This window comes from Capra hircus, chromosome 12 (genome assembly GCF_001704415.2).
Source record: "Capra hircus breed San Clemente chromosome 12, ASM170441v1, whole genome shotgun sequence".
In the NCBI taxonomy this organism is placed as follows: Eukaryota; Metazoa; Chordata; class Mammalia; order Artiodactyla; family Bovidae; genus Capra; species Capra hircus.
The window spans coordinates 25,606,295-25,894,652 of NC_030819.1; positions in this window are offsets into that span (position 1 = coordinate 25,606,295).

Genomic DNA, 288,358 nt, shown 5'->3' on the forward strand with positions numbered 1-288,358 from the left:
CTACATTTGTATATGTGTAGATATGAAACTTAGCAATCAGGGATAGTTCAACACTATCTCTATTTCTTGTCGTTTAGATTAAAACCAAACTGAAGTTGCCTCAATTCTCCCTTGAGTTACAGATTTCATCACTGACATGTGAAAAACAGAACTCATGATTTCCCACCAATAAAATCCCCAAACTTTCTCCCAAGTCCTAATCTCCCTCACATAAGAAAATCACATGCACCAAGTTGTTCAAGCCAAAAAACTAGGAGTCATCTTTTATTCCTCTCTTTATTTACTACCCACTTCCAACCGTCATCAAATCTTCCCAATTCTAATTTTACAACATCTCTCCCTATTTTCACCTCTACCAACTTATTTCCAGCTGTTTTTTCCTTCTAAATTATTTCAATAGTATCCTCCATTGGTATCCCAGCTTCTACATTTGCCTCTATAAAATCAATTCTCTGGAAAGAATTTTTAAAATGTGAATCATTACTTGCTGCTTGATATCCTACATTTACTTTCCATTTATAAACTAAATTGTTAAACAGTTTACAAGCTTTTACATAATCTGGCCCTTGCCTATTTCCAACAACATGTGATACCAACTCCTCCACTCTTTCCTCTTAGGCTATACTCTTCTTGGTATTATTTTACTTTAACTCCCCAAACAACGAACTCAGTACCACCCTGGGGCCTAGATTCTACCCACTTTGTAAAGTCTGATAACTCCAGATCTTCTCACTTTCTATATTTTTTATGTTTCCCTAACTTGGAGCTATTTTAAATGACACCCATTATCTATATTAAAATTTCCTTTTCTTTTCCATAGTCAATAGAGTGCAAATTCCAGAAGAGTAGTGAATTATTTGCCCTCTACTATACTCCTCAAGAAAAAGAAATGTAAGAAAGCAAAATGGCTATCTGAGGAGGCCTTACAAATAGCTCTGAAAAAAGAAGGAAAAGCAAAGGAGAAAAGGAAAGATATAAGCATCTGAATGCAGAGTCCCAGAGAGTACTAAGAAGAGATAAGAAAGCCTTCTTCAGCAATCAAAGCAAAGAAATAGAGGAAAACAACAGAATATGAAAGACTAGAGATCTCTTCAAGAAACTTAGAGATACCAAGGGAACATTTCATGCAAAGATGGGCTTAATAAAGGATAGAAATGGTCTGGACCTAACAGAAGCAGAAGATATTAAGAAGAGGTGGCAAGAATACACAGAAGAACTGTACAAAAAAGATCTTCATGACCAAGATAATCACGATGGTGTGATCACTCACCTAGAGCCAGATATCCTGGAATGTGAAGTCAAGTGGGCCTTAGAAAGCATCACTATGAACAAAGCTAGTGGAGGTGATGGAATTCCAGTTGAGCTATTTCAAATCCTGAAAGATGATGCTGTGAAAGTACTGCACGCAATATGCCAGCAAATTTGGAAAACTCAGCAGTGGCCACAGGACTGGAAAAGGTCAGTTTTTATTCCAATCCCAAAGAAGAAGTGAAGTCCCTCAGTTGTGTCCGACTCTTTGCGACCCCATAGATTGTAGCCTACTCTGTCCGTGGGATTTTCCAGGCAAGAGTACTGGAGTAGGTTGCCATTTCCTTCTCCAGAGGATCTTCCTGACCCAGGTATTGAACCTGGGTCTCCCACATTGCAGGCAGACGCTTTACCGTCTGAGCCACCAGGGAAGCCTAATCCCAAAGAAAGGCAATGCCAAAGAATGCTCAAACTACCACACAATTGCACTCACCTCATATGCTACTAAAGTAATGCTCAAAATTCTCCAAGCCAAGCTTCAGCAATACATGAACTGTGAATTTCCAGATGTTAAGCTGGTTTTAGAAAAGGCAGGGGAACCAGAGATCAAATTGCCAACATCCACTGGAACATCACAAAAGCAAGAGAGTTCCAGAAAAACATTTATTTCTGCTTTATTGACCATGCCAAAGACTATGACTGTGTGGATCACAATAAACTGTGGAAAATTCTGAGAGAGATGGGAATACCAGACCACCTGACCTGCCTCTTAAGAAACCTATATGCAGGTCAGGAAGCAACAGTTAGAACTGGACATGGAACAACAGACTGGTTCCAAATAGGAAAAGGAGTATGTCAAGGCTGTATATTGTCACCCTGCTTATTTAACTTATATCCAGAGTACATCATGAGAAACAGTGGGCTGGAAGAAGCACAAGCTGAAATCAACATTGCCAGAGGAAATATCAATAACCTCATATATGCAGATAACACCACCCTTATGGCAGAAAGTGAAGAGGATGAAATTGAACTGATACTCCTGGGTAGCTCAAATGGTAAAGAACCTACCTGCAATGCAAGAAACCTGGGTTCAATCCTTGGGTTGGGAAGATCCCCTGAGAAGAACATGGTAACCCACTCCAGTATTCTTGCCTAGAGAATTCCATGGACAGAGAAGCCTGATGGGCACCTGTCCATGGGGTTGTAAAGAGATATGAGTGACCTACTTTCACTTTTCAATTTTCATACTCAAAAATGTAGACTAGTCCCTGGCATCTAGGAAACTTTCACTGAATATGTGTTGAATTCATATCAAATGGTTGTTATAGATGTTACATTATAGAACATGTTATAATGTTACATTATAGATCATGTCACATTTAATATCAGTTATACATAATTAAGGCACAGTGGAAATATTATATAGGGAAGTAATGGTGGCAGGCTGTATGTAGATACTATTATCTGCTCATTTGTTATTTAAGTACTCACAGTTCTTCAGTTTTGGATGAGTTGTAAGTAATGTTTGTGATAGGTATCTCTTTTTAATAAATTATATTGAGTAATAATTTTGCTGAAAACTTATGGTATAAAACATTAATATTCTCAAAAGAGCTCTTATTGTGAATGGTTCACAGAGAATTTGTTAGTCAAGGCCTGGGGAATACATTTACACCAAATTTAGACACATACATATATTTATGTGTATGTGTATGTACTAGGTTGTATCAGACTCTGAGTCCACCAGGATCCTCTGTCTTTGGGATTTCCCAGGCAATAATACTCTAGTGGGTTGCCATTTCCTTCTCCAAGGTTCTTCATGACCCAGGGATTAACACTATATCTCCTGCATTGGCAGGCTGATTCTTTACTACTGAGCCCCGAGGGAAGCCCACACACATTTTCAGTGTTATATAAAAATTCAAAGTAATTTTAAAGGCATTCTTTTTATACCTCTGAGATATTACTAATACACGAGTAGAAAATAGACTACAAATGTGAAGGAATACAAATTGAATGTATCAAATGGGAGAACAAAACTGTACACCTTCTTAAAATCAACTATATGTGGTGGGGATGGGAAAAAAAAAAGAGAGAGCTTATACCAATAAACAGAATGCTTCAGTAAGTTTCAGAAATTTGAAAACTATGGATGTAGCATCACTGTGAAGAAGCCACAGCCCTCTTAATACATTTGGAGAAATCTGAACAAAAGATAGAAACTGATCTATTTATTAATTGGTATAGGAGATGGCCTGCCTCTTTGACAAAAGGCATTGCCAAGGACAGAGCTAAAACCTGAAGATCAAAAGGTGGGGTTGTTTACAAGCTTTGGTTTGCAAAAGCATAGTCATACATTTTAAAACATGATAATTGTTTCAAGCACATTAAGTCACCAATTAGGAGAATATTTTGTCAAATCATATACCTGATAAAAGAGTATTTCCTATGCAGAACTCTCAAATTAATTAATTTGAGTGCAAGAAGCCCAATCCAAAAAAAAAGAAAAAAATAAATTATAAAGTGTGATTCCAATATATGTAAAATTGTGGAAAATCCAAATTAATATCTAGTGATAGAAACAAGTCCTTGGTTGCTTGGTAGGGAGGAGCAGGAATGATTACACAAGCTGTCATACAGTAATTCTTGCAGAAAAATTTTAAGAGTGAGGAACACATTCAGTATCTTGATTGTGATGTGTTTACATGTGTAAAAACTTACCAAGAAGCATATATTAACTTTAAATATGTGCCGCATGTGCTACTGTGCTCAGTCACTTCAGCCGTGTCCAATTCTTTGCAACCCTACGGACTGTAGCCCTTGAAGCTGCCCTGTACATGGTATTCTCCAGGCAAGAATACTGGAGTCATTGCCATGTCCTCCTTCAGGGTATTTTCCCAACCCAAGGATCAAATCTGCATATCTCAAGTCTGCTGCATTGGCAGGCTGGTTCTTTACCATTAGCACAATCTGGAAAGCCATGTACCACATATGACATATCAATAATACCTCACTGAAACTTTTAAAAAGAAAACAAAGTGAAAAGCAAAAATGAAATAAAATTTTGGTTGGTCAATTCCAGTCTATCCATGCCTGAAAAGCTATCAGCTTTAATCTACTCCCAAGACAGACTTCATATTTTTCTCTTTGGGGAAAACATACACAGTATTCAGAGAACTTATTTTCCTCCAGATGATTCTGCTACAGATTAAAACAGAAGACCTCACTACCAGATTTTTCTCTCTCTTGTTCCCCAAAACCCTGTAGTCAAATTTCCCACTGATAAAATAATCCTCCCTTTTAGTAGATGAAAGTCATTCAAGCTACAGATGTTATGTGACTTGCACTACCTATTATGTGTCCCAAGTCAATAAAGGACCACCAAGCATTTACAGAGAGCAAGCAACATGGGGAAAAAAAAATAATAATAAGCAGAATGGGAAAAGAAAAAAATTGTAAGAACCAGGAGGATAGCAAGCTAACTGTAATGTTTAACAAAATGAGATTAAAAGAAAAACAATTATAATTAATATATAAAGAGGAATCTATGAAGAACTTTATCTAGGAAACAAAGAAAATGCTACAGAAATGGAATAATCAGACTAAACTCTTAAATGGTAAAGCATTAAATATATTTAAATATAACAACAGTGAAACAAAATGAAAATCATACAATGAAAAATGTTTCTAAGATTACTGAACAAAAAGATAAATAGAAAAAATGAGAGAAAAGATGTAAAGAATAATTGAAGAAGTCTAAGATTTATGTAACACAAGTCCAAAAGGGAGGTAAAAGTGTGGAATAGAGAAAATAATGAAAGAAATAAGGTTGGTAATTTTTCTAGAATGGGAGAAAAATGGAATCTTCTTAAAATGGCTCTGTGACAAGAATTGATGAAAAATGACCTACCCAGAGAGGTATAACTACTTGGACACTTTAGAGACAGAAACAAATGCAAAAAAATTAAGAATTAGACCAACATTGGACTTAATGTCAGAAATTAGATGAAAGAGACAATTCAGCACCTCCTTAAATCTTTTGAAGAGGATGATTTTGAACAAAGTAGATTGCAGTAAATGTTACTCTGTGCCTGCAGAATAAAGACTGCTCAGATAGGCATGGTTTAGAATGTTTACCTCCTATAGAATTCTCTTAAGAATTTTCTTTACACATCAGGAAAGTGAGGAAGAGAAGCCAGGAGATCTAGGAGAGTTCTTACCAAATCCAGAGGAGTAACAGATGGAGATTCAGCCTTTGAGGGAAAGATCTTTCCATGAAGGAAAGAGACTTGGTAGGAAAGAGAGTATGAATGGAAGTATGGGAAAAGAAGAAAATAGGTTATAATAAGACTTCCCCAGTGGCGGAGCAGTAAAGAATCCGCCTGCAATGCAGGAACAGCAGGAGACATGGATTTGATCCCTGGGTTGAGAAGATCTTGAGGAGGGCATGGCAGCCCACTCCAGTATTCTTGCTGGAGAACCCCATGGACAGAGGAGCCTGGCAGGCTATAGTCCATGGGGTTGCAAAGAGGGCAAAGAGTTGGACAGGATTGAAGTGACTTAGCATGCAAGCAGGATATAATAGAACGAATGATATCAGAAAATGCAGAGGAAAAAAAGAATAAGAAAGGTATGATTATACTATGAAATGAATGAAAATATGTCAATATTTAAAGTGAGTGGATGTAGGAGAGATAATTAAACTTTAGTGCTTACTATAAACCAAGAGATCTTATGTTTGACTTACAAAGAAGGGAATTAGTAATATGACACAAAATTTAGCTCAATATTTAAAAAATATATTTATATGGTAATGATAACCCAAAGGCAGTTTAATATTTTTTAACTTTTAAATCAAACTATAAACAAAGTACAAAATATTTTGTTGTGTTATAGAATATAACTATTAATAATGTAATTAAATGTAAATAATTGTGAAATCAAAGATAGAGCTTAGAGGAGGAAGGGCATGAAACAGGGGAAGAATGAAAAATATTGAGAAGTTACTATCCTCATTTTACATTTGGGGGACTAAAGAGATGGGAAACTTAAGAGGTTTACAAATAGTAGGTCAATTCAGAAAAGCAGTCAATGAAAGACCTAAATACAATATACATACCAGATGCAGGGAAAGGAGACTTGGAAAAGAAGGTGATAAAATCCAGTTAAATTTTCACATTTTTTAGGGGTAATGAAACATAATCTATATTTGTTAATCCCAAAAGAGAGCAATAAACACAGTGTCCAGAATATTAAAGCTAAATATATTTTTAAAAAATCTAGAAATAAAAATCTTGAAAAAAAATCTGAGAGAGGGATTAAGGATGGAGAAGAAAGAAATGGACACATAAGGTTTTGATTTGTTACTGCGTTCATTCTTTAAAAAGGTTTAAAAATCAATTAATGATAAATATTCTATTTTTAAATTTCAACCAATGATAGGTAAACATTTCATTGTAGTATTTATATCCTAACTAGCCATAGTGCTTTTATAATTCTGCTTGATTTTTTTTTTTTTTCTATTCTAGGGTGTTTAGTCATTACTAAGACCCAGATAATCATGATGGCGTGATCACTCATCTAGAGCCAGACATCCTGGAATGTGAAGTCAAGTGGGCCTTAGAAAGCATCACTATGAACAAAGCTAGTGGAGGTGATGGAATTCCAGTTGAGCTATTTCAAATCCTGAAAGATGATGCTGTGAAAGTGCTGCACTCAATATGTCAGCAAATTTGGAAAACTTAGCAGTGGCCACAGGACTGGAAAAGGTCAGTTTTCATTCCAATCCCAAAGAAAGGCAATACCAAAGAAAGCTGAAACTACTGCACAATTGCACTCATCTCACATGCCAGTAAAGTAGTGCTCAAAATTCTCCAAGCCAGGCTTCAGCAATATGTGAACTGTGAACTTCCAGGTGTTCAAGCTGGTTTTAGAAAAGGCAGAGGAACCAGAGATCAAATTGCCAACATCTGCTGGATCATGGAAAAAGCAAGAGAGTTCCAGAAAAACATCTATTTCCACTTTCTTGACTATGCCAAAGCCTTTGACTGTGTGGATCACAATAAACTGTTGAAAATTCTGAAAGAGATGGGAATACCAGACCACCTGACCTGCCTCTTGAGAAATCTGTATGCAGGTCAGGAAGCAACAGTTAGAACTGGACATGGAACAACAGACTGGTCTCAAATAGGAAAAGGAGTACATCAAGGCTGTATATTGTCACCCTGCTTATTTAACTTATATGCAGAGTACATCATGAGAAACGCTGGACTGGAAGAAACACAAGCTGGAATCAAGATTGCCGGGAGAAATATCAATAGCCTCAGATATGCAGATGACACCACCCTTAAGGCAGAAAGTGAAGAGGAACTAAAAAGCCTCTTGATGAAAGTAAAAGAGCAAAGTGAAAAATTTGGCTAAAAGCTCAACATTCAGAAAATGAAGATCATGGCATCTGGTCCCTTCACTTCCTGGGAAATAGATGGGGAAACAGTGGAAACAGTATCAGACATTATTTTGGGGGGCTCTAAAATCACTGCAGATGGTGACTGCAGCCATGAAATTAAAAGATGCTTACTCCTTGGAAGAAAAGTTATGACCAACCTAGATAGTATATTCAAAAGCAGAGACATTACTTTGCCGATTAAGGTCCATCTAGTCAAGGCTATGGTTTTTCCAGTGGTCATGTATGGATGTGAGAGTTGGACTGTGAAGAAAGCTGAGTGCCAAAGAATTGACGCTTTTGAATGGTGGTGTTGAAGAAGACTCTTGAGAGTCCCTTGGACTGCAAGGAGATCAAACCAGTCCATTCTGAAGATTAACCCTGGGAATTTTTGGAAGGAGATGCTAAAGCTGAAACTCCAGTACTTTGGCCACCTCATGCGAAGAGTTGACTCATTGGAAAAGACTTTGATGCTGGGAGGGATTGGGGGCAGGGGGAGAAGGGGACAACAGAGGATGAGATAGCTGGATGGCATCACTGACTCTATGGACGTGAGTCTGAGTGAACTCCGGGAGTTAGTGATGGACAGGGAGGCCTGGCGTGCTGAGATTCATGGGGTCGCAAACAGTCAGACATGACTGAGTGACTGAACTGAACTGAACTGAACTGAAGAGCCTAGAATACCAGCTAATCTCTACAGTTAGCAGTCAAGCCTTCATAGAAGTCACTAAATCACATACAATCCTCCTCCTGCCACTCTTCACTCACCACTTCCACCCCTTCTGTGGTCGTGAAACTCTCTTTCCAAAGTTCTTTCCAGAACTAACAGAGTTCACTGACAGTATTTGGATCTTCAATCCTTGGAGGCCAAAGCAGTAGCAGAAACTATAATGATTACAAAATCCCTACTGTTTTGAGGAAAGTTATGGTAATATTTAATCTATTTATTTGTGCTGGGTTCTATATTTTTCCCAAGCAAATTCCAAAACTATATTTTACATTTTCCAATAGTATCCAGCAGAACTTAGGAATTTCATAGAAAAACAGATGTACCAGGGAGCATAAACACACAAAAGTAATTTAAAACAACTATTTTTTAAAATCTTTCTCAATGTGGGAAACCTCAGATAATGAATGTTTCTAAACAGTAGTTCTAACTTATTTGTGTTTCCTTGTTATTGAATAATATCATGTGTCTTCTGGGAACTTAAAAAGTCAGGAGTTCAAAAAAGACCACAACCCTGAAATACAACCTCAGCTTTTTATTGAAATACAAATGCCAAATGCTGGTATTCAAATTCTTCCATCTACCAACCTCATTGCAGTTATGTGACCTCAGCTTATTTTTATTTATCTAATTTCATTTTGTTCAGCACGTGTTTATTTATATCCTAGTTTAAATTCATCCTTCTCAAAGCTATTAACAGAGTGGTTTGTTCATGAGTAAACATGAAATAGATTATTTTCCATTGGTTACACTCACAGGAATACTCAAAATGTTTTCTTTGCCAATCAAGGAGTCTCCATCCATTGTATCTACGTTAAATAGACCTAAATTAGCTCCCTAGGTAATACTGAAACATGAAAGACTAGAATATTTAAATGTAGCCTCTCTCCTCTCCATGAGAGACTGCTCATTACCACAAATGTTATAGAAAGATTCAGAAGATAATCTTACAAGGAAATGTTTAATATTTATTTTTGTTCCACATCACTGTTAAAGATGCATACATAATTTTTACTAATTTGTAAACACATATATAGCTCTTAGATAATTTGCTATATTGCTTTTAAAAATACATATGTGTGTGTTTACACACACACATATGCATATTCAAGTGAAAGAAAGAGCTCATCTCTCTCACTTTAAATCAAAAGTTAGAAAGAATAATTCTTAGTGAGGAAGGCACATAAAAAACCAAGGTAGGACAAAAGTGAGGCTTCTTGCACAAAACAGTTAGCCAAGCTGTGATTGTAAACTAAAGGTTTTGAAATTAAAAGTGTTACTTCGGTGAGCTCACAAATGCTAAGAAAGCAAAACAGCTTTATTGTTGATATGGAGAAAGTTTTAGCAGTCTGGATAGAAGATCAAACCAGCCACTACCTTCCCTTAAGCCAAAGCCTAATTCAGAGCAAGGGCCTAACTCTCTTCAGTTCTATGAATGTTGAGAGAGGTAAGGAAGCTGCAGAAGAAAAATTTGAAGCTAGCAGAGAATAGGTGATAAAGTTTATGGAGAGAAGTTATCACTGTAACATAAAAATACAAAGTGAAGCAGCAAATGCTGATGTAGAGGGTACAGCAAATTATCGAGAAGGTCTAGCAAAGATAATTAAAGAAGGTGGTTCCACAAAGTAACAGATTTTCAATGTAAGCAAAAGGATGTGTTTTATTGAAAGAAGATGTCATCTAGGACTTTCATACTTAGAGAGGAGAAATCAATACCTGTCTTCAAAGGACAGGCTAGCTCTGTTGTTTGGGGCTAATGCAGTTGGAGACTTGAAATTGAAACTAGGGCTGATTTAGAAAATATGCTAAATCTGTTATTCTGCCCTTGCTCTATAAATGAGACAACATAGCCTTAATGACAGTACATTTTGTTTACAAATAATTTTTAAAACCTTTACTGAATATTTTAAGCCCACTGTTGAAATTTACTTCTCAGAAAAAAAAAAAATTCCCTTCATAATTTTATTGCTCATTGACAATATACCTGGTAACCTAAGACCTCTGACAGAAATGTACAACAAGATTAATGTTTTCATGCCTGCTAACACAGCATCAATTCTGTAGCCCATGGATCAGGGTAATATCCAGTCTTATTTAGGAAATACATTTGTATAGCTAACACTGCCATAAATAAAGATTTCTTTGATGAATCTGAGCAAAGTTGATTGAAAACCTTCTGAAAAGGATTCACGATCCTAGATGCCACTAAGCACATTCCTAATTCATAAGAAGAGGTCAAAATATAGACATTAACAGGAGATCGGAAGAAATTTATTGCAATTCTCATGGGTGACTTTGAAGGGTTCAAGAGTTTAGTAGAGAAAGTAACTGCAGATGTGATAAAAATAGCAAAAGAACTAGAAGTGGAGCCTAAAGATGTGAGTGCATTGCTACAATCTCATGATAAAACTTTCACAGATGAGGTGTTGCTTCTTATGGATGAGCAATAAAAATGGTTTCTTGAAACAGAACTATTCCTGGTGAAGATGCTGTGAAGATTGTCAAAATTAAAACAAACGAATTACAATATTCCATAAACTTAGTTGTTAAAGCATCAGCAGCGTTTGAGAGGACTGACTTCACTTTTGAAGGAAGTTCTACTGTGGGTAAAATGCTATCAAACAGGATGGCATGCTATAGAGAAATCTTTCATGAAAGGAACATTCATTTGATACAGCAAACAGTTGTCTTTTAAGAAATAGCCACAGCCACCCCAACCTTTAGCAGCCACCACCCTGATCAATCAGCAGCCATCAGCATCAAGGACAGACCCTCCACCATTAAACATATGACAATTCATTAAAGGCTTCAGATAATTGCTATCATTTTTTTTAACAATAAAACATTTTTAATTAAGGTGCTTTTATACATATGATTCTGTGGCACACTTATAGTATAAACATGACTTTTACATGTACTAGGAAACCAAAACATTTGTGTGACTCACATTCTTATATTTGCTTTATTGTGGCGGTATATAACCAAACCAACAATATGTCCAAAGTATGCAAGAAAATATTAAATAATAGAGGGTAGATAAGAATTTCTTAAATATCTTCCCACTTAGGGTTTTTCAATTTTTTCTCAACTTGGAGTTGTCCATATCTACAAATTTTAGCACAACACCTCCTATAAATTAAGAATAATGAAGAATTTCTTAAAATAGTCTCAGATTTCACCCAAGCCACTGCCTCCAGTTCTATAAATCTTGATGCTATTATATCATTGACATTTCTAGAAAGTTTAAGCAGGTTTTCACAAGACAACCAGGCTCCTATTATTTCCTCAAGTATCCATAAACAGTTTTGTTGAGTGAAACATTGAGGAGTTGCATCTGTTCCATTAGGCCACTTGGGATTCTACCAGTCTGTACAGCCATGTCAAAATGGCTGTTGCCCAGTAGCACTGGAAAAAATGCTTTTAATCTCAAGAGCCATCACATTTCAGAATTGTTTTAATGTAACAAAATGTTTGTTTTAGAAACAAAGGCATGTGGTTAAACAAATAGCAGATCCGTTAGACACCAGATAGTATAAGCAGAATTGCTGCTGCTGCTGCTAAGTTGCTTCAGTTGTGTCCGACTCTGTGAGACCCCGTAGACGGCAGCCCACCAGGCTCCCTGGTCCCTGGCATTCTCCAGGCGAGAACGCTGGAGTGGGTTGCCATTTCCTTCTCCAATGCATGAAAGTGAAAAGTGAAAGGGAAGTCGCTCAATTGTGTCTGACTCTTCTGCAGCCCACCAGGCTCCTCCGCCCATGGTATTTTCAAGGCAAGAGTGCTGGAGTGGGTATGAAGAACTAAGAACATACAAATTCAGCTGTTCTCTTTTTTTAAAAAGGTTGAGCCCGTTAAGCAATATAAATTTGAGATCAAATTTAGATGACAAGTTTCAAGTTGACAATTACTTCTTTAGATGGTGAAAATATCTTTGAAAAAATAAAGAAGCAATATTATTTTACATGGATCATCAACTTCTTCACAGTTCTATACTTACTTAGGTAGTTCATATATCATATTCCCCTATTATTTTCTAACATTTAGACTCTTTTAATGTAAAAAATAAAGCTACAAATCTATGTGGTTTCACTTCATGAATATTTCAAATTTAAAAACTTAACAACAAAATGTTAGTTCACTAATATTCTTACATGAGTTTTTTCTCCATTTAACATCTAAATTATATTTAACACAAATATCTGAAGTATAAGACGGTATTTACTGATTGCTATCTACTGAATTATCCTGAATTGTAGCATCTTAAAATAACAAACTTTTATTATTTACCAGTTTCTGTGAATTAGGAAGCCAGTTTCAGTTTAACTGAATATTTCTAGTTCAGGTTTTTCCATAAAGTTGCTTCATAACTTCAGCCAGACCCTTGTTGTCATCTTAAGGCTCAGTTTGTGTGGTCATTGACCTGGCTTGCCATGCAGGCTGCATGTCTGTAGGCTACTTTGAAACGTGGCGACTGGTTTCCCTAAGATCAGGTGATCCCAAAGAGAGCAAACGACAGCAACTAAGGTGGTAAACCAAGTCACTCTCAAACCTAATCTTAGAAGTGATATTGTCATTTCTGCCATATTCTATTCATGAACATTACAAAGTGGGAGCCATCACATTGGAGCCAAATTAGAGGGTGCCCCCAACATACAGCTATATATGACACTTGAGTTAAATATGGATATGTTTCATCATCCATCCTTCTATTTGTTTACTCTATAAATATTTATAAATATGTATTGAGTTGCTTCTAAAAACAAAAACAGTCATTATGTTTGTTCCTGAGATTGCAGAGCTTAATCAAAAAGAATGATAATTAGCACACATATGGATACCTTATCTTTGACAAAGGAGGCAAGAATATACAATGGAGTAAAGACAATCTCTTTAACAAGTGGTGCTGGGAAAACTGGTCAACCACTTGTAAAAGAATGAAACTAGATCACTTTCTAACACCGCACACAAAAATAAAATCAAAATGGATTAAAGATCTAAATGTAAGACCAGAAACTATAAAACTCCTAGAGGAGAACATAGGCAAAACACTCTCCGACATAAATCACAGCAGGATCCTCTATGATCCACCTCCCAGAATTCTAGAAATAAAAGCAAAAATAAACAAATGGGATCTAATTAAAATTAAAAGCTTCTGCACAACAAAGGAAAATATAAGCAAGGTGAAAAGACAGCCTTCTGAATGGGAGGAAATAATAGCAAATGAAGCAACTGACAAACAACTAATCTCAAAAATATACAAACAACTTATGCAGCTCAATTCCAGAAAAATAAACAACCCAATCAAAAAATGGGCCAAAGAACTAAATAGACATTTCTCCAAAGAAGACATACGGATGGCTAACAAACACATGAAAAGATGCTCAACATCACTCATTATTAGAGAAATGCAAATCAAAACCACAATGAGGTACCACTTCACACCAGTCAGAATGGCTGCGATCCAAAAATCTGCAAGCAATAAATGCTGGAGAGGGTGTGGAGAAAAGGGAACCCTCCTACACTGTTGGTGGGAATGCAAACTAGTACAGCCACTATGGAGAACAGTGTGGAGATTCCTTAAAAAATTGCAAATAGAACTACCTTATGACCCAGCAATCCCACTGCTGGGCATACACACTGAGGAAACCAGAATTGAAAGAGACACATGTACCCCAATGTTCATCGCAGCACTGTTTATAATATCCAGGACATGGGAACAACCTAGATGTCCATCAGCAGATGAATGGATAAGAAAGCTGTGGTACATATACACAATGGAGTATTACTCAGCCATTAAAAAGAATTCATTTGAATCAGTTCTGATGAGATGGATGAAACTGGAGCCGATTACACAGAGTGAAGTAAGCCAGAAAGAAAAACACCAATACGGTATACTAACACATATATATGGACTTTAGAAAGATGGCAGTGACGGCCCTGTATGCAAGACAGCAAAAAAGACACAGATGTGTATAACGGACTTTTGGACTCAGAGGGAGAGGGAGAGGGTGGGATGATTTGGGAGAATGGCATTCTAACATGTATACTATCATGTAAGAATCGAATCACCAGTCTATGTCTGACGCAGGATACAGCATGCTTGGGGCTGGTGCATGGGGATGACCCAGAGAAATGTTATGGGGAGGGAGGTGGGAGGGGGGTTCATGTTTGGGAACGCATGCAAGAATTAAAGATTTTAAAATTAAAAAAAAAAAGTCAGTGTAGGGGGGAAAATATAGAATATTTTGAAAGATGAATGTCGGTTAATAAGTAGGAAGCCAGTATGCACTGACAGAATAATAGCAAAGGCATGACAGAATAAAATAGTGCGGCTAATGTTAGCAATTGTAAATAGTTTGTACTACCTGGGTAGGAGTGTGATATGGATAGTCATTGGACATAACCTTGAAAAATAGAGAAGAATTCATAAATGATCTTGTGTACTAACTAGAGGATTTGTCGATTACCATTTCAGCTGTGGGAAACCATGATAAGGGAAAGTAAAGTGACCACAGTAATGTTCCAGAAAGACTTTATGATCACAATGCCAAGGATTAACTTTGAAGAGCAATGCTATAGGCAGGCAAATTATTTATATAAGGCTCTCAGTCAAAGTAGGGTGTGAGTAAATTATTAGCAGAAGTGGACTCTAAAAGGAAAATGGATTCAAGTATTATTATGAGGTATAATTAATGGGATATAATCCTCAATTAATTTGGTGAAGAGACAGGACACGATCAACGCTGAAATGTATTCAGGTTACTCATAGCTTTGGTAAAAAGTGGCATCCTTTAAACTTGCAAAAAACATATTAGAAGAAACATGTTTCATGACTATTTAAGTAATATAATTAAGAAATATTTAATTTGAGGTACATGTAGCAGTAAACTAAAATAGTTGAAAGCTCAAAGTCTTTCTTCAAAGGCTTTGAGGAGACAAATATATGCAATAAAATGCACTGGAGTCTATAATATAATTTGACAAGGTTTTTAGCTTCTTAAAGTATACATACAAATCTTTGTCTGCAGGCTTGGAGAAAATGAGCTTTTTGGACACATAAATCTTATAAAGTAAAACTTTGCTTCAATAGCTAAAAAGACAAATTATTACAAAGGAATCCACTATACACCTTACCAGGGTTATTTACTGAGAGAATCACTGTGGATTTCCCCACATTCTTTTAAGCTTCCCTGGTGGCTCATTTGGTAAAGAGTCTGCCTGCAGTGTGGGAGACTTGGCTTCTATTCCTGGGTCAGGAAGATCCCCTGGAGAAGGAAATGGCAAACCACTCTGTATTCTTGCCTGGAAAATCCCTTGGATGGAGGAGCCTGGCAGTCTAAAGCCCATGGGATCCCCAAGAGTCAGACACAACTGAGTGACTTCACTTTCACTTTCATATTCTCTTAGGACATCCTTGGGCCAGCCCAAACCCTAAGTAGGATGTTACAAAATCTTCTCCACCCCATTTATGTCATGGTACATCTACCATGAGCAAGTCTTACCAACTTCAATCCAAATTTTGGATTAAAATTCCTTCCTTTGTGTTATCAGGTTTGATTTACTGCATTGTTCTCATGTTTATAATGAAGACTAAGTATCATGCATGTACAGATCTAATTTAAATATAAACTATAAAATTATAATCTGTATGTGGGTATGTAGTTATAAGACCTAGGACAAATGGAGCCTGGCAGGGTTGTTCAGGGCTTGTATTAATATATTCCAACCACTAGTTGTGGACTTCAGTGGTGTTTTCCTGTTTCCTTTGTACCTCGTTAAAAAACATGCTGCTGCTGCTGCTAACTTAATAACTATTTCAAAGTACATTATCCTATTTTCAGAAAGCAAAGAGTGTGTTTTCATCTTTAAACCCTTGTTAGAACTATTTTTGAGCTGCCTCCAATTCCAATTGCCCTTCTTAAGGGGCTGAAACTAAAAGAACCTTGCACTATGAAAGTACATATTTTCCCCCCAAAACCCTGACTGATTAATGATCACAGAATATGATACATTTCACAGAGTACATAAACCCTTCAAACTTCAATAAATAACTTGAACAACTAGGGGATTCATATTATAATTTAAAAATTCTATCAACTTCTTGTTGAACTATCTGATTTCTTGTAATGATATTAACTAATAACTTTTATGGTGGTGAAAATATTAGAAACCAGACTTTTCATTGTCCGTTCTCTTATCTCCAGAGAGCTCAGGCATAATATTTTTCAGACATAGTATCCTACACTGAATATGGCTCCCAACTGGTTCAGTAGTTTTAGCTGTTTCTGATGAACTACTGAGATAAGTCCTGTGGTAGAACTGAGGGCAGAGTAAATGTCGCGGCTGACATCTCTTTTCTGATAAAAGGAGATATTTTATGAACCTATTGTCATATCACCAATATTCAGCAATATCACTTTAGTAGGGGAAATTACTAGTATTTAAATTGCATTATGGTGTTAACATGAATATTGAGGACATCTGCAGAATAAGACAGCTTCTAATCTATGACCTACCCTGTGGTTAACTGCTGCAGTGAGGATATTCCAGGGAGCTTGTGTGCAATAAACAACCTGTTGATTCCTGCATCATTATGGACATCACTGAAGAAACATTAAATATACATTCTTTGTCTTCTAAACTATTCTAGATTTTTCTGCTTACTCTTAGCTAGATATATAGTGAGGATAGGTATAGGGATCCATTACATGTTTCAGTGCTGATGATTAGGTAAATGAGAAGTCCAAGACTCATTGCCTACTTTTGCCTAACCCCTCATGACTTTGGCTGTAAAATTATTTCTTTGGTCACTGGTTGTCATTTGGGTTACTGGTCACTTTATATATTATTATACAAATTTTACTTATGGGAATTGCAATGAGCTTGGCAGAAAGTTCCATCAAAAAGTGACTCATTTATGAATCTGTACTGTGAAGCCAGGGGCTTTAGACAGAAATAGAATAAGTCCCCTAACCTGTAAAAGGACACAGTTATCAAGGGGCAGTTTTCCACCTTCATTTTGGAATTCCAGTATAGTGTAAACCTAACTTTTATGTGCACTGGGAAACCAAAAACTGTGTGTAACTCACTTTATTGCACTATTCGTTTTGTTTGCAGCAGTCTGGCACTAAATTTGCAATACCTCTAAGGTATAGTTTGTGTGTAGTTCTGGCTTCTATATGAGATCATGTTCCCTCACATGTATTTCAGTGGCCTCTAGGATACAATAGGATGTAAATAGTTGTGCTGTTTTTCTTCAAATATTTTATATCACTGGTGAATTTAAGAGAATATGGATTAGAATCAAAAGAGGCTGCTGTTGGCTCCCTTAATTAAAATCTGCACAAGCTCTCTTCAATTTGGATGGGACTCAGTTCAGTTTGGTTCAGTTGCTCAGTCGTGTCCGACTCTTTACGACCCCATGAATCGCAGCACGCCAGGCCTCCCTGTCCATCACCAACTCCCAGAGTTCACTCAGACTCACATCCATCGAGTCAATGATGCCATCCAGCCATCTCATCCTCTGTCGTCCCCTTCTCCTCCTGCCCCCAATCCCTCCCGGCATCAGGGTCTTTTCGAGGCAACTCTTCACATGAGCTGTTTCAGCTTTAGCAGCATTCCTTCCAAAGAAATCCCAGGACTGATCTCCTTTAGAATGGACTGGTTGGATCTCCTTGCAGTCCAAGGGACTCTCAAGAGCCTTCTCCAACACCATAGTTCAAAAGCATCAATTCTTCGGTGTTCACCTTTCTTGACAGTCCAACTCTCACATCCATACATGACTACTGGAAAAACCATAGCCTTGATTAGACGGACCTTTGTTGGCAAAGTAATGTCTCTGCTTTTGAATATACTATCTAGGTTGGTTATAACTTTACTTCTAAGGAGTAAGCATCTTTTAATTTCATGGCTGCAATCATGGGACTAGCTAGCACAATAATATTTTCAGTTCAGTGTTAGGTTGGTCAGAAAGTTCTTTCAGGTTTTTCTGTAAGATGTTATGGAAAAATCTAAACAACCTTTGGCGAACCCACTATTCTATTGCCCAGCCTTCTCTAGTGCACTCTACAGTTTTGACTTTCTGTGTTTCCTTGGTGGCATTTAAAATAACTTTATAGAAGTTCAACAGGAATATCCCAATGTGAAGAATATGATCTCTATTATGGACTGATGGAATGTTTGATTCCTTTATTTCATGCCGATGAGGTGAGTTCAACAACTTTTAGTAAGTTCAGTAAATATATTTTACCATTTTTGAGTAGACTCTGAATTTTCTCCATATTGATTTTCCCGAGCTTGCTTCTTGGATTTAATTTTTTTATCACAATGTTGCGGAAATGGGTCTTTAAATATTCAGCACTATTCCTTCTTCAGAGAACCCCATGTTATAGACTAAAATTCACTTTACTTCCTCGCCTTTAGTGACACCCACAGTAGAATGTCATCATTGCAAAGAAGTATGATAGGGCATAAGGCACTCGGGCATTCTCTCAATACCTATCTCATCCAACACACACCACACAATTTCACAAAATACTTAGGCAATTTGAGGCACTCGTGGAGACATATAGTGAGGTATATTGTGATCTTTCCTCTGTCTGTGCCAATTGTTCCTGGCAATATGCATTTACCAAGAGAATGCTGATTCCCTAGCTCAGTTACTCCTTACAGTTCACAAGAGGTTGGGAACTTTTTACTGCTATTGTTAGTCAGATCTAGAGCTGAATTGATGATGGCAGCAAATACTTTAATGGTAATAATTCATCATGTATCATCAAGAGATTATTATATGAAGATTTATTGTAGGGCATTGCATACATCTATTTAGGTAAAACCTGAAGTCTGTTTAACACACATCTAGTATATGATACTGCTTGAAACTATTTGTCAGAACTTGGCAGCTCCAGGAGACTCCACTGGGTCTTTCTCAAAGGTTGGGACATGTTTCCCTGGTAACTGTCTTCCCCTTTGTGGAAAAACATTTATCCTTAACACACTTTCACAAACACACATGCAGAGACTGATCAGCCAACACTGTCTGGAAGCCAGTGAAGGACTCCAGCTATATATATTTGAGCCTTGACTTGCCCTCCTGTCATGACTCATTCAAAATTATGATGTTGCCATGGATGCTATGCTATGTTGTTCAGACGTCTACTGAGAACTGAAGGGAACTGCCTCAGCTTATTTCACCAGTGGCATGTCCCCTTCCTAGGAGAGCTCACATCCAAAAATGGACCGCTATTACTCGATCATTATTATAAGGTTCCCAAGACCCATTTGCCTCTCTTCGACTTAGGACAACTCTGAAGGGCCATGCCAGCTTCACAGCTGTCCATATGATCAGTCGAATCCTTATTGTGATCTTGACACAGCCCAGTGTTTCCCTCTTCCCAAATCTGCTTTCTTCCCAATAAAATCCCTACACTCGAATCTCCAGTTGGAGTCTTCTTCCTAGGGAACACGGTTTGTCACAGATGTTTCTGGGAATATTTTCTAGGAAAATCCAATTGGGATTTTTTTCACCAGAAAATTAGCTAATACTAAATAATATTATCATTTTTTCCTAGTATCTAGTAAACCTGTAAGCTTTGTTTACCTTTTCATTTTGTAATGAAACAGTCTCACCAACATATGACATCAGCTATTTCTTCCCCATACTTTCTAAGCATGTCTATAGCCATCATTGGTTATATACTATGTCAACTTAGGCATTATTGACCTATCTTTTGAGCTATATTGAAATTTCTTTCCTTGCAACCAAACTGCCTCACTGCCCCAGGCAGCAATGTTTAATGTGATGCTAACTCATTCTGTCACGATGGCTGGAGTTTCCATACTATGTCTACCCAGAATTTCCAGTGAGAAATTGGAATAATTTCCTCTACCAATACCAATACCAATAATAAATCTTCATTAAGTTAACTGATCACTTCTAAAAATATCTAGGGCCAGAAAATGTAACTCTTCTCCCAAGAGATGGTACTTTGTCTAGCAGCAAATCCATTTGGATTACATATTTTCTCAGGCATCATTACTTAATGATGATTACTGCTTGCCTGGGATTCTTACACTTCACAGCAAGGGGAGAGGGTATTTCCTTATTCAGCCATATTTTGTAAGCCCCCAGGTGCCATCCCCATATGCTGAGGGTGAATCCTGCCAGAGATACAATCTGGTGGAATTTGACTTCACTTGGTCAAATCAGTTGTGACCCACCATTCCTTAGCTTTGATAATATTCTCCTTAATTGCTGTTATCCTAGAGCAGGGGTCCCCAAAGTCCAGACCACAGACTGGTACCTACAGTCAGATCAGTGGTGGCAATAGTTTAGAAATGTGCACCATAAATGCACAAATAAATGTGCAGAAATAAAAAGTGCACGATAAATGTAATGTGCTTGAATCATCCCCAAACCATCCTTCCCCTTCCTCATCCATGGAAAAATTGTCTTCCACAAAACTGGTCCATGATGCCAAAAGGGTTGCAGACCACCACAGATATACCTCCAGTGAACAGAGGTTTTTGAAGATGTTCTACCTCGTGGTCATTAGTATTCAACACACATCTTTTTTCTTCACTACAAGTCATGCTTCAATTAGGAACAGTAGTATATCATCCAAGTACCAAGGAACATGCACGTTATAGCCAGTCTGCCTGGGTTCAAATCCTGCATCTATTACTCTCTCCAGATGTATGTAATTCTCAAAAATATGGATCAAAACAGTATCCACCTTAAACATAGGGCTCGTGTTAGCATGCATTTAGAATAGTGTCTGGGACAGAGTAAGTACCATACAATGTGAACAGTTACTTATGCTTATCTGGGAAAACACAGTCACTAGGCACCTCCTATTGATGTAACTCCTTGCCCACCTGCTGGCAGTTAAACGGGAGAGAGTAAAGGAGGCTCTGGTACCACCATAGCATTCAGTATTTCACAGAAAAATAGGGATTTCCTCCCTGAGGGACACTGCTCGCCAGATTCTCTCTCACCCATCCAGCTTTGTTCTTTCTCAATAGCATGCATTTCATCTAACAGAAGAACTTGTGCATGCTTGGAGTATGCCTGTGGGCTCCAACCTCTCTACACTTGAGTAGTAATTAAATCAATCAAGTCTTCTTCTGCTATGATTCCAAGTGCTTTCAGAATGTGCAAGCTGCCTCAGGCAGCTTCTCTCCTTCTGCTTTCAATTAAGTTATCTCTGCCCCCACCTGTCCAGTGAATTGAAATAAAAGGTAGCATATTTCTTCCAAGAAATCTCCTTCATTCTTATGTCTTGTACTTCTTGGCTGGTGCAAGCTATGCCCTAGACCAGCTCTTCATCAGACTGCAGAAGTGGGGGCTCTCACAGGACCCCATGCTTGGCTGCTGACAGGAGTAATAGATTGCCAGCCATTGTGTATAGAAAAGGTTTATTTCCCATTAGCCTTTTAAGACGTAAGGCAGGAGGTCATTTTTACTAATACATATGTTCTGTGCCTAATAAAGTAGAACAGAGGACTGAGGCAGATGAAAAATGAGCCTCTCCTTTTTTGATGGGGATTTTTTTTTTTTTTTTTTTTTTGCAATAAGCTTAGAGGAAGCAATGTCAGGGCAGAATGTGCCAGGCTGTGAGTGAACAGTCAGCAAACCCCAGGACTCAGTCATGCGGGAAGCACAGGTATTGGGTGATGATGGTTTTAGTCATGTCCAGGGGAGTCCTGCCAAGCTGCAGGGAGTTCTGAGCATACCCCTGAGAACTGCCAGCCCAACACTGCAAAATTCCAACATAATTACTTTCTATAAATATAAAAACTGTGTTTAAAAAAAAAAAAACCAAAAAAACAAAAACTGTCTTTTTAGCAAGCCATTTCACCTGGACCTAACATCTAGGTTCTGCTTAGTTTTTAATGTCACAAAAAAGCATCTTGTCTCGCTCTCTGCAGAAAATGCATAGTGACTAGGCAACGCACATGTACTCGCGTTACAGCCGCATGAGCACGGTTAGTATGCGCACAGTATATGCACAGGTCAAGTGACCCACAAGGACCAGCCTTTTGGCTCTCTGTCACTTAGTGGTGGAGAGTTGTTAAATGAATAATTTTCTCTACCACTAAATATGGATAACATTACTAATATGCTAAGATACTTGAGGTGATTGTTTATTTATGTAACCTGCAGTGATTTGTTTTACTGTTATTGTTATTACCATACTTACTGTGGTTGTTACTTTGCTTCTCAGCATGTAAGATTGATGTTTCTTTACCTAATAGTGATAATAGTTAGCATATATTAAGCTTATACTGTGTAAATTTCTGTGCTACCTACTATAAGGATCTTTTTTCTCAAATGTTGCAATAGCTGTTAAAGTGGTTTTTATTCATAATGCCATTTTCAGACTGCTAAACTGAAAAAGAGTAAGTTTAAGTAACTTAGCAAGTTCACTGCCCCACAAAAAAATCTTTACATCTTGTTATTTCCTTCCTCCTACCTCCCTTCTTTTTTAACATGTCTTGCAGTTTTATTTTAACTGAATTCTGTATTTTTCACAAATAAGGAAACTCATCCTGACTTCCTTTTTCTGACTTCCGGTACCAAGTGTAACTTTGAGCATGCTCAGCAAACATCGAGGGACCATGCCGGTGGTCAACAGGACATATGGGCTGTGGAACTCGGCCAGGTTCAGGTAGAAGAGAAGGTACCTGGCGGTGTGTGTGAACTGGTTGAGGTTGTTGAGCATCTCAGGACTTTTACCATGCTTCTGCATTCATTAAATTATCTTTGTTGGTTTTCAGGTACCATTAAATATTGTTGATGGTGGTGGCTAGCATTTAAGAACTGTTAAACAAATACTTATTCAATACCTTCCAAATAATTTGATATATATATATATATATATATATATATATATATGTTATTGGGCTTTGAACATTTTATGTTATTATTAAACCTCACTAAAATGTAACAATTCTTATGTCTATACTATAATGGCTCCATTTGGATGTAAACATTAGGCTTTTTAGTTTTCTCAGTTACAGCATTGGATGGGTTTATTTGGTTTCGTACTTCAAAGTAGAATCACGGTATATTTATTTCCCAAAAAAAAAAAAAAAAACAACAACCTTCCAGTCCCGCAAATGTTAATGAATTCTATTTTGGAGTGGGGTACAGGGGTGATTTGGTTTTAAAATATCTTAGTCTTTCAAATAAGAAGTAGGTTTGTCCTATATTTGAGATAACAGAAACAACTTAAAGCTGTGATAGGTATCATGATGAATACTAGGAATTCAGCCTAGTGTAAGGGCTATTCATAATTAAAATTAACACAGTACAGTGTTTCAATGTAAGAACTGTTCAAATAAGTGGTAGTACTTATATGAGGTAGTACTGGCAAATGAGGTGAGAAGCAGCCTCTAAAATCTTGCTTTAAGCAGCATTTTCTTGCTTATTAATTTGACAGCTTTCTCTGCTGCTCTCAAGCTAACTACAGCAATTTTAATCAAAGAAGGAAGATGTTGTCAAATTGCTGTGAATCCAAGCCCATCAAAGTTGTGGAATGCCTTCTGGATTTAAAAGAACCTTGAGGGGTCAAAGCTCTTACTCCCTATTTACTATGTCTAATACCATCAATTTCGGTGAACATAACCAAGGAATTAAAAGGCTAACAAAGCCTGTCTTCTGTTTTCTATCATCTACTTCACATATTCTGTAGAGTTATGCCAAAATTATGTCTTCACTCATTGGAGGTATCTTATTATTTAAGTGCTGCAAATTTTGGTGGTGTCATATGTAGAGTAGGCTTCCCTGGTAGCTCAGCAGTAAAGAATCCACCTGCAATGCAAGAGATGAGGGTTCAATCCCTTGGTCAGGAAGATCCCCTGGGGGGAGGCATGCAACCCACCCCAGTATTCTTGCCTGGAGGATCTCATGGACAGAGGAGCCTGGTGGGCTACAGTCCATAGGGTTTCAAAGTGTCAGGCATGACTGAAGTGATAGAGCACAGCACAGTATATGTAGAATACACTGTGTTTAAATAACAGAGTGAGTGATAGAAAAACAAGCATTAACCATACTATTGCTTGAGTCTTTTTTCTACTATTTTTCCTGTTAATATTTTCCTATCTAATGAGTCCTAAAATGACACAGATTATGTAAGAAGTCTTTGCTTTGCACTTCACTGTGTTTAATTGAAATACAAGCACATCAGAGTCAAACCATCACTTTGCATAATTTCATGGTAACCAAATGGTAGGAAATACCTCTGAAATTCCAGACCCAGGTTTCTTTCTCGTATGTATACAGTTAAATTAAGAAAATACTGTTGGGTATCAGAAATACTATATTTCTTTTGACTTTTATTTTAAGAAATTGCATTCAGTTTTTCTTATTCTTTTATCTGTCATCTTTGAATAGCATCTCTTTCTCCTCCTCATTCCTTACCAAGTGTCAATAGTTCAGCTGATCTGGAGAGCTGCTAAATTGCCAGATGTCAACTGGTCAATTATGACAGGTCAATATGAAGTCTTAGGTAGATATAACAGGGAAAAGGAGTCCAAAATGGTGGTGGCTACAAGACAAGGAAGGGAAAAGCCTGCAAAAATGGAACAGAAGGTCCGAGGACTGGAGTGAGGACCTCAGGTAAAATAAACAACACTCCTGGCTGGCCCAACTTACATAGGACAGGCCCAGGGAGAGAGAAACATATAAATAGAGGAGCCAAAACTAGCTCTCTCTCTCCCCGTGCGGGGGCGCTCTTCTCCTCATGTCTTTGGATCAACGTGCCCTCATGCCTCGAAGATGGATTTTCCTGCTATCTTCTAAATAAAATAGAGCTGTAACACTGAGCTGTAACACTGATTTGTCTAAGAGCTATAACATGGTCCATTTGAGACCTGAAAGCTATAACATGGTCTATCCAAGACCTGAGAGATGTGACATGCCGATGGGGCTTTAATGTCCGTCACTCCAAATCTTTGTTGTGACAAGACAAAGAACCGAGGAACATACACTTCCATGACGAAAGTAACAGTCAAGGCTTTAACTACTTATTGTGAAACATCAGCAGGGTAAACAGGAGAAAGAACTAGCTCCCTCAGTGTTCCATTTTTCCATAGGGAACAGCACTGGGTGAGGGTCTGGTAGATCAGTTGCAGATGTGGGTGTTTTCTTATTGCTGAAGGAGTGCCAGACAAAGGGTTCTTGCCATTTCATTGACTCTGGGGCCCAGGAAAGGGCAGAGGTAGGGGGTGGAGGGAAGGCTTAGAAGTGCAAAAATACGGAGAATGGGTCAGAGTGGAGAAAAGTGTCTCCAAGGCCAACCCTTAAAGATGGGTCTTGGAAGAGGTACTTAAGAGAGGCCACAAACAGGTGTGTCTCAGTTGCAATTAACATATGCATGAGAGCATAGCCAGCCAGGGGTTCAGTGCACTGCCTGTGAACCAGGACTGGTATGGAACCTGCCAGGTAGAGCCTGTGTAGCTGCTTATGGTCTAGCCTGAAAGATCAACCTAGAATTTGGCCTAGAGTCAGACTCCTCACCAATGTTCTTTGTGGTTGAAAAGTAATAAAAACTTATAGAGTAACTCACATTGTTAAGATATCTTTATGGAGTGGGTAAGAAGTATCACTAATGTTCACTAAACCTGAAAAATTGAAGTTTGTTATTATTGACATATGACCAATAACTTTGTACCATAGGAAAAGGCAGAGAATGTCTTGAGTATCTTAGCAGTTTTCTGCGTAGAAAAATATACTACCAGAAATAAGTTGTGGGCAACTGAAATTTGCTTAAGCATTTCTAAAATATACAAGTTAAACTATAAGATCTTTAAAAATATGAACCATGCTATTTATGTGTGCCATGGAAGTACATAAGAACATAGAATGTCAAATAATCTTGGCATTTTCACTTTATGTGGAAAATACAGTCAAATTTAAAGCTCAATGATAGCAAAAGTAAATTCATCCTATATGAATGCATGTAGTTTTTCCCTTTTCTTTCTTTATATAAATAGGAAATCTTTACATAGGAAGTATTAAATATTGAAATCTTTCTTATTTATCTCTATTTCATAAATATATAAGAAAAGAAGGGATGAGTGGAATATCATCTAAATATATTTTTATATAATGTGCATTTCATGAACAGATATTTGCATGTAAATAAGAAAGATCATGGCATCCAGTCCCATCACTTCATGGGAAATAGATGGGGAAACAGTGGAAACAGTGTCAGACTTTATTTTTTTGGGCTCCAAAATCACTGCAGATGGTCAATGCAGCCATGAAATTAAAGGATGCTTACTCCTTGGAAGAAAAATTGTGACCAACTTAGATAGCATATTCAAAAGCAGAGACATTACTTTGCCAACTAAGGTCCATCTAGTCAAGGCTATGTTTTTTCCGGTAGTCATGTATGGATGTGAGAGTTGGACTGTGAAGAAAGCTGAGCGCTGAAGAATTGATGCTTTTCAACTGTGGTGTTGGAGAAGACTCTTGAGAGTCCCTTGGACTGCAAGGAGATCCAACCAGTCCATTCTGAAGGAGATCAACCCTGGGATTTCTTTGGAGGGAATGATGCTGAAGCTGAAACTCCAGTACTTTGGCTACCTCATGCGAAGAGTCGACTCATTGGAAAAGACTTTGATGCTGGGAGGGTTGGGGGCAGGAGAAGAAGGGGACAACAGAGGATGAGATGGCTGGATGGCATCACGGATTCGATGGACGTGAGTCTGAGTGAACTCCGGGAGTTGGTGATGGACAGGGAGGCCCGACGTGCTGAGATTCATGGGGTCACAAAGAGTCAGACATGACTGAGCGACTGAAGTGAACTGAAAGATGCCTACAATGCCGGAGACCTGGGTTCAATCCCTGGGTTGGGAAGTTCCTCTGGAGAAAGAAATGGCAATCCATTCCAGTATTCTTGCCTGGAAAATTCCAAGAACGAAGGAGCCCGGTAGGCTACAGTCCATGGGGTAGCAAAGAATCGGACATGACTGAGCAACTTTGCTTCACTTCACTTCATACATATATATGCAGATCCAAAATTGAAAATTTTACATAAATTTTTACTGGCTTATTCTGTTCATTTTTTACTTGTAAAATTCCAATTCTGCTTTTTATAGATAGAATATTAAAAACAAAACATTATGCAAGTTGTTTTGAAAATTGGTGGCCACATATTTTTACTGACACTAATAGTCATATCACTAAGAAGCATACTGTCAGTTCTTACAAACCTATATCAGTCCAAGCATGTCAGAACCATTATTAGCCCTAGTTTCAGTTCAGTTCAGTCCAGTCGCTCAGTCGTGTCTGACTCTTTACGACCCCATGAATCACAGCACGCCAGGCCTCCCTGTCCATCACCAACTCCCAGAGTTCACTCAGACTCATGCCCATCGAGTTAGTGATGCCACCCAGCCATCTCATCCTCTGTTGTCCCCTTCTCTGCCTCCCTCCAATCCCTCCCAGCATCAGGGTCTTTTCCAATGAGTCAGCTCTTCGCATGAGGTGGCCAAAGTATTAGAGTTTCAGCTGCAGCATCAGTCCTTCCAATGAACACCCAGGACTGATCTCCTTTAGAATAGACTGGTTGGATCTCCTTGCAGTCCAAGGGACTCTCAAGAGTCTTCTCCAACACCGCAGTTCAAAAGCATCAATTCTTCAGCGCTCAGCTTTCTTCACAGTCCAACTCTCACATCCATATGTGACCACAGGAAAAACCATAGCCTTGACTAGACGGACCTTTGTTGGCAAAGTGATGTCTCTACTTTTCAATATGCTATCTAGGTTGGTCATAACTTTTCTTCCAAGGAGTAAGTGTCTTTTAATTTCATGAGTACAATCACCATCTGCAGTGATTTTGGAGCCTGAAAAATAAATTCTGACACTGTTTCCACTGTTTCTCGTCTATTTCCCATGAAGTGATGGGAACAGATGCCATGATCTTCGTTTTCTGAATGTTGAGCTTTAAGCCAACTTTTTCACTCTCCTCTTTCACTTTCAAGAGGCTTTTTAGTTCCTCTTCACTTTCTGCCATAAGGGTGGGGTCATCTGCATATCTGACGTTATTGATATTTCTCCCAGCAATCTTGAGTCCAGCTTGTGCTTTCTCCAGCCCAGCATTTCTCATGATGTACACTGCATATAAGTTAAATAAGCAGGGTGACAATATACAGCCTTGACGTACTCCTTTTCCTATTTGGAACCAGTCTGTTGTTCCATGTCCAGTTCTAACTGTTGCTTCCTGACCTGCATACAGATTTCTCAAGAGGCAGGTCAAGTGGTCTGGTATTCCCATCTCTTGAAGAATTTTCCAGTTTATTGTGATCCACACAGTCAAAGGCTTTGCCATAGTCAATAAAGCAGAAATAGATATTTTCTGGAACTCTCTTGCTTTTTCTATGATCCAGCAGATGTTGGCAATTTGATCTCTGGTTCCTATGCCTTTTCTAAAACCAGCTTGAACGTCTGGAATTTCACTGTTCACATACTACTGAAGCCTGGCTTGGAGAATTTTAAGCATTACTTTGCTAGTGTGTGAGATGAGTCCAATTGTATGGTAATTTGAGCATTCTTTGGCATTGCCTTTCTTTGGGATTGGAATGAAAACTGATCTTTTCCAGCCCTAATTTACAGGTGAGTAAAATAAGAATTAGGATATTTAAACAACTCTTCTAAAGCAATAAATTCAGAAAGCAGAGGTTTCTAACCTCTTAATCACACTTCTGTGGTCTTCGTCAGAATATACTGGATGTTTAAAAGTATTGAATAAAATGATAATATTAAATAATAAAATTAGTATTGTGTAATTTTGTATGTGCATGCATATACATGTACTCACACATCAATTCTCCACTTAAGTGGTACATCTCGCTAACATTAGCATGGGCTAGGTATACAAAATAGAACTCTTTTCATGATAATTTACAATTTTGCAATATTTAGTTAGTGACCCTTTAGTTGGACTTACTGCTGATATACAATGGGGGTACCTCCACCGTAGTTTGGCCTCAAGTCAGATAACAGGGAGGGAACACAGCCCCAACCATCAACAGAAATTTGGATTAAAGATTTACTGAGCATGGCCCCTCCCATCAGACCAAGACCCAATTTCCCCTTAGTCAGTCTCTCCCATCAGAAAGCTTCCATAAGCCTCTTATCCTTATCCATCAGAGGGCAGACAGAATGCAAACCAGAATCACAGAAAACCAACCCATCTGCTCAGATAGACTGTGGTCATGTCTAACTCAATGAAACTATGAGCCATGGCATGTAACGCCACCCAAGATGAACGGGTCATGGTGGAGAGTTCTGACAAAACGTGGTCCACTGGAGAAGGGAATAGCAAACCACTCCAGTATTCTTGCCTTGAGAACCGCAGTTCAGTTCAGTTCAGTCATTCAGTCATGTCCGACTCTTTGTGACCCCATGCTCGCCAGGCCTCCCTGTCCATCACCAACTCCCAGAGTTCACTCAGAATTATGTCCATCGAGTTGGTGATGTCATCCAGCCATCTCATCCTCTGTCATCCCCTTCTCCTCCTGCCTCCAATCCTTCCCAGCATCAGGGTCTTTTCCAATGAGTCAACTCTTTACCTGAGGTGGCCAAAGTATTGGAGTTTCAGCTTCAGCATCAGTCCTTCCAATGAACAGTCAGGACTGATCTCCTTTAGGATGGACTGGTTGGATCTCCTTGTAGTCAAAAGGACTCTCAAGAATCTTTTACAACACCACAGTTCAAAAGCATCAATTCTTCAGTGCTCAGCTTTCTTCACAGTCCAACTCTCACATCCAAACATGACCACTGGAAAAACCATAGCCTTGACTAGACAGACCTTTGTTGGCAAAGTAGTATCTCTGTTTTTCAATATGCTATCTAGGTTGATCATAACTTTCCTTCCAAGGAGTAAGCATCTTTTAATTTCATGGCTGCAAACCCATGAACAGCATAAAAAGACAAAAAGATAGGACACTGAAAGATAAACTTTCCAAGTTAGTAGGTGCCCAAAATGCTACTGGAGGTCAGTGGAGAAATAACCCCAGAAAGAATGAAGAGATAGAGCCAAAGCATAAACTGCACCCAACTGTGGATGTGACTGATGGTGGAAGTAAAGTCTAATGCTGTAAAGAGCAATATGAACCTGCACTGTTAGATCCATGAATCAAGGCAAATTGGAAGTGGTCAAACAGGAGATGGCAAGAGTGAACATTGACATTTTAGGAATCAGTGAACTAAAATGGACTGGAATGGGTGAATTTAACTTAGATGACCATTATATCTACTACTGTGGGCAAGGATCCCTTAGAAGAAATAGATTAGCCACGGTAGGAGTCAAGAGTCCAAAATGAAGTTCAGTTCAGTTCAGTCGCTCAGTCGTGTCTGACTCTTTGGGACCCCTTGAACTGCAGCACAGCAAAATGCAGTACTTGGACGCAATAACAAAAATGACAGAATTATTTCTGTTCATTTCCAAGGCAAACCACTCAATATCACAGTAATTCAAGTCTATGCCCAACAAGTAATGCTGCAGAAGCTGAAGTTGAATAGTTCTATGAAGACCTACAAGACCTTCTAGAACTAACACCCTAATAGATAACCTTTTCATTACAGGGGACTGGAATCCAAAATTAGAATGTCAAGAGATACCTGGAGTAACATGCAAATTTGATCTTGGAGTACAAAATGAAGCAGATCAAAGGCTAACAGAGTAATACTCCAATACTTTGGCCAACTGATGCAAGGAACTGACTCATTGGAAGACCTTGATGCTGGAAATGATTGAAGGTGGGAGGAGATGGGGATAACAGTGGATGAGATGTTTAGATGGCATCACTGACTCGATAAACATGAGTTTGAGTAAGCTCCAGGAGTTGATGATGGACAGGGAAGCCTGGCGTGCTGCAATACATGGGTTCACAAAGAATCAGACATGACTGAATGACTGAAATGAACTGAACTGAACTCATTCCATTACTTTATATTGAGCCACATAGTACTGTTCCACATAGTACTGTAGTACAGAAAGTAATCTCAGTCAGTGTTAGTTTTGGAGAATAAAAGAGCTCACTGAATAAAGTGAGTAAACAGAAAGCAAAGATATTTGACCCAAAGTTAATACTTCCTGAGGGTAAGTCTTCATGGTTTTGTTGGATGTCATGGTAAACAAAACTGATTCTATAAAGTACCTTGGAAAGTGCTGTTTACAGATACACAGTGGATAGCTGTAGCTGTGAAAATGGGCATCTGTTGCATGGGAAGAAGTTGACAGTGATAGAAATCAAACACACAGATTTTAAGCAGGCATTTTACTTACGACAACATAGATGAAATTGAACTGATGCCCTCCAGAAAAATTGTTAAGTCACTTGTAAAGTGGCCTTATTCATGATGAAGATGGTGAAACAAAATATTTATTTCACTACTTTGGATTGCTTTTTTTTTTTTCATAAAATATAACAATAGAAAATAGCTCTATTTCTAAAAATAAAATACATTTTTCATAGAATAGTTAAAGCTGAATTACTGAACACTAAATTAAAAGCAAATAGAAATTTAACCACCAGGATTGCTTTGTATGTTTCCTGATAGATGTCATGTTAAAATAAAATAAGCTTATCAATTTTACTCTCAGAAGGAGGTGTTCAATCACAAAAGCAATACCTATTTAGATTTTGTTCAGAGAAAGGGACCTTATTTTGTAAAAGGAGATATTGAGCAACTGATTCATTCATGCCCTTGTTTTTCTGGCTCACGAATAAGATTGTTAGTATTGTTTACTGGAGAAGGCAATGACACCCCACTCCAGTACTCTTGCATGGAAAATCCCACGGGCAGAGGAGCCTGGTAGGCTGCAGTCCATGGGGTTGCTAAGAGTCAGACACAACTGAGCGATTTCACTTTCGCCTTTCACTTTCATACATTGGAGAAGGAAATGGCAACCCACTCCAGTGTTCTTGCTTGGAGAATCCCAGGGATGGGGGAGCCTGGTGGGCTGCCATCTCTGGGATTGCACAGAATTGGACATGACTGAAGCAATTTAGCAGCAGCAGCAGCATGTAAATATATTAAACTTATGTAATGTTTTATACTAACAGATTTGAAGAGTCCTTTTACTTTTGATTACACAGGTAAGAGCTTTTTCAGGACATTTTGTTTTTACCCTTTTCCATATCAACTTGCATGCTTTTTCTTGGCACAGGATCTCCAGAGATGTCTGTCGTCTGGCCAGGAGGTCCGGCAGAATGACTAGCCTCTCAGGCAGCTGATGTTATTGTAGCCACTTTCCCAATTGCCAAGAAATGATATAAATTGTAGGAGACTGAAAAGGTCACCTCTGTAAGAGTCCTAGTTATATCAGCTCAGTGACCACTAACCTGCCTCTCCACAAAGAATCTCAGGCCCTAAACTCACAAGTGACCAAGCCAGCTGGGGTAGAGGGCTGGGGCCTCAGCCCCACTGTAATTTTTTTTTCCTCTGGAAAACAAATTCAAAGCACCAATGCTGTTGAAATTCCCCTGATCTCTTCTTTATTTATAACACATAATTAAGTACTTTTTATCTCTTTAATAATTCTGTATAATACAGAAATGTATATATGCCTGAAAGAAAGATGTTATTTTTAAATGACTCATGAACACTATATATAATTTTAATACATATACAGGTATATTTGCATAAGTGTAGAATGTAATACAAATATAGTAAGTCTGTATCAGTCCACTATGGTTCCCTATGATTTTGTTCATCAAAATATGAGTATAAAAGCAACACCTTTATTTTTAACTTATTGTAATACCTAGGAGTACAATATGGTTGGATGGCATCACTGACTCAATGGACATGAGTTTGAGCAAACTCCATAAGATGGTGCAGGACAGGGAAGCCTGGTGTGCTGCAGTCCATGGGGTCACAAAGAGTCAGAGATGACTTAGCGACTGAGCAACAATACCTGGGACTATTTAGTATTGCTTTATAGAGTTTAGTTCTCAGTCAACCTGCTTGGCTGTAAATTCCAGTTATTCTTGGCCAAATTGCATAATCTCTCAGTACCTCAGTTTCCACACAGCAAAATGAGCATAATTAGAGGAACAATCAGTTCAGTTAGGTAGTATTTGGTAGTATTTTTTACAGGGTCCTGTGGGCTTCCTCCTAGGCCAGCACTTAACTCTTTATTAGCTAGAAGACAAAAAGAAAGAGGGGATTTCCTGGAAGAGGCTCATATGACCAGTGTAGAAGGAGAAAGGTATCAACACAAAAGCTTTCTAAAGAATTTATCATCAGTTGTGAGGACATTGAAGCATACTGGCTAAATTTGGTCTTTTTCACGAGTCTGAAATTAGTGAATATGAATTGTGTTTTAGACAATGCTACATATATTAATATAAATTCTCAAGGATAGATGTTAGCTCTATATTCTGCAAATGTTACAATTTGAAGATTTAACAGGCGCTAATATATATTTTTGTTGAGGGTTTACAAAGTACGCCGGCTGTGACGGACCTTGCAGAAGTTTGGCTGAGAGGTGCTACCCCAAATCCGAGGTCTGGGTGACAGCCGAGAGGAGCAACCTCACATCCAAGGAGTGGAGGCTGAGCGGGCACAGGATGGCTAAGAGGAGCTACTCCATGTTCAAGGTCAGGAGGGGCAGCGGTGAGGAGATACTCCTTGTCCAAGGTAAGGAGCAGCAGCTGCACTTTGCTAGAGCAGCCATGAAGAGATACTCCACGTACAAGGTAAGAAAAACCCAAGTAAGATGGTAGGTGTTGCAAGAGGGCATCAGAGGGCAGACACACTGAAACAATACTCACAGAAAACTAGTCAATTTAATCACACTAGGACCACAGCCTTGTCTAACTCAATGAAACTAAGCCACGCCCTGTGGAGCCACCCAAGACGGAAGGGTCATGGTGGAGAGGTCTGACAGAATGTAGCCCACTGGAGAAGGGAATGGCAAACCACGTCAGTATTCTTGCCTTGAGAACCCCAGGAACAGTATGAAAAGGCAAAATGATAGGATACTGAAAGAGGAACTCCCCAGGTTGGTAGGTGCCCAATATGCTACTGGAGATCAGTGGAGAAATAACTCCAGAAAGAATGAAGGGATGGAGCCAAAGCAAAAACAACACCCAGTTGTGGATGTGACTGGTGATAGAAGCAAGTTCTGATGCTGTAAAGAGCAATATTGCATAGGAACCTGGAATGTTAGTTCCATGAATCAAGGCAAATTGGAAGAGGTCAAACAAGAGATGGCAAGAGTGAACGTGAACATTCTAGGAATCAGGGAACTAAAATGGACTGGAATGAGTGAATTTAACTCAGATGACCATTGTATCTACTACTGTGGGCAGAGAATCCCTGAGAAGAAATGGAGTAGCCATCATGGTCAACAAAAGAGTCCGAAATGCAGTACTTGGATGCAGTCTCAAAAATGACAGAATGATCTCTGTTCATTTACAAGGCACACCATTCAATATCACAGTAATCCAAGCCTATGCCCCAACCAGTAATGCTGACGAAACTGAAGTTGAACAATTCTATGAAGACCTACAAGACCTTTTAGAACTAACACCCAAAAGAGATGTCCTTTTCATTATAGGGGATTGGAATGCAAAAGTAAGAAGTCAAGAAACTCCTGGAGTAACAGGCAAATTTGGCCTTGGAATACGGAATGAAGCAGGGCAAAGGCTAATAGAGTTTTGCCAAGAGAACGCACTGGTCATAGCAAACACCTTCTTCCAACAACACAAGAGATGACTCTACACATGGTCAACACCAAAATCAGACTGATTATATTCTTTGCAGCCAAAGATGGAGAAGCTCTATACAGTCAGCAAAAACAAAACTGGGAGCTGACTGTGGAGCTGACTGTGGCTCAGATCATGGACTCCTTATTGCTGAGTTCAGACTTAAATTGAAGAAAGTAGGGAAAACCACTAAACCATTCAGGTATGACCTAAATCAAATCCCTTATGATTATACAGTGAAAGTGAGAAATAGATTTAAGGGACTAGATTTGATAGGTAGAGTGCCTGATGAACTATGGACTGAGTTCATGACATTGTACAGGAGACAGGAATCAAGACTATCCACTAGGAAAAGAAATGCAAAAAAGCAAAATGGCTGTCTGGGGAGGCCTTACAAATAGCTGTGAAAAGAAGAGAAGGGAAAAGCAAGGGAGAAAAGGAAAGATATAAGCATCTGAATGCAGAGTTCCAAAGAATAACAAGGAGAGATAAGAAAGCCTTCTTCAGTGATCAATGCAAAGAAATAGAGGAAAAGAACAGAATGGGAAAGACTAGAGATCTCTTTAAGAAAATTGGAGATACCAAGGGAACATTTCATGCAAAGATGGCCTCAATAAAGGACAGAAATGGTATGGACCTAACAGAAACAGAAGATATTAAGAAGAGGTGGCAAGAACACACATAAGAACTGTACAAAAAAGATCTTCACAACCAAGATAATCACGATGGTGTGATCACTCACCTAGAGCCAGACATCCTGGAATGTTAAGTCAAGTGGGCCTTAGAAAGCATCATTATGAACAAAGTTAGTGGAGGTGATGGAATCCCAGTTGAGCTATTTCAAATCCTGGAAGATGATACTGTGAAAGTACTGCACTCAATATGCCAGCAAATTTGGGAAACTCAGCAGTGGCCATAGGACTGGAAAAGGTCCATTTTCATTCCAATCCCAAAGAAGGGCAATGCCAAAGAAGGCTCAAACTACCACACAATTACATTCATTACACACTCTAGTAAAGTAATGCTCAAAATTCTCCAAGCCAGGCTTCAGCAATACATGAACTGTGAACTTCCGGATGTTCAAGCTGGTTTTAGATAAGGCAAAGGACCCAGAGATCAAATGGCCAACATCCACTGGATCATTGAAAACAGCAAGAGAGTTCCAGAAAAACATCTACTTCTGCTTTATTGACTATGTCAAAGCCTTTGACTGTGTGGATCACAAGAAACTGTGGAAAATTCTGAAAGAGATGGGAATACCAGAGCACCTGACCTGCCTCTTGAGAAACCTATATGCAGGTCAAGAAGCAAATAGGAAGAGGATTATGTCAAGGCTATATATTGTCACCCTGCTTGTTTAACTTGTATGCAACGTACATCATGAGAAACACTGGGCTGGAAGAAGCACAAGCTGGAATCAAGCTTGCCGGGAGAAATATCAATAACCTCAGATATGCAGATGACCCCACCCATGTGGCAGAAAGTGAAGAGGAACTAAAAAGCCTCTTGATGAAAGTCAAAGAGGAGAGCGAAAAAGTTGGCTTAAAGCTCAACATTCAGAAAACGAAGATCATGGCATCTGGTCCCATCACTTCATGGCAAATAGATGGGGAAACAGTGAAAACAGTGTCAGACTTTATTTTGGGGGGCTCCAAAATCACTGCAGATGGTGACTGCAGCTATGAAACTAAAAGACACTTACTCCTTGGAAAGAAAGTTATGACCAACCTAGACAGCATATTCAAAAGCAGAGACATTACTTTCCCAACAAAGCTCTATCTAGTCAAGGCTCTGGTTTTTGCAGTGGTCATGTATGGATGTAAGAACTGGACTGTGAAGAAAGCTAAGCACCGAAGAACTGATGTTTTTGAACTGTGGTGCTGGAGAAGACTCTTGAGAGTCCCTTGGACTGCAAGGAGATCCAACCAGTCCTTTGGAAGGAGTGATGCTAAAGCTAAAACTCCAGTAGTTTGGCCACCTCATGTGAAGAGTTGACTCATTGGAAAAGACTCTGATCCTGGGAAGGGTTGTGGGCAGGAGGAAAAGGGGACGCAGAGGATGAGATGCTTGGATAGCATCACCGACTCGATGGATGTGAGTTTGAGTAAACTCTAGGAGCTGGTGATGGACAGGCATGCTGCAATTCATGTGCTTGCAAAGAGTCAGACACAACAGAGTGACTGAAGTGAACTGAAACATATATTGTAAAACCAATATTGGCATGCTTGCTATCTCTAAACAACTCTTTAGTGTTCTATAAGACTTTGAAATGTTATTCAGTTAATTAAAACAGATTAAAAAACAAAAATTCCTTCTAAAAATGTGTGCTGATTGAGACATGACCAACAAATAACATTTGTAAACAAGTTGCCGTAACTGAAATAAGACACACATAGACCAAGCTTCCAAAATAAATTTTTTGATTAAGTTTATGACAATGTCTTAACTAGTTATATGTTCAGATAAAGTCATTGATTTGATGTTAAGAAGAGTACTACATGTTTTTGTTTTCAATTGTTGTTTTTTCAGAGATAAGAAATAGTGTATTATAGTAGGAGAAATGCTTTGAAGTTGTATTGTTTTGTATTTAAATCCTCACACATGCACTTAGGAAGTACGAGAAATAAAAGTTATAATTTCAAAAAAAAAGTTATAATTTCAGTTCTATGAGACTATATACATACATACACAATTAAAACATGAGTCATACTGCTCTTCAGTACCTGGTTTTTAGTACATTTGATTAAATACATTAAATCATTTAATATGGAAATATGCGTGAACTTCTTAATTCCTTAAGTGAAAATCTAGGAAGGATAATCAAACTTTATAACACAGCAGATGGCCATTATAGAAGAACTGGAAGCTTTCGGTTTGGTTATCACTAAGATAAATTGTATTCATATTTAGCAACTCTATTAATGAGAAATGGGAACCCACTCCAGTATTCTTGCCTGAAAAATCCCATGGACAGAGGAGACTGGTAGGCTACAGTCCATGGGGTCGCAAAGAGTCAGACAGGACTGAGCAACTTCACTTTCAATTTCACTTTAATGAGAAATACAAAGAAATGCTGAAACAAAAATATAAACAGAATTCTAGAAAGCAGTAAGTTGTTACAATAGAGGATGATGAGTGTTATGCTAGGAAAACACAGAAACCTAGAGATACCTAGAGATACATATCATGGAAATAAATACAAATCAAACCTTGAGAAAACCAGGAAAACTAATCTGGCTAATTTTCTTCTTCTACACTTCCTCTTCTGATCCAAAATGCATATAAATAGATCTCATTACAACCAAATCTGGGAGGCCAATTTTAAAGCATGGTGAGGCCATCTGATGATTTTGTAAGCATCTAATTTGCTGAAATTAATACTTCTGTGCTTAAAAAACCCAGAGAGGTTTTGTGCTTTTTTTCACTTGGAAAACTGACTGATACAGAAGACTTCCTAAAGTAAATAAATGTACCAAGGCAGAAAAGAAAAGCAATAGATATTGATATATACATATATTTAATTATCAGAGAAGGTTCTCATGTGATTGGAAATAAAATTTTTCTTATAAAATTTCAGATTTAACCTGAGAAGTTAATCTTGATAATTATATTTCAAGCAATTCTTTTAAGTTTAACATTCACTATTTTGATGGGAACCACAATGTATGTATAATGTAGCTGATATTCCTTAATGGATGTATCAGTTTCCTATTGCTGTATAACAAAGTACCACAGATGTGACTGCTTATAACAACAAATGCAACTTACAGAATAGAAGGAAATGTTTGCAGATAATACAACTGACAAGAGATTAATCTCCAAAATATAAAAATAGCTCATACAGCTCAATATCAAACAATCTAATCAGAATTTAGGCAGAATACCTAAATAGACATTTCTCCAAAGCAGACATCCAGATGGCTAAAAAAGCACATGAAAAGATACTCAACATTTTTAATTATTAGAGAAATAGAGATAAAAACTTTCAATGACATATTACCTCACACCATTTAGATTGGCCATCATTAAAAAGTCTACAAATAATAAATGCTAGAGAGGGTGTGGATAAAAGGGAGCCCTCTTACACTGTTGGTGGGAATGTAAATTGGTATAGCCATTATGAAAACCAGTATGGAGTTTCCTGAAAAATATTCTAAAAATAGAGTTGTCATATGATTCTGCAACTCCACTCCTGGACATATATACAGTGAAAGCCATAATTCAAAAAGATACTTGTGCCCCAATATTCATACCAGCACTATTTTCAATGGCCAAGACATGAAAGCAACCTAAAGGTCCATGACAAATGAATGGATGAAGAAGATGTGATATATACATACACAGATGGATATTAGTCATAACAAAAACTGAAATAATGCCATTTATAACAAGGAGGATGGATAGAGAGATTATGGATTTGGACATTGTAGACTTTGATTCTATGCCTTTGTAGTTGTAGGACTCAGGTCCCTGTTTCCTTGCTGGCTGTGAGCAGGATATCACTCTCACATCCTAGAGACTGCCTCAATCTTCTTGTTATGTGGCTACTTCAGCTCACAAGGCCAACAGGAGAATCTCTGTCACATGAAGCCCCTCTGACTTATTTAAACTGTTTACCTCGTTAGGCTGGGTTCACTCATTCTAATATCTCTTTATTAATCCAGAGTTAATTAGTTAGGGACATGAATTGTATCTGTCAAGTGCCTTCACTTTTGCTTTCTAATGTCAACATCAGAGTGGCATCTCATTATATTTACATGTCCTACTCAAATTCAAGGAGAGGGTATTATACAAAATAAATAGAACACTAAAAGGCAGGAATCCTGGGGTCCACCTTAGAATTTTCCCCATTACAGTGGAGTTTAGGTGATCTGGAAACCTGATATTTTATGAACACAATTGCTGATAATTATTTGTTATCCTCATTCCCCAGATTCATGTTATTCAATGACTACTTAAATCAATCTTCCACACATAATAATATATTCAAGTACTCTAACCCACACGCATACAAATTATTTCTTGAAATATATATATATATACTTTTTAATAGTAATTTCAATTGGAGTTCTATAGTGTTTTTTGTTCTGATTCTGCATAGTCATATATTATAATCTAACACAGACATTCCAGCTAGAAATTTTAATCATAGAATTGTAGAGAAATAAGTGAATTAGATATCATAGAGAAATACCAAAATTTATCATACTGATAGGGAAACTAGTACCCTTACAGAAAAAAAAAGTCCCTTCAAAAGATCTGTTTTATTAATAATAATCAGATTTTGCCCCTTTATCAACAGCAAAATAATAAAAAAGAGCAAGAACAAATGCTCTTGGGAAAAGAATGACTGTTGTTTTCCTTTTTCTCATTTTTTATATATGGTTTGATGAAAAGTTTATTTCAGACCTAAGGCAAAGTTTAATTTAGAAACTAACTTATTGGTATGAAAATTGTTCCATGTAATCTTAAAGCTTAATGTATTATGAACTACAGTCATTCATTTTAAAGAAAAATGTTTAATAAAATAAATGAGTGTCCTATGGTATTTTTAAAGACTAAAGCTGAATGTACAATAAGAACATTTAGCATTACTGTATTCAAAATAAGGTTTTCAGTTCAGTTCAGGAGCTCAGTCGTGTCCAACTCTTTGCGACCCCATGAATCGCAGCACGTCAGGCCTCCCTGTCCATCACCAACTCGTGGAGTTCACTCAGACTCACATTCATCGAGTCAATGATGCCATCCAGCTATCTCATCCTTTGTCATCCCCTTCTCCTCCTGCCCCCAATCCCTCCCAGCATCAGAGTCTTTTCCAATGAGTCAACTCTTCGCATTAGGTGGCCAAAGTACTGGAGTTTCAGCTTCAGCATCATTCCTTCCAAAGAAATCCCAGAGCTGATCTTCAGAATGGACTGGTTGGATCTTCTTGCAATCCAAGGGACTGTCAAGAGTCACTACCTGTTAATTTATCAATGCTTTTAATTACTTTCTCTGCTATCATAGAATGGTAGCTTAAGGCAAAACAGAAACATTCTTCTTTGAAAATTGCATGGGTATGGTATTTATATTGATATATTTTTGTGAATTTTGGAGGTATTTATGATCTTTGGTCATATTAAAATTCTTCTATGAGTCTTAACTTTTCAAAGATGAGAAACCTAGAGATTCCTTGTAGGGTAGAAAAAATAGTAACAAAAGTGATTTTTTCTAAGGGAAATTTGTATGAAATTGCTTAGTTAGCTGGCCAGTTACATGTTGGCATGGATTTTATATTTATGGAATTGCATTGATCAGGTAGGATTAAGTGATGGGATGTTTCTGAGTGAATGCTGTAAAATACATAAACCTTGAAATAGTCATGTCTGTCATTTCATATACAGAAGTATAAATATGATTGGCATATATAGCATTTTAACTTACTGTAAATATGTATAAGATGTTTCAATGTTCTATAGTTGGTTCATTATTCTAAGATTTTCAAATATCAAATCTGTATTTAGTCTATATTATATATTCCATTGCTGCAGCATATTCAAAGAATATTTCCATTCTAGAGTCAGAACAGGTTCAATTTAGTCTCTCTCAATAGCTAGCTGAATGTAAACTACTATATATTATGTATCCTTTGAGCTTTAGATTTATCATATGATAAAAGGTGGTCTGATAATAAAGACAGAAATTAACCTAGACTCATTGGGCTATTTTTCACAGTAAATGAGGTAACTACCTGGAACCTGCCTTCTCTACCTCACCTCACTTCTCTGGCTGACTCCTATTAGTCATAATTCAGCTGTCAGCTCAGATATCAGCTCTTGTGGAAAAGTGTCCATGGCATTATCAGCATCCTATCCTTCTTCAGATGAAATTAATAGTTGTTCCTACTCTTCAGCCTCCTAGTATCAGATCTTTCTTTCAATTATGGCACTATCACTGTGTTTCTCTTTCTGTTATGTTGCTAGTACCTCTAAGAGTTCTAGGCACATTATATTTGTTCAATAAAATCTGCTTAATCAAAATAAACATTAATAAAGGCAGTGGGTACATATTTAATTTAATCCTAATAGAACAATCCAGTGAATTGATATACATTGTTATCATAAAGCTTGGAAACACAGGCCTAGTGAGATTAAATGATTTTTCTGGACTCCTGATTTGAATAAGAATCCTATGAGCCCCTAGGCTTTGTACATTTGTGTACTGTTAAATGCATTTACTATTTGAAAAATAAGGGAACTCAATAATTATTTTTGAAAAATCAAATAACAATAAATAACAATGACTATATAGTGACCAGCACACAATTATTTACAAATATTAATGTTTCCAAAAAGTCCTCTTCTCACAAGTCTGAAGGCTTAATTTGTTTTTTTTTTTTTTTTTCGGTAATTGACTTTGTACTTGAGTTAATTCTTTGTATTTAAAAGTGCCACTACGTAAGAAAGACTCAGATAAAAATACAATGTTTAATTTAAGTAAATAAATTACAGGATAGTCTCCAAATAACAGAGATATTGATATAGGTGTACATATTACAGAAATTGGAGGAATTAAGTGAGCACTCCAGCTTAAAAAGTGGAAACATAAACACACACTCACAAAAAACACTGTAAAAATGAGACCTTAATGTAAAAATGATAAACATTGTAAAAATAAAATTATAAAATTAATAAAATAACTGTATATATAAATATAAACTAAATATATAGATAAATAAATAACAATAGAAATTATACTAACCAATTTTATGTTGGATCTCAGTAACAAACAATTAGATAAATCTATAGAGAAGCTAAACAAGTAAAGACTGTTCCTAAAGATCTATAGAGTTCATACATTAAACATTTCATAATTGTGGTTACTTGCAAGCTCTTCTTTGTAAAGTAGATTACTAAGAGAATATGATTCCAATCTTATTGCTAATATTTCTAACAATTTTATCTAAGTTGCCTATATTAGAAATGAATACAATAGAACAGACACATCTACATTTACCGAAGTTTCTTTCAGAATGATGCTATCTGTGTTTCTTTTCTTTTTTAGTTGTTGCTGTTGTTTGCTAAGCTATGTGGGAAACGTTTCTAAGTGTAACTCATGGGAGAAATTTTATTCTAGGATCTGCTATGGGAAACAATTGTTAATACACATAACATGAGAATGGCCTAGTTTCCAGGAGTTTCTAAAAATTCCGGTTAAATATATATTGGATCTTAGCCTAAAATCCTTGGCAAAATTTATTGCTCACAGCTTACAGATATACTTGCTTGAATGAATGAAATACTTTTCAGTAGTAATTACCATGAATGGAACAAATAAAGAGTTGGACAGAAATTTTACTCTAGTATAGAAAAGACTTTTCACCATACCTAACAGCAGATAAACATTTTAAAAATGGACATTAATTTGGTACTAATGTCTTCACATTCACAATGATAGCTCCAAATTATTGATTTGTTTTGTCTTAGATTGTATTTTCTCCTATGGTAAATAAAAAAATACTTTTTGTTTGGTAATAATCTATTACTTTGAGCTAAACTCTAATTTTGTCCTCTCTTCTCTATTTGGTAAAACAGGAGAACAGCACTGAGGAAAAAATCAGTTTTGCTACAAGCCTTCTGCAAATGACTTATTTACTCTAAAAATAATAAGAACTTTTATAATAAGTATGATTTCTATAATACATATTTAAATCTCTTGTCTAGTTATAGGACATAAGTTACTCAGGAGATAAAAAGAATTTGAAACTCAACAAATATAAAAAGTCAACTAAATAATATAAAGTATATGGTTATTTTAATGGCTTTCCATAAAATTTATATTATATAGCTTATATATTGTACATTTTTATTCTATACTTTTTAATGATAAAATATTTGTAAAATACTTCTATGTACTTTTACTTCTCACTTTTGGGAATAAGTTAAAATACCACCAATTAGTCCACCGTAAAATTTTCAGTTCATAGAGAAATGTTTGATAAGATCAGGAGGAAGTTCTACTGATGTGATTGCCTCGGTTGATCTCAAGGTCATTAATTAGGTCAAAGGTCTGGATATAATTGGCTGTAATTTAGTCAACAGAACTTTATTTCATCACACCAAAGATTATTTAGTTGATGTCAAAGATCACTACCCGGAATTAGTCTGATGTGAATCTGAAGGGCGATGCAATCAAAAAGCTTAGGGTAGAGAATAATTTTCTGAAATAGGTCAAACCTCTGAAATTCCCTAGCTTTAATGGAACAAGCTGTGCACAGCAAAAAGGAAATGGCATTTTAAGTACTATTTTTTTTTTTTAAACTTAGCACAGTAGTGAATGCTTAGCAAGGAATTGGCAGATGGTCTTATTAAACAAAATGACTGTTAAGGAGTGTCATCACTAATAAAATACAGTGAGCTACCCACATTCAAACTAGTATACAAAAATGCAATTCTGCAATATTGCTGTTTTGGTGGTTGTGATCATTTTAGTACGAATTCTGTTTGTCCTGCAAAGTCATCTCTTATATGTAAATATCACATGATAAATTCTGAAGCAAACTTCTCCATTACAAGAAAAAAAAATATTCAACTTCATTTACTCTTGACTGGTGAACAATATTTTATACTCTGTGGACAAAACATATGCAGCATAAACAAAGAAAGTTTTGGGCATGTAATCAAAATACTATGAAAGACAGTCCAATTGTAGAATTCAGGCAGACACTCACTTCTTTACTATAAAGGCCATTGCTCCTGTGCTGGGAATACCCTTCATCTCTAATGGTATAGGGTTGTGTTTTAGAGATATGCTCCAGAGTAAACAGGCTTTTTATATTGAAATGATCTCTTTTGACATTTCTGTATCTTTGCTGATTGAATAATAAATAAAGTTTCAAAAAGTCATCTTCTGATTTTATTTGGACAAACAGTGAAAACCTGGTGGTATAGCTGCAGACAATAGGTGATAGGATATCTAGAATGGTATCAGCTTAATTCCCCCTAGAAGTGTGTCTAAGCGAGGTTGTTTCAGAGGCAGGGATAGAAGAGTTTTAATCCCACCTAGTATAAACTTGCTAGCCAAAAGTACAGTTTTGGGATTCCATTTACAAACTGGATGCTCATCTCGGAATCAAGACCATTGTATGGTATGTGGATTCCAGGACAATGGTGCTTAGTAGCATTGCTTCAGCCGCACTCCACTGAAGTGAATATCAGTGTCACATTAAGCATTACTTGCTTTTATGCGTGTGTATGTATGTTTGTGCATGTGCTCACACATGCATCTTCAAATCTCTTAATAATCTACAAGGAAATTTCAGAAATACTGGAGTATTCTAGAGAAGAGAAAAATCTTTTCCAATTAACATCCCACTGGGTCTATTTAAAGTTGTATATATACCTCTTGAGGGCAGGTTACCTAATATTTCTGTGATGCAATTTATCTTAGCTGCAAAATAGGTTACTCATGATATTTATTCAGCACTGTTATTTGGATGAAACATGTTAATATTTCTAAAATTTCTAAATGCTGCATAATAAGCAGTATATAATAACACTCTACTTTTATTTTTATTTTATCTATGTATTTATTTGTGCCACACCACATGGCATGATGGATCCTAGTTCGCCAACCACTACTCTCTTCAGTGTAAGCGCAGAGTGTTAACCACTGGACTGCCAGAGAAGTCATTTACATGACTTTTTCAAAAACAGACTAAAATAAAGGGAAATACAGAGCTATTTTTAGGAAGATTTAGGAAATTTGCTTATTTCCTAGAGAAGCAAGTGACCTGAATTTTGCTTGCATTAAACTTTTGGTAGACTTTTCTAACTGTATACTTAATCAGGTCAGATATAAAAGAATTACATTACTTATATTCGAAAAATCTGCAAAATTAAAGAAAAAGTTGAAATTCTCATAGCCATTGATTCAGTTCTGTTCAGTTCAGTTGCTCAGTTGTGTCCGAATCTGTGACCCCATGAATCGCAGCACTCCAGGCCTCCATGTCCATTACAAACTCCTGGAATTTACTCAAACTCATGTCCATGGAGTCGGTGATGCCATCCAGCCATCTCATCCTCTGTCGTCCCTTTCAACTCCTGCCTTCAATCTGTCCCAGCATCAGGGTCTTTTCCAATGAGTCAACTCTTTGCATGAGGTGGCCAAAGTATTGGAGTTTCAGCTTCAGCATCAGTCAGGACTGTTCACCCAGGACTGATCTCCTTTAGGATGGACTGGTTGGATCTCCCTGCAATCCAAGGGACTTTTAAGAGTCTTCTCCAACACCACAGTTCAAAGGCATCAATTCTTTGGTGCTCAGCTTTCTTCACAGTCCAACTCTCACATCCATACATGACCACAGGAAAAACCATAGCCTTAACTAGACGGACCTTAGTCGGCAAAGTGATGTCTCTACTTTTGAATATGCTATCTAGGTTGGTCATAACTTTTCTTCCAAGGAGTAAGCATCTTTTAATTTGATAGCTGCAGTCACCATCTGCAGTGATTTTGGAGCCCAAAAAATAAAGTCTGACACTGTTTCCACTGTTTCCCCATCTATTTCCCATGAAGTGATGGGACCAGATGCCATGATCTTCATTTTCTGAATGTTGAGCTTTAAGCCAACTTTTTTGCTCTCCTCTTTCACTTTCATCAAGAGGCTTTTTAGTTCCTCTTCACTTTCTGCCATAAGGGTGGTGTCATCTGCATATCTGAGGTTATTGATATTTCTCCTGGCAATCTTTATTCCAGCTTGTGCTTCTTCCAGCCCAGCATTTCTCATGATGTACTCTGCATAGAAGGTAAATAAGCAGGGTGACAATATACAGCCTTGACGTACTCCTTTTCCTATTTGAGACCAGTCTGTTGTTCCATGTCCAGTTCTAACTGTTGCTTCCTGACCTGTATATAGGTTTCCCAGAGGCAGGTCAGGTGGTCTGGTATTCCCATCTCTTTCAGAATTTTCCAGTTTATTGTGATCCACACAGGCAAAGGCTTTGGCATAGTCAATAAAGCAGAAATAGTTGTTTTTCTGGAATTCTCTTGGTTTTTTTGATGATCCAGTGGATGTTGGCAATTTGATCTCTGGTTCCTCTGCCTTTTCTAAAACCAGCTTGAACATCTGGAAATTCATGGTTCACGTATTGCTGAAGCCTAGCTTGAAGAATTTTGAGCATTACTTTACTAGTGTGTGAGACGAATGCACTTGTGCAGTAGTTTGAGCATTCTTTGGGACTGGAATGAAAACTGACCTTTTCCCGTCCTGTGGCCACTGCTGAGTTTTCCAAATTTGCTGGCAGACTGAGTGCAGCACTTTCACAGCATCATCTTTCAGCATTTGAAATAGCTCAACTGGAATTCCATCACCCCCACTAGCTTTGTTTGTATTGATGCTTTCTAAGGCCCACTTGACTTCACATTCCAGGATGTCTGGCTCTAGATGAGTGATCACACCATCGTGATTATCTGGATCATAAACATCTTTTTTGTACAGTTCTTTTGTGTGTTCTTGCCACCTCTTCTTAATATCTTCTGCTTCTGTTAGGCTCATACAATTTCTGTCCTTTATTGAGCCTATCTTTGCATGAAATGTTCCCTTGGTATCTCTAATTTTCTTGAAGAGATCTCTAGTCTTTCCCATTCTGTTGTTTTCCTCTTTTTCTTTGCACTAATCTCTGAGGAAGGCTTTCTTATCTCTCCTTGCTAGTCTTTGGAACTCTGCATTCAAATGGGAATATCTTTCCTTTTCTCCTTTGCTTTTCACTTTTCTTTTCACAGCTATTTGAAAGGCCTCCCCAGACAACCATTTTGCTTTTTTGCATTTCTTTTCCATGGGGATGGTCTTTATCCCTGTCTCCTGTACAATGTCATGAACCTCTGTCCATAGTTCATTAGGCACCCTGTCTATCAGATCTAGTCCCTTAAATCTATGTCTCATTTCCACTGTATATCATAAGGGATTTAATTTAGGTCAAACATGATGGTCTAGTGGTTTTCGCTACTTTCTTCAATTTAAGTCTGAACTCGGCAATAAGGAGTTCATGATCTGCACCATAGTCAACTCCCAAAATTGTTTTCGCTGACTCTATAGAGATTTTTCCATCTTTGGCTGCAAAGAATATAATCAATCTGATTTTGGTTTTGACAATCTGGTGATGTCCATGTGTAGAGTCTTCTCTTGTGTTGTTGGAAGAGGGTGTTTGCTATGACCAGTGCGTTCTCTTGGCAAAACTCTATTAGCCTTTGCCCTGCTTCATTCCATACTCCAAGGCCAAATTTGCCTGTTACTCCAGGTGTTTGTTGACTTCCTACTTTTGCATTCCAGTCCCCTATAATGAAAAGGACATCGTCTTTGGATGTTATTTCTAAAAGATCTTGTAGGTTTTCATAGACCCGTTCAACTTCAGTTTCTTCAGTGTTACTGGTTGGGGCATAGTCTTGGATCACCATGACACTAAATGGTTTGCCTTGGAAATGAACAGAGATCATTCTGTGATTTTTTGCGATTGCATCCAAGTACTGCATTTTGGATTCTTTTGTTGACCATGATGGCTACTCCATTTCTTCTAAGGGATTCCTGCCCACAGTAGTAGATATAATTGTCATCTGAGTTAAATTCACCCATTCCAGTCCATTTTAGTTTGCTGATTCCTAGAATGTCAACGTTCACTCTTGCCATCTCCTGTTTGACCACTTCCATTTTGCCTTGATTCAGGGACCTAACATCCAGGTTCCTATGCAATATTGCTCTTTACAGCATCAGACCTTGCTTCTATTACCAGTCACATCCACAAGTGGTTATTGTTTTGTTTTGGCTCCATCCCTTCATTCTTTCTGGAGTTAGTTCTCCACTGATCTCCAATAGCATATTGGGCATCTACCAACCTAGGGCAACCCAGAGAGGTGGGGAATTCCACGAGGTTTGCCTCTCCTGCCCATTCATCACCTTCTGGCCTAATACTCTGAGAGCCTTGCCCGGGATCCTGGGACTTTGCTCTGACCCCTCTCCTACTGCCTGGAGGACCCTGGGTGGAGGCCGAGAGTAGCTACCCCACACCCCAGGTCAGGGAGGTGGCCAGGAGGAGCAACCACACATCTAAGGAGCAGTGACTGTGCGAGTGTAGAAGGGCTGAGAGGAGCTACTCCAAGTTCAAGGTCAGGAGGGGCAACTGTGAGGAGATACCCCTTGTCCAAGGTAAGGAGCAGTGGCTGCACTTTGCTGAAGCAGCTGTGAAGACATACCACACATCCAAGGTAAGAGAAACCCAAGTAAGATGGTAGGTGTTGCAAGAGGGCATCAGAGGGCAGACACACTGAAACCATAATCACAGAAAACTAGCCAATCTGATCACATGGACCACAGCCTTGTCTAACTCAATGAAACTAATCATGCCGTGTGGGGCCACCCAAGACAGAAGGGTCATGGTGAAGAGGTCTGACAGAATGTGGTCCACTGGCGAAGGGAATGGCAAACCATGTCAGTATTCTTACCTTGAGAACCCCATGAACAATAAGCCATTGATTAGAAGAAGATTAACTCTTGTACCAGCAAAATATATGATTATCATACAAAGTTTACATTCTATTTGTAAAATAGAATAACATGATTTCAGGAATAATTTAAGAAATTATGTTAATAATAAACTCCTATTCTATAGTATCCTTGCCCCTTATAACTAACATTTAAAATGGTTGTTTGTCTCCCTATGGAACATAATATCATTACTCCTTTCTAGGAGGTAATCGAATTATACAAAAATTTGAAGGGAGTCTTAAGTACTAAAATAAATATAAATTAAATCTCAGTGAAGATGGATATCAAAAATAAAAAAGGGCACTGAAATTTATATGAAATAAAGTCAGTAAGACTCTTGAAATTCTCTTGGACTGCAAGGAGATCAAACCAATCCATCCTAAAGGAAATTAGTCCTGAATATTCATTGGAAGGACTGATGCTGAACCTGAAACACCAATACTTTGGCCACCTGATGTGAAGAACTGATTCATCGGAAAAGACTCTGATGCTGGGAAAGATTGATGGCAGGACAAGGGGACCACAGAGGATGAGATGGTTGGATGGCATTATCGATTCAATGGACATGACTTTGAGTAAACCGTGGGAGTTGGTGATGGACAGGGAGGCCTGGCATGCTCCAGTCTATGGGGTCCCAAGGAGTTGCACATGACTGAGCAACTGGACTAAACTGAACTGAAAGTAAATTTCATGTTGCCAAATTAGGTCATCTCTCCAGAAACTAAAGATTAATGGTGTCTTAATAAGTTGAATGCTGAAATACAATGCCTTATGATAAAATTTGTTCATAGTCTTATATTCAGCTGGGATAAACATATTAAAAGCCTTCACAGGTGGCTGCTCTAGTGATAAAACACCCGCTTGCCAATGCAGGAGACATAAGAGACGTGGTGGGCTCCATCCAAAGTGGGACAGATCCCCTGGAGGAGGGGACTGAAAAGTACTTTAGTATTCTTGTCTGGAGAATCCCATGGACAGAGGAGCCTGGTGGGCTACAGTCCATAGGGTTGCAAAGAGTTGGACACAACTGAAGCAACTGAGCATGCTCGCAGAAAAACATTTTAAAATTTCTTTCTAATTATTTCTGTGCAGGTCCAAAATCAAGACACACCTGATACATTATTGTATTTAATTAATCAGAATTTAAATGAAGCATCTCTCCATTTAAATTAATCACGATAATTTGGGGAGAAGTTGTGTTGTGCATTTTAAATGAATTTTATGACATTTGAAATATATAACTTCACTTTTTTCCAATGTGTATGACTAGGGATATAATACATAAAAAAAAAAAAAAACTCAAAGCATAAATGTAAAACAAGACAAAGCAAAAACTCAGTTTCCAGAGTAACATGGAATTAGAGTTATTCATTGGCTGCAGTGGTTTCACTTATTGTGAGCTACTTCTGCCTATCTCATGAGAACATCCAGGTGACAATGACATTTAAATGGGAGCCCATTCGCATTCATTACTGTGTGTGAATGGAAAGGTTACACTCCTTAAAGTAAACCTCTCTGCAGTCTGAGTAACTGAGGAACAATTTACACATCAAAGAGTCAGCTAGCCAAATAGATTAGAGCTTTTCAATAAACCTTTATTAAGGAAGAAGTGATCCAATCCTCTAAACAGATGTGAACTCCTCTGATCTAAAAAATAAGCAGACTCTGCCTGAAAGAGTAAACTAATTTTATCATACTTTTTGAAAATAGTAAAAGTGGAATATAAATAGGGATCCCTATGAATGAGGATGTGTATAATACTCTCACATACCTGAAAACAAAATAGATAGTGCTTCTCTAGATACACAGCTTCACACTGAGCCAATGACTTGATGTTCATAAAATGAAAATCCTTCCCTAGCTCCCTTTTCACTTCCTCTCTAACAGTGGATATCTAAGATCTCTTAGTCATGATATCAAGAAGGAATGAACAAAGCAAACCCACATCAGAACCCATTCCCTGGTGAAGTACAGGAGATAAGCTACGTTGTTTCTTGAAGTTCCTTCCCCTCTCAACACTTGAATGTAGAAGAGGAAAAATGGTAGTTGCTGTGTTATTTGGGGTAAGGCTGTAGAGAAGGAAAACCAGCCCTTTCTACTCTGCCCCTGAATTCTTACTCATCAGTAAAATTTATGGATGAGAATTGGTCTGTATGTAATTATTGTTTTTCACTTTCTTCCTCTCAGGTTGCCTCACACAAAGAAAGGGAAATTAAAATGATAAGGGTCCCTCAGTTGAGATGCTTTAAGCATATATAACTGAGATGAAATAAAGCAGATAAAAGAACTTGTATGAAGCTGTAGGTTCAAGAACCAGTTGAACTCACAAGTTCTGTAAGCTTTCCAAGTTTCAATTTCTTCTCAAAGTAAGGCTATTAATATCTCTCCTATTTGACTCACAGTACTTTGTGAAAGTAAGGTGATATAGGTGAAAGCATTTGACATAGAGTATGTGATCACGGATATTTTTCATGGCTACTATTCTTTCCTCTATTTGTTTTTTGTATTTTTTTTTCCTTGCTAATAATAAGTTCTACAGAAAGAAAATTGATATACATTCTTGAAGTGAATATATGTAAACTTTATTTGGCAAAAGTTGTAGAATATGAGATTGAATTGTAAACCTGGGTTTGAACACTGATGTGGACACATTTATTGTATGATTTGGGGCAAATTAATTAATAACATGGAAACTCATTTTCCTCATTTGTAAAATGTGGTTGAGGTAACAAATACATCAATATATTTAAGATGCTTATTATTAAATATTAATTTTCATTAAGTGTAACTTTAACTCTACCAGGTACACATCAGATGAGAAATTTGAGATCTCAGAAACATCTTTCCCAGAGGCAGAGTTAATAGGTGGTTGAATGAGATTAAAAGCAGAATTTCGCTTACATCAAAACCTGCACTCTTTTCATTTAAAACACTATATTATTTAGAGACCATCTAAATTCAAACATAATAGCCTCATTATGGGAAAATTCTCACAACTTCTAAAGATTTAAAATAGCAGATACCATGTTTAGAGTAGTTATGATTATATAAAAAAAATCTGGTATTGATTACAACTAGATTCTTGTGAACATTAAAAAAATACTTTTATTGTTTTGGTTTTAATTACAATGAAAGTTCAATAAAACATTTTATAAACAGATAAAATTAAGCAATTAAATAGCATGTGGCTTCAGGAACATATTTTATGGGTCATTAATGCATGCGCCTGTATGTGTGTGTTTAAAGGTGACAACATTCTTTGAATTATTTATATGTGAGGCTATGACAGAAGTTATTAAGCAAAAATAGGCTTTCTACACTATAAAATTTAAACATTCCTTATCTGGGGGCTGCAATTTTCCTCTTAGAATCATTTTTGTGAGACTTATATTTTTCAGACTAAACTTTTTTTTATGGAAAGTATTACTGACTTATGGAGAGGTTGAGGGAACAGGTAAAATTTGTGAGAAGAATTTTTCAGGAGTATGGTTGTCAGAATTAGCAATAAATATATTTTAAAAATAGAGCAAACATAGTAAATTCACATTTCAGAGAAGAAACAGATGCTTATTTTAGTATAAGTATCCACCCAATATAATGTGGGCATACTTGCATTTTTAATTCATTTTTTCTGAAAATTAAATTCAAATAGGTGTATCAATTCTCCATGGTATGTAGTAAATTATCACACATTTAGAATCTTACAAAATAGTTATTTATCATCCTGTAACTTCTTTAGGTAAAAGTTCCTATTGTGTTATATAATGAAAGCTCATCACCGTCACCATTTTCTACTGGGGAGAAACAGCTCACAGGTTTGTCTCAAATTCAAAAGGAGGGGAATACACAGGAATTTGTCTCCTTTGAGGTCAGTCTATGGGTATCTCAGTTTAGTTCAGTTCAGCCACATAGTCATGTCCAACTCTTTGCGACCCCTTGGAAATCTACCACAGCAGATAGTGTGTGGTTTATTTAGCAACCCTATGGAGGAGAGCATGTGTCTTTTGACAATGTATGGACAACTGTATTTAGAGACAGCAAATCTAGATACATTTCCTTAAGTGGTCTATGTAGAGGAAAGCACAAATAGTCAAGGATTTTAGGAGATATATATCCTTCTACTAACTGTCTCTATGTTGCTGTTGTTCTCAAGGTTTATCATATTATGCCCAATTAAGAGAGATTCACAAAAATTGGATCTATTCTGTATTTGCTAGTAGCTTTAGAATTACGTGCGCTTGCTCAGTCATGTCCGACTTTGCAACCCCATGCACTGTAGCCTGCCCTACTCGTGTCCATGGAATTTTCCAGGCAAGAATACTGGAGTGGGTTGACATTTCCTCCTCCAGGGCATCTTTGAAATCCAGGGAAGGAACTCACATCTCCTGCATCTCCTGCCTTGCCAGATGGATTCTTTACAATTGGGCCACCTAGCATAGCTTTATAATTACCCTAATGCAATTATCATCATGTAATAAACATTTATTAAGTTCCCACTATGAGGAAGAGTTGTGTTATATCCCAGCAATAGAGAGATAGGCAATATCCCACTCATCTCCTAAAAAGAGACACGTACATACTCAGATCAAAGTGAAAGTGAAAGTCACTCAGTAGTGTGTGATTTTTTGTGATCCCATGAACTATACAGTCCATGCAATTCTCCAGGCCAGAATACTGGAGTGAATAGCCATTCCCTTCTCCAGGGGATGGATTCTTTACCATCTGAGCCTCAAGGGAAGCCCAACAATACTGGAGTGGGTAGTCTGTCCTTTCTTTAGTGGATCTTCCTAACCCAGGAATTGAACTGGGGTCTACTGTGTTGCAGGTGGATTCTTTACCAACTGAGCTATCAGGGAAGCCCATTCAGATTTATGCAAATTCTAAATTATAAAACAGAAAGTGATTGATCTAAGCCTATTTCACTGAAATTTTAGTTTGTAAAAAATGCCATAGAGGAGATATGCAAACAATTAAGTTTTGGACATGTCAAGATGTTGCAACCCATATATTCATTCCTTGGCAATACATAATACACATTAACACATGAAGTCTTTGAGATACCCTATATAAAGTGCTTAAATATATATAACTTGTGTTTTCATAATAATTTCAGACTGTTGAAAGAGATTTTTATGTAACACATTGTAGCATCCTGTAGCTGTTACACTTCTTACAGCATTCTATCAAAGATTGTTTTGAAATGCAATTCAAAGCAGCAGCAGGCTGGCATTGGGAAGGTAGAAGCTATTGTTACTGTCGGTTTGAAATAGTATATTACAGTTGCTCTGTATCTACGTGTGGATTCACCGTCTAAACATTTACCCAGGAACCAAATCTTAAAATTTTTCTAACATCCTCCTTTTCCCTTGCTCGAGCTCTAGCTATATAGTTAGCCCTGCCCTTTCTGCTTCCTAAATGTGTCAGTGAATCAAGGGTGTCCTCCTGGTCATTGCGGCTACTTGAGGAAAGCACTTAAAATGCTTTCAGGGACAGAGACATGTTGTCTGAATCCGCGTGTGGATCTCAGCAAGGGCAAAGCAGAGAAGTGATGTCTCCACAGGTATGTGAAAGGTTCTCTTCTCCTTATTTTCATTTTACTTTCAACAATTATACAACGATGACATTTTACATTCTGAAATCTCACGGCCGTACACCTGGACAAAAGAATGAATGAATGCTATTTACATATTTTAACAATTAATGGCACTGAATCTCACTAATTGTGCATAATTACAATTTTGTGATTATACTAAACAAACTATAATTTACAATTTAAGTGATTACTCTGTAATTCATTGCTAAGCTTTGAGATTCAGCAAAAGATAATAATATCGTTGGAGAGCTATCTTTCAAAAGATTCGATGTCAATGTTTTCCTGTGAGCTTGGCTGAACACAAACTTCTTACTTGCACTGCAAGCCATGGAGAATATTTACGAACTGTTTGTTAGTCTCCAGCTATGACCACTGCCTGCAAGACCTGTCACTGTACAGTTTTTCCTCTGCCTCAAGGACTACATGACATTTTTGCACAAATCGAGCTATGCCTATTCAGTAGCATTCATGCTACTATAGTTTTTTTTTTTTTTTTTAGTTTGTTTTTCCTTCCCTGCTGTCACTTCTCAGCCATCAGCGATGTTTCACAGTGCTTCAACTTGCCAAATAATGGGGCCTTGTGATGTTTTCTCTGCCTGACTTGTTTGTGATCACCCTGCTTTAGCTCATCAGTTGGTATGTGGTTTGGCTTCCTGTCAGTCACCCTGTCTTGCAGACTAGCCCCATAAAGCTGGATTGTAATCAGTGTGGCTCCCTTGCCACTGGGCTCTCAGTGGATCACAACCGAAGAATTGTTTGAGGATTTGATTTTAAGTAGAAAATATGAACTGGAAGCCATGGGACAATATGCTGTCTGTTAGCATGCCAAAGATGAGCTCGCTTGCCTCGTTAGCCTCTCAGACTTCATCTCAGAGCACATCACTTGATTAGCATTTTGCTCAACTAATACACTTCCATGATCAATTTTAGCTGAGAGTTTTCAGTTCCTCATTTTGATTGGTATTGGATCTTCCTCATAACAGTCGGGGTCTCCAGTTTCCAAGACCTTGAACCAATACTTCCCCAACTCAGCAGTGGCATTAGATTAGAAATAAAATGCACAATAAATGCAATGCCCTTACATCATCCAGTAACCATTCCCCTACCCCCAGGCCATGGGGAAGTTGTCTTCTATGAAGTCAGTCCCTGGTGCCAAAATAGTTGGGGACCACTGTGATAGAGGATATTATATGACCTAGAATATCTTCAAGGCAGAATGCTAACCTAAGCATCCCTATAGCTGTGCATTTACTAATGCCCATCACTGCTTGGTGATCCTTGAGGAAATGTCTTAGGAATTTGGCAACAATATAGGCAGCTGAAGGAGGTTTAAAAAGAACTGAAAACATTACAAACTAGTCAAGAACATAGCAGGTGGCCCGGTCATCAGTAGGACTAAGTTTAAAACACTTTGTATGGTAACCTGAAAATACAGACTTATGCAGGAGAAGGTAAATGAAGGCAGATAGTCAAGATAACAGACATAGCTGGATATCTCACCATTTATTCTCAAGTGATAAATACCTTGCTGCTGCTGCTGCTGCTGCTAAGTCACTTCAGTCGTGTCCGACTCTGTGTGACCCCATAGATGGCAGTCCACCAGGCTCCCCTGTCCCTGGGATTCTCCAGGCAAGAACACTGGAGTGGGTTGCCATTTCCTTCTCCAATGCATGAAAGTGAAAAGTGAATGTGAAGTTGCTCAGTCGTGTCCAACCCTCAGCGACCCCTTGGACTGAAGCCTTCCAGGCTCCTCCGTCTATGGGATTTTCCAGGCAAGAGTACTAGAGTGGGGTGCCATTGCCTTTTCTGGATAAATACCATAAAACAAACAATAAAAAATATGATGACATTAATTGTCTAGATTCATCTGTTCTGCCTTTATTGGTGTCTAACTCCGGGAGTTGGTGATGGACAGGGAGGCCTGGCGTGCTGCAATTCATGGGGTCGCAAAGAGTCGGACACCACTGAGCAACTGAACTGAACTGAACCTTGTTTAAGCACTTTGTATTTTTATAGTCCTGTTGTCTTTTTTCTTTAATTTTATAAAAGCTTTTATTCTACTTTATATGATTGATAAAGTAATAAATACACACTTACAAAGAGGGATAAAAGATAATGCAAAAATTCAGAAGATAAACTACTCAAAGTTTTCTTTCTGATAATCATTATTGATATTTTAGGATTTTATTCCAAACTTTATTTGCTATCTATTTGGGTGATTAAATAGAAAATGCTGCTGCTGTTGCTATTTAGTTGCTAAGTTGTATCTGACACGTTTGCAGCCCCATGGGCTGTAGGCCACTAGGCTCCTCTGTCCATGAGATTTCCCAGGCAAGACTACTGGAGACTGCTGCTATTTCCTTCTTCAGGCAATCTTCTCAATCCAGGGATTAGCCTGCATCTCCTGCTTGGCAGGCAGATTCTTTACTACTGAGCCATCTGGGAAAGTAAACTTTTTCTATTTTAGCCATTATCTTTAATGATGATAACTGCTTTACCATTATTATTAGAGGAAAGACTATCTCATCATTTCTCTCTGAGCTTTCCCAAGTATCTTGTCTATGCTGTATGCCTCTCCTTTTTGGGAAAGCATTTCATTGTCTATAAATAACTCACAAAATACTCTGTAGCACTGTCTTCTTAGACAGGTGTAGCTTGTCTTCTTAGAAAGAATCATATTTTTGGAAATACAATCAGCAATTAAACCTAGAGGGATGTATGATTAGATTTTTCACTGCACTGTTTCTCTCCCTTTTTGGCATATACATCTTAATCTTTGATTGAAGGATCCACATGCTGGTAAACATCCATATTCAGGACATTTATCTTGCTCTTTTCTTGAGACCCCATTAAAGTTAACCTGTGAATTTTCAAAATGATTCATTTCTATTTCCTACTTAAAAAGTGAGTTGACCTCAATATTTCAAATGAAAGTTTTAATAGAAGGCAATGAAGGTAGATTACTGCTATGTAGGCCATAATGAGATCAAACATTGACTACTGAGGTTGTCACTGCTGCCGGAGTTAGGTCAGCTCTCTGTGCTGAGCTCACACAACTTGGTGATTGGTATGACATGACTCTACTGTTCTAGATTCTGGGTTTGTTTCCTTTTTTTTTTTTTTTTTTTGGCCATGTCACACGGCTTGCAACTCAATTCCCTGACAGGGATCAAACCTGGTCCCAAGGCAGTGACAGTGTCAAATTCTAACCACTGGCCCACCATGGACTCCCCTGTTCTTTTTGATATACTTCCTTTTCCGCAATGCAGTGCTCCAGCTGTGATTACAACTGCATCACTCTGGGATTTCTCTATATTATTTTCTTCCTAAAAGTTTTGAAAATGCCAGAAACTAGCTAGCTAAGATTAAAGGGACAAAACATTTAATGAACTAATAAATTTAGGGGAAAAAAAGAAACCCTGTCATATTCAGTTCAGTTCAGTTCAGTCGCTCAGTCATGTCTGACTTTTTGCAACCCCATGAATTGCAGCACGCCAGGCCTCCCTGTCCATCACCAACTCCCAGAGTTCACTCAGACTCACGTCCATCCAGTCAGTGATGCCATCCAGCCATCTCATCCTCAGTCGTCCCCTTCTCCTCCTGCCCCCAATCCCTCCCAGCATCAGAGTCTTTTCCAATGAGTTTACTCTTCACATGAGGTGGCCAAAGTACTGGAGTTTCAGCTTTAGCATCATTCCTTCCAAAGAAATCCCAGGGTTGATCTCTTTCAGAATGGACTGGTTGGATCTCCTTGCAGTCCAAGGGACTCTCAAGAGTCTTCTCCAACACCAGAGTTCAAAAGAATCAATACTTCGGCGCTCAGCCTTCTTCACAACTCTCACATCCATACATGACTACTGGAAAAACCACAGCCTTGACTAGATGGACCTTAGTCGGCAAAGTAATGTCTCTGCTTTTGAATATGCTATCTAGGTTGTTCTTAGAGTCTCTAATGTGCTTTCCAAATTTCTTTGATATGATGAAGGGTCTCCCATACATATTTGCCCATAAAAGTCTTATTTGAGGCATTTTACAATTTTTTTTTTCTTGGAATGTTTATAGGGAATCCTGAAAGATATTTAACTGTAGATCTTCTGGGTATCCTTCTTAATCTAGGCTGTGGTTTTAATTTTCTTTGGAAGATACAGGGATCAGTTTCAGATCAGCTCCTTCAGGGTATTGGGAATTGGATTCAGAATTGTATTACTCTTTTCAGAGTGGAGTTATTTCAGCAAAACTCAGTTTCTGCTTTGTCCTACACAGGAGGTATAATCTAGTACCAGATAGGGCAGCCATAAACCTATGCAGTGCTTGAGTTTCCTTCTACATTCAACCATGAAGCAAACTCCCTCTGAAAGACACTATTTGTCCATGTCTAGAAGAGTTTCTTATTGATTTTCATAAACTTTTGTTAGGCAGTTAAAAGGTTTGGCTAAGTTCACCATGTTAGCATCTGGTAAACTATGATATAGCAAACAAAGAACCCTGTTCTTATCCATTTAACACCACAGAATTCTGTTTCCTGCTTCTATAGATCTTTCCAAGGATATTGCAATATTTAAGAGCTATTCTGATTCATGAAGTAAATCAATGACTCCAGAAAGCTTCAACATGCCAACATGCAGCCTGGTTGTTACACCTTGTTACTACTCCAGTTTGTCATGTAAGAGGAAAAAGGAACCTGAAGAATGGTGTAGGAGACTTACACAGCCCTTCACTGTTCTTGGACTTCCCTAATGACTCAGAATCTGCCTGCAATCTGGAAGACATAAGAGACACAGGTTCAATCCCTGGTTTGGAAAGATTCCCTGGAGGAGGAAATGGCAACCCATTCCTGTATTCTTTACATGGATAATCCCATGGACAGAGGAGCCTGGTGGGCTGTAGTCCAAAGAGTCTCGAAGAGTTGAACACAACTCAATGACTGAGCACACACCCATATCATTCTGAGAAGGTTCTTAATTTCTTCTGAGTGAAAACAGAATGGGTGAGCTTAGTCTAGAATCAATGCACTACCTAAGCATGTCCTCTCATGTATTCTTTTCTTTTTCATCTGATTTATCCTTTTGTCTATAAGTTCTTATATAATGCATTTCTGCTGATAAAATTTATGTCTGTCCTAAATTCTTTTCTCACATTTGAAAGACTTTATTTTTCATTTAATCCTGTGTCATGTCCAATTCTTATTTTGTAAAATATGGGGAATCCATTTTAACATACTCCTCTGCATATGAAAGATACAGAAAGGGCTTCATTAGGAAACAAAAGTCAGCTCTACTATCAGTTTCCAACAAAGAAACCAGTCACCATGAAAAGTACTTATAAATAAATCTGTGGACCATTAAGCAGTGTGACCATATTCTATAATACACACTGCTTTAGTCAACAAACAGGCCAAGCTTTCATACAATTACATGGAAGAATTTGGTCTTTGATTCTCTGCCTGTGTGTATCCTCAGTCACTTAAGTCATGTCCGATTCTTTGCGATCCCATGGACTATAGCCTCTCAGGCTCCTTGGTCCATGGGAATCTCCAGGCAAGAATACTGGAGTTGGTTGTCATGCCCTCCTCCAGGGCATCTTTGTGACCTAGGAATCAAACCCTGTCTCCTGTGTCTCCGTACTGCAGGCGATTCTTTAACTTCTGAGCCACCATGGAAGCCCTTTGATTATCTACATGTATTGTCTCACTCTTGATTCTTACCCTCTTGTACCCTTTCATTTTTAATAAATACCTTCATAAATTGTATTAGAAGCCAGATTCAAAACAGTACTTATGGCCCTTTCACCACAAAAGTTGTCAACACTCTACCTACTTTATTTTTTTTTTAATTTTATTTTTACTTTATTTTACTTTACAGTACTGTATTGGTTTTGCCATACATTGACATGAATCCACCACTGGTGTATACGAGCTTCCAATCCTGAATCACATATACACAATGGAGTATTACTCAGCCATTAAAAAGAATACATTTGAATCAGTTCTAATGAGATGGATGAAACTCGAGCCAATTATACAGAGTGAAGTAAGCCAGAAAGAAAAACACCAATACAGTATACTGACACATATATACGGAATTTACAAAGATGGTAATGATGACCCTGTATGAGAGTCAACACTCTAATAGGGAAGGTAAAACACTGAGTGACTATACGCCTAAGAAGAAAATAGTATCTCTTTATTCCATGCCTGGAAAAGCCCATGGACAGAGGAGCCTGGTAGGCTACAGTACATGGGGTCGCAAAGAGTCGGACACGACTGAGCGACTTCACTTTCACTTTCATTTTCCATGGCTGAAGAGGTCAGCTGATATCAGTTCTAATTATTTATCAGTACTAATAAATGCGTATTGTGTGATTGTGAGAAAGTCATGCTCTCATTCTATGTTTCTCTTTCTTAATCAGAGAAATTGGATCTTATTATCTCAAAATTCCCCTCAGCTCAAAAAGCATATTATCATATCAAATATCTTGTCATCACTTTCTCAAGTAAAAACCCTATTTTCTATTAGGTTTTCCTCATTTAATTCTCTAATTTTCTAACTAACAAAACCGTTTTAATGAGATATGATGTAATGGGACAATATTTGAATATAATGAACAAAGACAGAGTTTAGAAATCTGATTCAAATTCTAGGTCAACAGCTTTCTAGCTGTGTATTGCCTGAAAATCATTTGATTTCAAAGCCTCAGCTTTCCCCTGTGAAAAATGGCAATAGTTTTAATAGCTTCTTAAAAGACGGACTGGTAGCAATTGTCCAATAATGCTGTGATTTAAAGAATAAATTTCTTTTTATTTTTCTGAATATTTTAGGGATTCTGGAATATTATGTCACACACAAAATGCGACCACTGGTTAAGACACACAACCTTATATGTGTGGCCCATAGAAAGAGCAGACAAGGCAGCCATGGAGCTGCAATACCAAGTACTAAATAGCTGTCCCTAAGGGGGGAAAAAAAACAGATTTTATGTAACTTTAGTGTTTGCAATAGGAAACTTACTTTAATCAGGCACTTTTAGTTTGAGAAATATATATAACCAAGGCAAGTATGATCTAAATACTTTTTAATATAGAAAGGATTATATAGATTTTATTCTCACTGAAGAGAAGCAATATAGAGAAAATAGTCCCAGGTACTATCCTTTGTTGCTTATTATTCAGTAGATATAATTACAGTCAAATAATGATTATTGTTTAATACATTCTCCTTAATATTGGAGAGCAGAAAAATTACTGAGAATATAGAGCTTACTTATAACAATTTTCAACCTCCTGGAGCTAGGGTTCCATACAGAGATACTGTTAGCACAGTTGTAACAAAATTGTCATAACGAAGTTATACATCTACAAAAGTAAACTATCATACATATTTTTACTTGAAATTCACAAGTGAATTTTCCTGAGATTGTAATAGCAATCTGAGTAGAGAAAGTAAAATAGTCTGGGATACATGTGAACCAATAACTAAAATTGCTTAAAGTACATTTATGCAATTTTCTTAATTATATGATTTCTTCAATGTTTGAATTATTCAAAATATATATAAAACCAAGTATGTATCACCAGTAAATTATTTTCTATCATATGATATGCTTAATTCTATGCAAGAAAATATGTGCTATGCTACTCCAAAGAGATTAAGATGTTTTTTAAATGTTGATTGTCCATGATTTCAAATACGCACTAGAAGACTCAGTGATGTCTGTATAAGTATCTGTGCTGCCCTTAGATGACTATAAAAGATTAATTTTTCTGAAAATTCATAAGAACATGTACTTTTATAGGTTTGTCATCAAAATTTCCAAAACACACCCACACTGAGCCTTCTGTTTTGGCTTTTCTTCTGGCTTAGTGACAAAGTTGGAAAAAATGAAAACAGGAAAGAGGAGGAAGGCAGGCTGACTGCTGTCCTCAGCCTTTCTCTCTGCTTAGCAAGCGTTTGCTCTATTTTCTAAGAGCAGCTCTGAAGCTACAGATACATGGAAAAATACATAATATAGTGAAAGTCCAATACCTTTTTCTTTTGCTCTTCAATCTCTGATTTACCTTCATCACTTTTGAATCTTTTAATGCAATGGTTTACAATAAATATGAAAGAACATATTTTAGTTGAAATAAGGGTTAAACCTTAGTATTCAATGTGCAGTGTCTGCATCTGAATTTCATATTGTTCAAACAGTATTTTGCACTGAATCCCTAAGATTTCAATATCTCCCACTTCTACAGGTTGTCCATGTGAACTCATGCTCTTCAATATTGTTGATCATTTTTATATTTAGTATCATCATGGCTTTGTAGGTGAAGAGGATGCTGATTATTTATATGTCATTTGAACTAATTGAAGATCTATCCTTTAATTAGCAGAGTCGACACTGGAAAGATGACAACTAGTCAAGATATAATATGCACAGGTGAAAGTAAAGGAAATTTATCATTATTTTGTACTTGTTATTTACAACTCTTTCATGTTCAGTGATGGAGAAGGTAATGGCACCCCACTCCAGTACTCTTGCCTGGAAAATCCCATAGATGGAGGAGCCTGGTGGGCTGCAGTGCATGGGGTCGCTAAGAGTTGGACACGACTGAGCAACTTCCCTTTCACTTTTCACTTTCATGCATTGGAGAAGGAAATGGCAACCCACTCCAGTGTTCTTGCCTGGAGAATCCCAGGGATGGGAGAGCCTAATGGACTGCTGTCTATGGGGTCACACAGAGTCTGACAAGGCTGAAGCAACTTAGCAGCAGCAGCAGCAGCATGTTCAGTGAGGTTTCCAGGTTGTTGTTTTTGACTGCTAAGTCATGTCTGACTCATTTGCGACCCTATCGACTGCAACCTGCCAGGCTCCTCAGTCCATGGGATTTCCCAGGCAAGAATATTGCAGTGGGTTACCATTTCCCTCACGAGGGTTTCCAGATACTCCTCCACAATGACAAGAGCTATCACATTCTGGGCCACCAGTTACAAACATTTAGAGGAGATCTAGAGTATGGAAGGGATTCAAGTGTTTCCTGCTTTCAACAGTGTCTTTTTTCTAGGTTTTCCTGCATGCATACAAACTCCTCACAATGCAGTGTTGTGCTGCTTTTAGCTAATTGCTTCATCTAACAGGGATAATAGAGCATTTTTCTATAGTTTTAAAAATTTAATTCAACATTTTAAAGTAATTATGGGATAACTGCCTAATGGCTAAGTGAATTGTTCAAATTGCAATCTTTGTTCTTCCTGTTTCAAAATCTTCAAAAACAGATGAGCACTTTATACTGTATACAGTGCTTGTATATAATACTTGTATACTGTATACTGTATACAGGGCTTGAGCTATAATGCTATATACTTGTAACCTTTATAATATAAAAGTATTCACAAAAATCTTCAAAAACAGTTACATAGACATAAACATATATCACTAGTTTATCACACTATAGTAGAATTAATCTAGTTAAAGGGTTAAAACTATGTAGCAAATATCTACCAATATGACAAAGCAATAAATAGAGTAGAAAAATTCAATTAAAAAGAATCTAAAGTACTTTATAAAACCTACAATGTTTGCTATAATGTCCACATCTCACTTACTTAGCTTTAAAATCCTTTAGATTGCATTACCTGAAAAAAATAGTAGTTTTCATAACAATTATTCATAAAGAAATGCTTATCCATATCTAAAGATTTTCAAAGTTTTTACTTCAAAAATATTTATTAACATTTTTATCAATAACAGTTTTATAATTTTTTGAAAACCTCAATTATACTTTTGACTGTTTAAAATTTACATCTATATATTGATTATTATGTAAATACTTTGACCTCAAAAAGCTGAGTTTCATCAAAAGGAATAAAAATAAACTAATATTCTTTGAATTCTAGGTCACTTTGGAAAACAAAACAAAACAAAAATCCATGATTTCAAACACTAAGTCAAAATACAGAAGAGCCATTCCATAGTATTTTTTGCCTGCTGTGCTGTAGTCAAACTTATTGTTAATACTGGATCTAAAAGATTCATTTCCAATTACCTCTCACCAATTTTCTTTTATTGAAGGCCTCCATTGACTGACATATTAAATTATGCATAATCAACTGAAAAGGATCAGTTCAAATTTTGGCACTCAGTCACCATCTGTTCTTTGTATGTTGACATACCTTGCATCATTTTCATGTTTGCTTTATAAATGGCGTGACAGTCAGGCTTTTCATAATGTTTGTTGTTCCATTAAAACCAATTATAGTGATGATCATATTCTGAGAATATAAGGATCCATTCAGAAAACTGCAGAATTTTGAAAATAAAAACCTTCAATGAGTGGTAACTTAATTCTTAACATTTTTCATGGCAATCATTCCAGGTATATGTTTATCCAGGGTATTCATTCAATAACATGCTGCTGCTGCTGCTAAGTCACTTCAGTCATGTCCAACTCTGTACGACCCTATAGACGGCAGCCCACCAGGCTCCTCTGTACCTGGGATTCTCCAGGCAAGAATACTGGAGTGGGTTGACATTTCTCTCTCCAATGCATGAAAGTGAAAAGTGAAAGGGAAGTTGCTCAGTCGTGTCCCACTCTTAGCGATCCCATGGACTGCAGTCTACCAGGCTCCTCCATCCATGCGATTCTCCAGGCAAGAATACTGGAGTGGGGTGCCATTGCCTTCTTCGTCAATAACATGAGATATTGGAAACTAATTTGTATTGCAATACAGCTTCCTTCAGAAAAAAATCATCATCAATGGGATCTTTGCTGATGTAAATGTGCATAGCTTCAAAATTCAAAACAACAAAAAAATAAAAACAAACCTTCAAATAAACCATTTCTTAACAATTATTCTTATTTATTCGCTAAGCCATGTCTGACACTTTTGCAACCCCATGGACAATAGCCCCCAGACTCCTCTCTCCATAAGATTTCTCAAGCAAGAATACTGGAGTGGGTTGCCATTTTCTTCTCCAGGGGATCTTTCCAACCCCGTGTTTGAACCCGTTGCCTCCTGCATTAGCAGATGTATTCTTCACCCACTGAGCCACCAGGAAGCCCTAATAATTATTACCATATTTTAATCCTGGGGAAAAAAGAGAACATTTCACATGCACACACACACACATTTACAAGTGGAAAATACACTGAGTAATAAAATCAAATATAGTAACTAGCAAATATAGTGCATTAAAAATTATCTTCAAGGTTAGCAGACAAGTATTAGGATATATACACTGGAATAGTAAGTAAATAATTTTTATTATCTTCATGTACCCTGAGATATTAATAAAAATATTAGTTAATCAGTCATGTCGGACTCTGCAGCCCATGGACTGTAGCTGCCAGGCTCCTCTATCCACGAATTCTCCAGGCAAGAATACTGGAGTGGGTAGCTATTTCCTCTCCAGGGGATTTTCCTGACCCAGGTATTGAATGTGTGTCTCTTGCATTGCAGGCAGATTCTTTACCACCTGAGATACTAAAGAAGCCTGAGATATCGACAGTATGAACCTACCTCTTGGGCATGCAATTTTTATTCTAATCTAAGTTCCAAATACATTCTGCAAATTTTATGCTAATTTAATTACTATAATCTTTGCCTAAAATAAATACCAGTTCTATAAGATGGAGTGATATTCTGTGAATCATTTTTTTTTGTTTGTTTACCCATCACCTATATTAACTGAACTGAACTGAATTGAACTCATACCAAATAAATTTAAAACTTGCTGATTCTATATAAACCATCAAACTCTCCATAAAACAGGACTTTCCATATATCCAAAGATAGCTTCTAGAGAAATTATTTTCTATTACTAATAACTCAAAGTTTTCTCTCTTAACACTTGCTTGATTGATATAGGTAAAATATGAACAAAGATTTCTATTAACCAAAAGAAAAAAAGGTTACTTCTGTTAAAATGCTCCCAGAGGAAAGGCAAAAAAAGCACAAGTCACAAGAAAGAAAAATGAGCTCATTTTCTTGGCAAGCAAATGACTATTTGGAACCAAGGATTAAATAAATGTAAAATCTCAGTTACACCTCCCTGTCTTTTCTTGAAAGTAAACAGACACTGAACTATTCTTAAGCTGTTACAAAATCAAAGGTTATAAAAGTTTTACTTCTTAACCTTGATGTTTTGAATATAGACATTTCCTACTGATAGTAACTTTGGAAAGAAAAGAAAAAGTTCTGGATTTCAAGTTTATACTACAGGATTATGTGATTCAAAATAAAGAGGAAGACAGAAAACTAGCTTCTCAGAGCCAAGTATTTTACTCTGATACTGTTTCTTGTGATCCTTTTAAGAGCACTGTGGTTTTTTTTTTTTTTTTTTTCTCTCTCTCTCTTTTGTTTGGAAAAGAGATTGCAGGGTCTGGTTTTTAGCTTTTTTTTTTTTTTTTTTTAATTAACCGTTACCTTTGTAAATTCAGACCATCTCTAGCTCCCCATCTGCAGTGATTTTGGGGCTCCCGAAAATAAAGTCTCTCACTGTTTCCCCATCTATTTGCCATGAAGTGATGGGAACAGATGCCATGATCTTAGTTTTCTAATGTTGAGTTTTAAGGCAACATTTTCACTCTCCTGTTTCATTTTCACCAAGAGGCTGTTTAGTTCTTCTTTGCTTTCTGCCATAAGGGTGGTGTCATCTGCATATCTGAGGTTATTGATATTTCTCCTGGCAATCTTGATTCCAGTTTGTGCTTCATCTAGCCGAGCATTTCTCATGATGTACTCTGCATATAAGTTAAATAAGCAGGGTGACAAGATACAGCCTTGACGTACTCCTTTTCCTATTTGGAACCAGTCTGTTGTTCCATGTCCTTTTCTAACTGTTGCTTCTTGACCTGCACACAAATTTCTCAGGAGGCAGGTCAACTGGTCTGGTATACCCATCTCTTTAAGAATTTTTCAGTTTGTTGTGATCCACACAGTCAAAGGCTTTGGCATAGTAAATAAAGCAGAAGTAGATGTTTTTCTGGAACTGTCTTCTTTTTCAATGATCCAGTGGATGTTGGCAATTTGATCTCTGGTTGATCTCTTGTTATAATTGACTTATAAGTGGGCAAAATTTGCATCTCTTTTCCCATTGTGTTTAGTTTTACCACTGCGAGTATAATATCAGGTTTCAATCTTTTCTTCACAAATCTAAAATTTAATAAGACTGAAATTGCTAGTTGGTGACAAAAGTGATAAAAAAAGTTGGTGATAAAAACTTTATGAGCTGTTATAAGTTGCCTTCCCCTCCACTGTATCAGCCTTTCATCTCACTGCAAAATATCCATGTCACAGCCCCCACAGTAAGTAGCATTCAGATATGTACTATGCAAACATTCGAACGGCTGCTTGTCTTCACCAAATACATCCACTCTGGGTTTTTTTTTTTTTTTCTGTAAAAGTTTGATGTTTATTCAGGATACTGCCTTTGATCTACATTTTTCTTTTCTTATACAGAGTGATTTAATCCAGATACATCTTTTTTCTAACAACCATCTATAGAATATCATATCTGTACTCCAGCAATGGATCTTCTTATAGAACATAGAAGACTACATCTCCACCTAGTTATTTTGACATCAATATTAATAATAATGAATTACATTTACTATTTGAATAAAATATGTGTTGGGGTATATGACAGCTTCAAAACATTATCCATTCAATAAAGCAGTTATTAGAATTTACCTTTGACAGAGGCCCAAGGTTTACATGGGCCTGGGCCTAGTACTGTTCTAAATACTACCTTTCTTGTAGTACATCGACTCTCACAACCATCTAATTAGTAGGTAATATTATTGTCCCATTTTATATTCGTTGGAGCTTTGGCACAGAGAAATCCAGAAACTTGCCCAAAATGACAGTGGAAGATTTTTGACTTTTTAAAAATCACTCTGAAAGCTATTTTGCACTTTACATTTACATTATACTGATTGATAAGACTCCTCCATTATATATAATAAAAAATATACACTCATGTTTTTCTCACCTCCATCTAGCTATTATCCTATACTTTTGATTAACAACACAGTGAAAAGAATCCTAATGTTAAACATGGCCTTGTCACTCTGAGCATACTCTCAAAAAGACTATATATCTTTCTGTTAAAATACCTTAGGCTTTTCTCCTAAGGAATCAAAATTATTGATGAAGAGAAAAATTGTCAAATCTGCTTTGCATGTTCGGTTCACTTCAGTCGCTCAGTCATGTCTGACTCTTTGCGACCCCATGAATCACAGCACGCCAGGCCTCCCTGTCCATCATCAACTCCCAGAGTTCACTCAGACTCACGTCCATCGAGTCAGTGATGTCATCCAGCCATCTCATCCTCTGTCACCCCCTTCTCCTCCTGCCCCCAATTCCTCCCAGCATCAGAGTATTTTCCAGTGAGTCAACTCTTCGCATGAGGTGGCCAAAGTACTGGAGTTTCAGCTCACCATCAGTCCTTCCAATGATCACCCAGGACTGATCTCCTTTAGGATGGACTGGTCGGATCTCCCTGCAGTCCAAGGGACTCTCAAGAGTCTTCTCCAACACCACAATTCAAAAGCATCAATTCTTTGGTGCTCAGCCTTCTTCACAGTCCAACTCTCACATCCATACATGGCCACTGGAAAAATAATAGCCTTGACTAGATGGACCTTTGTTGGCAAAGTAATGTCTCTGCTTTTGAATATACTGTCTAGGTTGGTCATAACTTTTCTTCCAAGGAGTAAGTGTCTTTTAATTTCATGGCTGCAGTCACCATCTGCAGTGATTCTAGGGCCCCCCAAAATAAAGTCTGACACTGTTTCCACTGTTTCCCCATCTATTTCCCATGAAGTGATGGACTAGAGATATACAATATCTTGTGTACTAAAGAAATCAACTAAAAATTAATAAATTGAAAAATTCTGTATTTTTTTTTTGTCATAAAGCAGGTAAATCACCTTATATGCCAGAATCAAAATGTTAGATTAATCTCCATATAAAACTTAGCCTCAAAAGAATACATTTTAAAGCCAATGACATTAGAAACAGAACTCCAAGTTGCTTATCCCCTAAACTCCTCATAAATTTTTTAACTTTTGAAATTTGTAATCATCACATAAAAACATAAAACATGAAGAAGATTTAGCAGAGTAATACAGAATCCACATTGTGTACAACAGAATAATTACAAAGTCTTGAATGAAAACAAAAGTTACTCAACATAAAGAAAATATGAGAGAAGAAAAAACTGGCTCATTCTGTAAAGACAATCAATACAAGACAGTCACAATGTGACCTGATGTCAAAATTATTGAATTTGGACTTTAAACCAGTTTTAAAACCAAGCCCACTGAGGTAAATGGAAGAACAAATAGATAATCCAAGATACAAAAGAAGAAATAGAAAATAATACATATATTTGATATTAAATATATCACTTAAATGATAGCACAAAGATTAAAAAAATGAAAAATCTAGAAGAAAATCACACATTAAATATCAGAAGGCTTCATAGCAGAAGGTAGATGACAGATGAAACTGTCATCTTGAAGTAAATAAAAAGAAATCATTCAATATGAATTAACAAAAATATTGGAAAAATGGACTAAAGACTAAGAGATTTTACAACAGTAAAAGTCTGATACGTACATAGTTGGAACATCAGAGAGAGTTAAAGGAAAACAAGAATAAAGAAAAGTATAAAAGGAAATAATAGCTTGACATCTCCCGATGTAGTATAAGACATAATTGTATAGATATATGAATTTCAGTTGATTTCAAACAGAAAAAATACAAAATAAACCATGGCTAGGAACATTATAAGCAGACTACAAAAAGAAAAAATAATGAATTTATCTTGAAATTGATTAGAGAAGTCACTTTTAATCAGAACAATGATTTTTATCACCACAAATTTCTCATCAGAAAGTTTGGCAGCCAGAAAACTTGAAACGTATTATGTCCTAAAGGTCAATACCCACTTGTAACCTTAAATGCTATATTCAGTAGAAAAAATCTTAAAAATACAAGATAAAGACTTTTCAGCCAAAACAAACAGGCAAACAAAAACCCTAAGATAATCTGTCACTAGTAGACCTATACTACCAAATACAATGAACGATGTTTAATCAAGCTAAATGATACAGATGAACATTTAGAGTTTAAGGAAATATTGAAGTGTCAACACGTGGTAAATGTTTAGCTAAAAACTATTTTGTCTTACATGTAGTTTGATTTCAATATATGTATGATTATTTAAAAGCAAAAATAACATTTTATAGGTTTATAATAGAAAAATTCAGAATGATAATTGTAGCATAAAGGTAGCTGGGTTAATGGTTTTAAAAGGATTGCAGGTTTTCTGCATTTTACATAAAGTTGTATACAAATAACTATAAACAAATTGGAGAACATTAAGAATGTATATTGTGCTTTTCTTAAGCAACCATTAAAATAAATAATAAAAAGTCATATAGTTAAATATCCATAGATACATTTAATTTATAAAATTATTTAAAGACTAGTAGGGGCCACCTAGGGAAAGTATATGTTAAGATTTTTTTTTTTTTCTCTTCTTAGCGTTATGTATGTTCACTGGTATAATGATTCCTTTAACCTAATTATAAAAAAAAAGAAACAAACAAAAAAAAACTACCACCATGTTGAAGAGGGAAAGCAAGCAGAAACCCACAAGACATTATAACTTCATGATTTCATCATCATCCTCTGATCTTGACAGAGCACTGAATACAGACTCTTTCTTTCTTCTGTTATCCCCAACATCATTGCTCCTCACTCTCCTCCTACCTCCCACACACAAATCACTACCTTGAAAGACTTCGTATTATGGGTGTGCCATGGAGAATGAGTAATAGATTATTTCAAGTAATAGAAAATATTATATATTTGCACAGCTGAACTTTTCAATAGCCCATGCAATTTTTATTTTCTAGATGTTTAGAATTATGGGATAGCCAAATGTATATCTTATTGTATTTACAATTACATCATTAGTGATTTTTCTCTTATTTGATCCCCATGAATTTTTCATAGAGATTCAAAGGGTATTTGGAATGAGGATTAAAAACTAAAAGCAAACAAATGGCACAACAGTGGGGAAATCACAAAGAACTGAAAATCAGGAAAACAAATCATGCATTTGCTTTGTAATCTTAATTACCCTCACGTCTTAATATGGTTTCCACAACTGTAAAATGAAAGGACTGAATTAGGTGGCAATAAAAGTATTTTATATCTGAAATTTCTTTATTATGATAATAGACACATTTCTGGGGCATAGGCCAAGTGTTTCACGTACATTACTTGATTTAATCTTCATTACAAACTGCAAAGGTGATAGCATTATCCCTATATTAAAAAGCATAAAATTTAATTTCAGAGTGTCATCTCTCCAAATAGAATCCAGAAAGCTAAACAAAATTATGCTTTGAAGCTATGATCCCTGTTTTAAGAATTTCTGGGTGGCTGGGGTATGCAATCCTGAGTCAAAATGATAATCTGTTAAAGTAGAATGAGTTAAAAATCCATTTGGTGACCTAGTTGATGTTTGTTAAATATTTAACATGAGAATATCATTGTTCTTTATGAGGCTAAACAAAGATTTTTAAAAGGTCTTTATCAAATTATCTCTATCTTTCAATATTAAATTTACATTTTTAAATTCTGTTGCTTAAAAACATGCTAGACATCTACAAGAATGTGTTAAGATCATGTCTAAGTACTCATTAATAACATAAATCTATAAAGTAACAAAAAACAGGATCTTCCCTGTAACTCAGATGGTAAAGAATCTTCCTGCAATGCAGGAGACCTGAGTTCGATCCCTTGGTCAGGAAGATCCTCTAGAGAAGGGAATGGCAACCCTCTCCAGTATTCTTGCCTGGGGAATTTCAAGGACAGAGGAGCCTGGTGGGCTAGAGTTCATGGGGTTGCAAAGAGTTGGACATGACTGAGTGACTAACACTGCTACTGCTATCTATATCAATCTATAAAGTAACAAATGAATTGAACAAATGACTGCAAAATAGGTAGAGAGTACTTCACTATCATTTTAAACAAAACTCACTTCCTTGCATTGGCCCTGGAATTTGAACCAGAAGTATAATCTTTGGTGGTAATCTTGCTCCTAAAACTCAAACAAGACATTTTATTAATACATTTTGTAGATACCATTTCTCATATGTATAAAAAGGAAATTCCATTATGTTAGCCTGATATTATACACATGAATTAGACATTATGGCCACAGAGTAGATTGGGAGCAAAAATGACTAGGACGTTTGACTTATTTTGAGAAAATATTTCATTTTGAAAAAGTTGAAAAAATTCATTGCTAAAAAGCTAAAGAATATTTTTCAAGGCCTTATGTGTTCTGAAGAAGTTGATGAACATCTTCAACAGAGATGCTGAAGTACACCAATATTTTCTCAAGATAATTGATCCTTGAACCTTGTTTTGAAATGCAACTTCTTTTTTTTTTCAGTTTTTTATTTTTTAAATTTGAAAATCTTTAATTCTTACATGTGTTCCCAAACATGAACCCCCCTCCCACCTCCCTCCCCACAACATCTCTGTGGGTCATCCCCATGCACCAGCCCCAAGCCTGCTGTATCCTGCGTCAGACATAGACTGGCGATTCAATTCTTACATGATAGTATACATGTCAGAATGCCATTCTCCCAAATCATCCCACCCTCTCGCTCTCCCTCTGAGTCACTTCTAGAATTTTTTCATGAGTTATACTTTAGAAATGATGCTTGTGATTCTTTTTCCTTAGCTAATTAAAACACATATGGAACAGAAAAATTCCATTTCAAATTACCTAGCAAATCTGCATGAGATGGATGTACATTTTTTCTTAAATTTACATAATATATGGAACTGCGATCTGCTGCTGCTGCTGCTGCTAAGGCGCTTCAGTCGTGTCTGACTCTGTGCAACCCCATAGACGGCAGCCCACTAGGCTCCTCTGTCCCTGGGATTCTCCAGGCAAGAATACTGGAGTGGCTTGCCATTTCCTTCTCCAGTGCATGATAGTGAAAAGTGAAAGTGAAGTCACTCAGTAGTGTCCAACTCTTAGTGATCCCATGGACTGAAGCCTACCAGGCTCCTCCGTCCCTGGGACTCTCCAGGCAAGAGTACCGGAGTGGGGTGCCATTGCCTTCTCCGGAAGAGATCTCTAGTCTCTCCCATTCTATTGTTTTCCTCTATTTCTTTACATCGATCACTGAGGAAGTCTTTCTTATCTCTCCTTGCTATTCTTTGGAACTCTGCATTCAAATGGGTATATCTTTCATTTTCTCCTTTGCTTTTCACTTCTTTTCACAGCTATTTGTAAGGCTTCCTCAGACAGCCATTTTGCTTTTTTTTAATTTCTTTTTTAGGCTCAGGAGCAGCCCAGGAGCTGTGGTGCAGGAGCAGTGGAGAGGAGATACCCCACATCCAAGGTAAGAGAACACTAAGTAAGATGGTAAGCACTAAGAGAGGGCATCAGAGGGCAGACAGACTGAAACCACAGTCACAGACAACTAGCCAATCTGATCACATGCACCACAGCCTTGTCTAACTTAATGGAACTAAGCCATGCTGTGTGGAGACACCTAAGATGGACGGGTCATGGTGGAGAGGTCTGACAGAATGTGATCCACTGTGGAAGGGAATGGCAAACTACTTCAATATTATTGCCTTGAGAACCCCATGAACAGTATGAAAAGATACAATTTAACAAGCTTTTAAAGATAACATGAATATCTGAGAAGGAAATAATGGAATACTTAGTAACAGTGGGATGATAGGTTTTGTTTTGTTTTGTTTTGTTTGAGAATTTCTTAATATTTTGATGGAAAAAGAACATAATGAAAATGGAAACAAAGTCTACTACTGGTACTTAAAAGATTAATGCCTTATATTTTATCTGGAGTATGAAGTCAAGTGGGCCTTAGGAAGTAATACTATGAACAAAGGTAGTGGAGGTGATGAAATTCCAGCTGAGGTATTTCAAATCCTAAAGATGATGCTGTTATGTTAAAGTGCTGCATTTCATATGCCACCAAATTTGGAAAACTCAGCAGAGGTCACAGGACTGGAAAAAATCATATTTTATTCCAATCCCAAAGAAAAGCAACGTCAAAGACCATTCAAATTGCACTCAATTGTACATATTTCACAGGTTAGCAAAGTAATGCTCAAAATTCTCCAAGCCAGCTTTCAATAGTACATAAACTGTGAACTTCCATATGTTCAAGCTGGATTTAGAAAAGGCAGAGGAACCAGAGATCAAATTTTCAACACTCATTGGCTCATTGAAGAAAGAAGAGAATTTAAAAAAAATCATCTACTTCTGCTTTATTGACATGGTAAATTCTTTGACTGCATGGATCACAACTGTGAAAAATGTTTTAAGTGATGGGAATACCAGACCACCTTACCTGCCTCCTGAGAAACCTGTATGCAGGTTAAGAAGCAACAATCAGAACCGGATGTGGAACAATGGACTGGTTCCAAATTGGAAAAGGAATATGTTAAGGCTGCATATTGTCACCCTACTATTTAACTTATTTGCAGAGTACATCATGTGAAATGCTAGGCTGGATGGCTCACAAGCTGGAATCAAGATTGCCCGGAGAAATGTCAACAACCTGAGATATGCAGATGAAACCACCATTATGGCAGAAAACTAAGAGGAACTAAAGAGTAAAGAAAGTGAAAGAGGAGAATGAAAAAGCTAGTTTAAAACTCAACATTCAAAAACTGAAGATCATGGCATCTGGTCGCATCACTTCATGGTAAATAGATGGGGAAAAAGTAGAAACAGTGACAGATTTTATTTTCTTTGGCTCCAAAATCACTGTGGATGGTGACTGTGGCCACAAAATTAAAAGATTCTTTCTTCTTGGAAGAAAAGTTATGACAAATCTAGATTGTGTATTAAAAAGCAGAGACATCACTTTGCTGACAAATTCAGTCTAGTCAAAGCTATGGTTTTTCCAATAGTCATGTATGGATGTGAGAGTTGGACCATAAGGAAGGCTGAATGCCAAAGAATTGATGTTTTTGAACTGTGGTGCCAGAGAAGATTCTTGAGAATTCCTTGGACACCAAAATATCAAACCAGTCAATCCTAAAGCAAGTCAACCCTGAATATTCACTGGAAGGACTGATGATGAAATTGAAGCTTGAAAACTTTGGCCACCTGATGCAAAGACTCAGTGTTTTGGGAAAGGCCTTGATGCTGGGAAAGATTGAGGACGATAGGAAAAGGGGATGACAGGATTAGATGGTGGAATGGCTCATTGACTCTATGGATGTGGGTTTAAGCAAACTCTTGGAGATAGTAAAGGACAGGAAGTCTGGCATGCTGCAGTTCATGGGGTTGCAAAGATTTGGACATGACTTAGCAATTGTACAAAAAATTTATTCCTGAGTCACGGATCATGTATCATGTTTTTTTTTCAATTTCAAAAATTTAGCTCATAATTTTTGAATCTGGAGTCAGCTTGATTAATTAATGCAGCTTCCTTCTCCTCAAGTATAGTAGGTTAGTAACAATTGGATCTGCACAGAATTCAGTGCTTTATATAAATGAATGTAAATTTATTCCCTAGATCAAAATTTTTTCTCTCATTGCAGATATTTATGGGGAAAATAGGTAACAGCCATAGTCCAAATGGACTCAGAATTTAAATATATTTTAAATTAATAAAACAATATTTATATCTTGGGCAAATATTTCTCATTATGCCCTAATGTGTACACAGTATGTAAATACACAGGCAATAATTTGGTAATGCCTTTTATGAAATGGAACTTCTGTAAGCTGTTTTAAAAGGAGAACATAGGTCATATTTTGATGACATGACTTCATTATACTTTAGTTAGAGTTGCATAAATCATGCAAGGTTTATAAAACAAGTCAATTTAAACTTGGAAGACAAATTTTTATACTGTGCTATAACATTACTTACTATGAAGTTTAATTAAAACTTACAACTTCGCAAGCAATGTATCTGTTTAAATGCCAGTTTTATGCTGTATATAAGCCCTCACAAAAAGAAAGTGTTTTGCTGCTGCTTTGCTTTCTTATTCTATTCTTTTAGTGGCAAAAAATAAAGAGCTTTCTAAATAGTATATTACCAAAGACTTACTCCACTATGTGCCCTTCGCTTGGTGATAGCATAACAGTCAGTTCAGTTCAGTTCAGCTGCTCAGAATAACAATAGATACACATTAATAGATATTTCTCCAATTAGAAGTTACATATTTTTCAGGTTGTAAACTTCTAGCCAACTGTAGTTTTCCCCTACCGATCTAGTGTAAGGCGATCAAGGAGAGAGATCTCATAAAACTTACCGAAATGTTTGTGAAGATGCTTTTAAGATATAATCGCAGTGCAGTACCAGAAAGCTAAAGAAACAGTGTGATCCAGTTATAGGATTAGAAAATAGTTTGTCCACTCTGCTACCTGATAATTATGGAAAAGCTGTGGAGTGGGGAGTCCTTATAGAAAGCAGAGAAAAGGAAACAGGAATGAGTTAAGCAACTTGAGTAATGCTATGTGGGGAGGAATGAAATCATGGCAGTTCTTATGTTGGAAAATGCAAGAGTTTTAAACAATCAGAGTAATAATATTAGGGACAAGAATAAAATCTGGCATCTACACTAGATCCGGTAGGTATTTGGCATACATAAGCAGAGGTGTGTGAAATAAAATGTGCAACAGCTGGTCACATATTTTTAACAACAACAATAAATAAATAAATAAAATGCAAAGCTTTCAGAGGCCCCTGTGTGAAAGAGCAAACTAAAGTTTCCAGGGAAAATTCACATGTTAAAAATTTCAGATAGATTGTTACTATGAAATATTCTTGAAGCCAATATTCTTATCTGATAACTGAAAGAAATTATTTTTTGAGGCAAATGTGTACATTTTGCTTTACATATAGCTTTCATGTTGGCACTCACTTGCTCAAATATTTTCAAAGCTTGGTACTTCCTGAAAAATAAAGTATAGTTTCTTTAACGTGTGTTTGAACCTGATACCAGTTCACCAATTTCATATTTTTTAAAAGTATTTACAGTTTCTCCTTTGTGAGTCCTGAATACCAAGCTGAACCTACTAGATACAGTATAACCAATATCCCTTACACATTTCCTGCACAGACCATTGTTAGACCATTTCCTGTTACAGACTCTTGTGTTGTGTTAGTTCATCCTTCAGATCCTGTAACACTGAAAAGTCTTCCCTGATTCTTCCCAACAACAGTGGGCTCTTCTTGAAAATTCAGCGGTGCTTGTGCAGGCCAGAGAAACTTATGAGCTTTAAAATCTGCCGTGTTTTAATGGCTACATTTTGTGCATCTTTTTCTGACAAAATAATAATACTGTGGTTTATCTAGTATACTGTTGTCAGTTATAAAATTTAACTAGAAGATTATAGACCACTCTGTTCCCTCCAATCTTCTGCCCATACCATCAAGGTGCCAGTATAATAATAATGGATTACGGCTGAGTTTCAAGACAGCCTTCTTCTAAGGAAAAGTATTTATGAGAAGTCCAAAGTCAAGAGCAGACATAAAAACATTAAACACAGCTAACTTCTATCCAGATTAACATAAATCTTCACACCAAAGGCATATTTACATTGATTCCTGGTGCTCAATACAACATGACTAGTTTTCAAAAACAATTATAAGTCACAAAAAGCAAAAAAAATAAATAAAAATAAAACCTCATTCAGTTTGTAAAAACAAAGCAATTTTCAGAAATAGACATGATGAAGATATCTGAATTATTAGAGAAGTTTAAGCAGCTATGATTACTATATTCAGGGCTCGGTGGGAAAAGGAGACCGTGTACAAGAGTAGTTAAGTAATACAAAGCAAGTATATACAAAATAAAAATGAATCTATGACCCCTTGTAATTATCCTCTCCAGGGGATCTTCCTGACCCAGGGATGGTACCTGGGTCTCCTACATTGTGGGCAGATTTTTTACCATCTGAGCCACCAGAGAAGTCCAAGTAATGTGAGGGAAAAGATTAAAAGTTATCGAAAGAATTTTTTAAAAAATTCAAAATAAAAACTCAGCTACAAAAAAGAATGCTTTCCATAAGCTCAGCAGTAGGCTTGATACAACCAAGGGAAGAATTAGTGAATATGAAGAAACTTGAATAAGTTTATGCATTAGTTTATTTTATATAACATACCAAATTTATTGGTTTAATATAATTTTGTAATATTCTCTAACAGTTTTGATGCCCATATGGTATAAATTGATATATTCTTCTCTATTCTAATAACTGTTCTAATAATGATGTTTTCTCTATTTTCCCTCTTCATGACAAGTCTACTAATCTTTTCAAAATAGCAACATTTAAATTTGGCTTTCTCTATTGCCCATGCCCTCTGTATCATTAGATTATTCTGTTATCTTTATTTTACTTCTCTTTAACGTACTTAGGTTTTATTTGCTTTTCATTTTCTCACTTGTAATGATGGAAGCCTAAATCATTGAATTTTAGTCGGTCTTCTTTAATATGTTCATTGAAGGCTACACATTTTTATTTTCCTGAACACTGATTTTGCTATATCTCACAATATTTGATATATCATATCTTCCTTACCTCTCAGTTAAAATATTTTCTTGTTTCTAGTATACTCTTGTCTTAAACCCTGGGTTATTTGTATATGCGTGTGTTATTCGCTCTGTCACCTCTGACTCTTTGCAAGCCTATGGACTATAGCCCGCTAGGCTTCTCTGTTCATGGGACACTCCTGACAAGAATACTGGTGTGGGTTGCATTTCCTTTTCCAGGGGATCTTCCCAACCCAGGCACTGAACTGGAATCTACTGAATTGCAGGTGGATTCTTTACCATCTCTGCTACTAGGGAAGCTGGGTTATTTAGACATGTGTTAATTAATTTTCAAAATTTTAGTATTATTCTAGTTTTATTTTTATTATTCAATATTACTGTTACTGTGGTCAGAGAATATGCTCAAAAATGTTAACCTTTTTGAAACTGTTTGGGATTTGATGTCCCAGGTAGCATTAGTGGTAAAGAACCTGCTTGCCAATGCAGGAGACAAAAGACACAACTTTAATCACTGGGTCAATTTGATAACTTATCAAGGCATATGAACTGTTGATTGATATTCATGTACTTGTTTGGTTATTGAAAGAGAGATGTGTTAGAGTCATCTACTATGTTTCATAACTTGTTTATCCTTTTAAATTGGTTACCATCACTTCATATATATTTAAGCAGTCATGCTAACTGTATAAAAATTAGGAGAGCTGTATTTTTCATTCTCATTATCCATTTCATGTTTCCTTTGCACAGATTCAACATTGCCTCTGGATGAAGTCCTTCACTAAGGTATGACAGTGAACTTTGTCCTGAAATATCTGAAACACCACATCTGTTTTCCATTGTGTTGTTCCAGTCCTATCACTATGACAACTGTCTCAAAGGTCAGTGCACACATACAACTTTTGGACAGCATTAAATTGCAGCATCCCTTTTTCCTTTATAATCATGATAGAGTTCTCAAAATTATCTTTTTAAAAATTTATTTTCTGGGTTTTAAAAAGCTCCAATATGACCAAGTGGTGGTCTGAAATGTCCAGTTTATTGGGATGGTTGTTAAGACCCCTAGTAAAGAGATTTATCATTTAGAAATTAAAATTCTAATTTTAATAGAATTTAAAATTAAATTAGCAGAGGCTAACAATGAAGAGGATGAAAATAAAGATTTTACAAGTTTGTAGTTATACAAGGTTAACATTCCCACTTTTACTCTATAATTTGTGGACCCATATATTCTAGAAATACATGAAAGCACTAAATGAGGCTTCTCATATCAAAGTATACACCAAATTGCATGGTCTAGCTTCTCAAAAGTTGTAAGATTGAATTCCCAGCTGGATCTCTGAGTCTTCTGGAGACCATTCCATTCATCTGAAGACCTGTTGCTACTTTTCCAGGAGAAACATGATAAAGTCAAATAAGCCTTTGAGATCATCCCATTGTCTGGTGCACTTTTCTGTAAAATGAGTTTGTTGTTCAGAAACAAGATTATAAGGCATGTGAAGATATTTTGGAATTTCATGAGAGCTACTACTGACAAAGATATAGTGGGCAGAGCTAGCACATCCATCTCCAGGATAAGTGTTTATTTCAGGGAAGATAAATTGTCATACACATCAGTATGGACACAACCCAACATAACTGATTGTCCACTGTTTTTATATGGATGGTGTTTCAGGCATAGAACCTCAGTGTCAAGGACTTGGCCACCCTGATTTGCACTACAATATTCAGCCCATCACTGTCTAGTGTCAATATAATATGTAGAATTACCTTTAAACTGGGCTCGATGTTTGCTATTCAATAATCTGAAATGGTCAATAAATAACCCACAGGCCGTTAATGTGAGTAAAGGCAAATGTGGTGGTTCATCCAAGAGGATTTTCCCTGTAGCTCAGATGGTAAAGAATCTGTCTGCAATGCAGGAGCCCTGGGTTCAATCCCTGGGTCAGGAAGATTCTCTGGAGAAGGAGTGGCAATCCACTCCAGTATTCTTGCCTGGAGAGTCCCACGGACAGAGGAGCCTGGCGGGCCCCAGTTCATGGGGTTGCAAACAGTTGAACATGACTGAGTGATTAACACTGCTACTGCTATCCAAGAGGAGGTATACAGGGAAATGAGTCACCAGCTCATACAGTTACTTACGGTTTTATGCTCATACAGTTTTTCAGAGCCTGTTGAAGCTGATCTTCACTTTCCCAACTTTCATTTGATGAATACTGCTGCCCCAGAAAAATCGGGAAGAGGTAAATCAGATAACACTCAATTTATGATAGACATTTTAGTAGTTACAGTCATTGATACTTGTCCCAAGTTCAAGATATTCAAACTGTTAGGTCTCAGTAGCGATCCAGGATCTATTTCCCTGAAAAATGCTATCTGAAGTGTGCATGGATTTGGTCTAAAATCCTATGTGCATGCCCTGTTCTTATCCTATTGGTGCTTGACACATTTCCCATATATTATCTTGATCTGTGGGAAGATAATTCAAGCAGTCACAAAGGCAAAGTTGCAGTGCTCCTTGCCCCATGGCAGACACCAGCTAGAGAAACTTATCTTCTGTTAACTGAAAGCTAGGAAGCTTCTAGCAGTTTGACATCTTATTCAGGAATAGGTGCCAGCAGTACCCCTAAAAGTGCATTACCACATTCCATGGGATCCGAGTATCTTTTTTCTAATTCTGATTAGACAATCAAATTTTTACATTCAAGCAGACCACATAATCAACATTATGTTCACATTTTATCAATAGTTTATCGTGTAATTTTGCCAGTAACTCATCTTTATTTATTTCAATTAAACAAAAAACAAAGGACTTTTATTCTAGAAATTGACTTTCAGAATAATCTAGAAGGTTGAAAATGAGTGCTACTTTGACCTTTCAGGGTTGATTCAAAAGATAAAATAAAACAAATAATTGAACACAAAAGGTTCAAAGAGGACTGTTACTACTTTTGCTGCTGGCTTCCTGGTCATAGTCACAAGTTCATATTCAGTTAACTGCCTCCAAGAGGAACCTGTCTTGATGAGGACACTCACTGATGGCAGCAGAAATACACCTCAAGTTCTAGGGTCAGCTTCCGTGAAAGGCAACAATTCTAGTGATAATGCTTTCCAGTACACATATCAGTGCCTTCTAGGCAGGTTTGTAAAAAGTTCCTTTCCTAACAATTTTTTTTTGGGGATGGGGGGAGATTGTACTTAAGATAATAGTTTCTCTATATATTGAGTCATTTGTAGTAATTAAGGCACTATGTTTTTATGAAAAAAATGTGAGAAGGATAGCTTATTGGAATTTAAAAAATGTGTATAAAAGGGATTCTTTGACTCTACTTATAGAGGTGGGATGTACAGGCATTCTGCTTTCTATTAATATGAAAGTGCTGGGGAGGGACTTACAACTCCGTCTGAACCTGACTGACTTAAGGAAGTAGTCATGTGATGAGCAAAAGCCTGAGTTATCATGTCTAATAAACATTCACATATTTCCCAGTGGGTGTTCCAGAAACTGTGTTAAGTGAAATTGTTCATGCAGAACTGCAAAATGTTTTTTTGCCTTCTTGAGTTATCAGTTCAGTTCAGTTGCTCAGTCATATCTTACTCTTTGTGACCCCATAGACTGCAGCACACCAGGCTTCCCTATCCATCACCAACTCCTGGAGTGTGCTCAAACTCTTGTCCATTGAGTCAATGATACCATCTAACCATCTCATCCTCTATTGTCCCCTTCTCCTCCTACCTTCAATCTTTCCCCAGGGTCTTTTCCAAGGAGTCAGTTCTTTGCATCTTTACTTTGCAGTGAAGTTCTCTGCAATGAGTCAGTTCTTTACTTTGGCCAAAGTATTGGAGCTTCAGCTTCTGCATCAATCCTTCCACTGAATACTCAGGGTTGATTTCCTTTAGGCTTGACTGGCTGGATCTCCTTGCAGTTCAAGGGACTCTCAAAGTTCTCTCCAACACCACAGTTCAAAGGCATCAATTCTTTGGTGCTCACCTTTCTTTATAGTCCAACTCTTACATCCATACATGACTACTGCAAAAACCATAGCTTTGACTATATGGATCTTTGTTGGCAACTCTGCAGTCACCATCTGCAGTGATTTTGGAGCCCAAGAAAATAGAAACATATCTTTACCTAAATGCCTTGCACTAATCTTTTCAAGGGGCTTCTTTGGTGACTCAGATGATAAATAATTTGCCTGCAATGAGGAAGAATTGGGTTCGATCCCTGGCTTGGCAAGATCCTCTGGAGGAGGGTATGGCAACCCACTCCAGTATTCTTGCCTGGATAATTCCATGGACAAAGAAGGCTGGCAGGCTACAGTCCATGGAGCTGCAGAGAGTTGGACACAACTGAGTGACTAAGGACGTAGCATAACTTTACAAGGAGCAAATCAGGCAGGACTTAATTTTTCTAGGGCCACGAAGGATGCTGGCCACTCTCTCGAGACTCTTAGTTGTTTTCAATCAGCTGTGGTTAAAGAGAGAGCATACTGTATTGCCCACTTTAGCTCTATTAATTTCCCTATAGTATGGGACTTCTTGCCCAATTGCCTGACCCAATAGGAAAGCTGCATTTGACCACCATTTACGTGTTGGTTACTTGTTAATCAGTGAGAACACAGTAAGATCCTGATGGGTAGGGATTGCATATAAGCAGTGCCTTAAAAAATATATATATATATAGCGGATTTCACTTTAATTTTTGGTTTTCCAATTTTCAATCAAACCAGGGACATCTTGCACTATAGATATACTATGGGTTGATTCCTTAACCTTTCATGAGAAATAATTTCATAAAAACACAAAGAAAATATTTCTAATGTTCTAATAGTAAATAAACTGTTTTTTAAACTATTATAACATTAGTTTGAAGCTTAGGTATTTCTCAATAAGTGCAGCAAAGACAGAAGTTCTATATGGAAATCAGCAACAGTTGGGGAAAAAAAAAGAAAAAAAAACAACCTGTAAATCAGGAAAGAACAGTTTTGCTCATTTAGAATTTAAATGTGATGTACTTGTTTCCTCCGTTCTTTTAAATGATTTACATTAATATTTGAATGGCTGATGTGCTATTTTTAGCCATAATTTTAGAGAATTGACACTGCAGATCATTGACTTGCATGAAAACTTGCCAAACTGGTGGCACTCATGATAATGTCTAAGATTTACTTCTCATTATGATAAAAGAATATTCTACATTTTTCAAGCCATATACAAATGAAAGTTGAAAGTGCTAATTGCTCACAAACTGGATAATTTATTTCCTATAATTTGTTAGATGGCTGATATAAAACAGGTTCTCTAGTATGTTACATATTGTAAAATCTATTAATCTTGATTTATACAAATGTCTTAATGTTAAGTTTTAATTTATAGTGTAAGTTTTCTTTAACTTCCTCCATGATAAAGAAATATACCATTATCATTTTTTTTGGTATTGTATCTAGATTTAAGTTGTTCATGAAAATATCAAAATCTTGCTTTTGTTATGAGTAAAGCACACATTGTGTCATTACTCCAGTCGACTGACTTACACTGAGTAATTTCTGATTTTTAGAGAATTGTGTAGAGATAAAGTAGAACTTTCAGATACCAATTTTATATTATAAAGTCAACAAAAAATATGACTTCTGAAAATAGGAAAACAAATTATTATTTCTAAATAAAATTTTATACCTATGGCTGATTCATGTTGATGTTTGGCAGAAACTAAAACTATTCTGTAAAGCAATTATCCTTCAATTAAGAAAATAAACAAATTTAAAATTTTTTAAAAAAGAAAGTAAATTGTTTTTTTAATCTTTCCATTTATTTATTTTTTTTAATTTTTATTTTTACTTTATTTTACTTTACAATACTGCATTGGTTTTGTCATGCATTGACATGAATCCACCATGGGTGTACATGTTGTTTTAACGTTCATTTGAACTAATATAAATTCCTGTAAGTTTTTTGCTTAAAATGCATGTTCAATTTTACACTCTCTCAGTTAAAACTTTGTTCTTGATCATACATTCTTAATATTAGACTCTTATGTTTAGAGGACTGTTTTGACAGGAGAAGGGTAAGAAAGAAAGAAAAAAATAAGGAGAGAGAAAATGAAAAATAGATAGGAAGTGAGTCAGAATTCCATATTCCCATTGACTCTCCTGTGTTACATTCCAGTGTCTGATGTCTAGAAAAAAAGTCTTATAATTACTATAAAATGCATTAGCCTGTTTGAACTAGTTTTTGGCTATTTGCAACCTAAAGAATTAGAATATATGTATAATAAGCACTCAAATAATCATTATATCTGATTTTTGAAATGTCAGCAATATGTGAGAGGGCTAGGCAAATGTACTTATGATATGCTACTTATATTCAAAGAGTTCCTATGGGTACAACTCCAGAAGGAGAAAGAGAGATGAACCAAAGACAGCACATATTAGAATACAGAAAAAAAGGTGAAATGTATTAGCACACATAGAAAGCTACTGAAGCCCAGTAGTATTTTCCATATGACCCAGGAAGCAGCAGACGAATCCAGTATAAGAACCAAGGAAGGAAGAAGATGCTGTATTTGTCTCCTGAGCTGACCTTTCCTAAATGTGGCTTTACTCTGAAATGGATTTCATTTTTTTCTCCTGGTGTAAATGGCAGGTTCTTACTAAATTATCAGCTTTATTATTTACTTAGAAGACTGTATTACCTCCAAAATAAAGTATATAAGAAACAAAAAGAAACAGTGACCCTTTCATTGTGTGTGTGTTCAGTCGTACCTGACTCTTTGTGACCCCATGGACTGTCAGGGTCCTTTGCCCATCAGGCTCCTCTGTCCATGGGACTTCTCAGGCAGGAATACTGGAGTGGGTTGCCATTTCCTTATCCTGGGTATCTTCACAACCCAGGCATTGAACCTGTATCTCCTGAATTGCAGGCAGATTCTTTCCCTGTGGAGCCATCCGGGAAGCCTTTTTTTTTTCTTTTTTTAAACCCCATTCTAGGGCTTCCCTGGTGGCTCAGATGGTAAAGAATCTGCCTATAAAGCAGGAGACCTGGGTTTCATCCCTGGGTTTGGAAGATTCGGCAACCCACTCCAGTATTTTTGCCTGGAGAATCCGATGGAGACAGGAGACTGGATGGCTACAATCCATGGGGCCGCAAAGAATCAGACATGACTAAATAACTAATACAGGGTAAGTTAACTCTGTGCTTCACTGATTCTGAATTTTCTTACAGAATGAAAGAAAAAAAAAAAGTCTTTCACACCTATCATTTATTTTCCACTTAAACTTTTAGACTAATGCATGAAGTCAGTCTCAATTAGAGATCAGCCATTTTTGTGAGGATATTTTATTGCAGTCGTCCACAAGGCCTTACTGATTAGTAGAGCAAGAAAGGAAATGAAACCATAATATAAGGGACTCAGCAGCAGGAGAAAATACATTTGATAAAGCATCAATACAAGCTGGAATATATTTACCTTTTCTGGAAAGACTTTCTTGAATTAACATACCTCCAAATAAAGGAATGAATTGGTTAAGAAAAAGTTTAAAATGATTCAGTCAATAATCTCTACTATAGGATCTAAGATAATTTTATATTAATTGACATGATACTCTGAATAAAGAGAATGTCTGAAAATCAGGGTTAATATCATGTTTTGGGGTCTTCCTTGATGGCTCAGGAGGTAAAGAATCTGCCTGCAAGGCAGGAGACACAGGAGATTAGGGTTTGATCCCTGTGTTGGGAAGATCCCCTGGAGAAGGAAATGGCAACCCACTCCAGTATTGTTGACTGGGAAATCACATGGACAGAGGAGCCTTGCAGGCTACAGTCCATGGGGTCGCAAAGAGCTGGGCATGAAGCAGTGTCCACTGATACTATAGATGATAATGTTCATCTTTCATAATGGGAAAGATATTTTTCCTTCAACAAGTCAAAGACTGTTTGAATATTGTTCTGTCTTACTTTGGGAGCCCAAAGTTTAGAACAATAGCCACCTTTTGTGCCTAATCTCTTCTGTTTTGTCAGTTATTCTAACTTCAGTGAGCATACATCTACATATACACATGATCGTTGGGTGTCAGACTGTCCTAATTTAAACATTTTTGGCAGGAAATTCTGCTTAGTGAATTGAGACACTATGGTGGCTGTCAGAGATTCAAATATACATTTCTGGAGCTGTCATCGTCTTGGCCACCTTCCAAATGTATTAACTTTATGAAAGAAAGTGACTTTATCAGTTTTAAGTGTATAATGCATTTTTTTCGTTACACTCATATTTTCATTTTGGAAAATATACATCTACTTTTGGATATATATCTACTTTTGGATATAAAATGACATATTGTTTGCATTAAACATGCTAAATAACTGCCTAAGATTAAAAAACATTCTTAAAAAGATAAATGTCAAATGTTCTAAATTTATTGCTAACCACTTTATCCTCTTTATGCAAATTTTAAAGGTTTTATTAAAGTTTACTAAAATGGCATAGTAATATTCTCATCACTTTTAAAGTAAAAGTAATTTATAAATTAATGGCATTTAAACTTTTTCTTTGTGTTTTATAGTATTAAAGGAAAATATAAAGTGCAAACAAATAAAATGCAATATTTTGTTACATACAAGAATGAAAATCTTTTATGTATCCTGACAATTATTGTTAGCCACTGCAGTATATCTATAAAGTCACTGCCAATACTGATTTATTAAATATTGAACCATTGCTAACAGAAGAAATATAGTTAGGTTCCTGCCAGCTTCTGGTCACATTTTCACAGACTAATCAATATAGAACTCTTTTTTGTTTTTTCTCTCCTATCTGTTACATAATCTTTTAAAATGTATATTTTTGTTTAGTGATGTCTTATTTATTATATGATGTTGATTCATAGAAATTAAATTCACAACCAACAGCACAAAAACTCATGCATGAATGAAGTTTGTCTAACATATATTTTTCCATGTCACCCATCACAGTCTTAAGAACAGCAGCTCTTCAGTGTTGCACTTGGGGGTCGTTTTAAGGAGCAAACCACCAACAAAATCCACAAAATGAGAAAAATGTCATATGCTAAATAGACCATGAACAATGTGCTTGTTTACACCATCCCGGCTGCAAGAAGAAGGAGGAACATTTCCTTGCTCAGCCTCTTCTAGGAAGGCGGTCACTGAGTGGCTGCAATGTTTTGCACTGCCTTTGACCTCAAGTAACCACCCTGAGGGAAGCACCCTGAGTATGCTAGAGGTAACAAAGAAACTTTAGCAAGCAACTGATTTCTAAGTACAGAACCCCAAAACAGTGAAGATCGGATGTATGCTGCTAAAGTGTATTAAGAACACAGGCAATAAAGAGAAGAAAATATTTTTTATCAATTCCAGCTTTATTTGTTAATATAAAATTTCAAACTATGTATCCAGAAGGTCTTGTTGAATTAAGAATGAAGATGTTTAAAAATGTGTAGTTTCTGCTGCAGCATGTTTATACTCTGTGGTTGGGTTAAGCCAAGTGCATACATTCTTCAACTCAAGGAAGGTTAGGGTTTGTGTGTGTGCATGAGTGCAAACTAAGTTGCTTCAGTTGTGTCTGACTTTTTGTGACCCTATGAACTGTAGTCTGCCAGGCTCCTCTGTCCAGTGGGATTCTCCAGGCAAGAATACTAGAGTGGGTTGCCATGCCCTCCTCCAGGGGATTTTCCTGACCCAGAGATCAAACCAGTCTCTTTCATCTCCTACATTTGCAGGCGGGTTCTTTACTAGTGCCACTAGTGCCACCTGGGAAGCCTGACATAGTGTAAGGAAGCAAAACTTGCCACCCCAAACATCTCTGTGACATGTGGATTTTTCCAACTGTGGAATTCAAGGTCAACAAGTTTCTCCCTGAAATTTTGACCTTCCCCTTAACTGTCCAGAACAATGTAGATAGAAAGCCTGTTCCCAGCACAGAGTTATCATCAGAAATATCTGAAAGAATATGGGCTAGGTTAGGTAGAGGAAATTCTGCAGAGACTAGAGATCAGTTTACACTGTTCCATTGTCTCTGCGTGACCCAGCAGACATTTATTTACCAAACATTTGCATTCTTTCTCCATGGGAACTCCCTTCCTCCCTTTCGAAGTCCCAAATCACTACCCCCAATATCCTGTTTTGTCTTCAGCTGAAGATAATCTTTAAGGTGAAGGTTTTGGCCACTTTGGTGAGTTTGTTCTCTTGGGTCTCTCCCGTGTCTATATGTTATAAAATTTTTGTCTGTTTTTTTTCCTGTTAATCTGTCTCATGTCAATTTTATTTTTTAGAACAGCCAGAAGAACCTAAAAGGGTAGAAGAAAATTTATTCTCCCCCAGACAAGAGGTACCTGAGAAAACCTGAGAGGGCAGAGAAGAAGAGTCTCCTCTAAATGGAAGAAGGGGAGGTCTATATTAAAGGAACATTTCAAGAAGTGTAAATTTAATTTACATCTTAAAATATTAAGAGATAGGTATTACAGTCACATGAAATTGAAGTATTACAGTCAGATGAAATAGCAAAGGAAACAATTGGTGACTAATTCTTGGTGGAATGTATAGTGTACCTGAAGGAAAAATGGTATAGCAGGCTTGAAAACAATTTGAAAGTATAAATAATAAAACCTGGAATTCCTAATTAATATCTATATGTCAATTAGAAATATTAGTTAAAAATACATCTCAAGCCTTTCAACATCTAACCCAGTGTTTCCTCCTCTTCAATAGCTCAGCCCCTTCTCATCTTGCACAGAAACAATTTTAAATTCCTTATGATTTGAAGCATTGCTTCCACTCTTTTCCCTCTCATATTTTCATTATTGAAATATACCACATGTGATTCACACTTTTACAATCCACAGTTCAGTGAATTTTAGAAAACTCATAAAAGCTGGCCAACTCTCAGCACTTTCTAATTCCAGAATGTTGTCATCACCTCAAAATGAAAATCTGTGTCCATTAGCAGGCATTCTCTAAGTCTCTTACCCTTCAGGTTCTGGCAAGATAATATGTTTTCTGTCTCTATAAATTGGCCTATTAGAACATCTCATGTAAATGGAATCATACGATGTGTGGCCTTTCATGTCTGGCTTCTTTTGAGGTCAGCTCATGTTGTAATGAATGTCAATAATTCAATATGTTTGACTACTGAACAATAATCAATTTCAAGGGGATATCCCATGGGGTTCATTCATCATTTAATGCACATTTAGGTTGTTTTCTCTTTTTGGCTATTATGAATAATACAACTCTAAACATTAGTAAACACATTTGCTTGTTTGAGGACATAGGGTTTCTATTCAATTGGGTAAATACCTAAGAAGAGAATCGCTGAGTAATATGATAACTCTATGTTTAAATTTTGAGAAACTTCTGCATTTGTGACTTTCAGTTTACCAAAGTGGTAAACAGGTAAGGATATGAGGCAGTACCTTCATTCCACAATGTTAACCTGCCTGTGACACGAAGCTACCTTGGAGACTATTTCAGTGGTTAAGTGTAAGCTGTGTTTCATTGAGGATACCACAAAACTGCTGAAAGACTGCATCGCTGATTTTATAAAGGGCTTGGTTTAGTCAGGCCTGCAGTGGTGAAAGCATGCTTGTTTCTGTAACTGACTACACTGGCTGCCTACTGTACTAGGAGGATAAGACTACTGTTTTGTACCTAAACACATATGTTACAATGTCAAAATATTCCTAGACACAGAGATGGGATAGAGTGTATTATTTTTCTAGATGGCTTGTTGGATAGAAATTTGCTTATTATGGATACATTCTTTTCTAATCATTCAGTTTGTGTTGCTCTTCATCAGGAATTCCAAAAGAATATTCTTTGCAGGCAGGGTACTTTAAGTCTTTTAAGAACTGTTTATTTTGATACTGTATGTGATGCCTAATTTTAGTATAATACTTTATTCTTTAAAATCTTTATGATCAAGGTATTTGGTCTTTTGCATTTAACAGTTCCACAATATGTATGATCAACTCTATACATCACTTATTTAATAATCAAATTGCTAAAATTTTAAATACATATTTAATAAATCTGTCAAGATTTTAATGTCTGTTCACTAGGCATAAATTTACTACTTCATGACCTTTTAAAGATAAAAATGTAAAGAAATCCAATTTTATAACATTATTTTGTCAAAAGATTTCTTATTTCAGGTTCAGTTCAGTTCAGTCGCTCTGTCGTGTCTGACTCTTTGCGACCCCATGAACCACAAAACATCAGGCCTCCTTGTCCACCACCAGTTCTCAGAGTTCACACAAACCCATGTCCATCAAGCCGGTGATGCCATCCAGCCATCTCATCCTCTGTCATTCCCTTTTCTTCCTGCCCTCAATCTTTCCCAGCATCAGGGTCTTTTCAATGAGTCACCTCTTTGCATCAGGTGGCCAAAGTATTGGAGTTTCAGCTTCAATATCAGTCCTTCCAATGAGCACCCAGGACTGATTTTATTTAGAATGGACTCGTTGGATCTCCATGCAGTCCAAGGGACTCTCAAGAGTCTTCTCCAACAGTTCAAAAACATCCATTCTTCAGCGCTCAGCTTTCTTCACAGTCCAACTTTCACATCCATCCATGACCAGTGGAAAAACCATGGCCTTATGATGGACCTTTGTTGGCAAAGTAATGTCTCTGCTTTTGAATATGCTGTCTAGGTTGGTCATAACTTTCCCTCCAAGGAGTAAGCATCTTTCAATTTCATGGCTGCAATCAACATCTGCAGTGATTTTAGAGCCCAAAAAATAAAGTCAGCCACTGTTTCCACTGTTTCCACATCTATTTGCCATGAAGGGATGGGACTAGATGCCATGACCTTAGTCTTCTGAATATTGAGCTTTAAGCCAACTTTTTCACTCTCCTCTTTCACTTTCATCAAGAGGCTCATTAATTCTTCTTCAGTTTCTGCCATAAGGGTGGTGTCATCTGCATATCTGAGGTTATTGATATTTCTCCTGGCAATCTTGATTTCTAGCCAGTGCTTCCTCCAGCCCAGCGTTTCTCATGATGTACTCTGCATATAAGTTAAATAAGCAGGGTGACAATATACATCCTTGACGTACTCCTTTTCGTATTTGGAACCAGTCTGTTGTTCCATGTCCAGTTCTAACTGTTGCTTCGTGACCTGCATATAGGTTTCTCAAGACGCAGGTTAGGTGGTCTGGTATTCCCATCTCTTTCAGAATTTTCCACAGCTTATTGTGATGCACACAGTCAAAGGCTTTAGCATAGTCAATAAAGCAGAAATAGATGTTTTTTCTGGGAACTCTCTTGCTTCTTCGGTGATCCAGCAGATGTTGGCAATTTGATCTCTGGTTCCTCTGCCTTTTCTAAAACCAGCTGGAACATCTGGAAGTTCATGGTTCACATATTGCTGAAGCCTGGCTTGGAGAATTTTGAGCATTACTAGCATGTGAGATGAGTGTAATTGTGTGGTAGTTTGAGCATTCTTTGGTGTTGCCTTTTTTTGGGATTGGAATGAAAACTGACCTTTCCAGTCCTGTGGCCACTGCTGAGTTTTCCAAATTTGCTGGCATATTGAGTGCAGCACTTTCACAGCAGCATCTTTCAGGATTTGAAATAGCTCAACTGGAATTCCATCAACTCCACTAGTTTTGTTCAACTATATTGAAAAAAACTGGTTCAATGTTTGCCCGTCTAGAACTTTAAATTTATTCTATGTATCATATTATAGTAATTTATATCAATACATAATTGTATATTATGATATAGAATACGCATGGCTATGAGAATATTCATATACAGAATTTAACGGGGATTGAGGCATTTATATGGATTGAGGCAACAGGAAATGCCACTCAGAAGTAACATTTTCTCTGAAAGAAATATGAATAGGAGCTTACCTGATAAATATTTTGCAATTATTTACATTTGAAGCAGAAAAGAACACAGTAACTAAAGGAAAGAAAAAGATATAAGAGAAAAAAGGAAGTAGGAGTTGGGCAGTCTAATAAAGACCCTTGCTAAAGGAGTTTGCATTGGTCATAGGTTAGAAAAAGAAGCACTAAGGTTTGGGGGGAGTAACATCATGTGATTAGCGGTTTTTGGTTTTTTTAAGTAACAATAGAAATAATTAAGAGACTATAATCTGGATTGGAGAAGGCAATGGCAACCCACTCCAATACCCTTGCCCAGAAAATCCCATGGATGGAGGGGCGTGGTAGGCTGCAGTCCATGGGGTTGATGATTCGGACATGACTGAGCAGCTTCAATTTCACTTTTCACTTTCATGCATTGGAGAAGGAAATGGCAACTCACTCCAGTGTTCTTGCCTGGATAATCCCAGAGACAGGGGAACCTGGTGGGCTGCCATCTATGTGGTCGCACAGAGTCAGACACGACTGAAGCAACTTAGCAGCAGCAACAGCAGCGTAGTCTGGATAGTTGACATGATAGAAAACATAGTGACTAATTAGTTATCTATTCAATGTGTCTAAACACTGAGAAATAATGGTTTTAAAAGTATCATCTCTAAGCTTCCAGGTAGCCCTTCTAGTCAACATTACAAGATTCTGGTACTAGGACCGTCCAAACTACCTTTTCCCTTCTCTATGGTTTTCTGTAAGTTTCTGTCAATAGTACCAGAGGTGCCTACTCTTCCCATCGGCATCACCTGGATTAGTAAATGCTTCTTTCATGCAGCTGTAGCTGGTCCAGCAGTGGTTAGCTCCAGTTTCCAAATTCTTTCAGTTCAGTTCAGTTCAGTTGCTCAGTCGTGTCTGACTCTTTGTGACCCCATGAATTGCAGCACGCCAGGCCTCCCTGTCCATCACCAACTCCTGGAGTTCACTCAAACTCACATCCATCAAGTTGGTGATGCCATCTGGCCATCTCATCCTCTGTCGTCCCCTTCTTCTCCTTCCCCCAATCCCTCCCAGCATCAGAGTCTTTTCCAATGAGTCAACTCTTCGCATGAGGTGGCCAAAGTACTGGAGTTTCAACTTCAGCATCATTTCTTCCAAAGAACACCCAGGGCTGATCTCCTTCAGAATGGACTGGTTGGATCTCCTTGCAGTCCAAGGGACTTTCAAGAGTCTTCTCCAACACCACAGTTCAAAAGAATCAATTCTTCGGTGCTCAGCTTTCTTCACAGTCCAACTCTCACATCCATACGTGACCACTGGAAAAACCACAGCCTTGACTAGATGGACCTTTGTTGGCAAAGTAATGTCTCTGCTTTTCAATATCCTATCTAGGTTGGTCATAACTTTTCTTCCAAGGAGTAAGCATATTTTAATTTTATGGCTGCAGTCACCATCTGCAGTGATTTTGGAGATTTCTTTACATATTCACAAAACCAGTTTCACTGGCTTCTTTCAAGGGACCAACAGCAGCCAATCTGTGCCCTCTCCTTCAGTGTTTGAGTTCCATCTCTGCAGGCTCCTCCTCTGAGCTTCCAAGTTCACCCCTCCAGCTGGACTATGCCTCCTCTACAGAGTTCTACTTTTCTGGGGCCCTACCTCTAAATTTTAGATTCTGATAACCACATCTCCTCCTCATTTTCAGATTAGGGTGAGAGACATACTCTGTACATATTATTTCTGTGATACTTTAGTATCTCAATTTTGCTTTTATAATCCTCCAAGTCCCCCTATTTAACTTATTTTCTATATTAAATACTCTTCATTAAAATAAATCCAATGCAAAGAAAATTCATTATGTAGAACTATCCTATGTATTGTAGGATATTATAATTTTTGTCATCCCTATAAGGTAATTTCCTTACCACTACCAATACACAGCAATAACCAAAACAGTCCCACACAGTCTAAACCTTTCTTCCAGGGGCTTAGATAGACTCACATAATAGTTCAGAGGAAGAAGCAGAAGAGCAGACAGATTTAAGGAAGAATTTAGAGGTTTCTGCCATAAGCCACTAAGTATTATAAAGGTGTATCAATTTCTAAGAAAGATAAGTTAGAATAAGAAATACACTTAGAAAAGGGGAAAACGGTAAGATTTTTAGATGCTATTTTAACAAATACTCTGTAATATCCATGGAGAAATTTCAAATGCTGACAATATTTAAATACGTAGTTACAAAAGTCAGAAGTAAGGTCCTCACTGTTAGAAAATATTTCAAATCTGTTGGCATAAAATTAACAGTCAAGACTTAGGAATGCATGCAATCCTCAAGAAAGATTATTAGATAATAAAAGATAGACCTACATTAAGGGAGACATTCATAAGTCAGGTAGAGGAGAAGTCATCAAGAAAGTTGGAACTGGAAGCCAGAGGGAGAGAGAGACAAAACAGACAAAATAAAAATACATTTAAAAATCCAACTGTTATATTATGGGAGCTAAGAAAAGAATGTTTAAAGGAGTAAATGATCAAAAGATGTCAAATACTGCTAAGAAATCAAGTAAAATGTAAAAGTTAATCCTTTGATACCCTAGAGGGAGCAACTATAGGGATGTTTATTTGGAGTGACTGAACTTGGAGGAGCTGGAAGAGCAACTAGAGGAAATTCAGAAATGAATAATATAACAATAATAAAGGGTGTTTATGGAAATGGAAACCCACTCCAGTACTCTTGCCTGAAAAATTCCATAGATGGAGGAGCCTGGTAGGCTACAGTCCCTGGGACTGCAAAGAGTCGGACACGACTGAGCAACTTCACTGACTGATGCTTTGTTATTATGGCCAACCTCTCTGAATCTGTGAAGTGATTCAGACATCTTAAATCTTAAAAAGTTTTCTTTCATAACATGAACTGTTATAGGAGATCCAGGATAAATAAGCTGGGAAAATATTCTCATGACCAATATTCCCAAACACTTTGTAACTATCTTTTTGCAAAAAAAGATCTTAAAAATATAAAATTTAAAATGGCAAAAGTATGGACTCTGTAACAACCTAGAGTGGTGGGAATGGGTGGAAGGTGTGAGGGAGGTTCAAGAGAGAGGGGACATATGCATTTCTATACCTGATTCACACTGCTGTATGGCAGAAACCAATACAATATTGTAAAGCAATTATTTTTCAATTAAAAATAAATTTTTAAAACTTTAATAAACAATAAAAGTGAAGAAATAAAAAAAGCTACAGTGAAAAAAGTATACTCTTTCAAACATTATATTAAAATTATCAAAAGTTTGTTTAATATTCAATTTTCACATCATTGGCATGGGTTTCACATCATTGTCATGATGAATATTTTTATTTTAAATATAACACTAATGTTACTAAGGATTACAATAGAAAAATTGTACAGCTTGAAATGTAAAGTCACTGACATTCATTTAAGTGTATTTTTTTTGATAGTACTGTTTGTAATAAAAATAAAGATGAAATTTGCAATAGACATACTCCAATAAATATCAGTGAAATTACCTCAGAAAAGTTTGCAGAGTGTCTATGACTGAATGCTAGGTTGTAAATTATTCCAGATAATTTTAAAACTTTAATTACAACTTTGAGATGTTATTCTTTCAGATCAACTTAATACCATCACACTAAAGGAAATATCTCTTTCTCTTTTTAATAGTTTATTTAGATCTAGAAAATATCTTAAATTTTAACATAATCTAGATCATGACTCCACAATTTAATCTGGCAAAAATATTGCAATGATTCATATACAGAAGGAGTGAAATAATGACTGGATTATAACCACAACTTTTATGCATTTATATACTGAGACTAGCACCGCTACCTAAAATGTAACAAAAATGGAGTTGAGTCTTAGACATGTCTGAAACGGGATTATTATTTTTCTTTTCTATTTATAGAGACAGATGATTACTTGATTCTATATGAAATTCATTTGTTCATCACAGACTAGTTGTTGCTGTTTATATATTCTTATTGGACACAGATATTGCTCCATCTGAATGTAAATATAGACAGAGTTATTAGTAAAGTGTTCAGAAGAAAATTTCTCTTGTTTGTAGTCCTTCTGAATCAGAATAGAAAAGTAGAGTTGATATGATTAAAGCCACACTATTTTCTAAAGTAAGAACTAAAGGACATCTTTTTTTGGGGGGGGGGGGAATGTTAGTTCTAAAAGGTCTTGTAGGTCTTCATAAAACCGTTCAACTTCCGTTTCTTCAGCGTTACTGGTTGGGGCATAGACTTGGTTTTTTTTTTTTTTTTTTTTAATTTTAAAATCTTTAATTCTTACATGCGTTCCCAAACATGAACCCCCCTCCCACCTCCCTCCAACTGATACTGAATGGTTTGCCTTGGAGACGAACAGAGATCATTCTGTCGTTTTTGAGATTGCATCCAAGTACTGCATTTCAGACTCTTTTGTTGATGATGATGGCTACTCCATTTCTTCTGAGGAATTCCTGCCTGCAGTAGTAGATATAATGGTCATCTGAGTTAAATTCACCCATTCCAGTCCATTTTAGTTCGCTGATTCCTAGAATGTTGACGTTCACCCTTGCCATCTCTTGTTTGACCGCTTCCAATTTGCCCTGATTCATGGACTTGACATTCCAGGTTCCTATGCAATATTGCTCTTTACAGAATCAGATGTTCTATCACCAGTCACATTCACAACTGGGTATTGTTTTTGCTTTGGCTCCATCCCTTCATTCTTTCTGGAGTTATTTCTCCACTGATCTCCAGTAGCATATTGAGCACCTAATGACCTGGGGAGTTCCTCTTTTGGTATCCTATCATTTTGCCTTTTCATACTGTTCATGGGGTTCTCAAGGCAGGAATACTGAAGTGGCTTGCCATTCCCTTCTCCAGTGGACCACATTCTGTAGGACTTCTCCACCATGACCTGCCCATCTTGGGTTGCCCTGTGGGCATGGCTTGGTTTCATTGAATTAGATAAGGCTGTGGTCCTAGTGTGATTAGATTGACTAGATTTCTGTGAGTATGGTTTCAGTGTGTCTGCCCTCTGATGCCCTCTTGCAACACCTACCATCTCTTACCTTGGGCGTGGGGTATCTCTTCACGGCTGCTCCAGCAAAGTGCAGCTGCTGCTCCTTACCTTGGACGTGGGGTATCTCCTTACTGCTGCAGTTCCTGACCTTCAATGAGGGATAGCTCCTCTAGGCCCTCCTGTGTCTGCACAGCCACTGCTCCTCGGGTTGCTCCTCGGGTTGCTCCTCCCAGCAGCCAGCCCTGGCCTCCCAGCTGCTGCCCCTGGCCTTGGGCTTGGGGTGGCTCCTCAGGGTCAATGCCCCTGGCCTCGGGCGCGAGGTGGCTTCTCCTGGCCGCCCCTGACCTCAGAGGCAGGGTGTTTCCTCCCGGCCGCCACTGGCCTTGGACATGGAGTAGCTCCTCCTGGCTGCCGCCCTGACGTCGGATGCAGGGTATCTCTTCTTGGCCGCAGCTCCTGACCTCAGACGCAGGGTAGCTCCTCTAGGCTGCTGCCCCTGACCTCAGATGCAAGGTAAATCCTCTCGGCTCTTCCTGCACCATTGCAGCCTGGCATTCTAGGCCGCTGCCCCTGACCTTGGACGTGGAGTAGCTCCTTTCTAAACACCCAAAAAAGATGTCCTTTTCATTATAGGGGACTGGAATGCAAAAGTAGGAAGTCAAGAAACACCTGGAGTAACAGGCAAATTTGGCCTTGGAATGTGGAATGAAGCAGGGCAAAGACTAATAGAGTTTTGCCAAGAAAAGGCACTGGTCATACCAAACACCCTCTTCCAACAACATAAGAGAAGACTCTACACATGGACATCACCAGATAGTCAACAGCAAAATCAGATTAATTATATTCTTTGCAGCCAAAGATGGAGAAGCTCTGTACAAAAAACAAGACCAGGCACTGACTGTGGCTCAGATCATGAACTCCTTATTGCCAAATTCAGACTCAAATTGAAGAAAGTAGGGAAAACTGCTAGACCATTCAGGTATGACCTAAATCAAATCTCTTATGATTATACAGTGGAAGAGAGAAATAGATTTAAGGGCCTAGATCTGACAGATAGAGTGCCTGATGAACTATGGAATGAGGTTCATGACACTGTACAGGAGACAGGGACCAAGACCATCCCCATGGAAAAGAAATGCAAGAAAGCAAAATGGCTGTCTGGGGAGGCCTTACAAATAGCTGTGAAAAGAAGAGAGGCGAAAAGCAAAGGAGGAAAGGAAAGATATAAGCATCTGAATTCAGAGTTCCAAAGAATAGCAAGAAGAGATAAGAAAGCCTTCTTCCGTGATCAATGAAAAGAAATAGAGGAAAAGAACAGAATGGGAAAGACTAGAGATGTCTTCAAGAAAATTAGAGATACCAAGGGAACATTTCATGCAAAGATGGGCTCAATAAAGCACAGAAATGGTCTGGACCTAACAGAAGCAGAAGATATTAAGAAGAGGTTGCAAGAATACATGGAAGAACTGTACATAAAAGATCTTCACGACCAAGATAATCATGATGATGTGAAAACTAATCTAGAGCCAGATATCTTGGAATGTGAAGTCAAATGGGCCTTTGAAAGCATCACTATGAGCAAAGCTAGTGGAGGTGATGGAATTCCAGTGGAGCTGTTTGAAATCCTGGAAGATGATGCCGTGAAAGTGCTGCACTCAATATGTCAGCAAATTTTGAAAACTCAGCAGTGGCCACAGGACTGGAAAAGGTCAGTTTTCATTCCAATTCCAAAGAAAGACAATGCAAAAGAATGCTCAAACTACCATACAATTGCACTCATCTCACATGCTAGTAAAGTAATGCTCAAAATTCTCCAAGCCAGGCTTTAGCAATATGTGAACCATGAAATCCCTGATGTCCAAGCTGGTTTTAGAAAAGGCAGCGGAACCAGAGATCAAATTGCCAACATCCGCTGGATCATGGAAAAAGCAAGAGAGTTCCAGAAAAACATCTATTTCTGCTGTATGAACTATGCCAAAGCCTTTGACTGTGTGGATCACAATAAACTGTGGAAAATTCTGAAAAAGATGGGAATAACAGACCATCTAACCTGCCTCTTGAGAAATGTGTATGCAGGTCAGGAAGCAACAGTTAGAACTGGACATGAAACAACAGTCTGGTTCCAAATAGGAAAGGAGTACATCAAGGCTGTATATTGTCACCCTGCTTATTTAACTTATATGCAGAGTACATCATGAGAAATGCTGGACTGGTAAAAACACAAGCTGGAATCAAGATTTCTGGGAGAAATATCAATAACCTCAGATATGCAGATGACACTGCCCTTATGGCAGAAAGTGAAGAGGAACTAAAAAGCCTCTTGATGAAAGTGAAAGAGGAGAGTGAAAAAGTTGGCTTAAAGCTCAACATTCAGAAAACGAAGATCATGGCATCTGGTCCCATCACTTCATGGGAAATAGATGGGGAAAGAGTAGAAACAGTGTCAGACTTTTTTGGGGGGGCTCCAAAATCACTGCACTTGGTGACTGCAGCCATGAAATTAAAAGACACTTACTTCTTGGAAGAAAAGTTATGACCAACCTAGATAGTATATTCAAAAGCAGAGACATTACTTTGCCGACTAAGGTCTGTCTACTTAAGGCTATGATTTTTCCTTTGGTCATGTATGGATGTGAGAGTTGGACTGTGAAGAAAGCTGAGGACTGAAGAACTGATGCTTTTGAACTGTGGTGTTGGAGAAGACTCTTGAGAATACGTTGGACTGCAAGGAGATCCAACCAGTCCATTCTGAAGGAGATCAGCCCTGGGTGTTCTTTGGAGGGAATGATTCTAAAGCTGAAACTTCAGTACTTTGGCCACCTCATGTGAAGAGCTGACTCACTGGAAAAGACTCTGATGCTGGGAGGAATTGGGGGCAGGAGGAGAAGGAGACCACCGAGGATAAGATGGCTGGATGGCATCACGGACTAGATGTACGCGAGTCTGAGTGAACTCCAGGAGTTGATGATGGACAGTGAGGCCTGTGTGCTGTGATTCATGGGGTCGCAAAGAGTCAGACATGACTGAGCAACTGAACTGACTAAACTGAACTGAAGAACTAAAGAGCCTCTTGATGAAAGTGAAAAAGGAGAGTGAAAATGTTGGCTTAAAACTCAACATTCAGAAAACTAAGACCATGGCATCCAGTCCCTTCACTTCATGGCAAATAAATGGGGAAACAGTGACAGATTTTATTTTAGGGGGCTTACTGCAAGTGGTGACTGCAGCGATGAAATTAAAAAACTCTTGCTCCTTGGAAGAAAAGGTATGACCAACCTAGACTGCTTATTTAAAAGCAGAGACATTACTTTGCCAACAAAGGTCCATTTAGTCAAAGCTATGGTTTTTCCAGTAGTCATGTATGAATGTGAGAATCAGACTGTAAAGAAAGCTGAGCACCAAAGAATTGATGGTTTTCAACTATCGTGTTGGAGAAGACTCTTGAGAGTCCCTTGCACTGCAAGGAGATCCAACTAGCCCATCCTAAAGGAAATTAGTCCTGAATATTTATTGGAAGGACTGATGCTGAAGCTGAAACTACAATACTTTGGCCTCCTGATACGAAGAACTGACTCATTGGAAAATACCCTGATGCTGGGAAAGATTGAAGGCTGAAGGAGAAGGGGACAACAGAGCATGAGATGGATGGATGGAATTACTGACTCAGTGGACATCAATCTGAGTAAACTTGGGGTGTTGGCGAAGGACAGGAAGCCCTGGGGTGCTGCAGTCCATGGGGCCATGAAGAGTTGGAAATGACTGAGCGACTGAATTGAACTAACTGATTTTCTAAAGTAAAAATAACTTTATTTGCCCAATTTGGGATGTCAAAAATCAGTTCATTAGAAGCACTATAATGATGCAGAAGAGTTTAGATGATATATTGTATTACCATATGATAAGAAAATTTTGTTCCTCTTTTGAAATACTGTATAACTAGAGATTAGATGAGATCATTCTTCCAGAACACTTTGTTTTTAAGAACATATTTTGTATTAAGCAGATATTGTTACCCTACTTATTTAATATATATGCAGAGCACATCATTTGAAATGCCAGGCTGAATGAAGCATAAGCTGAAATCAAGATTGCTGGGAGAAATATCAACAGTGTCAGATATGTAAATGATACCACTGTAAAGGCAGAAAGTGAAAAAGGAAATAAAGAGCCTATTTATGAGGATGAAAGACAAGAGTGAGAAAGCTGGGTTGAAACTTAACATTAAAAAAAAAATAAATAAAACACTAAAATCATGGCATCCAGTCCCATTACTTCATGGCAAATAGATGGGGGAAAAGTGGAAGAAGTGACAGATTTTGTTTTCTTGGCTTCCAAAATCACTGTAGATAGTGACTGCATCCATGAAATTAAAAACACTTGCTCCTTGGAAGAAAAGCCATGACAAACCTAGACAGAATATTAAAAAGCAGAGACATCACTTTGCCAACAAATGTTCATGTAGTCAAAATTATGATTTTTCCAGTAGTCATGTATGGATGTGAGAGCTGCATCATAAAGAAGACTGAATGCTGAAGAACTGATGATTTTGAATTGTGCTGGAAAAGACACTTGAGAGTCCCAATCCTAAAGGAAATCAACCCTGAATATTTGTTGGAAGGATTGATTCTGAGGCTGAATCTCCAATACTTTGGCCACCTAATGCAAAGAGCAACTCATGGGAAAATATACTTATGCTGGGAAATATTGAAGGCAAATATTGAAGGAGAAGGGGGATAGCAGAGGAAAAAATGCTTAGATAGTATCATCAACTCAGAGCACATGAATCTGAACAAACTCCTGGGAGATAGTGAAGGACTGGGAAACCTGGTGTACTGCAGTCCATGGGGTCCTAAAGAGTCGGACAGAACTTAGCAACTAAACAACAACAGCAAAGAATGCAAATAGCAAAGAGTATGTTTAATGAAAATATGGTCTTTATTCCTGGAAATGTGTAGTCAGGAGAGAATATGCATAAGATGGTATATTTGAAACAGTAAATGAGATGTTTATAAAGTGAAATGAGAGGCCTGGGTAATGAGTATGCCTAACTTAATAAGCAATATGGGCTTCCCACATGGTTCAATGGTAAAGAATTGCCTGCAGTACAGGAGACGCAAGTTTGATTCCTGGGCCAGGAAGATCCCCTGGAGAAAGAGATGGCAACCCACTCCAGTATTCTTGCCTGGGATATCCCAAGGACTAAGGAGGCTCTCAGGCTATAGTCCACGGGGTCCCAGAGAATCAGTCATGATTAAATAACTGGATATCACCACTACCACCAATAAGCAATGTAGAATTTAGGTAAAAACTGAAGGGCATTTTTTTTCTGATAAAACTAAAGAATGTTCTCCTGATAATATTATGAACTTCCTGATAATATGCATTTGAATAAGACCAGCAATAATAAAATAAAATTGATTAGTATGAGTGAAAATACATAGGATCAGGCTTCAAATATTTTGAGAAATTTTCACAATTGCAAAAATTGGCTTCTCTTTAAATATTTAACAGTAAGAAGTGAGATCAAGAGGAGGGCATGAGTTATTACCAAAAATAAGTGAAAATATGCAGTAATATGTTGAGAAGGGAAGCCAGAACAAAAGGAAAATATTCAGATGGAGTAGATTTTTAGAAGACAAATATGAGGTGTTTATCTGTAAACAGAAATCAATAATGCAGGACCTTGGAACATTAGGTTGAGAATTTAAACCTATTGTTTTTGTTCAGTTTTAATAAGGTATTGGTTCAGGTTGAAATCAGAACTATGACATGGCAAAGAGGAGTTTTAGAATTAATCCAGCGATGACTGAGAAAATAGATTCTATTGCTATTTACAACAAAGGAGAATTAAAATATTGAAGCCCATGGACTATGAACACTGTGTGGAACAGACAAGATTAACAAGTGAAAATTTAGAGTGCATTGAAGTTAGAAGTCAATACTGACTTCCCTACTAGCTACAAAGCCCTATTAGCTTTTTCATGCATGGGCTTGATAATTATATACTTAGAGATTGTCACAGAGCAAACAGGGTCAGAAATTTTAGAAAGAATAGACTGTTGCTTCAAGGGAAATTTTCTAGAAGAGTTGTCAAAATAAATAAGAAAATCATAATCCCACACACGAAAGAAGCATGTTTATTTCCTTGGCACAGAGATGATATATAAACAATGAAATAGCTACATGTATCTGTCATTCTTGGCTGATAACTTGTTCTACTTACTTGATACCTACTCACATCTTAGGTTTTACACTCTATTGGGGTTTTGGTTATATCACTATTCAATTTTGATAATAAATAGAATGTATATGTTGCTCTACACAGTCAAGTATCTGCAGATTCTATGTTCTTTGATTTTCATCTTTTATTACTTTATTATTTCAGTTGTTTTTTTTTTTTTTTTTACTTTTCATTGGTGAAGAGAAAAAAACGTGGTCATTAAGAAAGTCAATCAGTTATCTACACTATTTACTAACTATATGTTTGAGTACTTTAAAAGTACAAAAACTCTGCTTAACCATACTATTTCTACTCTTTTAAATATTTGTTTAAAAGAAGTCTACAGAAATTTTACACAGAAAATATCCTTAAGAATATATATAAGTCCTCAATTATTGGAATTAATATATTTGTGAGTATATCACAAAATACAGAGAAAACAGAGACTAAATACTCAAATAGCAAAGTTGCTGACATGTAACTTATTGTTAAATGGATTAAAAAACTATAGTTGCATTTTACTCAATTTCAAACACATATAATACTTGTATCTTATTAATATATTTTAATAATTTATTGTATTTTTATAAGTATATGTGTATAACATCACATTTAATTTGAATAGTTTTAAATATTCAAAGATTCAAAAGGGCAGCATAATGACATCATTATACATATGCTTTATCAAAATTTACCATATTTTAGTATTTTACTTTAGTCTTTATACACATACACATCTCTTGTTTGAAAATTCAGTCACTATATATATATATATAGTTAAAAGAATGTTGTAGAATTCATAACATTTAAACTACAAATATTTCAGTATGTGTTTTCTAACCATAAGATTATTTTTCTGCATAGATATATATAGTGTGTGTGTGTGTGTGTGTGTGTGTGCACGTGTGTGTGTACTCAGTTACTCAGTCCTGTCTGACTCTTTGTGACACATGGACTTGTAGCCCATTGGGCTTCCCAGGTGGTGTTACTGCTAAGTACCTGCTTGCCAATGCAGGAGACATGAGAAACATTGGTTTGATCCCCAGGTCTGGAAGGTCCCCTGGAGAAGAAAATGGCAACCCACTCCAGCATTCTTGCCTGGAAAAACCCATGAGGGCTACAGTCCATAGCATTGCAAAGAGTCAAACACAACTGAAGTGACTTAGCATACAAGCACAGACTGTAGCCTGTCAGGCTCCTCTATCCTTAGGACTTCCCAGGCAAGAATACTGGAGTGGGTTGCCATTTCCTACTCCAGGGGACCTTCCTGACCTAGGGATTGAATCTGTGTCTCTTGTGTGGCCTGCATTGGCACGATTCTCTACCACTGAGCCACCTGGGAAACCTTAAAATATACCATATACCTACTTCATATATGCATTATCATACATAAGGAGATTATCTATCATTCTATTGGAAATTAACAATGATATTGGAATATAATTTAGATTATATACTCAAATCAGCTTTAAATGCCATTTATAGCAACAGCTGCTGCTGCTGTTTCTCCTCCTTCTCCTTCATTTCTTCTCTTCCTACTTTTCTAAAGCATAAGCCAAATAAGATATGCCCACTGTGTTTGTTGTTAATTATCTTTAATGTCTTTTGATCTAGATCAGCCCCTCTAGTCATCTATTTCTAAATAATACTAATTTATTTGAAAGGCTAGACTGAGTACCTTGAAGTATAGTCCATATTCAGGATTTTGTCAGATTGTTCCCTCATGACCGAATACAAATTAAAGAGTTCTGCGTGGCAAGGACACTTCTTGAGGCACAAAGACAGGTTTTACCTCTATTGGTGATGATAAATTAGGTCACTTAGATAAGATGTTGAATAACAGGTCTACATTGATTCTGAACAATCATTTCTTGCCATGTATTACTAAGTAATCTCTCAAGTGATACACTTATAATCATGAAATAACATTCTCTCCAACATTGCTTTCAAAGATTTTAGCATCTAGTGGTGACTCTGGCTAAAATTAGTTTTATGGCAAGGGATTTCAAAATGGTGATTTTCTAATTCAACATTTTCCACACTTATTAGCCAGCAGGGTTTTTTAACTTTTGTTTTTGTTTCTTCTCCTCCCTCTCTCTTAAAACTCACTATGTGCCTATAATTATTATAATATAATATAATATATAACAATATAATATATATAATTAATAATAATGCTTATAATGATTAGATTTAGTATGTTATGATAAATTGTCACTATTTTTATCATGTCAGATCTCAAACTTGGACATTTGTAGTTTTTTCAAACCACCTCCTTTGACTGTATGACCATAGCAATTTCATATATTGTTGACTGAAGAACATTTATAATGGACATTTAAGTTTCAATTCAAATTAATAGAAATATAGAGTTGACATGAGATTATGTACACTAATTTTATCACTGAATGGTCCACTATATGTAATCAAGTAGGTGATATTGCAGTCCAACAACTTGTCAGAGATTTTGCAAACAGGAATTAGTATTTGAGGGACAGTCACCCTAAGTGGATATTTAATCTCCGTGCATTTCTGAAACCTTCCTTAATCCATTTTTTCAGTTTATTGTAATGTTGAAATATGTTTCTGAAGCCTCCAGCAAGAGCAGTAGTATGATTTTTGTAGGCATTAATGGAAGATTTAAAAGTTAATTGCAATGAACTAAATTGAACAAAGGCTTTGGAATCCCACAGCAAACTCCATTGAGAACAAACTGTTTTGGCAATGACGACCCTGTATGCAAGACAGGAAAAAAGACACAGATGTGTATAACGGACTTTTGGACTCAGAGGGAGAGGGAGAGGGTGGGATGATTTGGGAGAATGGGAATTCTAACATGTATACTGTCATGTAAGAATTGAATCGCCAGTCCATGTCTGACGTAGGGTGCAGCATGCTTGGAGCTGGTGCATGGGGATGACCCAGAGAGATGTTGTGGGGAGGGAGGTGGGAGGGGCGTTCATGTTTGGGAACGCATGTAAGAATTAAAGATTTTAAAATTTAAAAAATAAAAAGAAATTAAAAAATTAAAAAAAAAAAAAGAAAAGCTTATGTCTATTCGGTAAGAAATCAAAACAGTCACTGGAAGCTAAGGAGCTCAAAGAACTCGAGTTCCAAAGAAATTTCTGGTTCAGGTCCAAGTGAAGTTTCTCTTTTTTGTTGACCCAGTTATTTTGCTTGAGTTTTTTCCTACAAATATATAACACTCACCACTCTTTTCCACATACAGTTCTTTGAAATGTAAAAGATTAAATAGAATAGTACGATGCCAACCTTATAAGTGTGCTTTACCACAAACTACAGTTATCTTATTTTGCCAAAGTTAATCTGTGTGTGTGTGTGTGTGTGTGTGTGTGTTGTGTCTTTCAGTTTGTCTCAGAAAAACTGGTTTGGTATTCATGCTCTAGTAAATCATTTTCTGGCTAGTGGTTTTAAACTTCCTCCCCCCCCCCCCCTGCAAGGCACCTGCAGAGTGTCATTTTCATATGTTACCTTATATATGCATTTGAAAAACAAATTAGGTTCTGCTATTTTACATAAACTGTGAAGGTGTGGTAGGAAAATCAAGTTTCCAGATTCTGGTACTTAACTTATTTTCCATTAATGTTTTCTAATTTTCTTAGCACATTTAGTTATTTCCCCCAGTAAAGGTGCATAATTTGTTGTGATTAGTTTCAGAATTTACATCATTGACTAAATATATATTTAAATTTGTAGTGACTGCTAATTTCACAGTAGTAAATTTTGTTATCTGTACTTCTCTCAAAACTTTCAAAGAGTAAATATTTTTGTAAATGATACAAATAATCTTCTCTATTTAATTATTATGTCAAATCTAATGTTAATTTAATGTTAATTGTAAACCTAAGAATGTTTATAAGGTATTATTTTGTTGATATTATTTGGTTAGTTCCAAAACAAGCCCTATAGATAATAAAGTTATATTTTGAATATACCAAAGTATTAGACACATCAATTTTTATTACTAACATTTCTTCATAGTATATTATTTTGAACATTGACATTGATATACCTACAAGTCTTAAATTTCTGAACTGCTGTAAGCCAAAGGAAGTTCTTGGTTACAAGGCATGTTGATAAAAGATTGGTATGAGGTTTTCAGGGCAGGAGGAGAAGGAGGTGACAGAACATGAGATGGTTGGATGGCATCATTGACTGGAAAAAGGGTTTGAGCAAACTGTAGGAGACAGTGAAGGACTGGGAAGCCTAGTGTGTTGCAGTCCTTGGGGTCACAAAGAGTTGGACACAACTTGGCAACTGAGCAACAACATCAGTGAAATTTTCAAAGTGGTATTAATCACTGGGGCTTCCCAGGTGGCTCAGTGGTAAAGATTCCTCCTGCAATGCAGGAGACAAGGATGGGATCAGGTTAATCCCTGGGTCGGGAAGATCTGTACTCTACAAACTTCTGCCATATATAATCGACCACTTTAGAAATATTATTGGTCCAGATATAAAGGAGCTAAACTGCGAAACTACAGTCAAAATAAAATAATTTTATAAGTTATTAAAATGTCCAGAATTCTTGTACAGTAATTATATAAAATTGTGAGAGTGTATCTTATGCATTTAATAAAGAGACAAGTCTGTTTCTACATTTTCTGAGTATATGGCCAAAGTTTGTGATTCTTTTCAATTTATAGAAGATAAACATTATCAGGGGAACTTTTAAACATATATTAGAATTATTTATTTTAAGTTAGAAATAGTTAAACCTTATTCACTTTACTAGATATGGTACCTTGATATTAGTTTAGTTGATTTTGCTTAGAAAGTATCTCATATCAGTTTGGCAGAAACAAAATTTGCTTACTCTCCTTAAGTTTTGACTATTTAAAACTATTTCAGAAATTATTTTTTAAACTTTATGTATAATTGTGTAAAAATAGAGATTCAATGTATACACAGATATAGTTTTTCTCTTTCCTTATATTTCTTGAATATTTTGCAGGAGTGAGACAAAATTTGTCTGTTAATAAGCATAATCATCTGACTAGCTTTACCCTGCATAAACTTCAGAGCAATGTTTTTTCTGTGTCTCTTGGCTAGTAACATCTTTCATGTTCCAACAAGTCTGGCCATATTTTGCTTTAGCTTTGAATTAAGTCCTAGAAATTTGAAAGCAAAAAAAAATTATTCTTTTAAGGAGGAGTATGTAGATTCTTGTCATATAATTTACAATCTTGATGGAACATATTACATTATTTTTATGTTTTTTCTTTTTAGTAAATATTATCAGAAATCTAAGTTATGCTATAAGATCATAACTTTCTTCTAAACCAAGCCTTTTTAAAATTAAAGATGCTCTGGCAATAAAGCATAAGAAGTTGCTAAAATCCTCCAGAAGAATGAGAATAGAAGCCATTTCATTTCTTCTCTGGTAGGATCACCCATTGCCAAAAGGATTTTTTATTTTAAGAAAAACAATTTGTCTTTCCTTTGACTTGGATCATAAAGACACATAAAAATATACCCCTTGTTCTTGTTATTCTTCATGGAGACGCTCCTATTTTATTTTATTTTTGCAATGTGTTCCCATTCGTTCCTGCTGCCATTTTTTCCAATTTATTTAATTCATTTCTAAAGGAATTTAATGCTAGACACAACTTGCTCATGAGTAGACACTCATTTTTTTAAAGAGTTATGCAAAATCCTGAGTAACTTTTTATATATAATGAAAGGGTGTCCAAGTATATGTGATTTCTTATACATACAAGCCTCCCCCCCCTTTTTTTTTTTACTACTCATGTGTTTCTCAATGCTACTGGTTACACAGGTTCAGGAGTTCTTCATGAATTCAATGGCATTCCTATTTCTTTAGTTAATTTCACCTCTTTCTGTGGATCTTCATAATACTTGCATAGCAGAATTATACATTTGCCTTTAGTAAACATTTTGTAATTTGTAGGAAGACACCTATATCCATGAAGTCAAAAGTAAAATAATATAAAATACTGGCAAAATGATGTGACTTTTAGAAAGGATGTACTGAATATCTCTTTTTCACAGAAAATTCATTTATTATTTCTTAGTATTTCAAGTTAATGCATATGTTTCCAATTATAGACAAGTTAGTTAAGGAAGGGCCCACTGCCACAAAGAATATAATGGAAACACTGCTTTATCCAATTGTACTGCAGAGGTTCAGGACAAAGGGTGTCACTTTTGTTGAAGATTATTTTAAGCTAAAGGCAATCAAGACTCTGTGGGTTCAAGAGAAAATATTGCCCATCCCCGAGATACTTAAAAAAAATATAAATTGGGGAATGTTCTTTAGAAGAGAGCCATTATCAAAGATAGATTTTTATCTATTGGCCCTATCTGTGTGACAGGGCAAACATCTGATTTTCTTCTTAGGGTTCTTTGCCCTTGGGAGCCCCAAGCTTCTATTCCATTCTTTAACTCATTCATGCATGCTCAGTCACTCAGTCATGTCCCACTCTCTCACCCCATGGACACAGCCCACCAGGCTCCTGTAACCATGGGACTTCCCAGCAAGAATACTGCGATGGGGTGCCATTTCCTCCTTCAGGGGATCTTTCTGACCCAGGGATTGCACTTGTTTCCTCTACATTTCCTGCACTGGCAGACAGATTCTTTAGCACTGACCTACCAGGGAAGCCCCTTCCTTAGCTCAGGATGGGTTATATGCCTCATTTTACTTTTCTGTCTCTGAATTTTCATTTATAATATACATCATTCCTGTATGTACAGAATTAATTTGATTTTTTCCTGCTAATCTATTTCAGGTCAATTTAATTCTTAGACCAGCCAGAAGAACCTAGAAGTGTAGAAGAACTGTTTCTTCCAGCTCAGTAATACTTTCCCACAAGTATCAGCTACATAATTTGCAGCTCTCAGTGAAAAACAAAAATGCTGGAGCTCTTGATCATATAGCATTTAAAATTCTTTAAGAGTAATACAATATAAAGCTTTTCTATTCTTCTGGATTTTCTCTCTTGATTGTCATTTTTTTGCTATTTAATATTTTTTAAATAAAGAAAAAAAAATTTTAAATGTAATAATTTGCTTACTGTTCATCTGCATATTATGCCAGTTTTAAAAGGAAATATAAGATCATTTACCTGATCTGTAGAATCACTGAAATTACACAACTTGCATTTCATAGCTCATCAGTTCAGTTCAGTCACTCAGTCGTGTCCAACTGTTTGCAACCCCATGAATCGCAGCACGCCAGGCCTCCCTGTCCATCACCATCTCCCAGAGTTCACTCAGACTCATGTCCATCGAGTCCGTTATGCCATCCAGCCATCCCATCCTCAGTCGTCCCCTCATCCTACTGCCCCCAATCCCTCCCAGCATCAGAGTCTTTTCCAATGAGTCAACTCTTCGCATGAGGTGGCCAAAGTACTGGAGTTTCAGCTTCAGCATCATTCCCTCCAAAGAAATCCCAGGGTTGATCTCCTTCAGAATGGACTGGTTGGATCTCCTTGCAGTCAAGGGACTCTCAAGAGTCTTCTCCAACACCACACTTCAAACGCATCAATTCTTCAGCACTCAGCCTTCTTCACAGTCCAACTCTCACATCCATACATGACCACTGGAAAAACCATAGCCTTGACTAGATGGACCTTAGTCGGCAAAGTAATGTCTCTGCTTTTGAATATGCTGTCTAGGTTGGTCATAAGTTTTCTTCCAAGGAGTAAGCATCTTTTAATTTCATGGCTGCAGTCACCATCTGCGGTGATTTTGGAGCCCCCAAAAATAAAGTCTGACACTGTTTCCACTGTTTCCCCATCTATTTGCCATGAAGTGATGGGACCGGATGCATATATATTTCTTTCTTGCCCAAACAGTGAAAGCACTGTGCAAAAACTAACTCAAGTATCTTATTTAATTTATTCACATGTGAGCATTCTACCTATTCCCTGTAATTTTGGCTAACTGATTAGTAAAGAAGAATTGTAAGGAAAAAGAATATGAGTTACCCTATCTTTAACTTTCTGTAACAAGTATTTTCAATTTCAATACTTGGTGTGGGAAGTTACATGAGTAAGATTTATATGGTGGATTTAACATGGTGGATTTATATGTCTTAGAATGCAATTGCTTTCTTTCTGTATTTTAAGAAAATGTTGGTTCTAACAGAACATATACCTGTTAAGAGCTACCCATGTCTATTTTTTTCAGTTATAAACATAGCATACTCATTTTGTACTCACTGGTTATCTCACTGAACTATTGTGCATTGTGGTGTTCTCTGTAATTTGGTGTTCTTGGGGCATCGAAAATGCTATACATAAACAGGTTGAAAGAACACCAGATATGAATATGGGGCCTATCTTTTCTGTCTATACACTGGTGCTCTGGTCCATTGGATTTCACTTCCAAGACACAAATTAAAAAATAAAACTATCAAGAATTTCAAGGTGATATAGTGACCGAGTACAGAACCCTTTTGAGCTCAGGTTATTTTGCAATTGCAAATTAAAGCCAGCATCAACTAGTAAATAGCATTGCCTTTTGTGTAAGGTTACCTGTTTTCATGAGCTCACACGTTCTCACTTCTTGGGCAGCTGTTTTTATTTAGAGAATAATTTTTTTTCATTATTTTTTTAAGATCAAGTAATTGTGATAATCATCCATGACTTGTGCAGGAAAAAAAAAAAGCTTTGAATATTACGATTAAATATTTTGATTTTTATTTCAAGGGGAAGTTAAATGCCATCCCCAAATCATCATCTCTTCCTGGTTCTATTGCATGCAGAGCCTCTTTTGTTTTGCTTTTCTTCTGGGAAACAAATGGCTCTCTGAAATGGACCCAAGAAGCCATTGAGGAAGTGGGACTTATGCATTCCTCATCTTGGATGGAATCTGACTTTTTGACCACTGATTATCTTAATATAGGCATCCAGCACATCTGTCCATTGCTCCAGAAACTCAAATACTTTCCTCAATCCTTACCCTAAAATAACTTATGATTCTTTAAGAACAAGTATTTCCTGACTTGCATCAGAGTTAATCACAATTTCTGCCAGATAAGTTTAACAACCTTTAGTTTTTGTCCTTATCAGCCCCTGACTCCTCTTCCCCAGAGCATTCTTTCAGTTTTTACTGAATCTGTGTCTCCCAAATTGCACAGCCTAAAACCCTAAATTCATCTCTTTGTTCTTTGCAGCCTTGATATGGATTGCTGTTCAGTACTTCTTTTAATGCAAGGGAGGCAAACATTTGATTCTAAATTCTGAGACCAATTTTTTTTTTTCCTCCTTACATAAACCATCAAAAAATACATATATTTTCAGTCTGTCCCATACCTTGAACTTCAGGGTAATAGGTGCAAAAATTGCTGAGTCTTTCTGGACTTCTGTCATTGAAATTGCCTCATTTTAATTGGCATCCAATCCCTAACTGTTAGATGTGTTTAACCTGCTATGTCAGTTATGATTCAATGACTGCCTTTCCATCTTCAGTACGTTGCTTACATACTGCTGTTCTTCTTCCTTCATGGTTTTCTAACTTTAATTATTCTACTACTGTGATTTCTGTCTTGTTTGAATGCAGGGTTGTTTTTTTTTTTTCTTTTTATGTTTTTGTTTGTTTTGTATTTGTAATATGCCTTCTGACAATTATCCTGAAGCCAAAATGTAAAAATATGAAAAATTTGTAAAGCTAAGTAGCTTTGGGCTTACTTCCTAACATTTCAGTGAATCACTGATGCTTTAGAATTCTGAGGGGAAAAAAAAAATGTGCTGGCAGCTTTCCTTTTTTGCATTAGAAAGCAAAGCAGACAAAAATTCATACTAACAAGGATGATTAGTTTGAATATCTTAAAAGGAAATTTCCAGTCACACTCAGACTTCAAGTGTTTTCTCTTTCAGTGACACTACTATTTAAACTATTGTAAACTCACATTGCTTTTCTTGAAATTTCTTTAAAGGAATCTTTTCAGTGTAATCAAATTATCTGATACAGATTAAATTAATAGGATCCACATCATTAATTGATCACAATATAAAAATAGGGATATCAGTCCTTGTTTTATTAAAGTTTCATCCCTGAATTTTAGTCCAGATCTATTTTAAAATATATTGGAAAGTGATCTAGTTTCATTCTTTTACAAGTGGTTGACCAGTTTTCCCAGCACCACTTGTTAAAGAGATTGTCTTTACTCCATTGTATATTCTTGCCTCCTTTGTCAAAGATAAGGTGTCCATATGTGTGTGGATTTATCTCTGGGCTTTCTATTTTGTTCCATTGATCTATATGTCTGTCTTTGTGCCAGTACCATACTGTCTTGATGACTGTGGCTTTGTAGTAGAGCCTGAAGTCAGGCAAGTTGATTCCTCCAGTTCCACTCTTCTTTCTCAAGATTGCTTTGGCTATTCGAGGTTTTTTATATTTCCATACAAATCTTGAAACTATTTGTTCTAGTTCTGTGAAAAATGTTGCTGGTAGCTTGATAGGGATTGCATTGAATTTGTAAATTGCTTTGGGTAGTATACTCATGTTCACTATATTGATTCTTCCGATCCATGAACATGGTATATTTCTCCATCTATTAGTGTCCTCTTTGATTTCTTTCATCAGTGTTTTATAGTTTTCTATATATAGGTCTTTAGTTTCTTTAGGTAGATATATTCCTAAGTATTTTATTCTTTTCGTTGCAATGGTGAATGGAATTGTTTCCTGAATTTCTTTTTCTACTTTCTCATTATTCGTGTATAGGAATGCAAGGGATTTCTGTGTGTTGATTTTATATCCTGCAACTTTACTATATTCATTGATGAGCTCTAGTAATTTTCTGGTGGAGTCTTTAGGGTTTTCCATGTAGAGGATCATGTCATCTGCAAACAGTGAGAGTTTTACTTCTTCTTTTCCAATTTGGATTCCTTTTATTTCTTTTTCTGCTCTAATTGCTGTGGCCAAAACTTCCAGAACTATGTTGAATAGTAGTGGTGAAAGTGGACACCCTTGTCTTGTTCCTGACTTTAGGAACAAGACAAGGGTGTCCAATGGATTAAAGATCTAAATATAAGACCAGAAACTATAAAACTCCTAGAGGAGAACATAGGCAAAACACTCTCAGACATAAATCACAGCAGGATCCTCTATGATCCACCTCCCAGAATTCTGGAAATAAAAGCAAAAATAAACAAATGGGATCTAATTAAAATTAAAAGCTTCTGCACAACAAAGGAAAATATAAGCAAGGTGAAAAGACAGCCTTCTGAATGGGAGAAAATAATAGCAAATGAAGCAACTGACAAACAACTAATCTCAAAAATATACAAACAACTTATGCAGCTCAATTCCAGAAAAATAAACGACCCAATCAAAAAATGGGCCAAAGAACTAAATAGACATTTCTCCAAAGAAGACATATGGATGGCTAACAAACACATGAAAAGATGCTCAACATCACTCATTATTAGAGAAATGCAAATCAAAACCACAATGAGGTACCACTTCACACCAGTCAGAATGGCTGTGATCCAAAAATCTGCAAGCAATAAATGCTGGAGAGGGTGTGGAGAAAAGGGAACCCTCCTACACTGTTGGTGGGAATGCAAACTAGTACAGCCACTATGGAGAACAGTCTGGAGATTCCTTAAAAAATTGCAAATAGAACTACCTTATGACCCAGCAATCCCGCTTCTGGGCATACACACCGAGGAAACCAGAATTGAAAGAGACACATGTACCCCAATGTTCATCGCAGCACTGTTTATAATAGCCAGGACATGGAAACAACCTAGATGTCCATCAGCAGATGAATGGCTAAGAAAGCTGTGGTCCATATACACAATGGAGTATTACTCAGCCGTTAAAAAGAATTCATTTGAATCAGTTCTGATGAGATGGATGAAACTGGAGCCGATTATACAGAGTGAAGTAAGCCAGAAAGAAAAACACCAATACAGTATACTAACACATATATATGGAATTTAGGAAGATGGCAATGACAACCCTGTATGCAAGACAGGGAAAGAGACACAGATGTGTATAATGGACTTTTGGACTCAGAGGGAGAGGGAGAGGGTGGGATGATTTGGGAGAATGACATTCTAACATGTATACTATCATGTAAGAATTGAATCGCCAGTCTATGTCTGATGCAGGATACAGCATGCTTGGAGCTGGTGCATGGGGATGACCCAGAGAGATGTTATGGGAAGGGAGGTGGGAGGGGGGTTCATGTTTGGGAATGCATGTAAGAATTAAAGATTTTAAAATTAAAAAAAATAAAAAATTAAAAATAAAATAAAATAAAATAAAATATATTGGGAATTTAGTCTTTATCCAGGCTCAATGCTTAGTCTTATAAGTGCAGATATACGAAGATACCATAGTCATGGATTTATCAGTTTAGCTAGACTGGTACAAACACATTTAACTTTGTTCTCTAAAATTATGTTCTTTTCTTTCAAATCTTTGTAGATTGTCTCCTCTCCTTTTTTTTTTTTTTTTTTGCTATCTTATTACTTAAACTGCAGCTGGTTATATCTAACCTCATTATCACATGATGTTCACATTCTTCTCAATAATAAAGTACCTGAAACCCATATTCCTGATAGAGGTAAGATTGTATGTCAGCATTTCTTTGAGCCCATTGATCCACCAAGAGGAATTACCTAGAACAATGTGTGTTAGTTACTCAGTCCTGTCTGACTCTTTGTGACCCCATGGACTGTAGCCCACTGTAGGCTACTGTAGGAATGTAGGACTGAGCCCACAGTAGGACTGTAGGCTCCTCTGTTCTTGGAATTCCCCAGGCAAGAATACTGGAGTGGGTTCCCTTCTATAGGGGATCTTCCTGACCCAGGGATCGAACCATGGTCTCCTGCATTGCAGGCAGATTCTTTACCATCTGAGCCACCAGAGAAGCCCATACTTAGTACAGTAATAATCCTCAAAAGGCTTGTTTGTGGACAACCTCTGAGAAGGGGCTGTCAGGAAGAGGCAATTGAGGGCATTGTAGCACACATTTGCCCCAAGAGCTCATAGAGTAGAGTTATTCGCAAAGAGCAGTATGAACACAGGAGAAAGATATGTGGCTCTGTTAGGGGAAGCACACTGACTGAAACCGCCCACCCTCACCAGGCACCATAGTAACTATCTGCATGAGTTGTTTTATGACAGGATGTCCTGGTAAGGAACATGGAATTAATAAGCCTCCACCAATGGGAAGAGCTCAGGAAAGGTCAAAAGGAGACACCACATGTCCGACCACCTCCCAGAATCCTTCTCTCTGGCATCCATCTTGGCTAAACAAGGCATGGACCACCAGGAAGGACTCTGAGTCAGAATGATTGGCTAAAGACAATCCAGAAACTAATCCCATCACCATAAAACCCAAGACTGCAAGCCATGTGGCAGAGCTATTCTCCTGGGTTCCCTTAGCCTACTGCTCTCCACCCGGGTGCCCTTTCCCAATAAAATCTCTTGCTTTGTCAGTACATGTGTCTCCTTGGACAAATCATTTCCAAGTGTTAGACAAGAGACCAGTTTCAAGCCCGGGAAGGGGTACCCCTTCCTGCAATAGCTCCATCAATGTGCAGTTTCAGGCAATCTTCTACTGGACAGCACTGGAGTTAAATTTTTCATAAGCATTTAAGATCCAAACAAGTAGTTAATGAAATTCCCTTCCCCAAAAAAGGAGATGGGGAGAATCAGTGTAGCAGTATGGTATGAAAATAGCAAGTTTAACTTTTCTGGAGTTTATGTTAAAACATGAGTAATCATGTAGTGGAATTGCTGCTTGATAGTTTGGTAGAACATGGAGAAATTTTGAGAACTGTAATCAGGCAAATAATGATCAAATTTACTTATTCATAAATCATATTTCTAATTTTTAAAAATTCAAGAAATATAAATTTAGAAAGTAGCTATCAGATTTAGGAAAATTCTCAATTTGGGAACAAAAGTCTCCAAAAACAAACAAACAAAAAAATAAAATAAAGCCACCCCCAATACTTCTCTGACAGTAGTTTCACTTACTGAGTTCTATAAATTTACAGTCTTTGTAGGTCTTTGACTAGAGTTGGAAATCTGTGTAAATATGCTGATTTCAGTATAAAACCAATAACTTTTTAGACTCAGTGATACACAGGAATGTAATTATTACCTAACAAATAGAGTAACTGTTTTCTAAACATCAGACACCTCATTTCTATTTATATTCACTATATTATATTGCTGTTATAATGCTTCAAAGCAAACATCAGTCTTTGTTAAACACCAAAAGTTATTGGTTTAATTTTGAATGCAGTTTTCATAGTCTGTTACATACTTTCAGAGCCTCATTCAGTCTGAATTAGTGTCAGTATTTTAAGAATTCCTTTAATTTTTTTCCAGCACTTTCAGTTTTCCAGCTTACACTGATGTTCACACTTAGCTACTTGAAATGGTAACTATTTACATAGGAAATGTAGTACTTTTAAGGCCTGAAGGCTGACAATTATCCTTTTCTATTAATGAACACTATATTACTCAATGAAGACAGTTTATTATGATATAAAATATCAAGTTATACAAAGCTTTATTTATAATATAGTGGTAAAGAAGGATATAAGCCATGATGACAGAGGCATTTTGAATCCTATTTTTTCAAAAAAAATCAAACATGTAACCATACTGAATACCTACTATGCCCTAGACATTGTAAGTTCTTGACTTTGATAATATAATAAGAAAATGACCCTGACTTCAAGTAGTCTATAATAGAGGATACAGATAAGAAACAGAAGGTATATATATATATATATATATGTATATATATATATATGTGTGTGTGTGTGTGTGTGTGTGTGTGTAAAATTAACACTAAGATTGATGCTGTATCTTATCATTTACTAGAGTTTGGTACACATTAGGCAATTAAGAAATGTTTTTGAATGCATAGATTATGTCTAATACTGTTCTCCAATTTACAAACTTCTCTTCTTCAGCAATGCCATTACATTTTGGAGAACACTACAAAATATAAAATCATCAACTCATGTAATACATTTTAGAAGATGTCTTTAAAATTATCTTAGAATAAAGGGTTTCATAAGGAACCTCATTGTGAAGTTAGAGAGGTGAGGATGGCTAAATATTATTCTAACATAATTTAGTCATGTTTAGCAATGAATCTGACCCAGATAACAGAAGATAAAGTAATCTTGGTTCATTAAATTGCTTCTACTACAACTTTTATGATTCTGGGTGAGGTAAAACTGAAGCGCTTGAATAGACGACAAGGTCATATTCAGAGATGTCAGGCATTTGATGTCATGCATAGAACATTGGTAGAACTTTGATTGCCACCAGTTTTCTTTGTTTTTGACATCTGCTTCCTGTGGTATAGAAAGTGGGGACAGATGCAAAAATAAAGTGTAGGACAAATATTAATTGTGACAATCAGTGTTCCTGCAGTTTTGAAACAAGGATTTTTGTTTTAATCAGCAAATGATCATATACAATAAATGAATCTTTTAAAAAACAAATTGATAACACAAGACAAAAAATCCTTGGTGCAGTCACATAAACTTTTGAAATTTCAAGTGAGAAGACATGAAAAGTTTATAAATTGTTAAATAATGATGAATTATTTAGAGTTATAATTCCACTGGGTTTTAAATGAAAAAAAAGTGTGGTTTAATTTAAAAAATGGGGAAAGGGGAATTTATCAGTTGTAATGCAAATAACTATAGGGATTTAGAATAAGTGTTCCCCAAAAGTGTTTGTTTGAAATGTGGATTATTTTGAGCTGAGAGCAACAGAGAAACAACTGCCCCACCTTTAACTTCTTAGAACTTACATACACTTCATCCCCCCCTCCAAAAAGAATTATTAACATCAAAAAAATTATCTAATAGAACCATCTGTGTGGCAGGGCAAATATCTAATTAAAAAAACATCTGCTAAATCTTGGTTACTATAGTCTTATGATGACCTTCTTGTCCTTGAAGCCCCAGGCCCCTATGCCACTCCTAAGATCAGGACGGCATACAAACCTCATTTTATCTTTCTGTCTCTGAACCTCTCTTGTATGTGGAGTCCTTGGCACTCTCATAGATGTAGGGTTCTTGTATATAGAAGTTAAAATTTGATTATCTCCAGTTAATCACTTCATGGGAAATAGATGGGGAAACAGTAGAAATAGTGTCAGACTTTATTATTTGGGGCTCAAAAATAACTGCAGATGGTGACTGCAGCCATGAAATTAAAAGATGGTTACTCCTTGGAAGGAAAGTTATGACCAACCTAGATCAGTTAAGTTCAGTCTCTCAGTCGTGTCCGACTCTGTGACCCCATAAATCACAGCACGCCAGGCCTCCCTGTCCAACACCATCTCCCGGAGTTCACTCAGACTCATGTCCATCGAGTACGTGATGCCATCCAGCCATCTATCCTGGGTCGTCCCCTTCTCCTCCTGCCCCCAATCTCTCCCAGCATCAGAACCTTTTCCAATGAGTCAACTCTTCGCATGAGGTGGCCAAAGTTCTGGAGTTTCAGCTTTAGCATCATTCCTTCCAAAGAAATCCCAGGGCTGATCTCCTTCATAATAGACTGGTTGGAACTCCTTACAGTCCCAGGGACCCTCAAGAGTCTTCTCCAACACCACACTTCAAACACATCAATTCTTTGGCAATCAGCCTTCTTCACAGTCCAACTCTCACATCCATACATGACCACTGGAAAAACCGTAGCCTTGGCTAGGCAGACCTTAGTCGGCAAAGAATTGTCTCTGCTTTTGAATATACTATCTAGGTTGGTCATAACTTTTCTTCCAAGGAGTAAGCGTCTTTTAATTTCATGGCTTGTAGTCACCATCTGCAGTGATCTTGGAGCCCCCAAAAATAAAGTCTGACACTGTTTCTACTGTTTCCCCATCTATTTCCCATTAAATGATGGGACCAGATACCATGATCTTCGTTTTCTGAATGTTGAGCTTTAAGTCAACTTTTTCACTCTCCTCTTTCACTTTCATCAAGAGGCTTTTTAGCTCCTCTTCACTTTCTGCCATAAGGGTGGTGTCATCTGCATATCAGAGGTTATTGATATTTCTCCCGGCAATCTTGATTCCAGCTTGTGTTTCTTCCAGTCCAGCATTTCTCATGATGTAGTCTGAATATAAGTTAAATAAGCAGGGTGGCAATAAACAGCCTTGACGTACTCCTTTTCCTATTCGGAACCAGTCTGTTGTTCCATGTCCATTTCTAACTGTTGCTTCCTGGCCTGTGTACAGATTTCTCAAGAGGCAGGTCAGGTGGTCTGGTATTCCCATCTCTTTCAGAATTTTCCACAGTTGATTGTGATCCACACATCAAAGTCTTTGGCATAGTCAATAAAGCAGAAACAGATGTTTTTCTGGTACTCTCTTGTTTTTTCCATGGTCCAGCGGATGTTGGCAATTTGATCTCTGGTCCCTCTGCCTTTTCTAAAACCAGCTTGAAGAACAGGGAGTTCATGGTTCACATATTGCTGAAGCCTGGCTTGGAGAATTTTGAGCATTACTTTACTAGCATGTGAGATGAGTGCAATTGTGCGGTAGTTTGAGCATTCTTTTCCATTGTCTTTCTTTGGAATTGGAATGAAAACTGACCTTTTCTAGTCCTGTGGCCACTGCTGAGTTTTCCAAACTTGCTGGCATATTGAGTGCAGCACTTTCACGGCATCATCTTTCAGGATTTCAAACAGCTCCACTGGAATTCAATCACCTCCACTAGCTTTGTTCATAGTGATGCTTTCAAAGGCCCACTTGACTTCACATTCCAAGATATCTGGCTCTAGATTAGTGATCACATGATCATGATTATCTGGGTCGTGAAGACCTTTTTTGTACAGTTCTTCCATGTATTCTTGCCTCTTTTTAATATCTTCTGCTTCTGTTAGGTCCAGACCATTTCTGTGCTTTATCGAGCCCATCTTTGCATGAAACGTTCTCTTGGTATCTCTAATTTTCTTGAAGAGATCTCTAGTCTTTCCCATTCTGTTGTTTTCCTCTATTTCTTTGCATTGATCGCTGAAGAAGGCTTTCTTATCTCTTCTAGCTATTCTTTGGAACTCTGCATTCAGATGCTTATATCTTTCCTTTTCTCCTTTGCTTTTCGCCTCTCTTCTTTTCACAGCTATTTGTAAGGCCTCCTCAGACAGCCATGTTGCTTTTTTGCATTTCTTTTCCATGGGGATGGTCTTGATCCCTCTCCTCTGTACAATGTCACGAAACTCATTCCATAGTTCATCAGGGACTCTATCCATCAGATCTAGGCCCTTAAATCTATTTCTCACTTCCACTATATAATGATAAGGGATTTGATTTAGGTCATACCTGAATGGTCTAGCGGTTTTCCCTACTTTCTTCAATTTAAGTCTGAATTTGGCAATAAGGAGTTCATGATCTGAGCCACAGTCAGTTCTCAGTCTTGTTTTTGTTGACTGTATAGAACTTCTCCATCTTTGGCTGCAAAGAATATAATCAATCTGATTTCGTTGTTGACCATCTGGTGATGTCCATGTGTAGAGTCATCTCTTGTGTTGTTGGAAGAGGGTGTTTGCTATGACCAGTGCATTTTCTTGGCAAAACTCTATTAGTCTTTGGCCTACTTCATTCCGCATTCCAAGGCCACATTTGCCTGTTACTCCAGGAGTTTCTTGACTTCCTACTTTTGCATTCCAGTCCCCTATAATGAAAAGGACATCTTTTTTGGGTGTTAGTTCTAAAAGATCTTATAGGTCTTCATAAAACCATTCAACTTCAGTTTCTTCAGCATTACTGGTTGGGGCATAGACTTGGATTACTGTGATATTGAATGGTTTGCCTTGGAGATGAACAGAGATCATTCTGTTGTTTTTGAGATTGCATCCAAGTACTGCATTTCAGGCTCTTTTGTTGACCATGATAGCTACTCCATTTCTTCTGAGAGGATTCCTGCCCGCAGTAGTAGATATAATGGTCATCTAAGTTAAATTCACCGATTCCAGTCCATTTTAGTTCGCTGATTCCTAGAATGTCTACATTCACCCTTGCCATCTCTTGTTTGACCACTTCCAATTTGCCTTGATTCATGGACCTGACATTACAGGTTCCTATGCACTATTGCTCTTTACAGCATCGGATCCTGCTTCTATCACCAGTCACATCCACAACTGGGTATTGGTTTTGCCTTGGCTCCATCCCTTCATTCTTTCTGGGGTTATTTCTCCGCTCATCTCCAGTAGCATATTGGGCACCTAATGACCTGGGGAGTTCCTCTTTCAGTATCCAATCATTTTGCCTTTTCCTACTGTTCATGGGGTTCTCAAGGAAAGAATACTTAAGTGGCTTGCCATTCTCTTCTCCAGTGGACCACATTCTGTCAGTCCTCTCCACGATGACCCGACCATCTTGGGTTGCCCCGCAGGCATGGCTTGGTTTCATGGAGTTAGACAAAGCTGTGGTCCTAGTGTGATTAGATTGACCAGTTTTCTGTGAGTATGGTTTCAGTGCGTCTGCCCTCTGATGCCCTCTTGCAACACTTATCATCTTACTTGGGTTTCCCTTACCTTGGCCTGGGATATCTCTTTACGGCTGCTCCAGCAAAGCATAGCCACTGTTCCTTACCTTGGATGAGGGGTAACTCCTTACCACCGCAGTTCCTGACCTTCAACGTGGGATAGCTCCTCTAGGCCCTCCTGTGTCTGCACAGCCACCACTCCTAGGGTTGCTCCTCCCGGCAGCCGGCCCTGGCCTCGGGCGTGTCTGGCTCTCGCGCGTGTCTGGCTCTCGCAGCTGCTGCTCCTGGCCTCGGGCTCAGGGTGGCTCCTCAAGGTCACCGTGCCTGGCCTCGGGCGTGAGGTGGCTTCTCCAGGCCGCCTCTAATCTTGGACGTGGGGTGTTTCCTCCCAGCTGCCACTGGCCTCCGAGCTGCGGTAGCTCCTCCAGGCCGCCGCCTGGACATCGGACATGGGGTGTCCCCTCTCTGCCGCCATCCCTGACCTCCGACACGGGGTGTCTCCTCCCCACCTCTGCCCCTGACCTCAGACGTGGGGTAGCTCCTCCCAGCGGCCGCCCCTGACCTCGGAGGTAGGATAGCTCCTCTCGGCCGCTGCCCCTGACCTCCAACGCAGGGTAGCTCCCCTCGGCCATTCCTCCGCCGTCGCAGCCTGGCACTCTAGGCCACTACCCCTGACCTTGAACGTGGGGAAGCTCCTTTCAGCCGCTTAGTGAGCCGGCCCACAGCCGCCGGCGCTTAGTGAGCTGGCAATAACATATTGAAAAGCAGAGACATCACTTTGCCAACAAAGGTCTATCTAGTCAAGGCTATGGTTTTTCCAGCGGTCATGTATGGATGTGAGAGTTGAACTGCGAAGAAAGCTGAGCACCGAAGAATTGATGTTTTTAAACTGTGGTGTTGGAGAAGACTCTTGAGAGTCCCTTGGACTGCAAGAAGATCCAACCAGTCCATGCTGAAGGAGATCAGCCCTGGGAATTCTTTGGAGGGAATGATGCTAAAGCTGAAGCTCCAGTACTTTGGACACCTCGTGCGAAGAGTTGACTCATTGGAAAAGACTCTGATGCTGAGAGGTATTGGGGGCAGGAGGAGAAGGGGATGACAGAGGATGAGATGGATGGATGGCATCACTGACTGGATAGACATGAGTCTGGGTGAACTCCGGGATTTGGTGATGGACAGGGAGGCCTGGCGTGCTGCAATTCTTGGGGTCGCAAAGAGTCAGACATGACTGAGCAACTGAACTGAACTGAACTTAATCTGCCTATATTAGTCCTCAATCATGTCCACTTCTGCACCCCATGGACTGTGGCCTGCCAGGCTCCTCTGTTCATGGGATTCTCCTGGCACGAATACTGGAGTGGGCCACCATTCCCTTCTCCAGGGAATCATCCTGACCTAGAGATGGAACCCAAGTTTCCCTCATTGCAGGCAGATTCTTTACCATCTGAGCACAGGGAGACCGAATTATGCCTAATGCCATTTAAATTATTCAATCAGCCCAAAGAAACAAAGAAAGGAAAGGAAGTGAAAAGATTTCCTTATCCTGATATGACTGTGGTACTTTACTTTCAACTTTCCTTAAAACAAGGGAGATTATAAAAGCTAATTTTATATTAATCATTATTAAATAGATAAAAAACAATTACTACTACAGTTCACAAAATAATGTTGGAAAACTCTTAAAGAGATGGGAGTACCAGATCACCATAGCTGCCTCCTGAGAAACCTATATGCCTATAAGAAAGCAACAGAACTGGACATGGAAAAATGGACTGGTTCAAAATTGAGAAAAGAGTTCATCAAGGCTGTATATTGTCACCCTGTTTATTCAACTTATATGCAGAGTACATCATGAAAAATGCATGGATGGGTGAGTCACAAGCTGGAATCAAGACTGCCTAGAGAAGTATCAACAACTTCAGATATGAAGAGGTTACCACTCTAATGGCTCTAATGGTAGAAAGCAAAGAGGGACTAAAGAGCCTCATGATGAAGGTGAAAGAGGAGAGTGAAAAAGCTGGCTTAAAACTCAACGTTCAAAGAGTGAAGATCATGGCATCCAATCCCCTCATTTCATGGCAAATAGATTTGGAAAAAGAGGAAAGAGGGACAGACTTTATTTTCTTGGGTTTCAAAATTACTGTGGACAGTGACTGCAGCCATGATATTAAAAGTGGCTTGCTGCTTGGCAGAAAAGCTATGACAAACCTTGACAGCAAGTATATTAAAAGGTAGAGACATTAGTTTGCCAACAAATGTCCCTATAGTCAAAGCTATGGTTTCACCAGTAATCATGTACAGATGTGAGAGTTGGACCACAAAGAAGGCTGAGCACTGAAAAATTGATGGTTTTGAACTATGGTGTCAGAGATCACTCTTGAGAGTCCTTCAGATTGCAAGGAGATCAAACCAGTCAATCCTAAAGGAAACCAACCCTGAATATTCGTGGACAGACTGATGCTGAAGCTGAAGTCTCCTTTACTTTGGCCACCTGATACAAAGAGCCTACTCATTGAAAGAGACCCTGATGCTGGGAAAGATTGAAGACAGGAGGAAATAGGGACAACAGAGGATGAGATGATTGGATGGCATTACCAACTCAATGGACATGAGTTTGAGCAAACTCCAGAAGATGGTGAAGGACAGGGAAGCCTGGCATGCTGCAGTCCATGAGCTCACAAAGAGTCAGACAGGACTGAATAACCAAACAATGGCTTTTCCAGTAGTTATGTACAGATCTGAGAGCTGGATCATAAAGAAGGCTGGGTGTCAAAGAACTGATGATTTTGAATTGTGGTGCTAGAAAAGACTCTCGAGGGTCTGTTGGACATCAAGGAGATCGAACTAGACTATCCTAAAGGAAATCAACTCTGAATGTTAACTGGGAGGACTGAAGCTGAAGCTCCAATACTTTGTCCATGTGGTGGGAAGAGCCAACTCGTTGGAAAAGACCCTGATGCTGGGAAAGATTGAGGAAAGGAGGGGAAGGGGATGACAGAGGATGAGATGATTGGATGGCATCATTGACTCAATGGACATGAGTTTGAGCAAACTCTGGGAAACAGTGATGGACAGGGAAGCCTGGCATGCTGCAGTCCATGGGATAGGAGAGAATCAGACAGGACTTAGTGATTGAACAACAACAACATTTTTGAGTGTCTGGGTTAATATATCTATTGGTCTTTAAGAATGCAGATTTTTGATACAGGTAGTGGATCTGACTCATGCAGGTCCCTGTACAACATGCAGCCTTAGTGGGGCTTCTCCTCCTAGCAGTTTTGTAACTTTTATTTATTTATTTATTTTTAATCACTATCTCTTGGCTTCTCCATGTGTTAGTAAAAACACCATGAATCCTACAATGTTGTTGTAGAATCAGAGAGAAAAATGTTTATAAAGTACTTATTGCATACATTATATTGCAAAAAAAAAAAAAAACCTACCTGGAATAAAGTTGGTGCCAAATAAATGTAAACTGAAGAAAAACAAATGTACCATTTTTCAGAAATAAAGGGGGAGACACTGTCAGTAAGAAAATGAATCCAAACTCTTGTTATCTTTAAAGTTTCTAAAGTGGCAATACTTTGGTAATTCAAACATGTTTACTAATAGAGTATGACAAAGTATAATAATCAGACTTACAATAAAAATTTTAGAAGGGGAAATTATAATGATATTGTCTGATAACTAAAGTATAACTTTAGTATTGTGGACTGACCCAGAATTATAATTACATGCACCTATATTTTAAACTATATATATATTAAACTATACACACACCAACATATATATATATATATATGAGAAACTATATCACAGTATTTTTCTATGCTATTCAGATATTTTTACACTATTTGTTTTTCTATTTTGGAAAAATACTTAATACAGTTTTCATCCTCCATGTACATATAGCAGATAGTAAGGTATGCCCAGTTGTACATTCTTCTTTATAACACACACCCTCACCCTGAAGCTTTATCAGAGTGAATTCGGAAATGACTATTGTACCTCATCAGTTGTAACTTCCTTTACATACATTATTCTTGCTCCAGTAAATCTTATTGCACATTAATCCATAATGCATCATCAATTCAATATTAACACATTTACCCTGCAAAGCAGAGTTAACCAGCATGAACCTCTAAACATGTATACAACAGAATAGTGGGAAATGATACTTTCTCAAATGATAATGATACAAAGTAGAATACAAAAGGGGCCTTAATAGGGGTCAAATGTTTCAGGAAATTAACGTTTTTCGCATAGCTAACTACCTTGTGTCAGATCTTTTCCTCAGTTTTTAAAATACACAGGCTTAGTTTTATTTGATTTCCCTTAAACATTGTGGATCACAATAAACTGTGGAAAATTCTGAAAGAGATGGGCATACCAGACCACTTGATGTGCCTCTTGAAAACCTATATGCAGGTCAGGAAGCAGCAGTTAGAACTGGACATGGAACAGGCTGGTTCCAAATAGGAAAAGGAGTACATCAAGGCTGTATATTGTCACCCTGCTTATTTAACTTATATGCAGAGTACATCATGAGAAACGCTGGGCTGCAAAAAGCACAAGCTGGAATCAAGACTGCCAGGAGAAATATCAATGACCTCAGATATGCAGATGACACCACCCTTATGGCAGAAAGTGAAGCGGAACTAAAAAGCCTCTTGATGAAAGTGAAAGAGGAGAGCAAAAAAGTTGGCTTAAAGCTCAACATTCAGAAAACTAAGATCATGGCATCTGGTACCATCACTTCATGGGAAATAGATGGGGAAACAGTGTCAGACTTTATTTTGGGGGGCTCCAAAATCACTGCAGATGGTGACTGAAGCCATGAAATTAAAAGATGTTTACTCCTTGGAAGGAAAGTTATGACCAACCTAGATAGCATATTCAAAAGCAGAGACATTACTTTGCCAACAAAGGTCCATCTAGTTAAAGCTATGGTTTTTCCAGTGGTCACGGATGGATGTGAAAGTTGGAGTAAAAAGAAAGCTGAGCACCGAAGAATTGATGCTTTTGAACCATGGTGTTGGAAAAGACTCTTGAGAGTCCCTTGGACTGCAAGGAGATTCAACCAGTCCATCCTAAAGGAAATCAGTCCTGGGTGTTCATTGGAAGGACTGATGCTGAAGCTGAAACTCCAATACTTTGGCCACCTCATGCGAAGAGTTGACTCACTGGAAAAGACCCTGATGCTGGGAGGGATTGGGGGCATGAGGAAAAGGGGACGACAGAGGATGTGATGGCTGGATGGCATCACCAACTCGATGGACGTGAATTTGAGTGAACTCTGGTAGTTGCTGATGGACAGGGAGGCCTGGCTTGCTGTGATTCATGGGGTCGCAAAGTCAGACATGACTGAGCGACTGAACTGAACTGAAACACTGTGAAGTCAACGTTAGAATTACCATTTTATAGATGACAAAGAACAAAACAAAACACTCTAAAGTTAGTAAAGTTTAAGATACTCTTTTGAGTTCTATTTCAATATCCCCTGCTTCAATATCCTCTTCAATATCCCAATACAGATTGCTTAATATTCATAGAATACCTTCAAATATCCATAGTCTCTCATTGCCCTTCCCTATATCTACTGTCAAACGCTTATTTCAGCCTTTGTAATCTTTTGTTTGGGCTATTCCTGTTAATTCACTGCCTCCAGTTTTAAATATCTCCTTTCACCTTCCCACACATCAGTCAGGTCATGTTAGTTCTTCGTATGAAATCCTTCAGGGATTCCCTATTGTGTGAGGATGAAGAGAAAGCTAAATTTATGACACAATAAGTATAAGAGTAAGAGCAACTTTCTGAGTTGCCTCCTCCTGTTCCACTCCACTTCTCCCCTGCAACCCCTGCCCTGAAACCTGATGCTCCCTCTTCAGAAAGGTATTTGTAGTTTGTGGTCTAATTGTGCACAATCATGATTCTGAGCCCATTTGTCCTCAGTGTGGGTTTTCATATTTATTTTCCACAACCCAAGTCAACATTGCCTTCTCTGTAAAGCATGCCAGATGGAGAGAGTTATCTCTGAGATGGTTGATCACCATGTACCATATAGACTGCAAACCTATGGGGAAACTATTCTGGAAAATATTCCTTGGAGAAAAAAGAATCATCTCATATTTGAATTTATTATACTACAAGGTACTTCTCCAGTTTACTGTTCATTTAATTACTATTTTGAAAAAAAAAAAAAAGAGGTTTGAGGAAGAAGCATTTGTTGGAAACAGCTTTCATCATTTCTGACTCTGGAAGCTTTTTTATGGGTCACATAATAGCATTTGTTTAAAAAAAAAAGAATAAAAAGTCACTTTATGATATATCAGTAGTTATTCATGAATTGAGGCCCTCAGTATTATTAGTGTTGGATACTAACAGAAATAACCCATTTAAATATCACTTTTGAAAAGTCATATATAAATGTATTATAAAGATAAAACATAGAGCTCAAAAATACATGAAGGAAGCATGAGGGAGAAAACAGTCATTTTAATGTGATGTCTTAGGATAAAATTTCCAGTGACAGGATTGTACAAGACTTTTTAAGTACTATATTTTGGAAAATAGGCAGAAGTGAGGATGATGTGCTTTAGAAAACTGAGTTAGTTGCTTCATAAAGCAGCTGCCATGATGACTAGACAGTGATATCTAGGATTCACATGAAAAGTTTGAGAAAATTGCTTCATAAAATATGAGTAGAAAAAAGCTATAACTTTATGTTAAAATATTATTTTACATAGTGCTATTCAATGTGCTCATGTCATAAATGGATTGATCCTGTATTAGAAGTATGCAGTATCTTATTTTTTATTCAGAATACAAAAACTATTTTTGTTGCCTTTTCTTATGTGGAAAATAGAAAACTGTTTTATAGTATCATATCTTATTTTTGGACATATGCAATACTTTTAATGGCTCTTTTGCTTTGTATTACATTTCAAAATTTACTTTTAATTGGAGGATATTTGTTAGAACATCAGATTCCTTAAAAACCAGGAATAAAACTAATATATGACACAGAAATCCCACAACTGGGCACATATCCTGTGAAAACCATAAGTGAAAAAAATACATGTACCCTAGTGTTCTCAGCAGCACTATGTATGATAGCTAGGACATGGAAGCAACCTAGATATCCATCAACAGATAAATGGATAAAAAGTTGTGGTATATATATATATTGAATAGTACTCAGCCGTAAAGAGGAACACATTTGAGTCAGTTCTAGTGAGGTGTTTTAATTTTTATCAATCACTTTTCCTTAGCATGTCACTGATTTCTTAATGAACAGAGAAAGCAAACTGCACAGAGAAAGGCTGTCTTGTCAATAAACAGCATTATCACCAGGTCTTGGGCAGTTCTCAGCTTAGAGTAGGTACTTAATAAATACTGCTAGAACAGATCATGAAATCATTGCCTCCTTACCCACTTCACAATGATTGATGCTCAGGTGGGGGGGGGTGGGATTGTTGTTTTTCTAGTAGGAATATATTATTTCAATGAGCACTGAATAAATGAATATCATACAATAGCTGAACAGAGGAAGTCTGAATTAAATCCAGATTTGTTTTATGCTAAATCTCACAGTATTTCAATTGCCTCTGGAAAAAAAAATACACACACAGAAAATCAATAGATTATTTCTATCTTTGAGTGGGATTAGTTTAGGGAAAATATTGTGAATATAATTGAACTCAGTTTTTCCACAGTCCCTTAATAGTGACTTACTTATACACTAGATTTTATCTTCCAGTCTAATTTTAGGTCCATAGTTTCTAGCTGAATGGGCATTCCCAGCAGCATATGCTGCTCTTGAGGTAGAAATTAAATGCTTGAGGCTGAATGACTAGTTTTACTCTTCTGGACAGAGTCTACAAAGGACTTTTAAAGCAAGAAAGTGTTTTACCCCCTGGATATTAACAGCTAAAATGAAAGGTCTTTATATAAAGGACTTCATTAAAGCACTCATTTTTTTCAGCCATTACTTCTCTAGGTTAGCCTGTCAGACTACTAAAGAGCTGACACAAACACCAACCCAACCCTATTCTATCCTTCTGGAAATAGGATCCCTTAATTAGACCCAAGTATCCTGTGTCATTCTATTAAGATTCACAACAATCTGTGTCCAGTGTTTTTGAGTCTAAGAATCAAAAAGTCCCATACTAAACCCTTTGTGTGCTAGAGACAAGTCAAAGAAAGATCTGTGTTGATTCATTATATTAACTCTAGATAGCTACTAAGAAAGTCCTAATCATTGTTTCCTAAAAGCATTTTATACCTATAATACCCTACTTTTTGTTCAGGTGCCACATAGTCACATAATTCTTTTTTTTTTTCAATTGAGTTCTCTTTGCAGCTTAGAAACCTATAAAGATGTCTCCTTCCTTTGAATTTATAATATTAAGTACTTGTCTCTCATGATGTAATCATGCAATACCATATCATTTATCTCCCATTGTTTGATAGTTCACTTCCATATATAACTAATTATAAGACAGCAAAAGGATTGCACTCATTAATTTCTCCTTTTAACTGAGGAATTAGTAAACTATTCTTCATCTGAATCAATACTTTGTCAGATGTCTTGTGCTGAACTCTGTCTTTTGGTTTACACTTGACCTAAACAATTGACTGCAGAAGACTTCCTCTGCATTTGATTTATGTTTAAATGAAAGTTGCTCAGTCATGTCTGACTCTGACTCCATGGACTATACAGTTCATGGAATTTTCCAAGTCAGAATACTGGAGTGGGTAACCATTCAGTTCTCTCAACCAGGGATCGAACCCAGGTCTCCCTCATTGCAGGTGTATTTTTTACCAGCTGAGCCACTACTAAGCCCTGATTTATGTTTATATTAATTATAATATAGAGACCTACTCTCATTTTCTGTTGCAGGTGGTGTTTCACTGTCTTTTTTGGTAAAATACCATGTTACCAATTCCTATAAGAGCCTTGATTTATCTGTCTTTACTTAGGGTCCTCATAATATCAGTTAATCAACCAAAGTCTCAGTTTATTCTCAAAGTTCTTGGTGTTTTAGAAATACTACCCTTTCTTGATTGGGCTTCCCCAGTGTCTCAGTCAGTAAAGAATTCTCTTGCAATGCAGGAGATTGCCTGCAACGCAGGAGATCCAGGTTCAATCTCTGAGTCTGGAAAACACCCTAGAGAAAGAAATGGCAATCCACTCCAGTATTCTAGGCTGGGAAATTCCATAGACAGAGGGGCCTGGATGGCTACAGACTGTGGGGTTGCAAGAGTTAGACACGACTTGGTAACGAAACCACCAGCAGCAGCACCATTCCTTGATTATACTTGTGCTGTCAGTTGACTCAGAGCTTGAATCCTTGGTAGGGATTTGAGAGAAAGACACTCTCATAAATTGTTGCATAACATATGAACTTTTTAAAACTCCTTGTTCCTTTTGTCCCAGACTGGCTTCCCCTTACCTAAAGTAATTTTATCTTCCTTCCCAAATGTACAACACATTTAACCTTTGCTCAGGTACACAAAGAGTCGCATCCAGTCACTTCATCTGGCTAAAATTTATCTTACTCATGAGGTCTTCTTGCTTCCTCTGGTATATCGAACTATAGACTAAACTTTTTTTCCCTGTCCTCTCCTTCAAATTTGTATACCAAACACGTAACGGTAAAATAGGGACAAAACTTCTCCTTTTATTAGGAGGGGGAAAAAAAAACTGATGAAAGATACAGGCTTAAAGCAATTCTGAAATCCCAAGAGAAGGAAAATACAATTCATGACTTTACTAATCACCTTTAAAACAATTTCTAATTTGTGGTACTGCCACATCAACTATCTTTATAAGTGTGGCTTATCTCAGCTTTCTGCACATTAATTTGGATTCTACTTTTTGATATGCTGTTTACAATGGAGTATTTTGATAAATTTGTTGTTCATAGATCTTGATAATTAAGAAAAAATGTTGGAATAACTGATCTGAAATGAAAATTGATATTTATACTAATTTAAAAATGGTATTGAGATTAGAAGTTCTGAGGTACAGAGATAATTTATGATATTTACTCATTTGTTTGTGAATCTTAAAACTTCTATTTTTGTATTCTCAGATATAGTTGCTCATTTCTTGGTATTCAGTTGAATCTGGAATTAAATTTTCACAATAAATGAAGAAAATAAATCCATAAAATAACATTTTCCTCTTTAAGTCTGCAGACAACACAATTTTATGTGTTATATTGTTATCTGAACTCTTAATGTTTGTGTTTAATATTTGGTGAAAAGAAAAGATAAACATTCCAATATAAGAAGAAATAATAAAAGTAATGTTTGGAATTGCTATTTCTAACAGCTATCCAGTTAGGAAGAGAAAGAAAATTCAATGTGTGCTCCCTGCTAGAAAAGCTAATCTAATAGTTTTGATACAGATGCATGAATATTGAAGTCAATGTGTGTGTATGTGCACACACTCAGTCATGTCTGAGTCTTTGTGACCCCACTGACTGTAGCCCGCCAGACTCCTCTGTCCATGGGATTTTCCATGCAAGAATCAATACATACAAGTTAATTTACTTTGTAAAATGAAAGAAACATAAAAAATGAGTGTCTTGTGAGATAGATAATTAGATAAACTCAGTATTCTAGGATACATTATTATATTAAGAAGCTCTAAAGAGCAAAAATCTTTTGCCAAGATTTTTGAAATATAAAGAATTTTCATAATTTTCTTTAAAATCAGAGAAAGACCACTCCAGACACAATGCATTTATATAAATATAATGGCCATTCTTCTTAGTATTTGCTTGGAGTTGAGACAGGGGTAATGGAGACCAGAATTTTCTTGAATGCTTATTTTATGTCCAACTTTTTATTATTTTTGATTATAATAGCACTAAAAGATTCACATCATCCAGGTTTCCTAGGTCAGCTTGACTTTGAAGCTCTTTCTCCTATACAAAACTTCAAAATAGGATTTTGTTAAGTGTTCATCACATTATTCCATGGTAGAAAATTAAACGGAAAGCATTAAATTTAGGATCAGACACATTGATACCATCCAGTGATGATGGTTTAGCCAATGAATAGTAGCCAGGTATGGTCAATCTTTGAATTTTTTTTTTTTTTTAAGTTCCCTGGGTAACGGTCTTCAACTATAAAATGGGGATAAAGAATACAATTTCAGTATTAAATACCAGTACAAATACCTGTACATTTTGAATTATCTGATACAGGTGAGATAATAATTACAGAAGGGAAGCCTGGTATGCTACAGGCTATGGGGTCACAGGAGAAGGCAACGGCAACCTACTCCAGTACTATTGTCTGGAAAATCTCATGGATGGAGGAGCCTGGTAGGCTGCAGTCCATGGGGTCACGAAGTCGGACACGACTGAGCGACTTCACTTTCACTTTTCAGTTTCATGCATTGGAGAAGGAAATGGCAACTCACTCCAGTGTTCTTGCCTGGAGAATCCCAGGGATGGGGGAGCCTGGTGGGCTGCCGTCTATGGGGTCGCACAGAGTCAGACACGACTGAAGCGACTTAGCAGTAGCAGCAGCAATGGGGTCACAAAGAGTCAGATATGACTGAATGAATGAACTGAACTGATGAAACGTTTTGTGCTCCTACATAGCGCATACTACATGGAGACAGCAGTTTTACATCAAAAAGTATAAAATGCATTATATTATTTTTAATAAATGCATGAAATGAATTAGGTGGTCCATATTTAAAGTGTCAGTTCAGTTCAGTCACTCAGTTATATCTGACTATTTGTGACCGCATGGACTGCAGCACACCAGACCTCTCTGTCCATCACCAACTCCTGGGCTTTATTCAAACTCATGTCCATTGAGTTGGTGATGCCATCCAAGCATCTCATCCTCTGTCATCCACTTCTCCTCCTGCCATCAATTTTTCCCAGCATCAGGGTCTTTTTAAATGAGTCAATTCTTCACATCAGATGGCCAAACTGCTGGAGTTTCAGCTTTAGCATCAGTCCTTCCAATGAATATTCAGGACTGATTTCCTTTAGGATGGACTGGTTGGATCTCCTTGCAGTCCAAGGGACTCTCAAGAGTCTTCTCCAACACCACAGTTCAAAAGCATCAATTTTTCGGTACTCAGCTTTCTTCACAGTCCAACTCTCACATCCATACATGACCACTGGACAAACCATAGCTTTGACTAGACAGACCTTTGTTGCCAAAGTAATGTCTCTACTTTTTAATAAGCTGTCTAGGTTGGTCATAACTTTTCTTTCAAGGAATAAGCATCTTTTAATTTCAAGGCTTCAGTAACCAGATGCAGTGATTTTAGAGGCCCCCAAGATAAAGTCTGACACTGTTTTCACTGTTTCCCCATCTATTTCCCATGAAGTGATGGGACCAGATGCCATGATCTTCGTTTCCTGAATGTTGAGTTTTAAGCCAACAATTTCACTCTCTTCTTTCATTTTCCTCAAGAGGCTCTTAGTTCTTCTTCACTTTCTGCCATAAGGGTAATGTCATCTGCATATCTGAGGTTATTGATATTTCTCCTGGCGATCTTGATTCCAGTTTGTGCTTCATCCAGCCCAGCATTTCACATGATGTACTCTGCATATAAGTTAAATAAGCATGGAGACAATGTACAGGCTTGACGTACTCCTTTTCTTATTTGGAACCAGTCTGTTGTTCCATGTCCAGTTCTAACTGTTGCTTCCTGACCTGCACACAGATTCCTCAGGAGGCAGGTGAAGTGGTCTGGTATTTCCATCTCTTGAAGAATTTTCCACAGTTTGTTATGATCCACACAGTCAAAGATTTTGGCATAATCAATAAAGCAGAAGTAGATCTTTTACTGGAACTCTCTTGCTTTTTCAGTGATCCAACAGATGTTAGGAATTTGATCCCTGGTTTCTCTGCCTTTGTAAATCCAGCTTGAACATCTGGAAGATCACAGTCCACGTACTGTTAAAGCCTGGCTTGGAAAATTTTGAGCATTACTTTGCCAGCGTGTGAGATGAGTGCAATTGTGTGGTAGTTTGAGCATTCTTTGGCATTGCCTTTCTTTGAGAATGGAAGGAAAACTGACCTTTTCCAATCCCATGGTCACTGTTGAGTTTTCCAAGTTAGCTGGCATATTGAGTGCAGCACTTTCACAGCATCATTGTTTAGGATTTGAAATAGCTCAACTGGAATTCCATCACCTCCACTAGCTTTGTTCATAGTGATGCTTTCGAAGGCCCACTTGACTTCACATTCCAGGATGTATGGCTTTTGGTTGACTGATCACACCATCATGGTTATCTGGGTCATGAAGATCTTTTTTGTACAGTTCTTCTGTGTATTCTTGCCACCTCTTCTTAATATCTTCTGCTTCTGTTAGATCCATATCATTTTTGTCCTTTATTGTGCTCATCTTCCCTGGTATCTTAGCTGGTAAAAACTAACATAGATTTTGTTAAACTTGTATAAATCTTAATTGTGTTGAAAAAAATTAGAATTTCAGTAACATTTTTCTTTTTTTCTTTTTTAGTATGTCTCCATATTGCATGGTATACACTTATCCTAAATATTAACTCACTCTTACCTTAAATCCAGATTTAACTGGGCACTATGCTTTCTTAATTGCTAAATATGGCAATGCTAAGCTGTTAAAAAACACAGCAACTGTCAGGGCATCAGCCATGGTATTGTCAGCAAAATAAAAGAGGAAACCTCCACCACTACTTTGTTTTTCTTCCTCTGGGGAGACGTTACTGAAGCACATGCATTGTGACGGGTTCTATTTTCTGAAGAATTATTAAATCCTTTTTTAGTCCTTGAGAGTTAAATTGAAATGGACAATTTAAAAATATTTATACATTTCTTTTTATTTGAATTGATTAATATCACAAGAGAAATAGTGTTTACGAAAGAAGATAAAAATAGAGAGGTTCTGAAAAATTATTTGTGTCTTTCTGTTTTTATAGTTCTTAAATTTCATTTTTGGCTGGGTATGTCTTGTTTTAAATTTGTGCTTTCATTTGTGTTTTAAAAAAGTGATGGGCCATTTTCCCAAATGAATATTTTATTGTATTGCTTATGTTTCCAATGTGTCTGCTAAAATGACAATGTTTGAAGCTAGCAAAGAAATCTAAATGAAGTTCTCTGGTTATCTGATAATATTTAAAGTTTGGTTATAACTTAATTTGAATGAATTACCATCTAATTTTGTTAAGCCACGGACTTTCTCTATTTCATTCTTATAAAAGTTAAATTTCAATCAGTTATCCCAAATGAAACACTTTTTAAAGTTAATCACAAGGTTTTCTCTTTTTTAACTGTATACTTATTCTGTAGAATATTATGTGTTAGCATCTGAAATCCTGTCCCAATGTGCAGAAAAAGGCTTCATATTTTAATAGTTGATTATAAAATATGATCTTCCTCCTTTGTAAATATTCTTCAGTATAATATGGTATCAAAGGAATTTTACCTTATGCATACATTGTCAATTAATCTTAAAGCTCTAATAATACTCCAGAAAACTTATACATTTTGGAAGGTTTTTTTTCCCTTGAGGTATCAATTTGCCTTTTAAAAACAAAGATAATTTACAGAAAAATATGTGGAAAGCATCAGGATTCAAACAATGCTTTAAAAATAATAAAAGAAATTCATTTTGATTACTTGGAAGCCTTTTTTCCTAAATAAGCCAATAACTCTTGGCTAGAAAAATGTCTGAAAGAAGATGGACTAACTTCCAGGATTTAAAAGCATTTTCAAGTCCTAATTGTCTTGGAACATAAATGCAGTCATAAGAAACAAAATTGGTTTGACAGGAAAGTTTCTTATCTCAGCAAGTCAGGTCAGGCAAACCACAGTAGTTTTTCAGTAAGTAATGTCTCCTTGAAAATGTTTGAATCATGAAAAAAAAAAAGTTAAGTATTACTTATCTTTCATATTTATGCATTATATTTCATGGATTACCTACTGATGTCAATCTTGATCCTACATATTTTTAAGATTTAATTGCTATTTCCAAGATTATTTACTGAATATCTATGTACATATTATCATTATTTTACAGATGAATTGACTGATTATTGGAGTGGTTAACTAATCTGCTCACTGCAAAAAGGAGTAGGTGAGTGATTAACTCTCTCATCTAAAACCCATGAACACTCCATTACGCTACACTGTCCATCATAAAGCAATCTTGTCTTTGATTCACATATACTTCTAAATACCTGTCATGATTTTATGTAGAGTTTGAAAGTGAAGTAGAAACATCATTGTTTAAAGTGATTCATCCTAGATTTAGGAATATACTAATAAAGTAATCTTCAGGCAAACTATTATAGCTACAAAGAGTATTGGCATGTATTCAACATACTTTGTGATCTTCTGACTGAAATCCCCACATTCACAGCATAGGCATGGCTAATTTTACTGTTGATCTGATTTGAATTTGAGAGACAGCAAAGGTATATTTTAAACCACCTATTGTAAAAGTGCAACAAGCCAGTCTGTACCCACTTATAGCAGATACTTCCTTCAGAGAGAATACAGATACATTCTAAAACTTTAAAATTTCAAGTAGTTGTTCCTGATCATTTTCTTTTTTCTGTGGTGCTATATAAAGTAGATAACCACTTTATGTGGAAAGCATGGGGTCGAGCTGTACAGACCTAATACTGTTTCCAGCTACAGGGCCTGGTACAGATTAATCTGCATCATCAGGATTTTTATCTGTAAAATGGAGATAATAATATTTATCTTCTGAATATTATAAAAGGGTTGAGAGAGATCATAAATATAAAATAAGAGTGACAGAGAAAATGCTGATTTAAAGCAATCGTTCACAAATTAAACTGAAAAATATAACACATCAGGTAAGAAAATCTTCCATTTCACAAGAGTCTCAATACAAATGAATTGACTCCATGAAGACATTTATTTTTGCCAAAGCATGTATCAGTAAGTTGTCTTAAGAACATTGGGAAGCTGGAGGAAGAGGTGGATGTGAATGAAAATAAGGAATAAGGGGTCGGGGGAGGGGCGGTTCTTGTGGCTATGGGATTATTCTGTATTGTGATTGTATCACTATTAATATTTGTTGTTGTTTAGTCACTGAGTCACCTCTGACTCTTTTGTGAATCCATGGACTGTGGCCCAAGAAGATCCCCTGTCCATGGGATTTCCTAGGCAAGAATACTGGAGTGGGTTGCCATTTCCTTCTCCAGGGGATCTTGCTGACCCAGGGACTGAACCCACATCTCCTGCTTGGCAGGCAGATTTTTACCATTAAGTCAATGCGGAAGCCCAAATCACTATTAATATACTGATTGCAATATTGCACCAAAAGTTTTGCATGAGGTACATTCAAACTCTGCTTTAGCTTACAAGTGCATATATATGTGCAATTATCTGAAAGTTTTAACATAAGTTTAATCAAACACATGCTTATCATGTGCATGTGAGGCAACCTAGATATTTACTAAGGTATCTTGTTCCAATGGTGACAAAGGTGACAAACAGGAATTTAACAATATAGACCACAGAGAGGTGGCTGGTACTGCTCTTCTTATTCCCTGTATGTAGAATAGTGTAGGCATAAAAATAGTGAGAGAATCTTAAGAGAGGTTTCAAGGCAGTTGTCACTGTCTCTTGATAGTTTCTTTCAAAGCCACAGATTTTAAAGATGGCAGTAAAGAGAAAGAAAATGTTATTTATTATTTCTAAGAATGTTCATATTCAAAAGCTAAATAAATTAGCAGATATTCTCAACACAGAATTTATGCTTAAAATAATCTTGCTCTGTATTTATTAAATAGAATAAAATAAATGTATGTATATGAATATATCTACAGATTTTCATGTTCATAAAAACATATATATATTAGGTTCTATTTTTCTTAAAAATTACTGTGCTCTGTGAAAGGTAATAAGCTCAGATCAAATTAATATATCAGAAAAGGAAAACTCTCAGAATGTTACTGATGCTTGAGTAGGAATTTAGCATATGGAGAATAACTAGGAAGATTATTTCAGGAAGGAAGAAAAATAATAAATCATCCCTTCATTGGGGGAAGAAGATGGAAACATTTTGAAAAGCCTGAAGGTTTAATGAGGAATGCCTTAGTGGATAAATTTAGAGGTATAGCTCAAGAGCAAATACACACATCACAAAGTCCTAAGTTCCTAAGGCCTTTTTGACTTTAGGTTTGTTTTTGGTACTTTTTCATTTCGAACAGGAAAAAGTTTAATAGTTTTGAGAAGACTGATGGTTTAATTATTTTTTTTAAAAGATCATTTAGGTGGAGAATAATTGGAGGGTGATAAAAATGGGGCTGTGGAAAGAAGTCAGGAGATTTTATAGAGTTGGCAAGAGATGACAGCAGCTTAGATGGGAGAAGTGGGAAGCATAAAAGGTTGACAGATTCAATTAAATTTCATGTTAGAATTAGCAGATCTTGGATATAGGATGAGAAAAGATATAGCCAGATATATGGTTAATGAGGTAGATATACTTATCATTTATTAACACAGAAATAGTGGAGGAAATTCAGGTATGAAAAATAGGGCAGAGTAGGAGTAGGTTAGTGAATCAGTTAGATTTATAACTAATATTAATTTAATTTATAAATGATATTTATGTTGGTGAAATATCTCAGTTGAGTTCTAAAATAGAAAACCAAGTATAGAAATTTAAAGGTCAGAGATGAACCTTAGACTTGATTTGTGCATTTGGGTAGAAATACTAAAATAAAATATATATAAAACCATTGGAGCTAATGATATCACTAGAAGATGGTAAAAAGCAAGAATAAAAGAGTGCTCATGATTGACTGATGAGGAGTAGTCAGAGTTAGAAGTCAGGCCTAACAGAAAAACTATAAAATAGACAATAAAGGCCATTGAACAGAGAGCAAGGACATAGGAGAGGAGGGGCATGGAAGCACTAAACGCTTCTTAGAGGTAGAGCAGTGTGAATGAAACACACCCATCTGACACCTCAGCAGAAGCAGCTTTGTTATAACACGGAGGTGAAAACCGGAATAGAGTGTTACAAAGAAAGGAAAAGGGCCATCAGATGCCCAGAACTTGGAATGATTTTTCTCTGCCATTATGACCTTCTATCCTAAAGGAAGTCAACCTTGAATACTCATTGGAAGGGTTGATGCTGAAGTTGAAGCTCCAATACTGTGGCCACCTGATGTGAAGAGCTGACTCATTGGAAAAAACCCTGATGCTGGGAAAGATAGAAGGCCAGAGGAGAAAGGGATGACAAGGGATGAGATAGTCGGATGGCATCATTGACTCAATGGACAAGACTTCGAGCAAACTCCAGAAGACTGTGGAGGACAGGGAAACCTGGCATACTGCAGTCCATGGAGTCACAAAGAGAAGGACACAACTGAGTGACTGAACAATAAAAATGACCTTCAGTAGGCACATAGGCATCCCTCCCTCTGGTCAAAAACATCATGTCTCAAACTTAATACTAATGAAATGGTGACCAATTCTTCTGAACATGACCAGAGTGCCCTCATTCACCAAATTTATATACTATTTTACTGTAAGCTATAAATAATACTCAAGGGCAGGGAAATAATTTGATAGGGAGAAAAATGTTTACTATTCACAAAAGATAATTATTTACTCCATGGAAAAGAATAATCTATAGAAAAGTTATTAAAAATAAAAGGGAGGAGTTTAAATATTATGCAGCTTTAAGCAAATGAACAAACATGAGTAATGATAACACAATAATATAAACTGGAGTGATTTTTAAAATATAGTGTTAAGTTTTTTAAAAAGGACCACAAAAGAATAGATGCATGTATAACTGGGTCACTTTGCTGTACACCTGACACTAACATACCATTGTTAATCAACTGAACTCCAATATTAAAAAAAAAAAAAAAGTTTAAAAAAAGTGCAAAATAGTGTAGTACAAAACCTTTCATCTAAGAGAAAATGAGTAGCAAGAAGCATACATGTAAGCACATATTTCTATGAAAAAGGTAATTCAGGGATGATAAATAGGAAATTGAGGAGTTTGCTTAGATACAAGGTGAGTGAAGAATCATGGATATATGCACGATGGGAAGAGACAGAAGATATGGGCGATGAGAATTTTCTGAGACAATCTTCGCAATAGTTTTGACTTTGAAAACCATAGTATGCTTCACTACTGAACCCCCCCCCCCAACACACACACACACTAAGAAGGATGTAAAACTACCAAAATTGGAATATAAACAAAAACAATTGGACATAACTATAACTCAAATTAATACCATATTTAGTGGTAAATAGTCAAACAAAATATGTTGACTCCATATCATCAGATTGCATACTAAAAGAGCTATAAAAAATGTTGAACTTCAGTAGGTTTATTTTACATATATTTTGTGTTCAGTTCAGTTCAGTTGCTCAGTCGTGTATGACTCTTTGCGACCCTGTGAATAGCAGCACGTCAGGCCTCCCTGTCCATCACCATCTCCCGGAGTTCACCCAGACTCACGTCCATCGAGTCAGTGATGCCATCCAGCCATCTCATCCTCTGTCGTCCCCTTGTCCTCCTGCCCCCAATCTCTCCCAGCATCAGAGTCTTTTCCAATGAGTCAACTCTTCGCATGAGGTGGCCAAAGTACTGGAGCTTCAGCTTTAGCATCATTCCTTCCAAAGAAATCCCAGGGTTGATCTCCTTCAGAATGGACTGGTTGGATCTCCTTGCAGTCCAAGGGACTCTCAAGAGTCTTCTCCAACACCACAGTTCAAAAGCATCAATTCTTTGGCGCTCAGCCTTCTTCACAGCCCAACTCTCACATCCGTACATGACCACAGGAAAAACCATAGCCTTGACTAGCCTTAGTCGGCAAAGTAATGTCTCTGCTTTTGAAAATACTGCCTAGGTTGGTCATAACTTTTCTTCCAAGGAGTAAGCATCTTTTAATTTCATGGCTGCAGTCACCATCTGCAGTGATTTTGGACCCCAAAAAATAAAGTCTGACAGTTTCCACTGTTTTCCCATCTATTTGCCATGAAGTGATGGGACTGGATGCCATGATCTTCGTTTTCTGAATGTTGAGCTTTAAGCCAACTTTTTCACTCTCCTCTTTCACTTTCATCAAGATGCTTTTTAGCTCCTCTTCACTTTCTGCCATAAGGGTAGTGTCATCTCCATATCTGAGGTTATTGATATTTCTCCCGGCAATCTTGATTCCAGCTTGTGTTTCTACCAGTCCAGCGTTTCTCATGATGTACTCTGAATATAAGTTAAATAAGCAGGGTGACAATATACATCCTTGACATACTCCTTTTCCTATTTGGAACCAGTCTGTTGTTCCATGTCCAGTTCTAACTGTTGCTTTGTGACCTGTATACAGATTTCTCGAGGCAGGTCAGGTGGTCTGGTATTCCCATCTCTTTCAGAATTTTCCACAGTTTATTGTGATCCACACAGTCAAAGCTTTGGCATAGTCAATAAAGCAGAAATAGATGTTTTTCTGGAACTCTCTTGCTTTTTCCATGTTTTAGTAGTTGTCAATTAATATGATCTGTATTACAGAACAAACAGAATAACAAATCCATTGCCAATAATGAGAGACAGATTAAAAAGAGTCTGATAATCACTTATCTTACTTCTTCAGACCTAGAGGTGATCACCTAGACCTAGATGATCTTTTTGCTACATCAGGGTGCCTGACTCTTTTCAGTTACATCTTGCCTAGAAGTGAAAGTGTAAGTTGGTCAGTTATGTCCAGCTCTTTGCAACCCCACAGATTATACGGTGAATGGAATTCTCCAGGCCAGAATACTGGAGTGGGTAGCCTTTCCCTTCTCCAGGGGATCATCCCAACCCATGGATTGAACCCAAGTCTCCTGCAACACATTTGTAAATATTCTCTTATTGAAATATTTTAAATTACCCCTTTTGTATGGTACCTATTTCTTGCTGCCACTGTGACTGCTACATATATTTAAATGCTTATAAATATGTATATTCAATTCTAGGAATGTACACACATGTTGATAGATAAAGAAAGAAAAGTAACATGAAAAACCGCAGAAAAAGTAATTGATGTATTTAAATATTCTGAAATAAATTTCATTTAAACATATTATGTCTGGTTCAAATGCTTTATTTTCATTAATCACAGGGACCGATTTTGACGTTTTTACAGACCAATTTCATACGGAATTCATCCAAAACCTAAAGGTAAAGTGATTTGTTACTTCAGACTCCTTAGAAAGTCTGCTTAAGTAGAGCACTGTCAAAAAACTGAAAAATAGAGCTATAAATTCTTACATGTATAAATTCAGACTGGCATTCCCAAGTTTTATTTGAGCTTTCTATTACAAAACCAGAGAAAGAAAAAAAGATACTGCACTGAAAACTTTTACCACCTGATCATTAATTATTATAATCATAGAAAAATATTATCTACCTTTTTCTCACAGTATTTTTGCTTTTTTTTTGTTTGAAAACAAGTATTTAGAAGCAACAGGACTATTAAAAGTCACACACACATACATCAAGTCTACACACTGTATGTAAGAAACATACTTTTATTTTAACCGCTTGTATTCCGTGCTATATCTGGAATGTCAGACTATCAACTCATTTTACTAGTATTGTGGCTATTAAGTGATGAGGAAACAGATGTACTTGTATGCGACTGAATTGTCAATACTTGAAATTTCACTTGCACTGATATGTTATTTGTTTCTTAAGAACGTCTTTTAAACCATTATGCCACTATATAACAATCATAAGAATAAAAAAAATCTTTAACATTATATCAATATTTTCTAACATGGCAACATAGCAACCCACTTTTGATCTTGTCTAGAGTGCATTTAATGCAACATGCCTTCACTTTCACTTTTCACTTTCATGCACTGGAGAAGGAAATGACAACCCATTCCAGTGTTCTTGCCTGGAGAATCCCAGGGACGGGGGAGCCTGGTGGGCTGCTGTCTATGGGGTCGCACAGAGTCAGACATGACTGAAGTGACTTAGCAGCAGCTTTTCCTGAACTAAAGTTATCCCTTTTTCTGGCAATATATAAAGCAGAGACTCTAAATATCATAAAAGTCCTTTCTAGGGCTACCACTGAGTAAAATTCTGAAGAATAGGGACCTGTACATCTCATAGTTTTCTTCAACTAGTCACCTGGTTAATCATTCAAGGTAATTGCTGGAATTTTTTAGAATAAGGTCCTTACTAACAAACAATAATTCTAGGGACTTCCCTGGTGGTCCAGTGGTTAAGAATCTGCCGTGCAATGCAGAGGACATGGGTTTAACCCCTGGTTGGAGAGCTAAGATCCCATATGCCATGGAACCTCTAAGCCTGTGCACTCAGCTACTGAGTCATGTGCCACAACTAGAAAGTCCTTTTGTTGCCATGAAAGATCCTGCATGATGCAACAAAGAATCCCCCATGCTGCAACTAAGACCTGAGTCAGCCAAGTAAACAAATATTTTTAAAAAGAACAAAAGGGCATTTTAAAAATAAATAATTCTAAACATTAAAAACAGGTAAATAGCTCCTTTGCTATTCATGTTATCTTTGGCAGAGCTATTTTACTAAAACATATTTTAATAAGTGATAGTATCTGAAATAGGGCTTCCCTGGTGGCTCAGCAGTAAAGAATCCATCTGCCAATGCACCAGACTTGGGTTTGATCCTGTGTTGAGAAGATTCCTGGAGAAGGAAATGGTTACCCCCTCCAATATTCTTGCCTGGTAAATCCATAGACAGAGGAGACTGGTGGCCTGCAGTTCATGGGTCACAAAAACGCTGGACACGACTTAGCAACTAAACAAATTTCTGAAGTAATGCTAAAGAAACTTTTAGATAAAATTTTCTACTAGAGCTTGCTAACATATTTCATTGTAGCTAAACTGACAACAACTTATAACGGTTAGTCACTAAAACTTTATTCATCTTTTTTTTTTTTAAATTTACAATACTGTGGAGTATTACTCAGCCATTAAAAAGAATACATTTGAATCAGTTCTATTCATCTTCTTTTTAAGAGCACATTTGACAAATTGATATGTTCATTCATCATACAGTTTCCTAATGGTCGAAAAGCTGGGCAACATGGGAAGAGGTGATTCTTAATTCAAATTATGTCATATGAAGTGAGGTAAGGCTGTTTTAAGGATAGTAGAATTCTATCTAATAAAATGAATAAATGTTGCAATTTACTACAAAGTATTATCATAAAGTGGAATACATAGCGTTTGACCACTGAAACCATCAATTTTTCTATTTAAGAAGCTACAAAATGCTATGTATTTTTAAAAGTCATTATATAAAGACTGAATATCATAAATAATAAAACCAAAATTAGCATTGAAATGAATAATTCGAGAAAATTGAGACTCTCTTCAAATGTGTAATTATGGCAGATAGCCCCTATTGCTTACACTGTCATATTCTCTTCTTTGCAACAGTATCAGTGATTTCTAGCTGACACTTGATTGACTAAACTAACATACAATTCTCAGTAATTTAAAAATAGAATATGCAAAATAAAACTAACGTGCCCTCAGTTCAGTTCAATTCCGTTGCTCAGTCATGCCCGACTCTTTGTGACCCCATGGACTGCAGCACACCAGGCCTCCCTGTCCATCACCAACTCCCGGTGGTTACTCAAATTCATGTCCATTGAGTCAGTGATGACATCCAGCCATCTCATCCTCTGTTGTCCCCTTCTCCTCCCACATTCAATCTTTCCCAGCATCAGGGTCTTTTCAAATGAGTTAGTTCTTTGCATCAGGTGGCAACGTATTGGAGTTTCAACTCCAGCATCAGTCCTTTCAATGAATATTCAGGACTGATTTCCTTTAGGATGGATTAGTTGTATCTTCTTGCAGTACACAGAACTCTCAAGAGTCTTCTCCAAAACCACAGTTCAAAAGCATCAATTCTTTGGCACTCACCTTTCTTTATAGTCCAACTCTTACATCCATACGTAACTACTGGAAAAACCACAGCTTTGTCTAGATGGACCTCTGTTGGCAAAATAATTTCTCTGCTTTTTCATATGCTGTCTAGGTTGGTTATAGCTTTTCTTCCAAGGAGCAAGTGTCTTAATTTCATGGCTTAATTTAATTTCACAAAATTTTTAATTTCAGCCATGAATGTGCCCTACTTAATGGAAATGTCCTTTAAAAGTATCTTTTATTTCCCCTTTAAAATTAAAAAAAAAAGGTCTGTGTATTGTACTGTAGTTATGATGGCTGGCATTTAAGCAGACATTTTAAATAATGAAGGGAAATCATGAGTTGTGGATTTTGGAAAAAAAAAAGATCGAGGATACTGGTTATTTTGTGCCTATGAAACAAAAACAAAGTTAGAAAGAGATGGGTACAATTGACCTTTCAGTTCAGTTCAGTTCAGTCGCTCAGTCGTGTCCAACTGTTTGCGACCCCATGAGTTGCAGCACGCCAGGCCTTCCTGTCCATCACCAAATCTCAGAGTTCACTCAGATTCATGTCCATCGAGTCCGTGATGCCATCCAGCCATCTCATCCTCTGTCATCCCCTTCTCCTCCTGCCCCCAATCCCTCCCAGCATCAAAGTCTTTTCCAATGAGTCAACTCTTTGCATGAGGTGGCCAAAGTACTGGAGTTTCAGCTTTAACATCATTCCTTCCAAAGAACACCCAGGGCTGATCTCCTCTAGAATGGACTGGTTGGATCTCCTTGCAATCCAAGAGACTCTCAAGAGTCTTCTCCAAAACCACAATTCAAAAGCATCAACTCTTCTGAGCTCAGCTGTCTTCGCAGTCCAACTCTCACATCCATACATGACTACTGGAAAAACCATAGCCTCGACCAGACGGACCTTTGTTGGCAAAGAAATGTCTCTGCTTTTGAGTATGCTACCTAGGTTGGTCATGACTTTCCTTCGGAGGAGTAAGTGTCTTTTAATTTCATGGCTGCAACTGCCATCTGCCGTGATTTTGGAGCCCCCCAAAATAAAGTCTGATACTGTTTTCACTGTTTCCCCATCTATTTCCCATGAAGTGATGGGACCAGATGCCATGATCTTCGTTTTCTGAATGTTGAACTTTAAGCCAAGTTTTTCATTCTCCTCTTTCACTTTTATCAAGAGGCTCTTTAGTTCCTCTTCACTTTCTGCCATAAGGGTGGTGTCATCTGCATATCTGAGGTTATTGATATTTCTCCCAGCAATCTTGACTCCAGCCTGTGCTTCTTCCAGCCCAGCATTTCTCATGGTGTACTCTGCATGCAAGTTAAATAAGCAGGGTGACAATATACAGCCTTGACGTACTCCTTTTCCTATTTGGAACCAGTCTGTTGTTCCATGTCCAGTTAGGCCTTGTATAATTTTGACCTTCCCTAACTGACTTGCCTGATAGCTCAGTTGGTAAGGAATCTGCCTGCAATGCAGGAGACCCTAGTTCAATTCCTGGGTTTGGAAGATCCGCTGAAGAATGGATAGCCTACCCACTCCAATATTCTTGGGCTTCCCTTGTGGTTCAGCTGATAAAGAATCTGCCTGCAATGTGGGACATCTGAGTTCAGTTCATGAACTGGGAACTTCCCTGGAGAAGGGAAAGGCCGCGCACTCCATTACTCTGTCCTGGAGAATTCCATGGGCCGTATAGTCCATGGGGATGTAAAAAATTGGACATGACTGAATGACTTCACTTTCACTTTTCAAAGTTAACAGTAATAGCCTACTGTTGACTGAAAGCCTTCCAGATAACAGTCAATTAACATATTTTGTAAATTATAAGTTCCCTGGTGGCTCAGTAGTAAATAATCCACCTGCCAGTGCAGAAGACAAGGGTTTGGTCTCTGGGTTAGAAAGATCCCCTGGAGAAGGAAATGACAACCCATTCCAGTATTCTTGCCAGGGAAATTCCATGGACAGAGGAGCCTGGAAGGCTACAGTCCATGGGGTTGCAGAAGAATCTGACACAGCTTAGTGACTAGATGACAACAGCAACATACATAGGACTAATGCTGAAGCTGAAACTCCAATACTTTGGCCACCTGATACAAATAATTGACTCATTGGAAAAGACCCTGATGCTGGGCAAGATTGAAGGCAGGAGGAGAAGAGGACAACAGAGGATGAGATGGTTGGATGGCATCACTGACTTGATGGACATGAGTTTGAGCAAGTTCTGGGAGTTGGTGATGGACAGGAAAGCGTGGAGTGCTGCAGTCCATGGGATTGCAAAGAAACTGACACGACTCATTGACTGAACTTGAACTTGACATAACTAACTTTTCTTAATTTTTTTTTAAATATTTCAAGGCTATGGAGTTAGCAAGTCTCCAAATATTTCCCAATATATGTAATATATATGAAAAAATCTGTGTATAGGTGGAGATTCACAATTAAAACCTATGTTTAAAAGTTGCTGATTTATAACAATTTTTTTTAGATTCTACATATAAATGATACCATATAATATTTGTCTTTCTCTGTCCCTTACTTCACTCAGTTTAACAATCCCTAAGTCCATCCATGTCACTGCAAATGGCATTGACTTTTTTTTTTAATAACTGAATAATATTCCAGTGTGGATTTCCCTGGTGTCTCAGATGGTAAAGCGTCTGTCTACAATGCGGGAGACCCAGGTTCCATCCCTGGGTTGGGAAGATCCCCTGGGGAAAGAAATGGCGATCCACTCCAGGACTATTGCCTGGAAAGTCCCATGGACAGAGGAGCCTGGTAGGCTACATACAGCCCATGGGGTCGTGAAGAGTCAGACATGACTGAGCGACTTCACTTTCACTTTCATTCCAGTGTATGCATGTATCCTATCTTTATCCACTCTGCCTTGATGGACATCTAGAGTGCTTCCTTGTCCTGGCTAATGTATGAATATTGATATGAACACTGAGGTGCATGTTTCTCCATAGTAGCTGTACCAATTTATATTCCCACCAAGTGTATAGAGGTTCCTTTTTTCCACATCCTTTCCAAAATTTATTGTTTGTATATTTTTTGATGATGACCATCCTGACTGGTGTGAGGTAATATTTCACTGTAGCTTTGCTTTGCATTTCTCCAATAATTAGTGATATTGAGCATCTTTTCTTGTGCTTCTTAGCCATCTGTATGTATTCTTTGGATAAATGTCTATTTAGGTGTTCTGTCTAACTTTTTTTTGATTGGGCTATTTTTTTTGTTTGTTTTTAATTGAAATACAATTTAAGTTTTGTTTGTATATCTTGGATATTAATCCCTGTTGGCCACTTTGATTGTGAATATTGCTTCTTTGAGGAATCTAAAGAAATGCTACAAATGAATCTATTTACAAAACAGAAGTTGAATCAAAGATATAGAAAACAAACTTATGGCTTCTAGAGGGGACTGTGGGGAGGGATAAATTGGAGAATTTGGATTGACATATACTCACTACTCTATAGAACAGATAACTAACAGGAACCTACTGAATAGCACAGGAACTTCCATCTAGTAGTCTGGAATGATTTATATGAGAATCAAATCTTAAAAGAGTGGATATAAGTGTATACATAACTGAGTCACTTTGCTGTAAAACAGAAAAAACTACAACTTTGTAAATCAACAACACTTCACCCATAAAAATGAATCTGATGGAAAGAACATTGCAAAGCTCAACCTGTTTCAAAATATTTCAATAGCCTTCCATGGAGGGTCCGTCCTCCCTACCTGGTCTGATCTACACATATAATTTGAGGTACTTTTTTGAACTATATAATAAAAATAAGAGCTTGTTCTTATTAAAAGTAAAAGTTGTTCAATATCAACTGTAAAATATTAAAAATACTTCATTTTCATTTTTCACTCATCTAGGAAATTCTTTGCAAAAATATTCTTAACAAGAATCCAGTTAGGTTTTATTGATACTGTGAGTGGAATTAGTATCAGCTACTTTCTAAGTACTATCATTAATGAATAACATGAAGGAAATGGCAACCCACTCCAGTGTTCTTGCCTGGAGAATCCCAGGGATGGGGGAGCCTGGTGGGCTGCCGTCTATGGGGTCGCACAGAGTCGGACACGACTGAAGCGACTTAGCAGCAGCAGCAGCAGTTTGTTGCCCAGATCTTCAAGCCAAACCAAAATAAATATATCATTAAACAGTTACCAGGAAGAATTTATAAAAACTGATCCTGATAAGGATTTGAAAGAAGTAATTCAATATTATTAAAAAAACAAAAGCATAATGCTCTAAAATCAAATAAGTGAAAGAGCATGGTGAGAGATGACAAGGCATCATACAATTTTAGCATGACTGGAGCTAATTTATGAAAAGTAATTTCAGATATCCCATCAAAGTATTGTCATTCTGCTGCCTTAATTAGTTGATTTCTGAGTTTCAAATAAGTAGAAAACAGTATTAACAGAAAAGTCAATAAGACTATTGTTCACCCTTAAATTAGATGCATCTCAAAATCGTATTCCATGGAGTGTTGTATGGTGTGTATGCGGATCTAGATCTATAGAGCTACACTGAGATAGGGATGAGAGGGGGAGGCACATACTCACACACAGACAATGTAAACAGTTGAGGAAGAAATACATTAAAAAATCCTTTAGTCCATGAACGTTTGCTTTTGATTTGGAAAGGGTAGTTTAACTTATACCACTCCAAAATCCATTTAAAAAATCTGGAAGAAAGAATCTAAGGACTATTTGACAGTCTTAAGAAAGGGCAGATGTTAGAAATTCAAGATGTGCCAGTTCAATGAATATTTCAGGATTTCTCTTTTTTGTTCAAAGTCTCAAAGTGACAGAAATGAAAGGGAGATTGACCTAACCTTACCAGATTTGCAACGCGGCTTTGACTCAGCACAATTGCTGATTGACATATATTTTTTTAGGAATACCATAAGAAAGTCATTAGGTATACTGAGAAAAAGACCAAAAGACCAATAATCAAGAGAAAGATAAATAATAAAAACTGACTGATAAATGGAACTGGAATTGTTGAAAAGAACTTTAAATAAATTTAAATTATTTAAATTGTTGTTTCAATGTTCAGTATAAAAATGTTAATAGGATAAATACAGACAAAATTTCATAGAGAAATTGGAATCTATACAATTATCTCAGTTAAAATATGCAGAGGAAAAGGTGATCACTTTCAAAGGAGGTACAGAGTCAAATAAAACTTCTAATAGGAAATGGCATTTTAGTGAGATTGGAAGAGTGAGCAAACAAAAGTAGATGCCAGTAGGAGCAGAATTAGTAATGAAATTCAAGATTTTTCAGTCATCTAAAAGAAGTTTGGTACTGAGGTCCCAATGAACTATGTCCCCAAATGATCTCAGAGTCTTATTTTTATTGATGGAAATTAGGGGACTAGAAAGTGATCAAAACTAGTAGCAGATATATTCAAATTTTAAAAAAGGTTGATTTCAAACTCTATAGATTAATAATAATAATTTTCAACAATATTCAAAATGTCTATTTATAGGCAATTGAAGTAATGTTTCAAAGCAAAAATAATTTAAGTCAAGCCAGATTTGGCCAAATTCTTTCTTTTTCTTCCCCATTTGAATTATTGTTTTTTTTCCCCCTTGAGTTACTAAGTTCCAAGATAAGGGCCATGCTACTGACATAATTGAATTTAATTTCTACAAAGCATTTGATAAAATAACTATACAATTGAAAATTATAAACTCAATGACAGGATTTCAAAGAAAACAGAGTTAGCTAGCAAATAAATACAAATAATTTTGATAGTTTTGCATCAATCAGAAATTTTTCCTTAGTCTTTCTCTGTTACCAGTTATATTGTTTTAAAGGATTAAATAAGGACCAACATATTTCAAAGAAGGCATAAATACAGCAGAACAAAGAAGAGAGATTTTTAAAGTTTATTTCAAAATAATCTCAATAGGCCTGAATAGATATCTTAAATGAAAGCAATAGTATTCTACAATATAATGAGTGTAAAATAATGTTTCTAAAGTCTAATTAAAAATCCAACAATGGCTGATTCAGGTCATTGTATAGCAAAAACCACTAAAATATTGTAAAGAATTAGCCTCCAATTAAAATAATTAAAAACAATTAAAATAAAATTAAGAAATAAATCAGTAGAAAGATATAGTAATAAAAAAATCCAATCAAACAAAAATTGGTTAATGGGAATATAGCTTGTCCAATAGTTCCTGTAATAATATGTACTCTTTTGGATTGACCAAATGTCAATGTCATTATAAATCCAAGTGGGAGGGAATATTGTATGAGCTGAATATAATTTTTCTTCATATCAGAATGCAACATTTTGAAAACTAATAGTGTGGTTAATTCTTAGCATTCTGTACAAGAGGATTGGTAGTTAATTAGAAAATATTCAGAAGTATTTGACTGAATAATGAATGCAAGAAAGCCACAAATAGACAAAAGACAAATAGACAATAGACAAATTGACAAAAGAACTGATGAGAAAAAGTAGAGTGGTGTCAATTAAAAACTACTTTGTCAATTATATTACAAAAGTGTAATGAACTATGTAAATTTTCCCTAATCAAAAGAAATAATCATTAAAATGCTTTTGTATTCTGGTTTTGCTGTGTCAATAGATTATTCTCTATCTATAAATCCACACATGTATATCTAAAGCAAAAGGAGGAGGAGAGCAACGGAGGAGGAGAGCAACAGGGGATGAGCTGATTGGATGGCATCATTAACTCAATGGACATAAATTTGAGTAAATTTCAGGAGATAGTGAAGGACAGGGAAGCCTGGCATGCTGCATCCAGGGGGTCACAAAGAGCTGGGCACAACAGAGGGACTGAAAAACAGCAGCAATAACATCTAAAGAGCAAGAAGTCAGCACACAATTCTAAAGGTTATGAATCTAGGTAAAAACTGTACATATCTCATGAGTATCTTATTTAGAATGATTTAAATATATCACTAGTAGAAGTAACACTAGAAGCCTATCTCTATGCCAGTCTGTTTTACTTATTTCTTCAGTTCAGCTCAGTTCAGTTGCTCAGTTGTGTCCGACTCTGCGACCCCATGAAGCACAGCATGCCAGGCCTCCCTGTCCATCACCAACTCCTGGAGTTCACTCAAACTCATGTCCATCGAGTCGGTGATGCCATCCAGCCATCTCATCCTCTGTCGTCCCCTTCTTCTCCTGACCCCAATCCCTCCCAGCATCAGGGTTTTTCCAATGAATCAACTCTTCACATGAGGTGGCCAAAGTATTGGAGTTTCAGCTTTAGCATCAGTCCTTCCAGTGAACACTCATGACTGATCTCCTTCAGAATGGACTGCTTGGATCTCCTAGAAGTCCAAGGGACTCTCAGGAGTCTTCTCCAACACCACGGTTCAAAGCATCAATTCTTCTGCGCTCAGCTTTCTTCACAATCCAACTCTCACATCCATACATGACCATTGGAAAAACCACAGCCTTGACTAAATGGACCTCTGTTGGCAAAGTAATGTTTCTGCTTTTGAATATGCTATCTAGGTTGGTTATAACTTTCCTTCCAAAGAGTGCTGCTGCTGCAGCTAAGTCGCATCAGTCGTGTCGGACTCTGCGACCCCATAGACGTCAGCCAACCAGGCTCCCCCGTCCCGGGAATTCTCTAGGCAAGAACACTGGAGTGGGTTGCCATTTCCTTCTCCAATGCATGAAAGGTAAAAGTGAAAGTGAAGTAACTCAGTCGTATCTGACCCTCAGCAGCCCCATGGACTGCAGCCTTCCAGGCTCCTCCATCCATGGGATATTCCAGGCAAGAGTACTGGAGTGGGGTGCCATTGCCTTCTCTGCTTCCAAGGAGTAAGTGTCTTTTAATTTCATGGCTGCAATAACCATCTGCAGGGATTTTGGAGCCCCAAAATATAAAGTCTGACACTGTTTCCCCATCTATTTCCCATGAAGTGATGGGACCAGATGCCATGATCCTCGTTTTCTGAATGTTGAGCTTTAAGCCAACTTTTTCACTCTCTTTCACTTTCATCAAGAGACTCTTTAGTTCCTCTTCACTTTCTGCCATAAGGATGGTGTCATCTGCATATCTGAAGTTACTGATATTTCTCCCGGCAATCTTGATTCCAGCTTGTGCTTCTTCCAGCCCAGCATTTCTCATGATGTACTCTGAATATAACTTCAATAAGCAGGGTGACAATATACAGCCTTGACGTACTCCTTTTCCTATTTGGAACCAGTCTGTTGTTCCATGTCCAGTTCTAACTGTTGCTTCCTGACTTATATCTTATTAGACTCTAAAAGAAGAATAGGAAAATTTTAGTTTACTCTGGCTGACAACACATTTTATAATGAAATGTGTGACTATCATATTCAATATTTGCCTTTTAAAAAGTATTAGAACTGCTAACTAAATTATTCCTTTTCTATTTTCATTTTTGTGACTAAATCCATCTCTACCATTCAAACATTTTGTTCCCCAAATTTTAATAAGCTGTGCCCATTTCACCCAGCTGTTGGTAATACACTGTGTTGTATAGCTATAGGGTCAGAATTTAAGCATTGATAAATACTTCAGATAACTGATATCCTTAATGTTGTGATTAGGGAAATCGAGTCTCAGCAATGTGAATTATCTTGCACAGAATCCCATGGCCAGTTGTCAGCACAGCTGATGTTATAAACCACAACAAAAGAGTCAAATTTAGTTTCTTCCCATGCATTCTGCTTCCCTTATTTTATATATGTCAATCTTTTTTTCCAAGGAAACTCTAAAGCTTTTCAAGGGTAGTATCAATAACAGTGTATAACAAGGTGCTGAGCCCACAGTAGGCATAGAATGCATGTAGACTTTTTTTGGTGCTGAGTTGCAATTTAGCTAACTTTAAAAAACTAAGCCAAGAGGAAATTATATTCAGTTCCAGAGAAAATAGTATTATAAGCTATCTTAAAAAAAAAAGTCTTAGAGATTCCAATATATTTTATTATAACATGGCAGTGAATCGATAATAAGAAAATATATTTTTTCTTTAATGTAATGGCATACATTCAATTATTGATTTTCTTGAAATAGAAAATGACTTTGAATTAGATTTTAAATATTTTTTCATAGAACAAGCTCTCACTTTATCCTAAAATTACATAATATATATATATATGTGTGTGTGTGTGTGTGTTTAGTAACAGATATATTGCTAGACATGTGTGAATGTATATATGATTAATTATTCATGCATAGAGATGGATAGGTAAACCATGGATGAGATGATGAGTAAGAAAAAGAGAGATCCTGAGAAAGAGAGACTTTATTAGTAACTATATTTATTTAGTTCTCTGAAGCAAAACGATCAGACCCTTATCTGGGAAATTGGTCACATTTTATTACTACCAAGAATCAGCACATTCCTGGGAAACCAAGACCTAAGCAGTTGAAAACACACATATTTATCTAATTTTATTTATGTTATTTTTTTCCATGAAAGCATATCATTTTAAAATGAAAGCTCAGTAATCTAGCATGTGTGTTTTGTATGTCATATTGTTATCATCACCATCATCATCATCTAATGAGGATCTATTATAGGAAATATCTTTTGGATGATTCTTAGAGATGCTTCTAAGAGACTGACATGAGGAGGAAGAGGGAGGTCCACAGATCCTGCTGTCATCCTGCTGAGAGTAGATAACATGAGTGATGGGCCTGGTCAAGCCTGACAAGATCAATGAGTGGGAAATAATACACAGATGGAGTTAAAACCCACAGCATATGTTTTGAAGCTGCTTTAATTCAGAATGAAAGGTGGAAGTGAAGTGGATCTCAGACAAGGCAGAAGTTAGGAATGAACCGACAGGAGCTTTTAAGGCCTTGATAACTTGGAGGGGAAAGAAAATTCAGAGAGCTAAAGCCAGAGCATGAGAAGCAAATAGACTGTCAGTCTGAATTTCAATGTAAATGCAAACCATTGCCTTTTTTTGCAAGTAAGAATCCCTAATCTTTAGTTCTTATAATGGGATATAACAACTGAGTATAAATGAGTGTGAAAAGCTTACTAATGTCTCCTTAAAAGTTAAATAGAAAAATTATTTTCCAAGAAGTCCTGTCTTCCCAAGAAAAGAGCTGTGTGTATATCATAGCAGTACTTTTGAAAAAATAGTAAGTAAATAACACCAAAAGCTCAGGAGAAGCTACTCAGAATGATTGAGTTCAATCCCATGCTGGTCCCCCAAATGTTCAATCAGTTCTGTATCTAAAAGTGCATCCAATTGTTATTATTGAAGTTTCTTCTTTTTCACTATTCACTCTAGTCATAAGGTTTTATGTTTTACTTAATGTTTTATTACAGCACTAAACTTGCTTCTTAAAATACTTTGAGAGTATATGATATGATGTTCATAATTGATTTTTTTAAATTGATTTTAGCTTTCTACTGTAAATTAAAAATCTTTCTCAGGTTAAGATGACCTATAACAAAATACAAATTCTACTCTGATACTGAAGTTGAGAGTGAAAGTAACTCAGGGAAGACTGATAGTTGTTGGTTTGTTAAAAAGAAAAAAAATATCCAGGGCCAAAATTAAAACAATATCCAGACTAAATGTGTTTCAATTAAAACCTGTACTTATGAAGGGTTAATAAGAGAGTTTGCATATTTACAAAAATTGCCAAGAAAGTAATACCAAATCTTGAATAGACAAATTTAAATTTTATTTTTCATAAGTACATAGCTGGTTGACAAAAAGCTCTTTCTGTGGCTCTAAAGGTTGAATTTAAAAGTATATTGATTCCAAAGCCAAAAAAAGAAAAATAATGTGGTTCTCTTCCATTACATTTCTAAGTGCTCAAATTCTTATTTAGAGTTGTAACTTATTTTCTTGCAGAAATTGGACTAGAAATGGCAAAACTCATAATTTCCATTTTTTAATATCAGAAATGGCCTAAAAATATCTCAATGGTTTTCATTTTGAAGACAGAGTAGCAATCGGTCAAACTATAATAAAACTTTTAAATTCTCTTTTAAAAAATATTCTCCCATAGAAGTGTCTGCTTTGAATGTCATAGTATGAAAATAGTACTACAATGTCCTCTGGTCATATAAAATAATCTTTTATAATATGTGGTTTAATTGATCATCTGACAAAATGTTTAATACTATGGAAACTTAGGAGTGAACATTAATTCTATTTTAATATATTTGTTATCACCCACTCGACATGAATCTGAACAAACTCTGGAAGATAGTGAAGGACAGAGGAGCCTGGAGTGCTTCAGTCCAAAGGGAGTCATAAAGAGTCAGACACGACTTAGTGATTGAACAAAAACTTATATTTGATGTTACTCATTTCTGATACAGAATTAGGATTAGTGGCTATTCTCAACTTAGTGAACAATAGGCTATGATTCAGTACATATTTATTTTGCTTTTTAAATTATTTTTGGAGTTGCTTGACTGTGTCATAAATTTCTTGAACCATACGAGTTCTCATCTCTCATGCCCACTCTATAATGAATCTGAGCATAATGTCCTTAGCCATCTGCTTATCTCCATATCCCTTTTACTTGCCACATTCTTTTGTCAAAGTCAAAAAAAATAATTTTTTGATGGAATGTTATCTGTGCTTTAACTTGGTTATTTAGGGAAGATAACATTCCAGGCAAGAGTACTGGAGTGGGCTGCCCTTTTCTTCTCCAGGGGATCTTTCCGACCCAGGGATCAAACCCAGGTTCCTACATTGCAGACAGATGCTTTACCATTTGAGCCACCAGGAAAGCCCTTTCAAAACTTACCTCTGACTCAAATAAAAAGTCTATAGTAAGTTGAAATCTTAAAACTATCAACAGAGGCCTGGGTGAGATGGAACTCCAGATCAGTGTAAAAAAGTTTAATTTTCTAAACTGGTATAAAAGATAGATGAGATACTTGCCTCGACAGAACTTATAATTTATATTAAAAATACATGTTGAAAAACATTATAAATATACTGAAGATTAATAAATTATGTTAAAGCGACTTAAGTAAACATTAGAAAATATGCACTGTTAGTAAGTTATTTTCTTTAACTGCATAAAGCTGTCTGTTATCAATTGAAGAACTTTTCAAGTTGAAATGAACTACTACAATTTATGAACCTTACTTTAACCTGGAAGGCGATAGGAAGGATAGCTCAGCAAAGAAAGTCTTTTACTGATTCAGCAAAAAGGAAATTTTTTTTAGTTCCTTTTTATTTTATTTTTTTTAAATTTATTTATTTTAACCGGGAGCTAATTACTTACAATATTGTAGTAAAAAATATCAAAAAGGAAAAATGTCAAAGGGTTGATTAGGAATTTAAATATTATTATTGAATTTAAAAGCATAGAGGGTTGAACAAAGTATAAGGATACTAGGTAATCCATTTGATGGTGAAATGTATCCCAGAGAAATATTAAAAGATGGGATTTGTAAGGATGAGTAAAATTTAGCTAGGTTAATACAGAAGTAGGTAGTAAGAGTCTTCAGAACAACAGAGCTACAAATCCAAATGTTAGAAATGGGAGAGGATTTAGCTGAAACTGAGCCACATGTCCTATACAGAGCAAACCAATTTATTTGAGGAACTACCATTTGTGTTATGGGTTGGAGTTTTTTTTTTTTTTTTTTTTTTTAAGAGAGTATTTAGGCATCCTGGTCCCTTCCTGTTCAGTTCATGGTTTATCTTTTTTTTTTTTTTTAAACCCAGTTTCTTGTTAATACTTTAACTTCCTCATACCATAATTTTTCTATTGTAGTCACACAGAAAAGTCCACCTGGTATCAGTTCAAATATTCGCTTTTTCTCATTCATCCCTCTAATTGCTAAGAACAACAGTAAACACTGCAGTTCTGCTCCGCAGTGACATTATGAACGCTTATTCTTCAGCCTTTTGTCTTTCCTTCAATATATCAATAGTCAACTCATTCTGCTTCCTGTGGAGTGGATTTTTAAAGCCCTTCCACTTTATTTTCAGACTTTCTAGGAAGCATTCCTGGAGAAGGCAATGGCACCCCACTCCAGTACTCTTGCCTGGAATATCCTATGGATGGAGGAGCCTGGTAGGCTACAGTCCATGGGGTTGCTAAGAGTTGGACATGACTGAGCAACTTCACTTTCACTTTTCACTTTCATGCATTGGAGAAGGAAATGGCAACCCACTCTAGTGTTCTTGCCTGGAGAATCCCGGGGACGGGGGAGGCTGGTGGGCTGCCGTCTATGGAGTCGCACAGAGTCGGACACGACTGAAGTGACTTAGCAGCAGCAGTAGCAGGAAGCATCCCACCACTTCCAGTTTTAACCTCCTTTTCAACTTCACTGCGGAAATAAAAATTATTAGACATTAATGGCCTGACATTTCCACCTTTAAACCACCATATCTTTTTAGTCTACACAAGTAATTTACTGATTTGTACGCACTCCACAATGGTAATGAGTTCATCTTTGTCAAAACCAATTTTTCTGACCTATGATTGCTATCATTTTCACACACACAAAAAGATACTATCTCAAACAGAATCAATGATTTTTCAATTATTTCTACTCTACACCATCTCTTACCTTTTTCTAGCTACCACTTTCATACTGCTGCTGCTGCTAAGTCTCTTCAGTCATGTCCAACTCTGTGCAACCCCATAGACGGCAGCCCACCAGGCTCTCCCGTCCCTGGGATTCTCCAAGCAAGCATTTACATATGTTCAAGTTTACCTATCAAGGAATGAACTTAGGAAAAACCTTTCTGGAACCATGAATTCCTTAAGATCCATACTATCCTTGAGCTATATCTCTTACTGCCCCTCCACCTCATAAGTGAAACCAACACATCAAATCTGGTTTCAATCACCTTAACTTCTCCAATAACCATTAGAAAAAAAATAACACACCAAAATTATTTTGCTGTTAATTGCACTGAATACTTTATGATTGTCACTACTTTTTTATTTCTCATCTGAAAATGTTGGCTACTTTCTCTTCTTGACATATTCTCCTTTAGCTTCCACTATCTTGTACTCTTTATGATTGCTTTTGTATTCACATGCACAACTTAATCTTTTTTTTATCATATATTTTAAGATTGATGCTAATCCTGCGTCCTCTTTATATACCTTTACTGAGTAATATCAATTCCGCAGATTTGTTATTCATTTTAAAAAATTTTAATTACTTAATTGGGGTGTGATTGTGTTACAATGTTGTGTTAGTTTCTGCTGTACAACAATTTGAATCAGCTATATGTATAAATATGTCCCCCCCTTAAGCCTCCCTTCCACCTTTCCCATCCCACCCCATTAGGTCTTCACGGAACACAGAGCTGAGCACTTTATGCTATACAGCGGCTTTCTGCTAGCTATCTATTTTACATAAGGTCATGTATAAATGTCAGTGCTACACTCGCAGTTCATCCATCCTCTTTTTCCCACTGTGTTCGCAAGTCCATTTTCTACATCTGTTTCTCTATTCTTGCCCTGCAAATGGGTTCATTGGTAAAAATTTTCTAGATTCCATGTATATGCATTGACCTTTCTCTTTCTGACTTAACCACTCTGTATGACAGACTCTGTGTCCATTCACATCATTACAAATGACCTAATTTTGTTTCTTTCTCATTTTACATTTTTAAAACACATTTTCATAATTTAATTTGCAATGATTTTTGTAAGTAAATTTAATCATGTTTTATGATTGTAAATGTTCCCAGTACCTATGATACATGCTCTAGAATGTGGCTGTGAAGGGGGAAAGAAATATTTAGGGCAGAGAATATGCTATAAAGACATGTGGAATCTGTAAACAAATTAATATATACACAGAATCAGCATTATTTCAGTTTTTCTATGTCTCTGCAGAAAAAAAAGAAAACATAAAACTAAATAATACTTCCCTCCCCCCACAGTTCCTATATCATCATCATGGCTACATCTTCAAGCTGCAAACAAATATCAAAGAGTTGGACACGACTGAAGTGCCTGAGCATGCACACACGCACATCATGTATGGTTCCCATATCTATTAGCATCATGATAAAGGTGAAAGAATCTGGAGCCAAAAACACGGTGTGTGACCTTGGTTAAGGTATCTAACCTTGCTGAATTTCTCTCTAGAAGGATAGGACCACATGGTCCCTGGGGCAGTTTCAAGTTGAAAATATTTTGATAGTCTATTCCTTACCACTTTCACAATGCTCTTCTATGCATATTGTTTACTTTATGATTCTTCATTCTTACATCCACACTGCAGGGGTGCTAAAGAGCTTCTAAGACCTGGCAAAGCAACAAGTGGATGCAGGTCTCAGAGTCCATTAACCTCAGCTGAGGAGGTTTATTCTCAGATGCAAGGTTGTGTCCAGACACTTCATTATCTCCTTTTTTTACTGTCAGCTGCCAGGATGCTTTTGTAGTCATTTGCATAATTTAAACTGCTGTCACTTGACTCTAATATCTAAGCAGGCAAACCTTTTAAGATTAGGCTCAAATTAACCATACTCTAATTCTATCAAAAGTATGCTAATTTGCAGTGTTGGCTTTGAACTCATTATTTTTGAGAAAACTAAAAGAAGGAAGAAAGCCTAACTACCTGATCACAAATGCCCCCAGCATATCTTGAAATACATAGGTAATGTTGCTTTGATGATTAACTTTATTTCTTAGGATCTTCATCTCAGCCTTAGATATAACAATAATTTATGTTTCTAGTTTGCTTTGGGTCATCTTGAAATTAAACTTTAAAATAATCTTTAAGATGCAAGCATGTTAAGAAGAAGCACATATCAAAGGTACATCTTGTGCTATGCACTAAAGTAATTTACCTGAATGCAGGCCACCTTGCCCCCAAAGGCTGGATAAATCATCTGCAGTCTATTTTAATTCTTGTTCTTCTCAATCTCACTTCTTTTCTTTCTATAGCCCGACTTCATCTCTAGAATCCATTAAGAATTTTATATCCCATTTACCAGTACCTGCTTCTTTTCACATAATCTAAATTAACCCAACTCCACTTGACAATAGAGCTTCTAAGAAAAAGCTCGGTTCATCATTAAAAAGCTGACCCAAAGGAATGGAAAAAGAGGCTTTTATATAATAAAACATGGAGCTCTTGCAATCACAACTTTTATTAACTGGAATACCCTAAGAGTCTAAGCAAACACATTTGAGAAATTGATTTCCTTGGGTAATATTTCTGGATGTCCTAAGTAATAACCTTTGACGAACAGTTAAGTTGAAAAAAGACAGAAATAAACTTTTAATGTGTTGCTGCTCACACCATCTTTTTTTGCTTTTAAAAAGTTATACAGAGGAGTCAAGAAGATAACTTTGCTATAAATTCAAAATTATAAAAAAGTTCTTTGCAAGTTGGGTTACCTATATGTGCATGTATGTGTGTTAAGTTGATTTAGTCATGTCTGACTGTTTGCAATCCCGTGGACCGTAGACAGTCAGACTCCTCTGTCAATGGGATTTTCCTGGCAAGAATATTGGGGTGAGTTGCCATTTCCTACTCTGGTAGGATCTTCCTGATCCAGGGATTGAACCCATGTCTCCTTTGTCTCCTGCACTGCAGGTGGATTCTTTATCACTGAGCCACAGGAGAAGCCCTTGAGGGTGTGTGAGTGTACGAGGTTTCCTTAGTTTGCTTTTCCCTTTTAATTATTTTTTTTATTCTAATCAGAATGTAGACTACAAGACCCTTCTTATGGATTTCTCTTTATCTTGGGCTTATCTATACAGTAAGAATCACAATGCATCTGTGCTATGTTGTGTCTGACTCTGTGAGACCTTATGAACTGTATAGCCTACCAGGCTTCTCTGTCCATGGGATTCTCCAGGCAAGAATACCAGGTTGGACTGCCATACCATCCTAAAGAGGATCTTCCCAACCCAGGGGCTAAACCGACATCTTTTACGTCTCCTGCATAGTATGGCACCCTAATGGTCTTCCCCAGTGGCTCAGCCTTAAAGAATTGGCCTCCAATGCAAGAGATGCAGGTTGGATCCCCAGGTCGGGAAGATTCCCTGCAGAAGGAAATTGTAACCCACTCCAGTATTCTTGCCTGGGAAATTTCAGGGACGGAGGAGCCTTATGGACTGTGGTCCCTGAGTCACAAAGAGTCAGACGTGGCTGAAGCAACTAAGCATACAGCATAGATGGTACCCTAATATGCTGTTTATTTTGGTACTTGGGAGAAGAAATGTAGTTTTTCAAGATTCTCATATTCTTGATTGTTTTTCCTGACAGTTTATTTAGGGACTCAGAAAATGAAAGAGCTTTGTAATTTTGTCTTTAGTATATAAATATTTCCCCCCTTACATTTTACAATTTACAAAATAATTTTAGATACCTTATTCTTATCACATGATCAGGAAATCCTGACATTTTGGAATTTGTAAAAAATAAAATCTAGAAACTCTAAGTAGTCATGTATATGTGCAAATACAATCATACAAGAATTTGTAATAAATTTCATTAGATAAGAAAAGATTAATTTATCATTTGAAAAAAAGAGTAAAACTCTAAATTAATCTGTTATCAAATCTATCTCATAAATTTTTGTATTTAGGAAACAACAATTTATCAGAAAATGAAATTGACATATATTAAGACTATATTTAAGTTCTGTCTTTATCTTTTTTATTATTAACTTTCTTTGGTTAAAGAGTAAAAAACAAGCTTGAGAAGGGCCTTGTAGAAAATGTAGAAAAAATAAACTAGTCTTATTACTTGTGTAGTTTCAAATGCCTGTCATTTCCACCTATCTTTCAAAGATAAATTGCAAGTAGTTTAATTAACACAAATGTAAAATTTTAATTTTGAGTAACCGAGTAATTAAAATAAAACATAATCTTTAAAAACTGTGAAACAATATACAGTATCAGTTCAGTTCAGTCACTCAGTCATGTCTGACTCTTAGTGACCCCAAGGATTGCAGCACGCCAGGCCTCCCTGTCCATCACCTACTCCCGGAGTTTACTCAAACTCATATTCATTGAGTCGGTGATGCCATCCAGCCATCTCATCCTCTGTCATCCCCTTCTTCTCCTGCCCTTAATCTTTCCCAGCATCAGGGTCTTTTTGAGTGAGTCAGCTCTTCGCATCAGGTGACCAAAGTATTGGAGTTTCAGCTTCAGCATCAGTCCTTTCAATGAATATTCAGGACTGATTTCCTTTAGAATGGACTGGTTGGATCTCCTTGCAGTCCAAGGGACCCCTAAGAGTCTTTTCCAACACTACAGTTCAAAAGCATCAATTCTTCTGAGCTCAGCTTTCTTTATAGTCCAACTCTCACATCCGTACATGACTACTGGAAAAACCATAGCTTTGACTAGATGGACCTTTGTTGGCAAAGTAATGTCTCTGCTTTTTAATAAGCTGTCTAGGTTGGTCATAACTTTTCTTCCAAAGAGCAAGCATTTTTTAATTTCATGGCTGCAGTCACCATCTGCAGTGATTTTGGAGCCCTAAAAAATAAAGTCTGACACTGTTTCCACTGTTTCCCCATCTATTTCCCATGAAGTGATGAGACCAGATGCCATGATCTTCATTTTCTGAATGTTGAGCTTTAAGCCAACTTTTCCACTCTCCTCTTTCACTTTCATCAAGAGGCTTTTTAGTTCCTCTTCACTTTCTGCCATAAGGATGGTGTCATCTGCATATCTGAGGTTATTGATATTTCTCCTAGCAATTTTGATTCCAGCTTGTGCTTCATCCAGCCCAGCATTTCACATGATGTACTCTGCATGTAAGTTAAATAAGCAGCATGACAATATATAGCCTTTACACGCTCCTTTCCTTATTTGGAACCAGTCTGTTGTTCCATGTCCAGTTCTAACAGTTGCTTCTTAACCTGCATACAGATTTATCAGTATACTTTAACTAATATAATAATGTACATCCACTTCAGCTATGTTGTTTAGTTGCTAAGTGTTGAACTCCTTTTCAAACTCATGGACTGCAGCATGCCAGACTCTTTTGTCCATGGGATCTCCCAGGCAAGAATATTAGAGAGGATTGTCATTTCTTTCTCCCGGGTATCTTCCTGACCCAGGGACTGAACCCATGTATCCTGCATTGGTAGGTAGGTTGTTTACCACTGAGCCACCAGGGCAGCCCCAACTACAATTATATAAATACATAAATAAATTACATAGAATTATATTTATTTTAGGAGAAGGCAATGGCACCCCACTCCAGTACTCTTGCCTGGAAAATCCCATGGATGGAGGAGCCTGGTGGGCTGCCCTCTATGGGGTCGCACTGAGTTGGACACAACTGAAGCAACTTAGCAACAGCAGCAGCAGCAGCAGCATATTTATTTTAAATTTGTTAAATTTTATAGTTTGGAATACTATGTTGTTACAAGAAAGTGAATTTTTGGTTTCAATTAACTTTTTCTTTGCAAGCATGTAGTGCAAAACTTGTGGGTATCAACAGAGTAATTTTCAAGAATCCAGAAAATTCAGTAATAATATATTACCCTAATGAAGATGCTGATAAGAATTAGATTTTCACATTATTATTATTACTCCTATTTATAGATGACCTTTTCTGAAATGGTTTTAATAATGTGAAAAATCATCAAACTTTAAAGATAAGAAAAGCAATAAGTGGATAGAGTGACATAATTTGGGCTAAATTTCCTATTTCTCTTAATTTCTAAGACCTCAGAAATAAGCACAAATTGTTTAGGATTTGGAGTATCATATGAAATATATGTTGCATTGAGGGTATATATAATTTTGAACTAATGTAAACCAATTATGTTGTGTGGAACTGAGTTTTGGGGGTAGGTAATTGTAAACACTGAAAACAGTGTTTGTTTGATTAGAGTTTACTGCTAGGTCCATAGCTTTTCTATAAATTTGTAATAAATGCTAGGCTCAGAACAAATTTTGTCATGATTGGGATATTCACCGAACATTTATTAGCATGCAGATAAAAACATTACACTACATAGTCTATAGGCTTGAGTCACTTCCATGTCTCTTTTCATGTATACCTTTCCTGGAAATTTTAATGAAGGCCACAGTAGACAATAGACCAGACGTTGGATTGTGTAACCACTATAGCCAGTATCAGGCAACCAAAACCAAGGTCTTAGTGGTTATGGAACTGTCAGAAGTTTAGCTTGAGGACTTATCCCTAGGGGTGACCTGGGTGGAGAATATTTAAAATAGATTAGCCAACCAATATCTTTAAATAATTTTAATGTTCCAGTGGACTTTCCAGGTGATGCTAGTGTTAAAGAAACTGCTGCCAATGGAGGAGACTTAAGAGACATCAGTTTGACCACTGGGTTGGGAAGATCCCCTGGAGGAGGGCTTGGCAACCCACTCCAGTATTCTTGCCTGAAAAATCCCATGGACAGAGGGGCCTGGCAGGCTATGGTCCATAGGGTCACAAAGAGTCTGACTTGTCTGAAGAGACGTAGCATGCACAGAATGTTCCAATAATATTTATAATAGTCATCATAATAAAGGCTGCTATTTCCTTCTATAAAAACATTTTTGACATGTTTTGACTGGTAAATAAATGTTGATAGAGTTATCAGTTACAGAGCCTCTTATAGTGACTATCCATGGAATGTGCACTTTTAAATATAATGCCAGCAGCCCCCCACTGATTTTGCATCCATGCTTAGACTGTCATTAGCATCTGGGTTATAGTTTAACTTGAAAAGCACATGCATAATTAAACATCATACATTCTGGAATATTTTGAAGTAAATTGATATTCAAAGAACCAGAACATAAAGACAATTTAACAAATTATGATCCTTAGGAAAAGAGGACGATAACTTGAGAACAAGGATTGTCTTTCCCTCATACATGTTTTTATAAGTATTAGAAATATCTTCTTTTGGAATTTGAATATGTTTATTTATCTATCTTTTCCCTACAATCACTTGTTTTCCTATATGACAACAACAATAAAAAGATGTTACATTAAAGTCTATGACACTTGGAGCTATGTATAAAACTTTGCTATTGTGCCTTCATGTACTTATTTATATAGGGCAATTGTTCATGTTCCACCATTGTTTCTCATTCAATAACAATTTGGTGCAGATAGAAAATAAATAAAAGCTATATAACTAAATAACAAAGTTTATATTTTATGGGAATGAGATAAGTAGATGTATGAAAGGGTCCCTGATTAGATGAATGTTAGAAATTTGATCTATTTCATATTATTCAACATCAGCCTACTGTTGGCAAAGCACTGTGATAAATGAGTTGGCATACAAAATAATGGAAAGAACCAAACTAGTTTCATTAGTCATTTAAAGGAAGCCTTCTAAAGATATTCAGGTTCCTAGATCTTGCTGACCACAGGTCAGCAAACATTTTCTGTAAAGTGCCAGATAATGAAAGTCTTCTACACTGTAGGCCACATGATTTCTTTTGCAGATTCTTCATGTTGCCACTGTAACAGAAAGCAACCATAGACAACAGGGAAGATGGATGTGGTGGTGTTTCAGTAAAACTATCTGCAAAAACAGGGTGTGGTCTGGATTTAGTTGGAAAGCTATAGTTTGCCAATCTTATTCTAGACCAACTCAATCTAAGCAGCCCTTTGAATAAAGATTTTTTTAAAAAGTTACACAGGTGACTCTCATGATTGCACATATTTGGAGAACATCAGGATAAAATATGCACACTGAATATAGCATGTGTCTTAATGTTGGCCTTAGTGTTGGCAAAGGACTTAAGCAATATGAAGATGTTATGCAACATGAAGATGCTGTTTGTGAAATTGCCAGTTAGAAAGGCTCCAAAGGGACTAAACAGAATAGGTAAGAGAATTCTGTACTATCTCAGGACATGCATATTTTGGAGTCTTAATTCATTTGGGTGGACTACAAAGCATTTAAACTCAGTAAAAAGCCATTACAGAGAGAAAGGAGTTCCACAAACACCATCAGTTCAGTTCAGTCACTCAGTCGTGTCCAACTCTTTGCAACCCCATGAATCGCAGCACACCAGGCCTCCCTGTCCATCACCAACTCCTGGAGTTCACTCAGACTCATGTCCATTGAGTCAGTGATGTCATCCAGCCATCTCATCCTCTGTCATCCCCTTTTCCTCCTGCCCCCAATCCCTCCCAGCATCAGAGTCTCTTCCAATGAGTCAACTCTTCGCATGAGGTGGCCAACGCACTGGAGTTTCAGCTTTAGCATCATTCCTTCCAAAGAACACCCAGGACTGATCTCCTTTAGAATGGACTGGTTGGATCTTCTTGAAATCCAAGGGACTCTCAAGAGTCTTCAACACCACAGTTCAAAAGCATCAATTCTTCAGCACTCAGCTTTCTTCACAGTCCAGCTTTCGCATCCATACACAACCACTGGGAAAAACCATAGCCTTGACTAGACAGACCTTTGTTGGCAAAGTAATGTCTCTGCTTTTGAGTATGCTATCTAGGATGGTCATAATTTTTCTTCCAAGGAGCAAGCATTTTTTAATTTCATGGCTGCAGTCACCATCTGCAGTGATTTTGGAGCCCCCCAAAATAATGTCTGACACTGTTTCCACTGTTTCCCCGTCTATTTCCCATGTAGTGATGGGACCAGATGCCATGATCTTCATTTTCTGAATGTTGAGCTTTAAGCCAACGTTTTTGCTGTCCACTTTCACTTTCTTTTTAAATTTTATTTATTTTTTTTATTTTTTAAATTTTAAAATCTTTAATTCTTACATGCGTTCCCAAACATGAACCCCCCTCCCACCTCCCTCCCCATAACATCTCTCTGGGTCATCCCCATGCACCAGCTCCAAGCATGCTGTATCCTGCATCAGACATAGACTGGCGATTCAATTCTTACATGATAGTATACATGTTAGAATGTCATTCTCCCAAATCATTCCACCCTCTCCCTCCCTCTGAGTCCACAGATGTGTACAATGGACTTTTGGACACTTTCACTTTCATCAAGAGGCTTTTTAGCTCCTCTTCACCTTCTGCCATAAGGGTGGTGTCATCTGTTTTACTTAAAGTAGTGCATTCCTTTGGCAGTATTAAGCACAATAATCAAACATGAAGGTCACTCTAGATTTCTGGTTTCCCTTAAAAGTCTGAAATATTTGATACTTTCTAGATTGCATTTTCAAAAGGCAAAACTTACCTGGAGCTAAATATTGCATCCTGCTGAAGTGGAGGCATGTTTTATTTGATTCAAGTAATCCTCACTTGGCATACATAACTTATTTGGGTTACCTAAATGTCCTGGTATATATTTAATTTTAGACACTTTCTTTCTACTCATTGCATACACATTTCAGTCATCAGGAAGAGAAGAGAGAATTCAAGAGGGGTTCCTTTAGGAGACATGCAAATTGCCTGCTAATAGGTGGAAAGATTTAAAGGTTACCAACTGTATAACCCATTTCCAGAAAGCACCTATTTATCAATTTAAATTGGTTATACATAAGCATAATTTAATCACTGTAATGTATGCACACTTGGTATTACATTTTCCTACTATACATATTCCAGAGTAACTTGATAAAGACTAAAATAAAACAAAACTGAACCAAGACGTTCCCAGGGCAGGTTAAACAAACTCTGCATTAAACTTACTTAAATATGGAAATCCCTATGTCCTTTAGATGGGTCATGTTTTTCAATGAAACAAATAAAAAGATTAACTTCGAAGATATTTGAAGCATATTGTATATGTTATATATTTAAGGTAAAATGAGGTGATGAATCTTTGGGATCCAAGGCCATGAAACACAAATCTCAAAAATATGAAGTAATGAATTTTAAAAATAATAAGTAAATTCAAAATGTCAGTGCATGAAAACATATTTTTTTTAATATTTGACTTGATGGTCTCAGAGTTTCCCCACTTTTGTGATATTCTAAGTTCTGCTCTCTAGTCTTATTGGGAGTTTCTTTTACTTCTTCCTGCCTATTTAGTTTAATATTTAATAACACTATTTTTATATAAAAGCAATATTTGAGAAAATGTTGGTACTTATTCTGTTAATATAGCCCCCAAACCTCAGAAAAATATCTGTAGGCAGACTCTTCCCTAAGATATAGCCTAAGCTATAGTCTCTATGTGATAAAGGTCAATGCTGTGGTATTTTTTGTGTGTATGGGGGGGAATAATCTAAATTGTTCAGCACAAGTTCAGAGGCAATACATATCTGTCCCTATTAATACAATATTTCCTCCAGAATTGGGGTCCTCTTCAGCACATCTTCAGAAATAGAATTAAATCTGTAGAACAAATCTATATCCATGGTTTGGTGTTAAGTAGAAACACAGTAGGAAGTTGCTTATGTGGTTTAATTTGTCTTATGCTATTCATGATGGTTTCCAGTATTAAATTAATAGACAAACATTAGACATTTCTTTATTCAAGCCAGTGACTTCCCTGGTGGTTCAGATGGTAAAGCATCTGCCTACAATGTAGGAGACCAGGGTTCAATCCCTGGGTTGGGAAAATCCTCTGGAGAAGGCAGTGGCAACCCACTCCCATCCTCTTGACTGGAAAATCCCATGGACAAAGTAGCCTAGTAGCCTAGGCTACAGTCCATGGGGTCACAAAGAGTCGGATACGACCCTTCCAATTTATTCAAGGTTAAGATATTGCTTCCATTTAAAGTTGCCTATTTATGAGGAACCATACTTGAAAGAGCAGTTACGGTAATCTTTTTCAACTGTTAAAAATTTAGTGAGCCTGATGAAACGTTTCACAAATTTTGTCAACTACCTAAACTCCGTGTTTTATACTACATTTCAGTGGGCGAAAAAATGGGCTAGAGTTGGAAAGTTTATATTTTCTTTGCAGGCACAGATGAGTAAAGTACAGCAATGAAAAGATAAAGGACAGCTGGATTTAAGAAGAGTAAATTGGACATTACTAAATAGAACATGAAATAATGAGGTTCCAGCGACTGAAACTGCATGTAGTGACTCAAAAGCCTGAACAAAGGAAATTGTTTTCTTTCTCCCTTTCCTTCTTTATCTCTTGCTGTTCTTTGCCTTTTCTCTACCCACGTGCCTTACACAGATGTATCCTCTAAACCCTTGCTTTTCTCTTAACTCTTCTATCTCTTAGAGCTTACACTAGACAATCTTTCACCTTTCATTTACTTTCCTTTTGTAGTTATTGTGGTCCCATAAATTCTGTTTGATATTTTAATCTTCTAAGACAGAGAGAGATCTTGAGTTTATGCTTATTCCCTTTAAGATTATATGTTAATTTTCTCAATAAAAGAATACAGTTAAATAAAACTTCAAGCAACAAGAGCTACAAATGTGAAAAAGTTAACCATGGCCTTCCAAAATTCACTTAAAAACACCAGAGTTGAGGGGTTTACCTCGTGGTCCAGTGGCTAAGATGCCAAGCTCCCAATGAAAGAGGCCTGGGTTCAATCCCTGGTCAGGGAACTAGACTCCATATGCCTCAACTAAAGATCCTGCGTGCCCCAAGGCCTTGAATAGCCAAATAAAAATAAATAATTAAACACACACACACACATCAGAGCTTAAAGTTAAGGAATAAATCATTCAATGACAAAAACTAAAATTTACATAGAACTTACCATGTCTGAAGTACTATTCTAAGTGAGTAATAATCTCATTTACACTTTGAAGGGGTTCTATATAACAGGTACAATTATCATCATCTTTTATAGATGGAAAAATGAGACACAAAGTGTTGAGGGAATTAACATAATTCCCACAACGGGACTTGAATGCATGCAGTCTGGTTCAAGTGACTTTGCTGCTCAGGATGACACAGTGGTATCTCACGGGAAGGAAAATATGTTAAATATAGGCCAGCGGAGAACATACTCATTGAAATCTGATCCTTATAGGCAAAGGAATCAGAACACATAAGCAGGCCTGCACTTTACATTTGTGGAGCCCAGGAAGTAATACAAATGCAGACTGATATACTACCATTTCAGTATTCAGTTGTTATTTATCAAGATCACAAAATACTACTGGTTTCACTTATAATCTTAACAAATATATATTTCAATGACATGGAAGGCCAGGTTCCCAGAATTAAAGTCTCATGCCTCCATTGTGTGGCCTGGGAAGGGCCACCCCAAAACTGCCTAAGACCTAAGACTCAAGCCTTCTTCATAACTCTAACTCATGGATCTTTATAACAGACCAGCAAGCATCTTTTAAGCATAGGTGATCATCCTACCTTATACATAATAGCTCCATTCATTACCTGCAGAGTTCTCCCTTCACTAACACTTAGTACTAGAATTTTATATGTCAGAGATATTATCTGATACTAGAAAGATGAAGGTAGGAAAGAGAGACACCTATATGTCCTGAAGTTGGCTTGGGGTGACTTGGCAGGAAATGCAGACCAGGAGTGTGTTCTATGAGCAAAATCAATAGCTCCAGGAGTACCTTCTCATGGATCATCCCTACTTCTGATCCATTGAAGATACGTACAGTTCTCTCCTTTGATGTTAAGAGTAGTACTGTACAAAGAGTTTGAAAACATTACATCCACAAAAATGAGAGACAGTGACCAATGAAACTAAAGATCATCACTTAAGATAGTATTAAGGAACATTCTTGGTGGTTAGGAATCTGCCTTTCAATGTAGGGAATATGGGTTTGACACCTGGTCAGGGGGGTCACAATACCTTGGGGCAACTAAGCCTGAGCGCCACAACTACTGAGACTACTTGTTGCAACTACTGAGCCTGTGTGCCACAACAAAGACCCAACATAGCCAAAAAATATATAAATGCTATATTTATAAAATATATATTTATATTTATAAACTGTGAACCATGCCATGTAGGGCCACCCAAGATGGATGAGCCATGGTGGAGAGTTCTGACAAAACATGATCCACTGGAGAAGGGAATGGCAAACCACTTCAGTATTCTTGCCCCATGAACCCTATGAAAAGGTAAAAAGACAGGACACTGAAAGATGAAATCCCCAGGTCAGCAGGTGCAAAATGTGCTACTGGAGATCAGTGAAGAAATAACTCCAGAAAGAATGAACAGACAGAGCCAAAGCAAAAACAACACCCAGTTTTCGATACGACTGGTGATGGAAGCAAAGTCTGATGCTGTAAAGAACAATATTGCATAGAATGTTAGGTCCATGAATCAAGGCAAATTGAAAGTGGTCAAACAGGAGATGGCAGGAGATGGCAAGAGTGAATGTCAACATTCTAAGAATCTGCAAACTAAAATGGACTGGAATGGGTGAATTTAACTCAGATGACCATTACGTCTACCACTGTGGGCAACAATCCCCTAGAAGAAATGAAGTAGCCATCACAGTCAAAAAAGAGTCCAAAATGAAGTACTTAAATGCAACCTCAAAAACGACAGAATGATCTCTGCTTATTTCCAAGGCGAACCATTCAATATCATGATAATCCAAGTCTATGCCCCGACCAGTAACACAGGAGAAGCTGAAGTTGAACAGTTCTATGAAGACCTATAAGACCTGCCAGAACTAACACCCAAAAAGATGTCCTTTTCACTATAGGGAACTGGAATGCGAAAGTAAGAAGTCAAGAAACACCTGGAGTAACAGGCAAATTTGGCCTTGGAGTACAGAATGAAGGAGGGCAAAGGCTAATAGAGTTTTGCCAAGAGAAGCACTGGTCATAGCAAACACCCTCTTCCAACAACACGAGAAGACTCTACACATGGCCATCACTGGATGGTCAATACCGAAATCAGACTGATTATATTCTATGCAGCCAAAGATGGAGAAGTTCTATACAGTCAGCATAAACAAGACTGGGAACAGATTGTGGCTTAGATCATGAATTCTTTATTACCAAATTCAGACGTAAATTGAGGAAAGTGGGGAAAACCACGAGAACATTCAGGTATGACCTAAATCAAATCCCTTATGACTATACAGTAGAAGCGACAAATAAACTCAAGGGATTAGATCTGATAGACAGAGTGCCTGATGAAATATGGACAGAGGTTCATAACATTGTATAGGAGAGAGGGATCCAGACTATCCCCAAGAAAAAGAAATGAAAAAAGGCAAAATGGTTGTCTGAGGAGGCCTTTACAGATAGCTGAGGAAAGAAAAGTGAAAGGCAAAGGAGAAAAGGAAAGATATATTCATTTGAATGCAGAGTTCCAAAGAATAGCAAGGAGAGATAAGAAAGTCTTCCTCAGTGGTCAATGCAAAAAAATAGAGGAAAACAATAAAATAGGAAGAAAATTAGAGACACCAAGGGAACATTTCATGCAAAGATGGGCACAATAAAGGACAGACATGGTATGGACCCAATAGAAGCAGACAATATTAACAAGAGGTGGCAAGAATAAACAGAAGAACTATACAAAAAAAGATCTTCACAACCCAGATAATCACGATGATGTGATCACTCACCTAGAGCCAGTTATCCTGGAATGTGAAGTCAAGTGGTCCTTAGGAAACTTCCTAAGCTACGAACAAAGCTAGTGGAGGTGATGGAATTCCAGTTGAGCTATTTCAAATCCTAAAAGATAATGCTGTGAAAGGGCTGTACTTAATATGCCAGCACATTTGGAAAACTCAGCACTGGCCACAGGACTGGAAAAGTTTTCATTTCAATCCCAAAGAAAGGCAATCCCAAAGAATGTTCAAACTACCGCAGACTGCACTCATCTCACACACTAGCAAAGTAATGCTCAAAATTCTCCAAGCCAGGCTTCAAAAGTACATAAACCGTGAACTTCCAGATGTTCAAGCTGGATTTAGAAATGGCAGAGGAACCAGATGTCAAATTGCCAACATCCGTTGGATCATTGAGGAAGCAAGAGTTCCAGAAAAACATCTACTTCTGTTTTATTGAATATGCCAAAGACTTTGACTGTGTGGATCACAACAAACTGTGAAAAATTCTGAAAGAGATGGGAATACCAGACCACCTGACCTGCCTCTTGAGAAATCTGTATGCAGGTCAGGAAGCAACAGTTAGAACTGGACATGGAACAACACACTGGTTCCAAACAGGGAAAGGAGTACATCAAGGCATATATTGTCACCCTGCTTATTTAACTTACATGCAGAGTACATCATGAGAAATGCAGGGCTGGATGAAGCACAAGCTGGAATCAGGATTGCCAGTAGACATATCAATAACCTCAGATATGCAGATGACACCACCCTTATGGCAGAAAGTGAAGAAGAACTAAAGAGCCTCTTGATGAAAGAGGAGAGCAAAAATGTTGGCTTAAAACTCAACATTCAGAAAGCAAACATCATGGCATCTGGTCCCATCACTTCATGACAGTGGAAACAATGATAGTGGGGAAACAGTGGACAAAGTGACAGACTTTATTTTGGGCTCAAAAATCACTGCAAATGGTGACTACAGCCATGAAATTAAAAGACACTTGCTCCTTAAAAGAAAAGTTATGACCAACATAGACAGCATATTCAAAAGCAGAGACATTACTTTGCCAACAAAGGTCCGTCTAGTCAAAGGTATGGTGTTTCCAATGTTTCCAGTAGTCAGAGCTCTGGTGTTTCCACCAGTCATGTCTGATGTTTCCAGAGTCAGCTTCAGCTGAGCTCTGAAGAATTGATGCTTTTGAACTGTGGTGTTGGGGAAGACTCTTAAGAGTCTCTTGGACTACGAGAAGACTGAACCAGTCCATCCAAAAGGAAGTCAGTCCTGAATATTCATCAGAATGACTGATGCTGAAGTTGAAACTCCAATATTCTGGCCACCTGATACAAAGAACTGATTCATTTGAAAAGATCCTGATCCTGGGAAAGACTGAAGTGGGGAGGAGAAGGGATTGACAGAGGATGAGATAATTGGATGGCATCACTGACTCAATGGACATGAGTTTAAGTAAACTCCGGGAGTAGGTGATGGACAGGGAGGCCTGGCGTGCTGCAGTCCATGGGGTCACAAAGAGTCGAACATGAGAACACCTGAACTGACTGTTTGAACTGATATATAAAATAGTATTAAGTCAAATCTGGTGAATATCAAAAGATGTTGGCAAGAATCTACTGTAGAAAAAAATCCTTAGAAAGAATGAAAAAATAAAAAAAGTATGTAGTGATTATCTGACATAGGAGTGAAAAGAGAAAAATGTGGACTTCGAAGTAAGTGTGGAAATTTCCATAAATGAAATATTTGTCACTCATCTTAGTGTTATCTTTGGGACAGCGGAAAAAACAATATTTCAACAACATGAAACCATAGAGTAATTGAAGGGAAAAATAGTCAATATGGCCTTGGTATTCCCACAATATAGCACTGAAAGAGGAAGACTGGATGGAATTTCTACTGAGTTTGTTTATCTGATGTGTACTAAAAACGAGGTTAAGTTTTTGGGAGAATGAAAAATTAAACCTAATGAGGATGCTTTTATAGAAACTCTGGACATTATGGAAGTCAGTAAAATCCCAGGAAATTTGGAGTCTGGGCTTATCTGGAGTGACTTTTGTTAAAATATTAATTTATTAAATAAATGAACAAATAAGGAAAAACATCTAATATTTATTAGTTTTGTTTGTTTTATTAAAGATAGCACTGCTTATTATGTTTCTTCTACATTGTGCCATGCTGTCTTACATAATTATTGACTTTATATTCAGAAGAACTCTGTGAAGTATGTAATTATTTATTTTTAATGACAAAGGGATTGAAGTATCAAAAAACCCAATTTTTCAAGTCAGCTACTAGAAGCTTCACAGACTCCATGATTCTGAGATCATCTTTCATAGTACACTGCCACCAAAGACATGGATAAGAGTGTGGATGAGGTAACTATGCTTTCCAAATCAAAGTCAAACACAGCGGGGCTTATTGCTGTCTAATCTAGCATACCCTTCATAACTGGTTATTGATATGTGAGAAGTGATATCTAGAATCTGTAGCTTATAAGAGGAGCCAGCCAACTAGGAGAATTGATGACCAAAATACGTTGTTAAGTTTCTCAGTCATGCCTGCCTCATTGAGACCCCTTGGACTGCAGCATGCCAGGCTTCCCTGTCCTTCATCATCTCCCGGAGCTTGCTCAAACTCATGTCCATTGGGTCAGTGATGCCATCCAACCATCTAGTCTTCTGTCATCCCCTTTTCTTCCGGCCTTCAATCTTTCCCTTCATCAGGTTCCTTTCTAATGAGTCAGCTATTCACATCAGGTGGCCAAAACATTGGAGTTTTAACTTCAACATCAGTCCTCCCAATGAATATTCAGGACTGATTTCCTTTAGGATTCACTGGTTTGAGCTACTTGAAGTCTGAGGGACCCTGAAGAGTCTTCTCCCAAACCACACCTCACAAGCATCAGTTCTTCAGCTCTCAACCTTCTTTATGGTTCATCTCTCACATCCATACATGACTATTGGAAAAACCATAGCTTTGACTATAGGGACCTCTGTCGGCAAAGTAATGTCTCTGCTTTTTAATATGCTGTCTAGGCGCAGATGGTAAAGAATCCACCTGCAATGTGGGAGTCCTGGGTTCAACCACCGGGCTGAGAAGATGCCTGGAGAAGGGAACACTTGATGTTGTCCCAGATGTCCCTTAAACAAATAGATGAAGAGCCTATAGAAACCTTAGTCCTTGAATGTGTTTTCAAGTCTCTGGTTTAATCTGTTCTTATGTAATTCCTATGTATTAGTCACTCAGTCATGTCTGACTCTTTGTGACTCCATGGACTCTAGCCCTCCAGGCTCTGCTGTCCATGGAATTCTCCATGTAAGAATACTGGAGTGGATAGCCATCCTCTCCTTCAGGGGAATCTTCCCAGACCACAGATCAAACCCAGGTCTCCCACATTCCAGGCAGATTCTTCATGAGCTGAGCCACCAGGGAAGCCCCAAATAATGGTTTGACCTCAATGTTAACCTATTTCAGATCTTGCTATATGAGATACTAAATCCTGATTAGAGTTAAATCACTCACAGTTGTTTTCTATGTTATTTGCTATCACATAAGCCATATGAGGAAAATATGACATCCAACACTATCCCATGCAAAACTGGTAACTGAGTACAGTTACACTATTGAATATATTAAGAATAATAAATATTTAGCCTTATAAGCTACCATAAAAACAAAGTGGTTCAATGTTGCTCATAGCCATGTAGGTATATCTTCAATTGATGATAAAGTTTAGAGTCCACTCTGAATTTTAAAATAGTCCTAGGGATTCATGTTGATATTATTATTATTGAGTAACCATATTATTTCTGATATACAAATAGGAAGTAGAGTCTCATTCTCTATTTCTACATCTACCTCTCCATCTATTTATATCTACCGATCTGAAAAAATATACTAGCAAATAAGATAGCAAATAAATGAACTTTGAGAACTCTTAAATTATATTCACTTGTCTTTGCAGAGTCCAAATTCCACAATCACTTACATTAAAATGAATAATTTGTTATTATTTATTAGTGCCAATTACACATATTTTACTTGTAAGATATTATTAGCATTGTTACAGTGTATTTTCAACCACATCCATTATGCAATAATGTATCTTGGCTACATAAATCAAGATAAGAGCTTCTTTTTTATGACTCTCTGGAGATATGAGACAAAAGATTAGGACTATTAGAAAGGCTAAAAATAGCCGACTCACACATTTCTATCATCAAGGATGAAAGTTGCATGTTTTCAATATCTGAAACAAATGATCAAATCACTAATTTCAGAATATTTTACTGTTAAATTACTATTTAAAAGTAACTGTAATTTTAAGATCAGTATCTTGCCAAAAAATATTCTGTATTTGATAAATACTATAAACAAATAAATATCAACAGAGAGGATGACATTTTTACCCATTTAAATTAGCTCAAGTGTGATATTTAGATTTACGTGAGTTTATGCATTTTTGTTTGTGCATATACAAATATTTTGGGGCCTCCCAAGTGGCTCAATAAGAAAGAATCTAATCTACCAATGTAGGAGACCTGAATTCTATCCCTGAGTTGGGAAGATCCCCTGAAGAAGGAAATGGCTACCCACTCCAGTATTCTTGCCTGGGAAATCCCATGAACAGAGGAGCCTGCTTGGTTACAGTCCATGGGTTCTCAAAGAGTTGGATACAACTTAGCTACAAAACAGTTAGAACACAAAAATATTTCAGTAAGAATGACTCTCACCCTCTTGTGTGTGTGTGTGTGTGTGTGTGTGTGTGTGTGTGTTGAAGGCATATATGAGTAAGGGGGTGTGTGTCATCCAAAACACCCTATAATTGACTGACAGTTCACAGAGATTTTAACTTTGATGATTCTTTGCTGTATAGTCACTCTGAAACTAATAAAAACTGTTTTTCATAGTTTTATATAAATTTTAAGGGGATTTATTTTATGATTGAAATGTAGTACCCTTGATATTCTATCTCTTATCTTCACTGGCTTCTCCAGAAAACAAAATTCAAAACTCTTTTAAATGAACCCAAACACATCAAGTTAAATCCCATCATCACCATGTTCCTTCCAATTAAATGCTAAAGCTTTTATTTAAAGAAAAAAAAAAAAAAAAAAGGCAGAGAAATCCAGCCAGTTAATTCTTGGTTTTGACTACAGTGGATGTGGGGCACCAGACTGGCATGAGTCTTATTGGAAATTCCTGATATATCTGGGTAATTGAACTGGGGACCTTTCCAAGCAAATGCTCTTCTATGAAACAGGATAGTATTACAGTCTGAGGAGATGTAAATGCAGATCATCAACCTTCAGAGATTTCTCTTGGCTGAAAGCAGAGATGTAATCAGACATTCAACAGTTTTTCTTCTTCATACTAATCTGTTTATCTCCCTGTGGGTGGGCTTAAAACCAAATCTGAAACCTGAAATCATTTTATCATCAATGCTGAGTGTCAGAAGCTCTGTCTACATGAAGCCAAAATAGCCAGATGGAAAGTGAAAAGCAACATCCATCATCTAAACATTTCCCTTTCCCATTGCCAAGCCTGTAGATACTTGGAAACAACGTCACGGTTGACTGGATGTTTTACTTTTAATCTAGAGGTTTTGGTATTGTGTAGATACAATCTCAGCATGTAACTTCCTGTACAAAATTCCCAGAGAGGCACAATGGTAGATACATTAGAAAAATAACACACACACATATATTACATTGAACCACATTAGCTTGAACCATGAATAATGCATTATGTTCAGTATTATAGCAGATATAGTGCTGAATAACCACAGCTGAAAACAAAAAAAATAATCACATACATGCACATATTAGTGTCCTAAAGTGTAAGTGTTAGTCCCCTAGTCGTGCATGACTCTGCGACCCCATGGACTGCAGCCCACCAGGCTCTTCTGTCCATGAGATTTTCCAGGCAAGGATACTGGAGTGGGCTGCCATTTCCTTCTCCAGGGGATTTTCTTGCCTCAGGGATTGAACCCCGGTCTCCTGCATTGCAGGAGAATTCTTGGTGGTTCAGTCAGTAAAGACTTTGCCTACAATGCAGGAGATGCAGGGCTCCATCTCTGGGTTGGCAAGATCTGCTGGAGAAGGGAATGGCTAACCCTCCAGTATTCTTGCCTAGAGAATTCCATGGACAGAGGAGCCTGGTGGGCTACAGTCCATGCAGTCCAAAGAGTCGGACACAACTGCGTGACTTATACATTTTCACACTGTTTTTTTTAAACCAACTGAGCCACCACTATGCCATTGACCTGCAAAGTCCCAAATATCCACTATATGCTCTTTCAGAGAGAAGACTTTGTTACTCTTATTGCTTAATGTATTTAGAGAAGCAAACTGAAATGCAGTGTAAACGTCGCATGTACTTCATACTGCTGCTATGTGCGCTTTGGATGGGTGCATTGAGTCCATAGGACAGGAAGGGGATTCGGTCCAGATCACTTAGAACCAGTCAGGTTAAAGACTAAATAATACTTAATATGAAGAGAATAGGGCTTCCCAGGTGGTGCTAGTGGCAAAGAACCTGCCTGTCAATGTAGGAGACAAGAAATGCAGGTTCAATCCCTGGGTATGGAAGATCCCCTGGAGGAGGGCATGGCAGCTCACTTCAGTATTCTTGCCTGGAGAATCCCCACAGACAGAGAAGTCTGGTGGGCTACAATCCATGGGGTTGCAGAGAGGCAGACAGGACTGAAGCTACTTAACACAGAACAGGTGAAGAGAATAACAGCAAGATAAGGCATACAGTTATTTTTTTCAAAGAGCTGTGTTTTTAATGCGATTTTATATTGTATTTTTAGCATCTACAAGAAAAAATCTGGTGGGCAATATGACAAAATTTGAGCACTAGGAAACTGATGATGGGATAATTATAATATATCAATGAGGCATATGCTTTTGACATAATTCAGTGGTAATATATGGAATTGTTTGAAGGCTGGTGGTAGAGGCATTTTGGAAAGCATTTTAACATCTCATTAGTTCAAAGATAACTCTATTTAATTGGAATTTGATGCCAATGGCTTTAAAAACAAAGTAATTGCAACATGAATAATGACTCCTTAACTAATTTATCTTGAAAAACCAAATGCTAATATTTTAGATGTTAATAAAATTTTTATCAAATAGTGATGGTCATAGGGTCTAACTGCTTGAGATTTGAAGTCATGATTGGCTTTGGAAAAACTGTGTATATGTTTGTGCCAGGTTTCCTGTTTGTAAACAAGGGCATAATAACAATTCTTCATCCATAATCTCATTGGCTGAATTAAATGACTTGTTCTAAGAAAAGCACTTAGATAATAAATTGGTTTTATTATTTAATTGAAGTATAAATTTGTTGTACTTCAAAATAGAATTCAAGTAAATATTTTCCTGTTTATCACTTTGTTTCAACAATGTTTTGAGAGTTAAAAACATGCTTCTTCTGCAGAGAGTATGTGGAGTTTTATAAGCCTCAGGGCTGCATATTTTATCCAGCATGAGATTCAGAGAAAAACTAAGGGAAGAAAGTGGTGCCTGAAAACAGATATGGTGTATTTTTTCTTCCTACCTGTTCACCCCGTTCTCCTAGCTCTGGCCATGTCTTTATTCTCTGTGATTTACACAAGATGTAAAATACAGAATAATTTAAAGTAGTAAGAAAAACAAATAAACAAAAGATAAATACAATTCTGTCATTCAGACTTGGATATTATGCAACTTAAGACATGATTTTCAATGTTATTTCCTCCTCTTTAAAAATGTAGGCACATATACAAAATACACACTCAACAAAACTAGACTGATAAGTGAAGTGTTAGTTGCTCAGTTCAGTTCAGTTCTGTCACTCAGTCGCGTCCAACTCATTGCAACCCCATGAATCGCAGCACGCCAGGCCTCCCTGGCCATCACCAACTCCCAGAGTTCACTCAGACTAATGTCCATCGAGTCAGTGTTGCCATCCAGCCATTTCATCCTCCGCCCCCTTCTCCCTCCCAATCCCAATCCCTGCCCAGCATCAGAGTCTTTTCCAATGAGTCAACTCTTCGCATGAGGTGGCCAAAGTACTGGAGTTTCAGCTTTAGCAACATTCCTTCCAAAGAAATCCCAGGGCTGATCTCCTTCAGAATGGACTGGTTGGATCTCCTTGCAGTCCAAGGGACTCCCAAGAGTCATCTCCAACACCACAGTTCAAACGCATCAATTCTTCGGTGCTCAGCCCTCTTCACAGTCCAACTCTGACATCCATATTTGACTACAGGAAAAACCATAGCCTTGACTAGACGGACCTTAGTCAGCAAAGCAATGTCTCTGCTTTTGAATATGCTACCTAGTTTGGTCATAACTTTTCTTCCAAGGAGTAAGTGTCTTTTACTTTCATGGCTGCAGTCACCATCTGCAGTGATTTTTGAGCGCCTCAAAATAAAGTCTGACACTGTTTCCACTCTTTCCCCATCTATTTCCCATGAAGTGATGGGACCAGATGCCATGATCTTTGTTTTCTAAATGTTGAGCTTTAAGCCAACTTTTTCCGTTCCACTTTCACTTTCAAGAGGCTTTTTAGTTCCTCTTCACTTTCTGCCATAAGGGTGGTGTCATCTGCATATCTGAGGTTACTGATATTTCTTCCAGCAATCTTGATTCCAGCTCGTGTTTCTTCCACACCAGCATTTCTCATGATGTACTCTGAATATAAGTTAAATAAGCAGAGTGACAATATACAGCCCTGACGTACTCCTTTTCCTATTTGAAACCAGTCTGTGGTTCCATGTCCAGTTCAAACTGTTGCTTCCTGACCTGCATAGATTTCTCATGAGGCAGGTCAGGTGGTCTGATATTCCCATCTCTCTCAGAATTTTCCACAGTTTATTGTGATCCACACAGTCAAAGGCTTTGGCATAGTCAATAAAGCAGAAATAGATGTTTTTCTGGAACTCTCTTGCTTTTTCGATGATCCAGCGGATGTTGGCAATTTGATCTCTGGTTCCTCTGCCTTTTCTAAAACTAGGTTGAACATCAGGGAGTTCACGGTTCACGTTTTGCTGAATCCTGGCTTGGAGAATTTTGAGCATTACTTTACTAGCATGTGAGATGAGTGCAATTGTGTGGTAGTTTGAGCATTCTTTGGCATTGGCTTTCTTTGGGATTGGAATGAAAACTGACCTTTTCCAGTCCTGTGACCACTGCTGAGTTTTCCAAATTTGCTGGCATATTGAGTGCAACAATTTCACAGCATCATCTTTCAGGATTTGAAATAGCTCCACTGGAATTCCATCACTTCCACTAGCTTTGTTCTTAGTGATGCTTTCTAAGGCCCACTTGACTTCACATTCCAGGATGTCTGGCTCTAGATGAGTGATCACACCATCGTGATTATCTGGGTCGTGAAGATCTTTTTTTGTACAGTTCTTCTGTATATTCTTGCCACCTTTTCTTAATATCTGCTTCTGTTAAGTCCAGACCATTTCTGTCCTTTATCGAGCCCATCTTTGCATGAAATATTCCCTTGGTATCTCTAATTTTCTTGAAGAGATCTCTAGTCTTTCCCATTCTGTTCTTTTCTTCTATTTCTTTGCATTGATTGCTGAAGAAGGCTTTCTTATCTCTCCTTGCTATTCGTTGGAACTCTGCATTCAGATGCATATATTTTTCCTTTTCTCCTTTGCTTTTCGCCTCTCTTCTTTTCACAGCTATTTATAAGGCCTCCCCAGACAGCCAATTTGCTTTTGCGCATTTCTGTTCCGTGGGGATGGTCTTGATCCTTGTCTCCTGTACAATGTCATGAACCTCATTCCGTAGTTCATCAGGCACTCTATCTATCAGATCTAGGCCCTTAAATCTATTTCTCACTTCCACTGTATAATCATAAGGGATTTGATTTAGGTCATACCTGAATGGTCTAGCGGTTTTCCCTACTTTCTTCAATTTAAGTCTGAATTTGGTAATAAGGAGTTCATGATCTGAGCCACAGTCAGCTCCTGGTCTTGTTTTTCTTGACTGTATAGAGCTTCTCCATCCTTGGCTGCAAAGAATATAATCAGTCTGATTTCGATGTTGACCATCTGGTGATGTCCATGTGTAGAGCCTTCTCTTATGTTGTTGGAAGAGGGTGTTTGCTATGACCAGTGCCTTTTCTTGACAGAACTCTATTTGTCTTTGTCCTGCTTCATTCTGCATTCCAAGGCCAAATTTGCCTGTTACTCCAGGTGTTTCTTGACTTCCTACTTTTGCATTCCAGTCCCCTATAATGAAAAGGACATCCTTTTTAGGTGTTAGTTCTAAAAGGCCTTGTAGGTCTTCACAGAACTGTTCAACTTCAGCTTCTTCAGCGTTACTAGTTGGGGCATAGAGTTGGATTACCATGATATTGCATGGTTTGCCTTGGAGACGAACAGAGATCATTCTGTCATTTTTGAGATTGCACCCAAGCACTGCATTTCAGACTCTTTTGTTGACCATGATGGCTTCTCCATTTCTTCTGAGGGATTCCTGCCCACAGTAGTAGATATAATGGTCATCTGGGTTAAATTCACCCATTCCAGTCCATTTTAGTTCACTGATTCCTAGAATGTCAGCGTTCACTCTTGCCGTCTCTTGTTGACCACTTCCAATTTGCCTTGATTCAAGGACCTGAGTCATGTCCAACTCTTTGCCCCTCAGGCTTCTCTGTCCATGGGATTCTTCATGTAAGAATGAATGCTGAGTGTGTTGCCATAGTGTATCCAAACAAACTCAACAATTTTAGTTACTTTGGTAAATACTTATAGATTCCAGTTTGGATAAACACAGTATAACATTCACAATACTAGTTAGTTATAACTCATGGTATCTATTCACCATAATGAAAGTTTCATTTATAATGAATGGACACATTCATAGAAAATTATGTTGGCACCCTGAAATTTACCTCAAACTGTGTGCATTTATAATAATTTAATTGCTATTTTTTAGATAGAGCAACTTCAAATGTGAAATTATCACTATCCTGTAACATTTTAATATAAGGGTAAATGCATTTATAAATAAATTTTATAGATGTAAGTCAAAGCATATTTTCACAGATAGTCACAAGCTTGTAAACTCTTAATGTATTACTTTGTTATTTGCATGCTATATTATAGGCCAAAATATTTAATTAAAAAAGGTTATTTCTGTATCTCAATGCTGAGTGTTCATTGCACTTCTGTTACAGGACTGATGTCAGAGCATAATTCCTATCTCCAAGGCTCTACATACTATACACCAATTCTCAGGTTACATTATGAGGTGATTGGTTGAGGTCTGAGAGTTTTAGGGGATAAGTTTGTTTATTGGGAAGATGAAAAAAGAAAATGTTATATGATTTGAACTTCATAGTAGAAGTTTGTCATCAAACTGCACAGCTGTTTTCCTAGCTTAATCCACAAACTAGGAAGAAGAAAAAAATTGGCTTCAGAGAAGGAGGAGAGAAAGTAAGAAACTGAGATGCTGTTTATGAAGCTGAAAACGTCCATGGTTAAGACTACCTTTCATTTTTAAGATAGAGATTGAGAATATGAGGATTGGTATTCCATGTGTTTCTTATAGAAGGTTTTTTGGTTTATTTTGTTTATTTGTTTGTTGTTTTAATATAAATGTTTGAATGAATGCAACATGGGTCCTGAAATTTCTGTCTATTTTATTCATAACTCTATCACCTCTACCTAGAACAATGATTGACGCACAATAGGCAGCAAATACGAATACCTTCAAAACCAGCTTCTACCTTTTGATTTAGATGGCTCTTTAGCTCCCTCATTACATTTGTGTTCTAACTAAGGGAAAGTAGAGAGAATATCTCTTCCATTCAAAGATGCTGGAATCTCAATATCTTTTCAGTTGTAGTCATCAGTCAGGACTTAATCCCATGACTATTCTTCCGGTAGAGCATGAAATTTTGTTTATTCTGGAGATTAGCTAAAATGCGAAAGTTCTAATACTAACAGAGAAAAAAACAATAGGAAATAACATTCTATGCCACAATAATTTTTCTTTTAAAAATTCAGCTATAAAACAAATATTAATCCTATCTTTCTTATGGAGTGGTCACTAAAGGAACTGGGCATGGTTATTTCAAAAGTGTTTGATGAAACAATGTCATTTCTACTTAATCATAAAATATTTAAATAAGTAACAATTTATTAATAAGTAGCTATTTTCTGTTTTATTTTTATATATAATTCAGAGATACAGTATTTTTTCTAGGAAATCATTATATTATTCTAAACACTAAAAAATCATTGTCTTCTTGATTCATTGTATTGTGTTCTCATAAAATTTATATTCTTGGAAATGTGAGTGTCTTTGAGATGATAAATATCTTCCAAATGCTAAAAACCTTAAACTATCCTATTTTTCCATCAGAGAAATCTGTGATAAAATTAATTATTTGAAGGTACTTGACTAAATTCCATACAATATAAATGATAAAAGGAGAATAGTAAATGTAAAATGGATTAGTCAAGAATTAAGAGACACAGTAAGAGGGATGAACTAATAGTTTGGGATTAACTGATCCACACTATTACATATAAAACAGGTAAAAAATAAGGACCAACTGTATAGCAAGGGAACGATATTCAATATCTTATAATGACCTTTTATGGAAGAGCATCTGAAAAAACAGATATAATTCGAAAAGAATTACTTTGCTATATACCTGAAACTAACAGAACATTGTAAATCAACTACAGTTCAGATTAAAAAAGAATTGAGTATATATACATGTATATATATGTATATACATGTATATATATGTATATACATGTATATATATATATATATATATATATATATATAAAGCAGTTTGTCTGAAAGGAAATTAAGGCCTGCTCATCAGAACTTCTCTGCAATTTAGAAAAACAATATTTTTGTAGGATCTTATAATTGTGCATATGCATAAAACATACTTTTCTGTTGTAAAAAAAGTCTGTTTTACAACTAAAAAGAAATATTTCTATGTAGGCAATTTAACAGTTGAGTCTAGTAAATTTAAATAATGAGTCAACTCAAACAAAACAATAACAAATTCTACTGAAGTGATCAAATAACGATTCTGAATTTAATGCAATCAATTAATTTTTAACACACCAAATTTCTTTACTATACACCAATAGAGAAAAGTGTGAAATATAATGCTGATCTGTGGAATTTGCAATTTTATAGAATTTAGAAAAAGATATATTGGGGATATATCTCATGATATAAATAAAGACAGAAAAGAAAGTTTACAGAGTAGGGCTGAACAAGCAGTGAAAAAATACACACAAAAGGAAAAGCCACCTAATTAAAATAACAATGAATGATGAGACTGTCAATACACACTAGTTTTTCATAAATTCTTTTATGCATTAGGAATTCTTATTCCAGAATTTTAATTGCTTTCTATTTTTATAATAATTGAAAACATTTAAATAAGCTTGCAGCATGCATATTTTAAAGTGACACTGAAATCAGTTCCCTGCATGAGTCAAGTGTGTGTTTAATATATAAAATTTCCTATTTATTAATACATACATATGCTGCTGCTAAATCTCTTCAGTTGTGTCTGACTCTGTGCGACCCCATAGACGGCAGCCCACCAGGCTCCCCCATTCCTGGGATTCTCTAGGCAAGAACACTGGAGTGGGTTGCCATTTCCTTCTCCAATGCATGAAAGTGAAAAGTGAAAGGGAAGTCGCTCAGTCGTATCCAACTCTTAGCGACCCCATGGAAGGTAGCCTACCAGGCTCCTCTGTCCATAGGATTTTCCAGGCAAGAGTACTAGAGTGGGGTACCATTGCTTTCTCCATATATACATGGAGATATATATATATATATATATATATATCGGAATCACTTGCTGTACACCTAAAACTAACACAACATTGTGTATCAACTCTATTTCAATAATTTTTTTAAAGTGGAAAAGTAGAATTAAAAACTCTTTTCAAAGACAAAGAGAAAAATTTTTTATATACTAGGAGAAAATGTGATCCCCAAAACTGAAGCGGTTTAGGTAATGAACAAGGACACTACTGACAGTTTTGCTGAAATAACCAGTGCTGATTGGGTCTGTCCCTGGCTAAGATATAAAGTCATCTTCATTTTATTCTAGTCTTCATGTTTTCTCTTTGGAGAATTTTCCTAAAGTAACAATCTTGGTCTTCTATAGACAGAAGTCAGAAGTGAGTGAGATTCTTCTAAATGTGAAACTCTTCCAGGCCTTATTTGGTCACTGGCAAATCTGTAATGAGCATATATATATATATATATATACCCTGCCCACCCTCTGCCCATGGTAGAAACTACTGGAAATTTTTCTCCTTTGCCAATGATGAGAAAGATAAATCTGCCTAATTTAGGGGTGTCATATTAACTCACTTGTTCACAGTGATATATGTTATAATCTCTAGCTCAAATTGTTATGAATAATTAAGTTGACAGTTTTATCTCTATTTTTTTTATCAGCTATTTTCAAATCCCAGTGTGGAGTATACAGAGACTGAGAGAGAGGAGTGATGATATTTACTCTTGCTCTGGTATAATCTAATTGCTTGTAAATTGACTTTGAACAATATCAGCACTGTCTGAAAGAACATCATTACACACAATACATAATATGTGTGGGAGTAAATATATGCTCCCACTATATATGTATATGTATCAGTTCAGCTCAGTTGCTCTGTCATGTCTGATTCTTTGTGACTCCAAGGACTGCAGCACACCAGGCTTCCCTGTCTATCACCAACTCCTGGAGCTTACTCAAACTCATGTCCATCAAGCTGGTGATGCCATCCAACCATCTCATCCTCTGTTGTCTCTTTCTCCTCCTGCTTTCAATCTTTCCCAGCTTCAGGGTCTTTTCAAATGAGTCAGTTCTTCACATCAGTAGTAACAAAGTAAAAATATCACCAGTAATTTAGTAGTATACTACATTACCTATAAATATGTCTTAATAGATGCCATAGATTTATTCCATATACTTTCTTCTTTTAAGGACTCTGATACAATACCATGATTTTTCTATATTATGGCATTGGCAAATTGGTCTTTTTTTTTGGAGGGAGGGTCAGAAATTATCTTACTTAAACCTATAAATGTTTCTTACTTCATTAGGTTCTCTCTGCAAGTGTCACAACCTCAGAGAAACCTTCCTTGACAGCTATATAAAAAAATGCCCTGCTTATAAGACCATCACTTCCTAAACCCTTGACATTTTTAGTTTTCTTTATTACACAAATAATTCTGTGAAGTCATGATATAGTTTATGTGCATTTTTAACCTTCTTTACTAAAGAGATCTGTCTTGTATTTGCACTGATTTATGCTCAGGGATGAGAAAAGCATCTGGTATATTTTGGATACTTAATGTGTTGAATGAAAAACAGGACTACAGGCTGTGGGACAGCTATGGACAGAAATGGAAGGAATACAGTACATTTACAAGAGAGAAACTGTACCATGCATGTTTTTGCCTGAAGTCAATTTCTTTTTTTTAATCCAAAATATATTTACTTATTTTTTAAAAAGTACAGAAATTATTTAAGAGGCTTGAAACAGTTTTCTGCTTACCAAACAGCTTAATCTTGTGGAGCACATAATTCCATTTCATTATAATGAAGTAACTTGTACCCTAGAAAAGTTAAAGTAACTTCAATTGTTCCTGCTAATGCAAAACTGAACACTACCATAGATAACTTTAATCTATAGATTTACAGACAAAAGTTAGAGGCTTCCTGCTTAAATAATGTCGAATAGAAATTTAAACAAAAAGATTTTGGAGAAGAGATGAAGATGAGGGCAAGCCTCATTACTGCTATGTAACAGTACATAACTTTTATACAACACTGATAACCTAGATAGCATATTCAAAAGCAGAGATATTACTTTGCCAACTAAGGTCCGTCTAGTCAAGGCTATGGTTTTTCCTGTGGTCATGTATGGATGTGAGAGTTGGACTCTGAAGAAGGCTGAGCGCCGAAGAATTGATGCGTTTGAACTGTGGTGTTGGAGAAGACTCTTGAGAGTCCCTTAGACTGAAGAGAGATCCAACCGGTCCATTCTGAAGATCAGCCTTGGGATTTTTTGGAAGGAATGTTGCTAAAGCTGAAACTCCAGTACTTTGGCCACCTCATGCAAAGACTTAACTCATTGGAAAAGACTCTGATGATGGGCAGGGATTGGGATTGGGAGGGAGAAGGGGACGACAGAGGATTAGATGGCTGGATGGCATCACTGACTCAATGGACATTAGTCTGAGTGAACTCTGGGAGTTGGTGATGGACAGGGAGGCCTGCAGTGCTGCGATTCATGGGGTTGCAAAGAGTCGGACATGACTGAGCAACTGAACTGAACTGAACTGAACTGATAAATTTCAAAGAATGTTCACCTTATATGGGAAGGGTTTGCCGGTTTGTTTGCTTTATTTGTTTTGTTTGCTTTTAACATTCAGTGACATAATTGATTCACTCAATGACTCAGAAATTAAATGGATTGCAACCCAGTTCTTTTGGCTGCATAAGTCTCTCCCCATCTTTTATTTTTTTAAACATAAATATTTCCTTCTTCATAAAAATTATTGAGTTCCTATTATACATTGTAGCAGATACAATTGAGTCTTCACCGAGTTCCTAGGATGGTGTCGCAGACTGGTGTGTAAATGAACGTGGGATATATGGTGCGTGAGCACATGCATGCCAATCTGCTTCGGTCGTTATCTGACTCTTTGCAACCCTATGGGCTGTAGTCCACCAGGCTCCTCTGTCTGTGGGATTCTCCAGGCATGAGTACTGGAGTGGGTTGTCATGCCCTCCTCCAGGGGATCTTCTGGACCCAGGGATCAAACCCATGTTTCTTATGTTTCCAGGCGGTGCCTGGTGATGAGCTAACAAATGGAAAATACAGAGTAAAGTTCTGTGGGAGCCATGAAGAGGGAGGACCTAATTCTGACTGGAAGAAAAGACAGGTGTAATGGGGTGGGTGACATTTGACCTGTGTCCTGAAAGAACTCAAAGGTGTTATCATTAATATTTTGTTTATTTTTACCAGTGAGCATCAATGAGATGATTAAGATAGCATACTTGGATTATAGATTATATTATGGGGAAACTTTTCTCCCTCTCTGGAAAGCTATAAGTAGATGGCTACATCCTTCCACTTCTGTCCATTGATGTTTTCTGGCAGTTTCCTTCCTTGGTTGTATTTCATATAAGATGATTCCATTTCCCAGTGGCTTTTGTTTGCTTGATCACATTTTATGAGTTCATGAAGCCCTGAACTCCTTTCATATATCAAATTATTAATTTATTAATTCATTTTTTCAAAAACTTCACTATTCTGAATCATGGGATACAGTGGTGATGAAGGCCAAGTCTTTGTTCTAATGGAGTTAAATGTTTCTGCACCCTGGACTCTGCTCAGCCAAGAAGTTCCTCTCTGTTCATGAGATGTCTTCTGGACACTTACTCACTCCTGCATTTGTAGCCAGCTGGCAACCTGAGTGGGATGAAGTGTCCAAGATAGTAATAGTTATCATTATGAATGTTTTAACTCGGATGTCTGTTAGGACTGGGACTGGGACTGGGCTGGGCTTCTCTCTCTCCAACATTCTTTTTTCTTTAGAATCTGTACATGTATCTGACCTTTAATTCTCAAGGAGATCTTCTATCTCAATATTGCTTTGGCTATCTTTTTGTCTTTTGTGTCTCCATACAAATTTTAAGATTTTTTTAATTTAGTCCTGCTAAAAAAAAAAAAAGCTATGGCCTCTCTTAATGGTAAGAGGAGCAGATATTCTTTTGAACTAAAAAAATTAATAATTCAATTCTAAGTCCTTTAGTTCTCCTTAAGAAAAAAAAATAAAGGTTAAATGATGGTATGGTTTTATTATGAAAAACAAAATGTGTGCTAATAACTTAGGATGTGGTTAAATTGAAAATGTTATAATAGTAGAACTTCATCTGTATATAATTTGTGGCAAAATAAAGACACTAACAAAATTAAAATGAACTAAACTCAAAAAAATAGTTGGGATTCAAAAGTCTGCTTTATATCAAGTTCAGTTTTACACAAGCACAAGTTGACATCATTAGGAAAAAGAAGAGCAAACGATTTTTAAAAGGTTGAGCAGTCATCAGAATAATTTTAAATATAATTAACTGCGAGTAAAAAAGAACAGAACATTTATCACATCTTAAGAACTCAAATACAGCCATCAGACAGAATTTTGAGATTATCCTAAACTTTTCTCATGACTGAAACAACAGTATAAACAAATAGGTAGCAATAAGAAACAAAAATCAATTGATAAGGCAAGTTTGTAATATTTAACACACCATTTTCTAAACTGTTAAGGCCAAAGGACATTCCTAATAACTACTGTGGACTAATAACTGACTAATTCTAGAACTAGGAACTCTGTATTTAAGCATATACACATTCTTGTTAAAGAAACTTACTTTAAATTTTACTTGCTAACAGTTTAGTATTATTTTTAGCTAAATGATTCTGACAATAGAGCAAATAAAGAAAGTATAAGAACTGGGATTTGGTTCCGTTCAGTTGCTCAGTCATGCCTCACTCTGTGAACACATGGATAACAGAACACCAGGCCTCCCTGTCCATCACCAACTCTGGGATCGTGCCCAAACTCACGTCCATCTAATCTGTGATACCATGCAACCATCACATCCTCTGTTGTACCCTCTCTTCTCTCCTTCACTCTTTCCCATCATCAGGGTCTTTTCTAATGAGCCAGTCCTTCACATCAGGTGGCCTAAGTATTGCAGTTTCAGCTTCAGAATCAGTTCTTCCAGTGAATATTTCAGGACTGATTTCCTTCAGGATTGACTGGTTTGATCTCCTTGCAGACCAAGGGACTCTCAAGAATCTTCTCCAACACCACAGTTCAAAAGCATCAACTCTTTGGCACTCAGCCTTCTTTATGGTCCATTTCTCACATCCATACATGACCACTGGAAAATCCATAGCTTTGACTATATGGACCTTTGTCAGTAAAGTGATGCCTCTGCTTTTTAATATGCTTTCTAGGTTTGTCATAGCTTTTCTTCCAAAGAGCACAGGTCTTTTAATTTTGTGGCTGCAGTCATGATCTGCAGTGGTTTTGGAGCCCAAGAAAATAGAGTCTGTCACTGTTTCCATTGTTTCCCCATCTATTTGTCATGAAGCGAGGGAACCAGATACCACAATCTTCGTATTTTGAATGTTGAGTTTTAAACCAGCTTTTTCACTCTCATGGTTTTTTTTTTTTTTTCTATTATTAAGTTTATTTTATTTTTTTTTTTACTTTATTTTACTTTACAATACTGTATTGGTTTTGCCATACATTGACATGAATCCACCATGGGTGTACATGCGTTCCCAAACATGAACCCCCCTCCCGCCTCCCTCCCCATAACATCGCTCTGGGTCATCACTGTGCACCAGCCCCAAGCATGCTGTATCCTGCGTCGGACATAGACTGGCGATTCGATTTTTACATGATAGCATAAATGTTACAATGCCATTCTCCCAAATCATCCCACCCTCTCCCTCTCCCTCTGAGTCCAAAAGTCCGTTATACACATCTGTGTCTTTTTTGCTGTCTTGCATACAGGGTCGCCATTGCCATCTTTCTAAATTCCATATATATGTGTTAGTATACTGTATTGGTGTTTTTCTTTCTGGCTTACTTCACTCTGTCATCAACAGGGTCTTTAGCTCCTCTTCACTTTCTGCCATAAGGGTGGTGTCATCTGCATTAGAGCATATCTGATACACTTTAATCTCAGTATAGCAGTAGCTCTACAAAAGTAACCTTCATATTCAGTTAAAGCAGTTATGCTCTCAGGCCATGGGCTTCTGTTTAGTCTCTCTCATGTCTGACTCTTTGCAACCCCATGGACTGTGGCCCACCAGACTCCTCTGTCCATAGGATTTCTCAGGCAAGGATACTAGAGTGGGTCACCATTTCCTTTTCCAAGGGATCTTTTGGGCCCAGGGATCAAATCCACGTCTCCTGCATTTGGCAGGTGGATTCTTTACCGCTTGGGAAGCTCTTCTCAGAAAGAGGGAAGAATATAAAATGGGAGACTTAAGCAAGCCCTCTAGATATTTTGTGCTTGTAGGTAAAAGTCCCTATTTTATTTATTCCTCATAGAGACACTATCTGAATTACCTAAATGGGAAATTTCAGTGATTTTTTCAGACAAATTTTACTCTAGGCTGACTAGCGAAAAATGACACCCAAGAGGAGAAAAGCTATGATTTCTTGTTTTTTAAAAATTCAGAATTTACTAACATAATTATCAGTGAAAGGAACAGCATATTTTTTCTGTGGAAAACATAAAAAATATAATTCCATTTGTTATGTATAATCTAAGGAATGATACATAAAAATGTCAGTAGTCACCCTTTTGACACTAAAGCAGTGTTGTATAATAGTTATTATTTAACCTTTTCCTCTGAGATTGACTTTTTAATGTTTGGTCTTCCTTCTTACATGTAAGTAATGCTGATAAAAGCAAATTTAAAATATAAAAAGGTCACTATCATATTGTGCTCATTTTTGCTATATTGGTCATTTAAAGGTATAATATTTCAACCTGCTAACTGAAATTGTAAAAAGGAATTTAAAATGTCACTAATCTATTTCTATAACAAAGAAAGCACAAAGAAGAAAAAATAATATATATTTATTAATACATGTAATCCTATTTCTTTTACTATATAGAATTAGAATGTTATTTTTACTGATATAAAGAAGCAAAATTCTAATAAAATATATTTTTAAAAACCTAAATAATTAATAAAAACTCCTAAAGACTACTCATAACTTCTACATATATATAACATATAATATATACATGACATATCCTCAGAGTAAGATTTGTATTACTGTATGATGAAATTAGTCCTTTTAATTCACTATGTTAATAATGTATTAAAACCTAATTTTTAATTTTTTGTAAGTGAAATAGTGCTAAATAAATTATTTTTTATTTCAATTTGTATTTAGCAAATTCAGTTTAGTCTAAGAGCTTATAAATATATATAATTAAGATCATCAAATAAATTATTTTTTCCATGATTTTCAACTATTTTCAATGACTAATTTCTATTTTACCTCTTTTATTAACCTATGCAGGAATATAAGACTCAAACAACAGTAGATTTTGATATTATCATTACTTAATTTCAGTTCAGAAGAGATTATCACTTTAGCTCAAGGTGTTTACTTTATATCACCCAAGAGTTTTGCATAGTGTGGTGAATCATCAAAATTCATGGATTATGCAATTGTGAATTCCATTTGCTAAGCTTTATTTGTAACCCCAAATCTTTTTTGGCCATGCATGAACATGTGCATCCCCAGATGAGCTCAAACAAGCCAAGATTACCCCTTCTTATTTCAGATCTTACAAGTGCCTACAAGATCTATTTAGTGCCACATATTTTTGTGTCTTATGGTATGTGTAGGTGTGCAGTTTTGCTAATCAAAATGGTCACAAAGTGTAGTACTGAAATGCTGCCAAGCCAAAGAAGACTATGTCATGCTTATCAAGAAAATGTCTGTTAGATAAGCATATAGCATTGGTAGCCATGGGCTAAATGTTGCTGAATCAAATATATGGAAGTCTATACTTGGGTTTCCCAGGTGGCTCAGTGGTAAAGAATCTGTCTGCCAATGTAGGAGACGCAGGTTTAATCCCTGGGTGAGGAAGATTCTCCAGAGAAGGAAATGGCAGCTCATAAACAGTATGTTTGCTCGGGAAATCCCATGGATAAAGGAGCCTAGGGTCACAAGAGTCAGACACAACTTAGCAACTAAGCAACAACAGCAATAAAACCCTAATATTATGACCAACCTAGATAGCATATTTAAAAGCAGAGACATTACTTTGCCGACTAAGGTCCGTCTAGAGAAGGCTATGGTTTTTCCTGTGGTCATGTATGGATGTGAGAATTGGACTGTGAAGAAAGCTGAACGCCGAAGAATTGATGCTTTTGCACTGTGGTGTTGGAGAAGACTCTTGTGAGTCCCATGGACTGCAAGTAGATCCAACCAGTCCATCCTAAAGGAGACCAGTCCTGAGTGTTCATTGGAAGGACTGATGCTGAAGCTGAAACTCCAACACTTTGGCCACCTCATAAGAAGAGTTGACCCACTGGAAAAGACCCTGATGCTGGGAGGGCTTGGGGGCAGGAGGAGAAGGGGATGATAGAGGATGAGATGGCTGGATGGCATCACCGACTCGATGAACATGAGTTTGGGTGAACCCTGGGAGTTGGTGATGAACAGGGAGGCCTGGCGTGCTGCAATTCATGGGGTTGCAAAGAGTCGGACACGACTGAGTGACTGAACTGAACTGAACTGAAAGAACCTTTAAGCACCAATTAATTTTTTTTTTAAAAAAGGAAGCATTTTAAAGAATAGAGGAACACATGTGTGAAATCACATGTACCAGAAATCTTCATTAAAATACCTTCAAAGACAATTTAACAGTTTCCCAGGGAACCATATTATTTTAACAAGTGTCAGGAAATTTAAACTCATTTTTAACCTAAACTTATCATACTAAAGCTGAACTTTTTTTTTTCATTTCTATGATTTTATAACCAGAGAAGACAGAAATCTGCTGTTCACTATGGGTATATACTAATCCCTCACTTTAGAAATGGATTTTTATTACACTGTTACTCAGATTATTAATCTCCAAAATTATTTTTATAAATTCTATAATAAAATTTATTTTGACATTGTCTTGGAAGTCTATCTATAAAGTAATTTATACTAGTCTTTTTGCTTGCCAATGCAGATACTTTTAATTTTATGGCTTCTTTCTCTCTAGAAGGAAAAGGACTGTAACCTTTTGGGGACTGGCAGATTTTTGGTTGTTAATTTGCAAGGCTAATTCAATGCTATTGCCATTCTCTGAGACAATTTGTTTAAATGACAGCTGCTGTTATAAAAGCTGCTTTTAATTCCAATTATACATGATTTTCATAGTCATAGCTGACCTCTAAAAGTGGGAAATAAACAGCAGAGTGGAAAATAAAAGATATAGTTTGGGTTACTATGATGCAATTTTAGCAATGTAGACTTGCTGCTAGATGGACATTTCAAGGCCCTTTCAAGATTAGAAAAAGAACATAGTTTGCCAAATCAAAGGTATGGCTGAACAATAAATCTTGTTTGCTTGTTGCATTTTTGCCAAAGAAGTGACCTTACCAAGAATGTATATTTTTTAGTTCAGAAACAGAAGCTATTGTTATCAATCAATAAGTTAATAAAAACCAAAGGATTCCAAGTAATTTCATGGCATTTTATGAAAGAACAGTATATATGCAAAAATTTATTTGACAACCCATTGCAGTTATATTTTCTAACAACGTTCAATGAAATGCTTTATCTCCATCAGATACTTGAAAAAAGGTCCATCCAATAGCCTTAGGGATATATACAAAGACTGTGCTGTTCAAAGACTATAAATAATTTAAACAGGTTAATTCTAGGATATTTAAAGAAACAGTTTATGATATGAAGACACCAAGCATTAAGAGCAAGATCTCAGATTCTTCTATCCAATTGTTTAAATGTATCCTAATTACCTGAATAATTAATTCTCTTTTGGAAGTGTGCAATATTTCCTGTTAAATCACACTGAACAACTGTGTCTGTGTGTGTGTTCATTCTTTTGCAGGTTTAAAAACTCAGAGAAACAGTAGGTTAAAATTTTGTGAATACTATTAATACCTAACAGACTTCTGTTGGATGACTGAAACACTTCAGAGTGGTCAGGGTGTGAAAATCCCACTGTTCGTTCTGGTGTCTGCATCTCGAGACACTGCAGAGAAGCATGGAAAATGAGCCATCCTACATGGTTTAGACATGTGCTGCCCCAAGGGTGGAGTGAGGCACGGACCATTTCCTAAACTGCTGTCAAGCTCTGTTAATCCCTCCTTCTTGGGAGTGTATGATTTTAGAAATGGTAGACTCTATAATTTAAAAGTAAAACAAAGGAAGAAAAAAGTCAAAGAACATTATTTTCCCAGTATTCTTTTCCCCTGGAGAATGAAATGGCAACCCACTCCTGTATTATTTCCTAGAAAATCCCATGGACAGAGGACCCTGGTGGGCTACAGTCCATGGGGTCACAAAGAGTCGGACAGCAACTGAGCACTTTCTTCTTTTCGTGTGCGTGCTAAGAGTGGTGTCCAACTGCGACCCTATGGATTGTAGCCCACCAGGCTCTTCTATCCATGGAATTCTCCAGGCAAGAATACTGGAATGGGTTTCCATGCCCTCCTTCAGGGGATCTTCTTAACCCAGGGATCAAAACATAGGTCTTTTTCATCTCCTGCATTGTTGGGTGTTTTGTTTGTTTGTTTGTTTGTTTGTGTTTCACCACTAGAGTCACCTGGGAAGCCCAATTTTCTTTTTATGTTCACTTATTTCACAATCTTTTATATCATTATTCTTATACTTTCTAAATATTTCACACCATTTACTGTTTTTATTCCTCTTGGACATTTTCTATTCATGGTAAATATTTTGAAGGTTTTCTTGTGCTGAAATATTGATGACTGTTATGTTAGAAATAATAACAATAATTCTCATGAGGAGCTGACTTGCCATCCAGTGTAGCAGAATCTCCAGGGACTTCTTTCAAATTACATGCGTACATTCTTCCTTTTCTCCCTTCATTTTCTGATGGTAGTGTTAAGAGAAATGTTACTGACAGAAGTGGACTGTGTGTAAAGAGTGTGCAGGCAGAGGAAGCATTGAGAACTATGGATGTGAGTGAGCACAGAGTGAGTACTCCCGCCAGTTAGACAGCTCAGGTATAGTGCAGGGGCTGTAGCCGGCTACAAAGGAGGGAGCAGGAGGGCCCCTGTGGCAGGTATAATATGGGCATCTTGGAAAATGTGGTGCTAACTGCTTGTGACATGCTTTCTGCGGAGATGCAAGTGTTTTCTAACTGGTCAGTAGGGCAGAAAAATCCTTGCAAAGGACTGAAATCTACAGAAACACCTCACCTATCTGTGTTTGAAATTACAAGTTCCATTCCCAACAACACATTTAATTTAGCTGTACATAAGTGGGAAACATTTTGTGTTGTTTCTAAGACATAGCATTGGTTATTGAGCTCTTTCTCAGGAACTGCAAAGTTTACTCAGTAACTCACAATCTCTTAAAGTGCCATAAAACATGAAGCAAGCTTTTATGGAGAAAATGGATCCTAGATGAATGGATTGTACTTGAGATTCGTGTATAACACAAAGGTAAGTCCCCCAAAAAACTTCCTAAACTGTTGGTTTAATATCCATTAAGAGATAGTAAAGTGCTTCTGATGTGAAGAATGAAGGGAACCTCAGAGTTTTAACAACACCCATACTTTTCTGTGTAATGCTCATGGCAGATTGTGTCCTTATTTATGTAATACATGCTGAAGAAGAAAGGTATTTGGATTTTGTTCAATCAAATCAAATTTTAGTTTTAGTTGTAGTTTGAGCTAGAAAACATAATTTTAGATTATAATGCAGAAAAAATGTACTCAGTTTAGGCATGAAAATAATTAAGGTAGTCTCTTTTTATTCATTGCTCTTTCAATGGTTCAGAAGTTAGAGTTTACAAACCACCTTAGTAACAGTATACATGAAGCTAAAATATCAAGAGATACATAACTTTCGTAAGAAACTTGTTCATAAGGAACTTCCACCCTATATATGCAGACTTTTCAGACTCTAAGTAACATGATTTTGTGTTGATTACAGGTATTAATTTCTTTTAGTTTTGTCCACCCAAACCTTAAATAACACTTTTTTCACTCAGTCCCTAATTTCCCATCTCCAGTCACCCCACCTTCCATCCTTACTCAAATAGAAAAATGATTATATATATCAATTCAAAATAATTGATTAAATCTATTTCACAGGGTAAATTTATAAGTATTGAAATTCTAACTGTGCTTACTTTTACTATAATTAACACAATAATACTTTGCACCTAACACTGTAGTAAGGCCTTTATGTACTATAACCCACTTAATATTAAAAACAACACTTTAAAGTAAGTACAAAAATATTCCACCCATTTTATTGATGGCTTCTGGAAGTTAAGAGAATTTGCCCACATTTACACAAGGAAAAGAAAATGAAATTAAATATCCATACCTGCATATGTAACTAGTATGTGCTTATCATCATTATTTTTTCTTGTATAATTGTACTTTACTCGTTGAATTCAATAGCATTTTGACATTTTTAAAATGTTAACTGCATTAAATAAAACTGAATTCATCATTTGCTTTGGCTTGCTTTAACATCTTTAGACACAGTTTCAACAACCCTTGAGGCAGAATTTAATGAACTGTGTTTGTTGCCTCAAGTGCAGGCAGTAGTCAGGGTTTTATCAGTTATCTGCTAAGAGCTGCAACCAGTGCATGGTGTCTCTCTTTGGGAGCTCCAGATTGGTCAGGGATATATTTAAGTACATTTGGAAAACCTGCCATTTTCTGACATAATGTCAAGAAACCACCCAGTGGTTTTAGAATAAAATTCAAATTTTGCATCCTAGCTCACAAGGACCTTAACCTGATGAGTTCTAATCCATTTTTTTACACTATCCTCCTTTTATCTGAAACACTTAAGTATCTACTTGTTATTTTTGAGCCTGCAGCTTTCATTTTTACATTTCCATGTTTACCTCTAAGAAGTGTTTTTTTAACTCTTCCGTGCAGTCCTCATTTACTTTCAAGAACAACATGTAAAGATGCTTGTTCTGTAAACTGTCTCCTGATCTAAGAGTGAAAATTTAACTTTTTATTTGTTTCCATGACACATTATTAGGAGAATAATGTAGCCACTATTATACTGCAATTTATTTGTTTCCATCTTTTTCCATATATATATTTCTCCCTTACTAGGCTATGGACTTCTTTGAGAGAAAATGGTCCACATATTTGATACTCATTGAGATTTAATTTGTTGAATAATATAAAATCAGGAATTTGTTCATGACTTCTCACATACAAAGTTATTTTAAAATTGATTCTAAAAAAATTCCCCCATTATTTGTAAATGCCACCTCTAAATATAGGCATCTTAAGGTTTGACATACTTATGGTGATAAATTATATTTGCAATGCTTTTATTGAACAATTGCAGCTTAGTGATTAAAAGGGGAGTCTTTATTAGTATTCAATATTTGTGTAATTTGTCACTTACTGTATGGGAGTCTCAGTTTTTAATATGTAAAAAACGGATAATAATTGTTAATAATTCTACCTGTTTCATAGGCTTGTCTGAAAGGTTAAATGATGTGTTTAAAGAACATATTATAATATCTCTCGTATAAGCACTGAAAAATAGCATGAAACTATCAGATTGTAAACTCTGGGAGGATAAGGATTTCTCATACTTGTATCCCCAATTCTCTATTACAGTTTCAGACACAGAATCATGGCTCAATAAATTCACTCTGTTGAACAAATAAATTAATTTAAATACATTAATCTTCCCTAATATTTCTAAAAATGTCACATTTAACTTGGTTTTGAATGTAAGGTAGGAAAAGGAGAAGGAGGCAAACTGAATGTTCAATGAAAGGAACAAGATTATGGCTATAATCATTATCGACACCATCAATTATCATGATCAGGAATATCAGGTACCAGGTTAATGAGAAGATAGGGGAGATGGATAAATGAGGATATAATATAGTTATTTAGGAGCCACTATGTGTAGCTTTGCATATGGTAAAGTCACAAGTTAGAGTCATTCATTGGTTATTAATGGATTGATTAAGAGTCTAATAAGAGGAAGATTTAAGAGTGAGCTCTGTAGACACATACACACATGCATATCAAAGTAGATTATAAAGAAGAGACAGTTTGCCTAATAAATAATGATCACAGAGTAAGCACTAAGTTTGAGATATCTATGAGAGACAACCAAGTGAAAATATCCAACCATCTGTTATACTTATTCTGGAGATTTCACATACAGATGCAAAATTAAATCATAGAAGTTCATTGACAAAGATGAACTTGTTGAGAAGGCGAATAATAACAGAAAACTAGCAAAAATGTATATTTTAAAGTGCTGAGGTCAAAGGGTAGAGTGTGTTTTCTCAAGAGCAGTGGGAGGAGAGATTGACCAATACAATTCTAAGCCACAGAGGAATTAGGAAGACTGTGTGTTTTTGACAGTTTTTTTCTCTTATGCATATTTTTAAATATTTTCATGGGAGTAGGTATTAAAATTATTACTAATGCCCTATTCCTTCACTGGTGGTGGTGGTTTAGTCATTATATTATGTTTGACTCTTATAACCCTATGGACTGTAGCCTGCCAGGCTCCTCTGTCCTTGGGATTTTTCAGACAAGAATACTGGAGTAGGTTCCCATTTCCTTCTCCATTCCTTCATCAACAAAATACAAAGTCCCTGGTTAATTATTCTGAAGGTACAAACAATTCAACATGTCATTAAGATATAAGAGACACTTATAGGCACCACCCTGATTCTTTATTTAATGCTTTTGAGTTACCAGACAGAATATGAATTTTTAACTTTTACACCAAAAAAATCTGTAATAGAGAGGACTGTTATTTTCATTTTCCCCAGATTTAATGGTAAATCACAAAATGATTTATATTTCCCATTCAAATGATATTTTTGCTAACTTTTTAATCTTATTAGCATATTTTGTTCAATAATGATATTGTTATCTTTACTACTATAGTAGGGCAAAAAATAGATTTAGTTATGGAACAACTCAAATATGTAACAAAAATTTATCTTCAAATTCTATCACTATCTAATTTATCAGGTTTAGAAGTGCACATCATTGTGAATTAACACCATTTTCAGATTATTTTGATTAGGGACTTAGTGTTGAATGACCCGATTTCTCTTGGATCCATGCTGTTTTTCAGATTTTCTCTCCTGCAGTCCTAACCACAGCAATATACCTGGTGCATGTTTGAAGACTGCCTAATAACACTTGGTGGAAATGGATGAGGCTCACTTTAAATACTCATATACAGTTTTTTATGCTATCCATAACATCCTCTGTTAGGTGACAAGGTCTGATCTGAGCATTAGCATAGGGGTGCAGCTGCTTCAAAAGAGCCTTTGAATCTATTGTGCTGGTTGGGTCTGTGGATCCCAGTATTTTCTTCTCTTCATAAAGTTACTGAATTATTTCACTCTTGTTTTACACTATTCCTTTCTAGGTCAGCCAAATTTTTAGGAGTCATTTGTCTCATTGCCGGGGTTTGTGTAAATTTCTGGATCCCACTATTACATGCCTTGACCATGGAACTCTGGAGCATAGCCTCAGATGATTTGTCAGTCAGTGCTGTGAAATATCTGCTGGGCCAGATGCAGACTGCAGCACAGATCTAAATGCAGAACATCTCCTAGGGCTTTTGCAGCTTCCCTCGGCTTTGACTTTGTCTACCCTCAGTGCTTCTTGTTTATATTCCAGGTTGAAAAAAAAAAATTAAACATAGTAATCCCATGCAACTTTCCATCTTAAAATGAGAAAAAAAAAGCCATGAGCAACTAAAGGAAAGAATAAAAATGGATCTGTCCCTGAGGGGGAGGGCAGATATAGTGTTATGGGCGTCCTGGAAAGAGAGATTAGGAAAAATGTCAAAGGCAGTGAGCGCTGAACCGGCCTTCATTTCTGAAGTATTGAATATGAAGAGAATTTGGCAAGCAGCTGAGGGACTTAGGTTATTCCAGGAAAAATAAACAATTTCAGGCCAGACTCAGAGAGAAGCAAAGGATTGGACCTGTATGAGAAAAGAATTTAACCGGCTGAAGGGAAGTGAATGTGAAGTAGAATATAATATGGTATAAATGGAAAAAGAAAACAGGCTCTAAAATTTCCTTAGTGCCAGACAGGAATTTGGTAATTTTTCCATACACAGCTAGTAACAGGTGAAGTTTATTGTGTGGGGCTGGAGTCTGATCAGAATTTTGTTCCAAGTGATTCTGTTTGGACATAGGAACTGTTTAGAAGTACTGAGCCGATGGGGGTCCATTTCCTTCTGGGGGTCCATTAGTTTACTTTTCAAGAACTAATTTGTAAGCTTGTGTTTATAAATCATTAATCTGCCTCACACAAAACTAGTCATAGATTCATTTTGAAATAGTTAGGACTTTGTTTTGACTACTTATTGCTTTCTCTTTTGCTCAGTCGTTGCCCACTGATTTCAAACATTAAGATCACTCTTCTCTTATTCTCATCTAATGGAAATTTCCTGTTCTATTTTCGATTCCACTGTGTTCAAAGTCAGTGATTTCAGAAAACACATGTATGCTAACTGTTTTCTATATTATTTTTATAAGGATGGCTTTAGAGATAGCAATTTTACAGTCAGCAAGAACAAAAAGCTTGGGCAGAGATGTCATAGCCTCTCATAGAAAATAGGTAGCCAAGTGATTTGCCTACATGCTTAGCCAACATGTTTTACTGTGATTAATTTAGGAAACATTTCAAAGTTTAATTGTAATCGATTAATACAACACATACATAATGCATTTGCATATTTTATTGGGTCTAATTTTCTAAATTAATAAAATAATTCTCTCCCTCTCTGTCATACACACACACACATACATACACGCATGCACATTGATTTAAAGTTTCATTGTCCACAATAGCTGCTTGATTGTGAAAATACTGTTGAAGTTAAAATCATTTATGGTAGACTCTGTCTACTCTTAATATAATAACTGGCAATACTAGACATTTTGATTACACCTCTCATTTAAAATTATTACAAAGGATAGATTATTGATCAGTAAAGAATGACAGAATGCTTTATTTTCAAGTGTAATTTTCAGTTGTGAATTATATTAAATCTTTTCCTTTAGAATCAGAGGAACAGTCATTAAATTTTATTAAGCTAAATAACACTCTATCAGATTCTACTAATTGCTTTCTTGATTCCTGCTTTCTTCCTTCCTTTTGATTACCCTGTTCCATACTAACTCAATCACTTCAACTGTCAAGGAATGAAATAAACAAGGAGGTGCTTTTAGCAACAACTTCATTAGTTATGAATGGTTCTATTAAATTTTTACACATTGAAAAATTAGGTTCATCAGTTTAACAGTATTGCTTAATTAATTCAATTCATGCTTGCTATAAACTACTCTGAAATATAAAGCACAGTGCTTGAAGTTTTGACAAAATTAAAATGCATTATCATGGTTGTACTTTTACACTAGTTGCATTTACAAAATATATACAGTGTTTTTTATGATTTATATATATAGAAGAAATACATGCAGAAACAAATTATACACACATATGAACAAGGGTTTGTCACAAAATATGAAATAAAAGAGAACACAGCAATAGAAGATGGAATTGATATATCTATGTGAGTAAATGTACAAATATAGCACTTAGCATTTCCATAAAAATATACAAAAAGTGACAAAAGAGTAAAAGAAATGTAATGCCAAACATCAGGCCTGAATATGGTTGCTTTGCACTCAGTTGATCCAGTTTTACTTAGAGATCTATTTTTGAGGATTGGGAAGAGTAAATTGAGCACATATTTGTCTTGCCTGCACATAGGTAATCTTAAATAACTAATTTTAAAGATTATTTTAATATATATAATTTATGGAAAAGGAAATGTTATATTGCATATACATACACATATACACACTTTAAATGAAGTGAATGCCTCTATATCCACCATCCAGCTTAAGAAGGAAAAAAAAAACGAAAAAAACGTGATCAAGATCCATACAGTTCCCTTCTGGATCAAATCAATCTCATCAGTGTGGATAAGCACTATTCTAACTTTTGTGTTTAACATTCATTGTTTCTCATTTGAATTATAAAATTACATATATATTCTGTGTTATAAATCTATGTCAATATGGAATTATGTTTGTATTGTATCTCATATGTGTTCTCTTGTATAAATAACAATATAATTTTTCATTTGAGTTCTTATCATGAATAATCTTCTATAACTCATTTTCCATTGAAATTTTATGTTTCTGAATTCATTCATGTTTATTTCTCTGGGGGCATTTTTTTAATTCAATTGTTGGATAAAAATTCATTGTGTGAATTTATCATAATATATTTATCCATTCTTCTGTTTATGCACATTTGGATTATTTTTAAATGTTCCCCTCTGTATATGCTGTTATACAGATAATTTTGTACATGTCTTCTGTTATACACATGAGGAAATTTATGATATGTAGCAGAATTCAGCAGTTCACTCCTCTCTCAATATATATAATATATAGGAACTCCTGAGCCATAGGGTATATCAATCATTTGTTGTTGTTTCATCAAGTATCACCAAGGTCTCTGTGAACCAATGTACAACACAATTTACAATCTATCCAGCATCATATTCTAAATTGGTTATTATTCCTTTAATTTCTGACCAGAATGTAGAAAAAGATCTTACTTTGGTTTGATTTTGTGTATCTTTAAGTACAGATTATGTTGCACGTCTTTTCATTGGTTTATTTATACTAACATTGCATTTCTTAGAAATGTGTATATGTATTTTTCAACTATTTTTCCTATGAAGTATTTTTCTTTCTTATTGATTATAAAAATAATTTATTTATTATAAAATCACTTACTATGTTTACCAAAACATATTTCTTTTTTCCTCCTGGATCAATTCTTAGGCTCTCTTGCAACCAAGTATCAATATATCATACTGCTGAGTTCTAGTCATTGGAATGTGAATGGAAATGACATGCATCACATAGGACAGATAGCTACCATCTTTTGATGTACACTCACTGGGAGTGCTTTCCACATCTGAAATTTGTAGCAGGGACCTGAACACAACCTTGGAGCACTGAAGATTCTGTCCTGAATAGTTCTGTGAAACAAATTTCTTTGATCCATGCACCTATCCTTGTCTCCCCTCAACAGTGCCTGTTGTTGCTGTTGTTGTTTAGTCACCCTGTCATGTCAGACTCTTTGCAACCCCATGGACTCATGCACACCAGGCCTCCCTGCCCCTCACCATCTACCAGAATTTGCACAAGTTCATGTTCAGTGCATTGCTGATGCCTTTCAGCCATCTCATCTTTTTATGCCCTCTTCTCCTTATGCTCATGATCTATCCCAGAATCAGAGACTTTTCCAGTGAGTCATCTGTTCGTATCAGATGACCAAAATACTAGAGCTTCAGCTTCAGCATCGCTCCTTCCATTGAGTACTCAGGGTTGATCTCCCTTAAGACTGAATGGTTTTATCTCCATGCTGTTCAAGGGACTTTCAGGAGTGTTCTCCAGCACCACAATCTGGAGGCATTGATTCTTTGGCTTTCTTCCTTCTTTACGTAGCAGGTTTCACAACCACATATGACCACTGGGAAGACCACAGCCTCAACTATATGGACCTTTTTGGCATAGTAATGTCTGCTTTTCAACACAATGCCTTGGTCTGTCACCGCTTTCCTTTCAAGGAACAATTGTCTTCTGATTTCATGATTGCAGTCACTGTCCGCACGATTTTGGAGCCCAGGAGGAGGAAAGCTGTTGCTACTTATACCTTTTTCCCTTCTATTTGCAAACAGTAATGAGGCCAGATGTCATTCAGTTCAGCAGAGTTCAGTTACTATGTCATGTCTGACTCTTTGCAATCCCATGGACTACATCAAACCAGGCTTCCCTGTCCATCATCAACTCCTGGAGCTTTCTCAAACTCATGTCCATCTAGTCAGTGATGTCATCCAATCAGCTCATCCTCTGTGCTCCCCTTCTCTTCCTGCCTTCCATCTTTCCCATATCAGGGTCTTTTCCAATGAGTTGGTTCCTCACAACAAGTAGCCAAAGTATTGGAGTTTCAGCTTTAGCATCAGTCCTTCTAATGAATATTCAGGACTGATCTCCTTTAGGATGGACTGACTGAATCACCTTGCAGTCCAAGGGACTCTCAAGAGTCTTCTCCAACACAAAAGTTCAAAAGCATCAATTCTTCAGTGCTCATCTTTCTTTATAGTCCAACTCTCACATCCAAACATGACTACTGGAAAAACCATAGCTTTGACTAGATAGACCTTTGTTGGCAAAGTAATGTCTCTGCTTCTTAACATACTGTCTAGATTGGTCATAGCTTTTCTTCCAAGAGGCATGCGCTTTTTAATTTCATGGCAGCAGTCATCATCTGCAATGATTTTGGAGCCCCCAAAATAAAGTCTCTCACTGTTTCCATTGTCTCCCTCTCTATTTGCAATAAAGTGATGGGGCCAGATGCCATGATCTTAGTTTTCTGAGTGTTGAGTTCGAAACCAACTTTTTCACTCTCCTCTTTCACTTTCATCAAGAGGCTCTTTAGTTCTTTGCTTTCTGCCATAAGGGTGATGTCTTCTGCATATCTGAGGTAATTGATTTTTTTCCTGGCAATCTTGATTCCAGCTTGTGCTTCATCCAGTCCTGCGTTTCTCATTATGTACTCTGCATATAAGTTAAATAAGTAGGGTGACAATATACAGCCTTGACATATTCCTTTCCAGATTTGGAACCAGACTGTTGTTCTGTGCTCAGTTTGAAATGTTGCTTCCTGACCTGCATACAGATTTCTCAAAAGGCAGGTCAGCTGACCTAGTATTTCCATCTCTTTAAGAATTTTCCAGTTTGTTGTGGTCCACACAGTCAAATGCTTTGGAATTGTCAATAAAACAGAAGTAAATGTTTTACTGGAACTCTCTTGCTTTTTCAACGTATGTTGGCAATTTGATCTCTGGTTCCTCTGCCTTTTCTAAATCCAGCTTGAACATCTGGAAGTTCATGGTTCATGTATTGTTGAAGCCTGGCTTGGAGAATTTTGAGCATTACTTTGCTAGTGTGTGAGATAAGTGCAATTTTGCAATAGTTTGAGCATTCTTTGGCATTGCCTTTCTTTGGAAACCCACTCCAGAACCCTTGCCTGGAGAATCCCATGGACAGAGGAGCCTGGTAGGCTACAGTCCATGGGGTCGCAAAGAGCTGGACATGACTGAGAAACTTCATTTCACTTCTTTGGGATTGGAAGGAAAACTGACCTTTTCCAGTCCCATGGCCACTGCTGAGTTTTCCAAATTTGCTGGTATATTGAGTGAAATACTTTCACAGCAGCATCTTTTAGGATTTGAAATAGCTCAACTGGAATCCTATCACCTCTAGTAGTTTTGTTCATAGTGATGCTCCCTAAAGCCCGCTTGACTTCTCATTCCAGAATGTCTGGCTCTAGGTGAGTGATCATACCATCATGATTATCTGAGTCATGAAGATCTTTTTTGTTTAGTTGTGTGTATTTTTGCCACCTCTTCTTAAATATCTTCTGCTTCTGTTAGGTCCATACCATTTTTGTCCTTCATTGTGCCCATCTTTGCATGAAATGTTCCCATGGTATCTCTAATTTTCTTGAAGAGAACTGTAGTCTTTCCCTTTATATTGTTTTCATCTATTTCTTTGCATTGTTCACTGAGGAAGGCTTTCTTAACTTATCTGAGTTAAATTATCCCATTCTAATACATTTTAGTTCACTGATTCCTAAAATGCCCATGTTCACTCTTACCATCTCCTGCTTGACCTCTTCCAATTTTCCTTGATTCATGGACCTAACATTCCAGGTTCCTATGCAATATTGCCCTTTACAGCATCAAACTTTACTTCCATTGTCAGTGACATTCGCAATTGGATGACATTTTTGCTTTGGCTCTGTCTCTCCATTCTTTCTGAGTTATTTCTCCACTTTTCTCCAGTAGCATATTGGTCACCTACTGACCTGAGGAACCCATCTTTCAGTGTCATATCTTTTTGCCTGTTAATGTGGTTCTCAAGGCAAGAATACTGAAGTGGTTTGCCATTCCCTTCTCCATTGGACCATGTTTTGTCAGAACTTTCCACCAAGACCCGTCCATACTGGGTAGCCCTACATGGCATGGCTCATAGTTTCATTGAGTTAGACAAGGCTGTGGTCCATGTGATCTGTTTGATTAGTTTTCTGTAATTGTGGTTTCATTCTGTCTGCTCTTGAGGGATAAGGATAAGAGGCTTATGGAATCTAATTGATGGGAGAGACTGTGGGGGAAACTGGGTTTTGTTATGATGGGCAAGGCAATGCTCAGTAAATCTTTAATACAATTTTTTGCTGATGGGTGGGCCTGTGTTCCCTCCCTGTTATTTGACCTGAAACAAAACTATGGTGGAGGTAATGAAGTTAATGGCTAACTCCTTCAAAATATCCAGTACAGGCACTGCCACATTCAGTGCCCCCAAACCTGCAGCAGACCACCACTGACCCATGCTTTTGCCAGAGGCTCCTGGACACTCACAGGCAAGTCTTGGTCAGTCACTTGTAGTGTCACTGCTCCTTTCTCCTGGGTCCTGGAGTGAACAAAGTTCTGTTTGTGCCCTCCAAGAGTCTGTTTCCCAGTCCTGTATAAGTTCTGGAAGCTCTATGGTGGGGTTAATGATGACCTCCTCCAAGAGGGCTTATGCCATACCCAGGTCTACTGCACCCAGAGCCCCTGCAGCAGGCCACCGCTGACCCTCGCCTTCACAGGAGACTCTCCAACACTAAAAGGCAAGTCTGGCTCAGTCTCTGTGGGGTCTCCTGGTGCACACAAGGTTTTGTTTCAGCCCTCCCAGCATCTCTGGTGGGTATCAGGTTTGATTTCAAATGCAAGTTCACCCCCTCGTACCATCTCACTGGGGCTTCTCCCCTGCCCTTGGACATGGGATATATTTTTTTGGTGGGATCCAACATTCTCCTGTCACTGGTCATTTAGCAGGGAGTTGTAATCTTGGATGCCATTATGTTAGATTTTTTTCTTTCTTTTTTTAAAATATTTAGTATTAAACTGGCTCTTTCCCTGTCCTCCTTCATTTTCATCAGAGGTTCTTTAGCTCATAGTTCATGCCCCCTCCCCCTAAACACACAGACACGTTGCTAACTTAAACCAAAGCCAAGACCACTCTGCTTGTAGTAAGATATTTTTTCCAATGTATTTTCTGAATGTTCATCTATTTTTACTGCCTAATACTCATTCTCCTGATTGGTTTATAGTAGAATATAATAATCTGTTTATTAATTTCACATATATTCATTCAAGTGTTGTTTTCTTTGATTAAACAAAACTTAATTTTAACAGATTCATTATGTCTTCCATTAAGACATATTTTTTTTTTTTTGTCTTTTAAAAGCATTGACTTGCTAAGGTAATAAATATATGCTTCATATTTCCTTCCCAAAAGGTTAATACTTTTTTCTTATAAGAGCCTTTTAAATATTATGTAAAGTTCTATTTTTAGCTTTTTATGGAACTTCCATACTGTTCTCCATACAGTTTACATTCCCAACAACAGTGCAAGAGGGTTCCCTTTTCTCTACATCCTCTCTAGCACTTATTGTTTATATATATTTTTTGATGATGGCTATTCTGACAGTTGTGAAGTGATATTTTGATGTAGTTTTGACCTGTGTTTCTCTTATAATTAGTGATGCTGAGCATCTTTTCATGTGTTTGTTAGCCATCTGTGTGTCTTCTTTAGGGAAATATTTCTTTAGGTCTTCTGCCCATCTTTTACTTTTTTTTTTTTCTGTTGAGCTACATGAGCTATTTATATATTTTAGAGACTGTTCCTTTGTCATTTGCAAATATTTTCTCCCATTCTTAGGGTTTTCATTTCATCTTGTTTATGGTCTCATTTACTATGCAAAAGGCTTTAAGTTTAATTAGGTCCCTAATGAAGTTTATCCAAATAGAGGATATTCCTGCATCTTATAAAGAGTGCATAGGGATTTTCATGGACAGAGGCATCATTTCTTCAGAGAACATGGCTTTGCACATTTGAAATCCTCTTGGTGAGTGGTTGACTGATGACTTAGTGTTCTCTGTCATACAGTGGATAAAGAGCTGGGAATCATCACCTAGCTGTCTTAACTGTAAAACAAATTTATTGTGACAACTAAGAAATATCTTCTTTTAATGGCAACCTTATGGATCCAGCAGAGTGAGTTATTGGTAAAATGAGTAGATCAATGAATAAACTTTTCAGATGAGTTTGTACTTTAATACACACTGGAGCAGTGGTAAATGCTGTCCTAAGAGTATCATTTAAATTTTGTTGCACTGTTATTCCTTCTAATATCAAATAATTTTAAAAAGATAATATCATTAAATGTTTTTGATTTGTTTGCCATCATGATAGTTAATCTAAAAGATGAACCTCCAAATCCAATGACCCACACTTCCCAATATGCATGTGATTTTATAGGCCCCTCAATCTTGACTGGCCCTGTGTATACAATATAGTATACAGTGGCCCTGTGTATATAAAACCAGCAATACTGGTTTTGATCTTTCTGATTATAAGATTATAAGAAACCTTGTTACTTCTGCCTGAATCTCTTGAAATCTTTGCTTTGGGGAAAGCAGGTCACTGTGTAAGAAAAGAGTATCTTGAGAATATCGTGTTTTGAAGAATTCAACACGGATGTTTGCATAAAGAGAGAAATGCTTCATCAGTTTACTACAAACCATGCAGTCTATTATTTTAAAATTCAATTCATAAATGGAGTGCATAATATTCAGTTGTGTATATGTACATGTATATTTTATTCACATATATATATTTATATATTCCTTACCTTACATATGAATCATATACAATAAAAAGCTTAAGTAGCTCTTTCATAATTAAATAAGAATGATAAAAATATCTAATTGAATTGTGAAAACTTCTGTTTAAATATGATAGACATTGCAAAATATGACATGTACATTTCAATGAATACATTATAAATGTTTATAAAATAAAATGGAAATAATCATGGAATGCTATAATTTTGTGAAGGACATGCATGCTTAGAAAATAATTTTAGCCTGTTGGAAATTCTCATTTCTTCTTTGTTTGTTTCAAGCTTAAATATGAGCTTTCTGGCATGCAACAGAAACAACTGAGGGAAACAGGGTAAGGGTTAGGTCATCCTCAGCCATCATGTTCTGAATTCTTTTTTTGTTTTACTTCCAACATTGACTTCGCCTTTTGGTCTTTTTCTCTATTCTAAATAACCTCATTATTTCTATTGAGTGGATTTTCCACTCTGTAATACCAATTTAATAAAAAAAAATATATAGATTCAATTCATGCAAATATATGCTAAAATTTCTCTGGAAAGTTTTCTCTAAAATATTTTAGTTCCATTTACAAGTTAAATAATGTATAAATACAAATAAATATTTGATAAAATGATATATTTAATGTTCCCTTTTTATATTTATTTTAGTACTGGGAAAAACAATACAAAACAATTAAAATAATTCATTTATAAAAAAGAAATGGAAGAATTTAAAATGGTTTTACATTGCTAAACTCCTACATCAACATTTCTGAAACATTATCAGTAGATGATTCAAAAGGAAATTTTGGATTTTTTTACAGTTATGTCACCATTGTCTGATATATAATTTTGATTTGAAACTTGCATAGCAGAAAACGTATGACCAATTATCATCCTAATCACAGTGATTTCATAAACAAGTTTAACATGTCCTTTCTCTTTTAATAAAGTAGCAATATTATTTCAAAACTTACATTACAATTTAGCACAGGGAACTGTACTTAATGCTCTGTGGTGACCTAAATAGGGAGGAAGTCCAAAAATAAAGCTATATGTATACATATGGCTAACTCACTTTGCTGTACAGCAGAAACTAACACAACATCATAAAGCAACTATATTCCAATATGTTTTTTTTTTTTTACAAACTAACATTACTTACTTAAAAGACATTTTTAAACATTTTAAAAATATGGTTGATTACATGAAAGTATTTAACTATAAAATAAGGAATTTGAGTGGTGTTATTTACTTAGTCAGAGGAAGGAAAGAAAAATAAAGCTACCTAGTAGCATTTTTCTCACAATTCAGACTTGTTGGTCATGTTGATTTTCGTTGTTACTAAAAAGTGGTTTGTAACAAGATTTTAATGAAGTTGTTACATGCTCTACTCTATTTCCAAAACATGTGGTCTTATTTAGAACATCCTCTTTTTCCCTTAGGTCATTTGGCAAACTTCAAGTGTTTGATTGCTTTTAATCAAGAAAATGAGGCACATTTGTTAAATCTTTTGATTAATCAGATTTTGACTAATATCCTTGAGCAATTAAGATTCTTAATCCTTAAACCTAGCTGAATTTGGGATGTTAAAAAAAAAACAACTTTTATATAATCCAGATTATTTTATGGAAGAAAAATATCAGAATGATAAAAAATTTTCAGTAAAAGAAAGCATAAAAGAGAAAGGAAGATAACAATAGCTGTGTATGCTCAGCTGGTTCAGTCATGTCTGACTCTTTGCAACCCTATGGATTGTAGCTCGCCAGGCTCCTCTGTCCATGGGATTCTCCAGGCAAGAATCCTGGAGAGGGTTGCCATGCCCTCCTCCAGGGGATCTTCCTGACCCAGAGATAAAACCCAAGTCTCTTATGTTTCCTGTCTTAGCAGGCAGGTTCTTTACCACTAGCACCACCTGGGAAGGCCAATAATAAGTATAACAAATATATTATTAAAAATTCTGACTTAAGACTACAACTCTTAAAAATATATGAATAGGGCACTCAAAGCCAGTGCACTGGGACCACCCTGAGGGAGGGGCTGGGAGGGTCGTGGTAGGGGGGTTCAGGATGCGGGACACATGTACACCCATGGCTGATTCATGTCAATGTATGGGGAAAACCACTACAATATTGTAAAGTAATTAGCCTCCAATTAAAATTAATTAATTTAAAACATGATATTTCAGAAAAATATATGTACATACTTATATGTGTGTTTATTTTCATAGAGTTTGTGTAAGACCATACAATGTGATAAACTTTAAGTCACAAGGAAGGTAGGTTATAAAGTGACTATTTTAAAAAATATATAATTTAAAATATTTGAAAGGGAAAGAATAAGCCTTTTAGAAGTAGCATAAATAATCATCTTAAGATTTTGATTTCAGTTACAGAAAATAGTGAGGATTGATGTTTATCATTTTATTTTTTGTATATATATGCTGGCAAATACATTTTTATACAATTTAAATATTATAAAGACAAAATTTTCTTTAATATTGAAAGGCATGATCAAATAATTCTTTCTTATATATTTAGAAAGATTTGCTTGATATTTCACAGTGAAATATATTTACAGGAAATAAAAAGTTTTGAAAAAGGGAAGATCTATATATTTTCTAAAATTATGATGATCTATTCATATCTATATGCATATATATATAGTACTATATGTATATTCCCATGGTATATGTCATAGATATAGACTATAAATATTTATCACATGATTTACAGTATATATCATCACAGAGTTATTGTTGTTCAGTCACTAAATCATATCTGATTCTTTGTGACCCCATGTACTGCAGCATTTCAGGCTTCTCTATCCTTCATTATGGCTCAGAATTTGTTCAAAATCATGTCCATTGATTTGGTGATACCATCCAACCATCTCATCCTCTGTTGTCCCCTTCTGCTCCTGCCCTCAATCTTTCTGAGCATCAGAGTCTTTTCCATTGAGTTGATTCTTCACATCAGGTGACAAGTATTAGAGCTCCACATTCATCATCAGTGTCTCCAATGAATATCCAGGGTTGATTTCCTTAAGGATTGACTGGCTTCATCTCCTTGCACTCCAAAGGACTCTCAAGAGTCTGCTACAACACCACAGTTCAAAACCATCAATTCTTCAGCATTCAGCCTTCTTTATGGTCCAGCTATGATATTATACATGACTATTGGAAAAATCATTGCTTTGATTATACAGACCTTTGTTGGCAAAGTGATGTCTCTGCTTTTTAATATGCTGTCTAGGTTCATCATTGCTTTCTTTTCCAAGGAGCAAATGTCTTAATTTCATGGCTGCAGTCACAGTCTGAAGAAAATTTGGAGTCCAAAAATATCAAATATGTCACTGTTTCCACTTTCCCCTTCTATTTGCCATGAAGAAATCAGATCGGATGCCATGATCTTATGAAAAATACGTTATTGTCCAGAAACTACCATAATTTATGTTTACAAATATTGTCCTATGTTTACTGTGTTCAAGCCTCTATGATGGATCTTCAGGGTGCACAATGATTATAAAAAGCAGCCTTTGCCATGAAGATATGCAGATAGGAGATGGGCACATGTAGATAGTCTCAACATCTTTGGTAATTAGGGAAATGTAAATGAAAACCACACTGAGATATTACTACGTCTTTACTAAAATGGCTAAGTTCATAGTATCTTTATCTTTTATAACAACACTATGGAAATGTCCATCAACAGGTGAATGGATAAATATGTTGTTTTATAGCCATACAATGAAATATTCTTCAGCAACAAAATACTTGTAAAAACATGGCTGCGTCTGAAAATAAGTATGTTATATGGAAAAAGCCCTACCAAAAGAGTGGGTACTATATGTTTTCATTTTTGTTAAATCCTAGAAAGTGCAAACTAATCTACAGTGACAGAGAAAATCAAGGGTTGCTTGAGATGAGGCTGGTGTTTAGGAATGAGAGGGAGAGAGTATACAGAAGCACAAGAAAAAAGTTTGGAATGGTGGGTATATCCATGATCTTGATTGTGGTAATAATATAATGGATATATGCATATGTAGGTAGGTGAAAGCTATCAGTTGTACACTTGCAATATGTACAGTTATTGTATGTCAATTATACCTCAGTAAAGCTGTTTTTAAAAACCATGCTTTGGGGCTATCATTAAGTTAAATAAAAAATAAATGTAAAAAGCAACTTGCCCTTATACATCATATATTCCGTTGAAATCTGATGGTTGCAATAATATAATTTCTTAGTAGTTGTGTGTATTACTACAGATTTTAAATCAGCATCTTCTTCCTCAATTGTATTCATGTCCTCAGGGTCACATAGCTAGAACATGGCACAGGCAGTACTACAACCCACATAGACTAACTCTGAAAACAAAGTGCCTTCTATTAAACCTGGTGATTCAAGTGCAAAAGTTACTGCATAATAATTGTTTCCCTCAGGGTAGATGTGAATACAACATTGAAAAGAAGGTATAGAAAATGTTGGCTTATAAATACCTATGTGAAGATAACATCATGTGAGGATGTATACCCATGTGAGGACACACACCTACGTTAGGATGTACATCGTCATCTATAAGATTCTGAATGTTCATCCAAATAGCTTTGTCTGCATTTTCTGTTTCATATGATCAAGAAAAACCCACTTTTAAATATGTTCAAAAGAACAGTGATTTCTTTAAAATATGACAATATTATTACCTTCAATGGACATGAGTGTGAGCAAGCTACAGGAAGTGGTAATGGACAGGCAAACCTGGTGTGCTGCAGTCCATGGGGTCACAAAGAGTCGGACATCACTGAGTGACTGAACAATAACAATTACCTTACTCTCCAATGTCCCAACCTAGATGCATGAGTTCAGAGTTATACTTACTCATTGGAAGGAAAGCTATGACCAACCTAGAGAGCATATTAAAAAGCAGAGACATTACTTTGCCAACAAAGGTCCATCTAGTCAAGGTTATGGTTTTTCCAGTGGTCATGTATGGATGTAAGAGTTGGACTATAAAGAAGGCTGAGCGCCAAAGAATTGATGCTTTTGAACTGTGGTGTTTGAAAAGACTCTTGAGAGTCACTTGGACTGCAAGGATATCCAACCAGTCCATCCTAAAGGAAATCAGCCCTGGGATTTCTTTGGAAGGACTGATGTTGAAGCTAAAACTCCAATACTTTGGCCACCTGATGCGAGAGCTGACTCATTTGAAAAGACCTTGAAGCTGGGAAAGTTTGAGGGCAGGAGGAGAAGGGGATGGCAGAGGAGGAGATGGTTGGATGGCATCATCGACTTGATGGACATGGGTTTGGGTGGACTTCAGGAGTCGCTGATGAACAGGGAGTCCTGGCATGTTGTGGTTCATGGGGTCGCAAAGAGTGGGACATGACTGAGCAACTGAACTGAACTGAACTGAACTTTGCAAAAAATTTTTGGAAAATAAAAAGGAAACCAAGAAGAGCTTTGTATACTATTTCTATGTACAAACTTTAGCCTTCCTATCAGCTTCTTGAAATTATTACAATATGATACATCACATATTTTCTTTAAATTAAATCTTCAGAGAATATTTCTTTACCTTTGTTATGGATGTTTTTCTTAAAAACTGATAGTAGTCTGGAGGGAAATTTAACTTTAAATTTGGGTTTTATTATTCTTAGATTTTTAATCAGTTCAGTTCAGTCGTTCAGTTTTATTCGACTCTTTGCAATTCCATGAACCTCAGCACTCCAGGCCTCCCTGTCCATCACCAACTCCCAGAGTTTACTTAAATTCATGTCCATTGAGTCGGTGATGCCATCCAACCATCTCATCTTCTGTCATCCCCTTCTCCTCCTGCCTTCAATCTTTCCCAGCATCAGAGTCTTTTCAAATGAGTCTGCTCTTCACATCAGGTGGACAAAGTATCGGAGTTTCAGTTTCAACATCAGTCCTTCCAATGAATAGTCAGGACTGATTTCCTTTAGGATGAACTGGTTGGATCTCCTTGTAGTCCAAGTGACTCTCAAGAGTCTTCTCCAACACTACAGTTCAAAAGCATCAATAATTCAACACTCAGCTTTCTTTATAGTCCAACTCTCACATCCATACATGACTGCTGGAAAAACCATAGCCTTGACTAGATGAATCTTTCAGGTTAGCACATATCCCAACAACATTGAACATTAAGTTTTCTTTTGCTAACACTCAATAAATCATAAAATTATTCAGTAAAATATAAGCATGTTCTTAAAGGGGGTAGAGCTGACATGTTCAGTCTGTTATGTCTCCTATTTCTTGGATTATAAAACAGAAATGCTTCTGTTGATGTTAATTAAACCCATTTTTTTCCCCAGGCCTGGCATAAAATATTTGACATAAAGTTTTCACCTTTTCTGTAGTTAAAATTTGCAGGAAAAAAAATCAAAGTTTTCTGTAATTCACAGTCCATATTTAGGAAGAAGAGAGCTTACAAACATCTCATACAGTTAAATTCTGTAAACATCTCTATGTAAATATTGTATATTTATCACTTAATTAAGCTGTCATGAACATTTCCTGCTCAATGAATTCATGCCTAAGCAACAAATGTTTTCTAATATGAACAGAAATAATAAAACATTTAAAGTGATAGTTTTTAAATATAAAATTTTATTTTATATATCATATTATGGTATATTTGGTCTTGATCATTTCAAAATACTTCAATAAAAACTGATGTTATCTTGAAGGACTGAAGAGAAGTTTGGAAACCTCTTGACAATATCACTGACTTCTACAGCACAGGCAGTACTAAAATCCATGTATTCTTTATAATTTATTAAGAGACTTAGAGAAATAAAATAATGTTTTGAGATCTAGATCCTCATGTTCATTTTAACTTTACTAAAATAGTATGTATCTTCAAAATATGGATGTGGAAACAAAATCCTCCAGAAATATAGATTAGAATTTAGTTGTGACTGAAATAAGATTCCCTTAAAAGACCTTTATATATTTTGATGCTATAATGATTGAGATATAGATAATATTCTAAAGGAAATGATAAATGCAAGGTAATTAGCACATTAAATTACACCTCACTTTATCCCTTAATACAAAGAAGTCTTTCAGATTCATACTGAAGAACAGTTTTTAATAAACAGTTTAATAAATAGTGGGGTCTTTGAATACTGGTATCCAAGAATAAGTGAATAGAGAAGAAAAATGGCAAAGAACAGAAAGTGTGAGGGTATACAAATTATGGTGTTTGCCTACAAGTGTATATCAGGTTCAGAGTAACCACACACTCAAAGGATTACTTGAGTATGTGACCTTCTTTGACACTTTTTCAAAAGTAGTCCTAGCTCAAGTGTATTGTTATGAATCAAACATTCACAACAATGTGTACATTCTTGTCAAGGGAAGGATATCCAGGACTCTACTGCACTGTGAGAAGAAATGCACTGAGTAAAATAATAAATTTTTTGATGATGGAACAATACAAGGTCTCTGTATTTATGTGCATTTGCACAAGCTGTGCATTTCACAAATCCAGGGGTTGCCATTCATGGACTCCTGCAGTTTATTAATATAATCTATGAGAGGCTCTGTTTAAGTACACGTTAAGTCAGCAGATAGATGTATTACTCCACAAAGATTTATAGCGAACTAATTATCTTCTTATCTCATCAAAAATTTCTGAGTTTTTGTTGCTCTGTTTTTGTTTCATGTAAACTTGGGCACTATGCTATCCCAGAGTTTCCCTGGTAACTCAGACAGTAAAGAATCTGCTTCATATTCAAGAGACCTAGGTTCAATCCCTGGGTCAGGAAGATTCCTTGGAGAAGAGAATGGCTACCCACTCCAGTATCCTTGCCTGGAGAATCCCATGATGGAGTAGCCTGGTGGGCTACAGTCCATGAGGAAGCAGTCATACATGGCTGAGAGGTTAAACCAAGCTGCTTTAATGTAGCAAAAAAGGAGTCTGGCCCTCCTTCTTTCTTCTTGCACCCTCAAAGTTGGGAAAAGATGGAAGAAAAGACAAGATGAAAGAGGCATAGGATATTCTTTGCAAATGTAGAACTGGGATCCCATCCTCTTGTACCTGTCGGTTTCTCTGGCCTTCTAGATGGGGCTCTAAGGTCCTTTCCACATGCCCATCTCAAATTCTTCCACAGGAAAAAGCCTCTCTCACTTTAATTCTCTCTCACATTTGATCTCTGATTTGGCTTTCTGCCACCAGTTGGAGAAAACACTCTACTTTAAAATGACCCCTACAATTAGGTTTGATTCACCTATGAGCTTCCCATAGCTGGCTCAGTGGTAAAGAATCTGCCTGCCAATGCAGGAGACAAGAGTTCCTTCCCTGGGTTGGGAAGATCTCCTGGAGAAGAAATGGCAAACCACTCTAGTATTCTTGCCTGGAGAGTCCCATGGACAGAGGAGTCTGGCGGGCTATAGTCCATGGGGTCACAAAGAGTTGGACATGACTGAAGTGACTTAGCACTCACACACATGTAATCTACTGATGTAAAATTCAACTGAATCATATCATGTAACCTAATTAATAAATAGGGTGGGAAATCATGGGCCATTTTAGAATCCTAGAAAGGTAGAAATCTTCCTACTGAGGTGTGAAATGTTGACATTAGAAAACAAATCATTTTTAACTATTCAGGTTGTTTCCTATAAGACATTCTTGGCCACCGCCCCTGACTTCAGGCATGGGGTAGATCCTCTCAGCCGCTGCCCCTGAGCAGTGGCCACAGGACTGTTAAAGGTCAGTTTTCACTCCAATCCCAAGGAAAAGCAATGCCAAAGAATGCTCAGACTACCACAAAATTGCACTCATCTCACACGCTAGTAAAGTAATGCTCAAAATTCTCCAAACTGGGCTTCAGCAATACGTGAACCGTGAACTCCCTGATGTTCAACCTGGTTTCAGAAAAGGCAGAGGAACCAGAGATCAAATTGCCGACATCTGCTGGATCATCAAAAAAGCAAGAGAGTTCCAGAAAAACATCTATTTCTGCTTTCTTGACTATGCCAAAGCTTTTGACTGTATGCATCACAATAAACTGTGGAAAATTCTGAAAGAGATGGGAATACCAGACCACCTAACCTGCCTCTTGAGAAACCTATATGCAGGTCAGGAAGCAACAGTTAGAACTGGACATGGAACAACAGACTGGTTCCAAATAGGGAAAAGAGTACAAGACTGTATATTGTCACCTTGCTTATTTAACTTCTATGCAGAATACATCATGAGAAATGCTGGGCTGGAAGAAGCACAAGCTGGAATCAAGATTGCCAGGAGAAATATCAATAACCTCACATATGCAAATGACACCACCCTTATGGCAGAAAGTGAAGAGGAACTAAAAAGCCTCTTGATGAAAGTGAAAGAGGAGAGTGAAAATGTTGGCTTAAAGCTCAACATTCAGAAGAAAACAGAGATCATGGCATCCAGTCCCATCACTTTATGGGAAATAAATGGGGAAACAGTGGAAACAGTGTCAAACTTTATTTTTGGGGGCTCCAAAATCACTCCAAATGGTGACTGCAGCCATGAAATTACAAGATGCTTACTCCTTGGAAGGAAAGTTATGACCAAACTAGATAGTATGTTCAAAAGCAGAGACATTACTTTGCCAACAAAGGTCCATCTAGTCAAAGCTATGGTTTTTCCAGTAGTTATGTATGGATGTGAGAGTGGGACTGTGAAGAAAGCTGAGCCACGAACTGATACTTTTGAACTGTGGTGTTGGAGAAGACTCTTGAGAGTCCCTTGGACTGCAAGGAGATCCAACCAGTCCATTCTGAAGGAGATCAGCCCTGGGTGTTCTTTGGAGGGAATGATTCTAAAGCTGAAACTTTAATACTTTGGCCACCTCATGCGAAGAGCTGACTTATTGGAAAAGACTCTGATGCTGAGAGGGATTGGGGGCAGGATGAGAATGGGACGACAGAGGATGAGATGGCTGGATGGCACCACTGACTCGATGGACGTGAGTTTGAGTGAACTCCGGGAGTTGGTGATGGGCAGGGAGTCCTGGAGTGCTATAATTCATGGGGTCGCAAAGAGTTGGACATGACTGAGCTACTGAACTGAAATGAACTATAAGGCATAGGTTAAAGAAGTACCGAGTATTGAGACTTCATATGGCAGACTTGATGTTACATGGATAGGTAAAATTATTTAAAGTCATAGAATTTTCTGAAGTATAGAAAATTGATGAAGGACTATAAATTAATGTTAAGGATAAGCTGGATTTAGGTGGATAGGCAAGGATGCTGCTGAAACAAAATGAACAGGAAATATGAACACATGGTAGTGGGAAAGTGTAAAAAAAATGCAGTTAGGCAGAAATTAGACAATATGTCCAAAGTATAAAAGATGGAATTTCCTAGAGCTAGGATGGTGAGAGTAGAACATTCCAGACTTTGGTTAACATTTATTCTAAAGTATTAGACATTGAAGTCAGAATATTAAAAAGTCAACTTCTCTGATCATGTTAGTTTCCCAGTTCATGTCAAAATGTTCTTAAGACATTTTCCAAATTCATAAAAATGTCCATGCATAAATATATTTAAAAAATGTGTTTTTGTGAGGAATAGAGTAGAATAAACTGCTTCTTAGTCATGAGTGTGATAATCTGATAGTTTTTCCTCTTTTTCCTATTTCTTCCTTAGAAACAATGTATAACACAATCCTATTAGAAGTTATAATTGTCTTTTACATGTAGGAAAAAATAAAAAGAAATACAATCTAAAATCCAAGTTAATACAGAATGTTTTAGGTTAGCTTATAAAAAACTCTGAGTAAAAAATTATTGGAAACATGCAGGCTTTTAGATAGTTTATATATTTGAATAAATACTGTTCTTGAAACAAAGACATCTAAATCACTGGGCAGGCGAATCATACTATTTATATTCTTCCATCAACTATGATTATTATCATAGCTTTAGTTCAAAGTAGTTTTGTACTAAATAGAGAAAACTTTTATGTCATATTTAAATACTTTAGTGTCCCTTACCTAGTTGAGCATAACAAATAGACGTTGTTTTGAAAGTTTATGTTTCCTAAGAACATGATTTATGTTATCAAGCACAGAAATCACAAACACTGTGACTTCCACCTTGACAGAACATTAATCAAGAGATAAAACTATATTAAAGCAAAGTTCCAGATGGGCAGGAAAGTAACAGTATAAGCTATTTTCTATCACACAATCATTTTATGATCCATTTTTACATGAAAACAATGGAATAAAGGAGATGTACTGTTCTTCAAATCACAAAGTAAAAAACAAAGATAAATTAGTTATAAAACATGTTAAGTCACCTTAGGCTCTTTCCAGAATCACACTATAGAATTAAATCTAGCTAAGTTATTTCTTGTAGGAAAAAGAGTGAGGATTGTCATCTTTTATTGAAACTGTGTGTGTGTGTGTGTGTGTGTATGTGTGTGTGTGTATAATCAAATTGTATTGATAGGCTACCCATATTTTGAAACTTTTGGTTATTACAGCTAAAATAGGTATCATGTTGTAACAACACACTGTCATTTTAATGTGGTTATTATTTACAGAAGTAAAATAGAAAAACACATATGCCATAAACTGAATGTATATCCTCAAGATCCATATGTTGAAATTCTTATGCCCAATGTGGTGAGACTAGGAGGTGGAGGCTTTGAAATGTTGATTAGGTCATAAAGCAGAGGACTGATGTCCAAATCAACACCTTCACAAGAGATCTCAGAGAGCTTCTTCACACCGTCCGATGTGTGAGGATGCAGTGAGAAAACAGTCAGCTATCCATGAACCAAGAAGCAGGCCCTCACCAAATCTGCTAGTGCCTTGACACTGGACTTCTCAGTTTCCAGGACTCTAAGAGTTACATTGTGGCTGTTTATAAGCCACCCAGTCTATGCTATTCTGTTCCTATGGCCTGAATGGACTGAGGTGATACATTTTTATGAATTATATTAGAATAAGTATCAGAAAAGCACTTAAAGATCAAATATTTGGCTAACTGAAGTTTCCTGGTTTGTGCCAAATAAAAAGAATGAAGATGAAGTATCATAGTTTAGAAAAAATACACAATTTACCCTTCTATTTGAGACCATCTTGGCAAGTAATCGTTTTTGTAATCTTGTTGGAGAGAATTTTAATGGGATAGCATTCTTAGTGTCACGTCTTCTAGAAATGGTGGTCTTCTCCCATCCTCCCACATATCTTCATGTCCACATGGCTATAATGTAGATCACACTTCCTCACATGACCCCTTTTTTCTGACTTCAGTGTTGGTATATGGATAAGAGATGGACACTAACACAGTCCCTTAGGACAGACCCTCAAACTGCAATTGATGAAAAGTCCCTAGATATGAAATTTTTAAGATGACAATAGTTTGGACTGCTCCATTCTTAGATAGAAAACAAAACCAACATGCTGAAATAAGTGAGAGGCAAAGTAAAAGAGAAATTACAGAACAGAAACTGGGCACTAGCTATATCCAATCTTTACTTACAATTGACCCTGAAGCCCATCTTTCTTTTGTGGTTCTTTAAGGGCTGCCGTCTATAGGGTCGAACAGAGTTGGACACGACTGAAGCGACTTAGAAGCAGCAGCAGCAAGACTGTTTGCACTTCAGTATATTCAATATCTCCATATTCTTTCAATAAATTTCTCTTTGGTTTTCTTCAAGTTGCAACCAAAATAATCCAATCTGGGCAGGCTTTCTCTTGTAGCTTCAAAGATGACATGGATACATGTGTATATTTGTGTTTGTGGTGTCTGTCTGTCCTTGTGTGTCTCTTTGTGTATTATTTGTGTTATGTCCATAACCCACATATTCTTCCAGTCCTGCCACTTTGTCATCACTGGCAGGATATTCTTTCATTGCTGTTGTTTAGTCACTAAGTTGGGTCCAAATCTTTTGTGAACCCATGAACTATAGCCCACCCAAACTCCTCTGTCTATGGAATTTCCCCGGCAAAAATACTGGTTTGGGTTGTAATTTCCTTCTCTGGGGATCTTCCTGACCCAGGGATCAAACACACATCTCCTGGATTGCAGGCAGATTCTTTACCACTGAACCATTCAAACAATCAGCAATAAACAATGACAAATGTGAGCAAAGAAAGAAGAATTTCAGATAATGCTAAGTGGTAAAAAGAACTCTCTCAGAAACCTGATAGACAGTTACATAGTCATTGAGGATGAGGGAAATTTTTAGATAGGAAGGATAATAAGTCCTCTCTGAGGAGGTTTCATTGGAACTGGGACATAAAGAACAAGAAGAACAATGCCAGAGAAGAACAGAGCTGACACAAAAGCTCTGTTTTCAGAAGAGACCTGATGAGTTTTTTGAGGAATTGAATATTCATCAAATCAAGACTCTAGTGATTGGGTGTGGTGAACAAGGCAAACAGAAGTAGAAAATGAGGATGAGAGAGCCCTTTAGTAATAGGAAGTCATCACAGGGGTTTTAGCTCCATTGTGACTTGGTGTGATTTATATTTTCCAGGTACTACACTGATTATGAAAGTCAGACTTGTGGCATAAAATGAGCAGAATGAGAGAAATAAGTGAGGAAGCTATTGTAGTAGTCTTGATGAGAAGTAAAGGTGATTTGGAGTAGATTGATATCAAGAAGAATAGACATGGATGGATTTGGGATATAGTAGAAATGAGAAGGCACTTGCATTAAGTTAAGCAGAACTTCCATAAATTGAATATGTGGAGGAGCATAACAGAAGCTTATTATTTAAAAATAATGTAATGATTTTTTTTTTTTTTTTTAGCCACCGAAAGGATGCTATTTTAATTTTCTGTGATAGGAAAGAAGGGGTGGTAATAGTCTGATGGATATCAGTGTCATCAGGTTATGGCCCCACCTTCATTACCTCATTTACCCTTCATTGACGCCTTATAGTCTGTTCTCCAAACAGACTCACACTGAAGTTTAGGACTTCAACCTATGGATTTGCAGGGGCAGAATTCAGTCCATACAGTGATGGAACCAAAAGAAAAAATAAAACAAAAATCTTAAAAATTTCCAAGACACTGTGGTAATTTGATCATTTTGTTCACCAGATTCGTATCAATGTTGAATGCAGAGGAAAAATAATAGCCTAAGAAAAAGTCAGTAAGATTATAAAAATATGAACAAAATCACACAAATTAATAAGGACTCCAAGAAGTTCCTGGACTTATAACGCTTTTTTTTTTCCCGCCTTTATACAACATTTCCAAAAATGATGTAGAAACAGAATTTCTTTTAAAATTATAAACACTGAATAGAATGTGTTCTATAGATCTCAGTTTGGGAGACCTAGTATAAGAAAAATATCATGTGGCTACAGATAATATATATTTTTCATATATATTAAATAGTGTCTATGCTTAATATGTGTACTTCAAAAGTCTTTTATTCCTAGTTTGAGTCATAAACTATGTATACTCAAGAGATTTTGGGCTTCATTGACATAATAAAATATATTTCTATTCTTATTAGTTGCATCAATCAGCTACTATTGTAATAATGTTGTATAAAAAGAAACTTCCAAATCTCTATGATTTACATTAAAAATTACTTCTCTAGTTCAATCCTCTGAAGGTTTGGGTGACAGACTTTTTTTATTTTAAGTTTTGCCACTTTTGAAATTGGCACAAATGAAGATTCATCCAGTTAAGAATGAGCTGAGAACTCACCGCCTTTGACTACAACCTCAATTCATAGCAGTGGTGCACATCTGAGACCCCTGGTGCTTTTACTCACTGAGGAGTCCTAATGTTCAATCACTGAATGGAGCTAAGGAAATTAATTGACTCTCTTAAGCATTGTGTCTATTTTCTTTTCCTAAGAATACAATCCATTTTATGATTTGTTTGTTTAACCTGCTTTACACTGTATTTGGAGAAATTGTTTTCTAGCACCAAACCTCTTCATCTACTGTATTGTCTGCTTGTCTAGTAACATAGTATAGTTTTGACTATAAGAGAAAAATTGACAGTGAAGGGACTGATAAGTCAGTCATTGATCTGGCCCCAAAGACAGGTCAGCAGTTCAGTTCAGTTGCTCGGTCGTGTCCGACTCTTGTGACCCCATGAATTGCAGCACACCAGGCCTCCCTGTCCATCACCAACTCCCAGAGTTCACTCAGACTCACGTCCATCAAGTCAGTGATGCCATCCAGCCATCTCATCCTCGGTCATCCTCTTCTCCTCCTGCCCCCAATCCCTCCCAGCATCAGAGTCTTTTCCAATGAGTCAACTCTTCTCATGAGGTGGCCAAAGTACTGGAGTTTCAGCTTCAGCATCATTCCTTCCAAAGAAATCCCAGGGCTGATCTCCTTCAGAATGGACTGGTTGGATCTCCTTGCAGTCCAAGGGACTCTCAAGAGTCTTTTCCAACACCACAGTTCAAAAGCATCAATTCTTCAGCGCTCAGCTTTCTTCACAGTCCAACTCTCACATCCATCCATGACCACTGGAAAAACCATAGCCTTAACTAGACAGACCTTTGTTGGCAAAGTAATGTCTCTGCTTTTTTATATGCTACCTAGGTTAGCTCAAGAGTTTTCTTCTTGAATTTTTTTTTTTTAAGACAAATTATGTCCAGAATCCCAATTTTAAAAACTTTCTCAGGACTTCTTCCTACATCTTATTTTTGTGTCCATGAAAACTACTTTACTTTCATTCCCTCCCCATAATCAGGAGGTTTTGTCTAGACACTGATTGGTAGCTGGTCTTTGACTAAGGTCTGGAGAGGTGAAATATAACATATATTATCCATAAGACATAATGTAGCTCTCATGGAATCTTTTTCAATGGAAATTCGTGATACCTCTGGGCCAACTATCTCTTTTCTTTGCTTTCTCACTTTAATACCAACTCCTGAGCAAATCTTTCTAATTAGGAAAATGTTTTCCAAGGATGACCTAGAATTAAAGATCACATACAATTGAGGAAATTTAATCAGAAAACTCTGCCTTTTCTAAAACCAGCTTGAACATCTGGAAGTTCATGGTTCACATACTGCTGAAGGCTGGCTTGGAGAATTTTGAGCATTACTTTACTAGCGTGTGAGATGAGTGCAATTGTGCAGTAGTTTGAACAGTCTTTGGCACTGCCTTTCTTTGGGACTGGAATGAAAACTGACCTTTTCCAGTCCTGTGGCCACTGTTGAGTTTTCCAAATTTGCTGGCGTACTGAGTGCAGCACTTTCACAGCATCATCTTTTAGATGTTCCAGATGTTCAAGCTGCTTTAGAAAAAGCAAAGGAAGCAGAGATCAAATTGCCAACATCTGCTGGATCATTGATAAAGGAAGAGACTTCCAGAAAAACATCTACTTCTCCTGTATTGACTATGCCAAAGCCTTGACTGTGTGGATCACAATAAACTGTGGAAAATTCTGAGAGCGACGGGAATACCAGACCACCTGACCTGCCTCTTGAGAAATCTTTATGCAGGTCAGGAAGCAACAGTTGGAACTGGACATGGAACAACAGACTGGTTCCAAATAGGAAAAGAAGTACATCAAGGCTGTATATTGTCACCCTGCTTATGCAACTTCTATGCAGAGTACATCATGAGAAACGCTGAGCTGGAAGAAGCACAAGCTGGAATCAAGATTGCCAGGAGACATATTAATAACCTCAGATGTACAGATGACACCACCCTTATGGCAGAAAGTGAAGAACTAAAAAGCCTCTAGATGAAAGTGAAAGAGGAGAGTGGAAAAATTGGCTTAAACTAAACATTCAGAAAACAAACATCATGGTATCTGGTCTCATAACTTCATGGGAAATAGATGAAGGAATAGTGGAAACAGTGTCAGACTTTATTTTGGGGGGCTCCAAAATCACTGCAGATGGTGGCTACAGCCATGAAAGGAAAAGACACTTACTCCTTGTAAGCAAAGCTATGACCAACCTAGACAGCATATTGAAAAACAGAGACATTACTTTGTCAACAAAGGTCCATCTAGCCAAGGCTATGGTTTTTCCAGTAGTCATGTATGGATGTGAGAGTTGCAGTATAAAGAAAGCTGAGCGCCGAAGAATTGATGCTTTTGAACTGTGGTGTTGGAGAAGACTCTTGAGAGTCCCTTGGACTGCAAGAAAATCCAACCAGTCCATCCTTAATGTAACCAGTCCTGAATATTCATTGGAAGGACTAATGTTGAAGCCAAATCTCCAATACTTTAGCCACCTGATGGGAACAACCGACCCACTGGAAAAGACACTGATGCTGGCAAAGATTGAAGGTGGGAGGAGAAGGGCACAACAGAGGATGAGATGGTTGGATGGTATCACCGATTGGATGGGCATGAGTTTGAGTAAACTCCAGGAGTTGGCGATGGACGAGGAAGCCTGGCCTGCTGTAGTCCATGGGGTCACAAAGAGTCAGACACTACTAGAGACTGAACTGAGCTGAATCAGAAAGCTAGAAGGTAAATCTCAGAGATTATCTAAAATTAACAGATATCATATATGTATATAAAATTAAGTAACATGAACTAGAAAAATGAGAGCATGAAACACACATTTGCCAGTTTCAGAGGCATAAAAGAAATGTTACTTGTTAAGTCAAGATTCAAAGAGTTACACAGAACTTCTTGATGGCCTAATTTGACTCCACATTTCCCTGCTGTACCATTACTGCGGGAGAATTGAAATAATCTCTCTGTGATCACACAGAGCTCCGTCATCCCAGAGATCTGTGTTGCCTTGCTATGATTTCAACCTCTCTATCCCAAGCCTAGAATTTCATGAGGAATACATGACTCTTCACATCACACAGACATAATCCCACTGAAATCATATTATTAAACAGGCCTTCAGAGCTCCATACCTTCCTATACTTAATCAAGAATGGGGGGTGGGAGGTGGTGGAAGGGGTCAAAAAATATAAACTTCCAGGTACAAAATAAATAAGTCAAGAGGAGGTAATGTGAAACATACTGTCTATGGTTAATTATACTGTTGCATATTTCAAAGTTGCATTGGAGAAGGAAATGGCAACCCGCTCCAGTGTTCTTGCCTGGAGAATCCCAGGGACGGCTGAGCCTGGTGGGCTGCCGTCTATGGGGTCGCACAGAGTCGGACACGACTGAAGCGACTTAGCAGCAGCAGCAGCAGAAGACTAGTTATTAAAATTCTCATCAAAAGAAAAACTTGTAACTATGTGTGATAATGAATGTTAACTAAAATTATTGTGGTGATCATTTTGCAATATATGCAAATATTAAATCATTATACTATACAACTGAAAGTAATATAATGTTCTATGCCAATTATACCTAACTTAAAAAAAGGAATGTCATATATATGTAGATTCAAGTATATAAGAAGCTATCCTATGAGCAATGTATAATAAAATGCTCATTTACTTTCTCTTAAACAGTCATAGGAATTGCATTATCCATCACATAGTAAAAAAAGATATGAAAAGATAATTGGTCAGAAAACAGAGAAGCCACCTTCTATCTTCTAGTTTTCTCATTCTTTTATGCCTAAGTAGGCAAATAAATAGGCAAAATAATCAGTATTTTTTATAATTTTCTAGCATATAGAGAATAATGGCCCAAGTCAGCTGAAGTAAGTTTCTTATTCCAATGAGACGCCATACAAGGTCCAAACTAGCTCAACATTTTATATCAAGAAGAAAACTGATTGAAGATGACAATTTGTATATCAGTAATCCCAGAGATTAAGAATTTAAACATTACTTCTAACAGATGTCAAAGATAGTCCACAGTTCTGCAGTTATACTTTGTACCTTTGGTCATAGAATAAAGTTAGCATACAAATGAAACAATTATTCTTAGAAGATGTAAAATATTCAAGATTTAAAATGGAAAGTTAAGTAGCATTTTAACAGCCACTTTATTAACAAATGACATCAAGAATTTTATAACATGATAACCATACTAAACTAGTATGAAAATTTATTTCCAACTTTTTTACAAAATGATGCTTCACATTCATTGTAAATTTGCGGTGGGGGAGAGTCCTAAAACAGAAGATTGTTCAAAAGAATTTTGATGTTAAAAGAATCTTACGAACTCCAGGAGGAAGTACAAAACGGGTTAAGTATGTTGAGAATACAGAAGGTGGAGATCTGAAACCCAGATAAATGAGTAGCTTTTTCTCCCCTTTCATTCAGGGAAAATTGCTAATGAAAACCATGAATATTTGCTCTGCTGATTCTTCTAAAGTTTCTCTTGACTGAAAAAAGCTCCTGGTGTGATAGTTAGTTTTACACGCTAACTTGACTAGGCTAAGAAATTCCCAGATAGCTGGTGAAAGTATTTCTGTGTGTTTCTCTGAGGGCATTTCTAAACAAAATAAGCATTTGAATCAATAGGCTGAGTTAAGAGGTGAACTCTTACCAGTGTGAGTGGGGACCATTCAAGCCATTGAGGTCCCTAATAGAACAAAATTAAAGAAGGGCAGATTCTCTCTTCCCCTCTATCTCTCTGTCTCATCGTCCTTTAGTTGGGACATCCATCTTCTCCTGCCCTCCACAATCAAAGATTCTTTTTCTTGGGCTTTGACTCAGATGGAATTCTATCACTGGCTTTCCTGGTTCTCTAGATTGCAGACAGCATATCATGGAACTTCTTCAGCTCCATTATCATGTGAACCAAATTCCAAAAAAAATCTCTTTTTATCTTCCTATCCTGCTGATCTTCTACTCCAGAGAACCTTGACTAATACGTTTGGCAAAATTAAAAAAAAATAATAATAATTATGGTCTATTCATCCCATTTAATTTACCAGGTAATTATATGTAATATGTAATATATACTTGTATGTGTATATACTCACATAAAATAGTCATATGTGATCACACATACACACACTTCCTAAAATATCCACCTTCACAATATCACATAGCAAAGTTCCCACAGTAGAAGTTATGAAGATAAATTATTATTAGGTCAATGTGATAATTAAAAATCACAGTATCACATTAAGTAAATTTTAAGTTCTCTTTATTTAGCAAAAATTTTCTACTATGAATAAGGAATTACTTTAGATACTGGGTTATAAGAGTTAAATATATATATATTAATAAATATATTTACTGAGAAAGCTTTTCCCTCTATGAACCTTAATTTTTAGTGAACAAAGTCTTCTCAAATAAAATCTATTTTCATCTCTAATAATCATTTTATTTCATTATAATTAATGTTAAGAAGTGTCTTGCCATTTTTGAAATTGGGGAACTGAGACTTAGGTTTTTAAAGAACAGAAAATAAGTGCCTACAAATGTTCCTGGCTTACATCTCTTAAAACTACACATATTTCCTTTTTTTCTCATTAATCCACAGTTTTCAAAAATAATGTTGTGCTAAATCTGTCCAGCAATAGAATCCCAAGGAAGAAAAAAATTAATAAAAATAAACTTTTTATTTAATTTCCTACTAGCAAAATTTTCATTTTTTGAGGTAACATTGGCTTATAACTATATATTTCATGCATACATTATATTTTTACTTCTGTATACACAACATGCTGACCACCAAAAACTCAGTTTCCGTCCATCACCATATAGCTGAACCTCTTTACCCATTTCAACCTGCCCCTAATCCTTCCACTCAGAATCACTTCTCTGTTCTCTATCTCTACATGTTTGTCTTTGGTTTGTTCATTTAGTTTGTTTCTAGAATTTCTGAAACACAAGCTTACTGGATTCACTTCTGTTCCTTGAAGGCATCTCAGATAGCAAGCATATTCTAATTTACCTACTCCTACCACTATCCTGCTTTTGGAGAGAATACATAGCTTTCCCCTATGTAATGGAAAACCTGATGCTTGATACTTCAGAGAATAAAATCTCATAATGGGACCAGATTTTTTTCTATTTCTCTTCTGGGCTCCATGCTGGCTCTGAAAGACACAAGCAGAGCCATAATCCACATGAATCCATAAGGATGGATTTCTCCTGCACATTCTTCAGTACTTCCACCACTCTGCCATTTACTCTTCTCTGCAGACATGCAGTGGATTTCCTTGTTGAGGTTTTATTTCATAAGCTCAACTGAGTGAGACTAATCTATCAAAAGTCTTGGGCATAGGAGATTGAGTGTCTCTTCTCTATCTTCTACCACTGTTCCAGTTGGGTGGTATACCTGCTGCGCATGCTCAGTTGTTAAGTCATGTTTGCCTCTTTGTGACCTCCATGGACATTAGCCTGTCAGGCTCCTCTGTCCATGAAATTTTCCAGGCAAGAATACTGGAGTTGGTTGCCATTTCCAACACCAAGGAATCTTCCCTACCCAAGGGTCAAACTTGCATCTCTTGTGTCTCCTGCAGAGAGATTTACAGGCAGATTCTTTATCACTGTGCCACCTGAGAAGCCCTCAAGTACATCTGTTCTGCAGTTTTAATTCTTCCTTAGGTGTTCTAGTCTAAGGACAAGATGCAAGGTATAGGTGTGCCTGCCATGCTAAGTCACTTCAGTCCTGTTCTGCTCTGTGCAACCCTGTGGACTAGAGTCTGCCAGGCTCCTCTGTCCATGGGATTCTCCAGGCAAGAATACTAGAGTGGGTTGCCATACCCTCCTCCAGAGAAGGTATAGGCAGTTAGAAGCAAATGACACACACACAAAAGCTGCTCTCTAATCTAACTTTATTTATAATGAAAGGTGTTACAAATCTGTTTTGGGAGCTTAATTTCCCAATCGCTTCAAAACAAAGGCAAGAAAGAGCAGTGCTTTAAATCAGTTTTGTAAACCTACTACTTCTAGTAGGTGTACTGGGAAAGAACATGTGGATTGTTTTTAGTGAAGTCAGAGAACATGGATTCTTTGGTATTGAGGAGTTTCTTTGATTTTGTTAATGTCTGTTGTAGAATAGCTTCTGAGTACATTTAAAGATAAGTTGGTGGATTTATTAATCTTATGCTTTATGCTTTATTTGTCAAACTAATGTCTAAATCATTAGAGGATATGTTGGTTTTGGGTCTAAAGCACATAGGGCATAGGAAGTCCAAGTAGGTCTTACAATAAAATCAGTGTGGCCTTTTTTTTTTTTTTTTTCCCCATTTTCTCTGAGTATATACTTGCCCAGCATGGGCTAAAATGTTTACTAATCTTGTGAAAGCAGAGAACAATTACTTTCACAGATATGTAACAAATTTTATAAATTTTACAAAATATATTAAAAGTAGACATCCATACTAAGGAAATATGACTAACACTTAAGAGAAAATAATGGAAAGAACTATGATATACTATATTGCATATATATGAATATACATTTATAGATATGTATATAATGTATATGGTGATAAAATATGGCAATATAAAATGCTTAAGAAAAACCTATGCTTAGAATGTTTTAATCTTTCAGAAGGAATGTGACCACTTTAGGCACTAGATACTATTATTCTGTTGAGCATAAGAGAGAAATATAAATAATAGTCTTAGCTCTAATTGACAGGTGATGAATGATAGATAAATGATGATTTGGGGAAGTATCCTATGAAGTAGAAGAAGCAGGCACTACATCAAAAAAATATGAAGCTTTATGAGCCAAACTAGATAATTTTAGAAATGGGGGTGGGGAAGGGAATTAAAGTGTATTCAAATTGATTGTTGTTAAAGATAAGTCATTTGAAAAAAAGAGGTGTTAGAGGTTATTAACTCTAGAAAAGAACCAGTAGCCAGTGGAAATACTGGGGAAAGAAATAGAGATATCTAAGGAAGCAGAACTCAAGAACTCAGTTTCAGTGGGAACTGGGGTCCTGAAAACCACAGAGAATGTTCCTCTCAAAATTATATGGATTCCAAAGAGTCATTAGGCAAGCCATCTTATAGACTGGGAAAACAATAGCAAATTGTTACATAAGATGTGGACAGATATGAAAGAGAAAGCAATCTAAACAGTCATATATTCAAGAATTTATGAATTTATTTCTTTACTTCACTGAATAATCTCCAAGGTAACTTAGTTATTGTAGACAGAGATGTGGGCATGGAAGAAATGTGTTTCTAATATTTGGGAAATTAGAAAACCAAAGGAAGATGCAAGCAAAATGACTCAAGCAAGGAGAACTGGGAGGGTCACAATGGTATAAGCCTAGATGATAGACAATGGAGTGAAGAAAGAAAAATTCCATGAAATTAGATTATGCAGAGTGGGCAATTAGTTGGGAATTCTAAGGAGGGGTTACTCCCGAAAGACTCAGGTATAAATTATATTTGTTACTATCATGTAAACTACACATTTATTTCAAGGACTTGATAGACAAATGTATTCATCCCTATGCAGAGACAAAAAGAGAACAGTTTAATGCCCAAGATTTGGAAAAACAAAGATATAGAACAGAGGGACAAAGAAAAAGGAGAAGTAGGGGGAGGGGGAGGAGGAGAAGCAAGAGGAGGGAATGGGGAGGATGAGCAGGGGAAGGAGGAACAGGAGAAGAAGAAGGAGGTGGGGCAGGAGAAGGAGAAAAAACCTTGTATACATTTACAGAGAAAATGAAGTTACTAAAATTTTAGGGGCCTCAGGAAATTGAACTGACCATATCTTAATGATATCAAGGGCTTGTTTGAAGAACATATTTTTGGCATTGTCCAGCTTATAAAGTTATGAACTTTTTCAGTTTATTTTTGGCTTTTAATGTGATGTAAATGACTCTAATAAAGAGATTGTGTGTGAAGTCACTCAGTCGTGTCCAACTTTTTGCAACCCCATGGACTGTAGCCTACAGGCTACTCCCTCCATTGGATTCTCCAGGCAAGAGTACTGGAGTGGGTTGCCATTTCCTTCTCCAGGGATCTTCCTGGCCCAGGGATTGAACCCGGGTCTCCTGCATTCCAGGCAGATGCCTTAACCTCTGAGCCTCCAGGGAAGCCCAAATAAAGAGATTAGAGGCTTTACAACTGATTAGGAAAAATGAGAATAAGAAGTGGCAGTTTATAATCTCTTCATTGTAATAATATCAATCATCTACATGGTAGTGTTGGTTTAGTTGCTAAGTTATGTCTGACTATTGAGATCCTAAGGACTGTAGCCTACCAGGCTCCTCTGTTCGTTTTTCTAGGCAAGAATACTGGAGTGGGTAGCCATTTCCTTCTCCAGGGGATCTTCCCAACCAGGGATTGAACGCAGGTCTCCTGCGGGCAGATACTTTACTGACTCAGCTACCAGGGAAGCCTGGTAGAAGGGGATCTAACTCAGCACATCTGCTCAGAATTTACTTCAATGGCATTTTGGGGAGGAAATTCTGCACTAGATGAAGCAAATGAGTTTCTGCCAGTATGTCTTCAAGAGTGTTTGATTACAGAAATAAATTCATAGGCAAAGTTCCCAATGTGTGCAGCCTACTTTAATGCTTTATGTTTTGACTAATGTATCCTTCTCCAGTGAAGTGGACATAAGCAAGATGTCATCAGTATCCTGGACAATTTTAGCACTTGGTTTATCTTTCCTAAGCTAATAACCATTAAAATAGCAAAAATGAAATCTGCAGTCATTTAGAAAAGAGGTTCTGGGACATCAGTATCAAGGACCAAACACAAGTAAACATGAATTCTTACTATATCTGGGATTTGCAAATGTCCAGGGTGTTGGGTTGCAAACTTAGGACACTTTATTTACACAAAAGATACTAAAAATATTATGGCTTGAAAAAGATGGTTTTGAATAAATTTTATTTATCAACTATATTTATGCACTCTTCTGATCCATTTCAGAGCTTTGAGGAAAAGTATTCACTAGTATTTCTTTATTAGCAGTTCCAGGTCAAAGCTCAAAGGAACTATTTATGAATGTGAGAGCAGGGCTAGACTCATGAATGACCATTCTTCAACTGTGAGGCAGATAGCCACTTTCATGACTGATTATAGATTTAAAGGTACAGTGTAGGGAAATAAAGGAACAAAGTCTAGGAATGTGTTTTTCCCAGAGCTCATTTACAGAGAAAGAGGAATTTACTTTAAATTCTGGCATCTTTTCTACCTTGTTACTCCTCTTCAAATCCTCTGATTAGTAAAGTAATATATTTTGTTTCTTTTATCAGTTGGATGGAGCTTCTTATCTTTAAAAGGACTTACCTTGTGGCTCAGTGGTAAAGAACCTGCCTACCAATGCGGAAGACACAGATTCAATTCTTGGGTCAGGAAGACCCCTTGGAGAAGGAAATGGCAACCCACTCTAGTACTCTTGCCTGGGAACTTCTCCTCAGTTTTCTATTCCAGGTCTTAACTTAACGTAGGGTGTGGATAGGAGTTACGCTAGGAGTTAGTCTATGCTAATCATGTTCTGGTCTAACCTAGATGTATTAGTAATTGTGATGATGTTTTGTGTTCCATTCACTGGTGTTTTGTTCTTTTATTTCTCAATAGATTCTGAATCTAAATGAGGAAGAGTCTCAGACGGTAAATAATTTGCCTGAAATGCAGGAAACTAGGGTTCAGTTCCTTAGTTAGGGAAGATACATTGGAGAAGGGATTGGCTACCAACTCCTGCCTGGAAAACTCCATGGACAGAGGAGAATGGTGAGCTACAATCCATGGGATTGCAATTAACTGAATCCTTAAAATCCCAATGAGAGAATATTTATTTCATAATTTTGAGCAAGGATATGGCATTTCCTTCATGTCAATATATTAATAAAAGCCATCTAAAATAAATATCTGTAAAACATTTATACTACCAATCCTTCCATATAGTGATTATATACCAGCATGGTAAGTGGATAGATAGACAGACAGATAGATAAAAGAAACAAAAAAGAAAAAATGTCTCTTTCTTTAATAATCAGGTAACTTCAAGCAATTTAACATCAAGAGATCATACCAAGTTAAGGTTTGGAGTTTCTATAGTGAGATTTGATTTCAGTTAAGTCAGAGAGGAGAGATTAGATAAAAAATAAGGTCAAAGTGGATTTGTGATATGCGAGTATGAAGCCAGTGAAAGTGGGCAATGTGATAGAGGATTAGAAGGAGACTAGAATTGTCAACATGATTCAGAAAAGATCAATAGCCAAAATTGTTTTACTAGGTATATTTTAAAAGAGCAGGAAAATAAGTGGGCACCAAATCTGATTCCACTCACCACTTGCATCCACTTTCTATGATGATCATACAAATTAATGTACTTTAAGCATCCTTGTCTCAACTCTTATTTATATAATTATTATCTTTATTAATTGATTGAATAAATTTGTTAAAATACTTTTCTATTAATTTGTACTTAGTGTTCAGTTGTGTCAAACTCTTTGTAACCTCATGGACTGTAACCCACCAATCTCTGTCCATGAGATTTTCCAGGCAGGAATACTGGAGTGGGTTGCCATTTTCTTCTCCAGGGGATCTTCACAAGCCAGGGATCGAGCCCGGGTCTCCTGCATTGAAGGCAGATATTTTACCACCTGAGCCACCAGGGAAGCAAAAAAAAAAAAAAAAATGCACATAAACCTAGTCAAATCAGACATTCAAATAAAACTATGGAAAATAGTAAAAATAATGGACATAAAATAATATTTTTCAGGAATAATTTATAATTTTTTTTACCCTATTTCATAAATGGTTGAAAATGAAGCAATCTTAGAAATAACTTGCTACCTTTATGTTCTATCTTTTAATTTTGAAAATCTGGGTAAATATTTATATTTGGGAATATATAAATTAATCTTGCTAGTAAATACAAACCACTTTAGATTTTCATTAGAAAATTCAGTCACCAGGTTTTTAACTTTGAAATTCTATATTTCTATTTTAATATTAGCTATACATAGAATGAATCTCTTTAATTATTGCTATTATAGATTATTTTTAAGGCTATATATTCACTTGAAAAGGAAATTGCTATGGAAAGTTCACTAACTTCAAAATCATTCAAGTAATGGGTAATATTCTTTGTAAGGTTGTACTAAGCGTGGATTGTTATAAATATTTGATTTACTTTAGTGGAACAAATGTTTAAATACGCCTGTTTTCCAGGAAGCCACTAAAGTGTTCCTGGCTAATTGGGAAAAAATTGCAGGGAAGCTGGAGTAGCAGATGGAAAAACAGTTGGCTAAGCCTATTGCCCATCCTACACAGTTGCCAAAACCCTTAAAAGTAATAGTCCATTTTGGAAACATTTTTTTGGAAGAACAAATGTTTGCTACTGAAACTTAACATTATGGCTATTAGGAAATACTCACATAAAACATTTTCTTAGCAGAAATAAATATTTTACTTGAGAAATTCTACCAGTGTAAATATGCCATTTCAAGAAAAAAAAAAGTTATTGTGAACAGAACATAAAACACATAAAAAATGGAGAACTAGTATTTGTTATTCATTTCATTTACCTTTCAATGTTGTTAATGTTATTATTGATATTTTAGGAGTATATTTAAATTGGGAAAAGTTCATTTGAATAAGAAAATAATTGGTATGCTTCTACTGTGTTTAGTTTGTTGACTTTAGCTATAAAAGAAGTTGAAAATCATAAAAATAAGGCAAAATCAACAACCATCAAGCATAACAACTAAAGGGCTATATTTTAATTCTGAATGTTTAAATCTATTTCTTTATTATCTGATTGGATTTTCTTAGAATTTGTCTCAAATATGCATGTTTTAATGTATTTCTCTAGGGCATAACAGGGAGAATTTTTAGTTAAAACTAGTTCAACAATCTTGATGAGCATATTAAAATGACTCAAATAACTGGTATTTCTGTGGGTCCTTTTTACATAAAGAGGGCTGCTCTTAATGACTTTATCTTTGTGTTAGGTTACATCTTATACAGACCTCTTGCTCTTTTATGAGAAGTATAAATATGTGGAATTTTGAAGGTAATGAAGGGATTTAAAATCAATCTATTTCAATCTACTTACTAATTACAGAGGAGCAAATTGAGTTCTAGAAAGGTTAAGCTATTTGCCCAAATCATATAACAAATTAGTCACAAAGCCAGGATAAGACTTCCAATCTCCTAATTCTTACAGCAGAATTTTAAAATAAAGTTGTATTTTCTCATTTGGCTCTTCTTTATGTCATTTTCTCTATATGCCAGGGGATCAGGGTCAAATTTCATGTGATGAGATATAAAAATTTAATGTATACTAGTTCATTTATTTTCCTTATCATTATCTACTTTATGTATAAACTGAAGGAGAGTTAATGATGGTGGTGATATTATCTACCAATTTTCTTATTTAGCACTACTAAGGAAAAATAATGATGCTCTTGGTTTTAATAAAAATGTAATTTCTTTATATTGTTGTCCACGTTATATAGCCATAGAAATATGTGATTCTGTAAGTTTAAGATTCTGTGCAGTCAAGCATTAATTTTGCCAAGGAGAGATTTAGCTTTCCCCCGCAGCTCCTAGGATGTGGCCTCTAAGAGAGCAGACTGTTTAATCTGATGATTGTCCTTGTTTACCATAGAGTTTTGGGGCAAACTGAATGCCCTATGCTACTCATGTGATTAAGGCAGGGCTTTGGACCTTGTAGTGTCACCTTGGTTCTGGAGGAACTGGAGACTAAAGTTTGTCATGCAGGTTGTCTAGCACATTTTTGTGACTATTAATAAAAGCTTTGGACTCAAGACTCAGGTCATCTTCCCTGGCTGGCAGTGCTTCATACTTATTACCACATATCATTGTGGGGAGAAGCAAGGAGAGTTTGTATGGATGCACTGGGAGCGTCCATGAACTAGAAGCTCATACTTAGAAATTTCCTGGACCCTGCCCTTAATCAGTATCCTTTCACTGGAATAAATCATCACCACAAGAGCTTTGAAGAATTCAGTGACAATTTTTAGAAAGCTATCAAACCTGAGGATAGTCTGGGAGCCTCTGAACTTGAACTTTATGTCAGAAGTGAGAGTGGTCTTGTGAACTGCTGCACTATTCAGCGTGTGAGTATGTGTGCTAAGTCACTTCAGCCATGTCTGACAATTTGCAACCCTATGGATGGAATTGGCCAGACTGCTCTGTCTATGGGATTCTTCAGGCAAGAATACTGCAGTGGGTTGCCATCCCCTCCTCTGGGGGATCTTCCTGATCCAGGAATTGAACTCCCACCTCTTACATCTCCTGCATCGGCAGGCAGGTTCTTTTCCTCTAGTGCCACCTGGCACTAAATATAAGATGCCCAACTATCTTCAAATGAAAAGTCTATCTATAGGAATAACTGGATAAATATAGACAAGAAATAAATATTTAAGAGTGTTAAGCAAGAATAGTTTAAACTGATTTCATCAGTATCTGATTCATTTAAAGATACTAATGAAATTCAAATAGGCTTGGTAGTGCTCTAGCAAAAATTCCATGATTGGCAAATAAAACTATATATTATATAGTATATTAGAAATTTGGACCTCTATGTTCCTTTTAAGAAATAATTAAAATGGATGTGTTCATAGAAGCAGAGGGTCAATCAAGAAAATTATTCATCAGCCTTTTAAACATTTAACCACATTTAAATATATCCCCAAGGACAGTAGCAATATCTAAAAAATATTTAGAATTGATGCAGTTACACTTGAATGCTCCCAAAATCTTTATGACTAGCTCAAACAAATTTCCCTTAGATCAACTATAATAAGGTTCATCTTTTTGGTTATTTTTTAGAGATTGCTTTATGCTGCTTAACTAATTTGAAGAGTCCCATGGCAAATTAACAACTAGGAAACATACAATGATATGTAAATTTAACACACATGCTGATAATTAAGTACAATACATTTGCACATGAACATCAGTGCACAAAACTATAGAACTGGTAAGAAATTCTCCTTAATAATTTGTGGTTAAAATTTATTTTAAAAGTGTTTTATTACTATGGAATAGTTCACATACTCTTTTTAAATTATGTACCAAAAATGCATCTCTAGACTTTATAATAAGCATCTCTTCTTGAGTTAATTCATGAATTATTGTCCCAAATTCAATTTGAACTGATCCATCTAAAAATAGCTTTTTTTTTTTTTTTTCAAATTCTTATCAAGCATTTGTAAAGATTTCTACAAAAATAAGGGCTGGTTTTGCATAAATTCAAGTTTATTGTCAAATCCAAAAATATGACTTTTTATCACATAAAAGTCATATGTGTATAAATGACACATATTGATGTCTATCTGTACACACAGAAAAATAGATTGATAGATATATGCAAGTCTAACTTGATATATACAGGTAGATATAGCTATAAGGAAATACAAATATGTAAAACTTTTTTTGGAAAAGGAAATGGCAACCCACTCCAGTATTCTTGCCAGGAGATCCCACAGACAAGAGGAGCCTAGCAGGCTACAGTCCATGGGATCACAAGAGTCTGACACAACTTCGTGACTAAACAACAATACTTTCTTTTAGTAGTTTTTACCCATCTCTAGGCTTTGTTTGCCCACACTCTTATGCCTGCTTTTCTGAGCTTTCCTACCTACTACAGTGGTGTGATTTTGGCCTGTCTGAGCCTCTTAAGACTTCTAAAAAATCTGCTTGAAAGATCAGACTTTTATAAGTGAATCATTTTTTAAAAGCATACCCAAACTCCTTTATGTGATTAGTTTTCCCTTCTAGTTCATTAAACTATATGCAAAAGTAAGAGATAAACATGGAGAGATGCAATTAATAAAATATTTTTGGGAATAATTATTTTGGATATACATTACTGTGAAGTTATCTTTAAAAACAGATAATGCAACTTCCTTTGAATAAGCTTTACTCTGTTCTTGGATGATTGCGATAGATTTGCTAATATTAAACTGGGGATGCATATTTTTTCATGAGATGATGCCTAATAAATAATGGTGAAGGATAGAGAATTAAAAAAATATATATTTCCCTGATACCATGCACACATTGCAATTGGGCCTTGCAGCAGATGATATTCCAAATCTCTGAGCAAAGGTAAGAGTGACTTTTATAATAATGTTTTTGAAAGATTTTTTGATTAAATGTACTTACATCTATTATTTCAGCATTCATGAATCTGCACTTGGCTTTGGGCTCTTGGTTTTTCTGTCAGTTTCTTGAAGTCAAATTTTGAAGCTAGAATTTACCATGGAAATACCAGGAAGGTAGGATGATGTAAATTTAAAATAAGACATATTTTACAAAATGTAACTTGAATTATTTCAAAGGATTTGTTTTTTTTTTCCCCTTAACCTTGCCATATATATATATATATATATATATATATATATATATATATATATATATGCAGTAATCTTTTCTTAATCTGGTCATTTATTTGCTGAATTACTGAACATAATCCAGACTCAGACATTTTGAAGATATAGTAGTTTCCAGAACAAATAGTAGAAAATTTAAGGTAATTAGTACTTTATTTAGGATATACTAAATATTGTTTTTCTGCCCCAAATCCATTACATAGGCAAAATGGATTGCAGTAATCTTGGGCCTGAGGCCAACCTCCTGAATCAAAACTCTTGAGTGTGGGATGAGAATATAAATGTTTAAAGAAACTCTCTTGGTGGTTTTCATACACATTCAACCATAAGAACAAGTGTTGAGCATTCACTAATTAGAATAAGGGTCATGTTGTGTGACATCCTGTGGTGAGTGACTGCAATATGAGCTGGTTTTGTTCAGCTCCATTCAAATACAGGTGCTCAGAATTTTTTCCTTCATGCTATCAGGCCACTAAATGTTCCATTCAATCTCAGTGTCTTAGTGTCCTCAGCTAAGGAAGAGAGAGTATCATCTACAGTCTGTCTTTGCAAGGGTGCAGCACTTGAAGAGATATATGGACATTGTTTTTCTTGGATTGTAAAAGGTGATTTACTAGGTACTTTGAAGGAGGGTACAAATGGAAAAACAATTAAGGTGGATTTTCAGCACATGTGATATGTAGTAATTCCTTAAGTGGAATACCACGTGTACAGTGTGTTTCTTTCTACATGACTCCAACCAAGGACTGAAGAGGTCTTGACAAGATAACTTAGGCTAGATATCCCAATCCCAAATTAAAGACACATTGACAGCCTTCCAAAGGACCTTCTAGATATGATTTGGTTTACCAGATAGCTTTACCTCAGGTAGAGAATGCCAAAGTACTGTTCTGAAATTTTCAGTGACTTCAGATAACACTCCTTAACTTGAGCATTTAATATTTTCCACAATAGAATTAAACAAAAATTAATTTTAATCTATCTTCCATTTTCTCTTATAAAGATCTCAGCCAAGCTGATCTTTTCACTGTCCCTCTATATTCAAACTGATATCACCAAAACTTTTTTATTAGGCTACCTCCTGTTCTCCTATCCAAGATTCAAGTTCAGCTTTCAAATGTCAAGGAGCTTACTTCCTTATTTTTCCTTCTATGAATTTTACAGCTTCAAGTCCTATATTCTTTAATCCATTTTGAGTTGATTTTTGGATACAATGTAAGACAGTGGTCCAATTTTATTATTTTGCATGATGGCTGTCCAGTTTTCCCAACATCATTAACTGAAGAGACAGTCCTTTCTCCATTATATGTTCTTGGTTCCCTTGCCGTAAATTAATTGTCCCCCCAAAATTAATTGTCCATATAACCATATACCATCTTCTTGATGGTAGAAATCCCCCAACTGTACCCAGACACAATGTCCTTCATGTTAGAGGGTTGAGGTCAACTATAACAAATGTCTGCTTGATCTAAGAAATCTCTCCTCAACTTTACTCATCCTTTTCAAAGAGCTTCAGAGTGTGTACTTCCAATAACAAGAGGTTCAGTTACTAATAACAGAGAATCTCATGACAGTGTGTGACAGTTTATATTCTTTGGAAGTTCTGTAATTTAAATAAATTTTCAATTTTACATTTTTCACCATTCTTTTTTGCATCTGTATTGATCAACAAACCCTTCTGCATGTGCTTAAAATGTAACAAAGTGAGAAGGATGACTCAGCAGAAAATTACCAAAGTCATCTAATTTAGATTCCCAACCCCCCTGGAATTTCACTGCTTTTGTTTAGCCTTTTCATTATTAAAGGGAAACATATTATTTTGAAGGTTGACTTGTTCAATTAAAAAATATTCTTTAGCATATTTTCTTCCTTGTGCATAATCATATGATTTATCAGATATTCAATCATGACTGTATCAGATTCTTTTTAATATAGTCAGTATACTAACAATACCTAGAAGATTTGATTTAAAGCTCACAGTAGTTAAAAAAGAAAATATGTACATAAATGACTAGACTATAGAGCACAAAGACAAACCTATATTACAAAATATATATTTCTTCTTTCTGTTCCTACAAATATTTAAACTTAGAATAAAATAATCTGTTTTGATAAAATATTATACTTTCTTTTTTAAGAAACTATATTATCAAATGACAACTATATTTTTAATTTTAAACCCTATTCAATAATAAGTCAAAGAATAATAAAAATATTTCAGAAAGCAATTTATCACAATTAACAATGGGCTATATATTATTCAAAAAGAGTTCTCGTCATGGGAAAGAATGGATAATTGACTCTGAACTGATATGAACTTTCAGATTCAGTATTTTATAGCCAATTCAGTTATCCCGAAGGATTATGTGATCTCATTTGACATGCAGTGAGACTGCAGGATGAATGTAACATGCAATTTATCTAATTTTAGCCCAATAATTTCTTGGAATTTAATAAAAAACATTCTTGTGTATAACTTGAAATAAAACTGACTTCAGGGAATGAACCCCATTAGATCAAATTGGGTTGAAAGATGGTTAAGAAAAGTTGTAAAGCTGATTATTCTAGCAGTTCTATATGTTTACTTGTAACATGAATGAATTAAATTTTAGAAAACTATTGATTCTGATTATATAGTTATGATTTTTAAATTGACTTTTCAATAATAAAGTATTAGGGTGAGATATTTATTTACTATCTGTTTTCTAAAAATGTTTCCATTGACTGTATATGGATATATTCTTATAATTTTTAATCAACAGAGACAAACAAATTGTCCTCTTAACAACTTTTTTTAAACATTTTTTTGTTCCAGGAGTAATCTGAATTTTATGGCCAATTACTGCTAACAAGCCATTTCATGAATGATAATAGCCATATAAACACATATTTAGAAATATAAAAGATGTTTTATAAGGTGTGTTTTACAGAAATAGAATGCTTTATATCTATTTTCTGCAACCTGCTTTTAAAAATTAAAACGTATCTTTTAACTTATATGCAAACTAAATTTTCATACAAATAAATGAATAAACACATCTTGTTGCAAAAGTAGAAGTTTAAGAAGTGAAAGAACAAAATATGAAATAATTTCATATCCTCTGAAAAAATGGTGACATTGCAGCCCTATATTCATATATTATATATATATATACATTTCAAGTGGTAATTTTTTGAAAGCTATTCAAATATGCTTAGGCTCAATAAACTTTTAAATTAATATCCCATTAGCAATTAATTACTACTCTTTTTTTCATTATTGTTCTGGAAACACCCAAATTGCTTTGATGGAAACTTGGTCTTGGAGATGGTAGTAAAATCTGGCTATTTTAGAGCTGCACTGATTTAGGCTTATATCTTCAGGTTTAGAAATGAAAAGAAAATAATTAACCACGTGTGAGTTCAAACCATTGCTGAAAGTACCTAATAACAAAGAATAATGACTGCAATTTATAATGTTGACTTGAGAAGTTCCAGTTCTCCCATAATGTGATTATGATCCCTAATCATAAACCATAATCCCTTTAAAAATTAAGTACAAACAGAAACAAATAAGGAAAAGCAGTGGCTGCACTTTGAAAGACAGAAATGTGAGTTTACCATAAACTGGGAAATGGAGTCATGGGAGGCTCTCCCATGTATAAACCAAGAAAATTATCATACATTTCATAAGGTCATGCTCTTTACATTAAATTCCACCTGGTCAAATATTTGAAATTTGCTTTTACCATCTGTAAGCTTCAGATAAATGTATAGTAGAAAATGTCAATACAAAACAATTTCATTTAAGGCTTTCCTATGGCCAAGAAAAGGCATTTACTCCAAGTTTTTGTTCTTTAAAGTTGATACTTTTTATATTGAAAAGCATCAGTTCTAGCAGCAACCTCTGACACATTTGTTTAAATATAAAATTACAATTATAACCTACTTATTGCCCTGGAGGAGGGCATGGCAACCCACTTCAGCATTCTTCCCTGGAGAATCCCAATGGAGAGAGGAGCCTGGAAGGCTACAGTCCATGGGGTCGCAAAGAGTCTGACACAACTGAGGGACTAAGCACACAGATCGTTTTTAAAATAAAATTATGATCGCAACCTATTTATTTTCCTTTTGTAATTATAAAATTATGATTAAAACTTACTTATTGTCCTCTGTTTGACTGGTGAAAAAAAAAATAGTTCTAAATAAAGTGCAACAGATGGCTATTATAATGGGTTTACTATGATATACAAATAAAGGGCCAGGCAGAGCATGCTGTCTTCTATTGCATGTTTTCAACAGGGCCCTAAACCTCATGGAAGTGTGTTGCAAGAACCCAGTGAAAGCTACTAATGGAGTTGCAGTTCTAAAACCATTTATACTAAGACTGCTTACAATATCCTACATTCAATTAACAGCTATTTTTTTTGGAGGACATAGGTACACTGTATGTTTGAGAATAGCTGATGGATAACATTTACTTAGAATATTTTTACAAATATTTATATTTATTTACAGTAGCTATATTTTTCCTGTTTATATTTGCTTGTCATTGTTAGGTTAAAATGGTGCAATCTTGTGATTTTTTTTGCAAAATCAGTAGCCTTAAATCTTAACTATTCATTCTTCTAGAGATGCTGGACGGAGAAGGCAATGGCACCCCACTCCAGTACTCTTGCCTGGGAAATCCCATGGACAGAGGAGCCTGGTAGGCTGCAGTCCATGGGGTCGCGAAAAGTTGGACACGACTGAGCGACTTCACTTTTCACTGTCATGCATTGAAGAAGGAAATGGCAACCCACTCCAGTGTTTTTGCCTGGAGAATCCCAGGGACAGGGGAGCCTAGTGGGCTTCCGTCTATGGGGTCACATAGAGTCAGACACAACTGACTTAGCAGCAGCGGCAGCAGAGATGCTGGAACCTTACAATAAAGGATATTTTACAGATCAGTAGAGTTTAGCAAGAAATCTTACATCTCAAGGTTTAAGTTATAAAAATAGAGTTGGGTGATTTTCTTCAAAAATGCATCTAGCCAGGGCATAAAAAATACTGTGTCATTACATTTTTGAAAGGACTTTTTCTTCCTGATGATTGAGATAATAAGATACTATTATAGCCTCAACATTTGATCATCACTTTTTATCAAAAATAAGTCTGAGTTGTATCAGGAAAAGAAAATTAAGGAAGCAGGCTTTGATATGGATATTATAACTTCCTGAAAAAAACACTGCAATTTATTTCTGTAAGATAATGCCATGTGAAATTGAAGCAGGAAAACTACAAGTCAAAAATATCCCTTCTAGCAATCCACTCCCAAATGAGTAGAAATTTAAGATCAGATTATTCAAAGACTTAGAAAGTTTGTTATAGAAAATTATTAGAACTTTTATGTAAGTAATAATTTGTTTTATTTGAAAATTCATTTTATTTCAAAATTCAATTGCATTGATTTTGTAAATAATTGCAATTACTAATATAATACATGTAATATATTTAAGCAGAGTACTTTGAAAGTACAAAAACATTTCCAAGGCATTTCTTTCCATTTTCTTCCCTGAATACACATATCTCTTAATGGCAACCCATTCCAGTACTCTTGCTTGGAGAATCCCATGGAGGGAGGAGCCTGGTAGGCTATAGCCCATGGGGTCGCAAAAAGTCGGACACGACTGAGCGACTTTACTTACTTTCATTTCACTTTTTAAAAATCAAACTAAGGACATCTAAGTTCTAAAAACATTTATCTTTTTGTTTTTCAGAAGCCAGGTTTAATTGTTTTTGTGAAAATAATATAAATAGGACAGACTTCTCAATGCATGTTTTTCAAATAATTGTTAATAATTAATTTGGAGAATGTAAGCAAAATGCATGGAGTCTATTTTAAGGTCCAATAAAGCAATCATCCAATACTTTTTGAACATGATGCAAATCTTGATAGTATACTATATATTTTTTTTTTGTATAGCACTCAATCTCTAATTTCTTAGGTTAGATTACTTCTACCTTATTAAAGTGGAATTTCAAAGTGAAAATATTTTACTTTTTTTAAAACTGTTTCATTTCCCAAAATATGTTCTTTTGGAATAAAAGTTGAACACAAGTTTTGCTTACCAAGTATTATGTTTATATGCACTTTGCATGGTTTTATCAATGATAAAAAGATAGAGTTTTTTTTTTTTTTTTACTATTAGTGTTTGTTTGCTTTGCCATCAGTGTTACTTACTTAATGTAATAAAATCATTATATTAAAGATTTTGACAAATTCAGCAATAGTAGTTTACATCAACAGATTTTTAGGCATACATAATAGCTTTCTGGCTTCTATAAAAAAGGCAGATATGTCTAGTATGATTAAAGTGGTTTTGAAAAATGAACTGATGAACACAGAGTGGTAGACAATAACATGCTGATTGAAAATGACAATGAACCTAAAAGCAATAAACTCTATGGTGTTCAGGATAAGTGTATTTCAGCAAGGTCTTGGCTAACAGTAGTACCTCTGGAATTAGGCTTAGGGGATCTCTACTGAGGAAACATCATTATGTCATCTTTCCTAAAATCCTATTCAATTACATTGTATTTTCACACAAAAGAAAGAAATCCAATAGACTGAAATATTTGGAATGATGATGTAGTTTTGAGGACTGATTTTTCTAATTACTGCTGCTGCTCCTAAGTCGCTTCAGTTGTGTCTGACTCTGTGTGACCCCATAGACGACAGCCCACCAGGCTCCGCCCTCCCTGGGATTCTCCAGGCAAGAGTACTGGAGTGGGTTGCCATTGCTTTCTCTGCTAATTACTGCTTATCATTTTTAATAAGAAAAGTTTATTTTAGACTTTGCTTCACCATAACTGTAATCAGCTGGATCAGTTTTCTCTGTCATTGAAAAGTTCGATAGTGACTAGTCAAGTACATAGTCAATCATTTTAAATCAATTATACATTATTTTCTGGACATTTATATTTTACTGTGCACAACAGGGAACTATAACCTTGATGGTATAAAAAGATAAACTAAACAGTACAGTCACTTATAAATGAGAAAGTTTAGATTTGCAAAAGCTTTGCAACTTAAAGTATATAAAGGTTATTGCTATATTTAGAATTTGCAATTTGGCAAGTTCACTGGCCCTGTATATAGAACCAGAATAGTTGCAAGAAAAATCCATTGGGGAGACTTTAAATATAGATAGAATTCATCTTTTTTGATATATAGATACTCAGAAAAATATTTTATTTCTTCTCTTTTTATTATCCATCTTTTTAAATCTTTGGAAGAATTTTATAGGATTGATTTTGAAGCAATAATACTAATTTTCATGGTTCAAGTTTAACAGAATTTTTTTAAATTCAGCTCCTGAAGAAATAAGCTCAAGACAAAGACAAAATAAAAATAAATAAATAAATCTAACAGCTCCTTCTCAAAAAACTATTGCTTTTTAAATGCTCTTTTTGATATATTTAGTAAACAATATTTTTCTAGTCACTAATATTCAAACTAAAATAAACTTGCTCTTTGAAGTGATAAGGATCATTACAACAATTTTTCAGATAACTATTTCATATAGATCTGAAATTGCAACAACCTAAACAAACAGAGCAAAAGTAATTATTGATGTGTCAGCCAGTTCAGAGATGGGTAAACTTTTTCTGTAAAGCACAGGATAGTATGATACTTTAGGTTCTGCGGGCCAGTCTCTGTACAGTGTAAGCTACTTGCGTGAAAACAGTCATAGACAATCCATTATAAATGGCCTTGGCTTTGTTCCAACCAAACTTATTAGAAAAAAAATTGATACATTTGTCCTGTGACCATATTTTCCCAAATCCTGTACATATCTATTAATCAGAAATAAATAGTACCTCAGGGATTTAAGTTACTAAATTGAGTTTGTTTCAGTTGGTAATTACACTCTTTTCCCACCAATTTCTTCTAAGTTTTTTTTTTTAACTGCAGAAAGTCAAGAGTAGTCCACCTTTTAATAAAATTCAATTACTTATGCTCCTGATTCTACAGTCTACCTAGCTAAGTGATTCAGCATAAGCAGTTACCAAATTCCTAATCTTTTGAAGAATATTATCCCTCAAACACCATTTAATTTATCAAATAATTAGACAGTGAAGAATCTGCCTGGAATGCAGGAGACATGGATTCAACCCCTGGGTCAGGAAGACCCCCTGGAGAAGGAAATGGCAACCCTCTCCTGTATTCTTGCCTGGATAATTCCATGGACAGAAGAGCCTGGTGGGCTACATTATGTGGGGTTGCAAACACTTGGACACAACTGAACAATTAACATATACACACAGCATTTTATTTATGATTCACCATATAAACATAAAAAGAGAGCAGCTTATGTTTTGGAGAGTCGTGTAAAAAAAATTCTCAAAAATTTCTTTTAAACTCTATGCATTTTTTGACTTTCCAATAAACTCGTTTTTCTCAAACTCATACCAAGTTCTCCATCTAAATGTTTTAAAATCTATAATACAGTATATCAGTTTCCTGTTTCACAGTTCTACAACTTTGATCCATTTATGTTCGACTCTTTTATTAATAGTTATTTCTCTGTTATTTTGTTTCTACATTTCTAATTTCTAAATAATTTGTTTATACCAACATGATTAATAAGTTTATGATCTTACCTATTTGCTTGCTTTGTGGCGATTTAGCTACTTTAAATTCTTCACATGGCTTATCCTTCCGATATCTTACCCTATATATTTATAAAAATTCTGATATATTAGAGACATTATGCATGGTATTTTATAGATATTTGATGTTTATATTATATACAGTCCATTCTTATATTTTTCAACATGTGTTTTTGTTCCTGAATGATCATATACATTTCTAAATATTCTGAATCAATTCCTCTGTATTTTCCTACCAGCGTTTTGTTTCTGCTCTTTTCTGCTATGATTGTTTTCATGCTGATGCTTTTCCTTCTCCAGCAACTAGTCTTCTGCTGTCAAACAGATTTATTTTAATCTGTGCACTGAATTTCACTGTAAAAATTCCTTTTTTACTCTACAACTTTTCTTTTCTTTCTTGATTATATATTTCTGCTTTCACAAAAATTAACTCCCTACAATGTTGAGGTTCAAATTCTAGTTGCTTCCTAGAAAAAGATATAGGTGGACAATTTTACTTCTTTTCCTTCATTCTATAAATGCTTTTGTTACACTTTCAAAGAAGATTAATATTAGTTTAATTATTTCAAAATGTCTTTTACTCAGAAATTTGATAAACTACTTGAGCATCTTCTATAATCTAATTCTGTATTTGAGAATATTAATGACATTTTATTTTCATTCCAATTATTATGAAAAAGATTTTTTTCCAAGGAAACTCTTTGACCATTTTATAATTACATATATTGGAGTATGTCATTCTAGTCATCATTCATTATTATGAGCCTCTTCATTTTAGAAATGATATTTCTATGTATTATTTCTTTGATTACTTTTTGTATTGTTCTTTCTGAAATTCCTAATTTCCTATATATCTTTTATTATAGCAATCTATTAAGCATTTTTTGGCGATCTGGGAGTTTTCCACATTTTTACTTTCCATTCTCACCACTGAATTTGTTTCCTTCTGTCATGATGACAAAATACAAGCACCCTATCATGTTTCTTTGTTTCTTAATATATCTTAGCTGCTCATATCATATTTAAAAATTCTATAGAAACTTCAAATGCTTAGCCACATTCAGTTGTCCTTACTTTTCAAGTCATTGGGAAGATTTGCATTTCCTTTGAAGATGTGTAACACCACGTGATTAGATCTTTCTAGTGGGTATTGGTGAGTGCTGCTGTGTTTTGTCTTTGTTTACGAGCACTTAGTTATTGATAAAGAACTTCTCAGCACTGTCATTTCCTACCCAGGTGATGAAAAATCATGTGTGTACAGGTGGTGCAGTTATAGAATGACAGAACTTCAATCAACATGGGCATTCTATGGCCTTGAGAGTCATCCATACCCAGACTGAGTTTTCAACCAATGCTATATTACTACTACTATCAGCACCACAGCAATATTCAATAATAATAATAAAGATATACATTTTCACTTGCTTAAGCCACATTAGTCTTTTCTGTTTATCTACAACAGTGTTATCCAATCTCTCAAGTGATTTGAATTTTATATTGTTTATCTCACCTGGGTTCAACCCCTGGGTTGGGAAGATCCCTTGGAGAAGGGAACAGCTACCCACTCCAGAATTCTGGCCTGGAGAATTCCATGGACTGTGTAGTCCATGGGGTTGAAAGAGTAGGACACGACTGAACAGCTTTCACTTTCACAAGAGAAGCCATGTTGTTAGCCATTATGTTAGTAATACTTAAAAAGGGAAAATAATAAGTGCTCTCATTCACACAAATATCGCTCTAAATTTCTGAAGCAGTCCCTTTCTATATCTTTACATTATCATTGTCATATTCTGGATAAGCCTATTTTTGAGGTTGAAAGACAATACTAATACAAAAAAAATTATAACTATGATTCATTGAAGGCTATGTATCTACTTTCAAAAATATCTTATATGCAATTCATCAAGTAATTATCGTCAGTCAGGTAGAATTTCTGCCACTTTAAGTATCAGAGTTAAGTAATTTATGCAAGATTAAAGAATTAGTAAGTATAAAATAAACACTGCTGCTAAGTCTCTTCAGTCATGTCCGACTCTGTGCGACCCCATAGATGGCAGCCCACAAGGCTCTCCCATCCCTGGGATTCTCCAGGCAAGAACACAGGAGTGGGTTGCCATTTCCTTCTCCAATGCGTGAAAGTGAAGTTGCTCAGTCATGTCTGACTTTTAGCGAGCCCATGGACTGCAGCCCACCAGGCTCCTCTGTCCATGGGATTTCTCAGGCAAGAGTACTGGAGTGGGGTGCCATTGCACACAAGTCTGTACAATTCCAAGACTTTCAATCTTTGCAATATGGCAGAGCTATTGAAAACAACACTAATGGTAAGTGATGTAGTAACAGAGGAATATTTTCTGTAAGAACAACTTGGTGAACTGTATTGCCAATTTTACTTAAAATGCACAAAGTCTATATCAGGAGTTGAAAAAGTGCATCACTTGTTGGCGAAAGAAAAGTTATCTGTTAAATATGTAAAAGCTTAAGACTGAAGATTTGAAATAAACAGTGAATTGAATATTTGTTATAAATGTTAACTAAAGAAATCACTGGAATTGTTTCCTTAATTTCTTTTTCTACTTTCTCATTATTCGTGTATAGGAATGCAAGGGATTTCTGTGTGTTGATTTTATATCCTGCAACTTTACTATATTCATTGATTAGCTCTAGTAATTTTCTGGTGGAGTCTTTAGGGTTTTCCATGTAGAGGATCATGTCATCTGCAAACAGTGAGAGTTTTACTTCTTCTTTTCCAATTTGGATTCCTTTTATTTCTTTTTCTGCTCTAACTGCTGTGGCCAAAACTTCCATTTACCATTGCAACGAAAAGAATAAAATACTTAGGAATATATCTACCTAAAGAAACTAAAGACCTATATATAGAAAACTATAAAACACTGATGAAAGAAATCAAAGAGGACACTAATAGATGGAGAAATATACCATGTTCGTGGATCGGAAGAATCAATATAGTGAAAATGAGTATACTACCCAAAGCAATTTACAAATTCAATGCAATCCCTATCAAGCTACCAGCAACATTTTTCACAGAACTAGAACAAATAATTTCAAGATTTGTATGGAAATACAAAAAACCTTGAATAGCCAAAGCAATCTTGAGAAAGAAGAAGGGATCTGGAGGAATCAACTTGCCTGACTTCAGGCTCTACTACAAAGGCACAGTCATCAAGACAGTATGGTACTGGCACAAAGACAGACATATAGATCAATGGAACAAAATAGAAAGCCCAGAGATAAATCCACACACCTATGGACACCTTATCTTTGACAAAGGAGGCAAGAATATACAATGGAGTAAAGACAATCTCTTTAACAAGTGGTGCTGGGAAAACTGGTCAACCACTTGTAGAAGAATGAAACTAGATCACTTTCTAACACCCCACACAAAAATAAACTCAAAATGGATTAAAGATCTGAATGTAAGACCAGAAACTATAAAACTCCTAGAGGAGAACATAGGCAAAACACTCTCAGACATAAATCACAGCAGGATCCTCTATGATCCACCTTCCAGAATTCTGGAAATAAAAGCAAAAATAAACAAATGGGATCTAATTAAAATTAAAAGCTTCTGCACAACAAAGGAAAATATAAGCAAGGTGAAAAGACAGCCTTCTGAATGGGAGAAAATAATAGCAAATGAAGCAACTGACAAACAACTAATCTCAAAAATATACAAGCAACTTCTGCAGCTCAATTCCAGAAAAATAAACGACCCAATCAAAAAATGGGCCAAAGAACTAAATAGACATTTCTCCAAAGAAGACATACGGATGGCTAACAAACACATGAAAAGATGCTCAACATCACTCATTATTAGAGAAATGCAAATCAAAACCACAATGAGGTACCACTTCACACCAGTCAGAATGGCTGCGATCCAAAAATCTGCAAGCAATAAATGCTGGAGAGGGTGCGGAGAAAAGGGAACCCTCCTACACTGTTGGTGGGAATGCAAACTAGTACAGCCACTATGGAGAACAGTGTGGAGATTCCTTTAAAAATTGCAAATAGAACTAACTTATGACCCAGCAATCCCACTTCTGGGCATACACACTGAGGAAACCAGAATTGAAAGAGACACATGTACCCCAATGTTCATCGCAGCACTGTTTATAATAGCCAGGACATGGAAACAACCTAGATGTCCATCAGCAGATGAATGGATAAGAAAGCGGTGGTACATATACACAATGGAGTATTACTCAGCCGTTAAAAAGAATTCATTTGAATCAGTTCTGATGAGATGGATGAAACTGGAGCCGATTATACAGAGTGAAGTAAGCCAGAAAGAAAAACACCAATACAGTATACTAACACATATATATGGAATTTAGGAAGATGGCAATGACGACCCTGTATGCAAGACAGGGAAAGAGACACAGATGTGTATAATGGACTTTTGGACTCAGAGGGAGGGAGAGGGTGGGATGATTTGGGAGAATGACATTCTAACATGTATACTATCATGTAAGAATTGAATCGCCAGTCTATGTCTGATGCAGGATACAGCATGCTTGGAGCTGGTGCATGGGGATGACCCAGAGAGATGCTGTGGGGAGGGAGGTGGGAGGGGGGTTCATGTTTGGGAATGCATGTAAGAATTAAAGATTTTAAAATTTAAAAAATAAAAAAATAAATAAAATTTAAAAAAAAAAGAAATCACTGGAGTGATAACAGATTATTAGTTAATATTTTCCTGAAATAGGAAACTTTAGTCTTCCATCATATTTAACAAGGTATTCATCAAGAGATCACAAGATAAGGAAATTGTTATTCTGTATAATAAGCAAAAACATATAAACACACACAACCATACAGACACACATGAAAATAAATGTTTCATTTTCACAGAATTCAGGTATTATAACGTTATAACCATTGCAGTTTTATTCTGTTTATCTTAAATATTTTCCAAAATTGCACAGACATAAACTTCGGTAACATCAGGAAATTTTGCTAATATATATCTTTTATAAAGATAATATCATTCCTTTTTAAAATTCACTTGCATAGAGAGGCAAACTTTATTTATTGGTATCATTTTACTTAACTAATTATTAACTTATTTTTTTCCTATTTGGACAAGGATTATAATAGTGCTTACAAGCAAAGGCTTTCTTCTTTGTTTTGTTAAAAGTGAAGAGATAGTTTCAGGAAATTTAAGAAAAAAGGGACAATTATACTGAAAGGAAATCAAACTATGCTATTGTTTGATGAAATGACACCCTAATCATCCAACCATCTCTTTCTTTGACATCTAGAAGTCTTCATTGTATGCTCAGTGATGAATGGTTTGCTCAGAATGAACATTTTAAGCTGCTGAAAGTAAAGGCATCTGCCATTTTTATGCTTATGTGGCCTTACACAAAACCCCTTCTGTTGTTTGCCTGACAGAGAAGCATACATCTCCTCTTTCAGCAGAAAGACTCTGTTGAGAGTTTAAACTTCAAGTCTCTTTGCCAAACAATGCCTCATCCATGATCAAAGAAAAGCAAGGGCATGACATTCAAGTTCATGTTCAGCATACATAGCTGATATTGAAAAGAAAAAAAAAAAACTTTAATTCTGAAGAAATAATTTGATTAGTATCTGGAAATTGGTATTTCGCCAAAAACTATGTTGTCAATGTCCAACAATGCAAAAAAGCAGGCTTTATTTTGACCTCCCCTGTAATTATTTTCTGCCATTCCTGCTTTCTCATGACTTTATCAAACATACAGCTTCTTCATTATCTCTGAGGATATTTCTTTGAGGATAACTTTTCTTCAAGTTATCCCTTCAACTCATTTAAGTTACTCTATAGGTAGTTCTTACAACTTTTTCAAATTTTTCATTTGTTAGAAATAGATTTAATCACCATGGTTCCACAGAAATTGCTCATGTGAAGGTTGACATCACTCTAGGTAGTCAAAGCCAAGGGGTATGTTTATGGTCTTTATACATATCTCATGAGCATGGGAAACACTGCATATATTTTACCACATTAGAACCTATATCACATTTTATTATAGTATCTATTCATATCTATTTCCCTGGAGCAAGCCCAAGTATTATCTCTTTTAATCTCTTATCAAAAATACCCAGCAAAATTCCTGGTGCACACTTGGAACACACTGGAACACCAAAAACATTTAACAAACGAACGTATGGTGACATGAAGTATAATAGAACCTCTTAATGTTATTGATTCTCCCTGCTGATCGGGCATTGCAAACTTGACATTCCCAATGCCTCCAAAGTTAGGGGTGTCCTGTGATGGACTCTAGCCAATGAATTAGTAGAAATGTTGAGGGTCAATTTGGGGCAAGGCTTTCAATTGCCATTGCTTGTGGTGTTTCTCTTTGTCCCTGTATGTGTGGAGAGAATATACTACATGAACAAAGGAGCCAAAACGGCTGCTAAATAGAGGACGATGATCCTGAAGTTTCACACACCTCGTAAGACACAGGGATTCAGCAAGAAAAAAAATTCTGCTTTATTATGCCAAGATAGTTCTAAGAAAAGAACACTTCAGGGACAAAAACCACTCACTATTCAAATATTATAAGTCTGCAGAACAAGAGATAGAGTCAAGCTCCCTAGACCAGATATCCCTAGCATGCGATCTGCAAATCCCCAATTGTCAACTGGGCACTCATAGTGGTATGAGGTCAAAACTATTTTCCTTCCAATAGTCAGAAAATATTTTTGTTTCCACTGTTGACATTTATACTGACTATGCATGAATAGTGGAAGGTAAAACTGCTGGCAGGCAGCTTAGCAGGTATTAAGCCCATGAAACTAAACTCTTATACTAGCCATTGTATTATTTTCTCTTCAGCTGTCCAGGATGAAAATTCTTGTTTCACTGAAGAGAGGTCTTAGTGAAAATCTATTAAGTGAAAACATATTAACTATTATTCTTTTATTTAGTTTCATTAATTCCTGATCCCTGGGTAAATAATGTTTTCATATTTTTTGTGTCAAAAGGAGAAGTCTGGGGAAACCTTTTCACTGACAAGAAGAGAACTTGTATGATGGTTTGAATTGTGAGTTGAACAGCAGCATTTTCACAAATCATCATTTTTTACTGGAATAGACAATGGACAAAATGTGACTTGTGCATTTGCACATTTCTCAATAATGAATAAAATGAGCTTATTCCTTCAAGAAAAACAACATAGAGTAACAGGTAATTAAAAGCATGCCTGTGAGGGCATTTTTTTAAAGAGGATCAGAAGCTAGGTTATATAATATATGAAAACAGGAGCATTTGCTCCACCCAATTTAAGCTTCACATTAAAAGGATGAGATGGCAAATCTTTCAGAGTATTTTTAGATTAAAGAACAATAAGGGAATAAACTTGACTAGTTCATTACTTTAAGAACAAAGCAACAAAAATGCATTCAGGGAGGTAGAAAATAAGCCTAAAGCCACTAATTACTGGAAGAAGAAAGCCCTTTATAGTTAAGACTATATTCTTTATATAGAAAATCCTGAGTTGTTAAAAGTTTCCTTAATGAATGAAACATACGTTTTGAAATCCTAGTTTGTGTGTGGAGTGTGTATGTGTGCATTTGCACATGAATATTTATGGAGTGGGAAATCAACATGATTTTGTCCAGAAATATTTATCTCTAGTATTTTATTATAGAATGCAGAGAATGTTGTAATACTTCTATTAAAGAATATAACGAAATCAGCAAGAAAAATTTACGAATAATACTAAAAGAGGACATTAATTGTTGGACATCAGTTAGTTAAATTGTGGCAGGATATTAGATATAAGTCATACACCACCGCCACCAAGTCACTTCAGTCGTGTCCGACTCTGCGACCCCATAGACGGCAGCCATCCAGGCTCCCCCATCACTGGGATTCTCCAAGCAAGAACACTGGAGTGGGTTGCCATTTCCTTCTCCAATGCATGAAAGTGAAATGTGAAAGTGAAGTTGCTCAGTCGTGTCCGACTCTTAGCGACCCCGTGGACTGCAATCTACCAGGCTCCTCCGTCCATGGGATTTTCCAGGCAAGAGTACTGGAATGGGGTGTCATTGCCTTCTCCGCTAAGTCATACACACTACATAGGTATTAATAGTCTGTGGGAAGATCAGACACTGTTAGTGCAGAGACCTTTATTTAAACAGACCGGTGACTGAAAGACTATTTTAAAAGTCATCAAAAACTATGTCTCTTTAATAAGTGGTGCTGGGAAAACTGGTCAACCACTTGTAAAAGAATGAAACTAAATCACTTTCTAAAACCATACACAAAAATAAATTCAAACTGGATTAAAGATCTGAATGTAAGACCAGAAACTATAAAACTCCTAGAGGAGAACATAGGCAAAACACTCTCCGACATAAATCACAGCAGGATCCTCTATGACCCACCTCCCAGAATATTGGAAATAAAAGAAAAAACAAACAAATGGGACTTAATTAAAATTAAAAGCTTCTGCACAACAAAGGAAACTATAAGCAAGGTGAAAAGACAGCCTTTGGAATGGGAGAAAATAATAGCAAATGAAGCAACTGACAAACAACTAATCTCAAAAATATACAAGCAACTCCTGCAGCTCAATTCCAGAAAAATAAACGACTCAATCAAAAAATGGGCCAAAGAACTAAATAGACATTTCTCCAAAGAAGACATATGGATGGCTAACAAACACATGAAAAAATGCTCAACATACTCATTATCAGAGAAATGCAAATCAAAACCACAATGAGGTACCATTTTACACCAGTCAGAATGGCTGTGATCCAAAAGCCTACAAGCAATAAATGCTGGAGAGGGTGTGGAGAAAAGGGAACCTTCTTACACTGTTGGTGGGAATGCAAACTAGTACAGCCACTATGGAGAACAGTGTGGAGATTCCTTAAAAAACTGGAAATAGAACTGCCTATGACCCAGCAATCCCACTGCTGGGCATACACACCGAGGAAACCAGAATTGAAAGAGACACGTGTACCCCAATGTTCATCGCAGCGCTGTTTATAATACCAGGACATGAAAGCAACCTAGATGTCCATCAGCAGAGGAATGGATAAGAAAGCTGCAGTATATATACAAAATGGAGTATTACTCAGCCATTAAAAAGAATACATTTGAATCAGTTCTAATGAGGTGGATGAAACTGGAGCCGATTATACAGAGTGAAGTAAGCCAGAAAGAAAAACACCAATACAGTATACTATCGCATATATATGGAATTTAGAAAGATGGTAACAATAACCCAGTATGTGAGAGAGCAAAAGAGACACAGATGTATAGAAGAGTCTTTTGGACTCTGTGGGAAAGGGAGAGGGTGGGATGATTTGGGAGAATGGCATTGAAATATGTATAATATCATATAAGAAAGAAATCGCCAGTCTAGGTTCGATGCAGGATACAGGGTTGCTTGGGGCTGTTGCACTGGGATGACCCTGAGGGATGGTATGGGAAGGGAGGTGGGAGGGGGGTTCAGGATGGGAACACATGTACACCCGCGGCAGATTCATGTTGATGTATGGCAAAACCAATACAATATTATAAAGTAAAAAAAAAATAAATAAAAAGAATTGAGGGGAAAAAAAAAGAAAAAGAAAAAACTATGTCAACAGATCCTATTCCCCAAGCTAATTACTATAAGCAGACAGCATTATATCATTTGTCTATGAGACTGTTCCTCATTTTATAAGGATACATTGGTATGGCTATGCTTGTTTCTATTTATCTTTAAGACAATATTTTATAGGCATGAAAAAAGTCATATTTTCTCCAATCTCAGGAGAGAAAATAGCTCCCAATCCTTTCCCTGGTGTGTTTATCTGCAGTGCCATCACCCAGGGACCTCTGAATGAAGAGTTGCCAGTCATATTGGCTTAAAGGATTGAAAATGTCCTTTTAAAATTGAAGGAAAGGCTACCCACACCAGTATTCTGGCCTGGAGAATTCCATGGATTTTATAGTCCATGGGGTCACAAAGACTGAGCGACCTTCACTTTCACTTCTTTATGTTAATCGTCATCTCTACATGATGTCTAAAAATGGGCTTCTATGAATGATACCTTTATCATACAGAATCCAAGGGTCAGTATTCCAGGATAAACAGTAACAGGAAGAGACAGTGAAAACATTTAAAAAGAAAATCCCATACTGTCTTCATCTTCACAGGTGTGACCAGAGCACCTGCAACTGGGAAATGAGTCAAAAGAAGGTTATTGCTAGAAACTGAAAAAACAGAATTTACAAACCAAAACAATGTAAACTGAGAACCTTCTGCTACAATGGTCTCACATCCTTTACTCAATTGGACAAAATATTTTCCATCTTTGAGGTAGGCTATGAGATCAGGACAACACTGTAATCATAAGGTAAATGACAGCCTAGCTCCTGTCCAGCAATCCAACAGAATTTCCCTTTCTTTTTAGGAAATGTTTCCATACTTTAGTGATGATGTAGCAATGTGGGATTTTAGATTCAGTGCCCTGCCCTTTGGTTAGAAGTATGAGAACTTGACTCAGGTATTTGTAGTAATGAATACCTCTGTATCTCCATTCCTTCCCTGCAATAGGTTCATCAATAACATTTTTCTGGATTCCATATATATGTATTACTATACAATATTTGTTTTTCTCTTCTGATTTAGTTCACCCTGTATTACAGGCTCTAGATTCATCCACTTCACCAGAGCTGACTCAATTTCATTCTTTTTTATGGCTAATATTCCATTGTGTGTGTGTGTGTATATATATATATATATATAGGAATCAGTGAACTAAAATGTACTGGAATGGGTGAATTTAACTCAGATGACCATTATATCTACTACTGTGGGCAGGAATCCCTCAGAAGAAATGGAGTAGCCATCATGGTTAACAGAAGAGTCCGAAATGCAGTACTTGGATGCAATCTCAAAAATGACAGAATGATCTCTGTTCGTTTCCAAGGCAAACCATTCAATATCACGGTAATCCAAGTCTATGCCCCAACCAGTAATGCTAAAGAAGCTGGAGATGAACGGTTCTATGAAGACCTAGAAGACCTTTTAGAACTAACACCCAAAAAAGATGTCCTTTTCATTATAGGGGACTGGAATGCAAAAGTAGGAAGTCAAGAAACACCTGTTTCCTGGAGTAACAGGCAAATTTGGCCTTGGAATACAGAATGAAGAGGGGCAAAGACTAAGAGTTTTGCCAAGAAAATGCACTGGTCATAGCAAACACCCTCTTCCAACAACACAAGAGAAGACTCTATACATGGACATCACCAGACAGTCAACATCGAAATCAGATTGATTATATTCTTTGCAGCCAAAGATGGAGAGCTCTATACAGTCAGCAAAAACAAGACCAGGAGCTGACTGTGGCTCAGATCATGAACTCCTTATTACCAAATTCAGACTTATATTGAAGAAAGCAGGGAAAACCGCTAGACCATTCAGGTATGACCTAAATCAAATCCCTTATGATTATACAGTGGAAGTGCGAAATAGATTTATGGGACTAGATCTGAAATATAGAGTGCCTGATGAACTATGGAATGAGGTTCATGACATTGTATAGGAGACAGAGATCAAGACCGTCCCCATGGAAAAGAAATGCAGAAGAGCAAAATGGCTGTCTGGGGAGGCCTTACAAATATCTGTGAAGAGAAGAGAAGCGAAAAGCCAAGGAGAAAAGGAAAGATATAAGCATCTGAATTCAGAGTTCCAAAGAATAGCAAGAAGAGATAAGAAAGCCTTCTTCAGTGATCAATGCAAAGAAATAGAGGAAAACAACAGAATGGGAAAGACTAGAGATCTCTTCAAGAAAATTAGAGATGTCAAGGGAACATTTCATGCAAAGATGGGCTTGATAAAGGACAGAAATTGTATGGACATAAAAGAAGCAGAAGATATTAAACAGAGACGGCAAGAATACACAGAACTGTACAAAAAGGATCTTCACGACCCGGACAATCACGATGGAGTGATCACTCATCTAGAACCAGACATCTTGGCATGTGAAGTCAAGTGGGCCTTAGAAAGCATCACTACGAACAAAGCTAGTGGAGGTGATGGAATTCCAGTGGAGCTATTTCAAATCCTGAAAGATGATGCTGTGAAAGTGCTGCACTCAATATGCCAGCAAATTTGGAAAACTCAGCAGTGGCCACAGGACTGGAAAAGGTCAGTTTTCATTCCAATCTCAAAGAAAGGCAATGACAAAGAATGCTCAAACTACCGCACAATTGCACTCATCTCACATGCTAGTAATGCTCAAAATTCTCCAAGCTAGGCTTCAGCAATACATGAACTGTGAACTTCCTGATATTCAAACTGGTTTCAGAAAAGGCAGAGGAACCAGAGATCAAATTGCCAACATCCGCTGGATCATGGAAAAAGCTAGAGAGCTCCAGAAAAACATCTATTTCTGCTTTATTGACTATGCCAAAGCCTCTGACTGTGTGGATCACAATAAACTGTGGAAAATTCTGAAAGAGATGGGAATACCAGACCACCTGACCTGCCTCTTGAGAAATCTGTATGGAGGCGAGGAAGCAACAGTTAGAACTGGACATGGAACAGACTGGTTCCAAATAGGAAAAGGAGTACGTCAAGGCTGTATATTGTCACCCTGCTTATTTAACTTATATGCAGAGTATATCATGAGAAACACTGGACTGGATGAAACACAAGCTGGAATCAAGATTGCCGGGAGAAATATCAGTAACCTCAGATAAGCAAATGACACCACCCTTATGGCAGAAAGTGAAGAGGAACCAAAAAGCCTCCTGGTGAAAGTGAAAGAGGAGAGTGAAAAAGTTGGCTTAAAGCTCAACATTCAGAAAACGAAGATCATGGCATTCGGTCCCATCACTTCATGGGAAATAGATGGAGAAACAGTGGAAACAGTGTCAGACTTTATTTTGGGGGGCTCCAAAATCACTGCAGATGGTGACTGCAGCCATGAAATTAAAAGACGCTTACTTCTTGGAAGAAAAGTTATGAGCAACCTAGATAGTATATTCAAAAGCAGAGACATTACTTTGCCGACTAAGGTCCATCTTGTCAAGGCTATGGTTTTTCCAGTAGTCATGTATGGATGTGAGAGTTGGACTGTGAAGGCTGAATGCCAAAGAATTGACGCCTTTGAACTGTGGTGTTGGAGAAGACTCTTGAGAGTCCCTTGGACTGCAAGGAGATACAACCAGTTCATTCTGAAGGAGATCAACCCTGGGAATTCTTTGGAAGGAATGATGCTAAAGCTGAAACTCCGGTACTTTGGCCGCCTCATGAAAAGTGTTGACTCATTGGAGAAGATTCTGATGCTGGGAGGGATTGGGGGCAGGAGGAGAAGGGGACAACAGAGGATGAGATGGCTGGATGGCATCACGGACTCGATTGACATGAGTCTGAGTGAACTCTGGGAGACGGTGATGGACAGGGAGGCCTGGCGTGCTGCGATTCATGGGGTTGCAAAGAGTTGGACACCACTGAGCGACTGAACTAAACTGAACTGATGTCTTGGCTAATGTAAATACAGCTTCAGTGAACATTGGAGTACATGTTTCTTTTAGAATTTTGACTGTTTCATGGTGCCCAGTAGTGGGATTGCTGGGTCATATGGTAGATTTTTTCCTCATTGTTTAAGGAATCTCCATATTTTTCTCCATAATGGTGGTATCAATTTACAGTCCCACCAACAGGGTAGGAGGGTTCCTTTTACTCCACATCCTCTCCAGCTTTTATTGTTTGTAGATTTTTTGATGATGGTCATTCTGACTGGAGTGAGGTGACACCTCATTGTAGTTTTGATTTGAATTTTTTTTAATAATTAGTGATGTTGAACATCTTTTCATGTGTTTTTTGGCCATCTGTATGTCTTCTTTGGAGAAATGTCTGTTTAGGTCTTCTGTCCATGTTTTGATTGGGTGCTTTGTTTTTCTAATATTGAGCTGTATGAGCTGCTTATATATTTTGGAAATTAATCTTTTGTCAGTTGTTTTGTTTGCAATTATTTCCCCCCATTATGAGGGCTGTCTTTTAATCTTGTTTCTGGTTTCCTTTGTTGTACAAAACTTTTAAGTTTAATGAGGTCCCATTTATTTTTGTTTTTATTTCCATTATTCTAGGAGGTGAGTCAAAGAGGATCTTGCTCTGATTTATGTCAAAGAGTGTCCTGCCTGTGCTTTCTTCTAAGACCAGCTGTTTTTTGATTCTTCATTTTCAAAGCCTTTCTAGTACATCAAAAAGATTCTGGTTATCTGGAATTCTTTGGTAACAATTTAATTATTAATTTTATAATAAATGAATTGCCCCTTTGAGTGTCCACTCCATGATGGTATTGAATTGGCAAGCAAGTGAGTATATTTCACTGAGAACAGAGGTAGCTGTGCCTTTCACAGAAAGGCTGTAGCAGAGAGTATAGTAAGATGCCTCAGCATTTTTGGTTATACATGAATGTTAAATGAAAAACTTAGATGTATAGAACTTTTTGAACCTTACACTAGGCTTACATATCAGAATGCTATTAATTTTGTCTACTGTCTAACATCAGGGAGGAGAAGAACGAACTTTAGATATTCATGATCAGATGTAATTTTTCAATCTTCAAATTCAGTAGAACATGTCATCCCGTCTCACTTCTTCCAAGGCAAAGAGGAGCTCTGTTTCCATTGCAACTAATATGGGAGGAAAGTTAATTCTAAGATATTTCCCATAATGGATTCATTATGCTCTAACCATATAGTATAGGCATATGGAATAGGAGTAAGTTTCAGCTGCATATTTAAAATACAAATATCTATGTAATAAGCAGCAATCATAATAACATCTATCAGAGGCAAAAAGAGCAAAAGATATGTGTACCATTTTTTTCATGCAGTCTTTAAAAGCATGCAAAACTAAATAACATCATTTATGGATTAAAAATTGCTAATTCAAACTTTTGGAAAAGTTTCAAAGCAAATGTTTGCTTTTGCAGCACAGGGATTAGTGGATGAGGTCTGTGTGTGTTCTTTTCATGTTCCAAAGCTGTGACCTTCATTTCATGTTGCTTTTGGTTGGTGTTGATTTGATGAATCATGTTGCTTCTGAATGTGGACTGTTGGGTTTCAAAGTTGAAACTCAATGTCTTTGAGATCCTAGATGATCCAACCAAGGCCCCATCAATCAGATTTCTAAATGAAGAAATCATAAAGATTCTATCCCCTTTCTGGACTTTGATGTATTTTAACCTCCACATTTTCTAAAGGAAAATTCAAGAACCAGGCAAAGAAATATCACTGGAGTTTGATACCAGGAACTATCTGAGCAAGCACTGAAGCTCATTCAGGAATCTAATTTGTGTCCTATATTTACCATTGGCCAGCTAGGGGGATATAGGAAAGCTACACTCTCCAATTTTTTTGTATACTTATTTTGTTTTGGTTTTTGGTTGACTCAGGACTTTAGAAGGAAAACCAACCACAGCAGCTAATAACCTTTCAAGTTTGTTGCTGCTTATAAAACATTCTCAGGGACAATAAGCAGAAACCCTCCAGACTTGAGGAGGATAAGATTTATTTTATCTGAAATTTTTACAATATATGTGTTAGGTGCTTTTGGTTTGGAATCTGTGGTGACTTCATTTTAGGTGGTCTCTAGGGGTGAAGATAGGGAAGGAAATGGCAACCCACTCCAATATTCTTACGTGGAGAATTCCATGGACAGAGGAACCGGGCAGGCTACATGTCCATGGGGTCACAAGGAGTATGACACAACTGGCTAACACATACACACAGATTAAAAATGATCTGGAAAATCAAAGAAATACCTGGTAAAACTCAAGGAGAAAAGAAATATGGTAGAGAAAGTAAAGAATACAAAAGTTATTCAAAATAAGAAGAATTTTATTTAAAAAGATTTTAATTGAGTTATAAAGTATCATATTAGTTTCAGGTATACAATGTAGTGATTCAGTATTTTTACACATTATGAAATGATCACTAGCATAAGTCCAGTTATAATCCACTAACATATGAAGTTATTACAATATTATTTACCATATTCCCTATGCTGTACATTATATCCTCAAGGTTTATTCATAACTGGAAGTTAGTACCTCTTAATCCTCTTCACCTATTCAATATGTCCACCAACTCCACTTCCCTCAGCAAACCACCATTTTGTTCTTTATATCTACGAGTTTGTTTCTGTTTCTTTCTTTTTGTTTGTTTGTTTGTTTTAGATTCCACATGTAAGTGAAATCATGCGGTATTTGTTTTTCCCTGTCTGACTCATTTCACTTAGCATGATACCTTCCAGGTCCATCCAAGTGTTTGCAAATGGCAAGATTTCATGTTTTCTTATATATATGTGTGTGTGTGTGTGCGTGTGTCTGTGTGTGCATGTTAGTCACTCAGTCATGTCCAACTCTTTGCAACCCTATGGACTATAGCTCACCAGGCTCCTCTGTCCCTGGGATTCACCAGGCAAGAATACTGAACTGAATATTCCCTTCTCTCCCTTTTCCAGGGGATCTTCTCAACCCAGGGATTGAATCCAGCTCTTCTGCATTGCAGACAGATTCTTTATCCATTTATCTATTGGTGGACATTTAGATTGCTTCCATATCTTGCCTATTGTAAATAGCATTGCAAAGAACATAAGGTTACACTTATCTTTTCAAGTAGTCGTTTTGTTTTCTTTGGATAAATACTCAGAAGTAGAATTACTGAATCATGTGGTAGCAATGTTTTTAGATTTTTTTTTTTAAGAAACCTGCATATTGTTTTCCATAATTGCTGCACCAATTTACATTTTCTTCAACAATGCAGGAGGATTCCTTCTTCTCTATGTCCTCTCCAACACTTGCTCCTTCTTAATTTTTTGATAATAGCCATTTGGATACAATTCTATACATAGAAAATCCTAAAGATGCTACCAGCAAACTACTAGAGTTCATTAAATTTGGTAAAGTTGCAGAATATAAAATAATTCCTTGATAGTTGAAATGCTACTAGTTATTATGGTGATACAGTCAGAAGACAGAATTGCCAAATTTCATTAAAGTATATATTTTAAGCAGATATATTGATACTTTTCAATAACTGCCTTCACAAAAATATTAAACAAAAATTATCTTTAATGATTATCCTAGATATTTTGTATGTTAGTGACCAAGAAGGAATAAAATCCCTGTAAGAATCTCAAAATGCTAAACAGAAAAATATAGAATATAGTAAAATATTACAAAATGAGGAAATGACGCTACGTTGAAAAGTGGAAATATTTTTTTTTCCCCTAAAAGCGATGATGGGTGTGGCATGTGAGGTTTGGGGACAATCCACACTAGATGAATGTATTAGAATTATGATTGGCTGAATGACAGTGTTAGGTAGTCAGAATAGGAAAAGGGAGTCCAAAATGGTGGTAGCCAAAAGACAAAGAAGGGAAAAGCCCATAAAAACAGAACCAAGGAAGATCTGAGGACTGGAGTGAGGACCTCAGGTAAAACAAACAGCCCTCCTGGCTAGCTAAGTTTACACAGGGCAGGCTCAGGAGGAGGAGACAAAAAATATAAAAAGAGGAGCCAAAATCGAGCCTCTGTCTTCCTTTGGGTTGCCCCTTACACCTTGGGGATGTATCTTCCTTTGCTTGCCAAATAAAACTGAGCTGTATCTGAACTGTAACACTGGTCTGCCATTTCAAATTTTTGCTGCAGCAAGACAGAACTGAGGAAATTACACACTCCCCTGACAAAGGGAACAAGGAAAGTCAGTACTGTGAGTCCACAAACAAGATGGAGTGTTGTGTGATGTAATTATGCAAATTACATCGTGTTACCTATGCCATATTCTATTGGCTAGAAGCAAATTGCAGGTCCTGAATACTTGAGGAGAAGGATCACACAAAAAGTGTGAATAACCAGAGGTGGGGTAAGAGGGGGCACCCCTCCATTTTGTCTGACAAATGACATTATATGCAATTATTTTGATCCATTTATTGAAAAAGCAAATTGCTGGGAATTCCCTGGCAGACCAGTGGTTAGGACTTTGTGCTTTCACTGCCAAGGACTCCAGTTTGATCCCTGATCAGGGAGCTAAACCCAGTGATGTAGCCAAAAAAACTAAATTTCCAGAAGTGCATGCTTTACTGTGGAACTTAATCTTCTCTTAGAAGTAGCCATAATTAAATGTGAAAAAGTTTAGAAGTCTGTTTTCACATTAAATATATTTGATTTTCTGAATTCATGAAAGCCAGATGGATTAAACTTTCATAGGGAATGTTAGGGCAAAGAATATATACCTTCAGCAAAATAATGCATTATGATTTTTCATATTAAAAATTATGAGTGATTATATGATAATCTGTGGTTTTTTTGGTTGACAGCCTATTACACACATAGGTGTTAATAACTTCCTTATCTCTGGAAAAGTGCATTTTTTAACTGCAATTTCATTTCTATGGCTATTTCATAAATACTTTGGAGATACATATGCATATTTAGATGAAGATGTAAAAGTATAAATGTAGGTACAGATATACTAATCCTAAATTTTTATAGCCACTGAAATGTATAAAATAGGACCAGTTTTTATTCTGATAACTGGAATATAAATATAACTCAATTTGAAGTTACAGAATAACTGTCAAAAGGAAACAAATTAGAGCATCATTATACTTGCTCTTGACTCATATGATTCTTTTATTCTTTATAACACTCTCTATTGCTGTCTAATGTTTATCCCATAACATATACTCAAATATATATCAATTTTAAAAATGAAAGGCTGTAGCTCAAATACAGAATAGGGGAGAGATACTTATTTCTTTGCAATTAATAATACATATCTTTTTAATTTCCATTGTGATTATCCCCATCTTTTATATACGTTAAAAATTCTTATCACTTTCTCATTAATTTCTACATGCTGGTTTGGCTTGTGGATCTGCCAGTTCTCTTGCAATAATTGACCAAAGTTTGCCTCTTGCTTTATGTTTCGTAGTTTCTATTTCTGAGATATCTTTCTTAAAATCAGAACGTTAGGCGGTGGAACAATCACCCAAGAAATTTTCTGTGAAACATCCTAATAATGTCCCTCACCAGTAATAACAATGAAGTTCCACTCTGACTCAAAGTTTAGACCAATAATTTTGCTCCCTAGTGAACCTTTGCCCTCAGAGTATTTTTAATAGTTAATTTATTTGTACTGCATTCCTATATTTCATATCTTAATTTATAAATATTAGATATATTTAATCTGTGTTAAGGATTTCGCAGGTAGCTCAATGGTAAAAAATCCGCCTGCCAATGCAGGAGGCTTGGATTCCATCCCTGATATGGGAGGATCCCTTGGAAAAGGAAATAGCAACCCTCTCTAGTGATCTTGAAGTCCAATGGACAGAGGAGCCTGGTGGACTACAGTCCACGGGATCACAAAGAGTTAAACATGATTTAGTGCCTGAACAACAGTAATGATCTGTATTAAGCAAAATCATTATAGTCATTAACATTTGGGAAGTAGAATTAGAAGAAATATTACTTGTAAAACCCTCTACTCTATCAGTGGCAAATTATTGGTAGTTCTGAACGGATAAGTGTTAATGCAAATATCCAGCCTATTTGCTTTTCCTTCAAATATCTAGAATACAATTGGCTGTCTCATAACTTTATAGTATCAATATGGTTATAATGGAAATATATGTTTAAAAATCTAAAAATTCTAATTAGAAATAGAATGTGTACTAGGAAATTTATTTTTTGATTTTCAAATGGTTCACAAAAATTGAATAGCTAATCATACATCTTTATCTATCTAAATATACGTTGTTGTTTTTTAATTACTTTTACATTCATATTATTCTGATCCTGATTTACATGCATGGATTTCTGGACTCATAAAACTAAACCAGAATTTGAGAAGAAATATGTTAAAGAGCAAAGGTTTCTCTAATGTCATGATTAACCTTGTAAAATAGAAATAATCTCTTGAGCTCGGCTTGAGCTGCCATGTGGGGTGAGAGTGATTTATTTTTTCTGTCAGATAGTATGCCAGCAAAGAAATACTTCTGCTGGCCTTATAATTATAGCAATCAGTGCCTACCATTCTATTTTTTAAACTAGTTTGTTTATCTCAATAGATTCCTAGAAAGGACATATCACAATCCAGGGCATATTGAGATAATATTTAATATAAATCTTATACAAAGGGATACAAAAATATAAAACTATACCTATATATTTAGACTTCTACTATATATTTCAGTATATGGTTGGGCTCATATATGATACTATTATTTTTACACATTATAAACCAAAAGTATGTCTACTACTGGAATTATAAAATGCAAAGTGCAATTTAGTAGCAAAATATGAATCCATGTGAAATGATAGGAGGACCTTTTTTTTTTTTTTAATTCTTACATGCGATCCCAAACATGAACCCCCCTCCCACCTATTTTTATGGTTAAGTGTTAGTGACATCTGCTTTTAAAATGTCTTTACAGAGAAAATTTTGCTCTTTTATGCTTTGCGGTATGGAAGTCTGCTGCCTCAGAAGCAGCAACAACAAAATTAACCAGTGTTTAATGAAATTTTAAAAAATCTAAAGAAAACAAACCTCTGTCTATAACCTCCATATAGTTCTATTCACTTTTCCTCAAATAATTATAAATATATGTGTAAATACATAACCAATTTTGATTTTAATAGGCAAATCTCTCAAGCTGTTTACCTGTTTTGCGTATTATTTTTGAATGCCCCATTAATATGTATGTTTTTAATTTCTAGTTTTGTTTTTCTATAATTTACCCTATCTTCTTTGGAAATATACAGCCTATATATATGTCATAAATGATAGTATGAAATAGTTTACATGTCACTCCAACTGAAGGCAGATTTGATTTGAGAGATTTTGGAATGATTTCAGCCATTTGGAAATGACTGAACATAGAAGCACATATTAAATATATCAGATGCTAGGATCACAGAAATAATAAATTGGGAGAAAAAGGCCTCAGGACTGGGAAAGGTCAGTTTTCATTCCAATCCCAAAGAAAGGCAATGCTAAAGAATTTTCTAACTACCACACAATTGCACTCATCTCACACGCTAGTAAAGTAATGCTCAAAATTCTCCAAATTAGGCTTCAACAGTACATGAACCATGAACTTCCAGATGTTCTAGCTGGAATTAGAAAAGGCAGAGGAACCAGAGATCAAATTGCCAACATCCACTGGATCATGGAAAAAACAAGAGAGTTCCAGAAAAACATCTGTATCTGCTTTATTGATTATGCCAAAGCTTTTGACTGTGTGGATCACAACAAACTAGAAAATTCTTCAAGAGATGGGAATAGCACTCCATCTGACTTTCCTCCTGAGAAATCTGTATGCAGGTCAGGAAGCAACAGAACCAGACATGGAACAAGACTGGTTCCAAATAGGAAAAGGAGTATGTGAAGGCTGTATACTGTCACCCTGCTTATTTAACTTATATGCAGAGTACATCATGAGAAACGCTGGACTGGAAGAAGCTCAAGCTGGAATCAAGATTGCTGGGAGAAATATCAACAACCTCAGATATGCAGATGACACCACCCTTAAGGCAGAAAGTGAAGAAGAACTAAGTAGCCTCTTGATGAAAGTGAAAGAGCAGAGTGAAAATGTTGGCTTAGAGCTGAACATTCAGAAAACAAAGATCATGGCATCTGGTCCCATCAGTTCACAGCAAATAGTTGGGGAAACAGTGGAAACAGTGAGAGACTTTATTATTTGGGGCTTCAAAATCATTGCAGATGGTGACTACAGCCATGAAATTAAAAAACATCTACTCCTTGGAAGAAAAGTTATGACAACCTAGTCAGTCAGTCAGTTCAGTCGCTCAGTCATGTCCGAATCTGCATCCCATGAACCACAGCATGCCAGGCCTCCCTGTCCATCTCCAAGTCCCAGAGTCCACCCAAACCCATGTTCATCGAGTCGGTGATGCCATCCAACCATCTCATGCTCTGTCATCCCCTTCTCCTCTTGCCCTCAATCTTTCCCAGCATTCAGGGTCTTTTTAAGTGAGTCAGCCAACCTAGACAGCCTATTAAAAAGCAGAGATGATACTTTGCCAACAAATGTCTGTCTAGTCAATGCTATGGTTTCTCCAGTAGTCATGTATGGATGTGAGAGTTGGACTATAAAGAAAGCTGAGTGCAAATAATTGATGCTTTTGAACCGTGTTGTTGAAGACTCTTGAGAGTCCCTTGGACTCCAAGGAGATCCAACCCATCCATCCTAAAGGAGATCAGTCCTGGGTGTTCATTGGAAGGACTGATGCTGAAGCTGACACTCCAATACTTTGGCCACCTCATGTGAAGAGCTGACTCATTTGAAAAGACCCTGGTGCTGGGAAAGATTGAGGGCAGGAGGAGAAGAGGACATCAGAGGATGAGATGGTTGGATGGCATCACCAGCTCAATGGACACGAGTTTGAGTAAATTCTAGGAGTTGGTGATGGACAGGGAGGCCTGCGTGCTGCAGTCCATGGGGTCACAAAGAGTTGGACACAACTGAGCGCTTGAACTGAAGTGAACAAGTCCTTATTTTATGGCCAGAAATTTTCTGACAATTGAAAGAGGCATCAAACAAAATTGTCTGTAAGACAAAATAACTACTTATAAAGTGAGAGAATATGTCTGAAGCTCATTTGCCCATATCAGAAAAAGTCTTGCCGGTTGTAGCTTGAATTGCAGGAGTATACTTTTATGGGAATATACATGTATTTTGATTTGATAAGGTAACTACCATAAAGCAATGCATACACACATACAAACATACATACACATATATGCTTATGCTTTTTTAAATTCATCTGATTGTTCAAGGATACATGAACAAAGATGTTCAAAGTAGCAGTAATTGTAATAACAAAAATGGAATGACTCAAATGCTGACAAATATGAAAATAGATAAATAAATTTTAATTATGCAATACTATAGTTGATCAAGGAAATGGACTAGCATAAACTATTGTGAATCTCCTAAGTGCTAAGCATAATTTTATTTATTTTTTCAACAAAAACTTTGAGTTACTATTATTATATGCCAAGCAATCTTCTAGATATTCAGGATATACCAGAGAACCAACCAAGGGTTCCCCAGGTGGCATAGTGGTAAAGAAACCACTTGCCAAAGCAGGAGACATAAGAGATATGGGTTCCATCCCTGGGTTGGGAAGATTCCCTGGAGAAGGGAATGGCAACTCACCCCAGTATTCTTGCCAGGGAATTCCATGGACAGAGGAGCCTGGTGGGCTACAGTCCATGGTGCTACAAAGAGTGAGACATGACTGAAGCAACTTAGCATAGCACACAGAGAACAAACCATGAACAACTGCTGCTTTTCTTGAGCTGTAGACCAAAATGTAGCTCCAGAGGAATAAGAAAATGTTGCTAATGAATGCAAAGTTTAATTATTTTTAAATTATTTCAGTAGTGTACATATAATTATGCAAATGTGCTGTGCTTAGTCGCTCAGTCACGTTTGACTCTTTGTGACCCTAGGGACTGTAGCTTACCAGCCTCCCCTGTCCATGGGATTCTCCGGGCAAGAATACGGAGTCAGTTGCCAAGCCTTCCTCAACGGGATCTTTCCAACACAGGGGTCCAATCCAGGTCTCCCACATTGCAGGTGGATTCTGAAGGAGATTAACCTTGGGATTTCTTTGGAAGAATGATGCTAAAGCTGAAGCTCCAGTACTTTGGCCACCTCATGCAAAGAGTTGACTCATTGGAAAAGACTGTGATGCTGGGAGGAATAGGGGTCAGGAGGAGAAGGGGACGACCGAGGATGAGATGGCTGGATGGCATCATGGACTCAATGGAAGTGAGTCTGAGTGAACTCCAGGAAATGGTGATGGACAGGGAGGCCTGGCATGCTGCGACTCATGGGGTCGCAATGAGTCGGACATGACTGAGTGACTGAACTGAACTGAACTGTTTATTTTCTGAGCCACCAAGGAAGCCCAATGATGCAAATAGTGTACATTTATTTAAAGTGTGTTCCTCGAAATAAATATATAAGATGAAGCATACAAAAATAAAAATTTAATAAAATGAGATAAATATAATTTTTAAATATGTATTTTATTTATTACTTACATTGACTGATATTTCTGTAGTTATGATGCTATTATTATTATAGTGAGAGTGATAGAACTGTGTGCACCACAGTTTTATAACTGCTGACAGTACATTTTAGCCTAGTGATTCAAAGATCTGTTTATAAATTAAATCTTTCCATTTGAATTTAATAAATATCTCTTGTTGAAAATTATAACTCAGAAAACTAGGTGACTTGATTAATAAACAGGTCATTCTCTAGCTGACATTAAAAGCAAGTTTCCTTTACAGTTTTATTTGATATTTTATACTTATTTAATATTTATAAATATCTTAATATTTTAATTTTCATATCTACATATGCACACACATGCACATCTATTACTCTTATCTGCATAACTTTTTTACAGTGAGTTGGAAAACTACACATTTTATCTTTTCAAGACTGCTCTTCTCAGTTAGCATGAGTTATCTTGGTATTGTATTTTTCCAAATTTCTTAAACACAATTAGGTTTCCAGAAAATATATTCAGATCACTATTAAAATAAATTGTAAAACATTTTATTATAATATATCATATGAGAAATTATATATTTATATATGAAGGAGATCCAGAATATTTCATTGTTTATATATAATGATTATAGAAATGTACATAATGTTCTGTACTGTCTTGCTAGATCTTATTTAGAAGGCACGCATTATCTAAATTGTAACAATTATAAAAATGCATTTATCTTTCTCCCAAATATGAGCTTAGATATCAACTCATGTGGTCTACAAAGCAAATATATGCTCTTTTAAAAAGCTTTACTCATTTTAGAACATGTGTGAAATCCTAATGTCTGAATAAATTGTCATGTTATTACCCATTTTGTTCTATTAACTGCACTATTGCAATAGGAATAAAATATACAGTCATGCTTAAATTAAAGCCCATTAAGGATTCAATTTGCTGAGGAATTTAATTTACCTAGAAGCATTAAGTGAATTTTGGATTAAAATCCAATTATCTTGATATTATACAGTCTTATATAAGATTAGAATTCTCTAATTCTTAATTTAAAGCTTTTGAATAAAACTTCCTCTTAATAGAAAAGTGTTCACAATATCCAACTGTAAAATCTTGAAGTTACATTTTGTTTAAAAAATTGTGTGACCCTTATCTCTAGACTGAAAATTCAGGAAAAAAGAAAGGAGAATGCTTAAAAGGAGAAACAAAAAAAAAGAAAAGGAAAGAAAAGAAAGCCTGTTGTTTATTCACTTCTGGTTAAGATAAAAACTCAGGAAAATTATTCAAATGAAAATTACATTTTTCTTTTATATTTGTATGTAAAAGAGAGAAAAGTTATTCTGTTGGAAAATAGGATAATTAGTTTTTTTTTTCTTTTTTTTTTTAAATTTTATTTATTTTTTTATTTTTTTAATTTTAAAATCTTTAATTCTTACATGCATTCCCAAACATGAACCCCCCTCCCACCTCCCTCCCCATAACATCTCTCTGGGTCATCCCCATGCACCAGCTCCAAGCATGCTGTATCCTGCATCAGATATAGACTGGCGATTCAATTCTTACATGATAGTATACATGTTAGAATGTCATTCTCCCAAATCATCCCACCCTCTCCCTCCCTCTGAGTCCAAAAGTCCATTATACACATCTGTGTCTCTTTCCCTGTCTTGCATACAGGGTCATCATTGCCATCTTCCTAAATTCCATATATATGTGTTAGTATACTGTATTGGTGTTTTTCTTTCTGGCTTACTTCACTCTGTATAATCGGCTCCAGTTTCGTCCATCTCATCAGAACTAATTCAAATGAATTCTTTTTTACGGCTGAGTAATACTCCATTGTGTATATGTACCACAGCTTTCTTATCCATTCATCTGCTGATGGACATCTAGGTTGTTTCCATGTCCTAGCTATTATAAACAGTGCTGCGATGAACATTGGGGTACATGTGTCTCTTTCAATTCTGGTTTCCTCGGTGTGTATGCCAGAAGTGGGATTGCTGGGTCATAAGGCAGTTCTATTTGCAATTTTTTAAGGAATCTCCACACTGTTCTCCATAGTGGCTGTACTAGTTTGCATTCCCACCAACAGTGTAGGGGATAATTAGTTTTAAAATGCTGCTTATAACTTTAGTTTTACTAAATAGGAGTTACCTTGCATTTTAAAAAGTAAAAATTGTTAGCTTTCTGTATCAATACATAGAACTGGCTGCAGAGAGGGTGTTATCTGGAATGGGTATCACATGGCCATTCCTTTCCTCATCAAACTTAACCTCAAGATCTTGGCAAGTGATTCAAAAGGAGACAACCATTCTACGAGGTGATGAGACAAATAAATTACATTGTGGTATAAAAGACCTCAGAAGAGAATCAGTCACTAAAAACACCACAATACACACACTTTTTGAATGCTAAGTCACTTCAGTCATGTCCAACTCTTTGTGACCCTATAGGGTATAGCCTCCATTCTCTATGGACTTCTCCAGGCAAGAATACTGGAGTGGGTTGCCCTGCCTTCCTCCAGAGCATCTTCCCCAACCAGGGATGTCTCTTCAGTCTCCTGCATTGGCAGGCAGATTTTTTTCACCACCAGTGTCATCTTAATAATTCATTTGTATCTTCACATTTTCAACAGTGAAGCTTGTTTTTTTCAAGCTGAAAAATTATTTTTTAAGACCTGTCCTCCAAATGCAATTTTACTAATAATCACAACACATTTACTCAAGTTAAAGAATTTTAAAATATTAGCTGTCTCTAAAGTTAGCATCTGACACATTAAGAAAAAAATAATTATCTCACATTGTTAACAAGAGAGGATATAGAGACTGGGTGCATGATAAGTCACTTGTTGTGTCCAACTCTCTGTGACCCCATGGACTATATAGCCTGCCAGGCTCTTGTGTCCATGAATTTCCCAGCAAGAACACTGGAGTTAGTTGCCATTTCTTCCTCCAGGGAATCTTCCCAACCCAGGGATCAAACTTGCATCTCTTAGTCTCCTGCATTGGGAAGCCAGTTCTTTACAACTAGGACCACCTGGGTAGCTATAAATAGAGCAGGAGTAAAAGAGTATTGGACCTCTAACATTCCACAAGAAAAAAGAAATCCTGAGAGTTTATATAAGTATTTTTTAAACCAAATTAAACATGTAATGCTGATTCTGTGTTTTAAAATTTAAAGTCTCACATCAAAATGAGGTGAAATGAGATGCATACATACTGAACTGGTAGAAGACACACATTTTTACTCAGCCCTCAATTACTTGAGGTCTCCTAAAATAAATAGCAAACACCCTCTTCCAATAACAAAAGAGAAGACTCTACACATGGAAATCACCAGATGATCAATAACGAAATCAGATTGATTATATTCTTGGCAGCCAAAGATAGAGAAGCTTTGTAAAGTCAGAAAAAACAAGATCAGGAGCTGACTGTAGCTCAGATCATGAACTCCTTATTGCCAAATTCAGATTTAAATTGAAGTAGGGAAAACCACTAGACCATTCAGGTATGACCTAAATCAAACCCCTTATGATTATACAGAGGAAGTAACAAATAGATTCAAGGGATTAGATCTGATAGAAAGCAGGCCTGAAGAACTACGGATGGAAGTTCCTGATATTTTACAGGAGGCAGTGATCAAGACCATCCCCAAGAAAAAGAAATGCAAAAAAGGCAAAATGGATGTATGAGGAGGCCTTAAATAGCTATGAAAAGAAGAGAAGGGAAAGGCAAAGGAGAAAAGGAAAGATTTACCCTTTTGAATGCAGAGTTCCAAAGAATAGCAAGAAGAGAAAAGAAAGCCTTCCTCAGTGATCAGTGCAAAGAAATAGAGGAAACAATAGAATGGGAAAGACTAGAGATCTCTTAGAGAAAATTAGAGCTACCAAGGGAACATTTCAGGAAAAGATGGACACAATAAAGGACATAAATGGTATGGACCTAACAGAAGCAGAAGATATTAAGAAGAGGTGGCAAGAATACACAGAAGAACTATACAAAAAAAGATCTTCACGAGCCAGATAATCATGGTGTGATCACGCACCTAGAGCCAAACATCCTGGAATGTAAAGTCAAGTGAGCCTTAGGAAGCATCACTAGAAACAAAGCTAGTGGAGGTGATAGAATTCCAGTTGAGCTATTTCAAATCCTAAAAGATGATGCTGTGAAAGTGCTTCACTCAATATGCCAGCAAATTTGGAAAACTCAGCAGTGGCCACAGGACTGGAAAAGGTCAGTTTACATTCCAATCCCAAAGAAAGGTAATGCCAAAGAATGTTCAAAATATTGTGCAGTTGCACTCATCTCACACACTAGCAAACTAATGCTCAAAATTCTCCAAGCCAGGCTTCAACAGTAGGTGAACTGTGAACTTCCAGATGTTCCAGCTGGTTTTAGAAAAGGCAGAGGAACCAGAGATCAAATTGCCAACACCTGTTGGATCATCAAAAAGTAAAAGAGTTGCAGAAAAATATCTATTTCTTCTTTATTGACTATGCCAAAGCCTTTGACTGTGTGGCTCACAAAAATCTGTGGAAAATTCTTGAAGAGATGGGAATGCCAGACCACCTGATCTTCCTCCTGAGAAATCTGTATGCAGATCAAGATGTAACAGTTAGAACTGGACATGGAACAACAGACTGGTTCCAAATAGGAAAAGGAGTACGTCAAGGCTATATATTGCCACCCTGCTTATTTAACTTATATGCACAGTACATCATGAGAAATGCTGGGCTGGAAGAAGCGCAAGCTGGAATCAATTTTGCTGGGAGGAATATTTATAACCTCAGATATGCAGATGCCACTACACATGGCAGAAAGCAAAAAGAACTAAAGAGCCTCTTGATGAATGTGAAAGAGGAGAGTGAAAAAGTTGGCTTAAAACTCAACATTCAGGAAACTAATAACATGGTGTCTGGTCCCATCAGTTTATGGCAAATAGATAGGGAAAGAGTGGAAACAGTGGAAAGTGACAGACTTTATTTTTTGGGCTCCAAAATCACTGCAGATGGTGACTGAAGCCATGAAATTAAAAGACACTTGCTCCTTGGAAGAAAAGTTATGACTAACCTAGACCACATATTAAAAAACAGAGACATTACTTTGCCAACAAAGTCGGTCTAGTCAAAGCTATGTTTTTTTCCAGTAGTCATGTATGCATGTGAGATTTGGACTATAAAGAAAACTGAGTGACAAAGAATTGATGTTTTTGAACTTCAGTGTTGGAGAAGATTCTTGAGAGATCCTTGACCCGCAAGGAGATCCAACCTATCCATCCTAAAGGAGATCAGTCCTGACTTCACTGGAAGGACTGATGCTGAAGCTGAAACTCCAATACTTTGGCCACCTGATGTGAAGAGCTGACTCATTTGAAAAGACTCTGATGCTAGGAAAGATTGAAGGCAAGAGGAGAAGGGGGTAACAGAGGATGAGATTGTTGGATGACATCACTGACTCAATGGACATGAGTTTGAGTAAACTCTGGGAGTTGGTAATGAACAGGGACACCAGGCGTGCTGCAGTACAAGGGGTCACAAAGAGTTGGACATGACTGAGCATGTGAACTGAACTGATAATAAATAAAAATATTTATACATAAAAAAGGTGAATATTAAATACTGGTACAAGTATTATTTTATAACATTTCTGTCTGAGAATATGATAAGATGTGTTATATCCTGATAAGAATATAAATTAGTTCATCTAATTGCTGTCCCAGTGACACAAAGCGTGTTTTATTTTGTTTTTCTAACAGAAGAAATTAAATAGTATTATATTGATTCGTGTTATTTTGTTTTCCAAACTTTTTATAAGTTGACATAGGGCAAATTACATATTAGGCTAGAATTTAGAGAAGGCAGATGTTTAACAATAATATTCTCCTAATTTAGTGTTTGTGATTAATTGCTTAGTCAGTCACCCATCTCCAACTCTTTGAGAGTTGGGCTATAGCCCACCAGAGTCACCCATGGGCTATAGCCCACCAGGCTCCACTATCTAGGGATTCTCCAGGCAAGAATTAGGCAAGTCAAATTGTGGGACTGCTAGTACACAATATAGATTACTAATGTCCAATCTACAGATAATACAATTATTCTTTTGGAGAAAGATTGCTTCTTAATATAAGATTTCTGTTACAAATTGTGCATTTATCATACACACACATATATGGGCTTCCCTTTTAGCTCAGCTTGTAAAGAATCTGCCTGCAATTCAGGAGACTGCAGTTCAACTCCTGGGTCAGGAAGTTCCTCTGGAGAAGGGTTAAGCTACCCACTCCAGTATTTTGGGGCTTCCCTGGTGGCTCAGATGGTAAGGAATCCATCTGCATTGCAGAAGACCTGGGTGTGACCCAGGGGTTTGGAAGATCCCCTGAAAGTGGGCATGGCAACCCACTCCAGTATTCTTGCCTATGAACAGAGGATACTGGGGGGCTACAGTCATGGGGTTGCAAAGAGTGTGGCACAACTGGGTGACTAAACACAGCATGTCATACACACATATTTATGCATAAATCAAATTACAGATGACAAATGCCAAAACAAAAGTCTAAATTTCCAAATTGGAAAGCAAACTAGGACACAATATAGTCCCTTCCTGGTCTGCCCTCAATCCAAGATTCACAAGTAAATACACACACAGATTTACCAACTATAGGGAACAACTTCATGCTTGCAGACAATAATTGCCATGTGACAACTTACTCCAACAAAAAAGTCCTTTTGCAGACAGATTTGGCTCAGATGCCACTGAGATGATAGAGCTTTTACCTTGACTTGTAATTTTTTTGAAAAGTAATTTTGACAAACTTTTATACTAGTGTTCTAACCATAGTGAATTTACATAATAATCAAAATTTAGTGCAATTCTAGTTGCTTGACCCAATCAGCTAGGTCAACACATTCTCAGTTGCTACTTACAAGGACAAAAAATATTCACTGAAAATATTAAAATATTAATCTTACCTAAATTTATTTTTGGAAGAGAAACACTTTTTTTGGAGAGAGATATTTTCTCTGCCTCTGATTATGACTATCTGAAGATCCATTAATTCAGATAGAAAACATACTTGCTGATATATTTAAAAACTTGAGACTTTATTTTTATAAAATTATTTAATCCCTGGCAAAAATGAATGTTTAACTCAGACCTATACTGAAGGTAAGCTTGCTGAGGAAATTTCCTTCATACCTAAACTTCCAGTTAGTGAAAAATTAATTCTCTCACTCAGAATTTAGTACAAAATAATTCTATCTCAAAATAAGCCACTGAAGAATCTGTGTAGTATACATGAAGTGGTATAAGGTGGACAAAAAAATTTTTATATTTTTTTATCATCTTCAAGCACATGACTGGATATTTTATACAAAATTTACAAGTAATCTCTATAGCATTGTGTATTCATAACTTTATGTTATTAGCTCACAGGTTTTCAAATTTACTGATTCTACTAATCAATCGACAATTTTAATCATTAAATTTCCAACTTTCCTGAAATTATTCTTTATGTCTAATTATTGGCAGACATTTATCAGTATTTTAAAAACATTCTTTAACAAAATAATTTGTCAAGATTTCAGGGTAAGATCAATATAAAAATTCAATCATATGTCCATTTATGCATACTGTCGCTTTAGTCGTGTCCAACTCTGCGCAATCCTGTGGATTGTAGCACCCCAGGCTCCTCTGTCCATGGGGATTCTCCAGGCAAGAATACTGGAGTGCGTTCTTATGCCCTCCTCCAGGGGATTTTCCCAACCCAAGGATTGAATTTGTGTCTCTTCAGGTATGTTCTTTATCACTCGTGCCACCTGGGAAGCCCTCATATGTTATAGTGCATTTAACATTTTGATATTGAGGCATAAAAGTGCCATTTATAAAAGTACATTCACGTAATTATTAAGCACAAAAATACAAAACATATGTGAGATTTGTGTGCTAAAAACAGAAAAGTGCTTATAGAAGAAATCAAAGGCTATCTAACTAAATGGAAAAATACAGTATTTGCATGTATTGGAAGACTTAATATTGTCAAGACATCAATTATCACCAAAATGATCTGTAGGCTCCATGTATTTTAAGTCAAAATCTTAGCAAGGATTTTAAAATATAACATGACAGCTTATTTCAACTGTACACAATTACTTTAAAAGGAGGAATAAAATGGAAGTCTCACTACTTAACATACATACTTAGCTACTATAATCATGTAACATATGACTTGTATGTTGCTGCTGCCCCTGCTGCTGCCCCTGCTGCTAAGTCACTCCAGTCGCGCCCGACTCTGTGCGACCCCATAGACGGCAGCCCACCAGGCTCCCCCGTCCCCAGGATTCTCCAGGCAAGAACACTAGAGTGGGTTGCCATTTCCTTCTCCAATGCATGAAAGTGAAAAGTGAAAGGGAAGCGACCCCATGGACTGCAGCCTACCAGGCTCCTCCATCCATGGGATTTTCCAGGCAAGAGTACTGGAGTGGGTTGCCATTTCCTTCTCCAATGCATGAAAGTGAAAAGTGAAAGTGAAGTCGCTCAGTCATGTCCGACTCTTAGCCACCCCATGGACTGCAGCCTACCAGGCTCCTCCGTCCATGGGATTTTCCAGGCAAGAGTACCGGAGTGGGTTGTCATTGCCTTCTCTGGTAATACACTAGAGTGGGCTACAAATAAAAAGTTGGTACCAACACTCTGGATATTATGAAATTAATTTTACTCCCTTGAGATATAGGTTTTCTTGGAAATTCATTTTTCTTATCATGCTATAACCTTTCTGGGGCATTAATTTTCTCTCCAATGCAAGAGAAACATTTCCCTGACTTTTTATGGGAGAAGGAATATTACTTAGGAAATTGCTTATATGGGGATTTCTACAGTATAAGCACATTTTAACCATCTGTCATTGCCCCACATTCTCTAATGCATATGCATTTTTAATACATCAAAAATTCAAATTTATGAATACTTTAGGAACTTGAAGAATAATCACAATAGCAATTTTAATATATTAAATATATTTTAAACTATTCAAATTAATACTTATTTCTATACATATCCTAGTTTTCTACATATTTTCTTATTTTTCATCTATTTTTTAACTACACTTAGAGCATGCTGTTCTTTTGAGGCTGGATAAACTTGTATTCAAAGGCTTAATTTTTATTGGGTCTAGCTAACCCAAAATCATATTTTTTTGGAGATTGTAAGTTCCCAGAGTGCTTTCTTTCTTTCCAGGGTAACCATGCTGTCTCTTGGTATCCCTTAACTTTTTTTTGCTTCGTGAA